Genomic DNA, 288358 nt, shown 5'->3' on the forward strand with positions numbered 1-288358 from the left:
GTGTGCGCGGGTGTGTCTGCGTGGGTGTGTGCGTGCGTGTGTGTGCGTGTGTGTCTGCATGGGTGTGTGTCTGCGTGGGTGTGTGCGTACGTGTGTGGGTGGGTGTGTGGGTGTGTGGGTGTGTGCGTGGGTGTGTCTGCATGGCTGTGTGCGTGTAAGCGTGCATGTGTGTCTGCGTGCGTGCGTGTGTGCGTGTGTGTCTGCATGGGTGTGTAAGCGTGCTTGGGTGTGTGCGTGGGTGTGTGCGCGTGTGCGTGCGTGTCTGCGTGGGTGTGTGCGCGCTGGATCACTGGGAAAAACCCCCAATGCATCACGGGGATACCACTCAGAGGTGGGTAGTGCCCTGATGAAGTTTCGGTCAGAAACTGCCTCTCTGTACTCTTTTCTGGAGACCAGGCCCGGTGGCCCGCGCTACAGATGGGTGTTTTGTCCGTCGTATTTGTGTTATATATAGGGTCCAAAGGTGATGCATTGAAATGCGTCACTCTACACCAATTCTTCAGAATCCACGTTATGTGCAATGTCATAAGGCGTATGAATCATTCGGCGTTACAAAGGCGTGCAGCTCTTACGGCTGTAATATGGCCCCATCAAACAACTTGCCATTCAAAGTCAACTTATTATGCAAATGGGTCAGTTTTCGGGCAATGAAGAAGGGACATTACCCGAAACGTCGCCTATTCTTTTTTCCTTTTAAGCAGTGTTCTTGACGAACGTGATGTTTGTTCTACTGTACTGTCGAAGTAAATATTTTTGCGTTCATCTTTTTAACCCACAACTGGATGGAGACCTCCCCACGCCGTGTCGGCCATGGGAGTTGTTTGACCATACTTCACCACGAAGGTCAGTGCGGGTTGGTGAAGGGTGGGGAGGCAGGACCGGTTCAGATGTCACCTCGCCCGTGCTGTTTGCCCCGAGGTGGAATTGAACTTTAGGGTTAGCGGGTTCAGTGCGGTGCGCACAAACCACTCCGCGCAATACAAATACGATAAACACTCCTTGTTCACCGTGACGTCTCTCTCGGGGGGCCAGATGCTGTTGTCAGCGAGACGCGTGAGTGGGTGGACTGCCTCACCGCCTTTGTCTTCCCAGTGACGACGTTCACACTGCACCAGGTACTTCTCTTATCTGGGAGGAGGTAAAGGCCAGGTAGAGATAGCAACGGGCCATGATTGGATCATGACGACGAAAAGTAACGATTTACAAGCTACTGGCAGACGACAATGATGACGATTGCTATCGATAACGATGATGACAAATAACAATGGTACTGATCATTGGATGATGATGTTTAGGATTGTAATGATTATTTGACGTTAATGGCTTTCATACTGCAGCATCTGCACCTTATGGCGATGATGGTTCGATTATGAAGACAATCCCAATTGGATGTTCATCATTATTTTTCATCTGCTGCTGCTGATAAGAATAATTACTTGCTTAGCCAGGAAAGCCACCAAGTCCGAATACTATTTTTTTCAGGAGGACCCTGCTCCACCGATTGCGTTATATATGTTTAACGGTGGCAGGAGAAATGGGAGCAAACTCATCCAGAACAGGGGCAGAACATACCAACCCCATACAGAGTCAGGGGTTCGAACCCAGGTCCTGATTTGCCGAGGCACGAGTGGTTTCTGCACCACCCTGACGACCACACACACCACCTCACATTGTCAAACATCACATAAACCCAACACACTGAAGCCAAGACCCCCGTTTTAGCCCTACAGACTGCCGAGGCAAGAACGCCTTTCAAGGCTGACACGGCACACGAGGGGGTGGTCTGTTGCCAGTCCCCCCACCCCCGGCCGCCTTTGTATCCCTCACTTCACATATAATACCACAGTTCATCTTCAACTATATAAACCGTGCACTGCGATACAAAACCAGGGACCCGAGATCGATGTTGAGGCTTGAGTCGAACCGCCATGGTTCATGTGAGTCGTGGCGTAGCGCAGTGCGCTAACCAATGCGCCACCGCTCCCCGCTGGCACGCACACTATTCATACTAACATGTATACATGCACACGGGGACTGGCCACATGTCACAATTAACTAGAAAAAAAAACACAGGGGGGGGGGAGTGTGTGTGAGGGTGGGGGGCGAGGCCGGAGTACATCGCTGCACGTAGCAGAGATGTACCCAGGCTAAAAATAAAACGCACGCCTCTCCCGGATGATAAGCCCAGCAAGCAGGCTCGGACCGCCGAATCTGCGCTTTAAACGACGTTTGAAACTACAGCGCACGCACATGGCTAAAGTAGTCACCCACGGGTAACTTTCGCAGTAAAATAAAAAAAGCCATAAAACCACTTCACGCGGTTGTTGGTAAACCCTTCACAGCCAACTACGAGCGAGGGATGTCGCTCAAACATGGTGGGCAGAGGAGAAGGAGAGGGGGGTGGTAATGAATGACACTGAAAATTGCGACACATCTGGGTACAAGTTTACAACGTGCCTCTTCACCCCCCTCCACCACCACCCCCCTCGAGGCCTCCAGCTTGTGTTGCAGACACGTGACCCTCACTCACTCACTGCGTGAGCTCTTCAGGAACCCTCGCGACCCCCCGCAAGCCCCGCCCACCACACGCAAGCCCCGCCCACCATACGTAAGCCCCGCCCACCATTCGCAATCCCCGCCCCCGTGTCTCTTTAGCCCCGCCCACCACACGCAAACCCGCCCCCAGTGTCTCGCAAGCCCCGCCCACCACACGCAAGCCCCGCCCCCCGTGCCTCGTTAGCCCCGCCCACCACACGTAAGCCCCGCCCCCGTCTCTCGTTAGCCCCGCCCATCCGTCAATCGACCCCCCCCCCGCGCACTGCATTTAAATGCCGCCCCTTTCTTTTCCCGGAAATTAAACAAATTATTGGTGGTGTTTTCGAATAATAAGAACATTAACGATGCCGTTCATAACGCGCATGAACGTTTCACGAATTTAAATGAGCGTGACTCCGAGGCGCAAAGCCGAGCTCGGTGTAAACAACAACAACATAAAAATCACAGCAAAAATCAACAAGAAATCGTCAAACGGAAGCGGCAACAACAAACACAAGCGACGTTTCGGGCAACGGCCCTCCTTAAATCAGGGACCAGCGTCTGAGATGGGAGTTTAATCGTCGTCTTAAGCTCTGCCCAGACGATGGGGAAGAGGGTAGGGGAGGGTAAGGGAGGGTAGGGGGGGTAGGGGGGGACCCTCCTCCCCTGCCGCCCCACGGTGACGACATTTCGAACTCGTTGCACCCAGCCGCGGGTTCACGCACCCACGTAGCGCTGTTTAAAGTAGGAATAAAAATAAATAAGGTGAAAAGTACATCGCGGCAACACCCCCCACACCACCAGTCCCCACGGCGCTCAGGGTTCCGAGAAAACGAAGCAACAACACTGCACCACCATCACCACCACCTCCTCCTCCTAACCCAGGCAGCAGCATTCAAGCCCTGCTGCCAGATTAAAGAATAATCCGCATGTCTTGTTGATTTTTTTTTATTTGGTGGTGCCGTCTTAATTTGATGTTTAGTCACGCGTCTGTTACTGATTTTTTGTTTTCCATTCGTGTTGGTTCAAGTTCATTTATTAGGTAGAGTCCTGTGAGCCAACAAACAAAAACATAAACAAGAAAACATCTTAAAGTGAATATGTGACTAAGTGCAAACAGAAAATCCTATGAAAGACAGCGAAATATTGCAGAAAAAAACCGTACACCAACGCTGTGTGCAAAAATCCCAGTGGGATGCAAGTCAAACAACAACAACAACAACCACAAGACAACTTAGATTCATCAATCTAACTCTGTACTACAACAAACAAACATGGCCAAACCAAAAAACTTTTCGAAATCACCAACATAAAGCCATGAACGCAATGAAACAGTGATCATAGCAACTGTAATGGTTGCCTTTCCATTATGTTGATAAGCCCCTTTGTTTGTGTGGGTTGCCTTGTCAAGGCTAATTACTTAAGCGTGGTGCTTATAACGTAATTGATTTGTTGATATTTTTGTTACAATTTAAGATTCCAATGGTGCTTACGATCTCAAATCTCAGTAACGTGTGGAGTCATGTCAGAAAAAATACTGCAATTATTTTATATTCCCGTTGCGTTCATTATCATCATTATTCATAACTATCTTGTAAGGACATTTTAGTGTCGTTCCTCAGTTTCCACGGGTTTTCTCTGGATTAAGCCATGTAGAAGAAACGTATGGTACTTTGAAAGATAATATATTCAATATTTCAAGCATGCCTCTCCTTTAAATAATGATCGAGATTGAGTCAAGCAGTATATTACCACGACATTATTACCTGTCGTAAACTGCTGGTTTTATATCGTTCCTGACGTCAGATTTGATTATTGTAAAATGTATCAAACAAATCAACAGATGTTGGAGATCATTAATTAAATTGACAAAAAGCGCACAATCAGCCCACCACGTGTGTGCAGATGATTCCTGTTGCCAGGTCAGCGACACAATTTCAGTTTAACTTGCGAGGGATTTCAATTAGAGAATTAATAATTCACTTATGTACGGTAGAAACAGATCCTATTCGTTATATTATATTAATTTGTCAGTGGACGTAACCACTTTGTAACTTTTAACGCTTTGCAGATTATTAAGGATGACCACAATTTGATATTTTGGCAAATAATAGACTTAGAATTGCCTCATTTTTGGAAATGAGTCACAGATAAATTGTATGGCCTCTATTTTTCTAATTGACAGGCCGTTGACATGTATATACTGTAGTGTATCTAACGATAAAGTGGAGCATAATTGATAAGTGAATTACATATTAACTTATAGTATATTTATTTGAAGAAATACATTTTAACCCAGGAGTCTCAATATTTATTCAGAGGGGTTTTCGAGGTACAGTATGCGATATATGTTTAATTATTTCCCCACACTGTCATTATACCCCCCCCCCCCTATTACAGTACTATGATGACATAGACTGCATGTTTATCATTTTATTTTAATATAATTCGTAGGTGGAACGGTGGCCGTGAAACCGCAGAGATAAATTCGATTCCCGGCCACGATTTAATCGTGATTAAATACGGTCAAAACACAAATGATGGACCCTCGGACGTAGGGCTTTTCTCTAATCTAGCAGTGGATTGACAAATTGATTTAAATAATTCATGATGCATTATATCCGTTTGCATGAATCTCTTGAGGGATTGTGGTGCCCGATCTAATCCGGTTTTGGATGGGGGGGCCCGGCCAGAAGGGGGGGGGGGGGGTTGGCCGGGAGGGGCTGTGCATGTTGTGGGGGTGTGGGGGGGGTCAAAAACGGCCGAACCCTCCGTTTTCGACCAATCACAGCACGCCCAGGAGCTTGGCACGCGCGCTGAGCTTCGCGATGCACGCACGGTGCACGCCGCGATCACGCGTTCCCGCTCTCCCCATTGGTCGCCGTCGCGCACACCCTCGCTCGCCATTGGTCAACGGGGCGCGTGCTCGCGCGCCTGCGCGCAATACGATTGGTCGCAGCGACGGCTTTTTTTGCCGTGACCACTCCCACGGCGATTGCTCGTTCGCAATTTTGGCCACGCCTCCGCCCTAATCTCATTGGTCAAGCGTAAGAGAAAGCCCGATTTCACGCAACGCGATTGGCTGACGGGGAGGCGAGGCCCAACCCCCTCTTTGTTTTTCGCGGGAGACCCCAGGGCGGGGAGACCGAGGAGCAGGAGAACAGCTTTGGCGTCCCAGCTCCACGCGTTGCAACTCTGATGTGCTTGTGGTGTTCTGGAGCTGCAGCCATGGGCTCGTTCTACCGTGGCGTGAGGCGTGTGGGGCCGTCCGACTTCCAAGCCGAGCTGGTAAGGCTTGAACGCCGTGGCTGTTACAGTTTACGCTGCGCGTTAAAATGTGGTTCATTTATGTGACCGCCGATGCTGTGACGGTACTGTGCCCCGGTGTGCCCCGGTGTGTGGCATGCCATGTGTGCCCCGGTGTGGCATGCCATGTGAGCCCCTGTGTGGCATGCCATGTGGGCCCCGGTGTGTGGCATGCCACGTGCCCCGGTGTAGCATGCCATGTGAGCCCCTGTGTGGCATGCCATGTGAGCCCCGGTGTGGCATGCCATGTGTGCCCCGGTGTGGCATGCCACGTGCCCCGGTGTGGCCATGCCATGTGGGCCCCGGTGTGGCATGCCATGTAGTGCCCCGGTGTGGCATGCCACGTGGGCCCCGGTGTGGCCATGCCATGTGGGCCCCGGTGTGGCATGCCATGTAGTGCCCCGGTGTGGCATGCCATGTGGGCCCCGGTGTTGCATGCCATGTGGGCCCCGGTGTGGCATGCCATGTGAGCCCCGGTGTGGCATGACACACGTGCCCCGGTGTGGCCATGCCATGTGGGCCCCGGTGTGGCATGCCATGTAGTGCCCCGGTGTGGCATGCCACGTGGGCCCCGGTGTGGCCATGCCATGTGGGCCCCGGTGTGGCATGCCATGTAGTGCCCCGGTGTGGCATGCCATGTGGGCCCCGGTGTTGCATGCCATGTGGGCCCCGGTGTGGCATGCCATGTGGGCCCCGGTGTGGCATGCCATGTGAGCCCCGGTGTGGCATGCCCGGTGTGGCATGCCATGTGTGGCATGCCATGTGTGGCATGCCATGTGTGTGTCATGCCATGTGTGTGTCATGCCATGTGTGTGTCATGCCATGTGTGCGTGTGGCATTTCCTCGGGACCGTTTATTGCGAGCTCGTCACGCGCCACCGATGCTGCGTTCTTGCCAATATTTGAACACGATATTAGTTTAGGGATGATTTGTGAGAGTAGAACATTTAGAGGGCTTGGTGTTCGCTATAAATGAAATGTTATCTGGGTCGATGCTGATAATAAGGACGATAACATGACGTAACCGGAGCATTAACCGATTTCTTAGCGCGTTTAATGGTGCAGCATTTGTGATAGACATAAAAAAAAATACATTAATGATTTGGCAAATTACAAAGGGCCATAACGGCAATCTTGCGTAATTGCATATACAGTATACATTTTGTGTGGCATCTCTTCAAAGTATTACCATTTAAACGGCAAAATTATTATCTAATATACTGCATTTCAAAACCTTTATCGGAGGAACGTCCTAAAGCGATGTACAATTTATGTTTTAAATGTAGAGGCAATCTCAAAATTCCATACTGCAGTTACATTGCAATTTCACACTCAATTAGTCCGCGGCTACATTCATAATCTCACATCTTCTTTTGACACTTCAAAAAAAAAACAATTCCTCACTCCCCAGCCGCCCCCTTTTACTGCAACATAAAAAGTGCCACCGACGGTGCGTGTCCGTCTATCATTGCGCTTTAGACGGCATCATCACAAACTTCGTCATTGCCGTTGTTAGAAGCCAGCCGCCACTGCGGTCATAATCACGGTGCGTGATACAAACATTGGTGGGGCCAGAGCCATATCGCACGCCCCCCTCGGACTCTTCCCACCCCAGCAACGGGGCCCGCCTCATCATCATCATCCCCCCCCAACCCATTGCAGGTGTCACGGCAGTCACGCTGCAGTCAGCGTGGGCGGAGAGGGAATGGGGGGGGGAGTTGGTAGGGGGGGGGAGTTGGTAGGGGGGGGGGCTTTGGATTTAGGGGGGGGGGGCTTCCTATCAGCTGGCGGGCGGGGCACCCCCCCCCCCCGCGCGCGCTCTCCCCCCCCCCCGCGCGCGCGCTCTCCGCCAACGGGCGCAGCGCTCGTGCCCGTGACGTCACGCGCGCCCGTGCCCGTGACGTCACGCGCGCCCCCTTCCCCCCCCGATCACGCCGCGCGCGCGTGGGCGCCCTTTGCCCCACTTTACCCGCCCGCTGCTGCTGCACGCGCTGAACTTTGTGCGCCGTTTCCCCCCCACCCACTCCCGGCAAGCCAGACGCGCGCGCGCGCACCACCACCCACCACATCCTCCACCACACTCCCCTCCACATCCCCCCCCTTCACCACACCCCCCCTTCACCACACCCCCCCTCCACCACCCCCCCTTCACCACCCCCCCTCCACCACCCCCCCTCCACCATCCCCCCCCCTCCACCACCCCCCCTCCACCACCCCCCCTTCACCACCCCCCCTTCACCAACCCCCCTTCACCACCCCCCCCTCCACCACCCCCCCTTCACCACCCCCCCTTCACCAACCTCCCTTCACCACCCCCCCTCCACCATCCCCACCCCCCCTCCACCACCCCCCCCCCCCCCCCACCACCACCCCCCCTCCACCACCACCCCCCTCCACCACCACCCCCCTCCACCACCCCCCTTCACCACCCCCCCTCCTCCACACCCCCCTCCACATCCCCCCCCTTCACCACCCCCCATCCACTCCCCCCCCATCTACAACCACCACACTCCGCCCCCCACCACCACGGCGCTCCACAGCCCCCCCCCCCCCCCAATTGACCCCCCCCCCCCCCTCTACCATTATTGGGATCCGGTTCCAGGCATTAAACAGTGGAGCGAATGTAATGAGTTATGTAAATAAGAGAAAAATAACATAACAAAGATTTATGCGATACACATCACGCGGTTTTGTGTGGTGTTTGAAACTGATGGACCAAACTGCTCAATAACTAACATTTAGTATGGCCAACGAAAGCCTACGTATTACGTACTTTTTTGCATGTTTCGCGTAAATAATCTTGTTGGTCTCTGTGTCCACATTCCCACCCTTCAGTGTCCTATAACTTTCGTCACTACCGACGGTCTTGCGCTGTTCTTGCGACAGAGCTGCCTTAGCTCAGTGGGCCTGACCAACTGAAATAGTCTAAAGTTGCTAATCATAGTCATAAACAATGTCAGTGTTTTCCTTGCTCGTACGAGTATTGAGGCGTTGCTCATCTCCCTAATATAGCTCCGAGCCAGTGGTGGAAATACCACATTTCTTGTACAAGACTATCCATTGGACGAGTCCTGTTCACTTCGCCGCAAAAAAAGTCAACAGCTCTAGTGCATCTTCACAGCAGCATTCTTTGCATGTTTTACACTCTAAATAATTGTTCGTGTCAAAAATTAGGACTCGTTTCTAACAGAGAAGGGTTCTTGTCTGAAAACATCTGGTAAATCACAGGCATTGGTTTAAGCAAGCTAGCATGTTGAGCTCCTGTCCAGAGTTTACTTGTGTTGAATCAATGCTGATAAAATGATGCACTCCCAGAAGGATATGTGGCCGATGGAATGTGTAAAAAAAAATTGGAGACACGTTTGCTTTTACCGAATGGTGATATCACTTTAAAACCCTCACCACACCCGCAATATTGTCCAGATCTTGGCCCGGATTAGGGTACAACTACCACAACATACAAAGTCCTGTCAGAATGTGCAACGTTAGGTTTCTGAGAAAAATCCACAGGCGGAGATGAATGCCGTTTATGATAGTAATTTCAATCGTAGAATGATTAAAAAGCTTAGAGAGGGCCTTTTCAGTTGTTTCTTATAGAACACAAGGGGGACAATTTTTTCCGTCAATGCTCACCAGCAAAAAGTCATGGAAAATGTATAGTTTAAATTTGTTGCAACGGCCATTCTCTTTCCACTCTTGCTTTAAAGGCATCAAACACATAAAATGCTAAAATGCCAGGATTTTGGCTGGAATTTTGAGAAAATAAATATCTTAACAAAAAGTTGTCATTGCAGAGAAAGTTGCCATCGCCAAGTTGGACCATATTCTGTCCACTACTAGGTGAATGCAACTCCCATTGAGCCGTTTTGCCATTGATCTAGTTATGTGTGTAGCACTCCGCCTCCATTTCAGTGGACCCTTATTGGCCTTTATTGTCTGCCAAGCTGGCCCTTGCCAACCCATACAAGGCCTGTCCAGAAGCCAAAGTCCACGTAATAACCGAGGGTTTATGACGAAGCCCTCAAAGTAAAACGTCAAAAAATTACCCCGTTGCTCAATGGAACCCACTGGGGCAGTGCTCCCCTTTTTGGTGACCCAGAGTTGATTTGTGGCAATGCCACGTTTACTATGGTGGGGAAACATTTAATAAATTACCACAGCAGCCACTGCAGGATCGCCTGCACTTTTCTTGCCAATGAGCGACACGTTTTTTGATTGTAATGAATGATCTCGTGATTAGTTGTCGTCCCCAACGGGACTAGCGACATCCTGGGGTAAAAGGGAGAGCACATTTGCAAGTCATGACTTGCCCAGTGAGCTCATCCAAAGCACAACAACAAATAATGAGGAACTTCTTGTGGAAGTGGTTTGAGGGAAGGGTGGTGACTGTGTCTGATGATGGTGAGCTTGAAAAATGTTGTTACATGCAAATTATTTTTTAACAAATGTAAACACTGTAAATACATTGATTAATACGAGGCATATACTGATTAATCGATTCTTAGGATACACGTCGAATTTGAAAATCAACTAATAATAGTATATGGTCATAGAGGGGAAGATCCAGTATAAACTAGATTAAAAAAAAAAGTTTTTTCAATTATTCGTTTGCCCAAATAATGACAATTCTTCTATCTAGACAGGTGAATAATTAATTACATACCTAGTGAATACTCAAGATCATGCATTGGGACTCATTTGCCATTTGGCATGTGAAACATTTGAAAGATATGCAATCGTAGTCAACATCAGTCTAAATTTCCCTCTCCTCGATGGCTTGAGTAGACAGAGGGGCAGGGGACAGGCAATGTTAAGCACAGTGTGGCACAAATACTTTTCGGGAAATGCTTTGAGGCAGGCAAGGGGAGGAAATTGGCCTAATTGGGCCAAGTCTGTGAGGATGTTTCTTTTTTAAATGTGTCGAGCAACGCATTTGGCTCAGCCAAGCAAATCATGCTTTGTTTTATGGTGCAACTATTAATACTGGCCTGTACGTCAATGAAATCGGAATGACAATAAAAATAGACAACAGGAAAGTGTCACAAAGGTTAATGGAGAACAGCGGATGAGCTTTGACATTCTGCGCGTTTGTGGGATCGTTTTTCATTAACGGCCAGTGTTGCGCCCTACCAATGATTATGTTTTCAGGTTTTTTTTTAGCTGTTGCAGGGACGGAAACCTAAACTGCTATCTGGCTTTTGAGTGCAGGTTCTATGTGGTTGGGTCATATGGAAAATATCTTCTTTGCAGATTGTAAAGACAACCGCAGAGAAAGTGGTTTCAATTCTTGGTGGCACAAATCATTTGAAAGTTATTTAGGCGTGTTATGGTATGCGGCAACCCTTAGGTCAACTTGGCTTGAAATTAATACCTTTTGTTATAAAATATATATTTCTGGAACGATGAACTATTAGTTGGCTGGAGGTGCTGTGATGCATCGATTAAAATAGATACTTAAACTCATATGCACGATATGTGCACCCAGTTGTGTGAATGAGAATTATGATTTGTGTGAATTTTTTCAAAACAATTGTGAATAACTACATGCCAACTACATTACCTAAGTATTAGTGTCTATAGGTATATGCATACAGTTCAGTGTCTTGAAGGCAGAGCTGTTAGTCTTTTTTAAGCCAGTAGTAGTGGTTTTAAATGCGTGTGGCGTGTTTGTGTTTGCAGGCGTGCATGGCACGCGCGCGGTGCGACAGCGAGGGGTCTGCTGTGGACGAGGGAGACCTGGAGGCCGTGGAGGTGCTCATGTCTATCGGCCGCCCTCGGGGGTCGGGCAGAGGCAGTGCGCGGCCTCTCACCCCTGGCTCCGACTGCTCCATGGAGGTGGAGGAAGTGGCTCTCAATCCGGAGCGTGTGGGGCAGCCGTCTGTGGTGAGGATTCATATCGAGATCGTGATAGCATCGGCATCATCATTATCTTCGTCTCCGCCATGTACCTGTACTATTGCATTGCCTTTTCATTATTACTATTATAAATGCCGCAGCCTTCACAATTGCATTGTTTCTCCATCATTACTATATTTAGTGTCACACCCAATGGGCAGTTATCCACACAGAAAAAATCATGATCTGAGACTAAAAAAAATTTTAGCAGCATTTTTCTGAGCGCTTTCAAGGTCATAATAGATAAGCTGTACTTAAGTCTGTGGGTGCCTGTGTTTGTGTTGTTGTCTGCACAGTGGATGACGCCACCGTACAGCCCCGTCAGCTTTGAGGGAGCCCCGGCAGTGCAGCCGCCCTCCAACTGCACGCCGTCGGCCCCTGCCACCGTCATGAGTAACTCGGGCAGTGGCAGCCTCCTTCTGACGAGTGCTGTCATGGGCGACGTACGGCCTGCCACCATGCACATCACTGCCCTGCAGGGCCATGCCCACTCCTCCATTAGCCACGCCTACACACCAGTCACCCACGCCCAGCACACGATTGTTCATGCCCACCACAATGTTCATCACAGCTACCAGACATTTGGCCACAACCACCAGACTGTAAGCCACGCCTGCCAGAGTGTGGCCCACCAGACATTTGGCCACACCCAACAGCCGGTTATCCACACCCACAAGAGTGTTAACCATACCCAACAGACGAGCCACACTGACCATCCAGTGGGTCAAGCTCACCAGACTGCAAGCCACACTCACCAGTCGACAAAGAACCATGTGCCTAGCAGCCTGGAGAGCCTCCTTGGCGAGCCATGCCAGCCCATCCAACAGTCTCCCTCAACCCGCCCAGTGGCCATGGCGACGAGTGTTATCCGGCACACGGCTGACACCATCATGCACACTGTGGCCCATCCCAACGAGCGCCGTGCCGACACGGCCCCAGCGCCGGCAGAATGCACGCCCACATCCTCGGCAATCTGTCCGACCATCACACGCGGGCACACGGCAGCGCCGCGCACGCACTCCCCTAGCTTTTCCACCACTCCCGTTTCTGTCCTGCCATCCTCGTCATCCGTGTCATCGACGGTGGTGGCAACGGCAACACCAGTCCCAGCCAAGCGTCCTGGCCGTGGACAGCAGGCGGTCGTGCCTATCGCTCCGAGCGCACAGCCCGCGTCCATCCTGCCGGCACCCGTGCTGATGATGCGCACGCCGTCCACACAGCAGCCGTTGGTGCTCATGGGCAGCCTGGTGTCGCAGGCCGGCACGCTGATGGTGGTGCTTCCTCCGCAAGCCGGGCAGCAGCAGCTGGTGGCAACGAGACGCTCGCCGCCACCTACTCGGCTGTCACCGCTGGCACCGGCCCCGTCGTCTCTCTGTGCCCCCGGCACGCAGCCGCCGGCGCCGGTGTTGCCGGAGCTGGCGCGCAGGCGGACGCACGTTTGCTCGCACCAGGGGTGCGGGAAGACCTACTTCAAGAGTTCGCACCTGAAGGCGCACCTGCGTACACATACAGGTGAGCACCGTTATGTTGCTGCAAAGCCTCGTTGGTTCTCTTTTAGGATTGTTCTTCCTTGCATTGCTACATTTGGCCTATTCAATTTAAGGAGTGCTTTTGTGCAAGGAAATTTTAAAATATGGCTAACGTACAGTAGATATTTTCCAGTTGTAGGATCTACTAGCTACAGCAAGTTTAAACGAACCTGTGACATTGGGTCAGACGTTTAATGTGCTCTGTGCGTGCGCCGCGTCTTTTTTTTGCGCAGGTGAGAAGCCTTTCCGCTGCTCGTGGGAGGGTTGCGAGCGTCGCTTTGCACGCTCGGACGAGCTGTCGCGCCACCGGCGTGCGCACACCGGGGAGAAGCGCTTCGCCTGCCCGGCGTGTGCACGCCGCTTCCTGCGCAGCGACCACCTGGCCAAGCACGCACGGCGGCACGCGGCGCCAGCGAACCGCGCCGCGCCGGGTTGGCAGCTTGAGGTCCGGCGGCTCGGGGGATCTGTGCCAGCACCGACGACGGGACGCGTTCGCGTGCTGGGGCCCGCTGCGCCACCCGTGTGATGTGCGATTCCCTCGCCACACTTATCTCTTATCCCCCTCTCTGTCCCTCTTTTATTTTCTGCACTCACCGATCTCTCACCTCCCCCCTATCTTGTGTTCTTATCTGCATCTTTGTTCTCTGATCATCACTTAATTTCTCATGGTCCCAACACCTGCTGCTTTCTTCCTTGCCGACTGTATCTTATTCCCAGTCTTTATTTTTCCATTTTCTTCCCTTATCGCCACTCCCTTCCCAATTTCTTCCCAATAACATTAACCTATTTTTTCTTGCCTTCATGTTTCTGTCTGCTCTCATCACTTACTCTCCTTTTCTTTTTGCTCCTCACTATTCATTGCCACCCAACCCCTCCTTTTCCATATTGTGTCCCCTGACAGTCATGCTTCACGTTCATAACTTCTCCACTTTTATAACCTCTCCACTCTCTTCCTTAAGGCTATCTTTTTCTTCTTACCTCTTCCTTCATCTCTTCTTCCTCTCCACACCGCACTGACCAGGGATGGCTGAGGCTCATTCCGGAGAGGAATGATTTACATGCATGTACATATGTACGAGGTGCGGTCAAAAAGTTTTTGAGGACAATAAACTTTAAAAAATAGTGGTTTAAAAAGTGGTCGTACCGACTTAAAAGTAAGGCTTATTTTAAAGCCCCATCTTTATATGATAATTATAGAATATAGGAATATATTGGTGTGATTTGTTATTTGAGAGTGCGAGTCTTTGCATGCCTTGAAATGTTCCAGTCTAAACTTTTTGACCGCCCCTTAAAGTGTTTCCGGAAGACATGTGGAAATACAAATGTAATGTTTAATTTTGAAATATATATCGAGGCTTAATGCTAAGCTGTGTTACTTTTTGATCTTAAGCCATCCATAGTCTTACGTATGGTGCAATTGTAAATATTGATAGTTGTGTAAATCGTTTAGGTAAAAGCATTTAACTAAGATTTCTGCTGATCAGTTTGAGCAGCTTTATAGACGGGGGTAAATCTACTAGGAACTGAATATTCAAATTACACTTATTTTCCTTCCCATAAAATATACATTTAAGTACCCACAACACATTTGATTGAAAGTCAAAAGTCATAGCTGTATTCAACCAAACAACTTTATTTCAGCAGTAAAACAGGACCTCGATCCTTTAAAGCTTTGGTTGGTGCTGACATAAAACAGCGGAATTTAGCTTGTAAAACACATATAAAAGGTCTCTGCTTATTTGCCGTTTATAGTAAAGAATTGTAAAAATACACTTTTAATGCCCTGTATTCAAAACAGAGGGCTTGCCCATCATTGTGTAGTTCTCCATGCCGCGATGCAGCCTAAATGTGTTTTCAGTTTTAGCATGCATTCTTTTGGAATAAGATCTAAGGCATGAATGAAAAGTGACTTTGGAGACACGTTAAGGTTCATATGATCGAGGTTCTTCTGTAAGCGTTTAAACATGAATGAACAAGGCAATAATTGTGACACAAATCAACTTTATTCAATTAAGTTTATTTTTGTCATCCCAACTTTTTTTACCGAATTGGCATTGCATAAGTTGAATAATTTAGGAATTCATGCAGAGCAATGCAATCCTGTCATGTTAGCGGTCTCCAGAAGTTAAAATAACGTAACTACTTTTGAAATCTATTCAAGTAACTCCTTATCCACACTCGAGAATGGCACATGACATTAAAATGTACATTTGTAATTCCCAGGGATAGAATATTAAGTGCAAAACTAAATTTAACATGGTTTATTGTGTTGTCAGTCGTGACCAACTTTAGACCCTTGACTTTTCACACTTGAGAACCTGGTTAAGTCACAGGCCTGGATCGAACTCAGGATCTACGCTGTGCCAACTCAGCGATTGGACAACTGAACCACTTGGCCACCTCTGGTTTATTTTATTAAGATAAATTAAAATTTGAATAACCTTACATTTAAATAACAAATATTAATATTACCTAAAGCTACATTAATATGTTGAATGAAAAATAAATAAATAAGTTGTTTCAATATTTGTTTTCTATTGGTTTTTCTATTACCCTTGGTTTATTAACCAAACATAATTTATACATTAATTGTTTGAAAACAACATTGTTATATCCTTGGCAGTTTCAGCCGAGGATTTGTATATACATTAATTCTTGCATCTGATTTGTCTGAATCGAGTGACAAATTTGGCTTGGGTGATGATGCCACCCATCATCCTGGTTTATATTTATCAAGGCACTTGCACCGAGTTGTGGCTGTTGCACCCCAGGGGAAAATGTTTATCGTGTCGAGTCTTCAACTTACCTCGGCAATTGCCAATTACAGGTTGGGGGAGACCAGTAATGGTGGGGAGCAGACAGTATGAGATTCGTGCCAGGCCAAGGCAAAAGTGTTGGCAGGCCTGGAGAATTCGATCCTCTGTACACCAGTGTGCAAAAACACAACAGATTCTGTGTTCTACTTAATCGAACGGTGAAGAAACCCGTTTTTATGCAGATGACAAAATAAATGCCTAAGTTGGTGACTAATTGGCATTTTCACACCAAATATCATTTGAAATTGCCTTCCAATGTTTGAATCGTTGCCTTTCTCGCGCACATTTCCCGACCGAATTAAAACATGGTTCAGTACAGTTTACCTTTTAAATTTTATTGCAAAGTTTGTTGGCACGGAGTTAAAAACCGAATGAGGTAATTCCCCTGGGCTTGCAACACTGCTGCCCGATAGGGGTTCACAGTCATCACTTCAGGGAGCAAAAGACATTGAACCAGAGAGCTTCATTACTTACACTGCACGTGCTTGCAAAACCCACCGACTGGCAAGTTTCTATAATATTCTCAAATTAGATAATTTTTTTACAAAACCTCTGTTTTTATTTTAACCCTTGTATTTTTTTACGTTACAAACTTGATTAATGAAGCATATATTTTGCGTTTCAATTTTATGTATCATTTTTCGAACTTATTGGAAAGTGTGCTTCTTTACATAGTGTGTACACTGTACATACAGTTTTACATAAATTGTGCATCACAAATGCCAGCCGGTAAAACCTTGGCGGTTCAGACCATGTTCTAACCTATCAACGTATTTTTTACACACTTTATTATTCAGCAATATCTTGTTGCTCAACTAGGCCTTCTCAGTCCTAAGGCCCATTGATTGAATTACGACATCATGAAGTATTGGCAAACTTGCCTTATGCATATAGAAGTTCACCTGTTTTTAAAGCACTTTCGTGTGGCCGTGTATACAAGCTGATGAAACATCCACTCTCCCGCTGTTTCGTTTGCTGCTGTGTGGCTTGGAATGTGTCAAAAGCAGTTGAATGATTCTGGCCAACTCCATTGATGGCAAATGTCCCAATCTCCATGTGAAAATTGCACGTAAAAAATTCTGCCGTGCTATATAAACATAAAACATTCTCTCAAAGCGGTTCAGAATGAAGGTTAACTCCATCCATTTCGAGCATATCAAACTTTTTTTTTAATACTTGAAATGATTATCTTGTATATTGTGGCCATTCTAATTTTATTGCAATGCTGGACTGTTACCCTCTGCAGCTGGAGACTGGATTCTGTTGTCTGTGCCCCATCCACCAACCATCACTTGTTAACCCTGTGTATCGACACAGAATGGTATTCTCCGAATGAATAGTGTCAGGTTTAATTTGAAGCGTAACATTCTGTGTGCAGTTTGGGCTGACCTCAAATCCCTATTATACTGCCTTGTTTGCTTGTACAGTATTGCATTGTACACATCGTTAGCGAAACCAAAATGTACACTTATTTGCGCGGTTTGCACTCTTATTTACTATCACTGACTTGATTTTTTTGTTTTTTGTCTGAAATTTCCACGTTTTTGTAAATTCCTTTGTATATTTTTATCACTACAAAAAATATATTAAAGCGTTTTTTCAGAGTATATTACATAACGGTTACGTGTGAATTTGTTGGTATATTCGGTTATTAGTGATCGTTTGAATGTTTCGTCCCCAAAGAAATGAGATGTACATGCAATACATCCAAATATTAAACAAACTAAACAAATTCGTCAATAACAGCTATAAAAAAAAATCTCCAGGACGTTTCGAGCAATGGCCCTTTTCCCACAACACATCAAAATGTTCTTGTGCACCACTGCAAATAATGAGTATAAATACACACCCGAAGCTGGATTAAGAAAAACGTGAAAGAAAAGTGGCTCTGAGTTCATAGTGACCATGAAAGAGCAGCTAATGATTAGCACTGCTAATAACTACGTCCAAATCTGGCCGTTTGGCACGCTGTTAAATCGGCTGCTTCGGTATAGAAAGTTATTTTGGTGCAGCCGCCCATGATTGCAATTTTTGTAGCATTTGGATTAAAAAAGTATTAATTAAAATACTTTTTTTTTTAAAACACGCTTTAATGAAATATACCGTACAAGTAATGGCAGAACTCCATGAAGTGGCCCCGAAGCTTGCCATAACGTAAGAGACCGTGGTGATTTACAGCCAACGTCAGTTGAGCGTGGACAATTGGACCCAAGCCGAAACATAACAAAAAATATTGTTTCAAAATATATATTTTAATGATAGAATATAGTATTGTCATCAGTATGACATACGTATACCAAGTTTGTAGTCGATACGACATTGGGAAGTGGGTTAAAACTGAGTTACAAGATTTGAGGATATGACAACACTGAGTTAATAAAATGCGTGTAAAAGAATGTTATAAAATCAATTTTTTTAATGATAGAATATAGTATTGTCATCAGTATGACAAGTGTACCAAGTTTGCAGTGGATACCACATTGGGAAGTGGGTAGAAATTAAGTTACAAGATTTGAGAATACGACAACAGACAGTTAAATGAAAGCGTGTAAAATGTTACAAAAATATGTTTTGGATTTTTTTATGATAGAATATAGTCTTGTCATCAGTATGACATAAGTATACCAATTATGCAGTGAATACCACATTGCGAAGTGGGTAAAAATTGAGTTACAAAATTTGAGGATACAACAGTGAGTTAAATAAAAGCGTGTAAAAAACCACTGCTCATCTCCGAGGGTTACAATGTGTATCTGTTGGAGGACCCATGCGTGGAAATCCACTTTTTATTGAGCAATTGGGAGCTGTAACTATAATTGGGTGAATAGTCTCCTGTAGTGGCTACAGATGTAGTTGTTGGAGTTGGGTTTGCAGGGCCATTCTGATGCAATGTAATTATGCCTTTTATCCAGAAATGCCTCCCTGACGTTACTTTTTCTCAGATGGCTCGTGTATTGCGATATTTGGTAAATTCCGTAAATAATTGGTGTGTGTGTGGGTGGAAACTGGAATACACAGAAAACCCAAACATAATAGAACAAAGCGATGCACATACAGTATAGATTTCATTCACAGATGGACTAAATCCATGTCTGAACTGAATAATGTTTCTGTATTGCCATCTGGCCCACCTCTCACATGTCCATAAGCAACTGGTATCTCTTAGTGGTGACCCATCCAGCCACGAACTCGGCTTAACCTCTGCTCTAGAAGATGAGACCCGAACTAGAGTTCGTACATTCAGGGTGAGTTGGTCGTAGGCTGTACCAATCTGTGTGTTTGGGTTGTTACCGTGTTTTGGCTTATTTCAGAGACCAGCAACAGCCGGCAACGTTAAACAACGAAGAACGCGAGTTTGCTCAATAAAGTTCCTGAATAAGCTCCCAGGAGGTGGAAGAAAAACGTCATGATTTTGTCGAACAACACATGGCACAACTCAAACACATCCGAGGGTTATACAGCACAACTGTGAAAACCTACGAAGTTCTGTGTGATGGCTTCCATTTGCTCTGTTGCAGTCGTATGTTATACCAGTCAACTCTCTTCTGATTGTGCATAGAAACGAAGGCCTGCCTGCAAATGGTGGTAAGCCAGCCAGTGTCATTATGTCCTGAGAAGTTTGAGGTGGTGATCACTGAGGTGACTGGCTAAATTGTAAGCGAGATCTCTGAGCTAACAACACTGAGATCCTAGGTTCAAAATTTGATTCAAACAAGGAAGCGAGTTGATTCTCTGCCTTATAACCATAGTTAACTTTAGTCCTGCGTTTTTTTGGCTCGATTGCAACTCTTGAGAATGACAAATATCTTTGGAGAGATCAACATTTTGTCTGTAGGAAGACTGGTGTTGAAGGGGGATTTCAGAAGCAGCTGTGTAATATAATAAATTACATTTACACATCGGCTTTTGACAATGCACTGAAAGCGCTGTACATCACAAAAATAAATACCTAAATAATGTCTTGGCCAAGGGGAAGAAAGAACAAGTAAAATAATATTAATGCATCTTGAGGTGGGTTTTAAATATATCCTGCGGATCATTGCGAGAGTTCCGAATGGATTATTTTGTATTCATCTCAGGGCAAGTGGAAGTAAAAGAAAAAAAACGAATGTGGCGTTTGCATTTGGCGGCAGGTGACACGTGCCAAGTGAACCCTGTGACAGATTAGATCAATAATCATTTACGATGCCGTGTGTCTATTCTTCTAGGAATGTATGGCCTCCACTTTAGATTGAACAACCTTTGGCTAAACAAATAACGTGCGACCAAACGACCAGGTTAGAACGAACAAATATGCGCTCGTGGACATACAGAAATGAAACATTGATGATTTTCAGAGAAAATGTCCGAGATTAAGCCACTGTTATCAGTAAAAAAAAATCAACCAAAGTAAAGACAAATGCAGACACATGTATGCCGAGTGCAGAAGTTATTTAAATACGTTTTTAAGCCAGAAATAGTATTGGCAGCAACTTTAATCATATTGCACGTGTCTCTTGGATGCCAACGTTACCAAATTAACCATTTAACTCTCGCCCCATGGTAATGCTCTTTGCACTTGTATTATGCCATGGTATGTGTTTATAGCGTTCATATCATGGTGACCGTTAAAATATCTGGCAACGTAAACGGCAATAAATTAATTTCATTCGATGGAACGTTTAGGAAGTTGGTGTAGTTCAGCAACATAACGTAAATAAATCCCGGTCAATTATGGTTGGATAAGCCAAAACTGCCGTCTATGCGCTCTAGATATTTGAAGCTATTTTAAGCCGTCGATTGAGCGAGCAATAATTCATGTATATTTAGCACGTTGAAATTGATCGTGCCCATAGAATATGAGACTACTGGGCTTCTGAGAAGGGGTAGTGCAAACAGAGCAGTGTGCTTTTCAAAGAATTTCGACTAAAAGTAGGGCCCAGCGACTTACAGTGAAGATCGTTATTTTAATTTTATTTGGATCTTGTGCGCTTGATAATTTTTCAACTGTGACATCGGGGTCAGGTCACATAGCAATAGAGGTAGAAATTCTGCAAGCTATTGGCAGCGACGACATCTCCCCTCTGGAGCGACCGCAGGAGCCGACGAGCTTCATTGGATGACGCTGACAGGGCCCCGAATGGGGACCGATGGCTGCAGTGGTCCTACTTATGATGATTTTTTTTGTAAATATTGATGATGATGCTCATGAGGCCTTCATCCAATCGTAGACAGCCCATGGCTGATAATGATGATGGGGAGGTTTTCGTCCAACATGATAAACCATGATAATCGTTTTTTTACCCTTTTATCTGGCAACAAAACTGACACCTTTTTTTACAAGGAGTCATGTTTGCATTGACAACAATACCTGCGGTCGGAATGCAAACAAAAAACACAACTTTTATAATGTATGCACTGTCCTTGAAGTGGATTGGTCCACACCCGAGACAGCTTTTCTTAGAGCCTAGTCTCACATGGTGTTGGACCAGATGACGCCAAAAGGTGTCATTTTTGTTGCCAGATAAAAGGGTAAAAGACCGATTATCATATTTTGCTACTGGCAAAGGAGGTTCCAATGGTGTAAATGATAAACCATGGCTGCTGCTCATGGTCATGAGAAGGAGGCCTTCATATAGCAATGGATTGATGATGAATGTTGCTGATGGTAATTGGGATGCCATACATTTAGAAGTAGATATAGCATGGTTGATGATGGGGAGGATATCATTCAGCAACTGATAAGCCATGGTTACTGATGATGAATAAAGGCTGATGATGATGTTGACATGACAGATCAACTTCTGATGACTGGATATAGATTGATTACTTTCATCACCCAGAATGAGTTCATTAAGAGCAGAAGTCTCTCACCCAGACACCAGACAGTGATCTCTTTAAGGCTGTTTTCAAAGTACGGTTTGCTATGAGACTGTCATAAGATTAAGGCCATCAGACCTGCTTACCTTAGCCCAGTTTACAATCCATATCTAATCACATTTAGGTGTGGTTAATGGCGTCTGTGTGGTGGCGGCTGGATCTGAGTTTTTTTTTGGGAGGCTGTGTGATAAGGGGACCCAGTGTAGTGTACCCAAGTCCGGGGTCCACTGGCACTCACCAGAGGTATCCACCAAGCCCATGAGTCAAGGGGGTTGGTCGGTAGGTGCCACCTCGTGTGGCAGTGCCTGCTCGTATCCACTTCGTCCAATATCCATCATACGCAGAAAGATTAGTGGTATATGCTGTACTGTTTTTTTTTACACAAAGCTGATATTTATTGTGATATTCTGCAGATGATTAATAACCCCGTACCTCCGATTAGCATGGTTGGCTATGTATGGTGCGAAAGAAGTTCATCATACATACATATAATTCTTGATTTGAAGCTTTCGTGACTGCAGGAATCCATACTCTTTGGTACTTTCGGTAAAGTCACGTAGGCAGAAAAATAATAAATCACGACGTTTCGATCGCCACACAAGCAAGCCATATATCAGGACTTGTTTCAGCAGCCTGTTTATTTCTCCCACCTGAAGACGATTGCTTGTGTGGCGATCGAAACGTCGTGATCTATTATTTTTTCTACCGACGTGACTTTAACGAAAGAACCAAATAGTATACATATCATGTTTCACGTGACATTGTTTTTTAAGGCAAATGCATTAATGATTTTTCCTTGAGATGGTTAAGAATGTTTAACATAAAAACCTATAAAGGTATACATTTATTAAGTCAAAAGTAAGGCTGCACTCGAATATATTTTCTTAGTTTACCTTATGTAATATATGAGCAATTTCATTTTATTTTCATTTTTCAAGCTATTAAGCACCCATTTAAATCGTGACGATGACAATAGAAAATATGTCTGGCACTACTAGCATTGGTGATACTCACATTAAACATAATACTTTTTGGCTTTGGCCATCAAGTTTATATTTTGACATTTCAATAACAGCAGGAACATTGTCCCCTGCCTATTAATGCTCATGGAAGTAAAATAAAGGTGAATATTGTGCCACATTAAATATCACGTGAAATACAGGTGAGAATAATGACGTTTAACTGACAGCACCCACGAATAAACTGTTGCAATAAAAGGTAGCGAATATTCATGGGTTCTCACCAAGTAAAGTGAAATCCATTATACTCTGAAGATATGAAAAAAATATGAAACCGCTCAATGAGACAAAAAACAAATTTTCCACAAAGTAATTACTTTACCGAGTTTTAAGAGCACCACACACTTCAGAACTTATTTTTGTTACTCGACTGTGCAATATACACAGGAACACAACAACAATACGTTCATGTTAATGCGAATGCACTGCATACACAAGGTTGTCATCATCAGTGGAATTATCATCAGCTATGATCAATCAACTGCTGGATGAAGGCCCTCTCTCTCACGCCTAGCACCTGCACACGAGCTGATGCCATGGCTCCATCTCCAAGTTGCTAGGCCATGCAGTGGGTGGACATATTGGGCTACATGACTCAAACAACACATTCTTGCCTGCCAGAGGAAAACATTACCGGAATAAAACACGAGGATGACCAGGGGAGATATGTGTGTGGGTGGGATAGATATTGTGGCAGGATTCTGAAAAACGATGGAGAGGAAATGGGTTATTGGAGTAATGATTATAAAATAATTACATTTTTTCATAGCAAAATCAATAAACAGATATTACGTCTCCTTCCCATGTCTGTCTCTCTACATAAATAATTAAAGGTAGTTTTTACGCATCCCATCTTCCATACACGGCTTTCGGGAAGTGCCAGTTTTCAACAGCATTGGTGTAATACGGGAAAACTCTGGACCAGTTTGAACATTCAGAGTCACATCTGCAATGCGGTTGAACTGTCAGATGTTTGTAGCTAAGGACCCTCTTTTTAAGATATGGGCTATATTCATATTAAAGGTTTTTTGTTCTAGTTGTACACAACTAAACTAGACATACGAATTTCGTTTTGGATAAAAAAAAGTCCAGTAATAACACAAATTAGCAGACAATACGCCTCCACCCCATGTCTTACACCATACTGCCACCTATCGGTGAAATTTAGCAGCACAATTCTCGTTGGTAAACCAGAAATGCAGTACTGTACATGTAAAATAATCACCGTAATTCGCGGAGTAATTGTATTTTATGTGAATAATCTCATTGTTTATATGGAACAGCACACTGTGCTAAGGACCTTACTGGCTTGAGTTAATTTGTAAACCTGGTCATCAATGTCAAAACCATGGATCACAAAAGCACTTCTAACAAAGAAAAAACTCAGCACATTTCGTCAATATCACTGTGGCCTAAAGACCCAGAGGTAGCACATCTCCTGTCTTTGTCATGCCTTCATAATCAACGTTTTGGGTTTAGATCGCGTTATTTATAAATGTGTCGTAACCCTCCACCACCCGACACGGCCAATCAGCAAAAAAAGTGTCACGTTGACAAAAGACAAATAGTTCACTGCTTTAGCCCACCGGTGTGTTGAAGCGTGAAACCACAACATTTACAATTTGTGAGTACGACGTTTCGCTGGTAATTGCATCCAGCATCATCGGGCAATTCGCCAGAATGGTATCATGCCTCCTTAATGACACAAGTGGTGTAGCCACGAACCCAATGAGAACGTCAACAGGCTGATGCGCACATCTCCTTGATGAATATAAAATTAAAATCAAGCCGCAGTCGTGTGATTGTGGCTAAGCAACCCAAACTATGGACCATCTATCAAGCCACCTGGAGTCACCGCAGGATTTTGGAGATTCGTACAACAGCCAAATGTACCTCCGATGAGGACGGTTGTCTACGTACGGTACGAAAGAAGATCAACATAGTTGACATACATACATAACCTGTCAACCCATGATCAGTGCCGACCTTAATACAGACCAATTCAGACCTTATGGGTCAACCGTGCCCTTACAAATCTCAACGTTCATCTTACAAAGTCCCATCACAAGGGAGAAACACAAACACATAGACATTTTTTGACCGTATTGAAACGGCTGTACGCCATGTGGACATGGAAACTAAATTTTCCTGTACAAACCGTATGGGTTGATATGTATGCATGTACGAACGTATACAAATTACGCTTTTTTTCTTATCTATCTGTTATTTCTATGATTATTTCTATTATAAAAATTACGTATTTTTATTTATTTATTTTTACCTACGTGACTTTACCGAAAAAACTTAAGAGTATGAATCCTTGCAGTCACGAAAGCTTCAAATCTAGAATTAATACCCTCTACGGCGAGGAATTTCACCTGTTATTTCTATTATTATTTCTAGTATTTTTTTAAATTATAGATGTAGATTATTTATGTATTTTTAATATTTATTTATTTTTACCTACGTGACTCTACCGAAAAAACCTAAGAGTACGCTTTTTTTGATTGGGCTTGACGAGAGTTGCCACCTACAACTTTCTGACCCGTCCCTGTTGGACATCTGTGGGCGGGGGGAGGGGGAAGAGCTTTATAGCTTTTCGGATTCCTCCAGTATAAATATTCTGGTGCTGAGCTGGCGTCATCTGTGTTAGGGTGACAGCAGGAATTGATTTGTGCCGAGACCTGGTGCCGACATTGGGTTGACCTGAATTAGAGGAGGCACTAGACCACGTATTCTTAGGTTTTTTCGGTAAAGTCACGTAGGTACGAATCCTTGCAGTCACAAAAGCTTCACATCTAGAATTAATAGACCACGTGCTGATTGAGAAATACGTCCGGGTTTGATCTCCAGTGGAAAATGTGGGCCACCTTACTCGTGCCGATTTGTTTTTGTTGATCCACAGTGATCGGATAAACGCTTGTAATGCAAACAAGAGCCACAGTAAGAGCCACAGGATTTCTCCACTAATCTGTCTGCCACCTGATGATGCTAGTTGTAATTACTGGCGAAACGTTGAACTCGAATTGCAAATGCTGTAGTGGGTTTTACTCTCCAGCACACGGGTGTGCTGTACTCGTAACGAATTGGCATGTTCTGTTTACGTGACTAATCTTACTAATTGGCTGTGTCGGGTGGTGGTGGCGGGTTTAACGACGACACATTTATATTTACGCGATCTAACCCCCCAAAAATGTTTTTATTATGGAAGAGCACAACTTGTTTGTCGCACACCGCGGTGTGATTGCGTCCAGTTTTTTATTGCCCAGTTAGTCGTGAGGACGCGCGTGGGTTTCAAAGGTGCCTTGATGTTGCTGCTCACTCTGGCAAAAGGAATCGTGAAAAAATGAAAGTGACAAAACTGCTGAATGGAGCCGGCGAGAAATCATCCCCAGTGAGTAGCTCGCATCTAACTCCAACTCTCATGAAATCATTGGGGGTTTTCTGCACAATGTGCTTGGCACAATGTGGCACAATGTGCTTTGTTAGGTGGCATAATGTGCTTGGCACAATGTGCTTTGTTAGAAGCAAACCATGGACCATCTCCCAAGATGCCCTGCAAGCACCACAATGCGCTCCTCAAGATCTGGCAATGCCAAAGCCTGTGCAAGACTATTGGGAAGAGACCAATAATGACAGGAGGTTGGGATCGGAGACACGAAGAGGAAGTTCATATTCTTAGGTTTTTTCGGTAAAGTCACGTAGGTAAAACATCAAAATTAATGAAAATAAAATAAAATAAAACAAAAATCACGACGTTTTTTATTTTATTTAATTTTCATTAATTTTGATGTTTTACCTACGTGACTTTACCGAAAAAACCTAAGAATATGAATCCTTGCAGTCACGAAAGCTTCAAATCTAGAAGAGGAAGTTGCTTGCTGTGAACACTGAGAGCGTTGCCACGGTAACACGGGCAACCCAACTCACGGGGGGGGTCGTGACGGGCTTGATCTCGTCCAATCACCACTCGCGTTACCATCTCGCGCACGCTCGCCCCCCGTAGATATCATCCAATAGATCGTCGCCCTGACGTTCCGACCCTCCCACTTGCAGATTCAACCAATCACGAATCGCGTTCCTTAGCCAATCACACCGATCGCCCCCCCCCGCCGCCGCCCCCTTCAAAGCCAATCAAAAGCTCGCCGTATTGCTCACCAGCAAGCCCGCGTCGGCTTGCCCAATCACAACGCGCCCCTCCCCCCTTCCTCTTCTCGTGCCAAGCCAATGGGTATCGCCGCTCTCCCCGATTGCCTCTTCACCCAATCACAACGTCGCGTCGCCTTGCACCGCAGACCGAGCAAGCCGGCGCCGCCACCAGCCAATCAGGTGGAGCCGTGATCCCCCCACCCCGCCGCACGGGGGAGGGGGGGGGCTGGCGTCTCGACCAATCGTGTCTCGCGTTACATTGCCACGCCCCTGACCGGCCCCGGCAGCCAATAGGAACCGCCGTTTCATCCGCGCGGGTCGAGCTGGCGTTTGCTTGCTTAATGGCGTTGGGCTGAGACGAGAGGCGCCGCCATCGTGTGGCCTCGTCCGCCCCGCTTTAAACTCACCATGACGTCCGTTCACTTCGTTGTGCACCCGCTGCCGGGCACCGAGGATCAGCTGTACGACCGGTGAGCGCTCGGACGGAGGAGGCGAAGTTCAGTTGCGAGGGCGGGCCGCCTTTACGGCTTTGAGGCCTTTGGCCGCAGTCTCGCGCTCTGGCCCGTCTTGCCTGAGCGGCCTCGCGGGGTTTGCTCGCCCCCAGCCCGGCAGAGCTGCCCAGGAAAGAGCTCGGGAGGTGATGTGGAGCTGGACCGAGCTCGGGTTGATTAATGTACGCGCGACTTAACGATGCGACTGGGAATTGAATGCTATCGTCGCTCGGTCGGTGTTTTGCTGCCCGTACGTGGTTGTGAATCCGGATTCAACATTTGTCCTTGAGTCGTGGTCTATTAACTGTTCGACGAAGGCCTCCACATGCAGTCGCCATTCTTCGTGGTCCCGCGAGGCTTTATAATCCGTTTTATTTCTGCTCGTGAATCCACACCCGTTCATTCCGTCTAGAATACACACACACAGTAAACACGGGGATACGTCTACATTGCTGTGTGTGGCGGTCGCATTCTCTCACCATCCTGCGGTGCAGCAATTCACCCGGCACGGCGAGATAATTAAATCGCCCTGAAACTATCAGCCGACGACGTTCTCCCCCAACGCGTTCCGCCCCTTGGCTTCCACTCGCTCCATCGTTATTCTTTACCAAGCCAATTTTACTTGGACATTAGCATTCACTCGGATCCATTACGTTACTCCGTTTCAGTGTGATTGCAAGGCTGCTTCTACTGATGCTTTGCGTACTTAAATTTCGTTCAGTTTATGGCTATGAACATATTTCTCATCCGTATGTCAGGGAATGCACACAAAACCCCTTTAACCGTTTTTATCATAGGAAATGTGTAATTGCTACTTCGTATGACATTTAGAACTTCCCTTTAATCGCAGAGACGGTCTCATTCCGGTGCAATATGATTTTGGATTTAGAGATATGCGTACAATATATACCCTCGTTATTTTAATATCTCTATTTTGCATTGTTCCATCTTTAACCCCTTGGGCTACCATTTGTGAATTAGCATTTCGTAATTAATTATTGAAGGTGGAGACCTCCGTGTCAATTTTCTATTTTAGTCATTTGAATCTAAGAGTTTGCCCAAAAAACCCGCTTACTTACACTTTAAATTTGAACATGGTTTTGCTTTAACACAGTTTGGCTATGTTGAAGTGTAATGCAACTTGCACCGATTTGTTAAAATTATTTAGGGCAGGCCTGTAACAGTCTGTGGTTTGACGGTTATATTCAATTTAATCTCGTTCCAAATGTAATAATTTTGTCGTTTCCACGCCCATTTCCCATTTTCTTTAACATATAAAATGTATTAATTATTTTTCCGCCTTTGCTGGCTGCAAATTGGATTAGACGCGCGCCTATTTTTCTCACTCCACTGATAAATCTACAAACCCTCATCACGTTGCTGCACGTTATACCTCCTTTTGAATTAAGTCACCCAATATTATTTTGAAATGCATTGCATCCTTGATTAATTGTTGGGTAGTTTGTGCATTTGGTCTACACCGCATGGATCAGAAAGGTGGACACAGTTGAAGCTGGACCACCGAGAGGAAATCATCAACGCAAACGAAGGGATAATATTCAAAGACTTAATTTCACTGAGTTTTGCAGAAGCATCGATGTTAAAGCAAGACACTGCTCAGGAAACAACCCTTGTAGATTCACCTCTTGTAGATTCACCCCCTTGTGGGTCCACCAGGTTGGCCTCCATGATTTTGAAGCTTCGTTACTCAGCAGAAATACTCTTGAGTTACACCCTCTGTACGTCTATATTGACGTGTTAAATTGATCGGAATGGTGTCGGTGAAGTAACCATCATTATACCTGCTTTGCCGTTTAAAATATGTATCTCTCTAACGGAACAGACAGCGTGTATATAACATTCGTTTTTTGGTTTACATCTGTAAACCCGTTTGGTTGCGTAAGGGCTTCCAAATGATGTAAAATCTAGAGGAGTCTTTGCCGACCTTTGTGCATTATTCCCTGGCATGCGTGTGGTTAGTTTTCACCGTGTACACGCAGACACAGCTCGTTAACAAAAATATTTAAAATTGAATGGTCCAGCATTCCTATCAATGCAGGATTATCCTGAAAAAGTCAACGGACTTGGTGAGGCTTTCCTGGATAAGTACATAACATTACGCTGCTGTGACTTCTCTAAATAGGCATCTGGGATAAGTGTTCAGCTCGAAATAGTTTCCCCCCCCTTAAAGCCCTCATTACAATACAAATGCAGTGCCAGCAATTTTAACAAACTGATTTTGCACTTCATTTATCAGAAGCTGTGTAATGCTTTGCACACTGAACTCGCAGAGTTTACCGGTTCAATTCCACGTCCCAACGAGGCAGTTGAAACAATGGTGCAAGTTTCTTTAATTTCCTTGCCTCTGTCCACTCTGCAGTATCAATGGGTACCCCACATCAAGTGGAACGACAGTTCACAGTTTAGTGGGGCAAAATGTGGGTATTCCCGCTTCTTCCAATACGGTTTGCCAGAATAGATGAGTAGGCTAAATAGCATTAGCAAGTTATTGCAGGGCTGCACTTTTACCTTCTTAGTTTTAATTGTAAAAAGAGACTTTCTCAGTGCGATCTCACCTGGTCAAATATGCATCATAACTATACATTTCTTGTATTAAATCAACACCTGCTTATTTTAGCATTGTGTTCAACTTGTCTTAGAAAAATATACTTATTTCTGAATGGGTTCTAACTTGATGATATATGTATGATCGTTTGCTCGCTGCTCTATTGACACCTTGGGCACTTTTAGGAGTGTTCACCTTAAGCCTTGTTCGAAATGGACACCCAGTTATATATGTACATGACCTAGCTCACAATGGTAAATTATTAAATTGACATCCCCAGGTCATTTCATAACCTCATTAAACATAAATATGGATATCATCATTATCACCATAGTGATTGTGTTGAGCCTCTTCCACACTTGGGCAGCTTACACCGTATTAATAAATCGGTGGTCAGCTGTTTGAGAACGGAAATGAGAAACTGACTTACCGATGTTCATCTGCTCATGGAGCACACACATTGACTTTTGACACTGAGTATATGTCACGATTTAGTGACCGAGTTCCTGCTACTTCATTCAGCCCGGGTAAATTCTGCGGGGAAATCACCGAAGTCCACCTTGCAGTGGGGCAGTGGAGTTTAAAGATAGCGAAGTCATCGTTTTTAATCATTGGCCACTGATGTGTTGTCAGAGCCCAAATGTGACAAAAACTCTAAACATGGCTGTGTAGAAACATGTTTACTTGTCCTATGCTGTTTTTTGAGACTATATACCATTTGTAATGTAGGTCTACTTAAAATGACTTTTGGTCTCAATAGGCCATCTCGTCATCACCTTGTTTAAATGTTTAATTTGGCTTTACAGTGATAAGGTTTTCTCAGGTCTTCCTAACCACATGCTTAATAGATACATATTTTCACGTCAGTCGTTTAATCTTGCTAAACATTGTCGAACCCTACATCATACAGTAAGTTTACCCCATTTATGGCTTTCAATGCCACTATTTGTGCATTTGCCCTGGTTGTACTAAAATATTTTTCATATAAATGTGTTCATTCTCTGAATTCTAGGGTTATTGCAACATGTTACAAAATGACTATCCTATAACTCGGTCATTATTTTCTAAGTGCCCTCTCTAAAGAAGGTCCTTTCCTAATACTGTTGAAATAAATTTCTGTTCTTCAAAAAGTAATTGGTTTCTCAGTTGGGATTATTGTGAGTGGAGCTAATCTCCTGTGTATAGCACTTTCCTTGTGGAATTTCCATATTGCGATCCATTCCATTTAACCACTTGATTCCCACAAAGGGAGTAAGCATCTTATAAACGACGGATGGACCCTGAACCAAGATAAACTAAACTTTTAATTTACCAGGAAAAGCCCAATGATCTATTATATCTTTTTCAGAGGTGACCTGGCCACACATGATAGCTTATTGAAGTGGTTTATATCATACTAGCTATACTACCTGGCTTCGCCCGGGACTTGGATCCACCACGCCTGGCCGCCTTTGTCTCCCTAGTGGCAATGTTCACACACCACAGCAGTTACTCGTTTGAGGCTGAGTCGACCTAGGGGAGGCCCAGGACCAGTTAAAATAATCGTCACCGGGTTCGTAGCGCGGCGCGCTACCCGCTACACTACAATGCGTTACGCTTCCACATGCGCGGGTCACGTGACAGATTTGACATCACAGTTCACTTGCTGTGCTAAAAATATATGCATTATTGAGCCCCCCCCCACCCCCCCCAAAAAAAACCAAAAGTGTATTTTTATAATTTTTGCAAAGTGTACAGTCTGGAAAGTACCCACATGGCAAATTTCCAGTTTGTCGTATGTCGGGAAGTACGCTAAACATTTTGAACAGACACACATATTCACAACTTTGCCTTTTATATACATGGAGATGTGAGAATTCAGAGCAGCCACATAATGTAAACACATTTCTAAATTTGGAGGGCAAAACTGGAGGACCTGGAGAAAAATCTGTGCAACCACGGGGAGAGATAATGCAAACTCCAAATATACAGGGATCGTCAGGGTCCGGGATGAAACCCATGCCCCTGCATACCATGCCAGGGAGATAACATCTCGCCACAACGGAGTTGACCAAAAACCGGAATATGAGCTCATGTCTTCCAATTTGGAGGGCATGTGCTCGAGCCACCACCACACCAGGCTATTAGGATCAGAATGTTTATTTATACTGGAGGAATCCGATGAGCTATAAAGCTCACAGATGTTCAGGCTAGGTTTCTGTCATTCATCATTGAGGTGTTACTCGGCCTGTGCCGTAAATCAACCATATGTCATAACAATAAGTACAACAAGCCTTAATTTCTCCCGGAATATTTTACAGGTTGCTGATAGGCCTGGAGTAGGTATAATGCTACTAGCCATATCCATAGCAAGAGGTATTATGAATGTGGTTTGTCAGATGCACACATTTCCTGGCTCACCAACCCAGACACACCTGACTGAAATTAATTTCTGAGTGACGCACTTCCGCCGTGCCAGCCTTCCCATGTGTTGTGTGTGTATTTTCAGGTTGAGGGAGGTGTCGGATAAACTGACCAAGTCTTCGTCTGTGAGGCAAGTGCTTTCCACATGCATACCTTTAAATAGTCTCTGCACAACCACATGCCTTGCCTGTTTTATAAATAACTTTTTTTATGAAGCTGGGGGCCTCCTATTGTGGTTTGGAGTGTATGCAAAAAGGATAGCCAGTTGTTGTCCCCTCCTGCTTGCTATGCCTGCCCAATTGGCTTCTTTTCACTCTTTTAAGAAAAAAAATTATGTTCATTGCCCATGCATATGGTTATATAAAGTGAATAGTAACAATGTACAATCCTTTGTATTTCCACTGCTGGATAGAGGCTTCACACTTGATCTTGTGTGTTGTTTGACCATAGTTCTTGCTTCTCCAAGTGGGGTTGGATAGTTTCAGATATATTTGACCACTGATTTTAGTCATGGCTAGGAATACAACTCTCAGATACATTTTAACATGAAATCTGAAGACAACAGTGCAACAGTTCTGGTCTCCTGCCAGACCAGCTCTTCTGGGAAGAAAGCACTGATGATGAGGTCACTGCCAAATCGTGCCAGTTTCTTAATGAAGCCAACTGCATAGGTCACCCAAGTCGGAAAAACCCGAAATGAAGGTTGTAGCATCCGCAACCGAGATCTACAAACGACCACTGGAGCTTGATAGCAACTCGAGGGTGTCCTGGGTACCTTTTTTTAGCAAAACTCATGTACGCTTTTTGTCACAATGTTGTAATCCAAAGCCTTGAATCTGATAGTTGCATCTCACTTATGGCTAAAAGTGCCCATTATTTAACACCACAAAAACTGAAACAAGTCGACTTTTTCAGGAGGATTTTTAACTGGGATATTTTGCCAATTTCTTGAATAATTGATTCATAATATATATTTTTGGGTGAGGCAATGTGTTTTGCTTTTGAATAATTGTTCTTTTTGCATGTTGGAGAAAACACAGGCATACCAGAGGTCAATACTCAATGCTGTGCACAGATAGCTTGAAGAATCCATAGCTGTATTGTCAAACTAAAGCTACTTGTTGCACGGGTCAATGCATGTCTGTTTGCTCTCAACCAGTAAAACGGGGTGGAGGTTAATGGGAATTGTTGTTTTGGTTTTACAGCCATCACGCGCTCAGCTGTCTGGAGCAGTCCCCGATCAAGCAGTGTGTCGTTGGACCCAATCATGCCGCGTTCCTCTTGGAGGTAAGAGCTTTTGGACAAAATAACATGCACGCTGACAAAGGAGGCCATTAACGAAACATTTATTTTGTTTAGGGGTTTGAGTGCACAAATAGTCATGCGTTAAAACCACATGAGTGTGCTCCCACCTACGCGCTAGCATTTAAATGCACAGCTCATAATTGTTGGTACACGGCACGGCATTACACTTTGAAGATAAAAACAAAATGCTTTTCTTTAAATATTTATTTTGACACTACAAAAAAATTAACACCTGGGCATTGGTGTTGGTCAGCTATGTGGTGAATTTTGTTGTGCTTTATGGTTTTGTGAAAACATGATTTGTTCTTGGAGGAACAGACATGATATTTCCCAGACATAGCAATAAGCAGCCTCCCATTATAAAAGGGCAAGGATGACTCGCTGACAAAGAATGTGCAATGTGTTGGCTGGCAGGATGTTTATGAACCTTGAACTCGATCTCAATTATGTTCTTGTGGTGATCGGGCGTTTAGTGTGGTGTTCACCCAGTTGTGGAACTCCCTACGGGTGCCCCTGGTTGTGGAACGCCCAAGCAGTGGCTACAGAAATCGCATCACCTTCACTCCTCTCCCTACCTGTCTCCTTATCTCCCCCTCTTCTCCCCACATCTCTTCTTGTCTTCACTCCCATCTTCTTATTGGCTCCCCAACATTCTCCCTTGTCACCTGCTTGTCTCTACCCCTACCCCTGATCACATCCTGTCCCCATCCTGGTTCTCTCATCTCACCTTTCCCTCGATCTCCCCATCTCCATACAATCGCTTTCTCCCCTTGAACTCCACATCTTGCTTCTCCATCTACTCGTCCATTTCTCCCATCGTTCCTCACTCCCTCCCTGCATATGCTCATGTTCCCCCTCCCCACCGCAGGATGGGCGCGTTTGCCGGATCTCTTTCTCCATCCACCCCGAGCGGCTGGAGCTTGGAAAGCCGGACAGCTCGGAGGGGTAGGCTCACTCGCGCACTCACTCCCTCACTGGCCTCGCTCATCGCCATTGCTCATATACAAGCTCACTTACTCGCTGCATTTGCTCACCGCCCTCGCTCTCACCCCCTTGCTAAAGTGCTTGCTCACCAGGTTTGGTCCTCCACTTTCTCACGCATGTAGTCGCTCGCCTCCCTCCCCCTCGCACCTCACAGCACTCACCTCTCTCACACGCTTGCCCTCCCTCGCACCTCATCAGCCCTTAAAGGGCAATGCGACTCCAAACACACGCAGCTCCTCATGCATTGTCGCATACCAACAGCTCAGAGTGCATGAACCCAGTAGACATGTGGTACTGGCGTGTGGTCATCTGAGCTGCCATTCGTCAGCTGTGATGTATTTTCACTCTCACACAGAAAATTAAGGAGCTGCTTAGCCAGTGGTTCACAAGCACTAAAGTATATAACCTCAAAATGCATAATTGAATACTGTTACTGTTGATTGAAAGTGAGTTAATTTTTTAAGTGTTTTGTTCATTCTTTGTCTACTCATGGTAAATTATTAATACCAGTAGAAAGCACTTTGTGTTCACTTAGAAATTCTAAATTTTTTGGCATAATATCCATCTATATCAGCCGTTCGCTTTGCCTTCTCAATGCTGTGGAAGGGCTACTGGCCGATACTTCAGCCTAGAATATAACTTTTGGTGTTAACGGGGTTCATAGTTTAATTTGTGCATATGACCCCTGATCACCATAACTCAGAATATTCCCACCCTTTTTCCCCCAGTTCCCCCCACCCACATTATTCCACGGCGGTGTGGGATGCCCTTTGACAGCGTTGGCCTGTTGCGACTGTGCCCAGCACGTTATCACCTTTCCCTTATCGGCGCTGTAACACAAACATGTGCACGGCGGACACGTGCATCGTGCGCGATGCCCCATCGAAACGGTACCACCGGCGTGTCCTGCCAGGCTTTCCGCTTGCCACTGGAAAACCGTTTGCCCAGCCAAGCGGTTTCATCGGCAGCGGAATTCCTTGGCACTGCGTCGCAATCTCCGCACGCCATTTCAGCTAAAGTGTTCCATCTGCTGTCTCTCCTCCCTTTTCTCTGTCTGTGTGCTTGGCTGCGCTTGGGTGTTTGTGTATATGTATTCTGTGTGCTCTGTGGGTGTGTCTGCATGTGTGCTATGTGTCTGTATATCCGTGTGTGTTGGCATGTGTGTACGTGTCTGTATACATGTGTGTACGTGTCTGTATACATGTGTGTACGTGTGTGTCTGCATGCTGCACTTGTTCCTGTGTGCATGCGTGCGTGTGTCAGTTCTAAGCCGAGTGGGGCCCCTGGTGCCGGGCGTTCGTCTCGCCTCGGTCGAAACAACGAATCTCCGTGGCTTCTGTCGGGGTCGGACTCTCTGGGCCGGCTTGCCGGACACCCCCTCGGGTAACCCAGCCCTGACACTCGTCATTACTGTTGGTGCTGCGGAGCTTATTCAGACAAATGAGTTATTCATGATAATCCTTCAGTGATGAGTATTATATATCTTTGAAGATAATAGTGGGGGGTGGGGGGCTGCACAGTGCCTAGTTTTTCAGTGCACTATGCTATAAACCCGTTTAATATTGTCCCTTCACGAACCCGCTCTAATCAACGTGGTGAGGTGTGGTCCAACAACCCCATGACCGATACAGCATGAGGAGGCCTTTGAAAAGTGGATTGACCAAGGCTGTAGATTATAATTAATGATATTTTAAAGATGCCACTGGAAAATACCATAGAATAGCGTTGAGGTCCTTCAGTCTTGCCATTGTTTTCCACTTGATGAATGTGACATCTTGGCCCGGTTTTACTTTTTGATTCTCATCCGCATAGCGTGTCCATGTTACATGCCTAATGGCAACATTGACTACGATGTGTGGTCCGCTGTTGAAAAGTATTGTAATAAATATGAATCGCAGAGTACATCACATGCCAATCGATGATACACGATCACGATGACGACGACAACGATGGTGAAGATGAAAAAAACGACGACGATGATGGACGTATCCCCTGTTAGGCGGTGGAGCTCAGGAGTGGGCGGCACGTCGGGCCGCTCGTCTGCGGCAGCACGTGACTCGCGGCGGCAGACGCGGGTGATCCGCACGGGGCGCGACCGCAGCTCGGCCCTGCTGGGCAGCCAGCCCGTCGTGCCGGCCTCCGCCATCCCCGAGGAGCTCATCTCGCAGGTCGGACGTGTTCGCACGCGTGTCCAGCCGGCTCACACTCGCTTCTTCCTCTCTCACACTCGGTTTTTCCATCGCACTGTTTATTTTTCCGTCTATTCTTTCTTCTGCTCTTTCACGGACTCGTGCTTTCGTTTTCTCTCACTGTGTTCCTCTTCCTCTCACTATTTCTATCGCAGTCTGTGTCTCTCCTTCGTTCTTGTGCTCTCGCTTGTTTCCTCTGTCTCTATTTCTCTTCCTCTAGTTCGCACGCTCTCGCTGTCTCGTGCTCGTTTTCTCCCACTATTCCTCTCTTGCTGTGGTCTGCCGGTTTTCACATTTATTTTCTGCGTTTTACTGGAGCCACATTCGTGGGGGATTTAATACATTCTAAAGGCGATCATACACTTGAGAAACTTCAGGGCAATTGCCACTAGTAGTCATGTGACCTCAGATCTGATTGCAAGCAGCCATCCCAGTTTCTCTCTGATGTAGTTTCAGGTTGGACTGCATGTTAACCCTATCCCTCCCATTCTCATCTCTCCATCCCCATCCTTTCATCCTTCCCTTGCTCCCCCACTCCCTTTCCACCACTGCGTCCATCATACTATTCCCACCTCCCTCGCTCCATGCCCTCCCCTCCCCCACACAGGCACAAATGGTATTGCAGGGGAAGTCGCGCAACGTCATTATCCGTGAACTGCAGAGGACAAACCTGGACGTGAACCTCGCCGTCAACAACCTGCTGAGCCGGGACGACGATGACGGCGATGATGGCGATGACACTGCCAGTGAGTCCTACCTCCCGGGCGGTGAGTATCGCGCGTGCGTGCGTGCGTGCGTGCGAGCCCGTCTGCGCTCCCGGGGGGAAACATGCGGCACAAAACCCCCTGAAGATTCGGCTGATTTGACGGAAATCTCCGCTAATATTTGGCATAAGAAAACATGATGCACCCTAATAGCAGCACATTGATTCTATCTACCAGATGAAAGCAGCTCCTAGTAGCGATCAGGATCTTGGCAGAAGCTGCAGACTAAATGGAGACGTCATGAATGTGGTGTTAGATGTCGGTGGCATTGCTGCTGTGCCACTGCCGACATAATTGGAGCACCGTGGTGGCACGCTTGACCGTAAAATAGAATTTTTTACAAAGTTTCAAACTTGTGTCTATCATCTGGGACACACAGCCCAGTTGTGCATGTGTGTATATATATATATATATACACAAGATAAAAGCTGTTTGGTTGTTGCAGTTGGCAGAAAATAGCTTCATTGTGGCCTTTTGGAAAATCCAAATATTGGCGGAAGATGTCCTTTTTACCAACACATGAATTAGGCTCAAAGTTTTTAACTTTCTTTTGCTTTCCCCCATCTATGAATTATGTAAAGGGGGGGGGGGGGTTTGTTTGATCACAGGAGAGAAAATTACATTGAACTTATTCAACTTAATCGCCTCTGGGCCGTGTTCCAGATTAGTTGTTCTTGAGGCCACAGCCCATGAGATTGGGGCTGCAAGTGGCATTGGTTTTTGAGTGTCCCCCCTCCCCTCTTTACTGATGAGGCTCGGTAAAGTCGAAACCGGTCCGAGGTTGCCACATCTAATAAACGAATTGACTGTTTATATTGCAGTTGAAAACGGGCGGTGAGGATTTGCTGAAGGAGTGCATTACTCTGCTAAAACATCTGTGCTGCCTGCAGTGGCCTTTGCCTGAAACGTTACAGTACTCTATGTTTGTTATAAGGCTACCATTAATAATCACGGTGGTGCTCTGCTCCGCGACTAATGTTGCACGGGTCACTCTTGAACTAAAGTCATTCTAAAGCTCCATGAGTAATTACAAAAATAACTTGCTCCATAACCTTGTTAAATTACAATGTGAAGTGATCATTGTGGTGTTTTGTTCTCTTATTTATTGCATGAAAAAGTGTACAATAAATGCGTTAGGTCACAGTGGTACGTGCGAGTTGCCTGTGTATGGACGGACGCAAAGTCCAACTTGATTCTGCACTCCCCTCCTTTTCGTGCGTGCGTGCACGTGTGTGCTTGTGTTTGCGCAACAGAGGACCTGATGTCCTTGTTGGACGCGGATATGCACTTGGCGCACCCAAGCGTCATCATCGACGCCGATGCCATGTTCTCGGACGACATAAGTTATTTCGGATACCCGTCTTTCCGTCGTTCAGCGCTCTCCCGACTCGGCTCCCGAGGTAGGGCACCCTTCACCCTGTGACCCCGTGACCCATGGAATTCTCCATCGTGTATCTGCACACCCCTCCGTACAGGCCATGAGATATATACATGTAAATGTAATACCAGGACAATGTTATGGTGGTTGCTGGCAGTTGTTACTAACAGTGCATTTATCAATGTTAGCTGGTCGGGGCCACAGTGACTTTGAGTAATGAAATATTTAACAAATAATGTTGACCGTGAGCAATTATTAATACGATATTTTTCATTTATCTCGATCCCACCTGTGCTTCAAATTATCAGTTACTTTAGACACCTGTCCTTAAAAAGAAGAGCACACAACCTCTGATCACACAGACCTCTTGTCACGGACCTCTGCGATCTGATTGGAAGCTGTCGTCGCAGTTTGACACTAGGGGGAGCAGTGATCATATTCGTCGACGTTTGGGCACGTAATTTTAGTCGATAGAAAATATTGTTGCATCAACTTGCTCAACAATTGCTGGAGGCGATTGCCCTAAACTTGCCCTAGTTTTCGTGGGATTAACGGAGACCGCTCGCAATCTATCTATGGTGTGCTGTGATAACAACAGCTCCAGGAAAACGGTCACAATAATGAGATTATTAAACGCTGTCTTGACTGTGTTGGACCACAGTGTTTGCCAGGCCCCCTGCTTTGACGGGATCTTTGTCTTTGTCATTGCTGGCCTGGTTTGAAAGAGAATGTTGAAACTCTGATTTCTCCTTGCGATCAGAGAGGATGCTCAACTCTTTTTTACAAGTTCAGTTTTGTGTATATGCTTTGGTGATTCTATTCGTTAAAGCTTTAATCGATGATTATGGTGCTCGTGATTGATTGTGTCGATGCTTTGTGATTATGATGATCATGATAGCCGTGATGCTGATGGTACCGATGGTTCGTGGTCACTTGAATAATTGCTGATTGATATGATGGGGATGGTGATGATTAATGATTGATAGCCATGAAGGTGGCTTTGGATGATGGATTAGGTTGTCATGAAGACTACTATTACGATAATGTTTATGACCAACATTGACAAACTCGGTATGGAGACTCGGTAACAGTTGTGCATAATGTTTGGTCATTTCCAGCTCCGAACATTTGAATACAGTTTATTTAGCAATTTTATGGGACAGTTCAGACCACATGCTCTTGAAGTTATATTTTTTATTGTAAGATGCCAGGTGTGTGCGTTGACGAGTTGCATTATTTGGAGGTGCACATCTGTACAAAACTTTGTTTTGAATTAAAATAAAACCCACTTGAGAAGCAAGTTGAGGTGACAGATGTAACAAAAACCTTGACACATCAATTATACTGCCTTAAAAGTAAAATATTTAGATCGGCACATTTGTATTCTCTTTGATCTTAAGCTACATTATTTTTACCTCCACTAGTTGGCCACCAGCTTAAATTTCGGACAACCATCGTTTGTTTATCCAGCAACGCCTTACCGAGTCTCAAGGCTGCTTGTCAAGGTGGTTCCATATTGTTTAGCCATTTCCTTTACAGGCAATGTTTTGCATATAGGAGAAAATTTGTATACCGAGAGAAAATGCACCATACACAGAGGGGCTATCGCTCAACGGTTCACACCCACTTGCTGTCCCGCAATATTGTGGCCACTTCACAACCTGGACGGATTTGGATTTTCACACATCTCGGCATGATCCACCATCCGCACAGAGGACTTGCAGCACCTGCTGACATGTTAGTTTGCCACATTAACACGAGCAAAGTTACAACCAATATTTGAATGCCCGTGTTCATTGGCACTTATGAAACTAAAACACCCACATGAGTAAAAAAAAACAACTCTGGCAGATTTGCAATTGCAGCAAGTAAGGTGTGTGAACATCAGGAAATAAATCAAATGGGCACACTGATAGGTGTTGTATACATTAGTCATAAGGATGCGACAAGAAGTGTGATTCTTTATTCTCTGCACGTTACACGTGGTGGTGTCCCACCGTTCAGGAAGTAGAAAGCATAAATAGAAATAACTCTTAACTCCCTTGCTTAGTGTGCAAAAAAAAGATCGCTGTGTGTGTGCCTTCGACAAACTCGGTGAGCACAAACAACGCAAGCTCGGTGAACGTGCCCAGGCATGGCAATGCACGTCTCTTACCCAGTGCTAGGGAGGCAATCATTGGTGGATTGCTTAGATTTGTGTGCCAGCCAGGACATGGCAGTATGGCAATTGGATTCACGAGCCAGTGGAACGTTTTTATATATCCCAACACAGGATCCTTCTCAAAATCATGAGACAACCAAAAGGCCTCCCTGAATAAACAAATATGTTTCCTTTTTATTCCACCGAGGCCAACCAACAAATAAACGGATGAACACAGCCTGGGCTCAAATTCGCCGCCCGCATAGACACTCGCCCACTATCAAATGGAGACGCAGCAGCAGATAGTGACGGTCCCTTGACGGAGACATTTGAGTGCTGCTTGCCTGCTTGCCTGCTTGCTTGCGCGTGGCCCGTGTGGCGGCTGACCCTGAACTCTCCCACTGGTGTGACCGCCCCCGCATACCAGTTCTTCTTCTTCCTCTAGAGCGCGACTCGGAGCTCCTGCGGGAGCGCGAATCGGTGCTGCGCCTGCGTGAGCGCCGCTGGCTCGACGGCGCGTCCTTCGACAGCGAGCGGGCGGGTGGCGCCGCCGGAGGCCGCGACGCTGACTCGGCCGCCGCGGCTGCCGCGGCCGCCGCCGTTGCCGCAGCGGCCGCCGCCGCGGCCGCCGCAGACAAGAAGCACGGAGCGCACGGCGCGCAGAGCCCGGTGTCGCTCGGGGACGAGCTACAGTGGTGGCACGAGAAGGTACGGCGACGGCAGCGACGGGAACAAGCCAGGATTGGCTCGGCCTTCGTTGAGTACCAGCTGCGCTGTGCAACCATTGGGACTGGTGACCAGGCGTAGTCCTTCTCGCACCACCCCCTTCGCGTGCTGTGTCGGCCTTCATCGGTGACCGCTTTTACAGCACTTGCTCCAACGGTCTGCTAAGGCTCCACTGGGGGTGTTTGTATATGTTAATTTGCATTTGTACATGTTTGTGCATATATGCCTACCCGTGTAAATGTATACGTGTGTGTGTATCGGCACGTGCTCGCTGACGGCGCTTGCACCAACGCTTTGTGTCATCTATATGTGTGCGTGCTTGTGTGTGTTTTCGTCCCGTTAGGACGGCGCCCCACGCTTTGTGCTCATCGGAGCGCTCTTCTCGGAGCTCGTGGCCGTGAGCAGCAAGGGGGAGCTCTACCAGTGGAAGTGGGCGGAGACTGAACCCTACCGCAATGCACAGGCATGCAGCACGCTCACCTCGATCTCCGTGTGTCTACTTGTGCTTTGTGTGTCCAGTGGTCTTGCGCATGTGTATTGCTGTGTGTGTGTTTGCGATGGGAGGAACAGTTGTGCTGTATGAAGACTACGATCCGGGTTCGATTCCCACTCGGCTAAAACACCAGTATTTGAACCGGTCCTGGACCGCCCCAGGGTTGACTTGGCCTCAAATGAATACCTAGTGCTGTGTGTAAACATGGCCACTGGGGAGACCAAGGCGGTCTGGCGTGGTGCTGGCCACCCACCTTGTGTGCCGTGCCGGCCTTCGTAGGAACTCGCTAACAGCTTGTCGTTAGTCTATGAAATAGGGGGATCTTTGTTTTATGGATGTGCGTATATTCTTTCTGTGTGTTTGACTTGTCTCCTGCGCAGATGCCTTTTGTCAACATGCCTTTTTACCCTTTGTGTGCGTTGTTTCTGGTATAAGTTTCCAAGCCTTGCTTGTGTGTGTTGTGATCTCTCATCTGTCATTTTGTGTTTGGGTGTCCTGTTTCATCTCTTATAGCTGTGTTTTTTCATTTCGTTACGTGTTCTGAATTCTAGATTTGAAGTTTTTGTGACTGCAAGGATTCATACTCTTTGGTTTTTTCAGCGAAGTCACGTAGGTGAAAAATAAATCAAGGAAAAAAGCATCTAAATTAAATCACGACGTTTCGGAGGCAACACAAGCTTCCGGTCTTCAGGTGGAACCGTTACAGCCAAATTCACTTATCACAGTGAATTTGGCTGTGACGTTACACCCAACTTCACTTATCACAGTGAATTTGGCTGTAAGGAAAAGGGAAATCTGAATTGGTCAACTTGGACTTAAATGAGTAGTTAAGTGTGTACATTTAAGCACTGGAGAGACAAAGGTGGCTGGGCATGTTGTCGTTATCTTCAGTGCCGGCCATATTAGGTACTTGCCAACATCACTTTGCCCATACGTTATTATGGCTATGTATGTACAGGTAGTCCCCCGACTTACGATGGAGATGCGTTACGACAACCCCATCGTAAGTCGAAAATATCGTAAGTCGAAAATGTCCTAGCCTACCCAGGAATCTTAAAGAATGGTGATAATTTAGCAAAACAGAGCAATTTACAGTACCGTACTGTAATAACTACTGTATGTATTTATTAATTACAATACTGTATTGCACAGTAACATTTTAAGTAAAAAACTAGGTAAATTCTTAGCCTACCTATATGAACTGCAATTTCATAGAAAGTTTTTTCAGGAAACAATCCTATCTGCTATAAAAACTTTTAACATGCATTGAACGTATGTATCTTATCGTGGTAACCCTAAAATGAAATCGCTAAAGCTATGTATCATACATGCATTGAACGTATCGTAACGTATCATATTGTACTGTACTCGCCAAGATTCTGTCCGTCGGCTGCACACTTGAACGATGTTAGGTTGTTGATGGCTATATTAACTTAGTTGTCGGAAGAGGAGATTGGCAATGATAAAGTACAGTATCGTACCTCGTACGCTGCTGCATTTGCCTGCCGCGTGAAATTAAAACTTTTACAATTTTGTCATATCGCTATCGCCATCGTAAGATCGAAACATCGTAAGTCGGACCATCGTAAGTCGGGGATTACCTGTATTTCGTACTTAGGCATCCTTGGTATTTGTAGATAGTTCACCGTCTTGTATCAATCCTGCAGTGGAAGTCTCCGTCTACTGTATCGTTTGTGTGTGCCTCCATTCCTCTTTCCTCGAACCTCCGATGAGCATGGTTGGCTATGTACAGTGCGAAAGAAGTTGACCATATATAGATCTCCTGCCTTTGCCGTCCCGTCGGTCGTTCTTCGCCGCTTACTCGCGCGCGTTCCTGTGTCGCCTGCAGAACCCGGCCGTGCACCACCCGCGCGCGCCGGGGCTGGCGCTCGCCAGCGAGGTGGTGGTGCTGCTGTCGGCCAGCAGCATCCGCGCCTCCGTCGCCACGGAGTCGGGCAAGGTGGCCACCTGGATGGACGAGAGCCTGACGCCCGTGGGGAGCAAGCTGGAGCATGCGGCGCAGCTCTTCCCCGAGCTGCAGGGCGACCGCATCGCGTCGCTGCACTGCTGCGCACTGTACACGTGCGTGCGGCTCGAGTCGGGCTCGCTGCACTGGTGGTACGCCAACGCACCCCCCCCCCCTCCCTGTTGTAGAGTAATTCCTCATTTAACACGGTAGATGCGTTCCTGAAAAGCGCCGCGTTAAAGCGAAAAACGCATTAACAAAACGATTTCGCCATAAAGTTTGGCAAGATGCTATGTGCGCGCACGTATTGAGATGGTGGGACAAGGAACTGAGGGTATGCCGCTGCGTACTGTATCATTCCGCGTATTGTTCCGAACTGCTTGGCCGCGCAACTGCTAGAAAGTAGTTCATTGTCGACCACTCAGAAACCACGCTAGAATCGGCGGCGCCTTCTGTGTTATAACGGGCACGTTCCGCATTGTTTGAAAAGTGTTCCCGAAGAACCGCACTATAGTGAAAATGTGTGAATACCTGTTAAGTGAGGACTTATCGTGCACCTTAATAAAGCAACGAGGTCACACTTTGCATCTTTTACAATGTGTAGCTTCCAACGTTTCTGCTTCACATACCCAGCTGGTGCAGTGGCTGGTGGTTTCAGAACGTCTGGAAATTTGGAGGAGGTGGGGGGGGGGGGCCATTGTTTAGGTGCGGTAAGTCATGGCGGAGGGTTGACCATATTTTAACATGCTGCTGGTCAGTGCGTGTTGGTGAAGGGGGCACATTTAGTCCCGCCTCTTGCCAGGTGCCTAGCTGGAATGGGTTCGTTCTCCAATCCCGGAAGAGCCACTTAGCTCTACGTGGCACTTGAGCCTCTGCTAGAGCCAAGACTGCTCTGTTGAAGACAATAATAATACGACCATTGTACATGGAGATAATATAAATGAATAGGAGGATATAAATTGAACTCGTAAACATGAAGGTTACGTGAAGCAGTTAAGCACAATGATATATTCCAAAGGAAAATTCTGCAGAAGCTCAGAATGAAATAATAAACACGAGTGGTTGTTCGTGGTTCATTTAAGTACAAAGAATGAGCTACTTTTTAGACTGCTTGAGTCAACTAGACTAAAATAATGATTACGAAAAGTCCAGAGACTGGACTAAATTGCCACAGGATTTTGTTGGCTAGACACAAAGACTGACTAAAATAAATAGAAAAATTCTGATTAAATTCACTTAGACATCTGGATGGAACCCACGGTGTAAAACCTTTTGAAGCCAAAGTTTGAGTTGTCCAAAATTAAATAAATCTAAATCTCCCACCGGATCACCAAGCCCATGATAATTAAACTGAAAGCATTCATGCATTTAACTAGCAATTCGAAATGCTGCGTGCTGTACTGTACTTATTTGCTGTATGGAACTCGGGAACCTGTTTCATCCAACACCACACTCTTTGGCGCTCTGTCACTCTTATATATGTTTTCCACATTACAGTAAAACCCGGCTAGCCGGACTTCATGAAGCCACACCAATGCTGGATAAATAATGAAATAAATCAACGCAGCCTCTGGCGCCACGAGAGGACAATGCTGGTAGCGCCAGCAGGCGTGGCAGCGGTACCCTTGCACCCACGGCCTGCCACTTGCTTTGCAGCACATTACCGCTCCTTTCCGTAGCTTTGCTTAATGCGGGAGTTAGACTGTCAGTTATTTTTTTCACACCTTTTTAGGGTTTATTGTTATTTTTTTCTCCCTTTTTAGCATTTTCTTTTCTCATTTTTTTGTTCACTTTATTTCTGGGTTTATTGAATGAGGATGCCATGTGGTTTACCTCTTGGAGGGCAATACACCCCAGTGGTGAGTACGTAACCATACCACGCAGTACAGCGCAGCTCCACAAATACACGGAACGGCAATGTAGATTTTAAAACTGTTATGCTCTATTTCATTGTATTTAAGATATAATAATTGCATAAAAATATATTTTATGCATTGTAGACGTGTTTATAATGTAGAGAAGTATTTGTGATGTATATACAGAGGTTCTCATCCATGTAGAAGCTTGCCAGAAATTCCAGCTCGCCAGGCCAGGCATCGACCCTATTTACCCGACTAGCCGAGGCTTTACTGAATTGCGCTTTATTTAGAAAAATAAGCGAAAAATAAATTAGAGTCTGTCGGGTAAAATCTATTCAACGTTCCACATCCGGAGACATTGCAGCCTTGTGTGCACCTCTGCTTTGGCCTCCGTAGGGGCGTGGTGCCATTCAGCCAGCGCAAGAAGCTGCTGGAGAAGGCACGCGCCAAGAACAAGAAGTCCAAGACAAGCGCCGGCGTCGCCTCCATGACCAACATCACCGTGGGAACTCAGGTCGGTCGGCACTGACCGCCGTACCAGAGCAAGGGCCGGATTCGGTTTGATGGGGGTGCGGTGGGGGGGGGGGGGGAGCCTTCCAGAGCTGGGGGCTGACCCCCTTTTTGCCTATTCAATTTCTTCCCTCCTCCCCCCCCCCCCCAACTGTTATATCACCACCCATGCCCAGTACCAAACGCTCCATTGTTATTCACCTTGGTTATTTCAGTTCTCGTTTTTCAAAGTGATATGATGAATTATAAAACTACATCGCAGCCGAAACCTCTAAAACCATTTTAATATCGGTACGTGATGCTTTGGTTTTAATTCCCACGCGACCTATAGGATTTATCATAGTGCTGCTGTATTGCATTTTGATGATAGTAAATCAGTGTGTTTGTGTCCATTGAGGAGCCCCTCAAAGTCAGAGACCTTGGGCTGCTGCAGCCCCTAAAGCCCCCTGCTTTAATCTGGCCCTGCATAGAGGGCCCCACACTGTGATTACCTTGTTTTTAAAAATGTTTTATTCCCATTGTTACACGAAAGTCAAATGTTGGAGAAAATGTAAAGTAGGGGTGCCCTGGATAAAACCAAAATGGAGAGTGCAAAATGTGTAAATGATGTGGTAAAAACGATAATAATCGTTTACGTAGATTCAGCCATAAATGAGTACCTGGTGTGATGTGTAAAAACAGCACCGGGGAGACAAACGCAGACGGATGTGGTGCTAACATCCCATCCCCTCGTGTGGCGTGCCGGCCTTCATGGGTACTCGCTTAAACAGCACTTGCCCCAACCAAAATTATGTTTTGGCTACATGGGGGGGGAATCTTTGTCGTGTGCGAGTAGGTGTGCATGCGCAACAACCCGGTGTACCAGGCGGGTGCGGTGGCATTCTCGGTGAGCTCCGGCGTGCCCAAGGTGGGCGTGCTGCAGGAGTCGGTGTGGAACATGAACGACTGCTGCCGCTTCCGCGTGTGCTCGCCCGACGGCCTGCGGGCCCTCGACCGCCTCGCCAAGGCCTCCGACACCAAGTGCGCACGCTCACTAGCTCGATCACTGACTCACTCGCTCGCTCTATTAATGCTTTCGCGTATTCGTGAACTCCCAAGGCCTCCGACACCAAGTGCGCACGCTCACTAGCTCGATCACTGACTCACTCGCTCGCTCTATTAACACTTTCGCTCATTCGTGAACTCCCCCGCTCACTAGTGTCTTAACCAACTTAATATTTCGCTCATTAACTCATTTATATATCCGAGCATTAGGTCACAGACTCTCAATGGATCAGAAACTCGCTCACTAGCTCATGAACTCAATTGCTCACTACTCTTTCACTCCCTCACATACTCACTCTCCTACCGCTACCGAATTTCTTAGTTCATGAACGGGTGATGTGGTTGTAGATGGTTATTAAAAAGCTATTTATTTGTTTTTGGGAGCCTTCTCACTTGAGTCTGACGACTGAAAGATGTTAATGTAGTAAGAACCATCCCTCTGTAACAATATCCATTCTTAGCTTGGAAATATTTATCTCCAGTGAATGTCAATGCAGCGTCGCCCGGCTAAATAATGGATGTTGCCATGTGTGATCTCAAGCAGGTCCGAGCAGAAGCAAGACAACGTGCGCACCGAGATGGGACCTCCCCCGTCTCCTGCCTCAACCTGCAGTGACACCTCATCCATCGCGAGCAGCGCATCGCTGCCCTACAGTGAGTGGCTCTTGGTGACTTTGGGGGTGTGTCGCCTGAGCTGTTGAGTTGTCAACTGGACTCTTGGGACATCACTTGGGCTCCTGGGATATCACCTCGGCTGTTGGTACATAACCTTGGCTTTTGGACTGTCAACTTGGCCATAAAAATTGTCACTTGCCATTGTGATCTCAAGTTCTGGCACTGTCGAGCCAGCGCGGTGCTTTTACGGTATGGGCGATTTTTTTTCACTGGCAATCTTCCATGCCATGCTAATGACGTGTTTGCCCCATGTGACGTCCGTCAGTACCCTGTGAGGACACAAGCCGACTCAATGTCATCTACGTGCGTCTCAGCCTCGCAGATTGCCTGCTGCGGCATTAGCAGCACCGCTCAGTTTCTATAGTGGCAAAACAACCTGCCGCCTCCTAACCCTCGATGGCATGGCGTCAGCACGGCTCGGCTGTGCCAGTGGAAAAGGGGTGTAAAGGTGTTTTTGTTGTGGTACGCATGCGAATCCGGTGAATGTGAAGCTGCCCTCGTTTTGTTTTGCCAGAGCGCAAGCGCCCGACGGCGAGCTCTCGTGAGGAGGAGAAGCACAACGAGGAGCAGTGGAACCTCAAGGAGGTGGTGTTTGTGGAAGACGTGAAGAGTGTACCGGTGGGCAAGGTGTGTACGTAGTCTCTGGAGAAACTACAATCGTACGTTACAAGGTCGATAATGATCATATCGCCTTGTAATATGTCATTGTGATGATTATGATGGTTCATTTTTTCTTTTACATTTGAAATAATAAATGGCACAATATTTCAACTTTTAAAATAGCTATTACACATTCAATCAGTACTTTTCAGAATGTTTCCCAGAGTGATCTACTTCAGTTGTACGACACCATACATTTTTTTTATGTAATGTGCATGATATGCATTTTAGCTTTTAAAGTTGCAATGAGTTGGAGACTTAGGGAAGGTTTGTGTTGAGAACTCCATTTGACAATGTCATCGGTAATCTTTATTCGTACTTGAAGTACAGTAGGGGACAAAAACATTAAGATACAAATTTGAAATGCAATGACAAAGTTAAAGGAAATTGGATTATCGATAATCATCGTATCTTGAAAATGAAGTCGTGGCCTCGTTTGCTCGCTCACAACAACTTCAAAGCCATCGAGCGCCATGCCCTCGCCCCCACATGCCATGTGGCGCGAGAGGTTTATTTGCGCTCCCCTTCACTTTGAATGTCGTCGACGGCTGTGCCCGTGTTAAATCAAGATTCTCTATTCAGAGAAAACAGACGCATACAAAGGAATATTAAATTGTCTACTGCTGTCCTGCCATAGTCTGGCCACCTCACAGGACCAAACCTACAACACCTGGTATTCACAGGCATTCTGCCACCCACGTACTAACCAGGATCAAATGCCTAGCTTAGGAGATGTGACATTGGCAGTGCATTTAGGGTGATATGGTCGTAGATTGTTTAAGCTCAATGAATGCCAGTGACATATACAGCAACACGCAGCATACACACAGGACAAGTGGATAAAGATAACACGACAACAGCTGCTTGCCATCAAGTGGCGGTGATGTCACCCGTGACATTTGTGCCAGGTCAACCCTAATTATACCCCCACAAACACTTTGCCTGCCCGCAGGTGCTCAAAGTGGATGGGGCGTACGTGGCCGTGAGGTTTCCCGGCGCCAACGGCCCCGTTGCCAGCGCGGTGGTCGTGCCCCCCGCCCCAGGGCCCGACCCGGACCCCACGTCCCTCCTGCAAGACTGCCGCCTCCTCCGCATTGACGAGCTGCAGGTGCGAGCTGGGTGGGGGAGTCCGTTACACGCTGTGCGCGTCTGATGATTGCTAAACGCTTGTCATGCGAGTCATCGGGGCATCGGTTCATTGTTATCGTCGCTGTCATTGAAAATGCAATCCTCCGCTCAGAATCATGCATTCAACTGTGGGTCAAAGGATTGTATTATTTACAGTTCATGCAAATTGTATGCAAGTATACCGTTGGGCGAAGGGGGTAAACTCCAGAGAAGTAAATAAAAAATATTTACGAGGTGTACGTTACAAATGAATATTTTTTTGAATTCAATTGTTACCCCAGAATCAGGACCTTTCATTGAGTGGTCAGGTGAAAATTTTCGTGTAATAAAAACTTAACATCATTAGCAGGCGTGTAATTATGCATTGATTCACATGTAATGCACAACGCATCTTTATTGTATATATTTCCTTCATGTGTCGGGAGCCACCGGCGGCGCTAAATTCACCACATGGCCAAAGAAGAACGACCTGGTTAATCGCTATCGAGAATTGCTGCAGTCAATCGAATCGTGAGGTGGCGCGGAAGTTTTTACGTGCCCGGTTCCCAGCGCGTTACGAGCGATGGCATCGTCGACGGAGAGTCTCTGGGCACTGCGCTCCGTATGGAGGATGTCTCGTGCGGTGTCCCGTGGGTCGAGCTGCCGCGTGATCTCTGACTCGGTCGCTGCACGTGCCGCCCCACCCCCCCACCCCTGCGTAGGTGGTGAAGAGCGGCGGGGCCCCCAAGGTGCCCGACTGCTTCCAGCGAGCGCCGCGCAAGATGTCTGTGCCGGACAAGGCAGACATCCTGGCACTCAACGTGGATGCCAAGGGTGGGCGCACGCACACACACGCACGCGCACACACACATGCTGTATTAGTGTATGCATACATATGAGGGTCCCCTGTCTAGCTGTCTACAGGCTGTTGAGGCAAGTGTTGTTTGTGAGTACCATTGCAGGATGGCAGAGTGCGCAACAGGTACCAGGCACGGCTGCCTATGTATCCACGGTAGTGATGTACATGGCGCACCTATGTCCCCACAGTACTGATATACATTGCACACCTATGTTCCCACATGACTAATTTACATTGCACACGTATCTCTCCACAGTACTAATGCACATTGCACACATCTTCCTACTACTTATGTCCATCACACTCGAGCACCGATGGCGGTGACGGGCCCGACGTGTTGTGCATGTGTGTATGTCACAAGTGGTAATGTGCATTAGATGCCGCGTTGATGTATGTGTGTCGTGTGTGTGACGTGCGGTGCAGGCGTGCACACTGTGCTGCGATCAGGGACCTGGGTTCGCTACTGTCTGTTCGACTTGGCGACGTGCAAACCCGAGCAGGAGAACAACTTTCCAACGAGCAGCGCTGCTCTGCTGGGTCAGGACGAGCACAATATTGCCATCTACAGCGCTGGACAGGTGCAACATGCGCGCACGCACACACACATGCATGCTTACCTGCTCATACAGAGTCTGCTCTCTCTCACAGTGCACATAATGGCCACGCTTATTAAGCCACTGAGCCAAGCATTGGCAGAGTGGCTTGTAATAGCACAGCAATCGTTTTTAATGGCCAGCACTGCTGACATTTTTGAGCTGGGTGCCACAAACATGGTGCTTTAATGGTACTTGGATAATGAGTTCATATTCCCTAACATTTGTAGCACTTATCCCTCACCATATTCCACCTTGGAGTTGCTTTAGAAGCAACTGGAACATTCCAGTTTTGTATCTTGGTTGGAGGTAAACTTAGCCCCTACTTCTGGGATCATTACAGTAAGTACCACTTTGTTGAACGTAAAAAGCAGCTTTCTTATGGAGAGACCATCCCATGTCGTTGGATCTAGGAATTTCCACCACTCCCTCGGTGCAACAGCAACGTCGTCTTGTCCACCCAAGATTATTGCCTCTCCAATGCTCGTTTGCGCAGAGAGACGCTTACACTGATAAAAACCCAACAAATGTATTCTTTACCCAAACTGGCCTGGTCCTGAGTAATGACCTAAGCCAGTGTATTTCACTAATTTTCAAAGGGTGGCCATCAGTGTGAGGGGGCCGTCACATCAGCTGCATGGGGTGTTTTCAAATTTGTGTATTGTGGGGGGCCGCACTAAAGGCCACTCGGGGCCGCCAGTGTCCCACGGGCCTTGCAATGAAAAACACTGATCCAACCCTTTCCCCCGTGTGTGTAGGAGTCACCGGTGATCCTGCGCGACGGTAATGGCACGCTCTATCCGCTTGCGCGCGACTGCATGGGCGGCATCCGTGACCCTGACTGGTTGGACCTGCCGCCAGTGCGCTCGCTGGGCGTGGGCCTGCATGCACTCACCAACCTGCCCGCCAACTCCTCCATCAAGAAAAAGGCCACCGTCATTGTCATGGCCATTGAGGTGAGGCCGCGGGCGGCGGGGAGGCGGCTAACATGAAGGGTGATTTATGAGGGGGTCATTACTCGTCTCCTGTTTGGAGAGTGCCAGGTGGGGAGGGTGGTGGTGACAATATGGAAGGTGGTAAGGGTAGAGGGGGAAGTTGGCTTTGAGGGTTACCCCAAAGGAAAGTCGTAGCACAGAGACTGGCCTGAAATTAAGGTGGCACGCACGATGGAAAAAGGTGGAAGGGGGCGGGGGGATGCAGCGAGGAGGACAGAAGCATTGAGGGTTGTTGCAAAGGGGGGGCGGCAGCGTGGACGGGGAGTCTCACAGGAGGTGGCGGTGACAACATGGAGAGCAGCTTTGAGAGGTGGCTAAAACGCGGAGGGCAGCTTGTGAGGAAGCAGCAGCATGGGGGATGATTTAAAATTGTGGGGACGGCGCGAGGCATTTTTGCGCGCTCTGCTCTACCCCTACCTGACCGACTTTTGTATCGGGGCAGGTTGAGCCAGTGAGGTGGCTCGGCCAGTGTTTAGTTTGTTGTCCTTGCCCCGCGCCTCTGATTAGCACTGTTGGCTTCGTACGGTGCGAAAAGAAGTTCAACATACATACAGGTGATCGATGCTCGAACCTGTGCCTTGAATTTCCCGCCGAGCAGAAGCAGCCGCTGCTGACGCCGGTGCTGCGGTGCGACTACGAGGCGTGCCGACTGGCGCTGCTGGGCATGGAGCAGAGCCTGCTCATGGAGCTGGACGCCGGCGAGGTGGAGAACATCCCACACGAGCGCTGCGACGGCAACCGCAACGTCCTGCACGCGTGCGTCTCCACCTGCTTCCCCACCTCCAACAAGGAGGCCAAGGAGGAGGAAGGTGCGAGCGCCCACGGTGATGCCCCCTCCCCCGTTGGTAATGTCCATCGCTGATGATGTCATGCTGTGCGTTCATGTCAGGGGTCGGCAACGAAAATAACAGCCATTTTTTTCAAATTCGGTAAAAAAAACTCTATTTCAAGAGCCGCGCATTGCACTATGGTGAATACGAGAAGGTGGTCCTTAATAAGTTTCGTCACGAAGCAGTCCTTAAAGAGCCGACCCCTGGTCCGTGTTATGCGAGGTGTTGTCACGTGGAGTGTTATTAACGATGTTTTGACGATCTTGTGACATGTTGACAATTTTGTGCTGTGTGTTGATGATGTAATGCAAGGTGTTTATCGTGTGGAGTGTTGATGTCCTGCTCTTTGAGGATGTAATGCTGTGATGTGATGTCATGCTGTGTTGATGATCTCACATGACCATTCCATGATTTGTTCTTTCCCCTTGCCTCGAGCGTGAATATGGCAAAATTTCCGTGACGCAACTTTAACTCTTTGTCATGGTTTAATGAAAAATCTATGACATTTAGTCTTGTTTGTGCCATCTTTTTCTGTCCTCTGATGTACCTCCTGGCCATTTCATTTGTTTGTGTCTCATAAAATTCAATATTTGCATAAACTTTGCATCAACAATTCGAATAGAATTAATGTACACCGTTCAATGCATTGACAATAAAACAATATTCATAGACGAATCAATATATTGTAACATGAATTGTGTTGATAACGTAATCTCCTGTGTGCGCCCTCTGCCCCCTCCCCACGTTTGCGACGTTCCCTTTCTCTCGCGTGACAGAGTCCGACCGCTCGGATCGCACGTCGTTCTTCGAGCGTATGTCGGCGGTCGAGGCGATTGCCAACGCCATCTCGGTGGTGTCGTGCAACACGAGTCGCGCCGGCGTCTCCAGCAGCAGCACGCGCAGGTGATGGCGCGGCACGGGGCTCATGACGGCCGTGTCCAAGCCATTGAGCCAGCCAGCACTTGCAGAGAGGACCGTGTTGAGTTGTTGGTTGGAGTTTCTCGGGGGCAGGTTTCCGCCATAATCGGTGTTGTTGGGTCCTGAGCTGAATCTGCTAACATCTTGGGTCCATAATTGAATATGTGAAGATGACATTTGTCTTATCTGTCTTGAGGCTCTTTTTCATGTTGGTTCCACATTGAAGTGTTAAAGCAACGGGTTTGGGTGTTTTACGAAGCTGCATGATCCTCCAGCCCTTGCCTCCAAATCGTTGAGCGAGCAGTGTGTACCACTCGGTTCATTATGGCCAAAGCCTCTGATCCAGCACTTTTGAAATCCTGTGTTGTAAGTGCTGAAGTTGATCTATCGGTTGGCTCATTAATGCCACGTTGGAGCTACTGAGCTGATACTGCTGAGATACTTAGATGAAAGACCTTTGTTTGAGTATCTCACCCAGGGAGTTCATCATGGCTATAAAGGCCCCTCTGAGTTGGCACCATTGAGTTCTTGGGTTTATTTCTCTCTCATGCTGACATGAGGTTTATAAGGTGCTGATGTGCTGTGTTTTTGAGTAACTCAGGTGGTTCATGATAGCCGTGTTCAGTCTTCTGAGCTGACAATGTTGAAATCTGGCATTTAAATTCTAGTTTTGGGTATCCTTCATTTTTCTAATAATAATAATGGCCGTTTGCGATTTCCCCTCCTCTCCCCCCCCGCTAAACTCAGCCTTCGTCTAAGGGAGATGATGCGCCGCCCACCGCGGCCGCCCCCCGGGCTGGGCTCGCACGACGCAGGTGCCGCCGCCGCCGCCGCGGCAGAGCACGCGGAGCAGGTGCCGCCACCACCGCCCATCCCCACCTTCAGCTGGCTCCCCGAGCCACCGCAGTTCGACCCGGGTACGTGTACAGAACTTCTTTCGTGCACCGTACGTAGCCAACCATGCTAATCGGAGGTGCGGGAGGGGGACAACAAACTAAAACACAAAAAGGAATTCTAAATATATAGATTTTTAACTTAGAACGGGTTTAGAAAGGAAGAGATGATGAAGAAGGCACGAGTGGTAGTACTCATCCTGGGACAAGCTGGGAGAGTGTACTCGGATGGCTTGAGGGACATGTCGGTTACGGTTAGGGGTGCCCATCTCAGACAAGCTGGAAGAACGTCAACTCGCATGGAGGGGGGGTAAGTGGCAGGGGCTGGGAATGTGGTGACGGACTGGAGATTGCACCTCAGGTGTTGGATGATTGGGGTATACTTGGTGATGAAATTTACAAACAAACATATCAGTGGTGTTCCGAGTGGCTCAAGGGGCAGAGTGATGAGCTGGAACCGTGAATAAATCTCGGTTGGAATCCAGGCAACACCTGTAATTTATTTGAATTCACAAGAATGGCAAGCCAGTTGATGTCAGCCGCTGACCAATAGCAACTTGCCAAAAAAATACTGGCGCAGTAAATTTTATTTAGCAAATGATTTAACTTAAATTCTAACTTTTAGAATATAAAACTGTCGTTAAGTTATATCTTGACAAACATTACTTTCTTTAACAAGACGCTTCACTGGTCTGCGAGAGTTCTGAATGGATTCCTCCTCGTGGCATGATGCCGATCATACGATTGGGATAAAGCTGGGAATGCAAACAGTGAAAATGTGAATAAACTAATTATATTTCGTTAAATATGGTCCTGTTTTGTTTTTATCAGCTTCGTCCTCTGCAGGACCAGGCCCATCGACCGGAGCACCCAGCCTGGCGGGTAATTGGCAAGCACAAACATGAAGGCAAACATCCGCTCTGTAGCCCTTTTGCAATCTGTATGTTAGCTTGCATCTATTAAAGCCAACACGACATTTGAGGGGGTGTTGCTAACAGCACCACGACCAGCCGATGTTTGCACACCTTCGTATTTGGGGTTCAATTGATATAAGGGAGGCTCTTGCCACGTTCAGACACCTTTTGTTAATCATGTTGTCCATGATGGGGAATTGAACCCAGTCACCGAGATCATAGTGTGTTGTGTGAATCGCAGTACCACCACTTCCGAATTATACATACACGTCCGCACATACACAGCTTAGACTGTCAGTGGGCAGGTGTTCTCACCTTTGCATTTGTGGGACCTTCTCTGATTGACCCCTAAACTCTGCCTCCTGGATCGCAGGCTCATACCACACCTGGCCAGTGTTTCATTCGACCGGTGCACAGAATAAATATTTTCTGGCAGATGCATGGACAGACACATTGATAGACAACTGATGGACACATGGACAAACACACTCATTTGCACATGGATTGACACCGACAGACACCACATGGACAGCAACATGGACAGGACACCCTGATGAGACCCGAGGATGACCACTGACAGACACAAGGAGAGAATGAGAATATGTATTTATATTGGAGGAATCTGATGCGTTATGAAGCTCTTTCACGAGGGGCATATCAGAACATTACAACAACAAACAATACAAAACACGTTAGGAGTGAAAAGTATATGAAAGTAAGCAAATAACAAAAAAATATACAAATAAACTACCTTGTTTTATCTTACCAAGTAAAGCCCACTGCTATTAGCTCCTTTTTCAGACACTGATGGACGTACGGAAAAATTCTGACAGATCCAGGAACTGGCGTCCATAAATTGGAAACGCGGACATCCAGCAGGCTCGGAGGGCTGTGCCGACTGCTTGCCTCGCTGACGCTCGTCTCATCGTATGCTCCCCAGGCTCCTCGAAGGAGGCATCGGCGTCGGAACCCAAAGATCGCAAGGCCACAGCGCACGCCATCCTCAAGCTGCTGTGCGAGACGAGCCTGCTCAAGTTCTACATGCGCGAGCTGCTCTCCGCCAAGTACGGTCCCGTCCGCTATGCCTGGGGTCAGGTTAGGTTTGATGGAGGGGCTCAGAGTTTATGTAGTTTTGGCGGGAGTGCCCCCTTTGTACATTAAATCCCTTCCGTCACTTTTTTAGCCACAACCCCCATGCCCAAACACTTCAAATTCTTCACGTAATTGGTTGAAATGGATAGTAATGCCATGGCTTTAATAATTACTAAATGATCTACAGGCTTTATCATAGAGTTACAGTATTGCATTTCAACCATTCTAATGATAAAAAAATAATTGGGGGCGGGGGGGGGGGCTCTCAAAGTCCAAGGCCCTTGGGCTGCCAGCCTAAAAGACCCCCTCCGTGCATTAATCCTCCCATAGCTTCACCACCTGTGCTCTTGTTCCTTCAATGGCTCAGCCTCCTGAAGTATTCCTGCGCTCTGACCTATGCAGAGATGTTTTGTTTATTAAAGTCCATTTGAATTACATTAATTTCCAATTATATGAAAACGAAACAAATAAATGTTCTTATCTTGATTTGAAGCTTTCGTGACTGCAGGAATCCATACTCTTTGGTTCTTTCGGTAAAGTCACGTAGGTAGAAATAAATGAAATAAATCACGACGTTTCGAATGCAACACAAGCGCCCGTCTTCAGGTGAAAATCGCGACAGCTGCGATGTCTGCTGTGAGCAGCATGATGTCCGCTCCCTTGTGAGCGGACATCGTGCTGCTCACAAGGGCACTTGTGTTGCGTTCGAAACGTTGTGATTTATTTAATTTTATTTCTACCTACGTGACTTTACCGACAGAACCAAAGACTATAATTTTTATTTTATCAGATAAGGCCCACTGATCTCTTTCAGAAGTTACCTGGCCACAAATGATTGCTCAACAAGCTACCATAGGTGCTGGGTGGATTGTTGCATCACACAACCAAGAATTTCATTCCCACAATTCAGGATCTTATTTGGTGTCGGTTCAGGGCTTGGATACAACCATTACGAGCCTATAAAGAGAGGCACTCAGTCCCAGGGTATAAATCCAGATCTCGCCTATGTGGGCTGAAGGCTCTTGTCATGGCCATTATGAGTCTTTGAGCTGTATTTACTCTTCTTTGGGACCAGTATATTTTGTAACGCTGAGTAAATGAGTTGACGCTCTATTAACGGCGTACGTGCGCTGCTGTGTGTGCAGGGATGCAAGAGGCATGACACCATTCATGCTGGCGGTGAGCGGGCGTGCATACCCGGCCGCCATCACCGTGCTCGAGACGGCGCAGAAGGTGGCAAAAGGTGGGCACGGCCAGGCACCACGGCACTCACCGCGACTCCGTGTGTCCCTTCTCACCCCCCTCCGTCTTTATTCTCCCTTCTGGCCCCTCCCACTCTGACTTTTTCTACTTTTTGTTCTGCTTGCACGTCTTTCGCTCTGTTGGGCATGCAACGACAATGAATCGATTACAATTGATTCTTACACGGAAGAGTATATGCATCAAATTGTCAATGGGACATAAGCACACGAAAATGTAAAATGTTAAATCAATAACTTGGGTGGTCGCTTACTATCACCACGAGTGTTTCAATAATGACAGATGCTTTTAATTATTTTATAACTCGTGTCTGTGATCGTGACAAAAAGGCACTGACGTTGCTACTCATGTGCAGTATTTTTTCTCCAGATGTATTTGACTGTGGCAGGCGAATCACATGATCAAATATCGTTGTGCCCCTTGCACATCTGCACATTATAAGAGCAGTGAGCTGTTACTTATTGTTTTGTCCTCGGTGTAATGACCGCTCGCTCCCTCCTACTTGTGCGTCCGTGTGCCGGTGCCCAGGTGACGCTCAGACTGAGAACCGGGACGACTTCATGAGCATGATCTGCCCCACGGGCACCAATCCAGACGACTCGCCGCTTTACGTGCTTTGCTGCAACGACACCTGCAGCTTCACATGGACAGGGGCTGAGCACATCAACCAGGTGAGCCTCGGCAGCATATGGGTAGTTAGCAGGTGTATAAAGCAGCAGCAATTCCTAGGTTAAACTCGATTGTTGTCTCTCAATACTCGCATTGAACCACAGGTGTGAATTATTTTTTGTTTGTGCAAATTTTATGCAATTATATAGCAGCAATGGGATTGACCAGTGATATTATCTCGCACATAAGAACCTTGAATGATATTCACTGTAGGCATTGGGTGAATTGCGTGCTTAGTCATGGGAAGACATGAGAATTTGGCCAAGCATCCCTGGTAAGACTGATCCTTAAGGATGTTAGGACGAGCTAGTTGTACCTCCGAGTAGTGCGGTTGGCCACGTTCGGTGCGAAAGAAAGTTCTACATACATACAACAATATCTTGCGTGCACAGGTGAAGAGAGTGAAGACTGTTGGGTTAACATTAACGCCCTCCCCCCTTGGCAGGACATCTTCGAGTGTCGCACGTGCGGCCTCCTGGAGTCGCTGTGCTGCTGCACGGAGTGTGCCCGTGTCTGCCACAAGGGGCACGACTGCAAGTGCGTAGACGCCCCCACTCCTCTTCCTAACCCCCCCCCCCCCTGCACCGTGTGTACGGCTGAAAGTATACGTTTGTTTTGGGCTTCAGTCTTCCTTTAAACTTTGTGAAATTGTAAGCACACTGTTGTGCCATCTTTAGCATATTAACATGGAGCCAGGTACAGTTGATTGTAAAACATCTTTGGCATTAAATTGTGTAATTGTAAAGTGCTCAATTTAGAATTTGATGTTCAACAATTGTTTCTGTTGCATTGAATTCTGAACCTGCGCTCAGGCTGAAGAGGACTTCGCCCACCGCGTACTGCGACTGCTGGGAGAAGTGTAAGTGCAAGACGCTCATCGCTGGGCAGAAAGCAGCGCGGCTGGAGCTGCTGCACCGCCTGCTCACCACCACGGACCTGGTCACACGGCCCAACAGCAGGTAACCACATCCCTCCACCCCTGATCCCTGACCCTTGCCCGTCCCTTCATATGGCTTGTATCTCCCCCCCCCCCACCACTTTGTTAATTGTTCATTCAATCTGCTTTTTTATTAAAATGTTCCAACCAAAGTTGAATGTGATGCATTACCTCTGACCATACTCTATCTGTCTGGCAGTCCACCTGTGTGATGTTGGGGGGGAATTGGCATGATAGCGCTAAAAAATATTCAAAACGGTTTTTCAAGTTGTGTTGCTGTTGTGGACGTGCCCTCTAGAAAACTGGCAAAATTGATTAACGGATCTGCCTCTGTGCCCCGTTCTGACTGGCCTTGTGCTCTTCTGAATTTTAATTCTCCCACTTTTTTTACTCACTCCCAGTCCTCCCCTCCCTATTGTTACAGTCCTGACCAGAGATGTAACAATAATCCATTGTTTCTCATTTTGTCTTGTGTTGTAGTTTTGTTTGCTCACTTAACCTAAGTTTCATCAGCGTACCTACACATCGGCATCGCTACTCGCACACAATGTTCGAAGCACGTACCTTGAGAGTAAGAATTTGTTTTCATGAATGAATTGATCGTGACATGCCAAGTCTGCACAGCTGAACGGACGACTGCTTATGTGCGTGTTCGTGCGTGTGTGTGCGTCTGTGTGCTTGGCCTCTCTAAGGGGGGAGCACCTGCTGCTGTTCCTGGTGCAGACGGTGGCGCGACAGATGGTGGAGCACTGCCAGTACCGCCCCCCTCGTGGGCGGGACGAGCGCACGCGCAAGCCGGCTGGCGCCGATGGTAAAACTGCTGATTCCCGGTCCCTCGCTTGCAGGATTTGTCCATTTACACAGACACGGAAATACACGCACACACCCATATGCACACGTACACACACAGACACGGAGTTGCACACAAAGACAAAGACTCCCCATATAGCCTTAACACACACACAGGTAAACACAGACAGAGATACACAAAGAAAACGATGTGCTTCATTTCCTTACGAAACACACCATGAGTTGTGGGAGGAAATGGACTTCCAAGATAATGGGCATGGGCAGGACACGTTACTATCAGAGATGATTGCTGGGGGTCGAGATTAACGATGGAGTGGCAATCCAAAGGAAGACAGTGGCTAAGGAAGTTGGCACGATCAAATCGGCTTGTGTGCAGGGGCTGGGGTGGATTCCTACCTGTGTAGGGCCGTGAGAGATGGCCACGGCTTGGGGAGGCAGTGGATTCCTCGCTGCTGATGATGATGATGAGGGCAGGTTCACCTTGAACCAGCCGAGTTTCATGTGTGCTTCTAAGTGCGGTGACTATCGGGTGCGCGTGTAGCAGCGCTCTTTATTTGTGTGGTGTAGCTGTGGGTGTTTACGTCAGTGTGCTTGTGCTAATGTGTATCTCGCTGGGTATTTTCAGAAGCAGACATGCCGGACCACGACCTGGAGCCTCCCCGGTTTGCTCAGCAGGCCCTGGAGCGCGTCCTGAAGGACTGGAATGCCGTGAAGTCCATGATCACATTCGGATCCCAGGAGAACAAGGACCCGTCAGTACCCGCAGAATGCTGGGGACCCACAACAGACATTGGAGATACATAGCAAACACTGGGGAACCATAACAAACACTGTGGACCCATAACACATACTGTGGACCCATAACAAACACTGAAATGGTCAACAAACCCTGGGTTTGTGTCGCTGTGTTGGTTCAATGTATACTTGTGTGCATTGGTGCGTGCATGCGTGTTTGTGTACGCGGTTGTCTGTGCACCTTGTGTGTGCACACCTGAGTGCAAGTGCACCTGTGTGCTTAGGTATGTGTGCATTGCTGTTGGCCAAGTGTGCGTGTGTTTACGTGTACTTGTACAAGCGTGTGTACTCGTGTCCCTGCGCGTATGAGCACGTGTACTTGTGTGGTCTCGTGTGTGGACTCGTGTATGCGTGCGTGTACGAGCATGTGAGTTAGCGCACTCACGTGTGCATGGATGTGTACGCGTGTGTATTCAGGTTGAGCGCCAGCAGCCGCATCGCACACCTGCTTGCAGGAGGAGCAGGTGTACCTGTCCCAGCAGAGCGGCACCATCCGCCTTGACTGCTTCACCCACTGTCTGCTCGTCAAGTGCTCCGACATGGGGGTGCGAATTGCCGACCCCCGTTCCTTAACCTCGCACCTACAACCTATAACTTGTTGAGCTGCCCATACTTGACAGAGCTTCATAGCTCATCGGATTCCTCCAGTAAAAATCAAGATGCTGATTCTGGCCTGCAGATTCTGCTGTGCCTTGATGTGGCGTTACATCACATCGCATGACGACACTGCTGTTTGATGCTTCTGTGAAGTGGGAATTAATAATTTACATTGATGTATGTTTGTGCAATGTTTTACTTTTCTCAAGTCACATGTTTTTCTTCTGATTTCTCGTTGCTTCATCGCTGCACTTAATTTGTTTTGCTTTTGTAATTTTGGCAACTCGGGTCCCTTGCAAATTCGACTATCCTAGTCTCTTTGAGTTCTCACCTGGCTAAACAAAATAAACTTGCAACTTGAACTTGATGTGACTCGACCTGACCTCGTTTTGTGCCCATCCCCGTGCAGCTGCTGGACACGCTGCTGACGACGCTGGTGACGGAGCTGCAGAACAAGTACACGCCCGGGCGGCGTGAGGAGGCGGTGGCCGTGACGCGCCGCTTCCTGCGCTCGGTGGCACGCATCTTTGTGATCCTGAGCGTCGAGATGGCCTCCTCCAAGAAGAAGAAGTGAGTGCAGGGACGCGTCCCCTCTTTTGTGACCTTTGGCACCTCCAACTTTTCCCCAACACCCCGATGTGTTTGGCTCACGTGGACCTCCCTACTTCCAGCCCAACGGAGCAACAACCGTACGCTGCCTCACCGTGGACTGTGGTTTCTGAGGCTCGCGCTGCAGAGTTGGGAGTGGGCAAAGGTTCTTGGAGGGTTTAAGTCGTCGGATTCGCCAACACACGAATGTGTGTATTGCATGTACAAAAGCTCTGCCATATCCTGGACCACCAGCACAAAATAACTGGATGTGTGGCCATTTCAGATAGCGTAGAGGTCGGAGGGTAAGCGAGGGTGGGTCAGGCTAGTGAATGTCACGATGGTGGATGTCAAAGTGTAACACTATTGTAAGGTCATAGTGCAAGAGTGATTGTGCTAACATGATTGGGTGTTGGAGCTTGGTGACCTAAGCATCTTGGCTTTTTAGAACAAAGGTCATGTCACTTGTCCCCTCCTCTGCTCTTCATTTCCCTGCACTGCTAAACTCCTCGTCCTCCCCCAAACCCCTTGTCCCTGTTGCATTGCCGCCACCCCCGCAGTAACTTCGTGCCACAGCCCATCGGCAAGTGCAAGCGCGTGTTCCAGGCGTTGCTGCCGCTGGCCGTCGAGGAGCTGTGCCACGTGGCCGAGTCGCTCATCGTGCCCGTGCGCATGGGCGTGGCAAGGCCCACGGCGCCATTTGCGCTGGTCAGCACCAGCCTGGACGCCATGCAGGGCAGCGAGGAGATCTTCTCCGTGGAGCCGCTGCCACCGCGCCCGGCCGCCGACGACAGCAGCAGGTCAGGGGTGGGACGGGTGCCACTGTGTGGGGTAGGGCGTGCGGAGGTGGGGCGGGGGCAGTAGTTGGTCTGTGTGGAGGTGGCTGAGTGATGTCACTCGGTGGGGAGGTAAATGGGGAGTTTGTGGCCAGTGGCAAGGGAGGCCGCATCAGTGGGGGTGTCGCACCGCAGATGAAGGTTTTTAAAAAATATTTTAAAGCAAGCGGGATTAGCTTGTGTCAAATTGTCTGGAGAAACGTGGCGCAGTGCTTGGCGCACTTTGCTCCTGACGCAGCCACCCGACCAATAACGATGGCAGATATTTGAATATGTCCAAGTGGATCTCGTCTAGTTCGACTTGGCCTTAAATGAGTACCTGGTGCGGTTTGTAAAAATCACTAGTGCGGAGAAAAAGCTGCTGGGTGTGGAATTGGCCACCCACCTTCATGTGCCGTGCTGGCTCATGAACAGCACTTGTCCCAACAGTCTGTCTAAGGCTATACGGGGGATCTGTCTTTTGTGCACTCGAGTATGTGTGCGTCCGCACAAGTGTAACTTGAATTTGCGCGTGCTTGCACCTGCATGCTCATGCAGGAGCTCGCAGCAGTCTGCGTACATGGCGCACGCGGCCCAGCAGAGGCGCGGAGGCCCCGCTCCCGTGGCCCGCGGCAGGGATGACGAGGCCGACGAGTTGGTGTCTGCTGACGTCGAGGAGGTCAGAGTCCGATCACCCCTCCCCCCGCCACCACTCGCTCGCCCCTTCATTCGCTCGCCCATTCACTCGCTCGCCCATTCACTCGCTCGCCCACGTACTCGCTCGTCTACTTGCCCGCCCGCTCACTTGCCCCATCGCTGCCTTGCTCGCCCATCTGTGCGCTGCGCCCTCTTGCTGGCATGCTCCCCACACCCCACTCCCTTTATCACACATTCGAGATGGCCACGAGAGGGCTGTAGTTTTGGTGAATACAAAAAAACAATATCCAGGTGAGAACTCCATTGACAAGGACATTCTCAGTTGCAAGAGTGGCCTCGATCACCAAAATAACAAAAGCAAAGTACAGCATTTAGGAAAATAGAAATTAGAGCAAAAACAATCCCATTGAAAGTCGAGCAATTGTTTGTGAACCTGTGTGTGCATGGTTACGAGTGTTATCCCCTCTTGTATAATGGGTTTTTTCCGACTACACCACATGACACCAACCGCTGTTTAACAGCAAACTGACTCAACATCTCAATACCTATCCTCTTGAAAATGTATAAAGACTCGAAGGCTTTCTTAGATGAAATGCACAAACACACAAGTATAGTTTATTTACAAAATAACTGGAGCTATGAGAAGAAAATGTAAGAACTCCATTCTTTTTCTCCACGTAAATTAGTGTTTTAGCTCATCAGCCTATTCGCTTTCCTGGTCATTGTTATCCAGCAGTATTTGTTTAAGTAGGCAAACTCTATACTGGTTTCAACCTTCTGGTTCCCGGCTTGTTAAAAAAATGCTTCTGGATTACCACATGTTATTCGGAAGAGCACCACGTATAAACTACGAAGCGAAAAGCAATAGCTGCTGTGAGGGCTTTGCCAGGCTGTGGAGGTGACATGTTAACTCCCTCGCCCGGTATGCAGGAGGTCGTGGGTTCGATCCTAGCCCCCCTGATGCCTGCATTTTTGGAGTTTGCACGTTCCTCCCTGCAGTCGCGTGGATTTTTCCCTGGGTCCTCCAGTTTTTCCCTCCACATTTCTACATAATAAGCCACTTCGTTGAGCTATTATTTCTGGCCAGGTTGCTTCTGAAAAATAACTATAGTTATTTTAGGACCGTTGGCTACGTACAGTACGAAAGAAGTTCAACGTACATGCATTACCTGGTGAAATAAAAATAGTTTTTAGTTTAGTTTAGGCTGCATTGAACGCAAAGCCCAATCCGTGGTGCGTGTGCTCTGCTGGTGGTGCTCTCGCCGTGGCTGGCAGGTGGAGGTGGTTGAGGGCGTCGTCGGTGAAGAGGACCACCACGAGGAGGCGGAGGAGAATCCTGAGGCCGAGGGTCACCATGACGACCACGATGAAGATGGTACGGGGAGGGGTGGCACACTGACTTCATAATGGAGGATCAACTGGCATCCGTCGGAACAGTTCTTTGTGCGAGTGCTTGTGTGTATGCGTGTGAGCTTTTTTTATGCATACATCTTTGCGTGCATCTTTGTGTGTGCCTATATTAGCGTCTGTATTTGAGTGTATGTACAGCTGCCTGCTTGTACTTTTGTCTGCATATTCTTGTGTGCGTGTACACATGTATGTAAACGCACACAAACTTGCACGCGCGTTTACATACGTCACCATGTGTGCGCCTGTCCGCGTGTCCGCGTGGTCAGCAAGCGACATGGAGCTGGACCTGCTTGCTGAGACGGAGAGCGACAGCGAGAGCAACCACAGCAACCAGGACAATGCCAGCGGGCGGCGCAGCGTGGTGACCGCCGCCACCGCCGGCTCTGAGGCTGGTAGGCAGCATCGCCCGGCCCCTCGCTTAGCTCGTTAACTCGTCCACTTGTCCACTTGTTTACCTGTTACTTAATTGATTCGTCGGTCAGATCGTCCTTTCGTCCGCTAACTAGTTTGCCGTTCGTGAGCAGGCGCAAGCAGCGTGCCGGCCTTCTTCTCGGAGGACGACTCGCAGTCGGACGAGTCAAGCGACTCTGAGAGCAGCAGCTCGCCCACTGAGGAGGAGGAGCAGGATGGCTTCCTGCAGGACGAGCCGCTGGAACGCACAGCCAACAGTGCGCATGCCAGCAGCGCTGCTCAGGCGCCACGCTCGATGCAGTGGGCGGTGCGCACGCCCCAACCCCAGCGGCCACCGCCTCCCACTTCGGCGGCCACCACCTCCGTCACCAGTCAGTCCGCGCGCTCGCTCACTGGCACGTTCGCGAACACGGTCGCACAGAGTACGCGCGCACTTACGCATGCATTTACGCACGCACTTTTGCACGCACTTTTGCACGCACTTTTGCACGCACTTTTGCACGCACTTTCGCACGCACGTGCAGATCACTGTTAAGCATGCAGTTTTGCAATAAGCATTGCTTAAATCACATGTCCTTGCCAGTGTATTTTACCTGCCTTAGCATTGAGCACGATCAGGAAGCTTGCGAGTGAACTGTTACTTTCAACCATCGAGGCTTTAAATCTGGCCTTTCTTAATTAAAAGTGGCACTACTTCTTTGGTAGCTGCCCTGGAGGACTCTGGGAAATGGCTGTCAGAGCCCTTGTATTCTCTCTAGCGCAGCAGCAAATTCAGGGGATCATATGCTCACATTTTAGAATAGGTGTCACATGCTGGACGAGATAACGTCTCGTGCACGGCTTAACTCCAGCCTTTCTTGCCACTTCCTGCCTCCTGTACCCTACCCCTACTCCCTGACCCCCAACCCAGGCTCGGGTGGCCTCATCTACATCGACCCGAACTCGCTGCGGCGCAGCACCACGCTCGGCTCGAACGCCGTGGCAGCGGCGGCAGCGCTGGAAGCCGGTAACTCCAGCAGCTACCTGACATCGGCGAGCGGGCTGGCGCGCGCCTACAGCATCGTGGTGCGCCAGGTGTCCGATCTCATGGGCCTGCTGCCCAAGTACTACCACCTGGTGGCCTCGCAGCTGCCCAGCTCGCTCACGCTGCGCTTCCAGGATGCCGTGCACCTGCAGGTGGGGGTGCGGGGAGGCACAGGGGACGTATCCAACTGTCTTGACATCAAATTGTGTGGGGGTCTATAGTGGTGGCCGATATAGCTTGGCGTTTGTGCGGAGCTCGCAGTCGCCACCTTTCCGCTCGATCGCGAGTCTTACCCAGTGCATTTTGCCCGCGCCGGGAGCAGAAGTACGTGGAGGAGCACCTGGTGTTGACCTGGAACTGGATGGTGAGTGTCATGGACTCGACGGAGGCGCAGCTGCGCTACGGCTCGGCGCTGGCGTCGGCAGGCGACCCGTCGCATCCAAGCCATCCGCTCCACGCCTCGCAGAACCCCGCGCGGCGCGAACGCGAGCGGCCAAACCCTCGCGACGACGCGGCGCTACGTGGGCTCGAGTCACGCAGGTGGGCACACACGCACTTGCGCTCGCTCGCACAGCGATGCGCACCCACGCAGAGGTGAGACACCGGATGGACGGAAAGAGGGAAGATCGGACGGATGGATGGAGAGACATACAGAAGGACAGATGGATAAACGAATGGAGAGGGAGGAAATGGATGGACAGAGAGAGGGAGAGATCAATGGACAGATGGACATTACTCGCTCTACCACTGACTTAATTAATTAGCCAACTAGCCACTGGTATTATCCCTCGTAATCGAGCCTTCCACGAACAAGAACCACACATTCCAACCAGATGCAAGTACCAGTTTACTAGTTGTACCCCAACTCTAATCTGTAACCATATACCTCACACGAACAATACGCATGAATACTAGACAACCAGCCTCCATCCCTCTGAACTCACCATAACCGTAACATCTTACTTCACGTGTGGTCCTTCGTCCGTCTGTTCATGTTTGAGTGTTCCGGAGTTCACTCCTCGCTGTGCCCCTGCAGGCGCGCCACGCTGCTGTCGTCGCGCCACGGGCTGCTGTCGGCACGTGGCGACTTCCTGACGTACGCGCTGTCGCTGATGCGCGCGCATAAGGACGAGCACTCGGACATCCTGCCCCTGCTGGACGTGTGCTCGCTCAAGCACGTGGCGTACGTCTTCCAGGCGCTCATCTACTGGATCAAGGCCGTGAACCAGCAGACCACACTGGACACGCCGCAGCTGGACCGCAAGCGGTATGCGGGGCGGGGCAGAGCTCTCGCACGCTGCACTCTCGCACACGCACTCTAGCACGCGCACTCTCGCACGCGCACTCTCGCACAGCGCACTCTCGCACGCGCACTCTCGCACACGCACTCTCGCACGCGCACTCTCGCACGCGCACTCTCGCACGCGCACTCTCGCACGTGGACGCTCGCACGCGGCCACGGGAAGAGGCGCGCCGACTTTAGCACCTGGAGTGGCTCAGGGATGACGACGATGATGATGATGTTGGTGGAGTGGCCAAGCGGTAAAACGATTGCCGGCCATTGCACAGGCTGGTGGTCAAGCCTCGCGGCCACCCTGGTTAATACTGTGGTTGTATTATCCCTATGTATACAGTCTGTTTCAAAGGGTCTGTTTTAGATTCTGTGACGTTATTCGAAAACAAAATTATGCCTTGTGTGCTGGCTTTATGGTCCAAATTTGTGAAATTTTATCATTTACAATTCACTTGCCAAAATTGCCTTTACTGGCAGAAAAAATCCCACTTGCTGACGGGCACTGTATTCACCCTTTACCTCACAGGGACGGCTGCCACTGGGGATATTAATAGTAAGTGATGATGTCGGACAATGAACCTTGTGGCACTGAGGTCCTGGGTTTGAATCTGGTTCTTTCGGTAAAGTCACGTAGGGTGAAAATAAAATAAATAAATATATTTTTTCACCTACGTGACTTTACCGAAAGAACCAGAGTATGGACATTTGTAGCGCTTTGTGAGACGTTAAGAGTCGTGGGGCCTATGGATGAATGATCTGGCGATGTGAAGGAACCACTGTCATCAGTGTGTGCCGTATGTATGTTGAACTTCTTTCACACCGTGCGTAGTCAACTGCTTATTGGAGGTGCAGGGGAAGGACAACTATAAACAAGCAGTTCTAAAGAAATTAGTTTTAAATAAAGGTGCATGGCTCCAGTGGCTTCCGTTCTAGATGGCCGCAGAATAGCATCTGAAAGCGCGCGATGCAATGGCGGTCTCTATTCAATGTCAAATCAAAAGCCGCTGCTATTGCGTGATAATTTATGCTTCTTAACGAGATCAGCAAGGTATTGTGGTTAATTTGTGCCGAGCGATGTGCGGAGCAATGACGGGTGGTGGTGGTGGTGGCTGCGTGCTTTGGCGTGTTGCAGGGCGCGCGACCTGCTCGAGCTGAGTCTGGAGACGGAGGACTCGGAGCACGAGAACGACGAGGACAGCAACATGAGTGAGACACGTGGCCATAGTAATAATAATAATATATCAATATTCTGTCTTCTGGGGATTATTATTGGTTTCATGTTTTACGGGTATGGGACCTTTATTGTCACCATGAACATTTCCACTATTACATGTGTGCGACATGATTTGCTTTATTTGCACCGGGTACAGTCAAACTTTATTTCCACCACACAGCCACTTCCACCATGACCATATTTTCAGGATTATAACACACTTTATTCCCAGCATCTTCCACAGTATATTTTACACTTTACCAGGACATTGGATTTTAATGATTTTTTTTTTAAATGACCACAAAGTTTGGGGCGTTTCTTTCCCGAGTGTTTTATAATCCGGAGAATCAGAATATAGTAGCGACGCTCGTGACATATGAACAGCATTATATATTGACGTCGGATGTCACCACGGTGCAGACACCCTGGTCAATACTGCCTTGAAGACGTGCAGGTTAGTGATCGCTTGCCGACAGGAGGTCATGGGGGACAAATCCATACAAAGACAAAGGTCCCCCTTATAGCCTACGTATGAAGGCCGGCACGGTACACGAAGGGGTGAGTGGCCAACACCATGCCCAACTGCCTTTGTTACTCCAATGCCGATGTTTCCACCCCAGATAATCAAGTCAACCTTAGGGGGAGACCTCAGATCTGTTTAAATATTCAATACTGATTTTATTCGTCGCCATTTGGGTTTGTAGCACAGTGCACGAACAACTACGCGATCGCTCCCATACACACACAAACACCCTCCCCACACACGCGTACTCTCATGCATCTCCCCGCTACTCCCTCCACCCCTTGTGGCGCTACACGTGCAGGCGGCTCGCTGCCCTACAAGGACGAGGAGCTGCTGCCGTCGGAGTCGGGACAGCACCACGCCTTCTTCCGCCGCTCCGACTCCATGACGTTCCTCGGCTGCATCCCCCCGAACCCCTTCGAGGTTCCCCTGTCGGAGGCGCTACCCCTGGCCGACCAGCCCCACCTCCTCCAGGTGACGGCGCGCGGTGCCACCCCTTGCAGCGGTCGTCACAATCATCATCCTTATCGTTATCATCATCACTTGACTTTTATACCGCACCTCTCGTACACAAGATTTCAAGTTGCCCTGCGGCAGGGGGCCCCGTTGGCAGCTGTCCCTGTGAAGGGGAAAGGTCAACTTGGCACTGATAAGAAAATGGGTATTAGTCTGCCAGTAGTATGTGATGTTGCCATGTGGCTTCCCAGTAATTGATCAGATTTATACAATTTTTTTGGCTGATACAGCTGTAGTATTAATCTGGGACAGCTGCTCAGCTGGAACTACGAACCTGTGTGGCAATGCAAATGCCCTACCGCTCAGCCATGTCACTGCCCCACATTCGTGATCCAAGTGTTGATTTAAGACTCAAAATTAAACCACAAAGCAGCTTGCCTGTATCATACTAATAATAGTGGCGTTATGATTAATTCAAACTCCCCTGTGCCGCTGTCAGCGAGAGTACTGCAGGAATCCGCCGCGTTCGATGGTTACCTAGCGCAAGATGTGTCTGAAGTTTTGTTTTTGCTGGGCGCCCACAGCCGAACGCACGGAAGGAGGACCTGTTTGGGCGTCCGAGCCAGGGGCTCTACTCGAGCCACGCGGCCACAGACAAACCGGATCCCCGGGACGACGCGGCCAGGAGCTGCCTCGAGGTGAGGTTATGGTGGTGGTGGCAGTGCTGGTGGGCTTTTACGACCCCCACTTATAAAATTGTGGTGGTTTTGATAGTCATGATTGTAGTATGTGTCTTGAACTTTTTTCCCACCGTATGTAGCCCCAACCGTGCTATTCTAAAATGTGCGGTGTAGGTGATGTTCACAGTGATGGTGTTTTTTGGGAGTGGAGTAAATCATCATTATGGTGGTGATGGTAATGACAGCCTGGATGCTGATGGTGGTAGTGATGGAGGTGGTGATTTTGGTGGTAAATGTGGAGGAGCAAATGGTAATAGTGGGGTGGTCATTGTCAAGACGACAGTGGTGATACTGTTGGTGATATTTGTTGGAGTGGTGATGGTAGCGATTATGATGTTGTGCTTGGAGAGAATATTTGCAATGATGGTGGTGACACAAATGAACGAAAGCACCGGCTCTCCCCTAGCCATTCGGCAGCCAGCACCAGCTTCACCTCTCTTCTGCTGGTGCCCCCACGCAGGTCCTCCCCACCAAGATGTCCTACTCCACCAACCTCGCGAGCGTGAGCGGCATCGGCGATCGCCAGCGCCGGCCCGGTGGAGCCAGCACCTCCACACCGGAGGCGCCGACCACACAACAGCCCCCACCACCACCGCCACCACCACCCCCTCAGCAGCAGCAGCAGCAGGCGGCTTTGCCAGCGCTGGTGCCTGTGGAGTTCCGTCCATCTCTCTTTCCCCCTCCGCCGCCGGCTGCTGCCGCCGCCGATGTGAAGCCAGGACCATCTTCTGCTGCTGCAGGAGCAGCAGCAGCAGCAGCTGGTGGTGGTGGGGCAGCCGAGTCTGAGGAGCCGGCGCTGTCTGCGTTCAGGTGAGCGTTGGTCTGCACTCTCGTCCCCGCGACGTAGAGCGGAGCCAGAACCTCAGAGGCATGGTTCGAGCAACCCCCCGTGCCTTGTGTTTTGTGAGTGCCGTTCTTCATTTGTTGCTTGTGCGTGAATGTCTTTACATTCGTGTTTGTGTGAATGTGTGTGCACATTGGTATATTTACATATTGTTTACACGTTTCTTTATTCATGGTAACATTTTAACACAACGCACACAATAATGTGTCTACGCGCTTATGATAATGTAGTATTAACTGATTTGTGTTTTTAGTGTGTGGTGTGTTTGCACGTTGATGTAAATGTGTGCATATTAAGATTGTGCGCGTGTTTCTCGGTTGCACATTAACGCTACAAACACTTTTCAAATGTATTGTGTGTGTTCTTTTAACAAATGTGTGTGTGTGTTTGCGTGCACAGGTCCCAGTGCAGCTTCATGGGCATGGTAATCTCACACGACATGCTGCTGGGGCGCTGGCGCCTCTCACTCGAGCTGTTTGGTCGCGTCTTCATGGAGGACGTCGGGGCTGAGCCTGGATCGGTACGCACTGCCCTTCTCTGCCTTGCCCTTTGCTGCCCTGCCGTAGCTTCTGATGTTTACTCTGCCCTACCCCCTCTGCCCATTCCTGCCTTGTCCTTCTACCCAGCATTTCCCTACCCTGTCTCACTATGCTTGATAGTGCCCCTGTTTGTCTTTCCCTCCCCTTCTCCCTTGCCCTTTCCCTATTTTTGTTTACATTTTCGACCGATTCCCTATTGCCGTTTGTATCACGACCTTTGTAACCGCGATTGTAACCTAAGATCTGTACTGTATAACATCTGTACCGTCACAGGAAGCCCATAAAATAGAGCCTCATAGCTTATTGAGTCGTTCGTGCTGAAGTAAAATTCCATCTATTACCCACACACGCGCGTTTGTGGCGAGCCAACACTAACCTGCTACCCACCCACCTTCCTCGATCCCCAGATCCTCACGGAGCTGGGCGGCTTCGAGGTGAAGGAGTCCAAGTTCCGCCGGGAGATGGAGAAGCTGCGTAACGCACAGTCCCGCGACCTCACCCTGGAAGTGAGCTTGCCGGCCAGGGCCAACATTTGCAAGTACACCGCCGCTGGAGAGAGGAGAGATGGCCGTCGCCGCCAAGTGGCGTGACATAGCCTGTGAAGTCCTGCAGCAGTGGCTCTCCTTGTGGATTCCCTGGACACTTTATTATTGTCGCCCTCAAGTAAAATCTCTCAAGCTCCAATGAGCATCGGAAATTTGCTTGTCTCTGTTGGCAGCCCCGAACCAGGGTTAGCGATTCCATGTTTCCTTGGCCGGTGCTACAACTAGTCGCAACTATAAAAAATATATAAAAATCCCCCGTATAGCCTTTGTACACAATTGGGGCAGTTGCTGTTCGCGTACACCAATTAAGGCCAGCAACACGCTTGTCTGCCATTGTCTTCCCAATGATTATGTTTGCACACCAAACCTGGAACTCATTTAAGGCCGAGTCGATTTAGGAGATGCCCAAGGCCTGATATTAGCCGTGGCCGGGAATCGAACTCCGGCAGCCGTGTTTGTAGTACGGTGCACTAATCGCACACCCAGTCTTCCACACTGCCATCTGTTCTACAGTGTCAGCCATTCGACACACCCCTCCCCCGCTGACCTGTTCACTCACCATTCGCCCGATGCCCTCTTGTGCCACCTGCGCTGCGTGTAGGTGGATCGCGACCGCGAGCTGCTCATCCAGCAGACCATGCGGCAGCTGAACAACCACTTTGGGCGGCGCAGTGCCTCCACGCCCATGGCCGTGCACCGTGTTAAGGTCACTTTCAAGGACGAGCCGGGCGAAGGCAGCGGCGTCGCCCGCAGCTTCTACACGGCGGTTGCCCAGGCGCTGCTCTCCAACGAGAAGCTGCCGAGCCTCGACTTCATCCAGCAGGCCAGCAAGGGACTGCCCGCTAGTACGTGTGCACGCACGCACGCTGACACAGAAGATGGCGTGCTCTCCAGTTTTACACTGGATTGCCTTATAGTCGTTTCTCTAGCCCGCTATCTACTCTGGTCACATACACATTGGCGCCTAGTCTTAGCCCGGGTTTAACCGTCTGTTCTTCAGCGGCTCTTCTACTCTGTTCGACACCGCCATCTGGCTGTTCCCGCTGGTGTGGACCAATCAGGTTTAAGGACAATGCATATATTATCAGAGTTTTTTGTTTGCATTCTGACCACAAGCATTGTGGTTAATGCAGACATGATTCCTTGTTAAAGGTTTCAGTTTGGTGTTTTAACATTTTAACACCTGTTTTGTTGCCAGAAAAAAGGGGGACAAACCTATTATCATATTTTGGTACTGGCAAAGGAGGACCCATGATGAACCAATGCAATCTGTTCTATCTACACGACCATATGCGTCTTCATACGTTCCTGCCCAGGCATCCGTCTGAGTTGGAAGAGCGAAGTTTGTTTGCTTTGCTCCTCATTTTCCAACCCTACCTATCACCCTGACCCCTCTCCACCACATCCCCCCCCCCCACCACCCCCGCCAATGCAGGCCTGATGCAACGTCTGCGGAACCGCGAGCGCGAGCGGGAGAGGGAGAGAGAGCGCGAGCAGCGCAGGGCGGGCGGCCTGAGGGCCGGCTCGCGGCGCGAGAGAGAGAGGTCTCACACACACACACGCGTGGCCGCACGCACGGCGCACGTACAACCACACGTACAACCACATATACATGCAGTTATACGCAGTCACACACAGCTTTAAAATAGCGATACATCAGCTATGCACAGCTATACACAAAGGTATTAAGAATGTTGTTGATTTTGAGGATGGTGGTAATGCTGATGGTGGTAACTGCTGTTCAATATACCAACGAGAACCACAATGATAGCTGTGATGTTGACAGTGCAGCCTGATGTTGGTGATGATACTGATGGCAGTGAATCTGTAAATGGTCCTGGTGGTAATGACAATTGGTGCCAATGATGGTGGGGCTCATCGTTGGAAGATGCTTGTAGCAAATAATATGCTACTATTCCATTGTGGCTAATAGATTAAACAAAACTGTACAAACGAGACAGAAGGGATAAGAATAAATATAATCTGACAATACATCGAATTGCCGTGGCGGGAGTGGTGGTGTGAATCGCTGCATAGCTTAACAACCGCGATGATGATGGTGATGTTAACGATTATAATGATGACGACGACGATGGTGGTGCAGGGAGTCTCGGCGGCAGCTATCGATCGAGGCGCGGCCATTCCACAGCAGCTCGGAGGGCAGCCCGGCCGAGGAGTACGAGCCTCTCCCTGCACATCGGCAGGCGCTCGGGGAGCGGCTCTACCCACGCGTGCAGGCGCTGCAGCCCGTAACACTCGCACTCGCTCACTTACACACACGCTCGCACATACGCACGCGCACACACACACGCACCACTGCTTCCCACTCGCACTTGTTCAGACTCGCGAACACTTAATGCTTTCGCACACGCCTTGCATTCGTTCACACACGCGTTTGCTTACACAGTCGCTTGCACACACACGTTCGCACTCGCCAATTGAACCTTATGGCGGGACCCCGGGGTCCCGAATAAACGAAAGTCAAAATCGTAATTAATGAACAAAAATTTTGGCGACTCCGTCCCAACGCGCACATAAACACCTGCGACCCACCTGGCGCGGATCATTCTGTTGTAGTGTCGTCCAAGCGCAGCGAGGACGAATGCGCAGAAAAAACTAAACTTTGATTAGCGCATCGTGTAGAGCTCGTCGAGAGGAACAGATTGTCCTATCATTCACCTTCAACAGACATAAAATTACGTCGCAAAGCAGTTTATGCGAGAGCCGGGGGCTTATGGGACTCCGGGGTCCCGCCATAAGGTTCAATTGCACATGCAATTTAATATTTCAAGACAACCTGTGCCGATAGCACAATTAGAATATAAGTGGGAGGTCGGAAAACAACGAAGTACCTTTCTGGTAATTGATTGCGTGTGTTCGCACGCAGGCCCTGGCTGGGAAGATCACGGGCATGCTGCTAGATCTCTCGCCTGCCCAGCTGCTGCTGCTCCTGGCAAGCGAGGACTCCCTGAGGGCGCGAGTGGACGAGGCGATGGAGCTGATCATCTCGCACGGGCGGTGAGCGCCCTGCGCCGCACCGCATGGCTGTCGCACCACACCTTAGGTTACGGGTGTCTCATACCACACCGTGCGGTTACAGGCATCGCATGACGCTGCCTCTGTGTGTGTAAGGCTCAACCTTTATACGTGTTTACACTATGAGATCTCTTTTACCAGTGGCAACATATAGTAGTAGGTTTTTACCCTTTTAAACTGGTACAAAACTGACACCTTTATTCAAGGCATCATGTTTGCAATAATCCACAACACAAGTAGTCAAAAAAGCAAACAAAAAGAAGCAACTCTAAAGAAAGCCGTCTCGGGTGTGGACCAATAAACTTCAAGGACAGTGCATATTATTATCATTATCAGAGTTGCTTCTTTTTAGTTGCTTTTTTGACTACTACTTTGTACGTGATTTTGTGTGTGTGTGTGCTTGTATAGGTGTGTGTGGGGAGCAGTAGTGTAGTGGTTAGCACGCTGTGCTATGAACTTGGTGACACGAGTTCGATTCCCGCACAGCACGTCCAACATCGGTGACAGTTATCTGAACCAGTCCTGGGCTTCCCCGAGGTCGACTCGGCCTCAAATCAGTACCTGCTGTGGTATACAAACATCAGTACTGGGGAGACAAAGGTGGCTGGGCGTGGTGTTGGCCACCCACCCCCGTGTGCGCTGTGCCGGCCTTGAAAGGTGCACTTGCCGTAAAAGTCTGTTAAGGCTATAAGGGGGTCTTTGTCTTTGTGTGTGTGTGTGTACAGGGATGGGGCAGCAGAATCTCTGATGGATCTGCCCATCCTCCCTGACTCGGACAGACCCCAGGTAAGCCCCTTGCACTCGTGGGCGTTGGTGTTAACTCAAGAGGTGAACATGTCTCTCTCAATAATGACTTGGTTGACAATCGAGGTAACCTTTACCATCCTACGTTGTGGGGTGATACTCATCTCCACTGCTGGTCCTGAGCTCGTGCTGAAATTTCCTCATTCCTGTGGCAGGGGACGGTCTATCTTTCCTGAAAGCTACAATATCCTCACCAACAGCTAGCATACAATTACCATAAATGGTAAAAAAATGCATTCTCGCAGGCGGAATAATGTTTCAAGGAGTTACATTCCTCATGATAAAATGCACCATTGCATTGACATCCACGTGTTTGCGTGTGTGCGTACGTACGTACGTTTGTTCACGCGTGGTCATGTGTAGGATGGGCGCAAGCGACTTGGCAGCCGCAGCGTGATGGACACGGACCAAGATGACTCGGATGACTCAGAGGACAACAGCCCGCTATTCTACCAGCCGGGCAAGCGCGGCTTCTACTCCCTGCGTGCCGGAAAGAACACGGAGGCTCGGCTCAACTGCTTCCGCAACGTCGGCCGGTGAGGGCGCTCGACTTCCTAACGCTCCCCGGTATCTCGTGCCCAGGGCCCGTCCATAGGGGCGGGGGGTGTGGGTTCCGGAGGAAATCTCACTGTCAGCCCCCCTGACACTTTTAAACCGAACCGGAAGTATTACATCTGATGCTGCAACGTCAAAGCGCAGCCCCCCCCCCCCCCCCAAAAGCGCAGGGCCCAGGGCGGTCGCCTCGATTTGTCGTACCCTAGGGATGGCTCTACTCATGCCGACGAGCTCATAATGGCTGTTGTCAGAGCCACAGAGTGGACCCTGTTTAGTTGTGCGGTTCAAGCCCTGGGGCGGGGTGTCTCTCGGGTGGTGCATAATGGGCATGCCGGTCACTGAGCCAGGTTCTGGGATTTATAACCAGGCTGTCAGCAATACGGGATTGACACAGATTTCATCTGTCGAAGGTCTGATTGAGTGAGGCGGGCACGACATTGTTCTGTTGAGCCAACGAGCGGTACGGCAGAGATGTTGGGTTCAAGCCTTGTGACTGGATGCGTGTCTTGAAAGGTTCATATTGCTCATGTCGGAGCCCTGAGCTTGGCACTGTTAAGTGTCTGTATTCAAGCCCGAGGTCTGAATTTCTCTCCGGATATTTTAATGCCAGTATCACCCGGGTCCTCGATTTAAATTCCATGTCTACATTCTCAGAAATCTCAACCGGATTATTTTGAGCAGTTAAACCCGTCTTGCTTCCCTTCCCTGGTGGTGACAGAATAAATTCCTGCTATTTTAAATTGTTACGCATCACACAAGATCGTTGACTCGGCAGCAGTTAAAGCACCGCGCGTGCGTGCCTGGGTGCGTGTCTGCGTTTCTTTGCAGGATTTTGGGGCTGTGTTTGCTGCAGAACGAGCTTTGTCCCATCACTCTCAACCGCCACGTCATAAAGGTCATCCTGGGCCGTAAGGTGAGTGACCCCTGGTGTAGTAGCACAGCTTTACCAAAGATCTCCCTGGTCGGTTATAACTTATAATGCATACTCTTGGGTCTTTCGGTCAACCTAGACGATTGCTTGTGTTGCGATCGAAACGTCGTGATCTATCATATTTTATTTACGTGACCTGACTGAACGACCCAAGAGTGAATTCCTGCAGTCACGAAAGCTTTAAATCAAGATTTAACTTATCATGCGTTCAGCACGAAATGCACCGTCACCCTGGTAACAGAATGGTGATAATGGTCACACCCTGGTAACGGTAGTGCAGTGTAAACAGTAACACCCTGGTAACAGTAACACCCTGGTAACATTTACATCCTGGTAACGATATCGCAGTATTAACAGTAGCGCACTGGTAATGGTAGCACGCTGGTAACGGTAACACCCTGGTAACGGTAGCGCGTTGGTAACGGGGAGCATGGTTGTAACCGTAGCGCGTATTCCGCGCGTGCAGGTGAACTGGCACGACTTTGCGTTCTTCGACCCCGTGACGTACGAGAGCCTGCGTCAGCTGATCCTGGCGGCGCAGAGTTGCGACGCGGATGCCGTCTTCAAGGCCATGGACCTCACGTTCTCCATCGACCTATGCAAGGAGGAGGGTGGCGGACAGCTGTGCAGCACACCGGTATACATCCCTCCTCGCTTGCCGGCTCACTCCCGTGTGAAACAACCGTATGCTAATAATTGACATTTTTCAGGTGCCGTCGATCCCACGTATGGAAAGTAGGAAATCAACTGATCCATGGTAAATGGCCAGAACTAGGGGGGTAAAGGACCATTTAAAGACGTGAACTTTCAAGACACTTAAATAGCTCTCGCCAGTCTGTCCTATTTGCAAAGGCAAATCATTCTAGAATCTACCTGGGAGCTGGACTGAAAAGTCCAATCACCCCAAGAAATGAGTCTCGATTTCGGAGTAAGTACAATGTCATCAATCCATTAGTCCGTCTGTTAGTGTGGATACACGCATCAAACTGCGCTTATAAGGAACGATTATTTCCAATTGGTGAACATTTTTACTTGGTTGAAAAAAATGGGACTGACGGTTACAGATGAGACGAACGGCATATGTGAGAGATGCGGCGAACGAAACACACAATATAGAAGAAATGGGAAAAGTTGGAACAAATTCGACTGCAGAGAGTAGAGGCGAGGCGGTGCAATTGAGACATAGATGAAATGGTGCAAGTGAGATTACAAAAACAGCTTCTTGAATGTACATGGATTCCAATGTTGATGAGTCCGTTACATTATAAGGTCGCACTCATTACACAAAGTGCTTGCCACAAATGAACCACACAATACCTCGCTGATCTCGTCAAGGAGCATAAACCATCACGCGAGCTCTAGTCATCCTCGCAATGGCTTTTGGCTAACCATCGAACAAAGACGGTCACTGCATCGCGCACGCGCACTTGCAGATGCGCTTCTGCGACCATCTGGAACACTCTTCATTCTGATATTAGGAAGCCACTGGAGCTATGCACTTTTAAATCTAGATTGAAAACTCATTTTTTTCGAACAGCTATTTGTGTTGAGTTTGTATTTCCCCCGCACTTCTGATTAGCACGGTGGGCTACGTACGGTGCGAGAGAAGTGAAACATACATACATTACACGACGTCTGAAACCAAGCCGCCAGTTTATTTTGTTAAGAGTGGGGAAAATAGCCAAGCGGTGCCGGAGAACATCTGCGGTGGCCAGCCGAGCTCTCGGGAGTCGGCTGAGACCCATGCTGTTGTGCCGTGACGTAGAGGCCGACCGAAATTCGGTTTCGGTGCCGAAAGTTGGCAAATGGCCTCTTTTGGCATACTGTTCGGTTTCGGCCGAAACCAGAAATTCAGTTTTGGTCGGCCTCTACCGTGACGCGCCGCTTCCTCGCCGCGTGTAGATGGAGCTGGTGCCAGGGGGACTGACGGCGCCGGTGACTCCGGCCAACGTCTACGAGTACGTGCGCAAGTACACCGAGTACCGCATGCTGGTGGCAGCCGAGCAGCCTGCGCTGGTGAGTGAGCGCCGCCTCGGATCCCTGCGCCGAACCCCACTTGTGCACCATTGTGTTTTCATTGCCGCCCAGATTCACGTTGCCAGTCCGTGTTGTGATTATGACCGCCCTGTGTTCTGGTTGTTGGTAGCCTTGGTTTGCTGTTTCCCTGTCTCGTATACTTGTGCCTGTGTGTGCCCATGTACCCGAATGTGTTTCTGTCTCTCCACTTTGTTCCATTTTTGTGTCCATGTGTTCCTCTGTCCCCTCATTTGCCTCTAAATTATTCTGTGTCCCTGTGCATTGTTGTTCCTGTCCCTGTGCCCACCATTTGATTAAATTTCCTCCTGTTTCCCCATTCCTCTCCAAAATGTCCCTGTGCAACACTCGCACTTCTTGCGGCCCCTGCCGTGCATATCCCTGCCTGTCAATGTGTGTCCCCTGTGCCCCATGTGCCTCCCTTGTGCATTCTTTTGTACCTTCGTTCACTTCCCCGTGCCTCCCTTTTGAACCCCCTGGTGTTCCCGCATCTCCCGTTCACCTCCCCGCGTCTCCTGCCGTGCGTGCCCAGGCAATGCGCCGCGGCGTGCTCGATGTGCTGCCTCGGAGTGCGCTGGAGGACCTCACCGCCGAGGACTTCAGGCTGCTCGTCAACGGCTGCGGCGAGGTCAACGTGCAGATGCTCATCAGCTACACGTCCTTCAACGACGAGTCCGGTGAGAGGCGGCGCTCGCCGCTTTCGAATTGGGATTTTGGCTGCGTGCGTGAGATTCTTCGACCCGTGGTCACGTGCCTAGCGAGAGCTGTTGGTCTCAGTTCGGTCATCCCATCGCTGCATGCGAACCCATTGCGTGACACACTTGAATGAGCCTCCCAACAGTAGCGTGAGTGAGTGGGTGGATGGATTAGTTTTTCTGGTTAGCGATTGAGGGAGCAAGAGTGCGTTTCTCTACATTCGTGAGAATGGGTGAGTGAGTGACCGAGCGAGTTGGTGAATAAGTGTGGGTGGGTCGGTGAACAAGTGGGCAAATGTGGTGGTGAGTGAGAGGATGTTGGCGGCATGTGTGGGTGAGCAGGCGAGAGTGCCGACAAGCTTCTGCAGTTCAAGCGCTGGTTCTGGTCGATTGTGGAGAAGATGAACATGGCCGAGCGGCAGGACCTGGTAAATACAGGGGTCACAGCACCCGTGCACATAAACTCAGTACACGAGCCATTGCCTACAAAGATCCCCCGTGTAGCCTTTAACAAACTGTTGGGGCAAGTGCTGTTGGCGAGCACCTATGGAAGCTGGCATGGCACACGAGGGGGTGGGTGGCCAACACCACGCCTGGCTGCCTTTGTCTCCCCATACACTGCACCAGGTACTCATTTAAGGCTTCGTCGACCTAGGGGAGGCCCAGAACCAGTTGAGATATGCGCCACTGTTATTGGTTTTGAGCGGCAATTCAACGCGTCACCTGATTGATCGCTCAGTGCGCTAGCTACGACACTCGCTCCCCACGATGCCTAACACACAACCCAACACACACTCCACTACCCAATACGTAACACATGAACAACCAAAAACACCACACATCCCCACTACACCACACACACACAAATCAAAACACAAACCTATATGCCACACACACCACATGCACACACACACACACACCAGTGCACATGCCATGCTGTTGACATGAGTGCACTTACGCAGCACACACAAACTTAACAGTTGTGCCAACACGCATACCAGCACCAAAATACTGACATACAGACCATCACATACATCAACAGTCTCACACCCAGGCCACACTCCGCAAACACAATACCCACACAACTCTTTCGAGCATATCACCTTGTTGTATGCATTCTAGCATATTTAGTCACTTGACATTCATTGATTTCAAATTCTTTCTTATGCTCACTTCATGCTTCAAAGAATGCATGTCAGACCTGTTAATGGCGATTCATGAAACATTCTATGCAAATGTGCATGATAGCTAATGAACCAAAACAGACAAAGTTAGACGGGACGCAAAATAATAAACGCTTAAATTGGCTCAAATCCCCTTATCGTGATGTCAGTTGGAGTGAGTCGTTAAATTATGAGTGAACTACCCTAACACCCTCTCCTCCTCATCAACCCTCCTTGCACTCCCTTCCCCCGCTTGTCCCTCTCCACCCACCATCGCAGGTATATTTCTGGACGTCGTCACCATCCCTTCCGGCTAGTGAGGAGGGCTTCCAGCCGATGCCGTCTATCACCATTCGCCCGCCCGACGACCAACACCTCCCCACGGCCAACACGTGCATCTCGCGCCTCTACGTGCCCCTCTACTCCTCGCGGCAGATCCTGAAGCAGAAGCTGCTGCTGGCCATCAAGACCAAGAACTTTGGTTTTGTGTAGCGGGGCCTGTCGGCACGTCTTGTCTATTGTCTACCCGTCCACCATTCGTCCACCCGACCACTTGCTTGCGCGCTCGATCGTTAAGGGCCGCGGTGACCGTGCACTCAGGAGGCAGGGTTTGCGCATAATTCGCCTCTGTAAAATAAAGATAATTATACAAAAAAACACTTTTAAACAAAAAAGAAGAAATGGGAAAAAAGAAATGAAAGCGTAACCGGGGGCCGCTCTCGTACGAATGTGCCATGCGACAACGGACGTCAAGGTGAAGCCATTTGGCAGCGTGTACACCCAGACTGTATAAACTAATAACAGTAACGAGAATAGATAAGACACGAGGAAGGGTGAGAGGGCCTAATAGCGTAGCTCACTTTATTACGCCTTTTGCCAAGTGGGGAGTTGCGAGTTTTGGTTTATATTTAATTTCACTGTTTTGTTTTTGTTAACATTTTGTTATTTGTGGAGGCCCCATGCTCAGTGGGGGAGCCTGGCCGACACGTGGGGCCGGCCGCGTCCAAAGGGCCACCCCCCCCCCCCCCCGCCAACGGCGCTGACTCTGTCCACGTTGTGAGCGAGCCACTTTTTGTTGAATTACTGTTGTTTCACATTTTACTTTATTTTTTACTCCGTGATGAGAGCTGGGATGATTAGTCAATGAATGGACTAAAATTTGTAATCCACTACCGTTTTGTAGTGATTACTTGGGCCCTTTTAAAATGGTTGCCACCTCCCACATCCTGCCTCCTGAAGGCTGACTTGAGCAGATCACCAGCGCAGCCGGGACATGTGGTAGAAAGCCCCCTTATTTGCAACAGTTTTGTTTTCTGATTAGTTGAGTAATCGAGCCGATAATCGGTAGAGTAAATGATTACTTGAATAATTGGACGTCCCCAGCTCTGCACCGCAAGCACCTTGCTTACATGTGTTTAGCCGTATGTTGCACGCATCATAACCCACCGTCGTAATCACCCATTCCTCGTCGAATTTTTGTTTCTACGCGCGCACTCGCCGTCCCTTAGTTAACCTGGCCGAGAGCACCATGAGAGTCGTGTCGAGCAAAAATAACTCGACTATCTGTAGACATGAATGGACAGTTCTTATTTTTACCGTTGATTTCTTCGGGGACCGTTTGTTTTTGATTAAAGACCTGGAATGTTATGCCACAGGTGGCACACTGGGCCAATTGGTGGCATATAGCCGAGTTCCAAAACATCCACTCGAGCAGATTTCTGCTGCTGCGTCTTGCCTCTGACATTTAGAGACTCAATTAAGTCTCCCCAAGTGCAGGAAAATGGGATCGCCTGAGGCTTGTGTGCACTCGGGTGGAGAAGCACTGGTGATGGCCCCCCCCTTGGCTTGTGCGAACGGTACATCTTGGCTTCAAGCAAGCACACAGTCTGAGGCTGGTGTAGCTTCATATGCAGCTGGGAGTTAGGCCCAACCTGGTCGCAGATGTCTGGTTGACATCGCCAAATGGAAAGCCCCTCTCCATTGCTTGTTTCATTCGGAAATCTGAAGAGTCGTATTGTTTTGTTGGGAAGGATATTTTTTGTTGTCGTGAAGAGCCGCACCTTGGTTCCAGAGGGTCTGGCCAGAGGGGATGTGGTGGGAATTGGAAAATGCCACCAGCTTTGCACACTTGAACTTGCATCGGGTTCCTATAATTATATTGAATATTCCGTTTGGAACCGAGTGTCATTACATTAGCTCTTGATGCTTGTGTTCTGCTGCCGTTTGTGCTTCTTACAAGTAAGCAGAGTAAACAGCTCTTAGTTCAAGTCGCCTTCAAAGTAAGACGCATATTTTGTTTTATTAGCGTTTTTTTAATCCGGTGGTTTTCATGAGCAAACCTTCAGTTACTTTTTCCTCACAGTAGTCTTGGGTGAATATTAAAGGAAGACATTGACGTGTAAAGAAAATGCAAAACAATAACAATTGGAATACAGTAACTGCAAAGGAGTTTCCTGTTACCTGCATTTACGCTTGGCGCATCTCCTGCTTATTGAACTCTGCAATATCTGCGTTCACACTGGGGGCAGTCTGTTCACATCGGACTCGATGTGATCAAACTAAATCTCATTCACGCTATTTTTAAAAAGGCCATTTCTTCGATGTCTCCACGAAAAATGTTTGAGTGGACTCTTGTTCAGTTTCCTTCGAACTCGCTGCGTGTACACGCAGATGTACAGCCCTTCTGAAAACCTTGCACCAGATGAGTGCCTCCCCACGCCATCACGGGGCTTGTTTGAGTATACTTCACACTTTCACCACGCTGCAGTGTGGTAAAGGTGAAGGCGGGGGCAGAGATGCAGGAGCATATAACAGTAATGTTTTTTTCTGCACCACCCTCAACTGTCAATCACGTAGCCATGCAGAAGCCTATTGCCACCGGACGTCGAGAAAGTCATTTATCCATATTCTATTCAAGCTCAACTCTGCTTAACTTACGAGATGTGATGCGATCGGGCCAAGTCCGGGTGATTTAGTCAAAGGCTTAGACCAATCTGCGTACATGTCATAGCAATATACAACCGTTTGTTAATCCACTGCTGGATGAGATGTCCTCCATGTTTTCGTTATTATTGTTTTGGACCACACTTCACCACGCTGGTCAGTGCGAGTTGAAGTAGGGAACTTTGGGACCATTTACGATATCACTGATGTTTGCCGTCGCTGTGAACTGAACTCGGGTGGCCAGGTTCATAGAGCGTTGTGATAACCACTGCCCTACACACGGAATAATTGTATGTATAAGCATGCGAGAGCCCATGAGACAAGATTTGTGCTCGCAAGGGAGACCTGGGATGCCAACAAATAACTTTATAACATAAATCTTTGTAAAAATGTGAACCCCAGCCAATTCTTGAAGTTTTGCAAAGAATAAATAATATAAAAAACAATCACTAATAGACATTTCTGTTAGACATTTTGTCCAAATATCAAAAGTGCATTGCTTAGATGTAAAATGCTTAACATAGCACATATACATACCACATGCAAAGTGAGCTCTGGAGTCAGTGAGGTTATCTACAATAGTAAGTATGGGTAGCTGCTATCAAACAATTTAATTATACCGTTTTCCTCGTTATTTACAGGATGTTAAGATTACATTGCCCAGTGTGAACGTAGTTTATTCATCCCATGGTGTAAGTCTTTAAGCAAGTGCCCACGTTCATGACACCCGGTGGCATGCAGCTCAGAGGCTCATGCACGTTTGTAATGAAGGTGGTGGTGGTCGGGGTCGTGATGGTTCTCATGAGTGCAGTAGAGGGTTGTGACTGGCATCTGCCACGTGCACACAGGTAAATGTGATCGTCTGTCAATTCTGAACATTTGTTCCATTTTATTTGTCTTTGGATTCCTGAAGTACCAATTCGGACACGTGATCATATAAACAAGGTCTATTAACTATACCTTTCCTCCCATTTGAGCGAGCGTCGGTTGTAAACCATCAGAAATCGCTGATACCTGTTGCTGGTGGAATACAATACCTCGAGGAATGATTCTTGTGTTAGTTTGAACCTTGCCACAGATTTATTATTTGGAAAAACAGGAAACCTGGCACGACACGAGATGGTTGAGACCTGGCAAGAGTTGATCCAAATCAGAGGTTGCCTTTCTGCCAATACACGCATCTGACGCTTCGTGACATCTTCCGTAACGTCCTGTAAAACGGTCTAAATGAAGATGTATTGTGTAAAGGTGTTTATTGCGACTGGCTTTCGAAAGGTTTGTGCACGCTTGAATATTTTTGTTGTTTAAAACTTGTACAAATTAAGATGCCAACAAAAAGTAAGGATCATTGAATCACACTGCTGTTACCAGATAAATTGCGAATAAAAACATCACCCCAGACAACAGGATTCACTTGGTGGCTTTGTTAAGTGTATGCTGACAACAATTGCCGCCATTCGCCACTAAGTGGCGGTGACGTCCCCGCGGCGCGTGTGCCAGGCTATGTGCACATGAAGGCCCACGTGAAGCGGGCAGGTCACGGGACAGACCCAGGTGCCATAGGTTGACTGGCTGAGATGACTGTCCGATGCACCACCTGTGCCCTCCACTGCTAACTTGCTGTGTTTTAGCTTAACACGTCGGCTTTCGTGACACATGTTCATAATCGTTTTTTGGGTTGGATCGTGGAAATGTCCTTAAAGATTTGTCCATGAAGCCATCCAGACGTACAAACATAGACATAACTTCAACCGAGAAGATGGATTCAAATTGAGCAATCATTGGAAGGATGTTATTAACCAAGTTCAACTTTAGCTGCCTTATAGTTTATATTCATATCCACATCTCCAGTCTTTCACTCCCATCCTTGCACACTACCATCAATAGGAAATTTGACGTGCAGTGTTTCGATCGTGCAGATTTGCCGCCCCAACCCTCTCCCCCCCACCCAACGTACAGCTTTAGTTCGAACTCTAGGAACATCCTTGCCGCTCTCCCTGCCCCCACACTCACCCTGCCCCCCCGCCCCCTCAGCTATATAATCCCTTGTTACAGCAATCTCTTTGGCATACTTCAGCGATTGTTTTCGCTGTGGTGGTCCCCACCTGGTGAAGGACGCTTGTGTTGCGCCCGAAACGTCGTGATTTAATTTAGTTTTCATTTTTTTATTTCAATATTATTTTCACCTACGTGACTTTACCGAAATAACCAAAGAGTATGGATCATTACAGTCACAAAAACTACAAATCTAGAATATGTATAGTATCTTCTTGGTTCTTTCGGTAAAGTCACGTAGAAGGGAAGTAATAAAATAATAAAAATAAAACATAATAAAACAATTATTATGTTATGTTTTATTTTTATTATTTTATTACTTCCCTTCTACGTGACTTTACCGAAAGAACCAAGAAGATGAATCCCTGCAGTCACGAAAGCTTTAAATCGATATGTATAGTATGTTGTTGAACTTCGCACTGAACCTGGTCAATCGTGCTAATCAGAGGTGCTTGGGAAGGACAACAAACAACACAAAAGCAGTTTTAAGGAAATTAGTGCATCGCTCTCCAGTGGCTTCCTAATATCAGAAGAGCGTTCCAGACGGCCGCAGAAGCGCATCTGAAAGTGCGCGGTGCAGTGGCCGTCTTTGTTCGATGACCAGCCAAAAGGCGTTGCTGCGAGGAAGACCGGGGTTTGCGTGATGGTTTATGCACCTTGAGATCAGCGAGGTATTGAGGTTCATTTGTGGAAAGAAGCACTTTGTGTGTAATGAGTGCAACCTTATGTCAGCACTGGGACGAACGTATTCAACACTACTTTACAGCCCTGAGTCAATACTCGACGTCTGGGCGAAAGCTCTCCCACGCCGTGTCCGCTATGGTGGTTGTTTGACCACACATCGTGCCCATAGGGTGCGGGTTGCTCAAGAGGGGCCCAGGGACATTTCGGCCATCGCCACCGATGTTTATCATGCCCCAGATTTAATCTCTGTCCCCCACCGCTTCACTGGCTGGTTTTATCCACCACAGCGATGATGGTGATGATGGGTTGAGTCGAACCCTGACCAGCAGGAACTCTGGGAGCTTGAGGGACTGCAGCATGGAATCTGAACCAAACCCCCTCCAAAACTACATCCACTACGGCTTTTATAATGGTTGAAACTCAACACTGTGGCACTATGATACATCCTATGGGTAAGCTTGGGATTTAAAGCCACATCATCGCTGGGTGTATTACCACCAGTTATGTGTGGAATTATAACCGCTTTGTTCATGTTGACATTCGAGGCGTAGCGTTAATTCGTAGATCAAATTTAATAACGAGAACTTAAATAATCTGAGTCGACCTAGGGGAGCCCCCACACACAGACACGGTCTTTACCTCCACATTTAGACTCAAGTATTTGCCTGCCACACATTCACACACGATGACAAGCCCACTCCGTTGAGCTCTCATCGCTTGTGGCCAGGTGGCTTCTGAAAAATAGCTATAACCGCTGGGTGGGCCTTTACCTGCCGAAATAAAAAAAATAGTGGCGGTGTGATTAACCTGGTTCTCTATTGTGAGAAGTCGATAGCCTGTGTCGCCATTAATACAACTTATTTTTTCATTTGTCACCGAGTTTGTCTTATTGTTATTCAGATAGTTGAACGCTTTTGTTTGAATGACGTGCTACAAACAAACGTGTCGTGCAAATGTAGGTAAGTGATATCAGAAGTTGCTTTGCGAAAACAGCGCTGGTTGTCGAGTGAGTTAAAAATCATGAACTGCTTTGCAATCCACACGCACGAACCACTGCAACCAAACTCACAATCCTCCATCCATTTGTCCATGATGAAATACATTTGTAGCGTTCTAGATTTTAAGTTTTCGTGACTGCAGGGATCCATACTCTTTGGTTCTTTCGGTAAAGTCACGTAGGTACAAAAAATAAAATAAATTAGGGTTGTCCCACCTGATGACGGACGCTTGTGTTGCGCCCGAAACGTCGTGATTTAATTTATTGTAATTTATATTATTTTATAACTACGTGACTTTACCGAAAGCACCAAACCGTATGGGTTAGTAATACAGTCTATGAATACAGCCTCAGTCAAAGCCCCCCACGTTTTCAAGCAAAAGAATCCGGATTTTGTACACAGAGAGAAACGGACCCGGATCTCGCTCATTGATCCCCACCCTGCCCCCCTCGTCCCCACATTGACACGCGGGCAATCCTCATTGGCTTGGCCACATAAACCCATTACACAGACACACACACACACAGCCCAGCCTCTTTGTTTGATGTTCCCTTTGCCCACGTCTTTTAGTTAAGTCCGTCTCGCCCTATTTATATTTCTCTCTCCTCTCTCCCCTTTACTGTTTTAGCTGTAGCTCTGTAATTGTAGTTTAGTGTGGTTTTTGGTTCTATTGTGAAGCGGTTTGTGTTAGTGGTGTAGTCACGGACTGTTTAGTGTCTCGATTGTCTTGTGGGTGTAAAGTTACAACAGCGTTTGTCTTTGCGTGCCTGTCTCTCTGCTGCTGTGTATTTGTGTCTCTGCACATTCGTATCTATATCCCTACCTGTCTGTGCAGCTGTGTATTTGTGTGTCTCTGCGTCCCTGTATATTCGTATCTATATCCCTACCTGTCTGTGCAGCTGTGTATTTGTGTGTCCCTGCGTCCCTGTATATTCGTATCTATATCCCTACCTGTCTGTGTTGCTGTGTATTTGTGTGTCTCTGCGTCCCTGTATATTCGTATCTATATCCCTACCTGTCTGTGCAGCTGTGTATTTGTGTGTCCCTGCGTCCCTGTATATTCGTATCTATATCCCTACCTGTCTGTGCAGCTGTGTATTTGTGTGTCTCTGCGTCTCAATATCTTTGTCCCTCTGCATCTCCCTCCCTGCGTCTCAAAACGAATCTTCCTGGGTCTGTTTCTTGACCCATCTGTGCATCCCCTGCCCTTCGCAAACACCGCGGTTCCCGTTCATCAAGAACTTGCCGTTTAAAATATTTTAAAAAATCCAATTATCCCACAATGACATCTACAGCTGGCTCCGTCTCGGTTCGCGCCGGGGCCCAGGTTTCCCCCTTCTCTCCACTGCTACTCTGGCTGCTGCTTGTCCGGGCTGTATGGTACCCAGGCTGACATCCCGTTCCCCAAAGACCAGGACATGGACGTGGAGTTCCCTCCTCGTGGACGGAGGTCGGATTCTGGACTCCCGGACGGACATCTGAGACCCCTGGGTGAGTGCAGCGGAAATTCCTGCACGTGTTGATTTTTTTTATGTCATGATATGTCGGACTTCTTTCGCACCGTACGTCGCCAACCGTGATAATCGGAGGTGAGGGGGGACGACACAAGGCCCAGATATGCCAGCAACAGCACTGTTAAAGTTGGAATACGTTAGAATGCATAACCCCCCCTTTTCCCGATGACGTCGTGGTTCTTTATTATTTGTATTTTATTATTTTAATTCACTTTCTTTTTTATTATCATTATTTTTTAATCTGCGTGGCTTTACCGAAAGAACCAAAGAAAAATGCATAACCTTGTTCTTGACTCGAAAGGCGATCGACTGGCTTCTTGAGTATTTATAATCGATGATTACAACCGACGACAGAACCGACGTTTGTCGATTCGCGTTGCAACGCATTCACGCGGCTGGCCCCTCTGCAGCCGATAGAGGCCGCTACGTTCACCACCACCACGTTCTAAAATATACCGTCCTGGTGAGCGATTCCTAAAACTAAAATCGCGATTCCCCGGATCCTACCATCAATTACCTGAAGTGGCATTCGTCTCGTGTCCGCGGTGTCCAGTTTGACGTCTACAATCGTCGGGAGGACTCGGGTCTCAGCCCAGAGCCGTGCCTGGGGCGACCGCCCCGGGCCCCGCGCTTTGAGGGGCCCGTGACGGTGTCACAGCTGTGATACTTCGGGTTTAGTTTGAGGGAGTCGGAGGGGCGGGGGGGGAGGTTGTCCACACAGTGCGATTTCCCCCCCGCACCCCACTGGACAGCCCTGCCAATGACTGCACTAAAACATCCGTCTAGTGGTCAAAGTAACTCCCCAATGTGGCTCACAAACGCGCCAGGGTCGTGGTTGAGAATCGTGCAGCGCGCCTCCGAAGAGACTTGTGTGTTGACCGACTCTCTGTGTCGTTTTACATAACATTTCGATACTTTGCTAGGTTATTTGATTTAGTGTGTTCTGTCTCCCTCTAAGCCTGCGTACTTTACTACGCGTCTCTTCGTACTCATTGACATGTAAATTTTTTCTCTAACCCCTCCCTCCCTCTGCCTCCGCCCCCCTCTGTCTATTTAAGGCCACCCCACAGAGACGATCTCCCCTCTCTGTACCTGTGTTGCCCGCTCTGTGTATCTTGGTGATATCTGTCTGCTTATATATCTGTCTATAGTTTTCTGGTTAGATTTTATGTGGCTATTTCATTATACCTGATGATGATTGCTTGTGTTGCAATCGAAACGTCGTATGCTATTATTTAATTTATTATTTTATCTTTATACGTGACTTTACCGAAAAAACCAAAGAATAATTCCTGCAGTCACGAAAGCTCCAAAATTAAGATTAAACTTGCAAAGAGGCAACCGCGAGCCGCGTGAGAAGTACAAGTGCAGTGCTCACCCCTACAGGCTTGGGTGGGGGGCACTCTCCGACGCAAGGTGGTGCACTGCTCGCTGTGAGAGAGCTTCCGAAATGTGGCCCGTCTCTCGTGACTCGGACTGGCACAGTTTGGAATATGTAATCGGCGACGTTTCGGACAAGGGCCCTTATTCAGAGCACGTCGATCGCCCACCACGTGTGTGCTGAGAAGGGCATTTTTACTCCAAACGTCGCCTCTTGTTGTATAGATGTTTCTTTTAAGGCCGCATTGTTGACGAATTAGTTGATTCTGTTGTTGTATGTACTTGTGCACCACTGCCAACGCAATATCACTACATCATCAGTTGGGATTGACAGTAATTGGGGGGGGGGGTATCATCCCAGCTAAACTATGTACGGACGTGTCCTTCTAAAAACAACAATAGAACATGTGGTGCTATCGCGTCTCTCTGTGCTCTCATGCCCCCCGTGCACCACTCCCGTACCCCCTCCCCCCCCCACAGGCTACCAGCGCAAGTCCGACGGCCGCGTGCTCGAGGTGGAGGGGGAGCCGAGCCCCCAGGAGGTGTGGGCGCGCTGCGCTGAGCCCGGGGAGCCGTGCTTCATGCCTGGGGGTCTCCCTCCAGAGTCGTGTCCAGAGTGCGTGGCCTGGAGCCGAGACAAGGAACTCCGCGAGGCGTTTGGAGACCTACAGGTCACTCATCTACTCACTCGCTCACTCGTCCATTCACCCGCTCACTCACCCGCTCACTCGTCCACTCACTCACTCGCCCGCTCACTCGTCCACTCACCCGCTCACTCGTCCACTCACCCGCTCACTCGTCCACTCATCCGCTCACTCGTCCACTCGCCCGCTCACTCATCTACTCACTCGTACACTCATCTATCTGCTCACTCGTCCACTCACTCGTCCACTCACTCACTCGCTCACCCGTCCACTCACCCGCTCACTCGTCCACTCATCTATCTGCTCACTCGTCCACTCACTCGCTCACCTGTCCACTCACCCGCTCACTCGTCCACTCACCTGCTCACTCGTCCACTCATCTATCTGCTCACTCGTCCACTCACTCGTCCACTCACCCGCTCACTTGTCCACTCACCAACTCACTCGTCCACTCATCTATCTGCTCACTCGTCCACTCACCCGCTAACTCATCCACTCACCCGCTCCCTCGTCCACTCACCTATTCACTCATTGATCCGCTCACTCATCCACTCACCCAGTCACTCATCCACTCGCTCACTCATCCAATTAAAACCACCTATTGCCCGAAACGCCTATCTTGTTTTTGTTGTTGTAACTTGGTGACCCGCCCCCTACTGGACATCCGTGAAAAATACCTTCACAGCTCATCGGATTCCTCCCTCGTCGGCGGTGTGTCGTCATAGGTGGAGGTGGACAAGCGGCGATCACGCCGCGTGGCGCAGCACGTGCTGCCGCTGCGCCGCTTCCTGTCTGCGTTCCACGCCGAGGAGTGGCAGCTGCGCTCGCTGCTGCCCGACGAGATGCGCCGTCACGTGCGCGTGCCCAGCGGCCTCCACTGCGGCCCGCTCAGGTGCGCTCGCCGAGGGTGGCCCCCGCCGAGGGGCGGAACCGTGACGCGCGAGGTTTGGCGAGAAGCGCCGGGCGACGCTTTTGATACGGCCGAGGCGAGAGGAAGGTTGCGGTGGGGTGGGCATTGGCGAGATCGCTCGGACGATACGGGGCAGGGCACTGGGAGACATCGGGAGACATCGGGACAAACATTGAGACCTGCAAGACGATACAAATTAGGTGAGCCAGGTTGTAGAGGTATTCGTGTGTGTGTCTGAGCAACTCCCCAACCCCTACGCTGCCCCGCTGTGTTGACCACAGACAGTGGATGCAGGGCGCCGTGCTGACCCTGAGCTCTGGGAGGATGAACCAGCCCGTGCGTGCTCTGCACGACCACCAGCTCACGTGCGCCATGGACGGGCGCTTGGACTACATCGTCATCCCCCCGCGCTTCCAGGTGCGCGCTCCTCCACCCGGCACATAGTGGCCGGCTCGTGCAGCACGGCGGAACACAGCGTGCCGTGCGTGGGGACACCGCAGGAGCGTTGTTTTTTATCTATTGTGATAAAACGCAAGCCTGGTCGACATTGGATTGCGGGGAGGGAAACAGAAACTCCGTGAAAGTTAAAATTCGGCGTGACGAGACCGTACCTAGGGGGGGGGGGGGGGTGGGGGGGTGAGGGAGTTGTACTCGACACACAGGACCGTTGCTAACAGCTGTTGCCGGCGGATAATGATGATGATGGTGGTGGTGGTGGCGTGGTTACCCAGGGTGCGTTCGACCTGGAATGGTCGCAGCTGGAGCTGGAGGGAGCGACGTCCCCGCTCGACGTCGAGATGGTGAACGTGTTCGCGCACCAGGAGGCGGCGCGCGCCTCCTGGCGCTGGGCCACGCTGCGCTCCGGCAGCTGCATCTTCGTGCCTGCAGGCCACCTGTTCCAGGTGAGGCCAGCGTCGGACTGGGTCGCGAGGCAACCGGGCGTCTCTTCTCTAGGCTGTGCCGTGCCCGATTAGCCCCCTACATCCAGCCAAACAAGCTGCTTGGGTGTAAATTGAAACTAAAATAAACGTTTATTTCACCAGGTAAAGCCCACTGAGCCACACACGATAGCTCATCAACAGTGGTTTCTATCTTCACCACACGTGGGAATTTATCGTAGTAGCCAATTAATCTGACCGCGTGTTGATTTTGACTACGGAGGGAAAAACCGGGGGATCTGGAGAAAAATCCACTTGACCACCACGGGGAGAGAGAGAACACGTGGACTCTAAATATAGAACAGGTATCGTCAGGGTCAGGATTGAACCCACAACCTCCTGCGTACCAGGCGAGGGCGATAGCAGCATTTCACCACCGGCATGCGGGAGCTGGGTATGCGAGCTTCATGACCCGAGCCTCCCTGGAGGAGCCCAATGATGGGACCGTGTCCATTTTTTTCAAGGATCCATAAGATCATCAGACAATGTCGACTGGTAAAATCCAGAATGGATCCTTGGCAGGCCAACCTGAATTTTCAAGCCAGCGGCAGGTGTTCCTTTATAAAGGGATCCACGTATTGCAAGCGTAGATAAGAGGGCATAAATGTGGCTGAGGAGGCCCAGTGCTTCATGTGAAATAACTGGCCAGACACCTGCCGACAAAATTACACAGCCGATGAAAAGATAATGCAGCTCGACTGATTCAACGTGAGACCTCCGCTGACAAACCGGAGCTGGTCGTGAGCACATGACCCAGGAATGGGAACTCGTTATCTCGGATCGAGGAGAAAGATGCCCTGATAGTTGTACAATTGCTGGTGCCCCTTCTTGAGGATGGAGACCACCAGTGCATTGCTCCAATTCTACGGAATCCATTTTGTGGTCCATGCAGTTGTAATTACATAATATAGGGCAGCCTGCACACAATCACCAATCTCTCCCCACAGTTCAATTAATTAATTAATTTCTTCCCCGCGTTTTACCTGACCTCTAGACAACAACAGCCAGACCCGATGTGGGCATGTGTCCACACGTCACTATATCCATAGCAACCCTAACCCCAACACTGACTCTGTCTTCAATCAAAATCACATCTTAGCCTCTTCGATTCTCCAATCTCCCAATGTCACTCTTCTCATCTCCCCTTGTCCCTTCCTCTCCCCCACTTCATCTCCGTCTCTCCCCACCTCATCTCCTCTCGTCTCTCTCCTCACCTCCTCTCCCCACGTCTCTCCGTCGGCCCCCCACCTCCTTCATCCCTCAACCCCGCAGGTGACCTCCTACGGCCGTGCCCTCACCATCACCTTCCTGCTGTCGCCCGTGCCGTCGCCGTTGGGCGTCTCCGACTGCGAGCACCGCGTGCCCGGCCGGGGCCTCCCGTCGCTGTCCGAGATGACGGCGCCGACGTGGACGCTGGCCCGGGGCGGCGTCCGGCGGCCTCTGCGCGACCACGGCCTGGACCCCGCGGGGCTGCGGCGCGACCTTATGGCCGCGATGCGCGCCGAGGCGGCGCTGGACGGCGCCGCCTTCGCCCGCTTCTTCCGCGCCGCGGCGCTGCCGGAGGCCCCGCGGGAGCCCGGCGAGGCGTTCGTACGGCTCCTGGGCGGCGCCGGCGTCGGGGACGGGCATCTGAGCCGCTCCGATGTGGAGGCGTTGAGCGTCGGGCGGCTGAGGGCGTTGTCGGCGGATTTGGGGCACGACGCGGCTGCAGGTCACCACCTGGACCACGACGAGCTGTAGGGGAGGCCGCTAGGGGTCAGCGCTTCGTCCTGGGGGTTTTTCCCCAGAACGTCCGCTGTCTGGGGCGGGGCGGGGGGGAGATGTCCTGGGAAATGTTCGTGAGCGGGAATCGAATTTCCAATATGGACCAACACCAGCGATGAATGTCTGAACCGATCATGGGCCTCCCCGATGTCGACTCGGCCTTAGTCGAGTACCTGGTGCGTTGTGTAAATGTCAACATTGGGGAAACAAAGGCGGTCGGGAGTGGTGCTGGCCACCCACCCCCTTGTGTGCCATGTCGGCCATCATAGGTGCTCGCTAACAGCGCTTCCCCCAACACTCTGTTAAGGCTATATGGGGGATCTTTGTCTTTGTGTACACATACACGCATCTATAGTACACTTCCATGATTACATGCGTACAAATGTAAAAAGCTATCGTGGAAACGAATTCGCATCCCTGAACCACCGCAGCCAAGGCTTTACGGAGCCACTCTGTTGTAAGTTTGTGACTTTGTACCGTGCTTGAAATTCCCCAATAAAGACAAAAGGCTTTATTTCTGAAAGAGAAGACGCTGGGGTCTTCTGCGTAAGTCTCCACGTCGCCGGTGTGAGCGCACTTCGCCGGGTACGCAGTCAAGGCTAAGTAGACCAAGAGGAGGCCCCAAGAAGAGCTTTGGCCATAACTTGGCATCCATGTTGTCATGGCCGGGAATCGAACCCACGCGGACGATTTGTAGCGCAGGTGCGCGAACCACGGAGCTTTAACAGCGTCAGGCTTGGTCCTGACCGCACCATCCTCCCCTGCCGGCAGGGACAGGGGCCTTGGACCTTGAGGGCCCTCCCAAAATAAATATATAGACAGCTTTATGATGGTTGAAATTCAATACTGTAGCACCGATAAATTCTATGGGTAATTTGATAAAGGCATATCATCACTGGGTGTATTACTGCCAGTTATGTGTCAAATTAAAACTTTTGTTAATTTTAACTTTGGGTTGGCTTTACAATTCGTATATCACATGAACAAAAGAAAACCTAGATTTGAAACGACCAAGGCGAATAGCAATGCAGTGTTTGGCATTGGGCATTGTTGGTGATAGAGCATTGAAGACGCGGGATTGAAAATAACGCAAACTATAACATTGCGTTCAACGCTATAGGTAACGTGGTATTTAACGCCATAGCATCACCAAGTGTATTATTCCCAGTTACGTGCCAAAATGTAAATAGTTGTTAATTTTAACTCTTGATCTTCGCAGTAATACAATGTGTATATCAAATAAAATAAAAAATAAACCAGACCTGAAATAACCATGCTGAATAACGACGGAGTGTTCGACTGAAGAGCAACAACGCTCGATGGTTGCGTGTCAAACCTTGCAACAGCTGCTGCTGGAGCTCGCGGAAGGAGAGAAGCGACGAGGATGTGCGGTGTCGCCAAACAAGAACGTATTTAGCAGTGCGTGACACAAGCGGTAACGGGGAGCATTAGTTCCGTCTCGGTTTATTGCACAAGAAAAACTCGCGCGCGCGCACGTACCACATAAACACGGGCATCAACAACAGACGTGCCCAAGCCTACGCGTCCACGAACCGAGTTTAAACCTTCACACACGCACACACAAGCAGGTTAAACGGCAACACGGGGCATTCACTTCACAAAATACATCTTCAGCCATAAACACTGGAGCGAATGTCTTTTCAAACACGGATGACAAACGATTAATCATCGTTAATAACGACTCTAGATTTTGACAATATGCTGGTATGCAAATGTATGTACCTACATGACGTGGACAGATATGACAGGGAAGGAGGGGGGATCCAGCCATGGGATTATGGGGACCCCTACAAGCCGTCTTTCCACATTTACCAATCGGTCAAATGATGGAGGACGCCTGCTTTGGAGCACTGCACCAGACCGTCCGAGGTCCTGGGTTCGAGTACCAAGGCAGCGCGGTTACTCGCACGGAAGTGAACAGACGTTGTCAGCCTAGATGCTAACGATTACACAACATGTCAAAATAGAAAGTAATAAAATAACATGAACGTACCAGAGTCTATCACCATGCAGAAATAAAATAAGTTGATCAATCACCCTTCTGCACCAATGGTTTCCACGAGCACTTGTTAAAGCAATCATTGGAGAGATTTGATTAACCATTTCGGGTCTTAATTGTGTTCACGCTTACGGTGACTTTCATTCCATTCTCTTTCTCTCCCCCCTCCTCCGCTCCGAGCATAGATGGAGTCGTCCGTCTGAACAACCGCCAGTTGCTGTCCGTGGCGCTGACGTTAAGAAAAAGCCGCCACTTTTTTCAAATTTTCTTGCTGTGGTTTCCACACCTGATGATGATTGCTTGTGTTGCAATCGAAATGTCGTGAGAATTTTATAGTTGTATTTTCATTTTATTATTTCCCTTCTACATGACTTTACCGTAAGAACCAAGAATATAAACTCTGAACCGTTTGTCACTTGCGATGAGTCTCATCGGCAGAGGGTGGCCAGAGAAACAAATGCTGCTGGGTTGCCTGATAATATGACTAGAGCTGGGCTATCTGGTATTTAAGTAATTCATTTCACGACAATTGGATTAATTACTCAACTAATCGAACAGGAAAATATTTTGGGTGAAAAAGTCTCACCTCTGTTCCAACGTGTGTCACTGGACGGGAGGTGATGGGCGTGGCTTAGCGACGTCATCAGAGTCATCAGCCGTATCATGCCAGGTGCGGATTGTAGGGGGAGTTTCCGAATTTTGGGAACAGGATGTGGGGGGGGGGCAGCCACGTTTCTTTCGAGGTTCCCAGAGTAATCGGCCACAAAAAAGTAGTTGATTACATTCTTTATTCTATTAATCACCCAGAGTAAATTTTCCCAGCTCCAGCTATAAGCCGCTTTATAACAACAATAATTACGACAATTTGTAACATGCCGCACAGTATCCGCTGACTCCCGAAGAGAGAGAACAACTCGGAGTCGCGAGGAGGAGACACAGACAAGAAGGAAAGGTAGCAACACGATAAGCTGAAGCCAAATTCCCCACCCCCTCACCACAAGCTCTACGGTCCTCTATATATTAAGGTGTTATTAGCCAATTAACAAGTGCTTAGATGTGGAAACCAGAACACCCGGAAAAAACCCAGGCGTGCGAGGGAGCAACACTCTATCCCACACAGACGGAACAGGTTGAGTCCACATATTTGCCGGACCGCATTCTCCTGGCGAGCCAGGGTACGGCACCTCCTCGATGCCAACGGGGAGTTTCACAACATCTGTGTGTAATCCACCAACCCCCGCTGCCTCCACAGTGCTGGGTTACAGGCAGCCACGTGATGGCCACCACCGCCAGGCTTAACTGTGCTTGTGGTGACTCCTGCCGTCCCACATCAGGAACATCGGTCAAGAAGGGCATTTGGGTGATGGGACCTAAATATCGTTTTTAAGTTGTGCTTGGCGATACGGCCTGTTTCATTAATCTATTACCCAGAATCCACCTTGAAGGCGCATGTTACATTTAGTACATTATCTAAAATTGTGCTTGATATGAATATGTATGCTTCCTCATCTTCTGAGGTCTTTATGAGTGCACTAGTTGTGTGATGCAGAGAATAATGGTAAACATGGAAAGATAGGCCCATGTGGAGCAAAAGTGGTTCTTCAGTATGACCAATTTCATAAAAATGTATACACTTTTTAAAATATAAACTACATTGAAGTTTGCACATGGTAAAAATAAATACTACTTTCGTGGATGTTTTTTTGTCAGTTCAAGAATCTCACCAAACGTCTCACAAATACGTCGGTAAAAAGTTGTGCACAACCTCTGGGGAGAAAACATCCTCAGTCCACCTGCCACCGATGATCAGGACGTTGATGATGGCGATGATGCATTAGGAGTGATATGTGTAATAATATATCGGACAACACACTCCGCGAAGATGACGAATATTCAGAGCGCACAGTATGGTGGGGTTCTTCTCTCTACACTGCGGGCCACAGCTTGCCCAGAGATCCCACTCCATGTGCCTGCAAAGAAAGACTTTTGCCTCTGCACTCGGCAAGGCCAGGTGCGTTGGGGGCAAATAATAAAAATGCCGCCGTGAAGAAGGACGGAGGTGCTGCCAACGAGCGACGCAGGAAGAACGGGCAGTAGCCTCGTCACAGCCACCGCAGGCTAAGATGCTGAGGGTGCGGCCGACTTCAAAATGTTGTGGCCATGAGGCGACAAAGAAAGAGTTAAAAAAATATATTCACTAAGAGAACGTGGATATTTAAAACGAGAGTAGTTTACGTACCAATACTGCAAAGTAAAGGACACACACGCAAGTCTAATAAAATTAAATGTAAATAAAGCATTTCGTTTGAACCCATTGCGAAGAGCAGCAACTACCGACGAATATAAGAATAAGCCCGAACGGCCACGAAAATCGACAAATCCAGGAAGTCAACAGTTGAAGCTTCAGTAGCAGATTCGGTAACAACAGCAGCTGTGGGAGGCCACCTGAGCACAGAGGCATCGGAAGCACTATTCGCTCTCGGTTACGTCAGCGTCTCGCTGCTCAAGCAAAAGTTGGGTGATGCTCATATCCACTGGTGGTCCCGAGCCATCAATGGAAATTCCGCCTACCTATGGCAGGGACCGGTATAAACATAGGATGACAACTGTTGACTTCTTACGAAATGGTACTACTCGTGTTAACGACCATGAAGGTATAATGATGATGATGACAATAATGAGGATCATGAGGATGGTCCCGCTCAATCCCTAAACGGGATTGAATCGCGACCGCGAGATGGAATGACGGCTCAACTGATGTCACCGCCGAGACGTTTCAGCGTTGACGACTTCACATAAACAACACTGTACCAAGGTGGACCGCGGGCATCAAGGGTGATGAAAACACCCGGCTTCAGTAGACGCAGAGGTCAGGCAGCGACATCTCATAGACGGGCACGGAGCGGCGGGACGCGGGGCCGTGGGCACCCACGCCAACCGAGCCGGAGGGGCTGGGGGGAGGCCTGTGGACACACACACACGCACATACACAGACACACTCACAAACGAAGATTCCCTCATATAACATTTAATAGGCTGTTTGAGCAAGTGCTGCGTGTGAGCACCTATTAAAGGCGACACGGCACACATGAAATGGTGGGTGGCCAGTACCACTCCCGGCCAGCACCATGCCTGGCTGCTTTTGTATCCCCAGTGCTGATGTTTACACAAGGCTGAGTCGACCTAGGGGAGGCCCAGGATCAGTTCGGATATTCATCGCTGGTGTTGGCCCACGACGACGGAAAACCGAGTTCGATTCCCATTCACGAACGTTTCCCAGGACATCTGCTCCCAGACGGCGGACGTCCTGGGAAAGCCCAGGATGTCAGCGTGACGCACGAACCTGGCTCAACCGCTGTGGGATGCGGGTGACATCATCACGGAGCGGTGACGTCACCGCTGTGCACTTGCACGCCAGGCAGCAAAACTTGATTCATAGCATAGTTTGATTCTTGTGTTTTTTTGGAAAGACAAGTATCACAGATGCATGCCAATATTATTACGTGAAGCCCCCTCATCGCTGTGTGCGTGTTGGTCTTACCGTATGGTCATTTCGAAGATCTGGTTCAGTTTGTTTTGGAGGAGATTGGCCTGGGGTGTATGGGGTGTGGGGGGGGGAGACGGGGACACAAACAATCCACGTCAAGTGAATGGAGCTCAGGTGATGGTGCAAAGTTATAGGTGTGCGAGCGAGTGTGCAGGTGAGTGAGTGTGCAGGTAAGTGTACAGGTATTTTGAGTGTGCAGGTGAGTTTGCAGGTGACTGGGTGTGCAGGTGAGTAGCTATGTTGTGAAGATGAGTGAGCATGCAGGTGAATGTGGAGGTATGCAGGTGAGCATGTAGGTGTACAGGTGAGCATGTAAGTATATGAGCGTGTAGATGATCGCGTAGGTGAGCGCTATAGGTGAGCATGCGAGCTTCTAGGTGCACAGGTGAGCGTGTAGGTGTACGGGTGAGCACTGTACGGCAGCGTGTGAGCACGTAGGGGTTCAGGTGACCGTCTACGTGAGCACTCCTCACCCTGGCCTCGCACTGCGCAGCGATCTCCTCAAACGGCGCCTTCTGGAAGCGCTCCATGACCTGGCGCCGCCGCTCCCTCTCCAGCTCGTCACGGCTTGCGCTGTCCACTACACACACACAACGATCCCCGTGCAGACGTCACAGACGTTACAGACTGTTGGGACAACGTGCTGTTAGCGAGCACCTATTAGAGCCTGCATGGCGAGCAAAGGAGTGCACCGTGGCCTGTACAAAGCCCAGCCACCTCTGTCACCCCAGGTACTCATTTAAGGGCGACGCGACCTGGGGAAGGCCCCAGAACTGGTCCAAATAGTACTTGCCATTGATGTTAACCAATTCAGGTCACTGGGTGCGTAGTGCAATGCATTAAACAACTGCGCCACTGCTCCCCGCTTTGACACACACAAACACACTGGCACTCGTCCCGCATACATGAGTACACACACGGACGTACACACAAGTACATCTCAATGAAAAATTCAGCTGCAACTAGTGTGCAATGCGTTGACCGTCTTTGCTCAATGGTTAGACAAAAGCCGCTGCGACCCGAAAAACATACATTGCATTGATACTCACCAGAGAAAATCATCGATTGTGTGTGGAGTTTTTGTTTTTATTAAATTAATGTGCCGTTAAAAACGCTTTAGATTTCAGGACTGCCGCCCGCCCGCCCCCGCCCCCCACCAACCTGGGAAGTTTCTAGATCTGCCTCTGACACGAATGATTTATTTATTCCTTGTTTGTGTAGCGTCTGGTTTGAATGGGCAATGTCGCCGCGTGTGAGCCGCTCACCGATCGCCTTCTTGAGGCTCTCGAAGGTGATCTCCTCCGCCGGGGTTTTCTGCAATGGAAGAATGGAGGTGAGATGATTGAACAAATTCTTTGCACATGATAAAAAAAAACCGAAAAACAATACAAATGAGATTTAACAAATGGCTTGTGTCCATCTATCATCTCATTATCCATATATATCTGGCCATCTTTCAGTTAAATATCTATCCGTCCATCTATCTGTACTTATATCTGTTCGTTCATCTGTCTATCCATCTTTCACCCGCACCTCTGAAAATTATCACGGCTGGCGATGTACAGTGCGAAATAAATCAACATGCATACATCTATTTGTCCCACTACCTGTGCATCTGTCTTTCCGTCGATTTTTCTGTTGGTCCATCTGTCCATCGACCTATCAGCCGCATTATCTGTCCATGTCCATCTAGTTTGTCGATCTCCTCCGGGTAGCTTTACCTGCCCGTGGTTGGGGCTCCCCTTTGCCTCCTCCTCCACCTGGATGGAGATGGTGTCCACTGTGCTTTTACGCTTTGACAAGCGGTCCTCATCTGGAGAGAGAGGGAGGGGTGGTGCGACAAATCGTCTCAGGGTAAAAGGACAACTGTCATCCACGGGTGGCACAGAGCGACTCATAATGGCCGTGTCAGATCACCGAGCCGACACAGCAGAGATCATGGGTTCAGGTCCACAGCTTGTATATTTATCTCGCTGGAGACTTATAATGGCCATGCCGAAGGCCCTGAGCCAACACTGCTGAAACCGTAGGTTCAAATCCAGGCTGCAGCCATCCATGCATAAGCCAGGTTCCGGAGTGCTTGGTCACCAATGGTTGTGTAAGGGACAGGATTTCTAAAACAAATAGGACGACTGCCACTTGGCGAGCCAACTCTCTACGGAGCATGATGGGATTGCCGTCTAGCGTGGGGTGAGAGAGGCTCGTTGAAGCAACATATATTGAAACATAATCTTGGTTCTTTTGGTAAAGTCACGTAGAAGGGAAATAATAAAATAATAAAAATATAAAACAATAAAATTCTCACGACGTTTCGATTGCAACACAAGCAATCATCATCAGGTGTGAAAACCACAGCAAGAAAATTTGAAAAAAGTGGCGGTTTTTTCTTAGCGTCAGCACCACGGAAAGCAACTGGCGGTTGTTATTTTTATTCATTCCAATCATATTGTGTGGCCGATAACAGTGAATTATGTTATAACCACTTTAAATTAGTGGATTATCCAATAATTCACTTGTATTAGCCGTATAAATAGATCGGTACTCGTAATGCTTTACTACTTTAAATTGGTACTAATTTCTGTTCTGGCCCATGGACTCTTCAGGCTGATAGTTGTAGTGGATGAGATTCAGGGTTGGAGAAATGGTTAGATGTTTATGTAGACTTCATACAGAACAAGGGGGGGGGGAGTGCATGGTTACATTTTGAAATTAGTGTTTTGTATATTTCCATCCGTATGTTTTATATGGCTGTATATATACATGCATGCATATGTGTGCATTTACATATGTACATTTTTTATGCGGACGGGCCATGATGGAATAGTGGCTAACACACTTGGCTATAAGCCTGGCCACCTTGGTTCGATTCTCGTCCATGGGCAACATCAGTGGAGGTTATCTGAATCGGTCACGGGGCTCCCATATGTTGACTCAGCCTTAAATTAGTACCCGGGGCGGCCGAGCGTGGTGCTGGCCACACTGCTTCCTCATGCACCTTGCCAGCATTGACAGGCCCTCGCTAACAGCACTTTCCCCAAACTGCTTTTCAGAAGGCTACTCAATATCGTAGCCGTGCGTGTCTCACCGGTCAGCTGTGGCACGTAAGGCACCGTCAGTCGCTCCACGCTGTAGCCGCTCCCGCCCAGAGCCTCTCCGATCTTCGCCGATAGCAGCAACAGCTCAGGATCCAACCGGTCCAACGTCCGTGGCAAGCTAGCAAGAAACATAAATCGGGAAAACGAGAAAAAATGTGTTCTTAAAAATCGGCAATTATGAACATTTAAGCTATTTCATGTCATCTGATTGGACGAGCAAGTGAACCAATAATCGGTCGACGAATCGATTGCCGACTCACTGACGACTTAACGAGTAACCGCGAGTGCCTATATACACTTGGGTAACGCAGATAACTCTATTCTGAGACAACGTAACTCTAGCCTTCCAAGACTACAAGGAACCGCTCCAAGGTGACAACGGCGACAGCAGTTCCCCCACAACAGCAGCCCAGAGCCCCGATTAGCGCCGGCTCTTATCCCCCTCACGACCCGGCCACGCCCCTATTCCCGAACCCTCTCTCACCGCACCTGGCCCAGTCTGTATCTGCCCTTATTACAATTTACGACGGTCAGGTTCCGTGCTTTCCCTCACCCGACCCTGTCAACGCTTGTCGCATCAATCATTATTAGCGACCACTTAGGTCCCACATTACCCTCACGTGACCCTGTCTGTTCCCGTTACGTTAATTAGTAACCATGGCCACGGGGAGCCGTACTGTCCCTAGATCACCCCGTACTGTCCTTACACATGTGACGCGACTAATACATCTGCAGATGCACACTCTGCACGTCGGAGTGCTGCCCACTGCGTAAATGCGTAAAGACAGCCGCCCAGCCCCCATCTCACTTGGGATTCTCAGTGAACACGTGCGCAGGAAGCAGGTACGGGGCCTTCTTGCTCCGACTGTCAACCACCTGTGAACGACACGGACCCCGTTTAACAATTGCTAAATTGTCATTGTATTCATATCTAATTGGCTAATCTCACAACAGTCGTTCGACTGATCGGTAAGCTAAAACAATAACACGGAGGATCTTTGTGAGTGTGTGTGTGTGTGCGTGTGCACCTCCCAGTGATCTAAAACAATAACAAGGAGGATCTTTGTCTTTCGGTGTGTGGGTGTGCTCCTACCAGTGAGCTAAAACAATAAGGAGGATCTTCATGTGTGTGTGCACCTACCGGTGAGCTACAACAATAACACAGAGGACCTTGGTCTTTCGGTGTGTTCGTGTGCCCCTCCAGTGAGCTAAAACAACAACTGGCAGGCTCTTCGTGTATGTGCATGTGCACCTGCGTAACGTGCTGGCAGAAGGCAGGCACGGCAGTGAGCTGGCTCAGGAGGCTGCAGTAGGCGACTACGAGCGCCAGCACGGAGCAGCGCGTGGCTACGGGCGCTCCGTCCTCGCCCTGCAGAGCTGCCTCCTGCTCTCTCACACAGGGATCGCGGGAGACAAACCCATGGGGACACGGGGAAACAGATCAGCATGGCCAAATCTGCTGATCCCACCTCAACAACATTTTAAAATTTGAGTAGTACGACGTTTTGCTGGTAATTACAATCAGCTTCATCATTCTTGCCTGATGAAGCTGATTGTAATTACCAGCAAAACGTCGTACTCAAATTTTTAAATGCTGTTGATTCTCTCTTCAACACACCGGTGGGCTAAAGAAGTTAATTATTTTGTCCTTTGAAAAACGTGACACATTTTTTACTGTTTGGCCATGTTGGGTGGTGGAGGGTTACGACACATTTATAAATAACGCGATCTGACCCAAAAACCTATTATTATGAGTACCCCATCAACTGGTTCTGAGGTCTTTCCCTTGGTCACTGCAGTCATGGTGAACATTCCAATGCCTGTCTCTGCAATTGGCCCTCACCCATCATGCACACACGTCCCACCCAGCACAGCCGATTTTTTCCTAATCATAAACACAACACTTAGCCGGCATGTTCGCTTTCTGACTTCTGCATTGCTTATCCGGTCCTGCCACGATATTCCTCGCATCCGTTTCAGACACCTGTGTTCAAATGCCAACCGGTGAATTCCGAGCTGCTTAGCTAGGGTCCAACTGTCTGATCAACGCAACAAAGCACGGGCGAGGGCCAAGGGAACGGGGCCGACAGCCACACCTGAATGGCGAGGGCCAAGGGAACGGGGCTGACTGCCACATCTGCATGGCGAGGGCCAAGGGAACGGGGCCGACAGCTACACCTGTGTGGCAAGGGCCAAGGGAACAAAGCCGACAGCCACACCTGCATGGCGAGGGCCAAGCGGACGAGGTCGACCACCACCTCCTCGCCGGCCAGCTCCACGCTCAGCACGGCCAGCGTCCCGAAGAGCGCACGGAAGTTCCTCTCCGAGTTGTCCTCCCGCTGGCTCGCCAGGTAAAGGTACCGGTACAGCTGCTGGCTGTGCTGCAGTGCGGCACGGCGGCGGAGGGGGCGCAGCGCATCCGCGGCACAAAGCGGGACAAACGGAGACAACGACACAAAGCAGCACGCAGGGCAGTGACGTACGAGCACGGACTGGCACGGCGCAGAAGCATCACTCTTTTCATCACTCCCTTTTCCACCGGCACATGCGAGTGGGGCCCTCACGGTACGGGTGGTTTTCCACTGGCTATTTACCATGCCGAGCTGTTGACAAAATCGTGATATGCTGGCCTTACAAGACATTCGAAATATACAGGATGGCCAAGCTGGGTCAGGGACGGGGCTAATGTTGTATGCAATGCACGTGACGTCAGCCAATAGACTGCGAGGATTGAACCGATGCTCATCCCAAGCGAAACGTCACGATTCAGCGTCACAGTTTGATTAAAAATGTCATTATATTTGGCCATTGGGGTGAATGCAGAATTGCTAGCAGCTGCAGGATTTATAGGAACCCATCGACACAGGGTATGTTGCAAAATGTTAGCGTAACCATGCAATTAATGTGAGCGTTACAATGGATTTGAATCGATTCATTGCTACGTGTGCGGTGGCCACTGTGCCGGCCACCGAGGTAGCGTTACTCTAAAACTTGACGAAGTAGGATCCCTTGCCGTACTGCAACCTGCTTGCCACCTCGCATCCGCGGCGTGGTCTCAAGCCAGCTGTTACCCCTGAGCGGGCCCACCACCAAGCCCGCCAGAGCCAAACCGCCACCATGCCGGCCTCACCTTCTTCATGAAGAGCACGTCCTGGCGGGAACACTTCTCCATCTTGAGATTCAGCACCGCGATGTCGGGCCAGATACTGCGGTGGCAGCAGAGAGTGCGGTTCATCACCATCATCATCGTCACTTGGTGTTTATGACGTGCCTCCCATGCACGAGTTCTCGAGGCGAACTGCAGCAGGGGGACTCCCAGTGACAGCTGATGCAGTGAGGTGTCAGGCGAATGCACAACTGGCCAACAATTGGGGCATTAGTCTGCCAGGAGGGGGTGATATTGCCATGTGTGTACCGAGTGGAGGCGTTATTCACGAGTAGTTTATCAAACTTGGCACATTTGGAACATGACACAGGCACAGACTGGCCTACTCTTATCCAAATAATCGCATCGGATCTTTAAAGTCCACTGTGAAGCAGACAATGTTTGTTTCATGGTTAATACACTGGCAGTATTAACCAGGACGGATGCTGGGCTCAAACTGCACTCCATCTACAACAAGCGTCAAACGTGCGACTGCTGGGTCATGTCAACGTGTAGCCAACGAGTTTGCTGCGAGAACAATTTTCACAGTACAACATGATGTACATTTTCGTTACATGACCATTACCCAATTTTCCCAAAACTTGGTAACTGTGCTTTGCGCTTGTGTGCTTTAAGGTACTCCGCACCTCCCGATTAGCATGGTTGACTACGTACAGTGCGAAAAAGATTCAACATATAAACATACTTCCAGTGTGAATGAAGATTACTTTAAAGGTCAAATAACTTCCGTGATCCACAACACATACAGAGGCCCTTTTCCCAGCGGTGGACTGACAAAACGGGCGCACGCGTGTGCTGATTATGCCTTCTTGTTTTGCTCGCCCACCCACCTGACGCTCGCAAACTTTTGTCGGTTGCCATGACGATCAACCAGGCTCTGCAGGATCTCCATGACGATGACCCTCAGGTCGGGGTGCTCCAGCAGAGAGAGGGAGAGCAGCGGCTCGAGGAAGGAAGATGGCAGCCCGCTCGTCATGTTGGACACGTGGTAACCGCACGTCACCTGGCGCGCACAAACACAAGCGTCTCTCGTGTGGCCTTCATCGGACTGATGGGGCAAGTGTTGTGAGCGAGCACCTATTGAGGCCGGCACAACGCACGAAGGGATTGTGCGGGCTAGGACCATGCCCGGCCCCTGCCTTAATCTCCACCACAGTGCTAAAGTGTATACGCCATCTTCTTGGTTCTTTCGGTAAAGTCACGTAGAAGGAAAATAATAAAATAATAAAAATAAAACATAATAAAATAATTCTCACGGCCACAACGCAAGCAGCCGTCCTCAGGTGAAGAACAGGTCTGTCGGAAAGACAGCGCTGTCTTTCCGACAGCGCTGTCTTTCCGACAGCGCTGTCTTTCCGACAGACCTGTTCTTCACCTGAGGACGGCTGCTTGCGTTGTGGCCGAAACGTCGTGAGAATTATTTTATTATGTTTTATTTTTATTATTTTATTACTTCCCTTCTACGTGACTTTACCGAAAGAACCAAGAAGATGAATCCCTGCAGTCACAAAAGCTTTAAATCGAAATTGTATACGCCATGCCAGGTACTGGTATAATGTGCTGAGTCAACTCGGGGGAGACCCAGGACTGGTTTGGATATCACCACCAATGTTAATCGTGGATGGAAATCGAGTCTGAGTTTCCAGGTTCATGGCTTCAACAACCATGTGATGCATGCACACAAAGACAAGATCCCCCGTGTATCCTGAACAGATTGTTGGGCGAAGTGCTGTTAGCGAGCACCTCTGAAGGCCGGCAAAGCACACGAGGGGGTGGGTGGCCAGCTCCATGCCCGACCGCTTTTGTCTCCCCAGTGGCAATGTTTACAGGCTGGACGAGGTACTAATTTGAGGCTGAGTCGACCTAAGGGAGTCCTTGGACTGGTTCAGATAATCGTCTCTGGTGTTGGCCGTGAGCGGGAATCGAACTCAAGCCACCATGTTAATAGCGCAAAGCGCTAAATGCTACACCACCGCTCCCCATGTTTAAACACTCTCCCCATCTATGCTGCCTTCGCCAAACCGCACAGATTAGGGGAAGGCACTCGTCCAGCAGTGGACTGACATATACGTGAAAGGGCTGTACATAGACGTGAATACTATATAAGGCATGTGTACACACACAGGTGTGCACGTAGACCAGTGTGAACTTGTACAAACACCCAGAAGCATGGACATGTGTGTACAGGTTACGGTGCAAACGCCACACAGGCCTCACCTGCAGCACAGAGCGCAGCAGCATCGTCTGGATCAGATACATGGCCTCCTCACTGCAACCACACATAAAGACCCCCCCCCCCCTCTCGGTCATTTAATCTACTCAAGACTGCTGCAGAGAGTGGTGTTAGTCAGCGTGCAATGATTTACTGGTTTAGACACCACATGTCAGTCATGTTAGCTGGGAACTGAACTCATGTTGTCAAATTTGTCGTGCAGTGCGTGAATCACTCCTGTGCACATACACAATTCCATTAACAGACCACACTGTTATACACCCTCACACTGCACACATGTACGTGCACACGAATCCAATCGTTTGTGCGATCCTGTTGAAGCATTATATAAACATGCATGCCGCGCTCTGTTTGAATGGACCGAAAAGATCTCCAGAGGCATGATCTTAAACGAAAAAAATTACGCGAAGGAACATCAAAGGGGTGACTCAGTGTGCACCGCTTGTGTTAGCCACACCAAGCAAGGGCGCAGGGCACACCACACACAGTATGCTCAGGGGGTTCATGGGGATTGTGGGAAGGGAATGGGTTCGCAGACAGAAAGGGGGATTATGGGATAGTAAGGGAAGGTGCAGTCGTTAGCGATGGGGATTGTGGGAAGGAAAATAATGAATAGGGGCGGCAGTTAGTAAGGGGGAGATTATGGGAAGGGAAAGGAATGGCATGAGTAAGTGAAAGGGATAGTGGGAAGGGATAGGGGTGGTGGCACTTGGTAGGAAGCTACCTCTCCAAGCACAGGGACGGGCCCCAGGGAGGCGAGGGAGGGAAAAGAGTTTCCCTGAAAGGAACCGCAGAGTCTGGCCTAACGGCACGCACACACACGCATCAAACTCCACGTCGGCTTTGTCTTAGTTGTTCTTTTGTGTAATCGTGTGCGTTAATGTGGCGCACTATTTTGTATTGTCCCCCTTTTTCCTCAGTGTGAAAGCAGTGAAGTTTGGTAAAGCAAAATTTGGTAAATATGTGCGTGTGTGTGTGCACGTACAACCCAATGACTTGAGTGTGTATAAGAGTGTGTGTGTGTGTTCGTGGAAGTGTGCGTCCAAACCTGTGTACACAGGTGCACATGTCAATGTGTGTGCTATTATGCGAGCCTCAAATAAGTACCTGGTGCGGTGTGTAAACATCGCCACTGGGGAGACAAAGGCGGTCGGGCGTGGTGCTGGCCACCCACCCCCTCGTGTACCGTTCCGGCCTTCATAGGTGCTTGCTAACAGCACTTGCCCCTACAGTCTGTTAAGGCTATACGAGGGTTCTTTGTCTTTGTGTATGGTGTGGGAAGCGGTAGTGTAGCGGTTAGCGTGCTGCACTATGAACATGGCAAGCCCGAGGTCTGTTCCCACTCATGGCCAACAACGGTGATGATTATCTGAACCGGTTCTGGGCCTCCCCTAGGTCGACTCAGCCTCAAATGAGTACCTGGTGCGGTGTGTAAACATATTCACTAGGGAGACAAAGGCGGCCGGGCGTGGTGTTGGCCACCCACCTCCTCGTGTGCCATGCCGGCCTTTATAGGTGCTTGCTAACAGCACTTGCCCCAACAGTCTGTTCACTCTATATGGGGGATCTTTGTCTTTGTATAGTGTGGGTGTGATCATGCCAGCTTAAGTAATAATAATGGTGAGTGTGTGCATGCCTCTGTGTAGTGTATGTGTGTATACATTTAAATGTATGTAGTGTGTGTGTGGACATGCACATGTGTATATAAATGTGACTGTGTCTGTCTCCGTGTGTCTGTGTGTGTTGTGTGCTTGCAAACATGCCAGCATATGTGTAAATATATATAAATGTATGAGTGTGTGTGTGTCGCCGTACATGTCTCTGTGTGTGTGTATTGTAAGCGTACCCGCCGTGGCCAGCACAGAGGCTGGGCTGGCACCCTGGAAGAGGCATCTTGCCCATAATGAAGAACATGATCTCCGAGCGCTGGTAGTTGGGCAGTGTGGTGGCAAATGAACCTGGCAGGAAGCACGCACAAAACAACCGGTCATCTCGCCCCACACGGACCAAAGTAATGCCACCAAAGCCGACACAGTGTGTCCGTGTGTGTCTGTGGAGGAGGCTCACAAATATGATGCGACTGGGAAGTTGAGATGTATTTTCCCTCCAAAGACAATGGAGGGTGGAAGGAGTGAGGCTTACAACTACGGCAGAGTGCTGGTCCTCTAAAACACAGCAAGTTGCCACAGTGGGAAGCACAGTTGGTGGTGAATCTGTCAGTCATCTCAGTCAGAACCCATAAAAATGGGAACCTGTCACGTGACCTCTTGGCAGTGAGCCTTCTCCACTTCACATGGCCTCAATCTGCGCATCAAAGTCACTTGCTGGTAAATGGCGGCTATGTTCTTGTTGTGTATGATCTGTTTGTGCATTTGTGCAGATGCTTGTCTATGTGTGTATGTATGTACGTGTGCTTGTGCATGCCTATCACTTTATGCGCCTTTGTTTTTTTGTGTATCTGAGTGTATTTCTGCATGCCTTTGTGTGCCCGTGTGTGTATGTTTGCCTGTGTCTTTGTCTCAGTTTGCGATTACGTGCACAGGTATGTATATCTGCGTGTGTGTGTTTGTCCCGTGTCTTCCTGCCAGTGGGCATTCGACACTTTACGTGGCCTTAAAGTGTACATAGCCTGGCACAAGCGCTGTGGTGACGTCACCGCCACTTAGTAGCGAATGACGGTTGTTGTGTGTCTTTGTCTGCATCAGTGGCGAGTCATTTCAGAATGTGTCCTGGGTCTCCTTTAGATCAAAGTCAGCCTTAATTTTGTATCTGACGCGGTGTGTAAACACCTGCAAAGGGTCAATAAAGATGAGGGGGCATCCTGCTGATCACACCACCCTCTCATGCCCTGCAAGTGACAAACCACATTTAAAATTGTTTGAAATTTTCATACAGTCATACGTGACCGGGCTGAGACCATCGCTATATTTGCGAACTCAGTTTTCATGACGGGTGGCTCTGAAACCAGGATTTGAATCCGAGATCTCAACCGTGCCATCTGAGTGCTCCGACACATAGTGTTCACCTTCTGAGCTGCATGGCTACCTCTGTGACATGGCCATTGTGAGCTCCCTAGAGGCAGCCGGCCAACTCACCGATGGTCTTGATGAGCGACTCCTGGAACATCTTCTCCTCCTCGTACTCCGTGTCCTCGTCCTCGTGGGAGCCTCCGCGGCCCGTCAGCTGGAAGTCGACACTGAGCCGCACATGGCGGAGGAGCGTGTTGCACACTTCTAGCACCGTGGGGCCTGGGGGCACATAATGGCCAACAGTTGTCAGATATCGTTATCATCGTCATCGTCATCATCATCGTCATCGTCTTCATCATCATCATCGTCATCGTCTTCATCATCATCGTCATCATCGTCATCATCGTCATCATCGTCGTCTTCATCGTCATCACTTCATGTTTATACCACACCTCCTATGCAGCACATCTCAAAGTACCCTGTGCTATGATAGGGGTCCCCCAGAGGCAGCTGTCCCTGTGAAGGTACAAGGTGATCGCAGCACCGGCCGGTAAGTGGGCATTGTCTGCCAGTCGGGGGGCCGGGGGAAGTTGCTAAGTGGCTTCCCAATTAAGTAGAATGCGAGTCACCTATTATAAAAGCCCGGCATTCCGTTTGTCCGTCAACTAAATTATAAGAGCCTTTTGGAATGCATGAAGCAAAAAGGTATAGAAAGTGGGAAGAAGAAGACATCAGTGGGGGTGACGGGGAAGGGCCAAGGGGCAAAGCATCAATAAGCCCTCTGCAGGAGATTGAATAAGGCAGCCATAGGCCGCCAAAATTCTAGTATATAAAATCTTACAAATATGAACTATGAAGTCACCTGATGGCGGTCGCTTGTGTTGCGATCGAAACGTCTTGATCTATTATTTTTTCTATCTACGTGACTTTACCGAAAGAACCAAAGAGCATGGATTCCTGCAGTCACGAAAGCTTCAAATCCTGAATGAACTATAAACATTGGCGGTCAAGGACAGGCCCAAAAGTTTTCGGATAACTGACTGCAATGAATGGCAAATGCACCACTTGTGCTCCCCACCATGTCAATCTGGTGCTCTGCTCGCCATTGCCTCTTACTGTTCTGTAGCATCCTTCACGAGGCTTTGTAACAACATCCGCCATTCACCACTAAGTGGCAGTGATGGCACTTATGCCATGCTAAGTGCACTTTCAGGCCACGTGAAGTGTTGAAGGCCCGCTGGCAGGAGGTCACGAAATAGACCCAGGTGCCATGGGTTGACTAATTGGGATAACTGGCAGATGCACCAACTGTGGTGTGCCAACTCTCTGCGTTTTAGCCGCCCGACGCTCCGCTCGTTGTTGTGAGCGTCCCTCCCCTGCCCTCCGTTGTTTCTGGAGGACCTGCCTCCAACTCCCCAGCATCGTCCTTCACAAACCTCCTCCACACAGTCACACGCACGCAAATGCGCGTACCCACGGATCCGCCGGCGGCTATGGCCACGGTCTCGGCAAGCACCTGCACCAGCCCTGCACGCACGCGGGCGCTGTCCTTGCTGTGAGTGTCCAGGTGCCCGAGCAGCTGCTGCAGAACCAGGTGCGAGTGCTGTGCCTGCACACGCAGCAGCACACAGCATGGAAAGCTGTGGCGTGTATGAATGTATGTTGAACTTCTTTCGCACCGTACGTAGCCAACCGTGGTAATCGGAGGTGCTGCGTAGTTATTGAGTGTGTGCATGCGGTGCAAGTGCACTGGGGTTCCTGGTTCCGAGGGGCCCAGGCGCTTGGCTATGGAGAGTGGGGGAGGGGAGAAATTAGACAGGGAGCACCATTTCATCGCCTGTGCTGGGCACCAGGCCAACCACATACGCTACCGATACCCATTAACGTATTTCGTAACCTACCAACTAACACAGCAGTGACCGAGAGGCCCACACAGAGACCCCTACACTTACACAAAGATCCACAAATAATGGAACTAAAAGGCTAACATAGGACCCATAGGTTAACATGTATGTATATGTTGAACTTCTTTCGCACTGTACGTAGCCAACCGTGCTAATCAGAGGTGCGAGAGAATTACAACAAACTAAACACAAAGAGCAGTTCTAAAGGAATGAGTTTTCAATTTAGACATCGGAACTAGGGGCGTAGCTGTTCAGTGTGCAGGTGGAGCAACTGCGCCGGGGCCTACTGGCTAAAGGGGCACAGATCCCGGGTTATGAATAGGGGAAAGGCATGGGTGGCAGATTCTTGGAAGGTGCCACTGGCGTGAGGAGTCACGTGGTGAGACAGCTCAGTGACAGTAAATAGGGGGCACTATTTCATTCCTCGTACTCGGGTCCATGCCAGCCACGCTACGCTGATGCACGCAAGACCAGTGATACCGAGTTTGAAGCTCGGGTACCATTATCGTCATCATGACCTCTTGACCTAGTCCAAGTTAAAAGTCAAATAAACTACGGCTCCCTGCTAAAAGAAGTATGGGGTGACGCAGCGCTAAGTCGGTGGTGGAAATTACACTCTCATGGTGAGGATAGTTTCTACACAGGACACGTGCTGTTGATTCCCACAAAGTGGTAGTCCTCACCTTGACCCAAGTCAACAGAGTGCATTCCTGTTTAAACGAGAGTTAGGCACTGCTCATCTCTAGTGAGGGCCTAGAAGAGCTACTGAAGGAAATTCCATATTCCTATGGCAGAGATAAGTCTGTCAATTGGACGTAAGCGAGGACCATGTGAAGCCGATATCGAAGAACAGAGGTGACCACTGTCGTTCCTGCCCGATGCTGGTCCTATCACCCCCCTACCCTGTGTTTCGTCTCACCTGAGGAGTCAATCACTCACAGCAATGCTGCTGGAACAGACACAGGAGGTGTTGCGTGTGTACGCACCTGTATGGAGTACATGACGATTTTGAAGCATCGTACAGCAAAAGCGTTGGGGTCCCAGAGCTGATGGTTGTCCAGGTGTCTGGAAGATGTGTGTGCAAACAAAGATCCTGCATTCGCATTGACTGTTGGGATAATTCATAACACGCAAAGTGCTTACCACAAATGAACCACACAATACCTTGCTGATCTCGTCTAGGAGCATAAACCATCACGCGAACTCCGGTCATCCTCGCAGCGGCTTTTGGCTAACCATAGAACAAAGACGGTCACTGCATCGCGCGGTTTCAGATGCGCTTCTGCGGACGTCTTGAACGCTCTTCTTTCCGATACTGGAAGGCCACTGGAGCTATGCACTTTTAAATCTCGATTAAAAACTAATTTCTTAAGAACTGCTTTTTGTGTTAAGTTTGTTGACCTTCCCCCGCAACTCCCATTAGCATGGTTGGCTATGTACGGTGCGAAAGAGGTTGAACATACATACAAGTATGGTGGGGAGCACCTATTAAGGCCGATATGACACATAAAGAGATGCTGTGGCCAACATCACACCCACCTACCTCGGTCTCCCCAATGCTGATGTTCGAATACAGCAACAGGTACTCATTTAAGGAGGAATTGACCTCGGGGAATGACATCACAGAAATATTTCTGAGGTCTCTCCAACTGCTTCCTAGCCACAGTCAAAGAGGGAGGGAATGAAAAAGGTAGAAGGGTGGATGTGGTAAGTGGGCAGGAATCAAGGTAGAGGGTGTGGGAGGTTGGGAGGAAGGGGAGATTGAGGGAGAGAAGAGGGGAGGGAGAAAGGAGTTGTGAGTGGGAGGGAGGACAGCAGGGAGTGGAGGGAGTGAGGAAGGAAGGGAGGGGGAGAGAGATGGGGATGGAGAGATGAGGAGGGAGAGTCTGGGATGGCAGAGAGGGAGGGAGAGATGGGGATAGGTAGGGATGGGAGGGAGCTGGAAGTCTGGCTCCCTGCAATGGAAGGGAGGGAGGGAGGGTGTGCCATACACAAGGACGGGCCGGATGACGTTCTTGATGTTGCCATAGGCGGCACGGCCGAGCAGGTCGCGCAGGCAGCTCTCCCCGAGACACGCGGGGCTGTCTCGCTCCCTCTCCGTCACCTGCAGCGGGGACGGGGACCGGCTGCGCATGCCAGCACACGCATTCATTGTAGTGGCGTACTGTGGAGAGACGTAGTGTGAAGTGGTGTAGCGTTGCCTGGGAGGCGCCGCGGACCTGTCAGCTGGGTCCGCGTGCTGCATGTTGTAGAGCAGGGAGGGTACGATCTTGTCCATGTGCTGCGGCTCCCAAATGTCGGCCTGAAGCTCATCCTTCACGGTCTTACGCACGACGCCCTGCAGGCCCCTGATGCCAGCCATGCGCACCCTGGGCACCAACATCATTGTTACCATCAATGACATTATTACCAACACCACCACTAGCATCATCGATACTTTCATCTTGCGTCAACAACATTGCTAAAGTCACTGCCCACAACATAGACATTATTGATAACACTGCCACCAACGCTGACACCATCACTGAAACCATCACCAATAGAGGAGGGGTAAGAGTGGAAGGGTCAAGGAGGAGCAGTCAAAGATCGGAGATCAGGCTTGAGGGATGGGATGAGAGGTCGGAGGGTAGGGCGACCGCACTTGTTGGTGGCGTCCGGATCATCGTGGCTCTGGTGGCACATGGCGCTGAACTTTGACACGAAGAAGTCGTAGCGGCGGTGGTACGAGGGGGTGTCCTCCTCAATGTTGGCAAACTTCACAAACTGTCGCCGCAGATTTTGAGTGCGATGGGGTGAGGGAAGGAAAGAAAGAAGGAGATAGGGGCGGGAGTAATAACACAGAGATAAACTAAACTATAAAATACACCTTTTTTTTCTTTACTAGGTAAGGCTCACTGAGCTGTATAGCTCTTTTTCAGAAGTGACCTGGCCAAAAATGACAGCTCAACAAAGTGGCGGCTTATCATTTGTAAATGTATAGCAGCCAAGTACTCGAAACGCATGATTCTAAATGTGGAGGGAAAAAACCAGAGGACCCAGAGAAAACTTCACACAACCATATGGTCTTAAGAATGGGTGAAGCTTTCTTGAGATAATAATAATAAAAGGCATTTGACAGCACATTTATTAATTGGATAAAATCAATTCTCATGTTCACTATGAATGAATAGACTCATGTGTGAGAATGGATAGACAAATATAAAAATAGCTTACATTGAGCGGATACTTTTAAGTGTGGCTTGGAAACAGATTATTAAGAAGTAGGCAATATATGCAATTCTATTCCATTTTCGTAAATGGCAATACGTTCAATAGCAAAATGCTAATGCCAAAGTCTGTAAGCCTCGAGAGAGCATCAGGAGAGCGTTTGTGTAGTTTTCCTATTCGTCTTTCTGGATCTGGGTGACAGCCCGATCAGAGAAGGGAGATCTGGACTTGAGATGGCATGGAGGTACAATGTTGACGTCTTGATTAATGGGTAAGTTGTGGTTGGCAAGAACACGTGTAAGCTCCCTTGCATGTCTCTGCGAATATTTGGTGTCCAAATGTTTGCTAGAACATGGAGCTACTTCTCACACTTAGTTTAAGCTTCGGTTCACATAATAACACTGCTACAGGCTCGTATATTATTGAGTACTTCTAATGATCAGTATGTAGCTTAACCAAAAATCAATCATGAATAATTAGATTTGATGCAAATGATATGCATATGATATTCTATTCCTTTTAGGCAAGTATAGCAAACAGAAATGTGCAACCAAATCACGTGCATATGCATGGTTTACGTAATGGTTTCCAACATGCACTTTTTATGCAATCAGCAGCATGACAGCTGACAGGAAGCTGTTAGGGGGAAAAGCATTTGCATATTAGCAACTTTTGATATTTTCTACGAGTGTTATGGACGCAATAGACAGTCAGAAAGCAGTCATAAGGAAAAACACAAGATGACAAAAATGAGACGAAAATATTATTAGATGATGATTAGAATTGCACCCCCCAAATTGCGATAACCTATCAGTTCTCAGGAGCGAGAGGTGGTGTGGGGAGGGGTGGCTCTGTACATAACAAGTAAATCATTGTTCGCATTATCAGCATCATTATAATCATCATCATTGTTATCCTTATCCAGTGAGCGAGATGAGGTGGGGTGAGAGGCAGCTGGGCAAGAACGCACCGAGTTGGTGCCCAGAACCTGCATCTCGGGCTCGCTGCACTCCAGGAGCTTGGCCACCATGCGCAGGAAGCTCTCCACAAAGAGGTTGATGCTCTGCGAGTGGCACGCCATGAGAAGTTGGTCCAGCGCCTCCATGGCAATAAACACGTAGCTGGGAGACACGTGGAGGAAATGTGCGATCAGGTGGTGAACACATCTGCAAGCTGAATAAATGTATCCTTTATAAAAAAAATAACAAAACAAATATAGAGGAATGCATAGCAATTGTTGACACCGGCACACAGCCTTGCTGCCTTCCAACTCATCTGTGAGTTGCAATTTGCATCAATGACACTATTAAAAACTTGACGTTATTATTAACTAATTGGCTAATCAGCAGTCATTTTAAAAGGCCGACCTCTATAACGCTGGAAACCCATCGCAGCCCACTATTGGTACCAACTTGTGTGTGCCGGTTATCTTTTTAATGCATTGGTTTGCGAGAGCTGAGATAGCTCCCATCAGTTTATACTGAATCAAATTATTTTCGTAATATACAAAAAGCTATGAATAACGGAAAGCCATATTTATTTGTCTACTGCAGAATCTGTAATTTCCATGTGGTCAATGGTATAAAAACCTTCTCTAAAACCAACCTAATTACTTAAATAGTCGTTAAATAACGAATGACTTAAAGAGGTATCCGAGCTCTAATTGAAACGAGTAGCATATGCGTCTGCGTGCCCACGTGTGCTTATGTTCATATTCGCGTGTACCCATGGCGGTAGTGCCGTGCCACATCTCGGCTGAGCCGCTCCGCTAAGTATGCCCCGATCCGGTCAAGCTTTTCCGGTGCGGAGAGTGCGTAGAACGTCAGCTTCTCCATGTTGGCCTTCATTAACCCCTCCTGGGATGCGGAGGGAGAAAAGAAAGCGAATGGAGGACAGAGGACAATGAAGAATAAAACAGAGAGGACAATGGAGAGAGGAGAGATAAAAGCGGTGAGATAGAGACAAACAGAGAACACTTACCATGGATTATAGTTGTCTCTATGTCAGGTGGGGTTTGCGATATTGTTTGTGTGCCTGTGTCTTGTGTGTTTGCTTCTGTGTGTGTGTGTGATTCACTCACAGCAGGATCCTCTGGGAATATATTGTCTACTAGCTGCTTGTAACGAGGTCGCAGAGCACCACAGCAGCCACACACACCTGCAACACAAGCACAAAACCCCCCCGAACCCAGTGTTAGCATGAACAGTCTACTGATGCAAGTTAAGAGAGCGAGCACCTATTAAGGCTGATATATAGTGAATATATAAGCGTGATGGTGCACCCTATCTCACACTCACCACTCTGTCTCTGCTTTGGTCACTAATTGGAACCTATCCGCTGCTAATTTCAGCCGTTGTTCATAATGGAAAAATAAATAGTAAGTTCATTAATTTAGTTTTCCCCACTGAATTTTGATTCCCACGAGGCCGACATGCACTGGTCTAATCCTGTTGAAATGACGTCACGGAATCTTTGGGTCAGCCAGCACAGCATCACATTATCACCACCAAGGAATAGCCGTCCACAAACAATACATGATTACTTTTGCAGTCACAAAATAATACATCTCTCTTACCACATCCCTCCTTCTTGCTATGCAACTCGAGGTTTACCAAGATTCCGGTATTTGACACAGATCGAATTGAGCGACGAAGAAAGTTGTTCATGTATTTAGATTTTTGTGTAATAATTCGTGACCTGGCTGTGGATGAATGAATCAGATCTAAGTGGTATCAGTTCATAAATCTACGAAGAAAGTATCTATTTTTCCTTCAGCAATCACGATTTCTGTTTACATCTCATCTCTGCCTCTGCATCTCTCAGTCTTGATCTCTCTCTCACAATATTTTGAGTCTCATTTGTGTTTACTAACATAGATATTATGAGCCCTCTGATCAACCCAGTTGAAAGACCGACAAGCACTGGCATCAGGCTTTGCAGCAGATTGGCAGAATAGATAATAAATGATGTGATTTGTCGCCGCGTGTGGATGATCCTGAATCCTGAATACATCTGCAAAATTCTCCAACAGACCATCGTGTAACCAACCCCACTGCCCATCTCGCTCGCTTCCCTCCCTGCTTGCGAGCTGTCGCGCGTGAATGTTTTTCCTGTTGCAGTTGTTTTTGAGGATAGCAGGCACCATTGGAGTCCTACAAGAAATGAGCAACTGTGAGCGCAGCCCCGCTACGTGGACAGATTAACAAGGCTTTCCGCGAGTGAGCAAACAAATGTGCATTCATGCGCGTGCATGTGTGTGTGGGCGAGCATTACCGGTATGTGATGGGCAGCATTGAGCACCGCACATGTCCATCACCGTTTCACAGCCGTGCCTCTGTTACTCCTGACCCTGGCCCTAACTCTCGACCTGAATATCTGCAGCTTCGATCGCCTGCCCGCCTGCCTGCCAACCTCTGCACCCTCCCCCCTCTTTGCCCCTCCTCCCAGCTTTCCTCTCTAGCTGTTTCTCAATATACCACCAGGATCTCTGCATCACTATATTTATCATTGTCCTCATATCCTCTCTCTCTCTCCTTCCCTGAACAATTATCTCTTACTCTTGTCTCTAATGTTGTTGCTCTCAGAAGATTATACAAAATTATCCACCGACTAGTGACATTCATTATCTCACTTTTTCCATAACCAATCCCGTTGCTCCATCAGTTTGTCTCCATCTGGGTCTCAGTAATTGTCTTTTTATCTCTCATTTATTCCAGGAGGAAGATGCATTTGTCCTCCCAAACCAAGGCAACCACAATACCCAGTTAAGAACATGGATGACCCAAGTGCACACACATAACGTGCTTGCAAATACAACTCTGACTCTAAATCCGCACCCACCATCTCTATTTTGCAAAAGCGAATTTGAATGTAGATCTATAGACCGGGTGTCTAGAATGTTCTGATCTTTGGGCCAACTTCAAGACTGATCCGCGTACATAACGGGTTCTATGTACGCATTTAACGATGCATCGATTATACTCGGCTTCAAATAAATGTGTACGCTCACGATGCATGTATGCAATAATGTGTCTGAGTTATTTACGCTTGAAAGAAATTGTGTGCAACACGATATGCTAATGTTGTTACATTTCAGGCTAATGATGACAAAACTGTATAAATGAGACAAAACAAGAAACAATATAAAATGAGGCAGTAAAACCAGATTCATGAATCGAATCAAGACAATTTAAGCATTTGCAAGGGGGTTATGAATAATTACGTGCCTAGTTTTGGGTCCATATAAGCCCCATGAACATTCGACACCAAGTAAATGATTTGCTCAATGCTTGCACAATTCAGTCAAAATGAGAATGTTTATTTTTCCTGTAGAAGCCAGATGAATTATGAAGCTTTTTTCACAGATGTCCAGTCTGGGCGGGTCATAAAGTTACACAAACAACGATTCTACAGTCTCTGCATTATACACATGCCATGTCTTTTAACCCTGAACCTCACTCTATCCCACGTCTGGGAATGTATTTTGTTGCTTATACTGTATTGTATTATCCACGATACATTGCAACTACTTTATATATATTTCCCACCGAGGTTTTCCTGCAGTATTTATCGATGCAGACAACCTTGAGGCTCATAAATAGGAGAATGCCCTCACAATTATGAAGTACTGTACTGCCAGATGTCCTACATTTTACCAGTTGGATTCTTTACCCGGTTTCAAATGAAATGAGTCTCATCAGTAGATGAATACCGTACTGTATACGATACATTAATGCCCAATTATAACATGATAGAGTGAATAATTTTAGACGACAAAAACCCCACACAAGATTGTTAATATTAAACGCAAGATAAGCCAAAAATACATTTCAATACAAACGCGCTTTTCCAAAACCTCAAAATGCCCTCTTTAAAGCCACGCTTCGGTCCGGCCGTGTTGACACAAAATAACGGCACAGTACTGCCAATTTAAAAAATAACAAAACGAAAATGTACACGGTACAAATGTGTACTTAATGTATGAACACTCTAATACATGCGTGCTCTTTGCGAGTATTAATGTTAATAGCTGGGGTATTTAAAGCCCTTCGTACTGTATACAAACATACGAATAACGGAACGCGACACGCGAGATCATTCCCGTTCCTGTCAGCCCCTTATCAGTGCCAACCTTATTACAGACCAATTCACACCTTATTGGTCACCCCGTGCCCCTTACAAATATCAATGTTCATCCTATAAAGTCCCACCACAAGAGAGAAACACAAACAAATAGATAAACAAAAACGTTGCGCTTATTGAAACGGCGTACGGACCTGAAAACTCAATTCCCTTGTACAAGAATACGTGGTAAACCGTATGGGTTGACATGTGATTTCATATACAGAAGCAATAAAAGCAATTTTCAGCAACTTGGCAGATAAATTGAACTCACTGGACATGACGTCTTGCTCAGGGCTTTGTCAAACCTTGACTTCTTTCGGTTTTTATAATGATAAATCTCGGCGTGGTCGAGAGGGCGCGTGCGGCCTACTTGGCTTTGCCCGGTTTGAGAGCGCTTCGCCGGCAGAGTAACTAGTCGAGGACGGCGGGTCCGCTAGGAGTGTATGTTTTATTGAAAAAAAAAAACTTGATTATTGTTTGTGCTGTTTGCGTGGATTTATGCACGTGGGGTTTGGTATTGCAGGTGAATTAATACGGTGTGGTAATTAATAATAATGCAGCGGTGCAGTGGTGAAGATGGTCGTGGTGGTGGTGATGATGGAGTTATTATGGAGATGGCGACAGAGGGCGCCCTTGTGTGAGTGGGTGTCACTGATTGTTGTGATGTGATATTGATTGTTGTGATGTGTCACTGATGAGATGGTGTCACTGATTGTTGTGATGTGATATTGATTGTTGTGATGTGTCACTAATGTGATGGTGTCACTGATTGTTGTGATGATGTCACTGAATGTTGTGATGTGGCACTGAAGGTGTCACTGATTGTTGTGATGTGACACTGATGATGTCACTGATTGTTGTGATGTGGCACTGATGACGTCACTGATTATTGTGATGTGACACTGATTGTTGTGATGTGATATTTATTGTTGTGATGTGTCACTGATGTGATGGTGTCACTGATTGTTGTGATGATGTCACTGATTGTTGTGATGTGGCACTGAAGGTGTCACTGATTGTTGTGATGTGACACTGATGATGTCACTGATTGTTGTGATGTGGCACTGATGACGTCACTGATTATTGTGATGTGACACTGATTGTTGTGATGTGATATTGATTGTTGTGATGTGTCACTGATGTGATGGTGTCACTGATTGTTGTGATGATGTCACTGATTGTTGTGATGTGGCACTGAAGGTGTCACTGATTGTTGTGATGTGATATTGATTGTTGTGATGTGTCTCTGATGTGATGGTGTCACTGATTGTTGTGATGTCACTGAATGTTGTGATGTGGCACTGATGATGTCACTGATTGTTGTGATGTGGCACTGATGGTGTCACTGATTGTTGTGATGTGATATTGATTGTTGTGATGTGTCACTGATGTGATGGTGTCACTGATTGTTGTGATGTGATATTGATTGTTGTGATGTGTCACTGATGTGATGGTGTCACTGATTGTTGTGATGTGATATTGATTGTTGTGATGTGTCTCTGATGTGATGGTGTCACTGATTGTTGTGATGTCACTGAATGTTGTGATGTGGCACTGATGATGTCACTGATTGTTGTGATGTGGCACTGATGGTGTCACTGATTGTTGTGATGTGATATTGATTGTTGTGATGTGTCACTGATGTGATGGTGTCACTGATTGTTGTGATGTGATATTGATTGTTGTGATGTGTCACTGATGTGATGGTGTCACTGATTGTTGTGATGTGATATTGATTGTTGTGATGTGTCTCTGATGTGATGGTGTCACTGATTGTTGTGATGTGATATTGATTGTTGTGATGTGTCACTGATGTGATGGTGACACTGATTGTTGTGATGTGATATTGATTGTTGTGATGTGTCACTGATGTGATGGTGTCACTGATTGTTCTGATGTGATATTGATTGTTGTGATGTGTCACTGATGTGATGGTGTCACTGATTGTTGTGATGTGATATTGATTGTTGTGATGTGTCACTGATGTGATGGTATCACTGATTGTTGTGATGTGATATTGATTGTTGTAATGTGTCACTGATGTGATGGTGTCACTGATTGTTGTGATGTGATATTGATTGTTGTGATGTGTCACTGATGTGATGGTGTCACTGATTGTTGTGATGTGATATTGATTGTTGTGATGTGTCACTGATGTGATGGTGTCACTGATTGTTGTGATGATGTCACTGATTGTGGTGATGTGGCACTGATGATGTCACTGATTGTTGTGATGTGGCACTGAAGGTGTCACTGATTGTTGTGATGTGACACTGATGGTGTCACTGATTGTTGTGATGTGACACTGAAGGTGTCACTGATTGTTGTGATGTGGCACTGAAGGTGTCACTGATTGTTGTGATGTGGCACTGATGATGTCACTGATTGTTGTGATGTGGCACTGATGATGCCACTATTGTGATGATGTGACACTGATAACGTCAATGATTGTTGTGATGTGACACTGATAATGTCACTGATTGTTGTGATGTGGCACTGATGATGTCGCTGATTGTTGTGATGTGACACTGATGACGTCACTGATTGTTGTGATGTGACACTGATGGTGTCACTGATTGTTGTGATGTGGCACTGATGATGTTACTGATTGTTGTGATGTGGCACTGAAGGTGTCACTGATTGTTGTGATGTGACACTGATGGTGTCACTGATTGTTGTGATGTGACACTGATGATGTCACTGATTGTTGTGATGTGACACTGATGACGTCACTGATTGTTGTGATGTGACACTGATGATGTCACTGATTGTTGTGATGTGGCACTGATGATGTCACTGATTGTTGTGATGTGATATTGATTGTTGTGATGTGTCTCTGATGTGATGGTGTCACTGATTGTTGTGATGTGATATTGATTGTTGTGATGTGTCACTGATGTGATGGTGTCACTGATTGTTGTGATGTGATATTGATTGTTGTGATGTGTCTCTGATGTGATGGTGTCACTGATTGTTGTGATGTCACTGAATGTTGTGATGTGGCACTGATGATGTCACTGATTGTTGTGATGTGGCACTGATGGTGTCACTGATTGTTGTGATGTGATATTGATTGTTGTGATGTGTCACTGATGTGATGGTGTCACTGATTGTTGTGATGTGATATTGATTGTTGTGATGTGTCACTGATGTGATGGTGTCACTGATTGTTGTGATGTGATATTGATTGTTGTGATGTGTCTCTGATGTGATGGTGTCACTGATTGTTGTGATGTGATATTGATTGTTGTGATGTGTCACTGATGTGATGGTGTCACTGATTGTTGTGATGTGATATTGATTGTTGTGATGTGTCACTGATGTGATGGTGTCCCTGATTGTTCTGATGTGATATTGATTGTTGTGATGTGTCACTGATGTGATGGTGTCACTGATTGTTGTGATGTGATATTGATTGTTGTGATGTGTCACTGATGTGATGGTATCACTGATTGTTGTGATGTGATATTGATTGTTGTAATGTGTCACTGATGTGATGGTGTCACTGATTGTTGTGATGTGATATTGATTGTTGTGATGTGTCACTGATGTGATGGTGTCACTGATTGTTGTGATGTGATATTGATTGTTGTGATGTGTCACTGATGTGATGGTGTCACTGATTGTTGTGATGATGTCACTGATTGTGGTGATGTGGCACTGATGATGTCACTGATTGTTGTGATGTGGCACTGAAGGTGTCACTGATTGTTGTGATGTGACACTGATGGTGTCACTGATTGTTGTGATGTGGCACTGAAGGTGTCACTGATTGTTGTGATGTGGCACTGAAGGTGTCACTGATTGTTGTGATGTGGCACTGATGATGTCACTGATTGTTGTGATGTGGCACTGATGATGCCACTATTGTGATGATGTGACACTGATAACGTCAATGATTGTTGTGATGTGACACTGATAATGTCACTGATTGTTGTGATGTGGCACTGATGATGTCGCTGATTGTTGTGATGTGACACTGATGACGTCACTGATTGTTGTGATGTGACACTGATGGTGTCACTGATTGTTGTGATGTGGCACTGATGATGTTACTGATTGTTGTGATGTGGCACTGAAGGTGTCACTGATTGTTGTGATGTGACACTGATGGTGTCACTGATTGTTGTGATGTGACACTGATGATGTCACTGATTGTTGTGATGTGACACTGATGACGTCACTGATTGTTGTGATGTGACACTGATGGTGTTACTGATTGTTGTGATGTGGCACTGATGACGTCACTGATTATTGTGATGTGACACTGATGTCACTGATTGTTGTGATGTGGCACTGATGATGTCACTGATTGTTGTGATGCGGCACTGATGATGTCACTGATTGTTGTGATGTGACACTGATGATGTCACTGATTATTGTGATGTGACACTGATGGTGTCACTGATTGTTGTGATGTGACACTGATGACGTCACTGATTGTTGTGATGTGACACTGATGTCACTGATTGTTGTGATGTGGCACTGATGATGTCACTGATTGTTGTGATGCGGCACTGAAGGTGTCACTGATTGTTGTGATGTGACACTGATGGTGTCACTGATTGTTGTGATGACACTGATGACGTCACTGATTGTTGTGATGTGACACTGATGGTGTCACTGATTGTTGTGATGTGACACTGATGACGTCACTGATTGTTGTGATGTGACACTGATGACGTCACTGATTGTTGTGGTGTGACACTGATGATGTCACTGCTTCTTGTGATGTGACACTTATGACGTCACTGCTTCTTGTGATGTGACACTGATGCCGTCACTGATTGTTGTGATGTGGCACTGATGGTCTTCTTGTGATGCGACACTGATGGTGTCACTGATTATTATGCGATAGTGATGGTGTCGAGCATCAATGCTGTGGCACTTATGGTTGTCACTGCTGTAGGTGACTACTTTTTTAAATGTATCAGTGATGGTGCCAGTGCAGGGTGTTACGCGTCATTCGATGGTGGTCAGAACCGGAATTAATATTTGATAAGTGCTTGGTTCATGTAACTGTGGGTGGGCTAAGAGCTTTGTGGCTTCCCTCCATCAATTGTAATCACTCCACTATCAGCAATGCTTTAAAATAGCAATAACTGGCATCACCACAATACTCTTCATTCAGCAGGAATAACGCTTCACAGATGTTTTACTAGGTATCCAACAAAAATAAAGCGATATATTTAAAGTTCAGCATTCTTTCAGATAATTAGATTTAGCCCCTAAACCCCATCTATAAATCCCTTCATGCGAGCATCTAATCGTATTCCCCCTCCGTTGCTCGACACAGTGTCAACTTGCGTGCTCTCTCCAAGTCTGGCCTCTACTCTGGAGACCCACGTGGTTCGGCCTGATAAGTCTTGTCCACCAGACAGAAACCTTCATTGGTGTCCTGCCCCTGGACTCCTGAAAGCCTAAAATATAATATACATGCTAAATTTCGATTTAAAGCTTTAGTGACTGCAGGGATTCATATTCTTGGTTCTTTCGGTAAAGTCACGTAGAATGGAAATAATAAAATAATAAAAATAAAACATAATAAAATAATTCTCACGACGTTTCGGCCACAACACAAGCAGCCGTCCTCAGGTGAAGAACAGGTCTGTCAGAAAGACAGCGTCTGAATTTCTGACAGACCTGTTCTTCACTTGAGGACGGCTGCTTGCATTGTGGCCGAAACGTGAGAATTATTTTATGTTTTATTTTTATTATTTTATTATTTCCATTCTACGTGACTTTACCGAAAGAACCAAGAAGAATATACATGCTCTTTGGTTATTTCGATAAAGTCACGTAGGTGAAAAATAAATAAAAGTAAATTAAATCACGACGTTTCGGATGCAACACAAGCGTCCGTCATCAGGTGGGAACAATCACAGCAAAACACAGTTGCTGAAATAGGCAAAAGAGCTGCGATTACCAGGGGGTTGGGGGCAAGGATATAGATGGTGGAGGAGAAAGGAGGCAAATGAGACATTGTTCAAATAAACCTACTATTAAAATTATAGACTGATAATTTCTTCGTCAGTGGGCAAATGTACAAAATCAGTAGGGGATCAAATACTTTATTCCCTCACTGTACATCTGAATGTGGTTTGGGTAACTCCTCTCCTCTTGGTTGCAATTTTATCACTCCATGTTGACTCTTTAGATTGGGTTATGTACAGGTCAAATCACTCAAGAGGCTATCCAATCTAATTACATTTTCTGCTCAGCAACACCAACTGTTTGTTATTTTCTCGTACATTTTACACATTTAGTTACAATCGTGCCAATGCACCATTTCCCCTCCGATTAGCAGTTGGCTAGGTACGGTGCAAAAGAAGTCCAACATCCATACAAGCATGGTGTCACGTGTTGTCAGTTGAGGTCAGTGCGAAAATATTTTGAATATATGCAAAATATACCAAATTTGAAGTAAAATTTGACATGTTAACTTAAAGTTCTATTATCTTTAGTTTTGAGGCAAAATCGTTCAATTGCCTTATTTTCATAAAGGAAATATATTATTTTGTGTACTTGTTACCCTTAAATAAATACAACGTATTTTTTTATTTCGTTTACCTAAAATTAACAAATCTACAATGTCATCATCAGTCATGGTCTATATACTGCTAAACATCTTTCCAAGCCATCATCATTCCTCATGGTCTGGTCCTGTGATGCAGAAATCCATTTTGCTTCCACACAAGAACTAATCTCATCGCTCATTTTTTCAAACAAAAGACAGGCTAAATATTACGAACAAAAAACAGATGAGTACAGTTTTGTAAAACGTATTCCAAAAACTTCACAAGGTAGAATATGTGCTTTATCATTGTCTGTTTCCCAGCGTATAATCTTTTTATAGACTCTTTGAATGTTTTGTGCCCATTTTCAATAGTGTACGAAATATTCAGATTTCCGGAGCAGATGGAGCTGCAGTTTCAAAGCCTGCCACCTCATACCTATAATCGCCACTCATACAAGTTTACAAAAAGATCACCACCATAGGAGGCCTGGGTTGCACTTGGAAAATTAAATGACAGACTGATGAAATAATGATGGATGGACTGATGGAGAGATGGATGAATAGATACACTTGTGGCCAGACACATGAATGAGGATAAAAACAACCTCGTGGATGGACAAACGGGAGGCAAACAGTTGGACAGACAAGTGAACAGACAGGTGGTCAGACAGATGGACAAACAGATTGACTGACAAATGGACAGGTGGTAGCATGGACAAAAGTTTAATCAAAACAGGTTGATCAAAGAGGCAGGAACAGACTTAAATCAATTGCAACAGCCATCATAGTCAAATTCACAACTAAGAATCAATTGCATTCGAGAACGTCGGAGATGCAAACAGCATCTTCACAGAGGAGAGGGAAAAGGAGCAGCAGGGCGGGGTTAGGGGCTGGACACCGCTGTTCAGAAGCGTAAGCGGTAACGGAAGCGAATATCGTGCGTTGGTTGCATGATGCCGAATCCGAATCGCGACGCGTTGATGTCTGGCTCTTTAGTGGCGGGGTCGCAGAACTCGATGTCGTAGTGGATCAGCATCAGCACAATGAACCTGAGCAGAGCCACGCACACACGTACGCACGCACATTGACGCACACACATTGACACACGCACATTGACGCACGCACATTGACGCGTGTGCAAAAACACGACGAACCCCCACATAAAGCTCAAGATTGTAGGGGTAACATAAATGTCGACTCGGGTTGCATCCCCTGAAGACCCTGCGTTAATCCGGCACTCATCACAAAAGGGGAACTCACTGTTTGATCTCGTTGGTGGCGAAGAACCGCCCGGGACAGATGGACACACCGGTACCCCAGGGCATTGTGGGGTGCCGGAGTTTGCGCCCAGACTTGAAGAAGTCCGTCTTCTTGGAGCCGTCCTCGTTCAGGAAGCGATCGAACTTAAACTCCTGCCGGGACGACACATCACAGACGAGCAGGTAATGGCAAGGCAGGACGAATGGTATGGGACCAATTGTCCTTTCAAGCTGAGTGGATGTAGAGAATAACCTAATGGGAAGCTAATTTTTCAGTATAAGGTTGAGACAAGCAGAGGTTCTCATTTTAAGCTGAGTGAGCTTATGGGAGGTACTGGGTCTCAAGACTTGCATGATCCTGCTTTGGTTTAGTGGAAACCACATTTAACAAATTCATTATTGAAATAGATCAGCAACCAAGTTGTCTACAACCAGATCACAATGAATGTAACCCTCAAATCTAAATATCTAACCAGGACTGAGTCTTTTGTACTGGGATACTTAGTTGTATTTTACGGAAAAATTTGTTCTAGGCTTGGGCCACAAGGTTGCAATACAGAATTGGATTCTTAAACAAATATGTGCAGAATTTTGAGCATGAGATTGTAGCAGGGAATTGGGATTTAAAGAATTAGAATCTTTACTTATCCTGGAGGAATCTGATCCCAATCCAGGGTATTTACAGTATCACTACAATATTGTTACTATGATTATTCACTGTACTGCCACGTAATTGGCCCTCTTGATCATTCCATCTGAAGAAGTGTTTTTATCCGGGTGGGCGGAGACCGGAGCACCTGCCCTGGCGTCTACGACAGACACGCACAGACAGCAGCCTCCCCCACCTCGGGATCCACGTAGACCTCGGGGTCCATGTGGGGGCTCAGGTGAGGGAACATGGCGACGCGATCGCCAGCGCGGAGCTTAGGCCCTGGCTCGCTGGCACCTGGAACCTGCAGCGTCATGTCCTGCTGGACGGAACGCATGAGGGTGGGAGCCGAGCGCAGGCGCAGCATCTCCTCAATGGCGCTGTCTGCATGGGGAAGAGGTGCAAGGGGGTAGGTGAAGCCACGCCACACTCATGTGGCATGCACGTTATGGTTGGGCGAGCAGGTGGGTGTACAGGTGCATGTGAGAAGTGGTAGAGCATTGGTTGATGCACTGTGCTACGAACCCGGTGATGAAAATTTGATTCTTGCTCACGGCCAACATCAGTGACACATATGTATGAACTTCTTTTGCATCGCACGTAGCCAGCCGTGCTAATTGGAGGTGCGAGGGAAGTACAACTAAACACAAAAAGCAGTTCTAAAGAAATGAGTTTTCAATCTAAATTCAAAAGTGCACAGCTCCAGTGGCTTCCTAATAACGGAAGAGCGTTTCTGGATTTAGCAGCATTTCGTTCCATGCAAACCGCATGTGCACCGCTCGCATGAAAACTGCAAGGTTACCGAGGCTCTCCAGACTTCACCGTGGTGTACAATTGTGTATCGTCAGCATATTGATGGAACTTGACGTCATGCAATGAGATGACATCGGCGAATGGAGAGACGTATGTTGAAAATAGGAAGGGCCCGTGGACAGACCCCTGTGGTACACCAATTAGGCACAGCATAGGCGATGACTGTTCATCGACCAGCTTGTAAATATTACTCAATCCACCCCAGTGCCGTACCCGATACACCGAACCTTGGCCTTAGCCACCCGATGATTAATTATCCGATGGACGTTGGTGTCGAAGGCAGCTTAGAGATCGAAGCCAAAAAACGCTGCAGCACACCGGTCATCCATGATCCTGTAGAGGTAATCAGTGATATCTATGGGACATTTTTTGCCAGTACCAAAAATAGATTTTACCCTTTCTGGCAATAAAATAGGTGTTAAGATGTTGAAACACCAAATAGATACCTTTTGCAAGGCATCAAGTCTGTATTAACCACACATACTTGTGGTAGAACATGCAAAAAAGTCTGATGATATATGCATTGTCTTTGAAATTGATTGGTCTACACCAGGCCTTGTCTCATCACTGTTTGACCAGAGAATGCCAAAAGGTGAACAGTACAATGTCAATGCAAGTATCGGCGCATTTATAGCTCGGGTTGAGCAGTTATATCTATGGGACATGTGATCTTTGGTTCAGACATCTCAATGCTGTAGAATTGGCATGCCGACTGCAATGGATTTAATTTGCCCATTGCAGCAATGTAGGGACGTAACTGCTTCAAACAAAGGCGCTATACAACCTTTGAAATCGTGCTCAGGTTTGAGATTGGGCGATATTTTGATGGGGCACTATTGCTCAAGCCAACCTTTTTCACAAGCGATGTTACCTGCGCCATTTTGAATCGGTATGGGAAACAACCCTCGCTGAACGAAAGATTTGCCAGGTGGACAATCAGCGGTGCAAGCACGTCCGAGCACGATTTGATAATCGGCGTGTGGATGTAGTCGAGCAACGATGCCTTATTTGGCAGACGTGCGATGAACGTCGACACCTCTGCTATTGACGTTGAAGCCAGGTTGATCAAACTCAGATGGCAGACTGGGAGAATGCATTGCCTTCAAGTTAGAGACTTCCATCTAGATCATCACTATTGTTTTAAATTTTGATTTAAAGCTTTGGTGACTGCAGGGATTCATATTCTTGGTTCTTTCGGTAAAGTCACGTAGAAAGGAAATAATAAAATAATATTAATATTAAACAATAAAAATTCTCACGACGTTTCGACGTCAAAACGTCGTGAGAATTTTTATTGTTTTATAGTTATATTATATTATTTTCCTTCTACGTGACTTTACCGAAAGAACCAAGAATATACATCACTATTGTCTTTCCGAAAAGCATCGTAAGTACTGTGCAGAGATCGGGTCGACTATTTGATGAGTGGCTGGAGTGCAAGTAAACCCTTCACGAGGCGCCACAGAGCATAGGAGATGCGAGCAGAGCTTAAAACGATCTGCGACACTCAGTAATGAGTCGGTTTGCAGATCTGCAGATGGCTCTGTAAGCAAGTCGGACATTCTCGAAACTAGTTTTCTTCCAAAGACGCTCTAGCCTCCTCCTCCGTCTACTTCACAGCGATCGCCTCCGGTGACAGTCAGTTCCTGCGCACTTTCCCCCCGAGACCGAGTCAGCCTTAAATAAGTACTTGGTGCAGTGTGAAAACATCAGCACTGGGGAAACAAAGGCGGCTGTCTGCGGTGCTGGCCACCAACCCACCCGTATACTGCGTTGGTCTTCATAGTTGCTCGCTAACAACACTTGCCACAACAATTTGTTAAACGCTATACGTCGGGATCTTTGTATTTGAGCAGGTGATTACACAGATGAGTGGGTGTGTGAGCAAGTGGGTGGACAGGTGGGCAAGCGAGTGTGAATAGGTAGGTAAGAGAGCGGGATGAGTGAGAGAGTGGGCAGGTGGGTAAGCCAGTGAGTGGGTGGGTGAGTAGGTGAGTAAGCGGGTGACTGGACACACCAAGCACGGGCGTGTTGACGAGCGCTTCGCGTGTCAGCAAGATCACTCGCTTCTCCGCGCCGTCGCTCTGCCCCGTCGCCTCCAGCAGCTGCTGCACCTCGGAGCGCACGGCCGCCATGGCGTCCGCGTGCCTCATCAGGTACGCCAGCATCCAGAATGATGCGGGGCCCGCGTTACCCTGGTCACACGGGGGACATTCAAGCCTGTGGTCTCTTTGCTGCACACCTGTAATCCAGCGCTTGTCAACAACATTTATCGTACCTGTTCGCATTGAGGGGGTCATCTCCTGCCTTGCCATACGACATTCTTATAATCGAGTCAAAAAATAAATGTTGGAGTAATATTTAACATAAGCGCCAATTAAATCATGGCTCTCGTGCCATTTCTCATATATATGAGGTGAGAGATCGAGCAGAATTCATGATAGCCCGAGAAGAAGTGCAAGTCTGTTATCCAGCACTGGAGGCGAGGGTTTGTGGATCACACACATGTTGCATGACGCCATTCCCATGGGTATCGAGGTACCACACCCCTGGCTTCCCAGGAGAAAGGGGCACAGCAAGTGTCGACTAATATCATCTGTTCCGGGTTCTCTGGTTTCCTCTCGCATGCATATACAATATTTTTTGGGGTGAAAACATCTTAAAATTAAAACTTATAATGTAGGACTTTGGTGAATAAGAGTCCTTAGACTCAGTGTGGCTTTCTGGCAACATACGTATTACATTATAATCAGATAAAAAAGAACATTGCTATTTATTGCTTAATGTTTTACATTTTATTTTTAACACGTGTTTCATATTGTCAGTGTCCGGAGTGTTGTACATCACCCCCACCCCCCCCCCCCCCCCCCACTTTGCACAAGGACCTGCTGCAGGGCTAATTCAGGGCCCTTACCTGAGACGCCCAGAGCATCATGAACAAGGAGCGATCGCGGGTCTCTTTGTCGGCTTGCAGCTCGGCAAGCGTTTCGTCGCGGCCCAAGATCCAGGGGCTGACGTGCTCACGCACACGCAGCAGCGATACCGTCAAGAGCTCCCAGAACCACGACTTGAGTCGGTCTACTTCCTTCCTCTGGGCTGAGCCGTGGTAAAAGCGGGGGAGAGGGGGCGCAGAGGAAGAGGGTCTTGGTAAAAACACGCAGCTCATGGATAAGTGAGCAGAGAGACAAGAGGGCTGTCGAGCAGGTGAGCGGGTGGGTGGTTGAGTAAGTCAGTGGGTGGGTAGACAAGTGGGTGCGTGAGTGGGTGGATAAGTGAGTGGGTAATTAGGTGTGTGCTTGGGCGAGCAAGTAGATATGTTGGGGGGTGAGCGGGTGCGAAAGTTGGAGGGTAGGTGGGTGAGTGGGTGAGCGGGGGACCAAGTGTGTGAGCAAGTGGGCAGGTGATTGAGTGGCTGGGTAAGTGGGCGGGTGAGTGAGCAGCTGGGTGACGATATGAGTGGGTGGCTGGGCAGTTACAGTTATTTCTAATGGGCCACATGAGACAGAACAAAGGAGAAGCTGCAAACTGATAGCACACACGGGACAAATGGAGAGTCAATTTTCGGGTCGAAATCTCTGTAGGCCTGTGGTACTATCCTCAACGCTGACTGTTGGGGTTTAACTTGACACAGGTGTAGTGGTGATACGCGCTGGGATTAGGGATCGTATGCCAGCGCGTAATGATTGGCTGTGTATGTGGTGACACGCGCTGACGGTGGAGGATCAGGGGTCAGCGCGGGGTCGTGGGTTACGGGGTACTGATTGGCTGTGGGCCGGTGACGCGCTGAGAGGGAGTGACCGGGTGGCAGCGCGGTGTGATTGGTGGAGTAGTGTTAACACGCGCTGGGGAAAACGGATCGTAGAGAGAGTGCGTCGTGATTGGTTCACTAAGGAGCGATGCTCACGTCGACGTTCGCATCAGCTCCGTCTCTCGTGAGCAGGGGCTATAAAAGGGGATGCACACAGGCGTAAGGGCAGTATGTAACCAGCGAAGAATGAAGACGGGGATGAAGACATAGGGCCCTGCGGTACCTAGTCCCGCTGTCCTAACGGGACCGGGACTCTGTGTAACCCAGAGGCGAGTGTATTGTGTGTAGCCATAGGCATAGAGTCTACACGAGCCGAATGCATTGTGTGTAGCCAGAGGCATAGGGTCTACACGAGTCAAGTGTGTTGTGTGTAGCCAGAGGCATAGAGTCTACACGAGTCAAGTGTATTGTGTGTAGCCAGAAGCATAGAGTCTACACGAGTTAAGTGGAGTGTATAGTCCAAAGGATAGAGACCACCCGTTGTATTGCGACACGTCAAGATTTAATAAAAGTGTGTTACCCGTCAAGAAGTTCCTGCCGTCAATTCAAATACTTCAACTGGCGTCAGAAGTGAAACGGTCTTCCAAGCATGGATACAAGGAAGACCCGTCGGACCCACGGGATTGACCGCGGGGACAACCTCGACGACTCGGGCCAGCTGGCATCGGGGGGTGAGGACGAGGAATTGCCCACGCTGCAGGATCCGCCGACGGCGCCGGACGAGCGACGGGGGACCGACGCCGTGCTCCGCGAGGCGCACTCCCGTCTGGCGGAGCTGCTGCTCGCCGCCGCGTCCATCCTGGCGGAGATCAGCTCGTCGGGAGGAGCGGGGACGGCGGCGGACGTTCTACAGGGTCGCCCCGCAGATTCCCGCCAAAATGACTTGGCGATTCCCGCCATTTCATCTGCGCCGACTTTTGGCGGGAACGGCCATCACCACGTGGCAGCGGTTCTCCAAGCGCGCCCGCTTACGTCACCAACGCGCGCTGCGGACCGCCATCAAACACCCGCCACTGGGGCCGCCATCTTACACACCAACGGGGCGGCGGAGAGGAAGCGCGAGGAGGAGGACGACTTCATCTTTCAACAGCGCCTTCCCACGTTGTCAGCCTTCAAGGCGGAAGGCGGGGACTGGGGCCAATTTCAGCGCAGGTTTTTGGCGCATCAGGAGATGTCCGCCTGGTCCGACGCTACGGCACTGCGGGCACTGCCTGCCATGCTGGACGACAACGCGCTCGCGGCCTTCAAGTCCGCACGCAGGTCGGACCGCTCCACGCTCAAGGATGCGCTGGCTCTCATGGCCAAGGTCTATGGTCCTCCCTCGGCGTGTCGCCATCATTTTTATGCAAGACGGAAGGCGGACACGGAGACCGTGCTCGCCTATCGCACGGCGTTGCTGGCTCTCGCCGACGCCGCGTTCCCTCGTATGGACGAGGAGGGCCAAGATGCGATGGTTTTGGAGCAACTGCTCAAGTTGGCGCAGGACCTGGGGGTCCCCATCAACACGGCCGACGAGACCGATATTTCTTCCTTACGGGTCGCTACGAGCATACAAGCGCACGAGGTCCTTCAACGTAAACAGGGGGTCGTCTGCAACGCTGCCGTGGCCTCAGCTCCGGGCCCGGTAGTCACCGTGCCCCAAGTCGTCAGCCCACGAGAGGAGGCGTTCATCGCGGGACGACCGGGGGACTGGAGGTCGGGGGGTCGTTCGCCTCTGCGATCGGCCCGCAAGCTGGAGCAACCGAGATCTCCGACGACTGTCATCACGTGTTATAACTGCGGCCTCCGGGGCCACGTGGCCTCCGGTTGCCGCGCCCCACGTCAGCGCGCCATGGGACCTCGGCTGGACGACGAACAAGGCCCCAAGTCATCCCTGCAAACCCCGGCAAGTCGCGGCACCTCACATGCTCGGCCCGCATACTCGACACGCATGGGCCGTCGCGTTGCGGCGGAGGAGAGCCGAGTAGGGTTCGGGGATTCGGTTCGGCGAGGGGGGTTCGGCCGGGACCGGGGAGACATTAAATGGTCGGAGTTGGGGCACAGAATAGTGGCTGCCTCAGCGGGTTCATCCGTCGTTACGGGATCTATTGATGGGGTCGAGGTCAGGGTGTTAGTGGACACGGGGGCATCGGCGACTATTATATCGGACCTCATTTATAACATTCTCCCTGTACAATGTCGTCCGCTTCTTCCGGTGGATGTGCCATTTTACGCCGCTAACGGGGGATCGTTGGGCATTATCGGTCAGATTAGGGCGTCCATTTGCATTGGAGATATCAAATTGTCGGGACCCGTTTTCGTTTCGTCCTCCCTGGCGGTTCCTTGTCTATTGGGCACTGATTTTTTGGCAAAAATGCCCATCAAAATTCTCATTGATCAGCGTTGCATTGAACTACCATCGGGTCGCCGTATTTCATTTTTGACGAGCCCTACTGAAATTCGGACGGCGTGCGCTACGATACAAGCGTTAGCGACACAGACCGTGCACGTGCCCCCGGGTTCACAAATGTTAATTCCCCTCCGGTTGCGGAAACCATGGGTGAGGGAGGCCTCGGAACAAGGCATGCTTTTGGGTCCTTCTAATAGGGCTGTTGGAGGTCTCGATTTGTCGGTGGCTCACACTTTGGTTGGGGCTGACAGGGATCCGTTTGTGATGGTTTTAAACGCTGGGTCGCGGCCGGCCGTCATTCAGCAGGGCACCGTGCTAGCTCACGCGGCGCGGGTCCCTGCGGAAGAGCGGCTGGTTGCGCAGGCTGATCCGAGCCCCACGCAAAACGTAAAACCGAAGGAGGACCTCGAATGGGTCGATTCGCTGTGCGCGGACTCTGACGATTTGTCAGCGGTACAGTTGGGTGCGCTGCGCGGGTTGCTGATTGAATTTTCGGATGTCTTCAGTAAACATAAGTATGACATTGGGTGCACGGACCTGCTACGCCACCACATTGAAACGGGCGATGCGGCACCGGTCAGGCTAAATCCCTTCCGACTGAGTCCTGCTGAGAAGGAACATGTTCAGTCGGCCGTTAACGATATGCTAGAAGCCGACATTATTTCGCCTTCTTCCAGTCCTTGGGGAGCACCTATTGTGCTCGTTAAAAAGCAGGACGGGTCCTTGCGATTTTGCGTCGATTTCCGTCGCCTGAATAAGATCTCTGTGGCCGACGCGTATCCGCTCCCCAGGATGGACGAGTCCCTCGACGCATTGTCTAGTGCGCGATACTTTTCGACTCTTGATTTATTATCCGGATTCTGGCAGTTGCCACTCGACGAAGAGTCTAAGCCTAAGACTGCATTTCGGACTCCAGGGGGCCTGTTTCAGTTTAACCGGTTACCCATGAGACTTCACTCCTCTCCTGCGACGTTTCAGCGCCTTATGGAGTTGGTTTTGTCGGGCTTGCAATGGGATACGTGCCTGATTTACCTTGACGATGTCATTGTTTTCAGTAAAACGTTTGAAGAACACCTCCAGCGATTGAGAGGGGTGTTCTTGCGAATGCGATCGGCTAAATTAAAGTTTAAACCAGCCAAATGCCACCTTTTTCGTAAATCCGTTAGATACTTGGGTCACATTGTCGACTCTTCGGGGATTTCTACCGATCCTGCGAAGACGGACTGTGTCAGTTCGTGGCCGACGCCCACGTCAGTTTCGGACGTGCGCAGTTTCATCGGTTTTGCTTCGTATTATCGCCGATTCGTTGAGCACTTCGCCACCATTGCAAAACCCTTGCACGCTCTAACGGCGAAAGGAGTGAAGTTCCGATGGGGACCGGAGGAGGAGGCTGCATTCTGCTCCCTCCGGGACGCCTTGGTAGGGGCCCCACCCTTGCGTTATCCGGACTTTGCGAGTCCCTTCTTGCTAGACACGGACGCTAGCAACACGGGCATTGGGGGGGTGCTGTCCCAAGTCGTTGGAGGGGTCGAACGGGTGGTCGCCTATGGTAGCAGGGTGTTGTCGCCGGCAGAGCAGCGCTACTGCGTCACCCGTCGCGAGCTGCTTGCCATTGTTTTTTTCGTACAACAATTCAGACCATATCTCTATGGTCGTCACTTTACGGTCCGGACGGACCACGCGGCGCTCCAGTATTCATTGCGGGTCGCCCAGCCCTCGGGCCAATTGTCGCGGTGGTTGGAAGTCCTCCAGGACTATCAGTTCACGACTACATACCGTAAGGGGTTGCGACACACAAATGCCGATGCCCTGTCGCGGTTGTTGCCTTGTCACAAATGTGCGTGCTTATCGGGATCGGCGCGCTGTAAACCGCCAGTTACGGAAGGTATGGAGGCGTTGGTTGCGACCGCGGGCACACCAATTGGGGATGTTCCCGCTACCCCAGGGGGTCAGGACTCGCTGCTCTCACTGTCGCTGATTGAGTGGGGCCGTCTCCAAATGGCGGACAGCTCCCTGCTAGCATTGCGCCACAGGACGGGGGGTTCCGAAGGTGACCATGAACGAACTGGCTCCTACGTGCTTAAGCAAGGCCTGTTAATGAGATGGGACAGTTTGTCCCGGCGGCACGCGATTGTGGTGCCTTCTGCTGTGAGGGGGAAGGTTGTCTTGGCCGCACACGAACGCCTCTTGCATTTGGGAGTTAACAAAACGCTTGCCCTGCTTCAGCGTGACTATTATTGGCCGGGAATGGGGAGTGACGTGGTGAATATTCTGAAGGGTTGTGTTGAGTGCGCCAGACGGAAACCACCGCCCGTGGCAGCTAATCCACCGCTGCAATCTATTCAGGTCTCGCGCACTAACGAGCTCGTTGCACTCGATATTCTGGGGCCTTTTCCAGTCACGCCTAGGGGTAATAAGTACCTGTTGGTGGGGGTCGAATATTTTACCCGGTGGCCTATGGCGTGGCCACTCGCCAACCAGTCGGCGGCGGCTGTGACGGACGCCTTTGTCCAGGGCTACGTCCTGGACAAGGGGGCTCCCGAACGCTTGCTGACCGACCAAGGGAAAATTTTTTCGAGTAAATTACTGCAAGAGGTGTGCGACCTGTTGGGTACTAAGAAGGTGCGTACCTCCCCGTACCACCCGCAGACGGACAGGATGGTGGAGAGGCTCCACAGGACATTGACTTCTATGCTGTGCCAGCAGGTGTGTGAGGCACATGTTGATTGGGACCTGCAGGTCCCTGGGGTCCTCGCCGCGTATAGAATGGCCCCCCATGCAGCTACGGGATTTTCCCCGTTTTATCTGATGTACGGTCAGGAAGCCGACCCGCCCATGGAAACGCAGCTGGGCCTGCCCGCACCACGAACTAATTCGAAATTGGCAGAGCATATTAAATTTAATATTCATAAGCTGACAGAGGCAAGGGAGGCCGCACGGCTTAATTCGCGGGCTCGCCAAATTGCAAACGAGCGGTTGCGTGCACGGAAGGTGTCCGTGCACAACTGGGAACCAGGTGACAGGGCCTGGCTGCATTGCCCTCAGGCACCTTTGGCTACGTCGCCTAAATTGTTGAAGCCATGGCGGGGACCCGTGGAGGTCGTGCGGGTTGCACGCCCCCAGTGCGTTCAGATAAAATGGGGAAAACGCCGTTGGTACGTCCACCCCTCCCGACTGAAACCGTTCTCGCCTCCATATGGCCTCCCCTTGTGTCGTGAGGGCCGAGCATGTGACGTGACCGACGACCCTAAGGGGGAAATGTCTTTGCCTGATCCTCACATGTCTCCGCCTGATCCGCTCCCAGGTGTCTCGGAACTGACAGCTGCCGACCACCGGCGGCCGGATCTTCGCGGCGGGGCCGGTCCTTCCAGGCCCGATCCGCGCCGTCTAGAGCTGCCGGAGCCACCGGACGGTCGCCAGCGTCCCGTCCCATACGACGGACCGGCCAGACGGACTCGCGCTAGGTCGCGCTACTTTTTATGACCTACCACGTGAGGAGTCGAGGCAGCCGGAGCGCCTCGTCACTGCGTTTAGTCACAGAGACACTTGGCGCGTTCGTTTTCTGGTGTTCGCTTTTATTGTGTTGTTCGTCGGGCTATATATTGCTTCTTATTTAAGTGTTGTGTTGTTGTTGTTGCGTTACGGGGCACACTGGGGGGTGGAGTTTCTTTATTACTGCGTTGACGTTAGGTTGTGTTGTTGGTTAACAGCCGGGCCGGCTGCAAGCTATGTGGGAAAGGGTGATGTAGTGGTGATACGCGCTGGGATTAGGGATCGTATGCCAGCGCGTAATGATTGGCTGTGTATGTGGTGACACGCGCTGACGGTGGAGGATCAGGGGTCAGCGCGGGGTCGTGGGTTACGGGGTACTGATTGGCTGTGGGCCGGTGACGCGCTGAGAGGGAGTGACCGGGTGGCAGCGCGGTGTGATTGGTGGAGTAGTGTTAACACGCGCTGGGGAAAACGGATCGTAGAGAGAGTGCGTCGTGATTGGTTCACTAAGGAGCGATGCTCACGTCGACGTTCGCATCAGCTCCGTCTCTCGTGAGCAGGGGCTATAAAAGGGGATGCACACAGGCGTAAGGGCAGTATGTAACCAGCGAAGAATGAAGACGGGGATGAAGACATAGGGCCCTGCGGTACCTAGTCCCGCTGTCCTAACGGGACCGGGACTCTGTGTAACCCAGAGGCGAGTGTATTGTGTGTAGCCATAGGCATAGAGTCTACACGAGCCGAATGCATTGTGTGTAGCCAGAGGCATAGGGTCTACACGAGTCAAGTGTGTTGTGTGTAGCCAGAGGCATAGAGTCTACACGAGTCAAGTGTATTGTGTGTAGCCAGAAGCATAGAGTCTACACGAGTTAAGTGGAGTGTATAGTCCAAAGGATAGAGACCACCCGTTGTATTGCGACACGTCAAGATTTAATAAAAGTGTGTTACCCGTCAAGAAGTTCCTGCCGTCAATTCAAATACTTCACAGGTAAAACCCACTGGGAAAAAAATGCTCATTTTCGATGGTGACCTGATTATAGAAACCTGATTAAATCAAAAGATACTTGAGAGACGTATTGTGAACGTTGTGTCATACCGGGCCAGAGCGTGGACGAGGTAATGGTGGGGAACAGCTGATCGTACTTGCGGAACTCCTTGAACACCTCCAGAGAGCACGTGCTCTGCACAGCCGACCCGCCTGGGTCCTGGCCAAACAGAGTCAGGTAGCCGGCCCTATGCGCAGCACCGACAGTGGTTACTCAATGATGATGATGATAATGGCAACGATGATGATGATGACTATGCCGACGTTAAAGAATGTCAACGATGATGACAACAATCACGAGGGCAATAATAAGAGCGCCGAGCATGATGCCGATGGTGATGATGTGAAGAAACGCAATGTAAATAGCGCAAAAATTCCAAAAGGGGGGCAGGAGATTGGGGCGGAGCTTGTCGCGGCGCACCTGAACACGATGTTGTAGCAGAAGTCAAAAAGGCCGGACTCGTGCCACTTGGTGTCCCTGTGCCCTCCGCACCCCCTGTGTCTATTCCCCTCATCAGATGAACCTGGCCCCATGAGCAGGTGCAGCTGGTGCATCATTGCATCCGTCAGGCCCACTAGCCCTTCGCCCTGCAGGTGGCTGTGAGGTCACACACACACACGTCCATGCATGTGTGAACAAACACAGATATGTATATTTGGCCATGAGTTTCACTTAAACTCAGGTCACTTCACTAACCACTATATTACCGCTCCCCACATGAACACAATCACACATATACATGTTAATTAAACATGTTGGGTGTTAGATGTAATCCTCTTTCAGTGATTCCAATCAGATGCCCAGCATCTTATTGTGTGTAGCGGACACTCCCCACCAACACGCCGAGACAAGAAAAGGTTCCAGTCTGTTTGTTCCACCTCTATTACATATAGCTCCCACTTTCATACACAGCTCTCTCCTCACGTCCCTTCTCCAACTTGCCATTTTATCTCCACGGTCTTCTCTCCCATTACCTCCCCCTGGCCTCATCCCTGTCCCTCAGTTCCAGCCGTAAAATCACAGTCACATCTCCCACCACCAATCACAGATCATGATACCAGGGGGTTACTCCCAGTCAAGTAGATGCAGGGATTGACATCGACATGGTAGGGAGAAGGGAATGCTGATGTGGGGACCGTTATGGAGGATCGTTACATGTGTAATAAAGGACTCGATCACTGTGTCTATCTTCGTTGTCCTTTATTCGGGTTCTTTACACTTGTCCCACACGGCTCTCTCTCAGAGACTCCCCCGCTTGGCAGCCCGATGCTGCCGTCGCTCCCGTAGCCTCTCGCTCCACTCTGATGCAGCTCCGCTGCTGATCTCCTCGTGCCGGCCTCCGGCTGCCCTCACTGCAGCCTTAACCGGCTCCCCGTTCCTCCCTGCTCGGTCACCGCTGGCCTACGGTGCCGAGTCTTATCCTGTGTGTGTGGCGATCTCGCCACCCTCCAACCTCCGCCCTGCGTGGCCTCACTCTATCTCTGTCCCCAACTCTCTCTCTTCTCTTCCGGTTTCTCCCCCTTAAGACTTGATCCCTCTCTCCCACGTGACCTAACTCCTCCCCCCGTGACGTCACATCCGCGAGGCCGTTTACGCCCGCATTACACATGTGAAAGTTTCCAAGGCAATTTGAACAAAGTCGCTCTGTGACGTGGACCCTATGCTAAACAGAAATTCACACAGAACCATTGTTGCTCACAAGCTGGGCAGGAATATGTCGCCAGTAAACTCGTTGCACTGGTTGAGTTCAGGGGGAAAGGTGGCCTGAATAAAATATATGTAAATTGGGGTGTAAAAAATACCTTCGTACAATCGGGGTAAATGTGTTGTCTGTGTTTATTGTTTCTTAAGTAATCTGGTTAGGAGGTGGCCGGATGGCTCAAAGCTCAGAGTGCCGAACTGGACCCACTAAGCACGTGGGGTTTGAATACAGGTTTTATAGGTCAGGGGTTCCCAAACGTTCCCAAGTCACAACCTGCCCGCGAAGCCATATCATTTTCCAGGGCCCATGAAACAGTGAGACGGCTGGTACACCGCTAAGTCAGAGGAGGCAAGTACAGATACAAACTCTTGCCAAGAAACAGGGTAATCTTTACACATTCTGGAATCATGTTGGAAAAAAAAGGTGTCTTAGAGGAGTCCACATTTGGATGGTGTTACTACGTAGCTCACCGTGTGATGAAGGATTTGTGCAGACACTTGCTCACACACATGGACACTAAACAGAAACTCCACGCGGAAAGTCACCCGAGTTTGGAATCGAACCAAGGCTCTTCTTGCTGGGACTCATGAGTGTTACCACCGCGCGCCACTCTGTGCCCACAGGTACAAGATCGAGAGTGAGCTGTCACTCGAGGTGCCGCACCGGATGTCGATGGCGCCGTTGGGCTTGCGGTACTCGACTTTGTAGTTAACGCTGAAGACATCTGAAATGAGCTCGCACGCATATTTCATGAAGTCCAGCGTGGAGCGTGGCTCCCGCCCCACGGCCGTCATATCGTGCGGGTCCAGTATGAACGTGAAGTACCTCCCGCCCAAACACACCTGCAGTGGCACAGGGGGCAGACACACAAGGACAATGAACGCCTACGCAGGTTGCTGAAATGAGTTGCTGCTAGTGAGCACACGTGAAGGTCGGACAGAAGTTCGAGCAGCTGGCAACTGGCCGCAGCGTGTGGCACTGTGCGCCGTTAAAGCGGGCGTCCACATTTTTAACAAGAATCGCGATGCGCAGTGAGATGCGGCATCAAGAACAAAGATTGCTTCGATCTCGATCAGCCCAAATAGCATTTAATGTGACAAGCGTTGTGTCTCCCGTATTGATATGTGAAGCCACGTGAAGCAAAATCTGAATATTTATATATCTTTATTTAGACTGGAGGAATCAATGAACATTAAGACCCAGCAAAACAGCTGACGATATCATCATCAAACCAAGGGCCAGGAGGTTGATGCCCTAAAGAATAAAACGTTTAATCGTATACGTTATGAGTCAGAAACATGGGCATTGACAAAGTGTAATATATACGCTGAAGAGGCTGCAAAAAACGCTTGAGAGAGGTGCATATATGTGGAGAGGTGTTATTCTGCACTCCCCATGTTGTCAGCGGGTAGCGTCACTATTGGGTCAACAGGGGGCGGAAGAGTGGCTACGCCTATGTTAAGGGGCTATGGCAAAAGGGGCCAACGGTGATCTCTGGGATAACAGATCCTGGGACACAATCCACAAATCCTGGGTGGGGGGATTGGGGGATGACGCCACCCTTCCAGGACCTGGTGGAAGGTTCTGGAAGAAAGGCGGGGCTGGGGCAGAGCAAGCCCCGGGCCGGTATATAAGTCGGACCTCTGAACAATAGAGGGGCAGTCTCCTCCACTCCGAAGACCGAAGACCTGGGCTGAAGCTAGGACCCTGGACCCCAAGCTCCGCTGTCCTTCTAAGGACCGGAGCTCAGTGAGGTCAGTGGTCAGGACCCGACGACCCGGGCACGGTCGGGTCAGCATAGCCTCCCCTAGGGCCCCAGCCGGAGGTTGGGGAATTAGCAGGGTCCCCAGTGTTAGGGCAGTGTAGCCCGGAGACTGTACCTCCCCAGTGTTAGGTCAGTGTAGCCCGGAGGCCATACCTCCCCAGGTATTGGGTAAAGGGACCGCTACCCCTTTGTGTTAGGGACCCTGTAGATAAGAGTAATAAATATCGTGTTGCCTCAACTAGTGTATCCCCTGGTTTCTGACCCACTACAACTGGCGTCAGAAAAAATTGAGCATGTCAAATTGGCTGTTGACGACATGCTGGCCGCGGATATTATCTCCCCATCGACCAGCCCTTGTGCTCATTAAAAAGCATGACGGCTCTTTACGGTTCTGCGTGGATTTTCGCCGTTTATATAAAATTTCTATGGCTGACACTTATCTGCTCCCGCGTATAGATGAATCATTGGATGCGCTGGTGGGAGCTCATTATTTCTCCACACTGGACCTTTTGTCGGGGTTTTTGCAACTTCCCCTTGACGACACGTCGAAACCAAAAACGGCCTCTCCTCTCGGACCCAGCAATGTTCCAGCGACTCATGGAGCTGGTCCTCGCTGGGCTCCAGTGGAATTCGTGTCTAATTTACTTAGACGATGTCATCGTCTTCAGCCGCATGTTCAATGAACACCTCGATCGATTGTGGGCTGTCTTCCTGAAAATACGTGCTGCAAACTTAAAATTCAAGCCACAGAAGTGCCACCTTTTGCAGGAGTCGGTACGGTATCTGGGGTATATCGTCAGTCGCTCGGGCATCTCCACCGATCCTGAAAAACCAGGAGTGTCCGCTCATGGCCAACTCCCACCACGGTGGGGGAGGTCTGTAGCTTCATTGGTTTTGCCTCTTACTATCGTCGGTTCGTCACTGATTTCGTGTCAATCGCTAAGCCCCTTCATGCCCTGACGGCGAAGGGCATGGGATTTCACTGGGGTGAGGCTGAGCAGTCTGCGTTCGACCCGCTGTGCAATGCCCTGGTGAAAGCACCTCCATTGAGCTACCCCGATTTTTCCAGACCCTTCCTTCTGGACACTGATGCCAGTAACACCGGTATATGTGGAGTGCTCTCCCAGGTTGTTGATGGCATCGAACGAGATTGTTGCAAACGGCAGCAGGGTGTTGTCCTCTGCGGAACAACGCTACTGCGTGACTCTTTGCGAGTTATTGGCTATTGTTTTTTTAATTCAACAACATCGGCCGTATCTATATGGGCGCCACTTCACAGTATGATCCAATCACTCGGCGTTACAGTATGCCTTGCGTGTTGACCAGCCATCGGGTCAACTGTCACGGTGGCTCAAGATCCTCCAAGATTTCAATTTCACTGTCACTTACCGCAAGGGTACCCGCCACACCAACGCCGATGCTCTGTCACGCCTCCCTCCTGCGACAAGTGAGCATGTTTTCTGGGGTCGGGTCGCTGCAAACCCCCTGTCGCTGCCTCAGTTCCACCGCTGGTGGCGGCTACGGACGAGTCTGCCCGTGACCTGGACCACGGGGTTGATCCCCCTGACCCGGCTGGTCGTGATGACCTGTTGGGTCTGACCACGGCCGAATGGGGTCACCATCAATTGGAAGACGCGTCCCTTCTTGCCTTGCGGCGCCACGTGGGTAACTCGGCTGTGGTTGGGGAAAGACATGCGCCTCTTGTCTTGCGGAAGGGTCCCCTCATGCAGTGGGACAGTGACTCGTGCCGCCACAGGATTGTTGTGCCCTCTGCCTTGCGGGGTAGAGCTGTTTGGGCAGCACATGAGCGCCTGTTGCACCTTGGTGTTCAAAAAACCCTCGGATTGCTCCAACTCCATTTCTTCTGGCCTGGCATGCTGCGTGATGTGTCCGACCTCCTTAAAGGCTACACGCAGTGCGCACGGTGGAAGCCACCGGCTAGGCCATCCTGCCCGCCGTTATAATCTATCATGGTGTCTCGTTTCAATGAGTTGGTGGCTTTAGATATTTTGGGGCCCTTTCCTACCACTCCTAGGGGTAACACGTACCTGCTGGTTGGGGTGGAATATCTCAAGCGTTGGCCCATGGCCTGGCCCCTCCCCAACCAGTCGACGGCAGCCGTTGCTGAGGCCTTTGTCCATGACTACGTCATAGACAAAGGTGCTCCGGAACGGCTGTTGACCGACCAAGGGAAATAATTTCTCGAGCATCTTGTTGTGTGATGTCTGTGCGCTGCTGGGAACAAAAAAAGTCCGTACTTCCCCATACCATCCGCAAACTGATGGTATGGTGGTGCTTCTCCACAGGACATTATCGTCAATTTTGTGCCACTAAGTTAGCGACTCCCAGCTCGATTGGGACCTTCAGATTTCCGGGGTCTTGGCCACATATCGATTGGCTCCTCACGCCGCCACCGGGTTTTCGCCATTTTTCTTGATGTATGGTCAAGACGCCGACCCCCCGGTGGATGTTCGGCTACGCGTTGACTCGCTTTCGTCAAAATCTAAAATCTCGGACCACTTTCAGTTCAACATCAGGAGATTGGCTGAGGCGCGGGAGGCCTCCATTGTCAATTCAGGTTCCCGGCAGAAAGCTAATGAGCGGCTGTGTAACCCCAAGTCGGCCACGCACGCGTGGACCGCAGGGGATGGCTTCACTGCCTCCAGGTGCCCTTGTCCACGTCACCTAAATTGCCTAAGCCCTGGAGGTGCCCCTTTGACATTGTCCAGGTCATCCGTCCCTAATGCGTCAAGGTTAAATGGGGTAGACAGTGCTGGTTCGTGCACCCCTCACGTTTAAAGCCTTTCGTTGCGCCGTACACTCCCATGCCGCGTACACACCGCAGGGGCTGAACTTGTGACGTGTCCGACGAGCCAGTGATGCCTAACCCTCAGATGGATCATGCCGGTGCCCTTCCAGGTGATTGACGGGCCGGGCCCGTCCGCGCCTGCCAACGAACGGCCACACAGTCCTGCCTGACGTGCCCTCCAGGGAGCCCGTCTTGCCCTCACCACCTCCTCGGGTCCCTGTTCCCTACGACAGGCCAGCTAGGCACACATGCTCAAAGACTTTGCGCTTCTCCTAAGGTCGCTCTGTATTCCCCATGCACTCACACCACTTGACTCACCTGCTTCGGGACCACTGGGTTGCCTTGTACTGTGCCGATTGGCGTGCCATGTCGCGAGACGGTTGGTTCTTGCCACGGGCAGGCTGTGTTCATCGTGGGGGAGGGTAATGTAGAGGTGTTATTCTGCACTCCCCATGTTGTCAACGGGTAGAGTCACTATTGGGTCAACACGGGGCGGAAGAGTGGCTACGCCTATGTTAAGGGGTTATGGAAAAAGGGATCAACGGTGATCTCTGGGATAACGGATCCTGAGGACACAATCCACAAACCCCGGGTGGGGGGATTGGGGGATGACGCCACCCTTCCAGGACCTGGTGGAAGGTTCTGGAAGGAAGGCGGGGCCAGGGCGGAGCAAGCCCCAAACCGGTATATAAGTTGTACCTCTGAACAATAGAGGGGCAGTCTCCTCCACTCCTAAGACCGAAGACCTGGGCTGAAGCTAGGACCCTGGACCCCAAGCTCCACCGTCCTTCTAAGGGCCGGAGCTCAGTGAGGCCAGTGGTCAGGACCCGACGACCCGGGCACGGTCGGGTCAGCATAGCCTCCCCTAGGGCCCCAGCTGGAGGTCGGGTAATTAATAGGGTCCCCAGTGTTAGGGCAGTGTAGCCCGGAGACCGTACCTCCCCAGTGTTAGGGCAGTGTAGCCCGGAGGCCATACCTCCCCAGGTATCGGGTAAAGGGGCTGCTACCCCTTTGTGTTAGGGACCCTGTAGATAAGAGTAATACATATCGTGTTGCCTTAACTAGTGTCTGACCCACTACACTTGGATTTACACTTAGAGACAAAAAGAGGGACATGTGAATGAGAGGACATGTGCAAGTTAGAGATATCAAATTGACTGCTAAGAAAATGTTGTAATTGTTGTGCAGTAGAAAGGATGCTGAAGTCGGTCGTGTAGGGGCTGACGCCAAACTGTTTATTCAGGGCTTACACCGACTCTGGGGGAAGGGGTTAACACAACAGTTCTTAACTAATCTCCCCAGGGGAAGGGTACTGGGAGTTCCCTACACCCTGCCAGGCTATCAGGCTCTTTGCATAGCACTGACTGAGGGTTCAGCCAACTCGGTCAGCCGGGTAAAGCAGCCCTTTAGCCTGGGTCTCTACCCTCTATCCCGGAGCCCCCTACTCCCCTAACGCTCAATCCTCTGACTCACGGTGAAGACCCCGTCCACATCACGGGTCTTCCCTCAAATACCCCGGGGGGGCATGACGTGATTTTTCTTGACAGCATTCCCCCCGAGGCGAGTGTGACCTGACTTCAGCACTCCACTCCTCAACATAACTATGCAAATCTGAAAGCCAAACTTTTGTACTTTTGTAACCTCAGCCTAGGAAAGTGTATATTATGGAGATGTTAAAGGTTACCTACCCCCACTATGATTGCCACCTGTCCTGGTTTTTCAAGGATATTCTCTTCATCACACAGATGCCTGAGGAGATCTGCAAGTCTTCCTGTGACATTAAACTCCCTGTTTGTGTAAATAGCATAATAATACAGCACTCACTACAATGCAATTGCATGTTGATCTGCCCTATTTCGTTATTGTGCGAGATAGTCTGCTTCCCATCATATAACCCGTTTATTTGTACCACGTTTATTTTTTCCCACTGTCCCCACTGCTGCTGCTGACCGTGAAGGTGTCTCCGTGCTTGCGCTGCATGCGCTGCAGGAAGGCGTACGCGTTTCTCCGGAACTCGATGGCGTGGCCCAGCCATGGGATGAGGCCTTTATCAAGGGGAGGCTCTCCTGGGCGCCTGGGAACACAGAGGGCATTGATGGGTGGGGAAGGGGGTGTCGACCTTGAGGTGGGGGGGCATGTGGGCACTGAGTAGGTGGGAATGGCACAAGGCCAGGAAATGAAGGGAGGGGGCCGGAGAAAGAGTTTGGGCTTTAGGGACAGGAGGAATGGTGTGTTACCAGTAAAATGTCCCAGTTGGCCACGGTTCCTACTAGTTTGGTGAGGTGTGTATTGTGCTGAGGGATGATATCCTGTCAGCGAGCCTTCAACACTTGACGTGGCCTCAAAGTGCACCTGGCCTGGCACAGGCGCCGTGGTGACGTCGCTGTACCTTAGTGGCGAATGGCAGGTATTGGTCTGATTTGTTGAGATGTAGCAAAGTGTATAATGGTATGGTGAGGTTTGATACAATATGCAGTGGTGTGGTTTGGTTAGTAATGGTCAGGTATGGTGAAGTGTGATGAGTGTGTAATGGCAAAGTGTTTATTGGTGTGGAGTGGTGAGTAACCGTGAGGAGCAATGAGGTGTGGCGATTGAGTCGTGGTGAAGCGCGGATCAGTGTGGTAAGTAGTGGTGCGGTGTGGTGAGGCTCACTCACCTGATTCTCCGTGTGACGAACAGGACAACACCGATGATGGCAATGACGAGGAACCCCACGACCCAGGAGGACGCGAATAGCACTGAGATGGCCATTTGTATCACCTCTACACAACAACGCAAAACTGTACAATACAACACAATGATATAACACAATACGGGGAGTGACATGGCCCAGCGGTAGTGCATTTGCAGCTTGTTGCAGAGGTTCATGGTTTGAGTCTCCCGGCCACCCTGGTTAATACTGCAGTTGTACTGTCCTTAAATACACACCGTCTCCTTCACGGTGGATATTAAAGAGCCTGTAGTATTTATTATAAAAGCCCTGCGTTCCGCTTGTCCGTCAACTAAATTATAAAAAAAAAAAACTTTCAGTAGCCCTGAATCAACAAGTTATATAAAGTCCCTCCGTCCCCCCAGATGTGGGCGTAAAAAGATGATCCAACGGGTTTCCAAAAATTGTTGACCCCCTCTTAATTTTTTTTGTAGGCATATATACATACAATCGAGTCGGTAGCATCTACTGTCTCTATTGTAAGTCAGTAGTATCTGCACGCATGGGAGGGAGGGAGGGGAAGAAGAGGGCATTTGGAGTGGGGGGGGTTGACGAGCAGGCGCGAAGCGTTGAGAAACCCTCCGCAGGAGTTAATAATTTCTAGTTATTTGAAAAAGCGTAGGCCTCATTTTTCCGCATCATGATACAAATCTTCCAAATTTGAAAAATTACTTAGTCCTTTATGCAGTAATACCTCGATATGCGAATATTCGAGATAACACGTTTCAGTAAAACGAACTTTGGATTTATGACCATTATATATTAATGGTAAAATTTCAAGTAAAATTACTGATACACTCACATTATTAATACAATTATCCCATCTACGGTTCTATCAAATTATAGAGATGGGGCATTGAATATTTGTTTATATTCGTCTCGACCAATCAGCGCGCAGCAACGCACTACGTGACAGGAGCTATGGTGTTTGGTGGACAATGCAAGCTTGTGACTGCAATTGAGACGACACTTGTGAGTGTGAATATATTTAAAAGTAAAGTAGAGTTTACGTCAGTTTTTAATTTGAATACTGTACAGTATAAAATAAATTATTTTTAATATAAACGATATTTTTTTACAATATGACTGATAAGTTATTATGTGTTTATCGTGTGAAATGGTAAGTTATGAAGGCTGGGAACGCATCGATATGCAAACGAAGCTCCAGGAACGCATCTATTTCGTATATTAAGGGTTTAACGTACAATTATACAATGCAAACAACGATATAACACTGCCAGCACAACATGATACATCACATGACCAGCCATTAATGATTAAATATGTACTTTATTTGTTTTTATTAGTCACTTAGCCTTTCTATACTCTGCACTCCTATCGGTTTTTGAATTTTGTTGTTGTAACTTTTTGATCCGCCCCTACTGAAGATATGTGAAAAATAGCTTTGTAGCTCATCGGATTCTTCCAGTCTCAATAAAGTGTCTGATTACTGCCCACTTACAACTCGATACACCATAAGATTGTACATCATCATCCTGGTCAATCCCTTGCTGGATGAACGCCTTCCTAAGCCCTTGGCCATTGCTCACGATTCCGCGATGCAGTAACCCACGTAGCAGCTGCATAACGACTTGAAACAAATAGGTGACGTTTCAGGCAATGGTTCTTCATTACACATACATTTACGACAATGATACCAATATTTCAGTGATGGTGAGTGAATATGATGTGATGATAATGTTATGATGATGGCTATATTGGCTGTTTAAGGCAATGTCAGCTTTCATGACTATGTCAGTGATGATGATATCAGTGATGGTGACGATATTCGTGAATACGATCATGGGTGTAGAATTCTTCTTACCTTAAGTCACGACAGTTTTAATGCGCAAAGTCACGTCAATAAGAGCAATGGCTCAAACTTCAAAGCGTACACAGCTACTGAGAAACTCAAACGGGCGCGCACGAACCAAACGCTCGCAACAACAACAAAAACGACGACGAACCCACCCACCGATGCGGCGTTGATTGATCCCGTTGCACAACTAGAGCGAGCTTTATCCAATTCGCATGCGGCGACAGCTGATACGCCACAAGCGCACCGCACGCACGACCAATCCCCCTTCCACACACAGAGCAGTGTTGGGGTGGGGGGAGGACAAACGGATGGGCGGTCGTAAACTCACCGTGCCACGGACTTCTCGCTCGGGATCGTTAATTCCAGAAAAACAAATTCGATTCCCGGTTCACTTTACAGGGAAGTTTCACGATCGGTTCTAAATGTTGGAATGGAAATGGCACAGTTTTTTTTTTTATTACACACTTTTATTGAAATCGCCCTGTTGTCTGTTAGGTCTTTCAAATCTTTGACGCTTAATATCTTCGGATCTGATAAATGGGGGTTTCCCATTTTTTCTGGCAACAAAACAGGTGTTAAGATGTTAAACCACCAAACTTAAACCTTTTGCAAGGAATCATGTCTGCATTAACCACAATGCTTGTGGTCAGAATGCAAATGTAATGGGTTCCGGAGACACTTGTAGAGGTAACTTCTTTATTACAATCCAACACTCCAACAGTCCTGATAATCTGTTACAGCCTAGGTACACAGCCTAGGTACACAGCCTAGATACACTACTCTGGCTACGCTCTGGAACTCGCCTCACAAGGTCGTAGAGCCGGGAGTTCCAGAGTCTCACCACTGGCCTTCACAACATCCCAGGGTCCTGAGATGGCTGGTCTTGGGTCTTGAGCTACAACTGTCCCTGATCGGCCGGGGAGCTGCCCTTTTATGCCTCGTCCCCAACGAGGGGTGGGGTTGCATGCGCCCCCAGATATCCCACAGAGCACACACAGCCCCCCCCGTTGGTGGCGCCAAGGGGCTTAACTGGCTGGGGTGCCTGGGATCCCAGCGCCTGGCGCCGACGGCTTATCTGCCTAGGGTCCCAGAGCCCCCAGCAGCCCCTCCCCTCTTATGTCACTATACAAACAAAAATATACTCTGATAATATATGTATTGTCCTTGAAACTGATTGGTCTACACCAGAGACAGCTTTCTTTTGAGCCTCGTCTCAAACGGTGTTAGAAAAGAGGACGCCAAAAGGCATTGTGGTTAATGCAGACATGATTCCTTGTAAAAAGTTTCAGTTAGGAAGAACAGAAAATGGCAGACCTCCCAGCCGATCGACTCAGTGTGGAACCTCCCTTCACCTCTGTAGGGATCGACGTGTTCGGACCATGGACAGTCATCTCCCGCCGCACCAGAGGAGGGCTCGCGAACAGCAAACGTTGGGCAGTGCTGTTCACCTGTATGAGTACACGAGCAGTGCACATCTAAGTCATCGAGTCCATGGACTCTTCGAGCTTTATAAATGCACTCCGGAGATTCTTTGCCATCAGAGGGCCAGCCAAGCAACTCTGTTCTGATTGTGGCACCAATTTCACTGGAGCATGTAAAGAGCTTAAGATCAATATGGAGAATGTCGAATATGATTCTGTCAGGAAAAACCTTTGTGACCAAGGCTGCACATGGATCTTCAATCCTCCTCACTCTTCGCATATGGGTGGAGCCTGGGAACGCATGATCGGGATTGCTCGACGCATTCTCGACTCCATGCTATGTGATGTCGGGTCCACACAGGCTCTCTCACGAGGTCTTGACCACTCTCATGGCCGAGGTCTCAGCCATAATTAATTAAAGACCCCTGATCCCCGTCTCAACCGACCCGGAGTCACCATTCATCTTGATCCCTGCTACACTTCTTACTCAGAAGACAGATGTGCTCACAGCACCTACCGAGGAGGCCAGCACTGCAGACCTCTCAATGGAGACAAGTGCAGAGCTTCGCGAACACGTTCTGGCGTCGCTAGAAAAACGAGTACCTTGCGACACTCCAAGTGCGCAACAAGTGACAGTCTAACAGACCAGACATCCAAGAAGGCGACCTTGTCCTACTGAAGGACAACCAAGCCAAACGGAATGAGTGGCCAATGGGACGCATCCTCAAGTCGATTCCAAGTGCCGATGGAAAAGTTGGAAAAGTCGAGGTTATGATTGCGAAGCAAGGTGTCGCAAGAACTTTCATCAAGCCCATAGTCGAAACAATACTACTTCTCTCTCGCAAAGATAAAATAAGTTGACCCATTGAAGTTGTTATACATTTGTTTATGAGATAGGAAATAATTGGTGGCATCTCTTAGATACTAGACAGGGAGTGTTCTGCCTCACGGCAGGGGTTTTGCCTCACGGCAGATGGGGGGGGGGGCGTATTTACACAGGAATTTCCTGTTTTTAATGCTAATTTTGGTCACGTGACCAGGAAGTTGCGATTTAAGATTCCCGCTCAACCACGAGGACGTCGGCCATTACACACATAATTCAAGATGGCGGCACACATCGCATCCCAGTGAAGCCAGCCGCAATTGTCCATTGTGGGACTTTAAGAAGCATTGTCTGTAACTTCGTTTATGTTCTTATAATATTGGCAATGCTGTTAGAATGTTAGAATGACCGTTATAATGATGTAAATGCCTTTATAATGCTGTTAAATTGTTATGATAAATACGAGGCCTAGTTAACAACGAAGCCTGCTACTTTCCTTATTGTGAATGTTACTTGTAATTTAATAAGTAGAGTCAAACTTGTACCCAAGTAACTATATTGCGATCCTGAGAGCAAGGATGACGAAATATCTCATCCACAATTTAGTGTTATGTGTAATACTGCACATTTGGGGTGCAGTGTGATGAATACACGATGTGCCTTTATGTAACCCAGCAGCTTATGCTCTTGTATAGTTATTCAGTGGTAATGTAGGGGCCTGGTCTATCCAGGATCTATTGTTTAGAAACATGTTATCTAAGACAATGTTATGATGCTGTGGTGTTCATTCATTATGTTGATGTTTCCGGGTATTAACAGATGCTGTATCTGTGCTGTTTTCTTACCAGTTTTACCTCGTTAAATTCAATAAATGACGTTTGGAGTCGGATGTTCACCCTGGCTCCGAGGATTTATTGGACCGCGAGGTTAACTACTCAGCTAGCGGTGCAACGCAGCGCACAGCGAGGCCGAGACAATGTAGATCTTCGGATCTACGAAGCCGAACGAGCTGACATTTTCTACAGATTCGTCATATTCAAGATTTCATTAAAAAAACGGTCCAGGTCCCGCAGCTCCAGGGCCTATTCGTGTTTTTATTTTATTTTAATAGTTAATACTCGTACATTCTGCCCCTTCACGAAATTTCGTGCCCAACTCCGCAGGGAAACGTCTTGTCCAATCAGAGTGGCTGCTCTTGTTGGTGGGGTACCTCTGACCAATGCAAGGCGCGTGCTCATATTGCCTCTCGTCATGGCGCTGGAGCGGCCACTCTGCTTCTCCTCTCCCTCAGCGCAAGACCAACAATTCCATTGTTAATAATAATTACTGCTATTGCTATTCTTAACATGATTACATAGTTATACTCGTGTAATAAAAGACTCCGTCAGGTACTGCTGGTCTCCGTTGGTCTTTTATTCAAGTTCTTTCTCCGCACCCCGCTGGTCTCCTCCGCGGACCAGCATTGTCTCGCGAGCGCCCCGCACGCGCTTCCTCCTCAGCTCCTCCACTCATCCTCACACCCCGCTGGTCCTGACAAGGGACCAGCCGTTTTTCTCGCGTGCCCCGCACGCTCCTCTCGCGTGCCCCGCACGCTCCTCTCGCGTGCCCCGCACGCTCCTCTCACGTGCCGCGCATGCTCCTCTCGCGTATCGCGCACGCTCCTCTCGCGTGCCCCGCACGCTCCTCCGTTAGCTCCTCCTCGCGTGCGCCCCGCACACGCTCTCCCGTCAGTCGCTCCGCTCCTCCCCGCCTGGCACACCGCTGGCCGACGGTGTGCCGAAGCCCCATCAGCCACGTGGCTGATGGCGCGGCGGCCACCCAACGTGGTCCCGCTTCTTCACTCCAACAACTGACCCCGATCTCTTCCGGGCTCCCCTCTATATCCTCTCTCCCACGTGACCCTGACTCCTCCCCTTCCGGATCGTCCGATCCGGCCTTCCCATACTGCCCTGCTGGCTCCACCTCCATTCACCTCGCTTCCCATTAGAGCCGAGGTGAATGGCGGCCCCTTCCACATGCCCCCCATACCGGGCTCCGCCCCCAATACCCCGGGCCGTGTGATTGGGCCAGAGCCCAGCAGCAACCCCATTTACACTCGCATTATATCGTAATAAGTAGCATCATTTACTTTCTGACGCCCGTTCCGACGCGCTGAAGTTGAGCAAGCAGGTGAGGACTGTGCTCATTATTTAGATTTAAATGTCTTGTTATTGCTATTTTAATTGACAAAATGTTCTGCTCATGATTGTTGATATAAATCCTTTCAATGAAAGTGCTAACTCTCTGCATGTTACATACTCTGTCGCAATATATACACTTGTGCATTAGTGTGCATTGTTATAGCATTGCAGTTCATGTGTCTTGCTGTCTTCCATATGTAATGACCGAGGAAAAAGACCACTCACCTGAGGCAAGTGTACGGGCAGACAGACAGTCAGGAAGTAGGCCAAGGCGTCCTATTCGTGCAGAAAGGCCTCCAAATGGATCAATCGGGAGGCAAGGTTCAAAAGGATGGGAGGGGAGATTCAAATGTAAAAGGCAGGAAGTGAGGGTTGACGAGAGAGGCGACAGTTTACAACCATTGGTGGAGGAGGACGAGGATTGGCCGACAGGAGTGAGGTGAGAGAAGCTTCGAGAGAGGGCGCTCGAAGGGTATAAAAGGGGAACGCATAAGAGAAAGAGACGCTCCCGGAGAGTACGAGTTTCAATCATCAAGAAAGAAGCCCAGCCCCAGCGTTGGTGCTGTGTCAAATAAAAGGCTCCGAGTAGCTTCATGTGTCGGTGTTGTTACAACTGGTGTCAGCGAGTGGGGTCAGAAGAATGTTGCGCCCAAGCGGACGAAGAAACCCACTGATGACGTCCAATGACGAGGAGGTCTTCCAGCAGAACTAACCTCGGAAGCGTGAGAGAGACTGTGGTGGTGCTGGAGGTAACAATGGTGGGCTTGCAACAGCAACCGGAGCGGCTGCCAAACCAAGCGCCACTCACGACCCAGGGATGGGAGCGGCTGGAGGGGTGGATCGACCACCTAACAGTCGCGGTCTCCCAGCTGGTGGTACAGCTTGCCGGGAGGGAGGACAAACAGGGAGCGGTGGTGATGGCGACGGGAGATCTGGCGGTCAGAGCCGTTCAACCAATTGCTGCGGAGACCAGGAAGCCAGGGACATCCGGAGCAGCGGTGGCGACTGAGGCACCATCGCCAGAGACAGCTCAGGTGATGAAAAAGAGCGGTCGACTGATCTTGCCAGTTGGGGCCGGTGAAGGAGTTCGTGGTGGCAGGCGGCGACTGGGGGGCCTTCATCTGACAGTTCAAGGCCGCGTATTAGGCCTAAGCGCTAAATGCCTTGAATGACGAGGCCCTTGTCATCTTCAAGGTGATATCGGCGGAGTGGAGGACGATGCTGAAAACGGCTTGTCGCGATATGGTGGAGGTCTTCAACCTGACATCAAATGCCAAAATAAAATTTCAGCAGCGCAGGCGAGATGAAGCCGAGTTGTCCCCCGCCTACCGCAGTGCTCGACCAGGCAGTCTACCCTCGGCTGGATGAAGCAGTGCTGGACTCCTTAGTGATGGAGAAGATGTTGTCGCTGGTGCACGAGATGGCTGTGGTACTGCCAATAGTGGAGGAGGCGCAGACCTCCTTGTGGGTGTCCCGGTGTCTGCAGGCCCAGGAGGAGATGAATCAACAGACCCAGATGGTGGCCCGAGTGCAGGGGACCTCAAAGACTGCTGCCTGCACATCCTGCCCGGACTTTAGGACAAAGGGTGCTATCGGCGGGGGCCCACTCATCACAGCAGCAGTCAAGAGCAGCGGTGGTCCGCGAGAGGAGGTGGTGGCGGCAGTCCACAGATGGACGGTGTCGGGCGGGGAAACTTCGCAGTGACCTCGAGGTTGTGGACCGAAGGGGAGACTGCAACTCCACTGTGGGGCCCACCCATCACCTGCCATCGCTGCGGCTGGCCCGGCCACATCACGCAGGGTTGCAGGAGCGACCCTCTGCACATCACGATGGCGTTCACCTCTTCATCGGTGGCTGTTGTGCTATAACACCAGGTGAGTCACGACACTCCAGACACCCGGCTAGATAATTTACCTCATGCATCTAGGAACTCATTATCTCTGACCACCACCACGTTTGATGTAACATCTGTATTGGGGGCATCTTTCGATTTAAAGCTTTCGTGACTGCAGGGATTCATCTTCTTGGTTCTTCCGGTAAAGTCACGTAGAATGGAAATAATAAAATAATAAAACATAATAAAGTAATTCTCACGACGTTTCGGCCACAACGCAAGCAGCCGTCCTCAGGTAAAGAACAAGTTTGTAGGGAAGACAGAGTCTGAATGAAACACCCCAGGCTTGGAGTGTATATTTAAGCTGGGTTGGAGGGGGCAGAGCGCCTTGACAAAATAATTTGCATATCAAGAGGAATTTAGCATATTTATGGAAAATGCAGATATGGGATTAGTACTACTTGTGAAATGCGTAGGAGGTGGGTGGCGGGTTTTCAAAGTCATATTATGCAGTATTAGCAGCATCAAAAGGAGGGGATAGGGGTAGCATTAATAAAGGGAAGGAATGTTAATAGTATGTGGCTGCAGTAACTGAACCATCACGTAAAAAACTAAAGTATAAACTACATAGTATCATCAGTATACTAAATATACTCTCCAATAAGCTGAGATACTAACAGTAAGTAGTACATTACAATTCTATGTCGCAGAAAATATAATATGCTTCCAGCTAAACTTTATTCTCTTACATCACACGGGTCTACCCCGTACTATATACTGCCATAGACAAACTCAACATTTAATTATATACTGTATTAATATACACCACCCTATACCTTCCACTATACGTTGTAATATTACACTATGTATTATTCTATCCACCCTACTGTATATCACACTGCTGTATATTCACTATACGATTACGATACTATATATTACCTTATACATTGTATTAAACATTACAATTTTATACTATTTATTATTATACAATCCGCTATACACTATACCATTGACCGTCGCGTGAAACATACTAAGAGGAAGCAACGAAATATGTCAATGGGAGAGTGGTGGTTGGAGACTTGCAGCGGAGCAAAGAATCCATTCCCCGCAGAGAATACAAGATATATAGTCAATGCCAGCGAGTGGACTGCGGTCTGAAAGTCACCGTAAACGTGAACACAATCAGTTAAGATCGGATAAGACTGCGCAGTGCAATCTGCTCATCAAATGCCGGTAGCAAACCTGTTTCCTGCGTGACCTCTTGTGGTGACACACTCGGGTTCTACTCTTTTGGCGTCACAATATTGCAAATAGTCTGGACGATCTCAGCACGTCCTAATGTTTCTCCCTTGCAGCTCTTGACCTCATGACAATTTGAATTTATGATGGGGAGCTCTGTGACCCCTGCTGAGTCGAAATTATATGCCTCATATCACATCCTCGTAAATGATTATCATAGAATCCTCTGTGACCCGGAGCAAGTACGGTGATCCTGTTAATTGCGTTGCTTGGCAGAGTGACACTCCACAGTAAGGGTGAGGCGTTTCGGATTGTTGCCAACTTCGAAATTGGTTGAAACGTGACTCATTTCGGTAGCCAATCTTAAGTTGGTCATCCATGCGGATGTAGGCAATGTGTGTCTGCTTGGTCCATGTACGCCCAACCAACAGATCCACTGGTTGCGCGATGTCTGGCACGACAAGGAAAGTTATCTTTGTTCCCTTTGCATTATCAATTTCGATTTCTAATCAGCCTTTCCAGTACAGTGGTTGCAGCTGACTCTGTGTTGCCGGAGCCAAATACCAATGCATCTGCATCTTTAATCTTTGCTCGACAGTGTAGGGCAGCAGTCACCAGCATCGTACATGTCCCACTTTGTGGGTCAGTCATCGCTTCCAAACTGATACCGTTGACCAGGGCTGGTTTGATGAATTTCGATACGTTTGATGTGCGTTTACCCATGAAATGGCCACTCTGGTGTGGCCATTCGGAGCAGGTTGAAGAACCATGTCTCTCCCACTTACAGATGCTGTAAATGCGAGGTTTACGTGGTAATGGGCAGTCAGCAGAGATGTGCTCAAGTTGGTTGCAATTGAAGCATCGGTGCCCCTCTGATATCACAATAGGCCTTGTGTTGGTGGACCCAGTTTTACCCGTATTCTTGTACAGGGAAATTTAGTTTTTAGGTCCATGCGGCGTAAAGCCGTTTAAATATGGGCAAAACATGTTTTTGTCTATTTGTTTGTTCTCTCTTGTGATGGGACTTTGTATGATGAACGTTGAGATTTATAAGGTCTGAATTGGTCTGTAATAAGGTAGGCACTAATAAGGGGTTGAAGGTTTGTAAGTTGTCTACAAATGTAATATGTATCTCACCACCCCAAATATAAATTAGGGAAAGTGCCCTGTATTCTGAATATTCTGCACACTGCTGGACGTGGCATGCCGTGCACGTGAGGCTCAGGGTCCGATCTCTAATCATAATCATTGTCTTCACTTATAAAAAAAACGCACCTGGCTCTGTGCACGGGCACAAGTGGAGAGCAAAGACCAGACATTGAATACACAAACACAAACCAGCAAGTGGATCAATATCTCTTGTCTGCACCTATTGCTGTATAGCCATTGGCTGGCACCTCGCAGCCATACGCCAACAACAACTGACACGCCTGTAACATCATAGACAAACACTGTCGCCCCGGGGTTATGTAAGGTGGCCGTGGTTACGTGAGGTTATGGGGGGGGGATTCCCTAAACTCCCCATCTCCGGAAGCCAAGGCGCGACAGAGTCTGGCCTTGACGGGGATGGGGAGGACAGGCCGGTGGGCGTGGGGTGATGAGGCTGTGCGTGATGTCTGGCACGACAAGGAAAGTTATCTTTGTTCCCTTTGCATTATCAATTTCGATTTCTAATCAGCCTTTCCAGTACGGTGGTTGCAGCTGACTCTGTGTTACCGGAGCCAAATACCAATGCATCTGCATCTTTAATCCTTGCTCGACAGTGTAGGGCAGCAGTCACCAGCATCGTACATGTCCCACTTTGTGGGTCAGTCATCGCTTGCAAACTGATACCGTTGACCAGGGCTGGTTTGATGAATTTCAATACGTTTGATGTGCGTTTACCCATGAAATGGCCACTCTGGTGTGGCCATTCGGAGCAGGTTGAAGAACCATGTCTCTCCCACTTACAGATGCTGTAAATGCGAGGTTTACGTGGTAATGGGCAGTCAGCAGAGATGTGCTCAAGTCGGTTGCAATTAAAGCATCGGTGCCCCTCTGATATCACAATAGGCCTTGTGTTGGCGGACCCAGTTTTACCCGTATTCTTGTACAGGGAAATTTAGTTTTTAGATCTGTAGTGGTGATACGCGCTGACAGTAGGGATCGTGTGGCAGCGCATGGTGATTGGCTGTGTGTCGGTGACGCACGCTGACGGTGAGGGATCATAGGGCAGCGCGGGGTCATGGGTTATGTGGTGGTGATTGGCTGTGTGTTGGTGACGCGCGCTGACGGGGAGTGGTCGTGTGGCAGCGCGGGGCGATTGGTTGTGTGGTGGTAACACGCGCTGGGGAAAACGGATCGTAGGAACAGCGCGTCGTGATTGGTCGACTAGTGGGTGCTCACATCGCGGTGCGCATTGACTCCGTCTCCTCGGGAGCGGAGGGCTATATAAGGCGGTGCGCGCGGGCGCTCGGGGAGTTGGTGACCAGTGAAGACAGAAGACGGAGAAGGAAGAGGTAGGGCCCTGAGACCCCTAGTCCCGCTGTCCTTGTAAGGGCCGGGACCCTGTGCGGCTCAGAGGCGGGACCTTGGGACCCGAGGCCGGACGTCTGTGTGAGGGCCGGGCCACGGGACCCAATGGTCGTGACCCATACCCAAGCTGGGGTGGGTCTGTAGGTTCCCCTGGGAGCTACGAGGCTGGAGAGCCCGTGTGTGTGTAGCCAGGTGGAACGCGTAGCGTGAGCTGTAGTGTCCACACGTGTTATTGTGGCTAAGGAAGAGCTGTAGTGTCCACACGTGTTATTGTGGCTAAGGAAGAGCTGTAGTTGTCCACACGTGTCATTGTGCCCAAGAGAAGAGTTAATAAAGTGTGCTACCCGTCAAGTGGTCTCCCGCTGTAATTTACAATACTACAACTGGCGTCAGGAGTGAAACAGTCTTCCTGCCATGGATACCAGGAAGACTCATCGGACTCACGAGCGTGACCGGGAGGAAAACCACGACGACTCGGGCCAGCAGGCATCAGGGGGAGAAGAGGAGGAGATGCCGGCGCCACAGGAACCCTCATGGGCGCCCAACGAGCGACTGGGGGCTGATGCCGGACTCCGCGACGCGCACTCCCGCCTGGCAAAACTACTACTCGCCGCGGCGTCCATCCTAGCGGAGATCACCGCGTCTGGAGGAGCGAGAACGTCGACGGACATTGAAAGGGCTCGCGTTGCTGATTCCCGCCAAAAGGACTTTGAAATTCCCGCCATTTCTGCTGAGCGGCCATCTTTTGGCGGGAACTGCGAGCAACACGTGGCGTGGGTCCTCCAATCTCTGCCGCTCGCGTCATCATCGCGCGCTATGGGCCGCCATCAGCCACCCGCCACAGGGGCCGCCATTTTGCATGTCGACGGGGCGGCGCGGGAGAGTCTCGAGGCGGAGGATGATATTATTTTCCAGCAGCGTCTTCCCGCGTTGACAGCCTTCAAAGCGGAAGGGGGTGACTGGGGCGCATTCCAGCGAAGATTCCTCGCCCATCAAGAGATGTCGGCCTGGTCCGACGCTACGGCGCTGCGGGCTCTGCCTGCCATGTTGGACGACGACGCGCTCGCGGCCTTCGGGGCCGCACCGAGATCGGCCCGCTCCACGCTCAAGGCTGCGCTGGGCCTCATGGCCAAGGTGTACGGCCCACCATCGGCCTGCCGCCACCTATTTTACGAACGACGGAAGGCGGACACGGAGGCCGCGCTCGCCTACCGCACGGCGTTGTTGGCCCTCGCGGACGCCGCGTTCCCTCGTATGGACGAGGAGGGGCAGGACGCTATGGTTTTGGAACAACTGCTGAAGTTGGCGCACGACCTGGGGGTCCCCATCAACACAGCCGACGAAGTCGACATATGTTCGTTGCGTGTTGCAACGAGTATCCAGGCGCACGAGGTCTTGAAGAGGAAACAGGTGGTCGTCTGCACTGCTGCCGCGGTCTAAGCTCCGGCCACAGTAGTCACTGAGGCTCAGGTCGTTCACCCATGGGAGGAGGCGTTCGCTGCAGCACGATCGGGGGATTGGAGGTCGGGGGGTCGTTCGCCTCTGCGATCGGCCCGCAAGCTGGAGCAACCGAGATCTCCGATGTCCCTCATCACGTGCTACAACTGCGGCCTTCGGGGCCACGTGGCGTCTGGGTGCCGAGCTCCACGTCAGCATGCCACGGGATCTCGGCTGGACGACGACCAAGGCCCCAAGTCGTCCCAACTACCCCCGGCAAATCGCGGCACTTCACATGCTCGGCCTACATACACGACACACATGGGCCGTCGCTTTGCGGCGGAGGATGGCCGATTGGGGGTCGGGGATTTGGTTCGGAGAGGGGGGTTCGTACGGGGCCGGGGGGACGTTAAATGGTCTGAGTTGGGCCACAGAATAGTGGCTGCGTCGGCGGGTTCCTCGGTCGTTACGGGATTCATAGACGGGGTCGAGGTCAGGGTGTTGGTGGACACGGGAGCGTCGGCGACTATAATTTCCAACCTCATTTATAACATTCTCCCCGTCCAATGTCGACCTCTGCTTCCGGTGGACGTGTCATTTTACGCTGCAAATGGGGGCTCATTGGGTATTATCGGTCAGATTCGGGCGACCATTTGCATAGGGGATATTAAATTGGCGGGACCTGTTTCCGTCTCCTCTTTCCTAGCGGTTCCTTGTCTGTTGGGTACAGATTTTTTGGCTAAGATGCCCATTAAAATTCTCGTGGATCAACGTTGTATTGAGCTGCCATCAAGTCGCCGTATTTCGTTTTTGTCTAATCCTACTGAAATACGGACGGCGTGCGCAACGATCCAAGCGCTAGCGACGCAGACGGTGCACGTGCCCCCGGGTTGGCAGATGTTGATACTCCTCCGGTTGCGGAAGCCATTGGGTGCAGAGATTGCGGGACAAGGCGTGCTTTTGGGTCCATCGAATAGAGCTGTCGGCGGTCTGGATTTGGCGGTGGTTTCAAACGTTTGTTCGGGCTGACGAGGACCCGTTCGTTATGGTTTTAAACGCTGGTTCGCGGCCGGCCGTTATTCCGCAGGGCACCGTGCTTGCTCATGCGTCACGGATCCCTGTGGAGGAGCGCCTTATTGCACATGTTGATCCCGTCCCGGCGCAGAAAATTCTACCGGGTGATGACCTTGGATGGGTCGATTCGCTGTGTGCGGACTCCACTGATTTGTCAAGGGTGCAATTGGGTGCGCTGCGTGCTTTGCTCATCGAATTCTCCGATGTGTTCAGCAAGCACAAATATGATATTGGGTGCACGGACCTGTTATGCCACCACATTGAAACAGGTGACGCGGCACCAGTCCGGCAGAATCCCTTCCGGCTGAGTCCTGCCGAGAAGGAACACGTTCAATTGGCCGTCAATGACATGCTGACGGCCGACATCATTTCGCCCTCATCCAGTCCGTGGGGAGCACCTATCGTGCTGATTAAGAAGCAAGATGGCTCCTTGCGTTTTTGTGTAGATTTCCGTCGCCTTAATAAAATCTCTGTGGCTGACGCATATCCGCTCCCTAGGATGGATGAGTCCCTGGACGCATTGTCCGGGGCACGGTATTTTTCTACGCTTGACTTACTGTCGGGATTCTGGCAGTTGCCACTCGACGATGAGTCTAAACCTAAGACCGCATTCCGGACCCCAGGGGGCCTGTTCCAGTTCAACCGCTTGCCCATGGGGCTCCATTCCACTCCCGCGACGTTTCAGCGCCTCATGGAATTGGTTTTGTCGGGGTTGCAATGGGATACTTGCTTAATTTACCTCGACGATGTAATTGTTTTCAGTAAAACTTTTGAGGAACACCTCCAGCGATTGAGAGGGGTGTTCTCGCGGATGCAATCGGCTAAGTTGAAGTTTAAACCAGCGAAATGCCACCTTTTGCGGAAATCCGTAAGGTACCTGGGCCACATTGTCGATTCTTCGGGGATCTCCACCGATCCCGCGAAGACGAACTGTGTCAGTTCATGGCCGACGCCCACGTCGGTTTCTGAGGTCCGCAGCTTCATTGGGTTTGCTTCCTACTACCGCCGATTCGTTGAGCATTTCGCCACCATTGCCAAATCCTTGCACGCTCTAACAACCAAAGGAGTCAGGTTTTGATGGGGGCCAGAGGAGGAGGCCGCGTTTTGCTCCCTCCGGGACGCCTTGGTGGGTGCCCCGCCCTTACATTACCCTGACTTTACGAGTCCCTTCTTGCTGGATACTGATGCTAGTAACACGGGCATTGGGGGGGTTCTTTCACAGGTCGTTGGGGGTGTTGAACGGGTGGTCGCTTATGGTAGCAGGGTTTTGTCGCCTGCGGAACAGCGCTACTGCGTCACCCGTCGCGAGTTGCTGGCTATTGTCTTTTTTGTGCAGCAATTTAGACCTTATCTCTATGGCCATCATTTTACGGTCCGGACGGACCACGCGGCGCTTCAGTATTCATTGAGGGTCGCCCAACCCTCAGGCCAATTGTCACCGTGGTTGGAAGTCCTCCAGGACTATCAATTTACGACCACTTACCGTAAGGGGTTGCGCCACACCAACGCGGATGCCCTGTCGCGGTTGTCGCCTCGTCCCGAATGTGCGTGCTTGACGGGGTCGGCGCGCTGTAAACCGCCGGGTGCGGTACCTGAGAGTGAGTTGGTCGCGGCCACGAATGCGCCGATGGTTGACGTTCCCGCTACCCCTGCGGGCGGGGACTCGCTGCTCTCACTGTCTCTCGTTGAGTGGGGCCGACTCCAGATGGCTGACAGCTCCCTGCTCGCGTTGCGTCGCAGGGCGGGGGGTCCCGAGGAGGGTGGAAAGCAAGCTGGCTCCTGGCTGCTCAAGCAGGGCCTGCTAATGAGATGGGACAATATGTCCCGCGGCACGCACTCGTCGTGCCTTTCGCTATGCGGGGCAAAGTCGTTCTGGCCGCACACGAGCGCCTCTTGCATTTGGGTGTAAACAAAACGCTCGCTCTGCTCCAGCGTGACTATTATTGGCTGGGGATGGGGAGCGATGTGGTCAATATACTGAAGGGGTGTGTGGATTGCGCCAAACGGAAACCACCGGCCGTTGCGCCGAATCCACCGCTGCAGTCCATTCAGGTCTCGCGCACTAACGAGCTCGTCGCGCTGGATATTTTGGGGCCTTTTCCTGTCACGCCTAGGGGTAACAAGTACCTGTTGGTTGGTGTGGAATACTTTACCCGATGGCCTATGGCGTGGCCACTCGCCAACCAGTCGGTGGCGGCCGTAGCAGATGCCTTTGTCCAAGGCTACGTCTTGGACAAGGGGGCTCCCGAACGCTTACTGACCGACCAGGGAAATAATTTTTCGAGCAAATTACTGCAGGAGGTGTACGACCTGTTGGGTACAAAAAAGGTGCGTACATCCCCGTACCACCCACAGACTGACGGGATGGTGGAGCGGCTCCACAGAACTTTAACTTCCATGTTGTGCCAGCAGGTGTGTGAGGCACAGGTTGACTGGGACTTGCAGGTCCCGGGGGTCCTCGCCGCGTACAGAATGCCCCCCCATGCAGCAACGGGATTTTCCCCATTTTATCTGATGTACGGTCGGGAGGCCGATCCGCCCATGGAGACTCAGCTGGGACTTTCCGTGCCACGGCCTAATTTCAAGTTGGCCGATCATATTAAATTTAACATTGCAAAACTGGCCGAGGCACGGGAGGCCGCACGGCTTAATTCGAGGTCTCGCCAAATTGCCAATGAGCGCTTGCGTGCACGGAGGGTGTCCGTGCACGATTAGAAACCGGGCGATAGGGCCTGGCTGCATTGCCCTCATGCACCTTTGGCTACATCGCCTAAATTATTGAGGCCATGGCGGGGACCCGTGGAGGTCGTGCGGGTTGCACGCCCCCAGTGTGTGCAGATAAAATGGGGAAAGCGGCGTTGGTACGTTCACCCCTCCTGGCTGAAACCGTTCTCGCCACCATATGGCCTTCCTTTGTGTCGGGAGGACCGAGCATGTGATGTGACCGACGACCCGGGGAGGGAAATGTCTCCGCCTGATCCTCACATGTTTTCGCCTGATCCGCTCCCAGGTGTCTCGGAACTGACGGCTGCCGACGACCGGCGACCGGATCCCCGCGGCACGGACGGTTCTTCCAGGCCCGATCCGTGCCTTCCTGGGCTGCCGGAGCCACCGGACGGTCGACAGCGTCTTGTCCCGTACGACGGACCGGCCAGGCGGACTCGCGCTAGATCGCGCAACTTTTCCTGACCCAATAAATGAGGTGGAGGTGCGGGACGAGTCGCCCGGATCGTCTCGTCACGGCGTTCCCCGTCCGTTCGACCGCTCTATCGTTCCGTTCGAGGAGCAAGCGGGAGGGGGATCGGGAGTCGAGGAGACACTGGACTCGTCGGTCTTTTTGAAATAACTTTTATCCGGTTACTCGTCAGTTTGTACATAGTTCGTTCTTGTTACTAGTTAACGTTCAGGTGTTGTGTTGTTGTGTTGTGTTGTTGTGTTGTGTTGCTGTGTTGCATTGTGGTTAATGTTACGGGGCACACTTGGTGAGTGGGGTTTTTTTTGGTTTTTGGCAGCCGGGCCGGCTGCGAGCTATGTGGGAGGGGGTGATGTAGTAGTGATACGCACTGACAGTAGGGATCGTGTGGCAGCGCGTGGTGATTGGCTGTGTGTCGGTGACGCGCGCTGACGGTGAGGGATCATAGGGCAGCGCGGGGTCATGGGTTATGTGGTGGTGATTGGCTGTGTGTTGGTGACGCGCGCTGACGGGGAGTGGTCGTGTGGCAGCGCGGGACGATTGGTTGTGTGGTGGTAACACGCGCTGGGGAAAACGGATCGTAGGAACAGCGCGTCGTGATTGGTCGACTAGTGGGTGCTCACATCGCGGTCTGCATAGACTCCGTCTCCTCGGGAGCGGAGGGCTATATAAGGCGGTGCGCGCGGGCGCTCGGGGAGTTGGTGACCAGTGAAGACAGAAGACGGAGAAGGAAGAGGTAGGGCCCTGAGACCCCTAGTCCCGCTGTCCTTGTAAGGGCCGGGACCCTGTGCGGCTCAGAGGCGGGACCTTGGGACCCGAGGCCGGACGTCTGTGTGAGGGCCGGGCCACGGGACCCAATGGTCGTGACCCATACCCAAGCTGGGGTGGGTCTGTAGGTTCCCCTGGGAGCTACGGGGCTGGAGAGCCCGTGTGTGTGTAGCCAGGTGGAATGCGTAGCGTGAGCTGTCGTGTCCACACGTGTTATTGTGGCTAAGGAAGAGCTGTCGTGTCCACACGTGTTATTGTGGCTAAGGAAGAGCTGTAGTTGTCCACACGTGTCATTGTGCCCAAGAGAAGAGTTAATAAAGTGTGCTACCCGTCAAGTGGTCTCCCACTGTAATTTACAATACTACAGGTCCATGCGGCGTAAAGCCGTTTAAATATGGGCAAAACATGTTTTTTGTCTATTTGTTTGTTCTCTCTTGTGATGGGACTTTGTATGATGAACGTTGAGATTCATAAGGTCTGAATTGGTCTGTAATAAGGTAGGCACTAATAAGGGGTTGAAGGTTTGTAAGTTGTCTACAAATGTAATATGTATCTCACCACCCCAAATCTAAATTTGGGAAAGTGCCCTGTATTCTGAATATTCTGCACACTGCTGGACGTGGCATGCTGTGCACGTGAGGCTCAGGGTCCGATCTCTAATCATAATCATTGTCTTCACTTATAAAAAAACGCACCTGGCTCTGTGCACGGGCACAAGTGGAGAGCAAAGACCAGACATTGAATACACAAACACAAACCAGCAAGTGGATCAATATCTCTGGTCTGCACCTATTGCTGTATAGCCATTGTCTGGCACCTCGCAGCCATACGCCAACAACAACTGTCAAGCCTGTAACAGCATAGACAAACACTGTCGCCCCGGGGTTATGTAAGGTGGCCGTGGTTACGTGAGGTTATGGGGGGGGGGGGATTCCCTAAACTCCCCATCTCCGGAAGCCAAGGCGCGACGGAGTCTGGCCTTGACGGGGATGGGGAGGACAGGCCGGTGGGCGTGGGGTGATGAGGCTGTGCGTGATTGGTGGGAAGTGAGGTCACCAACAAGTCAGAGCTCATGTAGCGATTGCTCCGGGGTCACGAATGGCGGGGGGGGGGGTGCACGAGTCAAGTTGATTGACAGAGGCTGTGAGTGCCGGACCAAATTTGTGTATTTAAGTGAGCATTATCAGTCTACGGGGGGGGGGGGGCTCTGTGGTCTACGTTCACCAGGGCCAGGGGGAGCCCGTGGGCTGGCTTGTTGCGAAGAGCTGCTGTCATACGGGCGACTCAGTGACCGGGACGATTGTTGCGATGGGTCGTTGTTGCAGGCGCTGCTGCTGCTGCTGCAGTTGTTGTGGGCTGGCTGCTGCTACCCGCGGCTGCTGGACGGCAGAGGTCGCAACCGGGTACCCGATACCCGTACCCTACCCGATACCCGGCTACCCGTACCCGGCCAGGTACGGGTACCTGTTTGCGACCCTGGTGCGGCCGGGTACGGGTACGGGTAGGCCGTGAGTCACTGGTGAGTAGGTCTCGGCAAGGTAAGGTAATTTACCCTTTTTACCGGGTAAAAGGGTAAAGGTAAAAGGTAAAGGTGTCAACATGCCAAGGGGTAAGGTAAAGGGTAGGGTAAAGGTAGCTCGGAAGAATTACCCGGTAGGGTAAAGGTAGCGCAAAGTATTACCCGGTAAATACGATGCCTTGTTTACCACTAAAAGCTCCGTGGTGCAGTCCGTGGCTTCCATTTAATCAGTAATATTTTAAAAAACTTTTTTAAAAACACGCTTTTATGAAATGTACTAGTAATGGCAGAACTCCACGACTCCAGGAAGTGGCCCCAAATCTTGCCATAACGTAAGGGACCGTGGTGATTTACAGCCAACGTCAGTTTACCGTGAACAATTAGACCCAAGCCGAAACATAACATATAAAAAAGAATGTTTAAAAAAAATATTTTTTAAATGATAGAATATAGTGTTGTCATCAGTATGACATAAGTATACCAAGTTTGCAGTCGATACCACATTAGGAAGTGGGTAAAAATTGAGTTACAAGATTTGAGGATACAACAACGATGACGACGACAACGACAACAATGACAACAACAAGGACAACAAGCGTGTAAAATTGGAATCATCGAGAGTATTCTATATGAATAAAGCGCTCTAACTAGCATTTACCGTTATAAACCTTGTTCAGGTGTAGTAGTTCCCTAGTAATTACCCTGTAATCGGGTAATTTGTATGGGGTAATGGTAAAAGGTAGGGTAAAGGTAGGCTCGTTGCTTTTTACCTATTACCTTTTACCTTACCTGCTAAAGGGTAAAAGGTAGGGTAGAGTGAAGATGAATCCCTGCAGTCACGAAAGCTTTAAATCGAAATTTAGAGTGATTGTGTTGTGGTAAGGTAAAAGGTAGGGTAAAGGTAGGCTCGTTGTTTTTAACTTTTACCTTGCCTTGCCGAGGCCTACTGGTGAGTAACCGTTTGTCACTCATTTCGGGTAGGGTACGGGTACCCATTTGCGACCCTGGTGCGGCCGGGTACGGGGTTAGGAATCAAAACCCGTTTGCGACCTCTACTGGCCGGGGACGGTTGTCGTACCGAGTCGCTCGCAATCCTGCGTTGAGTCGCCAACTTCCGAGGCTGCAGCTGCCTTGAGTTGCTCGAAAGGCTCCTGAAAGTGCCAACACAGTCCCTGAGACTGACGTTACATAACCCTGCGGTCTTCTGATGCGTTGAATCATCGCTCAGTGCGGTTTGGGTGGTTGGTGCGAATGGTCGCCACGGTGTTTGATGGTTGTCGACGCGCGGGGGCGCTGTGCTAAGCCGGTGAACTCCGTGGTTATGTTCGTGTGTCAAGAAATTGAAGCTTTCGTGACTGCAGGAATCCACACTCTTTGGTTCTTTCGGTAAAGTCACGTAGGTAGACAAAATAATAGATCACGACGTTTCGATCGCAACACAAGCAATCGTCGTCATGTGGGACAATCACGGCAAGAAAAAACTGCTGATCGAAACGTCGTGATCTATTACTTTTCCTACCTACGTGACTTTACCGAAAGAACCAAAGAGTATGTCAAGAAATGATCTGCCAGTCGGTTCGCGTCCTTGTGCATAGTGTATCGGTAGTGCATAACGAATCAAGGCCTTGTTAATAAATTCAAAATCTTGTTAAGATTCATTGCATTCTGGATCGAGTTATTGTCTGACTTTCCGTCGCCGTTCAAGCACGTTTACAATACGCATTGGTGCCCTATAAAAATATAGAGGGAATTGCATGGTGGAGAAAATGGATCCGAACTCCTCTCTCCCATATAAAAAAAATTAGCAACCCTGACTAAATCCTGATCACCCATCCAATCACGCACCAGGCTCAACTCTGCTTAGCTTCTGACATCCAATGCGATTGGGCGCATTCTGGGTAATTTTGTTACAAACTAACTTTCTGTGGCAAAAGTTTCGATGATGTATGAGATGAGGGTTCTGTTTTGGATAAGACAATGTCACCGTATCACGTGAGAAAAAGGTTCTGCATTGGATGAGACAAGTGACGTAACATTATAGTTCGACATCAAATGAGAGTTCTACATGAGATAAAATGATGGGTGCGTACTGGATAAAACAGATTCTATATCGAGCAGTTTTCTGTAGTCGGTTGCCTCAGATGACAAATTCACCACTGCAAACCGCACAATGCGTCCAAAAATTTGTACAATACGTCCAATAAATGAATGTTAACTTCAATCAAAACTCAACATTGCACCTCATTCCACCCCACCAACCCCTCTGACCTCCCTCTTGGGAACCCTGCCCCATCCTTTACTCTGAACGTTGCGTCTTGTAAAACCTTGAACGTTCATGGCGCAGTCTGTTGTCATGTGGCCGTGATCCGTTCTGAGGTCATCCAGCCCGCATGGCAGTTGAAGTGGAGATTAGATAGGAGAAATAACTCAAATAAGTTGGGGAACTAAAGCTGCTCAGCTTTTAAATAAGAACAAAATGTAAAAGCTGAACGGAATTGTTACACTGGCCATTTCTCCTGTACGGTAATTTACGTGTAGTTTTTAGTCCAGTAGCATAATGTGTCGGTGATTGTATTATATATCACGTGTAGCTTACTTTAACCTAAACCTCTTTCTGTGTATCTATACTGTAGTAGCGGTAAGGCACATCTATAATACTGGTAGGAACCTCCTGTTTACACCAGCCCACAGGGGGTTATTGTGTCCGTCCGTCGTGCAGGGAGGGGCTAGATGGGGAGGGAGGGGCTGGGTGGGGAGGGGCTGGGTGGGGAGGGTGGGGCTGGGTGGGGAGGGAGGGGCTGGGTGGGGAGGGGAGGGTGGGGAGGGGCTGGGTGGGGAGGGTGGGGTGGGGAGGGGCTGGGTGGGGAGGGGCTGGGTGGGGAGGGTGGGGAGGGGCTGGGTGGGGAGGGTGGGGCTGGGTGGGGGTGGGAGGGGTGGGGCTGGGTGGGAAGGGGCTGGTCACCCCGTGGTGCCCTTATAAAACTCAACGTTTAACCTACTCACGCCGGCTTGTGCCCGCCCTCACAGTCGGGCATATTTGCGGAATACACCACGCCGCCGTTGACCCTGGCCATTGACCGAGCAACCCAACGTTCCTACCAGCTCCCTCCGCAGGAATGTGTTCCAGCACTGTGGAGGCAGTGGTTGGTGGATCATACAATGTTACACTCACTTCCCATGGGCATCTTGGTGCCATGCCTTGCCAGGTGGTATGGAATGTTGCTCCCTCGCACACTTCGGATTTCTCTGGTTGCTGTATTTTCTTCCCACATGGTTTAAAACATCTTAATATATTAAGGACTGCAGAGCTTGGCCAATTGTTGAAAGTACCGGCTCACCACCTGGTTGCTGTCTTCCAGCTTGTTGTTACACAGCGATTGTGAGATGCAATGTGCATGAACGACGTTATTTAAAAACTAGATGTAACCTTATATTTTCTACAAGATATAAAATACGTGCACACTTTATTCTATTTTATGAACTAGCTTTTTTTGCCCGTCCAAGGACGGGTGTATATTGCAGTAAATCTGACATATTCAATAGTAAAATTGTTCAGCTCATAGTTATTAATGAGGGGGGGGTACATGTGGAGTGACGTCACCCGCTCATGATTATTTATGAGGGGGGGGGGGTCCATGTGGAGGACGTCACCTGTTCATGATTATGAATGGGGGCTGGCCGACGTGGAGTGACGTCACGCGGAGGACACATTCTTGGCTCATTTTAGTGGTAAATTTAGAAGCAAAAATTAGACTTACCCCTTGTTTCAAGTGCTGAATAAAAAAAGACACCAAAAACACTTTGTTGCTGCGTAGAATGATTTATTTGAATAACTTTTTCAATAAAGAAACGTCAAAATGTAAAGCGAATTTGCGTATATTTCTTTCCGCTCGACCTTCTGCGGGAGTGTAAAAATCCACCCGCTCATGATTATTAATGATGAGGGGGGGGGGCTCTTTTGCAGTGACGTCACGTATGTATGTAGCAGTGTGCTGCGTATATTTTTTTTTTTTACCAGATTTGAAGAAATCCGTCTTCTTGGAGCCGTCCTCGTTCAGGAAGCGATCGAACTTAAACTCCTGCCGGCGGCAGTACGAGACGACACGTCACGGAGGAGCAGGTGAGGGCAAGGTAGGACGAATGGTATGGGACCAGTCGCCCTTTCAAGCTGAATAGATCTAGAGAATGGCCTAATCGGTAGCTCATTTTGCAGGATAATGTTGAGACAATCAGAGGTTCTCATTTTAGGCTGAGTCAACGTACGGTAGGCACTGGGTCCCACGACTTTCATGATACTGCTTTGAATGGTTTCGTGGATACCACATTTAACAAACTTATTATTGAGATAGATCAGCAACCAAGTTGTCTATGACCAAATAGCAATGAATAATCTAAGAAGCTAAGCAGGGCTGTTTTAGTCCTGTTGTAATGACCGAAAATGACCCCAAGCCAATGTGCAGCCTAACGGCTATTCAAAGATGAACCAAAGTCTCTGATTGGCAGAAAGAGGCCTCCACAGAGATTGGTCGGGAGGCAGGCTTTTGAAGGGATTGCAGGAAAAGGTTTGAACGTGAAGTACCTCCCGGCTAAGCATACCTGCGGTGGTTAAGGGGGCAGACACACAAGGACAAGAAAGTTATCGCGTATAGCCTCTGCGCAGGCTGCTGGAGTGCGTTGCTGCTCGTGAGCACACGTGAAGGTCGGCCAGAAGTTCGAGCAGCTGGCAACTGACCACAGCATGTGGCACTGTCCCATTACAGTGGGTGTCCAAAATGCTGACAAGAATCACGATGCGCACTGAGATGCGGGATCAGGAACAAATATTGCTTTGATCTCGATCAGCCCAGCCAGCCGCGTGGCTCTGCTTTTGATGTGACAAACATTGTGTGTCTCCTATTGATCTTTGAAGCCACATAAATTATAATCTTAATTTATCTTTAGATTGGAGGAATCCGATGAGCTGTGAAGCTCTTTTTCACAGATGTCAAGTTGAGGTGGGTTAGGATGTTACAACAATGAAGAACATAAAGACCCAGCAGAACAGCTGACGATTGCAGACGTCATCCTTAAACCAAGGAACAGGAAGTTGATGCCCTATAGAATGAAACGTTTAATTGGTGTACATTACCAGCTATGACATGAGTCTAAGAAAGTGGAAGAGAAGCTGAAGAGGCTGTAAAGAAGCATAGAAGAGGACGTGCATACTTGGAATTACACTGAGAGGCAGAAAAAGGGACATGAATCAGAGGAAATGTGCAAGTTAGAGATAACGAATTGACTGTCAATCGGTTATGATTATGCAAATCTGAAAGTCAAAATGTCTAAATTTGGGGCCCCCAATTATTGTGAACAAAACGTTTGTACTTTTTTATTTTTGTAACATCAGCCTAGGAAAGTTCGTAGAGGGAAATGTTAAAGGTTACCTGCCCCCATTACGGTTCCCACCCACCTAGGTTTTCCTAGGACATCCTCTTCACGAAGTAGATGCTTGAGATTTGCAAGTCCTCCCGTGACATTTCAAAATAATAATAATACACCATTCATGACAATGCAATTGAAAGTTAATAGGTAGCGCAATATATTCTGCTTCCCATGATATATTCCGTTTATTTGTTCCCACTGTCCCCCACTGCCACTGCTGACCGTGAAGGTGTCTCCGTGCTTGCGCTGCATGCGCCGCAGGAAGGCGTACACGTTTCTCCGGAACTCGATGGCGTGGCCCAGCCATGGGATGAGGCCTTTATCAAGGGGAGGCTCTCTTGGGCGCCTGGAGGCACAGAGGGCATTGATGGGTGGGGAAGGGAGGGGCGTTGAGTGGGGGGAATGGCGCATGAGGGGAGAGGGCCGGAGGAAATGTGGGCATTAGGAGCAGGAGTAGGGGTGTGTTACCAGTATTATGGCCCAGTAGGCCATGGTACCTACTCGTTTGGTGAGGTGTGTAATGATGAGGTGTGTAATGGGGTGGAAAGGTGGGTAGTGCTGAGGTGAGCAGTGGTGAGTGTGTAGTGTTGAGTACCGAGTGTGCAATGGCAAAGCATAGTGAGTTAGTGAGTGTTTTATTGGTATGGAGTGGTGAGTAACCGTGAAGAGCAATGAGGTGTGGCGATTGAGTAGTGGTGAGGAGCGGATGAATCTGGTAAACAGTGGTGAGGAATGGTGAGACTCACTCACCTGCTTCTCCGTGTGACGAAGAGGACAAGACCGATGATGGCGATGACGAGGAACCACACGACCCATGAGGACGCGAACAGCACCGAGCCGGCCATTATGTATCACCTCTACACAACAACGCAATATAACACAATACAGTACTAGAGCACAATCACAATACGGGTGGTGAGATGGCCCAGCATTTGCCGCTTGTTGCAGAAGTGCATGTTTTGAGCCTCCCGGCCGCCCTGGTTAATACTGCAGTTGTACTATCCATGAATACGCACCGTCTCCTTCACAGTGGACATTAAGGACCCTGTGGCATTATTTAAAACACAAAACTTCGAAATGTGAAAAATGACTTGGTCCTTTGTACAGTAATACTTCGATGTGCGAATATTCAATATACGAAATTTCAGTCGAACGAACTTTGCATTCATTACCATTATATCAATGGTAAAACAACAAATTTGAGTTCAATAATAAATACACCGAAACGAATAAAAATGAAAACTACCCACTTACGGTACCTGAGGGTTGCGCATCGCGATGGGTCATTGAATGTTTGTTTACATTCGTCTCGGCCAATCAGCGCGCATCAACGCACAACGTGACGGAGCTACGGTGTTCATTGGGCAATGCAAGCTTGTGACGTCACCAAAAACTACACTCATTAGTGTGAATATATTTCATAGTAAAGTACACTACATGTATGTCAGTTTTTAATTAGAATACTGCACGGTATAAATATAATATTATTTTCAATATAAACTGTCTTTGTTGACAATATTAATGGTAAGTTATGAAGTGCTTATAGTCTGACGTGGTAAGTTACGAAGGCGAGGAACGCATTCTCAGAGCACTGTTGGAAGTTAAATTTCGATGTAAAGCTTTCGTGACTGCAGGGATTCATCTTCTTGGTTCTTTCGGTAAAGTCACGTAGAATGAAAATAATAAAAAATAAATAACAAAATAATTCTCACACAACGCAAGCAGCCGTCCTCAGGTGGAGAGCAGGTCTGCTCTCCACCTGAGGACGGCTGTTTGCGTTGTGGCCGAAACGTCGTGAGAATTATTTTATTATGTTTTATTTTTATTATTTTATTATTTCCATTCTACGTGACTTTACCGAAAGAACCAAGAAGATGTTGGAAGTTATTCAATATTTTAAGTTTCGATATACAAAGCTCCAGGAACGCATCTAATTTATAAATCAAGGTATTACCGTACACAGGTATAATGCAATCAACGATATAACACTTCCAGCACAACATAATATACATATCAACACAATCCGTTATGCAATTTGTACTTACATACTTTATTTTTTCTATTTAATCACTCGCTTAGCTTTCCTATACTTTGCAATCCTATCGATGTTTGTCTTGTTGTTGTGACTTTCTGACCCACCCCGACTGGACATCTGTGAAAATGAGCTTCATAGCGCATCGAATTCTCCCAGTCTCAATAAAGATTCTGATGCTGATTACTGCCCACTTTTAACTCGATACACCACAAGATTGTACATCATCATCCTGGTCAATCCCCTGCTGGATGAACGCCTTTCTAAGCCCTTGCCATTGCTCACGATTCCGCGATGCAGTAACCCACGTAGCAGCTGCATCACGACTTGAAAGAAATAGGTGACGTTTCAGGCAATGGCCCTTCATAACACATTGATGGCAATGCTAGTGAGGATAATGTTGGTGACAATGATACCGTTATATCAGTGATGGTGAATATCAGAATATATATTCATACTGGAGGAATCCGATGAGCCATAGAGCTCTTTTTTACAGATGTCCAGTAAAAAGAATATGCGATGATCATGTTGGCTGTTTAGACGTCTGCTGTGGTGACTGTGGTGTCAGTGACGATGGTGGTCACAATGTCAGTGAACACTATAATCGGTACTGAATTCTTCACCTTAAGTCACGACAGCTTCACTCGCAAATCCACGTCAATAGGAGCAATAACCCAAACTTTAAAACGTGCACAGCTACTGCAAAGCACCTGCACGTGGATGAACCAAACGTTCACGAAAGAAAAGACGATTACGAACCCACTACTGCGGCATTTATTTGACCCGTTGCACAAATACGGCTACGCTTTTAACAATTTGCATAGCAAAACTTTTAAACCCCAGGGCTGTTCGGAACAAAGCATCTGGTGTTCTCCCATTTGGCTGCGACAAATGCCATAAAGCTGCACCCTAAAACAAACACACAGATGTAATGCGAGCGTAAATGGGGTTGTTGCTGGGCTCGGGTCCAATCACAAGGCCGGGGGTATTGGTGGGCGGAGCCTGTTCTGCGGGGCGTGTGGGAGGGGCCACCGTTCGCCTCGGCTCCAATGGGGGGCGAGGTGAATGGGGGCGGAGCCAGCGGGAGAGAGATCGTATGGGAAGGTCGGATCTGAGGATCCGGAAGAGGAGGAGTCAGGGTCACGTGGGGGGAATGTATATAAGTGGGAGCCCGGAAGAGATCGGGGCAGTTGGGGAATCTAAGAGGCTGAGCCACGTTGGGTGGTGAGAGGGATCCGCGCCATCGGCCACGTGGCCGAAGGACCTCTGCATGCCGTCGTCCAGCGGAGTGCGGGAATAGGGGAGTTAACGGGGGAGTGTGCGGGCAAGAGAGAGAGAGGGAGAGAGCGTACGCGGGGCGCACGCGAGACAGCACTGGTCCGAGGAAGAGGCCAGTGGGGGTGTGGAGAAGAACCTAAATAAAAGACGGAGACCAGCATCGCCTGACAGAGTCATTTATTACACAGAGACCAGACGCGCAAACAAATGTCTGCTGCATAGAGAGTGGTGGGTGCGGGGGGTGCCCACATACAGACAGACGGGCGGTCGTAAATGCCCTCTCACCGGTTTATTCCAGAAGATTCGATTCACCATTAACCCGACGAGATGCTTTGGAATGGATTCTTCACGAAAACGGAGCGGACGCTAAGCCACGATGGGAGGTGGAATGGAAATGCCAACATTTTTTGGTTCAAATAAAAAAAAATTGGAAAATTTTAATTTTAAAATTACTCGTTTATTTAACAGTCGACCTAGGGGAGGCCCCGAACTAGTTCAGATAATCGTCACTGGTGTTGGCCGTGAGCTAACCGCTACACTACCGCACTATCTCACACGTACAAATAAATTCACGCAAATTCATACTCGCATTAATTAAAAGACAAACCCAATAAATATTGATTTAAAGCTTTCGTGACTGCAGGAATTCGCACTCTTGGGTCTTTTGGTCAACCTAGACGATTGCTTGTGTTGCGATTGAAACGTCGTGATCGATTATTCTTTATTTACGTGACTTGATCGAAAGACCCAAGAGTATGACAAACCCATTAATCACGTAAATATACAACTGAGCTCAGCCACAGGCCATAGCGATAACGTCTCTGCGCCCATGTTGCATCAGGATAACTTTCCTGGCAGCCGATTGGCTGGCATAGCGGGAGTGGTGACCTCGTCCTGAACTGGCTGCAATTAACCTGCGGGGTTTTCACGACAGAGAAGACTACTTTTGGCTCTTACGAATATTGCTGCCCAATTGAAATGTTCCGCAGTTTTTGTGTGCGAATTGTCCCTGGTCAAGGGCTCTGTATTGGATCAGATGAGGGTTCTGTATTGGATGAGACAAGGACTCTGTATCACACGAGAAAAGGCCTCTGCATTGGATGAGACAAGGGACGTGAAATGAGGGTTCTGTATCAGACGACGGTTCTTCATCACGCGCAATGAGGGTTCTGTACTGTACTTTTTGGTTCTTTCGGTAAAGTCACGTAGATGAAAAAAGAATAAAATAAACATAAATTAAATTAAACTTACGTGACTTTACCGAAAGAACCAAAGAGTATGGATCCTTGCAGTCACGAAAACTTCAAATCTAGAAAGGTTCTGTACTGGTTGAAAAACCGGTTCTTTATCGGACAGTTTTCTGTAGTCGGTTGCCTTGGATGACAAATCCATCACCGCAAACTTCACTTTCAACCGCGCAATAAGTCCAAGCTTATCCTGGTAGGAACCTCCTGGTTACACCAGCCCACAGGGGATTATTGTGTCCGTCGTGCAGGGAGGGGCTGGGTGGGAAGGGAGGGGCTGGGTGGGGAGGGGCTGGGTGGGGAGGGTGGGGCTGGGTGGGGGGTGGGAGGAGTGGGGCTGGGTGGGGAGGGGCTGGTCACCCCGTGGTGCCCTTATAAAACTCAACGTTTAACCTACTCACGCCGGCTTGTGCCCGCCCTCACAGTCCGGCATATTTGCGGAATACACCACGCCGCCGTTGACCCTGGCCATTGACCGAGCAACCCAACGTTCCTACCAGCTCCCTCCGCAGGAATGTGTTTTTTTTTGTTAAATGGTCAACTTCAACCAAAAATCATTGCAACCTCATGCCATCCACCCTGTAACCTCCATCTGTGCACCCTGCCCCCAACCTTTACCCGGTTGCCTCTTGTAAAACCTTGAACGTCCATGGCGCAGTCTGTTGTCATGTGGCCGTGACCCTTTCCAAGGTCACCCAGCCCACGTGGCAGCTGAAGTGGAGATTAGATAGGAAAAATAACTTTAAAAAATCTGGGAAACTGAAGTTGCTTAGCTTTAAAATAAAAACTAAACATATAAAAGCTGAAGGAATTGTTACTCTGGCATTTGGTTCTGTACAGTAATTTACGTGTAGTTTTTAGTCCAGTCGCATAATTTGTCACTGATTGGATGCAATGTCAAGTGTAGGTTACTTTAACCTAAAACTCATTCTGTGCATCTTTAGTGGTGGTGGGGCACACCTATAATCCAGCACTGTGGAGGTAAGAGTTTGTAGATCGTACAATTATTGTTAATCATTTCCCATGGATACCATGCCTTGCCAGGAGGTGGTATATAGTGTTGCTCCCTCGCACACGTCGGCTTTCTCTGGTTGGCTCCATTTTCTTCCCACATGCATTCTGCACTCATTAATTGGCTCAAAACATCTTAAAATATAGAGGATTGCAGAGCTTGGGCAATTGTTGAAAGCGCCGGCTCACCACCTGGTTGCTGTCTTCCAGCTTGTTTGTTACATAGCGATTGTGAGATGCAATGTGCATGGGTGACAATGCTATTTCTAAACTAGATATAACCGTAAATCTTTATATAAGTTATAAAATACGTGTACACTTGATTTTATGAATATTTTATTCTTTTCGGGAGTAGGATATGTTGTTTGCAGGATGCATATACTGCAATTAATTCATCCACCCTTTGTATTTTTTTTTCCAAACAACGTTTAATCGAATAAACAACACTTTACTTTCCATGCCAAAGACGTATTTAACACAAGGCACGACATCAGATAATGTTGCAATTCTATCTGGGTTGCAGCACCCATATTTACGTCGCTGACCTTCACAGAATTCAATTAAAGCAGTCAGTAAGATTTATGATAATGACAGACTAATGAAAGGATAGATGAATACATACACATGTGGGCAGATACATGAAAATGGAGATAAGATTAACAGGTGGATGGACAAACGGCAGGCCGACAGATAGTTGGACAAACAGGTGGAGAGACAGCCATGCAGCACAGAAACGGACATGTAGTCAGATGGGCAGAAATATAGACGGAGATAAACAGACGAACCAAGAGATAATTGTACAGAGAGATGCACTGACAGATGTACTGCCAGATTAACAGGTGGGAGAATGGACAAGAGTTTAACCAAACAGGTTTAACAATCAAAGATGGACGAACAGTTTCAAGCGACTGAAACAGCCTTCATCGTCTAATTTGAGAGATGTCGGAGATACAAACTGCAACTTCACAGGAGAGGGAGAAAGAGCAGCAGGGCAGGGTTAAGAGACCGGGCAAGGAGGGTAGTGTCGACCGCTGTTCAGAAGCGCGGGCGGTAACGAAAGCAAATTTCGTGCGTTGGGTGCATGACGCCAAATGCGAATCGTGACACGTTGATGTCTGGCACTTTAGTGGCGGGGTCGCAGAACTCGATGTCGTAGTGGATCAGTATCAGCACAATGAACCTGAGCAGAGCCACGCACACACGCACATTGACACATGCACATTGACGCATGCACATTGACGCATGAGCACAAGCACGATGACCCCCCCCACTTAAAGCTAGAGATTGTAGCAGTAATATAAATTTTGGCCCGGGCTGCATCCCCTCAGGACCCTGCGTTTATCCGGCACTCATCACAAAAGGGGAACTCACTGTTTGATCTCGTTGGTGGCGAAGAATCTCCCAGGACAGATGGACACACCGGCACCCCAGGGCATTGTGGGGTACCGGAGCTTGCGTCCAGACTTGAAGAAGTCCGTCTTCTTGGAGCCGTCTTCGTTCAGGAAGCGATCGAACTTAAATTCCTGCCGACGGCGGAATGAGACAACGCGTCACAGATGAGCAGGTGAGCTGCAAGGCAGTTGCCATGGGGCGCAGCGGAACAAGAGGATGGCCTAATCGGGTGCTCGTTTTTCAAAATGAAGGATGCACTGAGTCGCAAGAATATCACAATCCTGCTTGGAATTGTTTAGTAAATTACTTGGTTAGTTTTTGTGTGTGGGAGGAGTCTGGAGAAAACCAGAAAAAACCTCCCAACACAGTATAACTACAATATTGTTACTATGATTACTCTCTGTACTGCCACCTAATTGGTCATTCCATCTCAACGAGTATTTTTCTTGGTGTGGGAGGAGACCAGAGCACATGCCCGGGCGTCATCGACAGACACGCACAGACAGCAGTCTCCCCCACCTCGGGATCCACGTGGATCTCAGGGTCCATGTGGGGGCTCAGGTGAGGGAACATGGCGACACGATCACCGGCGCGGAGCTTGGGGCCTGGCCCGCTGGCGCCTGGAACCTGCAGCGTCTTGTCCTGGCACACGGCACGTATGAGAATGGGAGCCGAGCGTAGGCGAAGCACCTCCTCAATTACGCTGTCTGCATGGGGAAGAGGGGCGAGGGGTAAGGAGGAGTCATGATGCCAAGTCGCACTGATGCGGCATGCACATTACGGGTGCGTGAGCAGGTGATTGTGGGGAGCATTTGAGCAGTAGTTGGCGCACTGTGCTATGAACCCGGCGAACCGAGTTTGATTCCCGCTCGCGGCAAACATTGGTGATAAATATCTGAACCGGTTCTTGTCCTCCCCTCTATCGACTCAGTTTAAAATGAGTACCTGATGCAGTGTGTAAACGTCAGCATTGCGGTAACAAAGGTGGACAGTCGTGATGCTTGCCACCCACCTCCTCGTATACTCTGTCGGCCTTCAAAGTTGTTCGCCAATCGCACTTGCCCGAAAAGTTTGTTAAAGGCTATACAGGGGGGTGGTGATCTCTGTGAGTATTAGATTAAGCGGATAGGCGAGTGGGTGGGCAGGTGGCCGAGTAAGCGAGTGATCAGGTGAGTGGGCACGTGCGTAGACACACCCAGCACGGGCGTGTTGACGAGCGCGTCACGCGTCAGCGAGATCACTCGCGTCTCCGCGCCGTCGCTCTGCCCCGTCGCCTCCAGCAGCTGCTGCACCTCGGCGCGCACTGCCGCCATGGCGATCGTGTGCCTCATCAGATACGCCAGCGTCCAGAACGACGCGGGGCCCGTGTTACCCTGGTCACATGGGGGACATTTCAGCCTGTGGTCGCTTTGCTGCCCGCCTGCACTTTGGAGGCCAGGTTGGTCGATCAAACAATTTCATCAAATTCCATCGCTCACCGTGCGTATTAAGGGCGCCACCTCCTGACTTGCCAAGGTAAATTCTTATAGTCAAGTAAAAACGTATTAAACCAATGCGTACTTCGCAGGTGTAGTTATGGGTATGTCGGCACTTTAAGCAAAATTAGCCAAATTGGCGTACGTATATTGAACTTCTTTCGCACCGTATGTATTAGAGAAAAGTTTTTTCTGGCTGGATTCCTGGCACACAAGCAAGCGCGCATGTGCAGAGGTGACATCATCATGCAGATCTGCGTGATGATCCCACAGTGTTGAGTCGGGTTTGTGCGTTGCGCTGACATCATGGCTCTCCCCCCCCCCCATCCTTCCACCCTTCAGCCTGGCCGTATATCTCCCACATGCGATAGAAGAGAGAGATAGCAGGAGGTGAGGAAGGGTGATAGAGGAGGGAGGAAGAGATGGAGAGGAACGCAGAGGAGAGGGGTAGGGAGAGAGTGAAAGGGTGTGAAACGGAGAGGTAAAAGAGAGCAGAAAATAAAAAGGAGGGCGAGGGAAGATGACAAACAGTGAGAGGATTCGGGAGAGGCAAGAGAGATTGAGATGGGCAAGGGAGAAGTTGGAATAATGAGAGTGAGATAAACAAAGAGATAGGGGTAGGGAAGATACAGTGGAAGAGAGGAATATAGAGGGAGGGAGAGGGAGAAAAAGGGACAGGAATTGAGAACGTAACAAATCGAGAAATAGAGATGAACTGGGATACATAGTACAGAGGAATGCAAGAGGAAGGTGGAGAGAGGGCTCTATACAAGATAACAAGTTTTGCTGGCTGGCTGTCTGGGATGTACGGAAGCCCACATCCAAAGGAGATGCAGTTTGCTTGTTATAATTATAGACAAAAGCAAATCGCATCGTTACTCATTCCTTTTAGTGTTTAACAATTTTTAAAAGCCTGTTTAAACATGAACAGTGTTGTGAGTTTTGTACATCAACACCCCCCCCCCCCCCCACACACAAGGCTCTGCTGCAGGGCTAATTCAGGGGCCTTACCTGAGAGGCCCAGAGCATCATTAACAAGGTGCGATCGCGGGTCTCGTTGTCGGCCTGCAACTCGGCAAGCGTTTCGTCGCGGGCCAAGATCCAGGGGCTGACGTGCTCACGCACACGCAGCAATGACGCCGTCAAATGCCCCCAGAACCACGACTTGAGTCGGTCTGCTTCCTTCCGCTGGGCTGCGCCGAGGAGGGAATTGGGGGAGGGGTGGGATGTGTAGGGAGGGGGGAGGGAGAGATAGAGGTGAGGGGGTGTTTTAAAAAACACACAACGGAGGGACAAGTGAGCTGGGGAACAAGAGGACGGTCAAGCAGTTGAGTGGGTGGGTGAGTGAGTCAGTGGGTGAGTAAGTGGATGAGCAGGTGAGCATGTGGGGGAGTGAGTGGGTAAGGGTGTGGGAGAGCGGATGCGTAAGTGGGTAATCATGTGGGTAAGCAGGTAATTGAGCGGGTGAGTGGGTAGGTGAGCGGGTGAGTGGGTAGGTGAGCGGGTGGTTGAGTAACTGGGTTGGTGAACAAATGAGTAGCTTGCTGGGCAGTTACAGTTATGACAATGGGCCACACGAGACAAAACATGCATGACAGATAACACAAACGGGACAAAATATTTAATTTGTTTAGTCGAATGCTGACCTCACATTCGTGACAATTGATAAAATCTCTGTAGGCCTGTGGGTGTTCTCCGGGCACTGCAGTTATAAAAGATACTTGAGAGACATATCATGAACATTGTGTCATACCGGGCCAGAGCGTGGAAGTGGCGATGGCGGGGAACAGCTGATCGTACTTGCGGAACTCCTTGAACACCTCTAGGGAGCGTGTGGTCTGCACAGCTGGCCCGCCCGGTTCCTGGCCAAATACAGCCAGGTAGCCGGCTCTACGTACAGCATGGACAGGCATTACTCAATAACGATGATAACCACAATGATGACGATGGCAATGATAACGATGTCGAAAAATCACAATGAAAACAACAGAGGGAAAATACCAAGAGGGGAGCATAAGAAGAGGAGCATAACTCAGTGTAGCATACCTGAACACGATGTCATAGCAGAAGTTAAAGAGACCAGATTCATGCCACTTCGCATCCCAGTGCCCTCCGCACCCCCCACGACCGTTTCCTTCATTGAATGAGCCTGGCCCCATGAGCAGGTGCAGCTGGGACATCATGGCGTCTGTCATGGCGACCAGCCCGTCGCCCTGCAAGTGGCTGCGAGGCGACACGCACACGCGACCATGCACACGTGACACATGTGAGCACACAACGGTCCCCCGTGCAGCTGTTGGAGCAAGGGAGTGTTTCATCATCCCATAACTTGGCTGACCTTGTCTCCCAAGTGCTGCTTACATACCATACCAAGGACTAATTTATGACTAAGTCGACCCCGGGGAGGGCTCCAACAGATATTCGTCACGGATGTTGGCTGTGAGTGGCAAGTAAAGCCAGGTCAGTGGGCTACCCACTACACTACAGCTCCCCACATGAGCACACGCAAGAGCACACCAACAACCGCCATTCGCCACAAAGTGGCAGAGACATCACCATGGTGCATGAGCCAGGCTGGTTGCACCTTGAGGCCACGGTGAAGTGTCGGAGGCTTGCTGGCAGGTCAGCGTACATACCTAGGTGCTCTGGTTTGATTGCCTGAGGTGACTGGATCATGCACCACACTCAATAGTGCAACACAAGCTTGTGTTACCACTGCGCCACCCTGCGCCAGAGTTAAAAGGATCACGAGTGAGCTTTGGTGTGAGCTGTAGCTTGAGGTGCCGCACCTAACGTTGATGGCGCTGGTGGCCTTATGGAACTCGACCTTGTAGTTTACGCCAAAGACTATCAAGACGAGCTGGCGTGCAAACTTTTTGAAGTCAAGCGCGGTGCGTGCTTCGCGCGCCACGGCCGCCATCTCGTGTGGGTCCAGCATGAACGTGATGTACTTCCCGCCCAAGCACACCTGCGGCGGTGCAGGGGAGACACAAAGAGACAATGAAAAGATCCAGCATATTGCCTACGCAGGCTGCTGAAGCGAGTGCTGTTAGCGAGTAGTGTGTGGCACCACGCCATTAAAAAGGGCGTCCGAAAATTTGAAAAGAATCTCGTTGCACAGGAGGAGATGTAGCACCAGGAACGAAGATAGCGTCGATCTCGATCAGCCCGACTACCCACGTGGCTCTGCATTAAGTGACAAGTGCTGTGTCTCCCGAATTTATCAATGAAGCCACATGCAGACTTCGAAGAACAGCCGACGATTGTATATCATCCTTGAACCCAAAGAACAGGAAGTTGGCGGAGGACGTCAGGGTGCGCAAGGTGGTGATGTGGCCAGCGCCGCACAGCTGTGAAATTATAGCTGAGTTGACCTAGGGGAGGCCCATATTTACCACTGATGTTGGCCATGAGTTGAAATAAAACAATCTTCACTGAGTTTGTAGTGATATGTGCTATCCACTAAGTTACAACAATAAACAACCGCTGTCCATTGGCCTCTAAGTGGCGGTGACATCACCATGGTGCTTGTGCCAAGCACAGACGCAGATGATTGGCACGCACAATTTCAAGTGCACACACGTACACAGTAGGATGAATTTATTCAGCACATTTTATATTCTAGATTTGAAGTTTTCGTGATGGCAAGGGTCCATATTCTTTGTTTTTTCGGTAAAGTCACGTAGGTAAAAAATAAAATATAAATAAATTGAGTCACGACGTTTCGGAGGCAACACAAGCTTCCGTCTTCAGGTGGCACCGTCACTTGATACAATCGTTTTGCTGTGACGGTGCCTCTGAAGACGGAAGCTTGTGTTTCCTCCGAAACGTCGTGATTTAATTTATTCTATTTTTTACCTACGTGACTTTACCAAAAAAACCAAAGAGTACATTTTATATTAGTCATAGTCTTAGTCTAGTTGAAGACAACCTGTGTAATTCTATTCAGGTTTTAGTCTGGATCTTATTTAGTTATTCACTGTCAGAATTTGAGTCCACACTTGGTCATGCCATGTTGGTGTGAGGGGCAACACAATTTAAAAAGAAGGCTGCAATGTGGGGCTCAAGATAAGTATGTAAAAAACAAGTAGAGTTCAACAAACAAATGAAGATTTGTGTTGGAGGAACACAACTGGAATAGACATCAGGCTTTATGTGAAGGCTGACCGGGATTAAAAGGATGAAATAAAGAGGTGGACAAGAGTAGGTTGCAATTCTTTTGAAAAACTAAACTGAATGAAAATAACCAATGTGCTTAAGGAATAAAACAACCACATTTGACATACAAAGAAAGTGAAACAAAATGGCTACAGAAAATCACGGGAGAGGAGGTGCATGCTTGGAATTATACTGAGAGAGGGATACATGCATCAGATGTGCAAGTTAGAGGCATCGAATTGACTGGAAAGAAAAGGTAATAACTAAACTAATCTTAAAACCAAAATGTCAAAATTAGCGGCCCCCACATTTTTAAAAATGAAGTTTGTACTTTTTGGTTTTGTAACCTAGGCATAGGAGAGTTTGCGTAGAAGTTACTTACCCCCACTACGGTTGTCACCTGTCCTGGTCTTCCTAGGACATCCTCTTCACAAATAAGATGCCTGAGGAGATCTGCAAGTCTTCTTGCGACATTAAACTCCCTGTTTGTGTAAATTGCATTATAATACAGCACTCACTACAATGCACGTGCATGTTGATCTGCCCTATTTTGTTATTGTGCGAGATATTCTGCTTCCCATCATATCCCGTTTATTTGTACCACGTTTATTTGTTCCCACTGTCCCCACTGCTGCTGCTGACCGTGAAGGTGTCTCCGTGCTTGCGCTGCATGCGCCGCAGGAAGGCGTACACATTTTTCCGGAACTCGATGGCGTGGCCCAGCCATGGGATGAGGCCTTTATCAAGAGGAGGCTCTCCTGGGCGCCTGGGGGGGGGGGGGGGCACAAACGGCTTTGATGGGTTGGAATGTGGAGGGGCATTGAGGTGGGGGGGGCATGTGGGTATTGATTGGGGGGAACAGAGCAAGGCCAGGGAATGAGGAGAGGGGCTAGAGATATAGTTCACGCATTAGGGACAGGAGGAGGGGTGTGCTACCAGTTTTATAGCCCACTAGCTTATATACCCGGCATTGCCCGGGCCCAAAAAATATTTCCAAACTCCTCTTCAAAATCTAACAGCAGTGCGTACTGACTGTGGTGGTACCTGTTATCACTACAGTAGTACATGTTGACTCTATAGCAGTATTTATCGACTCTATAGCACAAAGTAATCACCTGACAGAGTGGCGTGGTGAGGCCTAGTCCCATGCAGAGCCTTTGGCTTCGCCTAGATTGTCCAGCCGGCCGAGGTGGCACCTTGGCAGGCTGGGGCTGGGCTGCTACCCCTGACGCCCACCCCCCACCTCCCCCTAGCCACGATCTCCCCGGCCGCTCTGCAGTAACATCTATGGCCTATAGTGGTAGCATCTACCGACTGTATAGTAGTAACTGCGCGCATCAGGGTGGGGGGGACATCACACAGTCAAGAATTTACCTGAGCGTTTAGTGTATGCATGGGCCGTCCCCCCCACCAAAGGCACGTGCACGCGTCATAAATAAAAAATATAAAGAGATAGCATGCAAAAATCTCACTAAATCGCAAATTAAACTAATTTAAAGTTGACGGATGTGAAAAAGGAATAGCGCTTGCTCACGGCAGGGCTTACGGCATGGTACCTGGCTATTTTTATTTAACGTAAACCCCACAGTTGGAGAGCGAAATCGTCCGCAAGCGCGCGAACACACACAAAGCCACACACAAACCCACAAACAGACAATTTTTGACTTTTATAGATATAAGGGATCTGCGAGCCACCCTCACACACACGCACCACGCAGACACGAAATCTCCACTCTCACTATAACACGCACCAATCACACGCACGGGAATGCGCTGGACAGGGGTCAGGGGTTAAAGGACAATGACCAGGCGTGCCAGACGTGTATGTGTATTGGGAGCGAGGGCGGAGATGGAGGGGTTAAAAGGGGCTGTGAGACCCGTGTTCGGGGTTGGTTTTGGAACGAGTTGGAGAAATAAAAAAGTGCTTAAACCAGTCTCCGACTGCTCTTCATATATATAGAAGAAGATTAGGCCATGGTACTTATTAGTTTGATTAGTTTGGTGGAATGTGTAATAATGAGGTGTGTAATGGGGTGGAAATGTGTAGTGCTGAGGTGAACAGTGGTTAGGTATGCTATGATTTTTTTAGGTGTAGCAAGGTGTGCAATGGTGTGATGAGGTTTAATACAAAATGTCGTGGTGTGGTTTGGTTAGTGTATAATGGTAAAGTGTGGCGGGTGTGTAGTGTTGAAGAGTGCCGAGTGTGTAATGGAAAAGCATCGCGAGTGTTTTATTGGTGTGGAGTGGTAACTGTGAGGAGCAATAAGGTGTTGCGATTGAGAAGTGGTGATGAGCGGATCAGTGTGGTAAGCAGTGGTGAAGAATGGTGAGCCTCACTCACCGTTTTCTCCGTGTGACGAACAGGACGAGACCGATGATGACGAGGAACCCCACGACCCATGAGGATGTGAACAGCACCAAGCCGGCCATTATGAATCACCTCTACACAACAATGCAATAATATGCAATATAACACAATGATATAACACAATACAACACGGGGCGGTGACATGGCCCAGCAGAAGTGCATTTGTCATTTGTATCAGAGGTTCAAAGTTCGAGCCTCCCGGACGCCCTGGTTAATACTTCAGTTGTACTATCCACGAACACACACCGTCTCCTTCACGATGGTCATTAAAAAAAGCCTGTGGCATTATTTGAAAAATAGTAGGCCAAATGTGTCGGAGTCATGACGGACATTTGAAACATTACTTGGTCCTTTATACGATACAATACAAACAACGATACAACATAACATGCCACATCTCAACACATTCTATTACTGCCCACTATAAATACATCACAATATTGTATATACCATCATCGGCCTTCGTCAATCCCCTACTGGATGAAGGCTTTCCACACCCATTGTCATTGCTCACGATCCAGTCGCAGTTGCATGACGACCTGTATATTTGGAGTTTCTAATTTATCTGTTTTTCCTTCCACATTTGTAATCGAAACGTGCGTTTAGAGCAGTGGTTATTCACTGCAGCCTTGCACCCACTTTGATTATCAATCGTTGGAAAAATGTAGAATGTTACTAAGTACACAGGTTTCATGAAACAAAGTTATTGTACTATGAGACCTCCTTTACCAGTGGCAAAATATAGTAGTAGGTTTTTACCCTTTAAACTAGTACAAAACTGACACCTTTATACAAGGCATCATGTTTGCAATAACCACAAGACGAGCAGTCAAAATGCAAACAAAAAGAAACAACTCTGATAATGGTAATGATATGCACTGTCCTTGAAGTTGATTGGTCCACACCCGAGACAGCTTTTCTTAGAGCCTAGTCTCCACTGGTGTTGGACCAGATGACGCCAAAAGGCGTACAACTCAAAAACAGCGTACTATCAGAGTATTGAGAGCTCGGGTAAGCATTGACACTATGAGACCTCCTTGTACTTACGTGCCCGTGCTTAATTTGTTTCGATAATTTACCTTCTGAACAAATGTGGCCATGTCTCACACCCCATGTGAAGAACCACTGGTTTAGAGTATGCGGTTGCTATAGATATATGTCCAAATTATAAGCCACTTCGTCGAGATATTATTTCGTGGCCAGGTCACTTCGGAAAAATAGCGATACTTGTATAGTTCAGTGGACCTTACCTGGTAAAAAGGTGACGTTTCAGGCAATGCACCTTCTTCATAACACACACATCGATGACAATGCTAGTGATGATAATGTAAGTGACAATGACGCCAATAAATCAGTGATGCTGAATTTAATGTGATGCTGTTATGACGATGATGTTGGCTGTTTAGACCATTTAACACGTAGCTTTCGCGACCAATATTATTCATAATATAGGTTTTTGGTTCAGATCGCGTTATTTATAAATGTGTCGTAACCCTCCACCACCCGACACGGCCAAACAGTAAAAAATGTGTCACGTTTTTCAAAGGACAAAATAATTCACTTCTGTAGCCCACCGGTGTGCATTCTTGCCCGATGAAGCTGATTGTAATTATCAGCGAAACGTCGTACTACTCAAATTTAAAAATGCTGTTGATTCTCTCTTCAACACACCGGTGGGCTAAAGAAGTGAATTATTTTGTCCTTTGAAAAACGTGACACATTTTTGACTGTTTGGCCGTGTCGGGTGGTGGAGGGTTACGACACATTTATAAATAACGCGATCTGACCCAAAACCATATATTATGTTTAGACCATGTCTGCTGTAACGACTATACACCTGTAACTGTGGTGGCAGTGACGATGGTGTTGATGCCAGTGAAGACGGAAATCGGTACTGAATTCTTACCTCAAGCCACGGACGATTCACTCGCAAATCCACGTCAATTGGAGCATTAACTCGAAAACTTTAAAACACAACTATTTGCAAAAACGCCGACGCGTGGACGAACCCAAAACGGAAGACTACGACAAGCATTAAATGTATTACACCCGTTCCACAAACGACGTCTGCGCTTGCAACAATTCGCAAGGGTTATAAATCATCCAGCCGTGACACTGCCACACCATCAACCAAGACGCCCACCTCCCTCGCCGCAAACAGTCTCAACAGACTGTTGGGGCAAACCACCATGAACACGGACACGTACCAGCCACACGGAGGAGAGGAGCTGCCTCAGGACGACAGGGTACGAGTGACCGCTCGCACGCGGAATTTGTTCTTGAAAATTTGAAGAATCGATTCCCGATTCGGTCGTGCGGGAACGCATGGGAATCGATTCTTTACGCGGATATTGTAGAGTCGACTCCAAGCCCACCCCCACTTCCCTCCCACATCCCCCACCTCCCCCCACCTTCCCCCCACTTCCCCTAAATATTCAGAACCATCGTTTTATGTTTATTCTGTTTCTGAAAAAATAACAATAAGTTTTACTCTTTCTGGCAATAAAACAGGTGTTAAGATGTTCAAACACCAAATAGAAACCTTTTGCAAGGAATCAAGTTCGCTTTAACCACATGTACTTGTGGTGAACATGTAAACAAACATGCTCTGATAATATATGTGTAGCGACGTAAATGGGCTATGTACACTTACTTGAAGGGGCAGACACAGTCCAGCAGGGGCAGTCGCAATATCCCGAGCCCCAGAGCAGGAGGGGGCTGTGGGGTGTTCTCGGATACCCCAGAGCCCCTTCGGCAACTTTCTAGAAGGTAGGCGGAGCCAGGGCTGACGCACCGGTGCTGGGTATAAAAGCCGGACCCCTGGAAGGGTCCGGGGCCAGTCCAAGACAGAAGCAAGAAGACTAGCTAGATAGGACCCTGGGACCCCTAGCCTCACTGCCTTTGTAAGGGCCGGGACTCTGTGTGGCTCAGTGATGAGAGCCTGGAATCCCCGGTCAGACGTCCTTGTGAGGGCCGGGTCCGAGTGGACCAGTGGTCGGAACCCGCACCCTGACTAGGTTGGGTTAGAGTAGCCTCCCCTAGGCACCCGTAGCCGGAGGACCCAGAGGAGTGGTCCTGTGTTAGGGCACGATAGCCCAGATGCAATACCTCCCCAGGCAGTGTGTATAGAAGGGCCATTGCCCAGAGTGAGCTGGGGTTGTATTGCCGAGTGTCAGAGGAGTGGTCCAGTGTTAGGGCACGTTAGCCAGAGGAAATATCTCCCCAGGCAGTGTGTATAGAAGGGCCATTGCCCTGAGTGAGCCGGGGCTGGATTGCCGAAGTATTGTGAATAAAAAGTGTTGCCTCCAAGATCAGTCTCCAACGTCTCCAGAACTCACTACACTACATATGCATTGTCTTTGAAACTGCTTGGCCTACACTAGAGAGAGCCTTCTTGAGGGCCTAGTCTCACGAGTGGCAGACGAGAGAAAGGCGAACAATACAAAAACAATGCACGATCAGAACATTTATAGCTCAGGGTGAGCAGCTATAAGGTCCCTTTTTATTCTGTCTATGTATATAGTATCATTTGTATCACTTCTTAAACTATTCGTGCTGTATTAATCCACTATTAATACATTCTACAACAAAATAGTTTGTATAAAAAAAAATTGGAATCGGAAACGATTAACATATTTTTAACTAGCTGGCCTTTACTCCCAGAGTTCTTGACTGTTTCTCCGAGTTTTGTTTATTTCCCCCTTTCTATGCACTGGACGTATTGAGATGATGAAATGCGCCGTCATCTCCTTGTTCTCCTTTGTCTTCTTCTCTGGAGGGGGCGTGCCCATTAGGCCATTAACATATCGTCCCGGATGTCCCCAGGAAGTCCATTCTTGTCCCGCCTGGGGGCCCGGCGACAAGGACCCATTCCAAAACTGTTCGATTTCGACAGCCCGCCCCTTCTTGTTTTCGACGAAATTAGTTCTGACGACGTCTGGCGCGTGGGGTCCTTCCCGATGCTCGCGGGCTGCGGCACGCTGACGGTCGTCGGACATTGTTCAATCCCTGGGGTCCGGGTACCGGCGAAAACTATGGGTTTTCGTCAGTAATTGATAGCGATCCCTGTTGGGTTTTTTTTATTGTTCTTGTTGTTTCCACTACGCAGGATGGAGGTCAGCCGGAATGCTGATTTTTTTTTTTTAATGGGGGGGGGGTGATGTAGTGATATAGAATCGTGTACTTAGCAGCATAGCGCTTGTTTCTGGCAGGGAAGGGGATCTGCAGTTACAACAGCCCTGACTGACAGCAGGTCACGTGATAGACCAGAGAGAGGGATGTAGGGGAAAGGTTACAGAAGGGGCACGTGAGGGAACCGTGACCGGGACTGAGCGAGTCCACGCCGGGAGGATAAAAGGGGGCCCTGAGCGGGAGCTCATGGCTGTCGTTTGGAGTGGGATCCCGTCGTGCTGCTGGAGTCTTCGTTGCCATCTTCGTCAGTCAGGCAGTCTGCCAGCTGTCTTGACTGGGAGCTGTAGTTAGTCAGTCACTACATATTGAATGAGACATGGACTCTGCATTAGATTAGGATTCTTGCATTGGATGAGACAAGTGACATAAAATCATGGTTCTGTATTAGATGAGATGAGAGTTCTATGTCAGATACAATGAGGGTTCTGTACTGGATGAAACACAGGTTCTATATCAGACCGAAAACCGCACGCTCGTCCGAGCAAATAAGTGCACGATTATTGTTTGTCAAGTGAAGGTCAACTTCAACCAAATATCTACTTTGCATCCTCATGCCACCCACCTACCCACCCCTCTAACTTCCCTCTGTGCACTCTGCCCCCAACCTTCACTCTGATATTGCCTCTTGTAAAACCTTGAACGTTCATCGCGCAGTCTGTTGTCATGCGGCCGTGATCCTTTCCAAGGTCACCCAGCCCACATGGCAGATGAAGAGGAGATTAGATAGGAGTGCGTGTTTAGTATAGTCTCTCCTCATGCTTTAAAAATACCGCGCGGAATGCAAAGATGCACTGTCGCTGGGTCTCCACGAAGGAATAACTCGAATAAGCTGGGAAACTGAAATTGCTCAGCTTTAAAGTAAACGATATATATATAAAAGCTAAACGGAATGGTTACTCTGGCATTTATTGCTGTGGTAGTTTGTGTAGTTTTTAGTCCAGCCACATCATCGGATGTAATGTCACGTGTAGCTTACTTTGACTGAAAATGTATTATATGCATCTGTAGTAGTGGTGGGGCACAGCTATAATCTGGCACCTTGGAGGAAAGGGATGGTGGGTCACACAATTATTGTGAAACTCACTTCCCATGGGCATCAAGGTACGATGCCTTGGCTTGCCAGAAGGTGGTACAGCACAGTGCAGACTTATATGTCTCTTTTGTATGGGATAGAGCGTTGCTCCCTCGCATACTGTACACATTAATTAGTTGAAAACATGTTAATATATAGAGGACTGCAGAGCTTGGGCTATTGTTGAAAGCACTGGCTCTCCACCTGGCTGCTGCCTTCCAGCTTGTCTGTGGTTCCTCAGCGATTGTGAGATGCAATGTGCATGAACGACGACGCGATTTAACAATTAGACATAGCAATAGTACCTTTATTCTACAAGATACATTTAATTCTCTTCGGGAATAGGAAATGTTGTTTGCAGGATGCGTATACTGTAATGTATTCATCCAGCCGATGTATTTTTTTCCAAACAACTTTTAATTGAAAAACACAACACTTTATTTTCCATGCCAAAGACGTATTTACCATATGACGCACAAATTCAGATAAAGTTCGAATCCTATGTGGGTTAGAGCACCCAGTTCTTACGTCATTGAATTCAACTAAAGCAGTCGGGAATATTTATGATCATGACAGACTGATGACAGGATGGATATATGAATAAATACACAGGTGGACAGACAAATGAACAGGGACATAAACAACTCTGTAGATGGACAAATGGGGTGCCGAAAGATGGACAGTTAGACAAACAGGTGGAGATACAGTCATGCAGCACAGAATCAAACATATACAGATGGGCAGATATCTATACAGAGATGAATAAACGAACCAACACATAAGTGAGAGATAGGACTGACAGATGTACTGACAGATTGACAGGTGGTAGCATGGACAAGAATTTAAGCAAACAAGTTGAACAATCAAAGAGGGATGAACAGTTTCAAGCGACTAAAACAGATGTCTGAGATACAAACTGCAACTTCACAGAGGAGAGGGAGAGAGTGCAGCAGGGCGGGGTTAGAGACCGGGCAAGTAGTGGTGATCACTGTTCAGAAGCGCGGGCGGTAACGGAAGAAAATTTCGTGCGTTGGTTGCATGACGCCAAATCCGAATCGCGACACGTTGATGTCTGGCACTTTAGTGGCGGGGTCGCAGAACTCGATGTCGTAGTGGATCAGCATCAGCACAATGAACCTGAGCAGAGCCACGCACACATGCATGCACGCACATTGACGCATGCACACTAACGCAGGCACATTGACGTACACTCATTGAAACACGCACGCACATTGACGCATGCGTACAAACACGACGACCCCCCCACTTAAAGTTAGAGATTGTAGGGGTAACAAAAATTTACAGGTAGGAACAACAGTTCCACACTGCCCACCAGGGATTATTTGTCTGTCGTGCATAGCCCCTCCCAAACATGTACGCTCTCGGATTGGTTGAAGTGCGTCACGTGACCGCGAGCTTTCTGTCGTGCACGAATGCGCTGTCCAACCAAGTTCCTACCTGCCCACTACGAAGGAACGTGTTTGTCCCAGGCTGCAGACCCTCAGGACCCTGCGTTAATCCAGCCCTCATCACAAAAGGGGAACTCACTGTTTGATCTCGTTGGTGGCGAAGAATCGACCGGGACAGATGGACACACCAGCACCCCAGGGCATTGTGGGGTACCGGAGCTTGCGCCCAGACTTGAAGAAGTCCGTCTTCTTGGAGCCGTCCACGTTCAGGAAGCGATCGAACTTAAACTCCTGTCATTGGCGGAATGAGACAACGCCTCACAGATGAGCAGGTGAGCTGCAAGGCAGTTGCCATGGGGTCCTCACCCCTTTCAGGCTGAGTGGAAATAGAGGATGGCCTAATCAGGTGCTCAAGACTTTCACGATCCTACTTGGAATCGTTTAGTAAATAAATGTTTCAGTGTTTTTGCGTGGGATGATTCTTAAGAAAACCCATGAAGATGAGTTTTATACCACATTTAACAAATTCACGATTGAGATAGATCAGCAACCGACTTTTCTATGATGAAATCGCAATGAATGTACCCATCAAATCTAATAAGCTAAGCAGGATTGAGCCTTTTAGTACTGATATGTGTAGTTGTATTTTAGGGATTCTGATGTTGTAGACTTTTGGCCACAAGGTAGCCATGAGATTGCAATACAGAATTGGATTCTTAAACAAATCTGTGTAGGATTGTTAGCATTAACCCCCCACATGCATGGTGGGTTTTCTCTAAGTATTCTGGTTTCCTCCAGGTGTGCTGGTTTCCTCTCACATGCCAAACACTCTTTAACATAACTGGACAAGACGCAGCATGACGAAAACATTGTTACGATGATTACTCGCTGCACTGCTACCAAATTGGCCATCTTGATCATTCCGTCTTAACGAGTGTTTTTCTTCGTGTGGGAAGAGACCGGAGCACCTGCCCTGGCCTCTACGACAGACACGCACAGACAGCAGCCTCCCCCACCTCGGGATCCACGTGGATCTCAGGGTCCATGTGGGGGCTCAGGTGAGGGAACATGGCGACGCGATCGCCGGCGCGGAGCTTGGGGCCCGGTCCGCTGGCGCCCGACACCTTCAGCGTCATGTCCTGCTGGACGGCACGCACGAGGATGGGAGCCGAGCGTAGGCGCAGCATCTCCTCAATGGCGCTGTCTGCATGGGGGCGAGGGGCAGCGGGGAGATAATTAATTGGTTGGTACAATGTGCAATTAACCTATTCGATTCCCACTCGCGGCCGACTTCGGTCACAAATATCTGAACCGATCCTGGGCCTTCCTAAGATTGATCTGATGCAGTGTGTAAGCAACAGCATTGTAGAAACAAAGGTGGCCGGGCATGGATGATGGCCACCCCTCACAATTAAGCAGGTGGGTGGGTGGATGAGGGAGCAAGTGAGTGGAGGAGAATGCAAGCGGGGTGAGAGAGTAAGTGGTGAGGTGTGTAAGGCAGTGATAGGGTGTGGGAGCGAGTGGGCAAGTGAGTGAACTGGTAAGTGAGTGGGTAATTAAGTGAGGAAACGAGTAAGCTATTGAGCGAGTGAGTTGGTGAGTGGTTGAGTGAGTAAGTGAATAAGCGAGCGGGGTGGGTGAGAGAGTGGGCAGGTGGGTAAATTATTGAGTGGGTGGGTGAGTAGGTGAGTAAACGGGTGACTGGACACACCAAGCACGGGCGTGTTGACGAGCGCGTCGCGCGTCAGTGAGATCACTCGCATCTCCGCGCCGTCGCTCTGCCCCGTCGCCTCCAGCAGCTGCTGCACCTCGGCGCGCACGGCCGCCATGGCGTCCGCGTGCCTCATCAGATACGCCAGCATCCAGAACGACGCGGGGCCCGTGTTACCCTGGTCACGTGGGGGACATTCAAGCCTGTAATCGAGCACTTAGGAGGCGAGGTTGGAAGATCACAGAATTTCAACAAAATCCATCTGTGCCTGTGCGTATTGAGGGCGCCATCTCCTGGCTTGCCTTACTACATTCTTGTAGTCAAGTATAAAAAAATGTTGGTATCATATTTAACAAAAGCGGAAATTAAATAATAGGCATCACACCATTCCTCTTATACACTGGGTGAGAGGTCGCGCAGAATGCATTTGCGTTTGTGTAATTCGGCATTCGCCGGAGCACCGATCTAAAGGCTCCATCAGTCCGGCGGTCATCAAACACGCAGTTGTTGAAACAAGAGCGTAATAGGTATCATCACCCCATGCAGAGTCTTCAAGATTGGAGTGGTAAGTACGGTATGGTAAATACAGTAACTTTTTACAGGATATAAATTTTTGTCCATTTGTATGTTTCTTTATGCCAAATTCATACCGTAAACACATTTAAAACACAAACAACACATTACACAACACCGAAAAGCATTGTTATACAAGGATGTGATAAAAATGCCATTTTAAATAATAATGTGATTATTATCCGGTGTTTATTTAAATCCGGTGAATCCTTCCCGCCCCCCCGCCCAAAGCCGCCCGATAATCGATGATCTACCGTAAGTGTCGTTACTCATTCCGTTTCAGAGCTGATTCAGGCCTCTCACCTGCGAGGCCCAGAGCATCATGAACAAGGTGCGATCGCGGGTCTCTTTGTCGCCCTGCAGCTCGATCAGCTTCTCGTCATGGCTCAGGAGCCAGGGGCTCAGGTGCTCACGCGCACGCAGCAGCGTGTCCCCCATGAGCTTCCAGAACCATGACTGGAGTCGCTCCACTTCCTTCCTCTGGGCTGAGATGGGGGGGAAAGCGTGGTGTGGGACAGAGGGAGATGGGCATTCGAAAAAAAACATGCACCCAGTGGACAAGTCAGCATGGGTACAAGAGGGTGATTGAGTAGGTAGGTGGGTGGGTAGTTCAGTGAGTCAGTGGGTAGGTGAGTGTGTAGGTGAGCAGATGGGAGCTTGGGTAAGCAGGTGGGTAGGTAGTTGAGTAGACGAGCGGCCGAGTGAGTGTGGGTGGGTGAGTGTGTGAGTGAGTGGGTAGGCGAGTTGCTAAGTGGGTAGGTAAGTGGGTGGGTGGGCATTTAGTTACGCGAATGGGCCATGCAAGACAGATTGAAACATAACATGCATGGCAGAAAACAGAGACGGGAAAAGGGAGGGTCGATTTTTTTGTTGAAATGTTGCATTCGTGACAATCCATCAAATCACTACAGGCTCATGGTACCACTCGTGCCCGTGGGTTTTCTCCGGGCACTGCAGTTATAAAAAATACTTGAGAGACGTATCATGACAGTTGTGTCATACCGGGCCAGAGCGTGGACGTGGCGAGGGCAGGGAACAGCTGATCGTACTTGCGGAACTCCTTGAACACCTCCAGGGAGTTCGTGCTCTGCTCCTGGCCATACAGAGCCAGGTAGCCGGCTCTACACGCAGCACGGACAGTCATTACTCATTGACGATGATGATGACAATGGTAATGGTGACGATGACGCCAATGATGACGACGACGACGATGATGATGTTGAAAAACTGCAATAAAAATAATGGGCAAAATGCCAAGAGGGGGCGAGAGAGGTGAAGCGGTGATTCGCGCGGCGCACCTGAACACGATGTCGTAGCAGAAGTGAAAGAGGCCAGACTCGTGCCACTTGGCGTCCCTGTGGCCCCCGCACCCCCCACGGCCATTCCCTCGTCAAACGAACCTGGCCCCATGAGCAGGTGCAGCTGGGACATCATTGCGTCCGTCAGGCCCACTAGTCCTTTGCCCTGCAGGTGGCTGTGAGGCGACACGCACACACGAACACACGTACATGCACTCGGGAGCAAACAAAGATAAAGATCCCCCCCTGTGGCCTTTTTAAGGCCGTCACGTGCACGACGGGGTTTCGTGGCTGGCACCACGCCTGGCTGTCTTTGTCTCCCCTGTGCCGATGTTTACACACCGCACCAGGTACTTATTTATGGCTCAGTCGACCAAGGGGAGGACCCAAAACGGTTCGGATATTCGTCACGGATGTTGGCCTTCATTGGCAACTGCATGAACACACAAGAGCACAACAACAACCGCCAAGTAGTGGTGACAGCACCACGGCGCTTGAGCCAGACTAGGTGCACCTTGAGGCCACGGTGAAGTGTTGAAGGCTAGCTGGAAGGTCAGGGGACGCATCCAGGTGCCGTGAGTTGACTGCCTCAGATGACTGGCAGATGCACCACCTGTGCTCCCAACTGTCAACTTGTGATGTTTTTGCCACCAACACACACAATAGTCCATACAAGCATGCATAGACATATTCAGAAATGGGCGTTAGATTCAGTGAATTCAGTCTTCTTCTCGTGGTTTGCTCCTGATTTGATCCCCCTTCTGATCAGATGCCTAGCATCTTCTATCTTTCTTCCTTCTTCACTCTCTTTTACATGTTCGGTGTTAATTATATGGACGTGTATTGCCAGAAATCCCCTCCAAAGGCTCTATCCCAAATAGGTCTGGCTTGCAGAGGTTTTTTTTACGTAATCAAATTAAGGCTGGGCGTTAAGGCTTGAAGGCCCCCCCCCCCTCCTCTTGCCTGCGCATGCCCAACCCAAGCAGTCAGCAGGGAATCTGGGCCAGGAAAGGGCAGCTGTGGATGCAGGAAACAAAAACCTCCTTGAGGACCTGACTGTGGAGGTACTGGGCGGCTTCTGTCTCCCGTGACCACTATGGCCCACGCGAAACCGCGCTCCAACGCAACATGGGTAATGTGCGTACACATTCCGCAAACGGAAGACCAAAGAATCGGTAAACCGCAGCTGTGGTGAAGTCCAAAACCTTCAAACGCATCACCGACGAATGTGCCATCCAAGAAACATCCTGGCGGTGTCGGTGTGATCCGTACAGCATCTATTGCCTTCTTGGATTGGTTGAAAAAAATTAGGATTCAACTACGTTTCAAAACTGTTGTTTTTCCATCCTGCCATATGAAAGAAGTACACTGAACTCTTGATTATCTGGGGTAATGGGGGGGGGGGGGAAGAGGTGGCCTGGATAAAACAACACAAGTGATGCAAAACATATGTACAGGGTGTTTTAAAAAGATGGACCCGATTTAAAATCGCTATATCTCTGCAACCACGTACCGCCCATGAATTAATCTCTTACCACTTGAAAGGGCGGGGCATAGAAAGGGCGGGGCATTGAGAGGGCGGGGCATAGAGAGGGCGGGGCATGGAGTTTCAAATGATTACTGCGAGATGCCTCTCCCAGCGCACAAACAGCCCCTAGCCTCAGTCATTCGCAAGACACACTGCCTCAATGTTGGATAGATCGCACGGGACCCCAAGACTTGGCGCTACACTCTTGGCCCCCAAGATCCCCAGACATCACACCCTACGACTTTATCCTGTGGGGATACGTCAAAAGACCGTGGTTTTGTGCCACAATTAGCGACTGATCTGGATGACCTCAAAAACAGAATCACGGCAGCAGTGACGTCAGTGGAAGAAGACACTTTGAGAGGCGTTTGGGACGAATTCAACTGTTGTCTCGATGTTGTCCATACAGCAGGTGGAGGGCACATAGAGCATTTATAAAATGGTTAGTAAAACCTGATAACTCATTCAACCGTTTGTAACTTTTCGTGTAATTGTAACATGTTGCCATCGTGAAATATACTGCTTTGAAATTGAGTCCATCTCTTTTAAACATCCTGTGTATTGTTTCTTCGACAAATTTGACTAGGAAGTGGCCGGGTGACTCAGCGGCCAGAGTGGCGAGCTGGCACTGCTAAGTAATTGGATTTGAATAATCTGAATCTAGTCACTAATGAGTCTCAATCATTTTTTTCAAAAGGATCCTGGCCTATAGCAGTTATAGTATTTTTAATTATAGTTTTTACCATGGTCGGGAACTGAAGAACCCAGAGGTAACCCATGCAGGGCAAGTGGAGAGCATACAAACTCTACACAGAAACTCACATACTCACACTCTTCAGAACAGGGAGACGACAGAAAGACACCCGTGTCGAGAATCAAACCCAGGCCCTTCTCACTATCTTAAACTATCTTACCACTGCACCCACATATACAAGACGTGAGTGTGTTGTAGTGTGAGCTGTTGCTTGAGGCACTGCACCTGACATTGAGGGCTTCTGTCGCCTTGGAGAATTCGGCCTTGAAGTTAACGCCGAAGACGCTGAGAACGAGCTTGCGCGCAAACTCGGTGAAGTCGAGCATGGAGCGTGCCTCGCGTGCCACGGCCATCATATCGTGTGGGTCCAGTATAAACGTCATGTACTCTCCGCCCAAGCACACCTGCGGTGGCGCAGAGGGTGGATACGCAAAGACAACGAAAGATCTGGCGTATGGCCTCCGCAGGATGCTGAAGCAAGTTGCTGCTAGTGAGCACACGTGAAGGCCAGCTATAAGTGCAAGCGGCTGGCAACTGTCCAATTTTGTACAAGAATCACGATGCGCAGTGGGAGGAGATGCGGCACCAGCAACAAAGATAGCGTCGATCTCGATCGGCCCAACCACCCACGTGGTTCTGCATTCAATGTAACAAGCGCTATGTCTCCCATATTCATCTGTGCAGCCACCAGAATACTCAGTAGAACTGCTGACAATTGTCGATGACATCCTTGAAACCAAGGGACAGGAGGAAGATCGAGGTGGTCACGGCACATGAGAGAGTGCTTCGGCCAGAAGCATTCCGTGCTGCCTTTTTGTCGCACCAATGCCTTATGTTTACACACCACATCAGCTATGAAATTATGGCTGCGTTGACCTCGAGGAGGCCCAAGATTGGTTCAAATATTTGCCACTGATGTTGGTCATGAGTAAAAATCTAACTATGTTCACCGGGTGTGTAGTGAAATGCGCTATATACTTCACTACGACAACAACAACAGCCGCCATTTACCAATAAGTAGCAGTGATTTCACCATGGTGCCTTTACCAGGCGCACACTAGACTGGCAGACATGATTTTTAAGTGCACACGCGTACAGTGTTAATTTAGTAAGCATGTTATATTTGAATCTTGATTTGAAGCTTTCGTGACTGAAGGAAATCCATACTCTTTGGTTCTTTCGGTAAAGTCACGTAGGTATAAAATAAAATAAATCACGACGTTTCGGGCGCAACACAAGTGTCCATCATCAGGTGGGAAAGCATGGTCTGCTGCCTCACCAGCAGACCATGCTTTCCCACCTGATGACGGATGCTTGTGTTGCGCCCGAAACGTCGTGATTTATTTTATTTTATTCCTACGTGACTTTACCGAAAGAACCAAAGAGTATGTTATATTTTAGCCATAGTTTTAGTCTAGTTGAAGGATATTTAGCTAGGCTTTAGTCTCTGGATTTAATCTAGTCATTCGCAATCAGAAATTTAGTCCACACTTAGCCGTGAAATATTAATGTGAGCGGCGCACAATTCCACATTCCCTTAATATCAGTTTAGTCAATCAGGAAACTATAGAATAACTTAACAAAGAAGGATGTAACGTGGAGCTCAAGATAAATATAGGAGAAAACGTTATAATTATACAAACCTGAAAAGCAAAATGTCTAAATTTGGTTTCTCCAAAATGTTCAAAGAAAAAGTTTATACTTTTAGTTTTCGTAACCTAGGCCTCGGAAAATGTCTATATGGAGATGAAGGTTGCAGAGGTGTGGACTCGAGTCATGTGACTTGGACTCGAGTCAGACTCGAGTCATGAATTTGATGACTTCAGACTCGACTTGGACTTGCATAACAATGACTTTGTCCCACCTCTGAGGTGTGGACTCGAGTCATGTGACTTGGACTCGAGTCAGACTCGAGTCATGAATTTGATGACTTCAGACTCGACTTGGACTTGCATAACAATGACTTTGTCCCACCTCTGGAAGGTTGCCCCCAGTATGGTTACCATCTGTTCTGGTTTTCCCACGACGTCCTCTTCATGTAGATGCCATACTCGGAAACCTGCAAGTCTTCTAAACTTCTTGTGTTGTGTAAATTGCACAATAACTCACGACGATGCACTTGCATGTTGATCTGCCCTATTTTGGAATTATGAGATATTCTGCTTCCCACGATATGTCCTGGGTTTTTTTGGTGCCTGCGGCAACCCGAATCCCAACTGTTATCCCTGCTGCTGTTCCCATTGTTCCCACTCCTTCTACCGTTACCATTATTCCCACTGCTGTTGTTGTCCCCATTGTTCCCGCTTCTATTGTTGCTGCTCCCATTGTCCCCACTGCCGCTATTTCCACTTCCCACTTCTATTGCTGCTGCTCCCATTGTTCCCACTGCTGTTGTCATTCCCATTGTCCCCACTGCCACTGCTGACCGTGAAGGTGTCTCCGTGCTTGCGCTGCATGCGCCGCAGGAAGGCGTACATGTCCTTCCGGAACTCGATGGCGTGGCCCAGCCATGGGATGAGGCCTTTATCAATGGGAGGCTCTCCTGGGCGTCTGGGGGAGCACGGAGGGCATCGATGAGTGGGGAATGGGGGGGGGGGGGGCATTGAGGGGGGGGGAACGGAGCAAGGCCAGGGAACGAGGGGAAGGGGCAAGAGGAAGACGAATGGCATTATAGCCCAGAAGGCAGTGCACCAGGGCTATGGTCCTGTGGGCCATGATACCCAATGGTGTGGTGAAGTGTGAAGTGGTGAGTTGTGTCATGGTGAGATATGGTTTGGTTTGTTGAGGTGCAGCGAGGTGTGTAGTCGTGTGGTGAGGTATGGTGGACTATGTAGCTGTATGGTTTTTTCGTGTGGTGAGGTATGGTGGACTATGTAGCTGTATGGTTTGGTGAGGAGTAGTAAGTGTGTAATGGTGAGCAGTGGTGAGTGTAATGGCAAGGTATAGTGAGTAATTCATGGTGCAGAGTGGTAAGTTTGTAGAGGTGAGCAGTGAGGTGTGGCGAGGAGCGATGAAACGTCGTGGGTTTTTTTACTTTTATAATTCCCAATTTATTATTTATGTTTGTTATTATTAAAATCACTATTCTTTGTTATTTTTATTTTACTATTTTTATTTTTTGTTTTCTACCTACGTGACATTACCGAAAGAACAAAGAATATAGTGTGAGGAGTGTTGCAGTGATAAATGTTGAGGTGTTGTAGTGAGCAGTTGTGAGGAATGACGAGGCTCGCTCACCGGCTTCTGCGTATGATGAACAGGACGAGAACGATGAAGGCGATGACGAGGAACCCCACGACCCACGAGGACGTGAACAGGACTGAGCCGGCCATGTTGTATCACCTCTACACAACAACAACACAAAACAACACAACGATACAGCACAATACAACACGGGATGGTGGCATAGCCCAGCAGGAGTGAGTTTGCTTGTTGTAGAGATTCATATTGCAGTTGCCATGTTGTGTTCACAATTAATATGCACCGTTTGCATTTCAGTGGACGTTAAATATCTCGTGGCATTGTTCGAAGGACAGTAGGCCCCAAGTGCCGGTGTCTTGGGACAAATTTGACAAATTCCTTGTTCCTTATACAATTGTAGAGGAGTAGTGGGGACCGTCACGCTCGCCCTCGGAGAGAGTGGCGTCACAGAACGTGACGTCAGGCGGACCTTGGGGGACGGTGATGTCATGCCCCCAGGGGGGTATTTAAAGGGGGACCCAGGACGTAACCGGGGTTCGTCGCGGGTAGGGAGTGGGGACTCGGGGTAGGCGATCTTCACACGAGGCTAGGGGAGGCTACTCCGCCCGACCGGCCGAGGTTGGGGTAGTCCCAGCCCGGGGCTGGGAGGAGAGCCGAGTTTGCCGGGGTTGTAGGGATCACAGCCCCCTGTCCTCTGGGGAGTTATAGGCTAGGGTGGTTTTGGTTCGGCGTGAGCCCTCAATAAACTTGGCGTGAGCCCCTAACGGAACCTGCCTCGGAGTCGTAGATTGCGCCACAACACAATGATACAATACGAACAACGATGCAACACTTCCAGCACAACTTAACGTGCATGATATATCACAAGAGAATCCATCACTGCATACTATACGATACTTTATAACAATATTGTCATCAGCAGTCGTAATTATTATCAATCCACTGCTGGATGAAGGCCTCCATCACTCACAATGCCGCGATGCAGTAATTCACCAAGCAGCTGCACAAGGACCTAATTTTATTGCTCCATCTCCTTGCTGGACACTTTTGTCATTATTGTTAACTCGTGTAATCATTGTAGAGCGTTTGAGATACAATTGCATGAATGACACTGAGATTAAATTCATTATCCGGCATTATCCCTTGCCGTGGCGTGTGCTGGCACGTACACGCACGGTGCTGTCGCAATGGTAGATGAAATCAGACTTGTAAGTGATTTCAGGACCGAATGTAAGATTGCCTGACTGGTTAGCGTGGGTTGGTGAAGATACCCGACATGAGGAACACACGACATACATTCAGGGGACCTCAGCCGCTTCAGCGTTATGCAGTAAACATGCAAAACAGTGGGCCAATGTTGGCACGTGGCCCAACGTTAGTCCAACATTCCATGTTTAATGAGTAACCAGCATAAAAATATAATACGATACGCAATTGCATAATACAATACCACGCTACACAGTAGAACACAATACGATATTCCATAAGCTCTACAAAAATGCTCGTCTCAAACATCGTGGTGAAAATTCCACATGAACATGGCGAGGGAACATTCTCATTCCAACACCCGCTGTCAATAATCTCCCTATGAGCTGGGACGATTTGTTGCTTAGGTCAATTGAGTGGGCTCACTTAAATTGGTGGTCCGCCCTGGCATTCTGATTCACAGAGGTAAGAAACCCCTTGCAAGCCATGTCCTGCATGACACATCTGCTGCTGCTGACGATGATGATATCACCAAGCCAAGCCTACCATCTCCCGTCCAGCGGCACACATGGTATGAGAGGGGAGACTTTTTTTTTACAAACATTTCCTGTTGTCCCGATTCGTTGAGTAATTGCACCGATAATTATCAAAGTAATTGATTACCCAGCTCTAAATATATCTGCACCGCGCGGTGCACCTCATGAGATGGTATTTAATTTAATCACCTCTGGATGTGTTTGTTTGACAATGTGAGAAATACATTTAGCAACTAACGATCATAATGATAATGTTAGGGATGTAAGTGATGATGTACTGATGTTTAGTGATGATAATGCATACTTGTCCTCTTATCGGTGCCTACCGTATTACAAACAAAGTCAGACCTTATAGGTCACCCCGTGCCCTTATACAACATTCATCCTACAAAGTCCCATCACAAGGGAGAAACACAAACAAATTGACAAAAATTGTGGGGTTATTTTGCCCGTACTGAAACGGCTGTATGCCGTATGGACCGAAAAACTAAATTTCCCTGTACAAGAATACGGGTGAACCGTATGGGTTGACAGGTATGATAATGGTTGCAATTATGTTAGTGATGATGGTGTTCGTGATGATTTAACACATTATTGAGTGATATTGCTGTGCTTGCTGTGGCGCACGAGCACGAATAACAAAACAACTCAACATATTCGTCAATAATACTGCGGCCTTAAAAAGTAAAAATATATAATGGGTGACGTTTTAGGGGCATGGTCGTTCTTCATAGCACGTACAATGACGACAATGGAAGTGAAGATAATGTTAGTGACAATGACACAGATGATGGTAAAGGTGATTAGTGACAATGACACATATATTAGTGATGGTAAAGGTGATTAGTGACAATGACACAGATATATTAGTGATGGTAAATATGATGAAGGCAGATGTTGGCTATTATCTGCGATGACAATGGCGATGTCAGCGATGGTGAATCAGGACTGAATTCTTACCTCAAGTCACGACCGATTCCAATGCTGGATGATCCTAGTAGCAAAAGTATCTACATATGCTACAGGCCCTGCACTTTCAAGGGCCCCGCGCTAAATGCTTAAAGCTATGAATTCCGGTTCTGTGATTCTGCACTTGCTCTATTACTATAGTGAACGACTGGGTGTTTACGGATAGCGATTTGTGTATTATCTGGCTGTATAGCAAATGAAAAAATACAATTGCTTTACTATGCAAGTAAAAAAAATAGTGTTTTAATATAACATATGCTACAGGCCCCGCACTATCTGAATCCAGGCACTGACCGATTCACTCGCAAAGCCACTTTAATAAAAGTAATATCTCTAAAACATACACCGCATACTCGCGTGTGCAAAACGCCTACACGTGGATGGACATAAACCCATCAATATCTACAAACCTACTGCTACGATATTATTCCGTTGGATCAAATCATCTGACGTTCTCCCATTGAGCCGCGACACTGCCACACAGCTGACGCACGGGCGCAATCTCTGCCGCAGGTAGAGGTGCCTACAGATGGAGAAATGTTCACTCCCTGAAGCTGCCTTACTACGCCCCTAGCCCCACCCCCAACGTCGCTGGGAGAGATAGGGGCATTGCTAACTCTTATCTCTGTTGCTTTGTCGGCGAATTTTAGTTTGCATCGCAGTGATAAGCTAAAGTACTCCTGACGCAATCATCTGGCATCAATCACCGCAATGTAAATTATAGTTGTTGCTAACCTATGTGCCTCAAAACCAACAACAGCAGAGACCACCTTTTTACAAGGATTCATGTCTGCATTAACCACAATACTTGCAGTCAAAATGCAAACAAAAACACACTATGATAATAGTGCATATATGATAATATTGCATATATGCATATATTATCATAGTTTCAGTTATGTTGCCAAAACTGAAACTATGATAAAAACCCTATTATCATATTTTGGTACTGGAAAAGGAGGTCTAATGATGTTGATGCTCACCCCGAGCTCTCATTACTTTGATAGTGCGTTGTCTTTGAGCTGTACGCCTTTTGGCGTCCTCTGGTCGAGCACCAATTGGGTCGAGGCTCAAAAGAAAGCCGTCCCTTGGTGTGGACCAATCAGTTTCAAGGACAATGCATATATTATCAGAGTGTGTTTTTTGTTAGCATTTTGACTGCAAGTATTGTGGTTAATGCAGACATGAATCCTTGTAAAAAGGTTTCAGTTTTGTTGCCAGAAAAAAGTGGAAAAACCCTATTATTACACAATGGAACAATAAGATTGTAAATATTGTGGCGTCGCTCTCCAACACACTGGTGTGCTGTACTAGTAACGAATTGTCACGTTCTGTTTACGTGACAACCCTTACTAATTGGCTGTGTTGGGTGGTGGCGGGTTTAACGACACATTTATATATTTACGCAATCTAACCCAAAAAAACCTGTATTGATATTGGTCGTAAAAGACTCCTTGTTAAACGAACAAAAATAGGCTTTTGGAGAAGGGAGAGACAATGACCCCCTCATAGTCAAACACATGGTGATGTAGATAAATGGAGTTAGTTACCTTAGACTTGGTGGCAAACCGCCTTAATTCTGAGTGTATTCTGCTGACAAGATTTATGATTTTTATTTTAAAAAATACCCCGAGACAAGACGAGAAAGCGAAAATCGTTAATTATAACATTATTCAATAATGAAGACTTACTTACACGATCATACAAAGGTTCTATATCGGTTCAGGTGAGAGTTCTGTATTGGATGAGACAAAGACAAAGATCACCCGTATAGCCTTAACCGACTGTTGGGGTAAGTGCTGTTAGCGAGCACCTATGAAGGCTGACTCGGCACACAAGGGATGTTGGGCGTGAGCGGGCATCGAACTTTGGAACACAGGTTCTATATCAGACACTTTTCTGGAGCTGGTTGCCTTAGATTAGTGCCGGATGAAGCTAGTGCGGGGCCTGTAGCAAATGTTATAAAGGGGCCCTAAATAAAATAAATAAATATTAACACACATTTTTTACTTGCATAGTAAAGTAATTGTATTTTTTCACTTGCTAGACAGCCAGATAATACGACAAATCGGTAACCTTAAACACCCAGTCGTTCATAAAAGTTGAAGGCAGTATAGTACTATAGTAATAGAGCAAGCGCAGAATCACTGAACCGGAATTCATAGCTTGAAAGCATTTAGCGCGGTACCCTTGAAATTGCGGGGCTCGTAGCATATGTAGCTAAATTTTGACTTAAAACTTTCGTGACTGCAGGAATTCATATTCTTTGGTTCTTTCGGTAAAGTCACGTAGATAGAAAAATCTAAGTAAATTAAATAAAAAACTACGTTTCAATCACAACACAAGCGATCGTCTTCAGGAGGAAAAAGGGAATCCTCCTGAAGACGATCTTTTGTGTTGTGATCGAAACGTCGTAGTAGTTTTTTTACTTTCATTATTATTTTTCTACCTACGTGACTTTACCGAAAGAACCAAAGAATACATGTGTAGCTACTTTTGCTACTAGGATAATCCGGCACTGCCTTAGATGTCACATTCATCAAGGCAAACCACACTCTTAAATGCGTAAATAAGTCCACTAACATTTTTTCAAGGTAAACTTCCACCGATAATCTGCACTGCACCCAACCCATCCCTCTAAACTCCACCTTGTGCACCCTGCCATAACCGTCACTCTGATATTGACGCTTGTAAAAAAAAACCTTGAAACGTTCATCGCGCAAAGTTTGTTGCCGAGTGGCCGTGACCCATAACGAAGATTAGATAGGAGTGCATGTCACATATGGTACCCCGACCTGTGCTTTAGAAACATTGCACTGAATGCAAGCACGCACTGTTAAGCACAGTCACAGTCTCAATGTCGCATTGATGTATTGTCGCATGTTCAGTGTCTTACTGTTGCACGAATGCACTGTCTCACTATCCTCCTTTCCGTGTTTCTCACTATGACCCTGTCCCACTGTGTCAGGAGCGCAAATGACGCGCTGTCGCACTTTCACCATCACATTTTTGCATTTGTAATGACAGTAGAGTCAAACTACGGTGCGAGTGGACTAGTGACCACGGAAGGTAACGACAGGGGAGTCAGCCTGCAGTACGAGTGGACTGGTGGCCACGGAAGGTAATGGCAGGGGAGTCAGCTTGCAGTACGAGTGGACTGGTGGCCACGGAAGGTAATGACAGGGGAGTCAGCCTGCAGTACGAGTGGACTAGTGGCCACGGAAGGTAACGACAGGGGAGTCAGCCTGCAGTACGAGTGGACTGGTGGCCACGGAAGGTAATGACAGGGGAGTCAGCCTGCAGTACGAGTGGACTGGTGGCCACGGAAGGTAATGACAGGGGAGTCATCTTGCAGTAGGAGTGGACTGGTGACTACGGAAGGTAATGACAGGGGAGTCATCTTGCAGTAGGAGTGGACTGGTGGCCACAGAAGGTAATGACAGGGGAGTCAGCCTGCAGTGTGAGTGGTAGGCCTCGGCAAGGTAAGGTAAATTACCCTTTTTACCGGGTAAAAGGGTAAAGGTAAAGGGTACAGGGTAAAGGTAGCTCGGAAGAATTACCCGGTAGGGTAAAGATAGCGCGATGTATTACCCGGTAAATACGGTGCCTTGTTTACCGCTAGAAGCTCCGTGGCGCAGTCCGTGGCCTCCATTTAATAAGTAATATTTTAAAAACTTTTTTAAAAAACACGCTTTTATTAAATGTACTCGTAATGGCAGAACTCCACGACTCCAGTAAATGGCCCCGAAGCTTGCCATAACGTAAGGGGCCGTGGTGATTTACAGCCAACGTCAGTTGAGCGTGGACAATTAGAGCCAAGCTGAAACATAACGTATACAAAAGATCGTTTAAAAATATGTATTTTTTTAGTGATGTAATATAGTATTGTCACCATTATGACGATACCACACTAGGAAGTGGGTTAAAATTGAGTTGCAAGATTTGAGGATACGACAGCGATGACGACGACAAGAATGACAACAACGACAACAGCAATAATAAGGACAACAACAGACAGAGTGAGTTCAAAGAAAGCGTATAAAATTGGAATCATCGAGAGTATTCTATATGAATAAAGCGCTCTACCGAGCATTTGCCGTTATAAACCTTGTTCATGTGTAGTAGTACCCCAGTAATTACCCTGTAATCGGGTAATTTGTATGGGGTATGGGTAAAAGGTAGGGTAAAGGTAGGCTCGTTGCTTTTTACCTTTTACCTTACCTGCTAAAGGGTAAAAGGTAGGGTAGAGTGATTGTATTGTGGTAAGGTAAAAGGTAGGGTAAAGGTAGGCTCGTTGTTTTTACCTTTTAACTTTTACCTTACCTTGCCGAGGCCTAGTGAGTGGACTGGTGGCCACGAGAGGTAATGCCAGGGGAGTCAGCCTGCAGTACGAGTGGACTGGTGGCCACGGAAGGTAGCGACAGGGGAGTCAGCCTGCAGTACGAGTGGACTGGTGGCCACGGAAGGTAATGACAGGGGAGTCAGCCTGCAGTACGAGTGGACTGGTGGCTACGGGAATGATTGAGAATAGAAGCGTGGCCAGGTGACGGAAGAGGGCGGTGGAGTCTGGCGGCAGAGTGAGCGGTCTAGAACCAGCGAGAAGGTTCGGGAATGGGGGCGTGGCCTCGGACTGTATATATAAGCACGTGGCTCCTTAATAAAATAAACCATCTCAAGAGAAATACATCGAAGTTGTCTTGACACATTGACACCGTTTCAGTGTTGCACCATTTCACTGACGCACTGTCACCGGGGTTTACACAAAATAAGTCGCAGAACTCGATTAAGCCGCTCAGCTTTTAAATAAAATAAAAATCTGAGTAACTTCTGAATGTTTTCCACGACGGAATGTTTACTCTGGAGTGGCCATTACTGGCATCGTGTGCTGTGATTTACTCATCGTTTTCTGTAGCATCATTATTCTTACTGTGATTGGATGGAATCTGCCACACGTTGCTTATTCGACCTGAAACTCATTCTACGCATCTAGTGCTGGAGCACACCTATAATCCAGCACTGAGAGTGGGTGGACAACACACAAATGTTGTGTAACTCCATTTCTGTGGGCGTTGGGGTGCAGACCCTGGTTTGCATGGAGGTACAGCACAAGTGTTGCTCCCTCACACACTTGGGTTTCTCCGTGTGCTGTGGATTCCTCCCGAATATGCATACACACTCATCAATTGTGCTGAAAACATTTAAACTTATAGAGAACTGCAGAGCGTGGTCCATTTTCGAAACGCCGGCTCACTGCCTGGATGCCTTCCAGCTTGTCTGTATTTCCTCAGCGATTGCGAGATGCAATGCGGACGACGATGCTATACTGTCTAAAACGAAACATTCATACATCTATGAGATATAAATGACGCGTAGATTTTAAGCTCGTTGCGATTAGGACATGTTCTTTGAAGGGTGGGTAAACATGTTCTTTGATCGACCAACAGTGACTAACAACCACAACAAACACTCTGGCCTGCAGCAATGTTGGCTTTCGCCGTGCTTGTTGCAAACGCCATCCTTGCTCGGACTTCTGAAAAAAAAACACTGTCAATAAACTCCAGCGGCTTCAAAACAACCTGGCACGTCCTGTCCTCAGCATTAGGCACAGCCACATGACTTCCATGGCCACGTGAAAAACCTTGCACTGGCTCCACATAAAATTACTGTTTCAAAGTCTCCTGCCATATCTCCCCACCCTTCTGGCTTCATTGACCACAGCTAACGTATTCGAAGTCCGTCGCACCCAGAATCACGACTGTCTTTAGCTGAGCAGCGTTCCACCGTAGCTGCACAAGCCATCCAAATCGCTCTCCCATTACACATACCTGGCTTCCAAGCACCATGCACTTTGAAGAGAAAGGTCAAAGTTTACCTGTTCAGGCTGGCGTACGAGGGACTTTAAACCCTTTACTCCATGCCCCCGAGTTTTTTTGTTATCAAACATTGTCTCTGATTTGCGATCTACTGTACGTGCACGTTAGAAATTGTGTGCAGTTATTATTGATTATTGTCATGCCAGAAGACTTATTTAAGGCTGCACAATTATTACTATTAAACAAGGCACGCATTCAGCTATAGTTAGAACCCTGTTATTATATATGTGGGGCGGAGCACCCAATTCGCATGTCGCTGAACTTCATGAAATTCAACTAAAGCAGTCAGAGGGTTTGATGATCCAGCATTCACTAATTCACTCCAGATCACTCACTCATCGGCGGTCGGTCAGCCACTCTTCTATCACCAACACAATGGTTACTGTTCCTGTCAACGTCACGCATTGATTCGCTGCCCACGTTGTGGACTTTGGAATCCCCTCTTTATTGTGCCGATTCCCAAATTTATTTCAACCTTTGTCAATAGACCTACGCGCATTTAACTCGAGTACCTATTACACGTTCGATAGTGCTGTCTGTTGCTGAGCACTTGTTATTTTGGGCCGGGGCTCAGCAACCGTGATAAAAATAAAACCTGAAATACTGCATTGGAAACCCGGGAAAGACTGTTAATATACTGTACACAGTATAAATGCACATCATATACATAGAGACAATTGTGACTGGGTGACTCTTGAAAATAAGAAATAATTGTACCTTAGAGACTGATGATGATAATGATGTTCTCGAAGGCCTAATCCAGCCAGGTGGCTTTGTGGTAGAGTGAGCGTGGCTTGCAATCAAAATATTGCGACTTTTAATTTTGATTGGAGGTTAACTCGGCCCTTCATCCCTCTGGGGTCAATACATTGAATACCACTTTGTGGAAAGGCAACGGTGGTTATCCTATGGATATACTCGTCCTCGTTACAGGAACGAGGACTTTCCACCTCTGGCTCAGGGCTGTAGACAGTAGATGAGCACTACTTCAATTATCATTTGAGCAATAAATAACTTTGGCTTGAAAAGGACTACAGAGCTGAAGATTGGCACAACTATAGTCGCTGCTATGGTTATAATTATAGAGATACGAGCAGGAAGTACCCGGCGTGGCCCGGGTCTTAAAAATATTTCAAAGCTACTCTTAAAAATGTAACAGCAGTGCGTACTTACTGTGGTGGTACCTACTATGATGACAGCAGTGCATACTGTGGTGGTACCTGCTTTCACTGCAGCAGTGCATACTGTGTTGGTACCTGCTATGATTACAGCAGTGCATACTGACTGTGGTTGTATCTGCTATGATTACAGCAGTGCATACCGACTGTGCTGGTATCTCTTATCACGACAGTAGTACATGCTGACTCTAAAGCAGTATTTATCGACTGTATAGCACAAAGTACTCACCTGACAGAGTGGCGTGGTGAGGCCTAGTCCCGTGCAGAGCCTCCGGCCTCGCCTAGATTGTCCAGCCGGCCGAGGTGGTACCTTGGCAGGCTGGGGCTGGGCTACTACCCCTGCCCCCCCCGCAGCCACGCTCTGCAGTAATATCTACGGCCTATAGTGGTAGCATCTAGTGACTGTATAGTAGTACTAATTACACGCATCGGGGTGGGGGGACATCACACAGTGAAGAATTTACGTGAGCGTTTAGTGTATTTCAATAGCATTTTTTACGCGAAAGAAAATATCCCCCTCACCAGGGGCGGTTTCTTCATTAGGGCGATTGGGCGACGCACCACCAATGTCATTCAACCACAGAGTCACGCTAGCCGTCACTGTGCCTCTGGATATAGTCCAATCAGCGTCATGCTACGTTCTGTGGAGTACCGCCTCTTTTTGGGCGATTTCCCTCCAGCTGAGAATCGCCCCGAGTGGCCCCATAGACTTACATTCAAAGATGTTTTTTTTTCGAACGGGGGCGCTGCAATGCATTCTCTATGGCTTCCGGGAGGGCAAGCCCTAACGTGCTTACGTCATCATACGTGCTTACGTCATCATACGTAAGCACGTTTCATCCAACAATATAATTTGTCGCCACCTAGTGGAATCTTTAATAAAAGAAACTTGAGTGGTTTGTTTTAATAGTGAGTATAGAAACAAACAAGATGTATTGTAAGAGTCACTTTATTTTTCATTAATATTAAAGAAATGAAGTTGCCTTTACATGCTTAAGCTGTTAATTTATCCATTGCATGGGTGGACCTTATCCTTATCAATCATCCAGACATTTGCCCCCCCTGAGAGATTTTGCAGGAGCCGCCACTGCCCCTCACTACTACCGAAGGCGTGCGACTTGGTATGGCCCGTCTCCCCCACCAAAGGCGCGTGAGTTGGTATGGTCGTGCATGCGTCATAAATAATTAAATAATATTTTTGCTCACAAAAATCTTACAAAATCGCTAATTAAACTAATTTAAAGTTGACGGGTGCGAAAAGGAATAGCGCTTGCTGACCGTGGGGCTTATGGCGTGGTGCCTGGCTATTTTGTTTCACGTTTACCCCACCGTTGGAGAGCCAAGCGAAGCGACCACAAACAAACCCACAATTTTTTACTTTTTTATATATAGAAAATATATATAGAAGATAGATTAAAACCAAAAGCGTCAAATTTAGCACCCCGAGAAATGATGGTCCAGATGTTTATTTGATTTCACTGATATGACAGGGTTCACCTAAAAGTCCTACGTGACTTTCAGTTTTCTGCTACAACGTGAAGTGTAAGTTATTTATCAGTGAACCAAGTAGTTCGCCTCCCGTGGAGTGTGACATGAAAGCTGATCAAAAGCAGGCAGCACAGTATTTTTTTTATTGGCCCTGTGTTGGTTATGTAATGCAAGCACCAGAGGAACAATAGCCAAAAACGTAAGAAGCCAGTAAGGAGGATGAGCAAACAATTTGGGCGTTAAAAAGCTACCTCTGCCCCTAACCCTAGCCAACCAGGCACTTGTACTAGCTCTAATGTCAAACCATAACAACCTAGCCACTAGTACTAGCTCTACCCCTAAGCACCTAGCCAACCAGGTACGAGTACTAGCTCTACACCTAACCATAACCAACCACCCTATACTGGTCCCTACCCGTAATCTTAACAGCACCGTGTGGGTGGCTGTGTGTAGCACCAGCCCTAGCGGGGCTTGGCGAGCACTGGGTTAGTGCGGGCACCACGCACAGCGTGTGGTGGGGGCCTCTCCCAAGGGAGAGTGGGTGGGTGAGCGTCAGCCCAGGGGCAGGGTTGCCCCGGGCCATGGCACTCTGGTTGACCCCGTAGACACGTGATCCGGAGTGTCCACACAAGGGGCCCAAGGTGGGATGGGGGGGCTAGTAGATGATCACGTGTCCGGGGAGCGCTCTTGAGAAGGATCGAGAGGGAACGAGAATGTTCAGGAAGGCGGGCGGGGCCGAGGGCGGAGCGCCCCCGACCGTAGGGGGATATTAGGTGGGTCCCTGAGAGGGACCGGCGTCGCTGCATTCTACAAGCTGGAAGCTCAACATCTAGAAGCGGGAAGCTCTACGTCTCAAGCTGAAGCTCTTCGTCCTACGAGGCAACCACGTGGTCGGAGACCCGAGTGAGGGTCCGACCCTTCGTAGCAGTAACTCCTCTGTACAGGGTAGTTAGCTGGGGGGTCCCCACCCTAAGCTGTATCTGGTAAAGGGGCAGTTCAAATCTAGAAGTTTCCCCTTTGTGTTACGGTGTTACAATAAATGTGTTGCCTTTGAAAGGAACAACGTCTGCGACTCAGTTGGATTCACTACAGATGTATCAATTAAGGTTGAAGGAAGGTGGGCTTGGTTTGACACCTCATGGACAGAGGGGATGACGGCTGACGGAAGGGACGGGTTACAGAATAGCAGTCAAAGGAGAGAATGCACCCGAAATGTCGACTACCACCAGAGATGCGATCAACGAGATCAGCTCAATGTGCAATGGTGAGATGGATTGTGAACTCGCAGGACCGTGAGAGGTGGTGGTGACATAGGAAGGCCCTTTTCCAGCAGTCAATAGATAATGGCTCATGATGATAGCATTCACGAAAAGAAAGCTTCATCGCTCAATCGGATTCCTCAAGCGTAAATAAAGATTGTGATATGCGTAGCACTCAATTTCCAGCGTTAAGTTAAGCATGACATTTGTGTTGACTACGTAAAAAAAAATGTTCCTGCAAAACGCACACCGCAACATGACTCGTACTTTTTTTGTGGTCGGAATTTCCGGTGTTGTGCGCGTGTTTCTTTTTATTCACTTGCGCGTTATCACGCCTGAGCGCTCCTTGCATTGATCATGTATATATTGCCTTCGTTGCGGACAGGGCGAACGGACAGATCCTGCCGTTTGCTGTGCTGTGCCCAACTGGCAAGCTTTGTCAGACCAAATGCGGCTCAAATTATTCAAACGCGGATTTTGGCTCGGGCTAGGCTATGCCGTGGTACAATACAAAAGCGGACTGCGATGTTATCGTATTACAGTGCCCCCAAAAGTCAAATAATTTGAAGGGAAAATTTTTCGGTGCGGACAAAAGGGGTCAGTTAGAGATGCCCCCCCCCCCCCGTGACGGAAGATGAGGCTCTCTGTCGTGTTCTTCATGGCAAGACCTGCGGGCCACTGGCGGTCCCTGGTGGCCTTTAAGTTAACACGTCTAAGGGCTTTGCCTGGTCGGATGGGGATGGTTTAGTTGTGTCTGTACAGCGTGTGTGTTTTTGGTGATTTCTTTACATTTTTTGTACTTTGCACTCCTATCGTGTTTTGGATTTCTCCAGGATAAGTAAATGTTCTGATTCTGATAGTGCGCTTCTTGACGTGTGGCGCGCCAACCCCGACAATACACGAATGGTGAAAACACCTCACCACCATCATCACCATCCTCATCGTGCCCTCCAACCCCCAATGGTTTCAAACGTGTGGTGGCCCTCACACTGATGACGATGTCTTCCCTCTGAAAATGAGTGAAGAACACTGGGCGAGTGGAACACATTTTGCAAAGGTTCGAGAATGTTGGAGAAAGAGGCGCCGGGGGATATACAGGGTGCTTAATTTTTTTTTTTACACTTCTGAAAAAATTAAACAATACCGATATAAATGTGCCAACGGATTCTGGAGACCACCTGGAGAAGATTTCAGACATGTGTTGACAATGATGGCGAACAAGTGGAGACTGACGTTTTGAAGCTATTAACATACATTTGTTATCATGTTACAGTGTTTCAATCTTAATTTTAGAACTTTCGTGACTGCAGTAAATTATTATTTGGTTCTTTCGGTTAAGTCACGTCTAAAGATAAAATAATAAATTATTTAATTTAATTTATTATTTTATCTTTAGACGTGACTTAACCGAAAGAACCAAATAATCATGTTACAGTGTATTATCCGTTCCCTTTCTATAAAAAAACCCGATATTCCCATATAAGTGTTAACATTTTTATTTATTCACCCTGGATATATATATAGAGGGGGTTTGTAGGGGAATTCGGAGCTCACTCGGGACTGAACGTGTTCACCCCGCTACATGACCGGCTTTGATAGATAGCACTGATTAACTACGCGTTTCACTCGTTTACACGCGTAAAAGACACACACACACTTGGGTTATAGAATGGTACAGTCCACTTGCTGATCACTGCAGTTCTGAAGTTGTTACATGCACATGTAATGTACCACATCCATGCTCAAAGGTTATCTTGCTAATCAACGACCACAAACACCATCTCCTAAGTAAGTATCAAGCGGGTTATGCATCACACCCGTGCAACTAATGAATTAAAGACTGTCTCCTCATCATTCACACAGTGGTAGTCCACAGGTATCATGCGTGCACAAAAGGTCAGTCCTTGAACACCACCATGAACCCACCCGCCACCTCCCTTGTCCATAACAGTGGTAGAGTCCACAGGTTACACATCTGTGCAAAAGGTCAATTCTTAGACAACACTGTCAGCTCTTATTAGTTCATATTGAACAGTGCAGCGGACAAGGCATCACACCTGTCCAACGCGCACCTGCCGAGATGGAGAGTCGATCCCAAAAGACTTTGTTCCAGCAATTGGAATTGATATTACAAAATTGGTTATTGGTAGAACAAAAATATTACTCATTTAAGTCATACATTTCCATTGTTGTTAGTGTTTGGGGTATTGCATGTTAGGAATCTACTGTGCACTCCAGATATGCCATCGAGTGTCTCTCCCGTCAATCGCTTGATACTGGTAGGAACCTCTTGGTTACACCAGCCCACAGGGGGTTATTGTGTCCGTCCGTCCGTCGTGCAGGGAGGGGCTGGGTGGGGAGGGGCTGGGTGGGGAGGGGCTGGGTGGGGAGGGTGAGGCTGGGTGGGGGGTGGGAGGGGTGGGGCTGGGTGGGGAGGGGAGGGGCTGGTCACCCCGTGGTGTCCTTATAAAACTCAACGTTTAACCTACTCACGCCGGCTTGTGCCCGCCCTCACAGTCGGGCATATTTGCGGAATACACCACGCCGCTGTTGACCCTGGCCATTGACCGAGCAACCCAACGTTCCTACCAGCTCCCTCCGCAGGAATGTGTTTAGTGGGACAGTGCAAATTCAACATCATCGGCAGCAGCAGTAGCAATGTCGACCAATGTTACTTTTCGACAGCGATGTGGTTCCTTTTAGTTTTCTGACGAAACACGGAAGAAGGTGAAACGTGGCATTTGCAGAAAATAACTTGCTGCGTAACAGCAAAAACAACATCGCCGATGTGGAAACACCTTGTACTCTTCCATCAGAGAAAAATATCGACATGTTTAAAATGTATTACTCAACAGGGGCGTGAAAGGAGAGAGGGGAGAGCGATGACGTTCTTTTTCCTGAGTGATATCATGAGCCATGGTCTATCCATTGGTGGACAAGGGCCTTCCCATGTACATCACCATGATGTGGAGTTACAAGGCAGGTGCTTTGTTTTGGTGATGGCTGATGGCAAGGCCCCCATTATCTCTTAGTCACACGCTCCAGGTTCAGCCAGTTGTGTCTTCAATGTATGTACTGTATGTCAAGGCTGTAGCCATGGAGTCAACATTGGGGGGGACCAAAATATTCCCAGTGTGTCTGGGGGTCCCAACCCAGAAAAATATCTAAATTTGAAAACTCATTTCGTGCCTAAAATATTAAAAAAATTCACTAACACATGGGATGGACTTTTTATTTATTTTTTACAATAATGTCTAATAGTATATTGTATTTACATTGCTCTGTTTTTATTTTTTTACCATTTCTTGTTTAATTGTATGAAATGGCAGAGATTAGGGATTAATAAAGTACAACCATAACCACAATCATATAAACAAAAATCTATGCATTGGTTTATATGAAGACAAGTCCAGATATTGTGGCCAAGGTTTAGCAAATTGTTGTTTTTATTTACATAGCATAGTATTATAATTACGGCCTTGCTGTATGTTGAACTTATTTTGCACCATGTGTAGCCAACCGTGCTAATCAGAGTTGCAGGCAACATTTATTCTTCTTCTCTGCATACATATTATGCTCTTGGAAGTCAAGATTTATACATAACATGGTTGATCAATAGAGAGCCATCCCTTGACAGCACCGGACACAAACACACACATTGCTACACAAAGGCAAATACTGTATCCCCCGTATAGCCTGAACAGACTGTAAGGGCAAGTTAGGTCACCAATGATGGCAAGCACAGCACACGAGGAGGTTGGGTGTGGCCAACACCACGCCCGGCCGCCTTTGTCTCCCTAGTGGCGATATTTACGCACCGCACCAGGTACTCATTCGAGGCTGAGTCGACCTAGCGGAGGCCCAGGACCTGGTTCAGATAATCGTCACTGGGTGTCGGCCGTGAGCCGGGAATGGAACTCAGGCCACCGGGTTCATAGTACAGCGTAGCGCTCACCGCTGCACCACCGCTCCCCAACTGAACACACGCACGCACCTACCGGATTATAAGACGCACCTACCGGATTATAAGACGCACCTACGGGATTGTAAGACGCACTCCCCCACGTTTGTCTTCATACGGTTAGCGGGTGGTTGCTGATCGCCGTTGCGAGCTCGAGCAAAGTTTGGGTTTTGTTATCACTTTTCTTTTGTTTAACGCGTAGGCGCCAGTGGTCAGCAGAGGGCAGTAGGGGAACCAAAGTTGCTCATGCGGAACCAGCAGAGATGGGATCTCAGCGCCGTCTAGTGGACACAACGAGTGATGGTGGTTGATGATGGTGGTGGTGGTTGATGATGGTGGTGGTTGATGATGATGGTGGTGATTGATGATGGTGGTTGTGGTGATTGATGATGGTGGTGAATGATGGTGGTTGATGATGATGGTGGTGGTGATTGATAGTGGTGGTAGTGGTTGATGATGATGGTGGTGGTTGTCGGTGGTGGTTGATGATGGTGGTGATTGATGATGGTGGTGGTGATTGATGATGGTGGTGGTGATTGACGGTGGTGGTGGTTGATGGTGGTGGTTGATGATGGTGGTGGTGGTTGATGGTGGTGGTTGTTGATGGTGGTGGTGGGTGATGGTGGTGGTGGTTGATGGTGGTGGTTGATGATGGTGGTGGTGATTGACGGTGGTGGTGGTTGATGGTGGTGGTGGTTGATGGTGGTGGTGGTTGATGATGGTGGTGGTTGTCGGTGGTTGATGATGGTGGTTGTTGATGATGGTGGTGGTTGTCGGTGGTGGTGATTGATGATGGTGGTGGTGGTTGATGATGGTGGTGGTGGTTGTGCGTGGCGCGGATCGTGTAGCGGTGAGCGCTACACTGCGCTATGATGGTGTGTGGTGAGGATAGGGTGTTGATGATGTTGGTGATGGTGTGTGGTGAGGATAGGGTGGTGGTGATGTTGGTGATGGTGTGTGGTGAGGATAGGGTGGTGGTGATGTTGGTGGTGGTGTGTGGTGAGGATAGGGTGGTGGTGATGTTGGTGATGGTGTGTGGTGAGGATAGGGTGGTGGTGATGTTGGTGATGGTGTGTGGTGAGGATAGGGTGATGGTGATGTTGGTGGTGGTGGTGGTTTGTGTGGTGAGGATAGGGTGGTGGTGATGTTGGTGGTGGTTTGTGTGGTGAGGATAGGGTGATGGTGATGTTGGTGATGGTGTGTGGTGAGGATAGGGTGGTGGTGATGTTGGTGATGGTGTGTGGTGAGGATAGGGTGGTGGTGATGTTGGTGATGGTGTGTGGTGAGGATAGGGTGGTGGTGATGTTGGTGATGGTGTGTGGTGAGGATAGGGTGATGGTGATGTTGGTGGTGGTGGTGGTTTGTGTGGTGAGGATAGGGTGGTGGTGATGTTGGTGGTGGTTTGTGTGGTGAGGATAGGGTGATGGTGATGTTGGTGGTGGTGGTGGTTTGTGTGGTGAGGATAGGGTGGTGGTGATGTTGGTGGTGGTTTGTGTGGTGAGGATAGGGTGGTGGTGATGTTGGTGATGGTGTGTGGTGAGGATAGGGTGGTGGTGATGTTGTTGGTGGTGGTTTGTGTGATGAGGATAGGGTGATGGTGATGTTGGTGGTGGTGGTTTGTGTGGTGAGGATAGGGTGGTGGTGATGTTGGTGATGGTGTGTGGTGAGGATAGGGTGTTGATGATGTTGGTGGTGGTTTGTGTGGTGAGGATAGGGTGTTGATGATGTTGGTGATGGTGTGTGGTGAGGATAGGGTGGTGATGTTGGTGGTGGTGGTTTGTGTGGTGAGGATAGGGTGGTGGTGATGTTGGTGATGGTGTGTGGTGAGGATAGGGTGGTGATGTTGTTGGTGGTGGTTTGTGTGGTGAGGATAGGGTGATGGTGATGTTGGTGGTGGTGGTTTGTGTGGTGAGGATAGGGTGGTGGTGATGTTGGTGATGGTGTGTGGTGAGGATAGGGTGTTGATGATGTTGGTGATGGTGTGTGGTGAGGATAGGGTGGTGATGTTGTTGGTGGTGGTTTGTGTGGTGAGGATAGGGTGGTGGTGATGTTGGTGATGGTGTGTGGTGAGGATAGGGTGGTGATGTTGTTGGTGGTGGTTTGTGTGGTGAGGATAGGGTGGTGGTGATGTTGGTGATGGTGTGTGGTGAGGATAGGGTGGTGATGTTGTTGGTGGTGGTTTGTGTGGTGAGGATAGGGTGTTGATGATGTTGGTGATGGTGTGTGGTGAGGATAGGGTGTTGATGATGTTGGTGATGGTGTGTGGTGAGGATAGGGTGGTAGTGATGTTCTTGGTGGTGGTTTGTGTGGTGAGGATAGGGTGATGGTGATGTTGGTGGTGGTGGTGGTTTGTGTGGTGAGGATAGGGTGGTGGTGATGTTGGTGATGGTGTGTGGTGAGGATAGGGTGGTGATGTTGTTGGTGGTGGTTTGTGTGGTGAGGATAGGGTGGTGGTGATGTTGTTGGTGGTGGTTTGTGTGGTGAGGATATGATGTTGGTGATGTTGGTGATGGTGGTGTTGGTGATGGTGGTGTGTGTGGTGATGATATGGTGTTAGTACAGAGCCAGGAGAGTCATGGAGGGTGCATTGAAAGTGGGCGGCAAGGTAAACGAGAGTCAGCAAGAGAACAAGTTACGGATTCAGCTATGGGAGCATGACAACAACAAACAAGAGGTCGATGATTGGTAATGAACACATGGTAGGCCTCGGAAGGAACAAGAAAGTTAAAGTTGATTTAGTTTAACCAGGTGATAACCCAATAGACCAACATAGTGTCATTCACAAGAGTGACCTGGGTCGTCAAAGTGACAGACACCATAGTACTTTATGGAAATATAATCTTAACATTTAGTGGAGGGATTGTATGCAGATCTGAAATCTATTTCCCAACAATCGTTTTTTTTCGTATGTAGAGAAGGGATTTTCCGATGTCCCATTTTAAGAAGTAAACACTGCTGTCTGCAGTATGATATCAGGAAAGTTCCAGGACCAGTTGGAATGACTGCGGACGTTGTCAAAGTAGAGGAATTTGCTGTTGGAACAAATTTTAGAACCTATTTATTAAGACGTTTGTACGGTAATGGAATACCTCGACAGTGCCATGATACTCAATCATTCTTCTTTTCAACAAAAAGGTTGTAAACTGACTTGAAAAAATTGAGGCACAACCAGCCTCTTGTTTCGCGTCTATAACACACATTCCTGCAGAGGGAGCTGGTAGGAACGTTGGGTTGCTCGGTCAATGGCTAGGGTCAACGGCGGCGTGGTGTATTCCGCAAATATGTCCGACTGTGAGGGCGGGCACAAGCCGGCGTGAGTAGGTTAAACGTTGAGTTTTATAAGGGCACCACAGGGTGACCAGCCCCTCCCCACCCAGCCCCATCCCTCCAACCCCCCACCCAGCCCCACCCCTCCCCACCCAGCCTCTCCCCACCCAGCCCCTCCCCACCCAGCCCCACCCCTCCCCACCCAGCCCCTCCCCACCCCTCCCACCCCTCACCCAGCCCCACCCTCCCCACCCAACCCCTCCCCACCCTCCCCACCCAGCCCCTCCCCTCCCCACCCTCCCCTCCCCATCCAGCCCCACCCTCCCCACCCAGCCCCTCCCTCCCCACTCAGCCCCTCCCTGCACGACGGACGGACACAATAGTCCCCTGTGGGCTGGTGTAACCAGGAGGTTCCTACCAGTACTATTCACGAAGATCACTGGGAACAGAATGATGGACAGCTGAGAGGCCAATCAAGCACGAGAGCAAGCTGGATTTTAGGAAAGATTTGTCTAAAATTGACCACATACATACAATACGATTTTGGAAACGTTATACACCACTTTTTTATCTTTTGTATTCATGACCACCACACTATGAAAAGGCATTTGACGTGCTGGATTGTGATACAGTCATCCAAGTGCTAATACACTAAGGCCTAAATATACCATAGTGTGAGTGGCTAGTGTTAGAGATGGAGTTAGTGTGGGTGGCTAGTGTCAGAGATGGGGGCTGTTCCTGTGACCTGCAATGGAAATGGGAGGCTCATCCAATTAGAGCAGCTTTTAACTCAATTAGTGAGAGAGCCGCCACCCTTCAAAGGGTTATTCCCAACAAACTTAACCAGGAGGCATCTTTTGATCAACGCTCATTTGAAGAGAGGCACATCAATTATTAACGGATAATTCAAAATTATGCAAGGATCTGGAAATGGTTATATCGGTTGTATTGTCCATGATTAATGTTCAATGTGATATCGTTCACATTTAGCATGCACGATGCCCTTATGGTCATATTTGTAAGCGACTGCATGGAAACGTTCTAGCAAATATACATATATTTATAAGTGTGCATATATGCGTGTGTGACCAATTAATATATTAATTGTGACACACTGACTGTTGGGATTGAAGACGGCACTGCTTAATGTCATCTCCCTCGTGTAACGGCAGGTTCAGATGCTGTCAACATTTTTCATTCCACAGCGCGCGTTTACCAATTACCCAAATACTGCAATCAATGGGTTGATTTGAAGCTTTCGTGACTGTAGTAATCCATACTCTTTGGTTCTTTCGGTAAAGTCACGTAGATATAAAATAAAATAAATAACGACGTTTCGGGCGCAACACAAGCGTCAGTCATCAGGTGGGAAAGAACCAAAGAGTATAAAGTGATATCATTTAATGATCATACGCGGAGATAGTTGGCTTGGTGCATGTCCATTATCAGGCTCTCTAACAGCACTTGCACCCATACAGCTGTGTGTGGAAGACCGTGAGCGTGTTAGGAGTGTCAGCGTGGTTGTTAGCGCACTGCGTTACGAACCCAGTGTCCCGCGCTCGAATCCGATTCTAAACGAACATTGTTTTTTTTTTACCAGGTAAAGCTCACTGAGCTATAGAGCTCTTTTTCATGATTGGACCTGGCCACAATTGATAGCCCAATGAAGTGATTTATTACGCGGAAATTTATCGGAGCCAAATTTTCTACACGTATGTTTCTAAATGTGTAGGGAAAAACGGGAGGACTCGGAGAAAAATCCACGCGACCACGGGGTGAGAGAGACACGCAAACTCCAAATATACAGCAGCAGGCGTCAGGGTCGGAGTCTAACCCACGACCTCCCGTATCCGCCACCGCAGCACCCCGACTCGTCGCTAACATTAGTGGCAAATGGTAGCAGAATCTGCCTCCCCTAGGTCGACTCAGCCATAAACGAATACCCGGCGCGATGTGTCAACATCAACGCTGCGGGAGACAAAGGCGTACGCGCTTGGTGCTGGCCGCACTATCCCCTCGGGCGCCGTTCCGGTCCTTGAACTGCACTTGCCCCAACAACTTGTGTAGCCTACACGGGGAATCTTTGTCTTTGTTGATAGAGGTGCGTGCGTGGGTTTGCAGCGAAGGCGTGGAAATGTGCAGTTTCGAAATAAATGAACTCGATGACGCACACATAGAGACTTAGACAAAGTCCCCCCGTATAGCCTTAAAAGACTGTTGGGGCAAGTGCTGTTAGCGAGCACCTATGAAGGCTGGCACGGCACACGAGGGGGTGGGTGGTCAGCCCCACGCCTGCCCACCTTTGTATCCCAAGTGGCGATATTGACATAACGCATCAGGTACTCATTTGAGGCTGAGTCGACCAAAGAAAGGCCTGAGACCGGTTCAAATAATCATCATTGGTGTTGTCCGTGAGCTGGAATTGAACTCTGGTCGTCGGGTTCGTAGTGCAGCGCGTTTACCACATCACTACAGCTCCCCCATACGCATACACAAATATGAAGACAAAGATCCCCTGTATAGCCTTAACAGACGTTTGGGGCAAGTGCTGTTAGTGAGCACATATGAAGGCCGGCACGGTACACGAGGGGGTGGGTGGCCAACACCACACCCGACCGCTTTTGTCTCCCGAGTGGCGATGTTTACACATAGCACCAGGTACTCATTTGAGGCTGAGTCGACCTAGGGGATGGATGCTCAGGGCCGGTTCAAATAATCATCACCGGTGTTGGCCGTGAGCTGGAATCGAACTTGGGGTCCTTCCCCTGCACCTCTATTTATTACGGTTGGCTACGTACGGTGCGAAAGAAGTTCAACATGCATACGGGTCGTCGGGTTCGAAGCGCGGCTCGCTAACTACGATGCCACCGCTCCCCACATAAGCACACACACCTACAAAGATACACACACACGCACGCACACGGACACTCGCCCGCCCTCCCCCGCCTCGCCCCGACTATAAAACCACAGGTGTTCCCACCGAGAACAGGAGCAGGCAAGAGCCAGACCGAAGGTGTCACCTCCACAGAGGACTGCCTCTTACAGACCCATAGAGCCGGTGTATACAGCGCGTTTTGAGCCCATTGCATTGAGCCGGTGTATACAGCGCCGTGAGACCGGCTCACTTCATCGACATTTTACTGAGTTTTGAAACCGGTTCGCTTCGGCGTTATACCACTGCTCTTTGAAGCCGGCGCATTAAGCGAGTATATTGCTTCGCTTTGAGTTGGGTACATTGAGCCGGTCTATAACTCCTCTTGGACTACCGGTACATTGAGCCGGTATTATTAAGGCAGCCGGTGGCTGTCCCATTGATCCCTGGAGAAGAATCAGCACCACGCGGTGGTGGACAGCGCCTCTACGTGCAGGTGAGAGATTTCACAGCACACGCTCCCGAACACACGTCGCTCTGAGTGGCCCCATATTCAGCGATCTATAGATCTGTTATCGCTGTGTCTAAGATCAGCACAGATACTGGCATGTTGTACTCCAGAGAACATAATCATATTCATGTAGTTGGCATCATCATCCACACACTCACAAAACAGTAAGGTGCATATATTCATAATTTACTCATACACGATTACATTGCATATATTCATAATAAAATACACCATAATCATGACGATCATTATCCGCACCTGTGCCTATGATCATCATCCACGCTTAGCATCAGCATCCTTAAATACAGATCATCATCATCCGCACATCTTATACAGACGATTGTAAGCGATGTAAATTCCAGTATTGTTCCAGAAGGGCAAAACGCTTAGATGTAATTATACGACAGTTTGTAACTGGAGGCTTTGAATGGTGATTCAATGGAACATGAAATCGGATATGAAATTTAATGTGCAATTTCCATTATGAGAGAATAAAGCCATTGGTCTCGCTTGGAGTGTGACATTAACGCCGACAGGAAGTGGGCGATGCTCACTAGAAAACACCAACATCGTCATAATCCACACGTACACATATAATTAATTATCCTCATCTCCACATTCACCTTCATCATCATTCCCACGTACACAACGTCGGGCGGCGGTTGCTATGCACTCCTGTAGTCTAGCACTGTGGAGGGGCAGCTAGGGCTTGTGGATCGCACAAATGTCCTAAGACTCCCCCGTGGGCAAATGTGGACTCCACATGTTCCATCTGGATGGCATAGTTGCGTTGTCCCTTTGCACGCTTGGGCTTAATTATCCCCCTCGGACGTTCCAGCTTTCCTCCCACACTAATTGGCCGATAATAAACTCCATATATAGAGGGCCGCAGAGCTTGGGCAATTGTTGGCGCCGGCTGACCGCGTGGCTGTCGCCTTCCTGCTTGTCCGTGGTTCCTCCTCGTGCCTCTGAGCCATTGTCTTAGAGAGTGAGCCACAACTTGCGGCGGGCCGTTCCAAGTGGGAAGTATGATGATTGTAATATAAAGACACAAGTATGATAAACTACGACCCAATGAACTTGAATGCACACGACCTCGTCAGATCGCGGAAGCTAAGCAGGTTTGAGCCTGGCTAGTACTTGTACGGGTGACGACCAGAGCTTGCGAGGTGGCCAGTCGATGGCAGTGATCTTCGCTTATCCTCCCGCGTGCCAATCATCCATTGCATTGGCCAAACAATCCAATGCAGGACCGTCCTTAAAAGGAGTCTTGACACAGTGAGGCTCTCCTGGATAAATGATGAGCATTGTTCCAATCATTATCAACATTATCATCCGAACATCACTATCTTCATGTACACATACATAGGTCGTTTGCAGGTTTGGAAAATGTGCTCTGTTTGCTTTGTAACCTTTCCTCGCACTTTCAACCCTGTACCCAGCGCTATGCTACACAGTACGGCCGATGATGGCGATAACACATACCTATATCATAATTATCAGTCGTACACATCGTCACCCACATGCGTGCACATGAACATCATCACTCGCACACGCACGTTGACCGCATTATAACCACCGTGCACACAACAAACATCATCATTGTCGTCAACTTCCCCATCGTTTCGCACGCACGGCCGCGTGTTTCTCAGAGCCCGCGTGCGTCCCCTGCGAATCGCAGCATCAGGCCATGCAGGAGAGGCGCGGCGCACGCTGCGGGGAAGCGATGCTGATGATGATGATGCTGCTGCTGATGGTGGTGGTGGGTCTCAGAGGGGCTGCCTCGCTCCCGGCTCAACCGCGTGCGTCCCCATTCCTCCCGCCTCGGGCTGGGGTCTCCAAGGCGGGGGACCTCCTACGCCTCCCTCTCGTCTGGGGGGAGGAGGACACGGCAGGTGAGGGTCGGGGGGGACGAGAGGAGTGGGGGGAAGAGACGTTTGTAGAGAGAGGGAGGGGAAGGCAGGCAAGACATTGGGAGTGAAAGTGGGAGATGGAGATAGACAGGAGAGAGATACACTTGGAGAGAAGGGAGAGATAAACTAAACTATCTTTTACTTTACTGGGTAAGGCCCACTGAGCTAGACAGCTCTTTTTGTCAGAAGCGACCTGGCCACAAATGGTAGCTCAACGAAGCGAGGGAGAAGAGGAAAGGGGGAGAAGAGAGTGAAGAGAGAGAAGAGATAGATATCGAGCGAGATGGAGAGAGGGAGACGAGACACGTGGATAGAGTTAGAGGGAGAGGAGGGGAGGTTTGGAGGCGATATAAAATATCAATATTAATGAGGACGGTGATAGTGGTGAAGTGATGATCGCTATTGACCGATGAAAACACTGGCACGAGTGCTCTGCTGCCGAGTCGCCCTTGACAAAGAGCTTCATGGCTCAACGGGCTTTACTCGGGAAAGGGGCCGTCCATAAATGACGTCACGCGATTTGGGACGATTTTTGACCCCCCCCCCCCTTCGTCGCACGGCGTCACAAAAAATCAGACCCCCCCTCAAATATGACGTCACAAAGCTTTGCCCCCCCCCAAATAAAACATGCTTCAAATCGCTTTAAACTGTTGTCATTGTAGTGCTATTTAATGTGGCGCTGCACTCTGATGTTGTAGGAGAAAACATTTATTAAAAAGTCTATTTAATTAGGTAGAACGTGTTCTCTATATTTATTTAAAGTTGCGCATTTTGATGTGACGTCACATTTCTCAACCCCCCCCCCCCTCGTCACACATCGTCACAAATGTCTGCCCCCCCCCCTAAGTGCGTGACGTCATTTATGGACGGCCCCAAATACACTTCTGATTCTTGTGATTATGATAGCGGCGTCAGTGTTGATGATCGTACTAGCGATGCTTGTTATGATGATGAATCGTCACGTAACAACATCAACAATTACAGTCAAACCCTTCACGAGCTCTCGATCTGTTGATGTCTCCTTACAGGGGCCCTCTACGCTCTCAGAAGTCGACTCCCTCGCCTCTCCCTCCCCGGGCCCGACCGGTACAGACGCGGGATCGTCGGAATCAACACCGTGTCCCGCGATCGAACCCACGACCTCCGGGGAGGAGTCCCACCACCTCGCATGTGAGTCTCCGCGACCAAGACTGGCTTGTGTTTGGGATTCGGGCTCGAGTGGGACTAGAACTCTATCTGCCCAGGTGAGTCAACATTTGTCTCGATGGGGTAGGCACCTCGACAGGTACCATATAGGTCGGCATGTGAACGCATAGGTGAGTAAGTGAGCGAGCACCTGGGTGAGTGGGTGGGTGAGTGGGCATCTGGGTGGGTGAGCACCTGAATGAGTGAGTGAGCACTTGAGTGGGTGAGCACCTGGGTGGGAGGGTGAGCACCTGAGTGAGTGGGTGGGTGAGTGGGCATCTGGATGGGTGAGCACCTGAGTGAGTGAGTGTGTGAGCACCTGAGTGTGTGGGTAAGCACCTGGGTAGGTGAGCACCTGGGTAGGTGAGCACCTGGGTGGGTAGGTGAGCGCCTAGGTGGGTGAGCACCTGGGTGGGTGACTACCTGGGTGAGTGGGTGAACGCCTTGGTGGGTGAGCACCTGGGTGAGTGAGTGAGCACCTGGGTGAGTGGGTGAGCACCGGGGTGAGTGGGTGAGCACCTGAGTGGGTGAGCGCCTTGGTGGGTGAGCACCTGGGTAGGTGAGCACCTGGGTGAGTGGGTGAGCATCTGGGTGGGTGGGTGAGTCACTGAGTTGTCATGCGTCCCCCTCCCCCCTTACCCTGCCGCAGCTCTGCGCGACACGTGGACGGCTTCTTCACGCATCGCTACAGCAAGCTGCTGGGGGAGGAAGCGGCGAGACATGCGCTCCGCGCCCTCCTCACTGGGGCTCGCAGGTGCGCACTCACCTGTACACTCACCTGTATACTCACCTGTACACTCAGTCGCCTTTACACACTCACCTGTACACTCACTTGTACACTCACCTGTACACTCACTCGCCTTTACACACTCACATGTACACACACTCACCTGTACACTCACCTGTACACATTCACTGACCTGCCACTCACCTTTACACACACTCACCTGTACACACAAAGACAAAGATCCCCGTATAGCTTTAACATACTGTTGGGGTAAGTGCTTTTAGCGAGCACCTATGAAGGCCGCAATGTCACACAAGGCGGTGGGTCGCCAGTACCACGCACGACCGCCTTTGTATCCCTAGTGGCGATGTTTACACACCGCACGAGGAACTCATTTTGAGGCTGAATCGACCTCGGTGAGGCATTGCTGTTGACCATGAGCTGGAATTGATTTCGGGTCGCCAGGTTCGTCGCGCAGCGCGCTAACCGCAGCACTACCACCACCATCACCAACCACCAGGGACGAGGTCGCAGATGATGGCAGTCAGCGCCGGGTACCGCTCAGACGGGAGGCGCGTGGCTTCTGGGTCAACGGCGAGGAGGACAACAGCGACGGCGGTGATGAGCATCAGCAGCAGGATGGGTGGCCCCACCATACAGGCCGCTCCAAATCCCCCCAGCAACGACCTCGATCCAGACCCCAACCTCAAAGGCAATACTTTGAGGACGCTCGCTTGGACCAAGAGTTCATGACCCCCCTTCAGTACTGAATGCCAGCTCCCTCCCCGCTCCCCACCGTGCTCCTCTGCTAGCGGGCTGCGTGAATCATCTTATTTATTAAATGTTTTCGTTGATATTGATGTCGTCACACCATAGGTGTACGTTTATAGAACGCGTTGTCGGTGTGCGTCTGCGTGCAAAGGCGTCTGCTCGTACAGAAACCCGAGCGGATCGTAGACCGTGGCCTCACGGTCTACAACGAGCGGTGGCTCTCGGGAAGGTTGCTGGACGATGACATCGGCTGGTCGAAGCAAGACCTTCGAGAAATCTTTCGTGGAGTTTTACCAACTCCAATGATGGCAGCCAAACAATCTGCAACCAACCCGTGGGGCGTTTAAGTAGTAAATCAGTGGGTTGACGTCTATAAACTAAACTATTTTTTATTTATTTGACCAGGTGAGGCCCACTGAGCTATGTAGCTATTTTTCCTGGCCACAAATGCGAGCTCAACAAAGCGGCTCATCACGTGGACATTTATAGCAGCCAAATACTCTAAACGCACGATAATTCTAAATGTGGAGGGAGAAACCAGAGGACCCGGACAAAAATCTCCAGTGTCGGGCGAAAGGATTGTTGAAGTGACGTCATAATTATGTGACGTCATCTTCTGAAAAACATTCCCCTGATATGAATTTTACCGATCGACGGAGTTTATAAAGCACGTGTTTAAAAAAAAAAATACAAGCATGTATGGCAGTGATGCTGGCCATTGTTAAATCGAGTGACACCAGACAACTTAAAAAGTGGTTAAAATTGATAGAATTAAGTTAAATGGCTTGTGGAAAGGCAAGGCTTTAAGTGGACGTCGCAAATTCCACAAGCTGGTGTTGGTGTCATTCACATTTCGTCCGTTTACATTAGAAACTAAACGCTTGAAGGACGTGTCAATTGTAAACAAGAGTGAGACCTAAAGGCGGATTGGTGATGAAATAAACACTCGAAAAAAACTTCACAGCATTCCCTCAAGTGTAATTTCATTAAACCGGATTTAACGTTTAAATGTGATACCAATTTGTATAGTTTGTGAGTGACTGAGGAGCTTTGTCAAGTCATGTGGATGTCAATGGGGAATCGGATATTGCGATGAGTGGGGCACATGGCCTCCTGGACATGTGAAAAAGAGCTTCATCGCTCATCAGATTCCTCCAGTTAAAATAAAGATGCTGATTCTGACGTGTGGAGGATGGATGAGGACAGGACATGGAGACGGGCATTGGGGTGGGACCTAGTGGTCAGTGACCAAGGGTAAGAACTCAAGTCAGATGATGGTGCTGAGACTGGAGCTGGCTCTTGAAGGAGTACTGACTGGTGGTGGTGATGAGACTGCCAGAACAGGCATTGAAGGTCAGGTGTTGACTTTGCTACAACTAGGGGGATCTAATGGAAATTGGCAAGGTGTGGTGGTATTAATTGCATTGGCTGTGATGACCGCTTGACACTGACTGGTTATAAGAGCCACAAGAGACTGAGATTCCCAAGCCAAGAACACAAAATGGTTTACAAGCAGCCTTGCAAGACAAAACACACACACACAGGTTCACGCTGACTAATGCTCACAACACGTTTCTTTAGTTTTCCAATTTTATTTTGTGAAAGCCAACATCCATCCAGCTGCACCATCGCGCAATAAAGAGCCAGAAAGTTCATTAAATTAAAGGTCTTTTCGACTTTGCTGAAATGATATTTTTTGCGTGATGCTTCATTAATATTTTCGCTGTTCACTTAATGAGGGCACGACGTTGGTATGGGATCGGATGTCCCTCCCGTGAAAATAATCACAAAATCCCCACCTCACCGTTCGATAAACTCGCATCCTGCTCGTTCAGAGAACGTGTGCAGACGTCGAGTGTATGCGGAGGCGTGCCATGTGACCCCAGCAATTCCCGTCTTCTGCCGGCCTCAATGCTGCCTTCAATCCTGTCCCAACACCGATCCCAGCATCGCCATAGCCTGACCCTAACCCAGATCCCAATGACCCGATTGTCAGCCCCAGCCCTCCCTCCCTCCCTCCACCTCCCCTAACAAAAAAGACCCCCCCCCTCCTTTATGCACAACTCCCATCATCCCCTTTTTCAGATCACGGTTTAATCCTCGTGGGAGTTGTCGCTCGTCACAGCACGGCAGCCGTCAGTGAAGTTTCGATTTGCTGTGGGGTGGGGGAGGGGAGAGGAGTGGGGAGCAGAGGTTGTGGTGGAGGGGAGTGTTACCCGTGCAAGTTCATTGCACGCACGCGCACACACACGTGTGTATGCATGAACCACGCGTCGCGCACATGTACATATGCTAACATACAACAGCCGCCATTCGCCACTAAGCGGGGGTGACGTCACCACGGCGTTTGTGCCAGGCCAGGTGCACTCCGAGACCATGTGAAGTGTCGAAGGCTGACTGCTGGCAGGAGGTCACGGAGCAGACCCAGGTGCCATGGGGTTGAACGACTGAGATGACTGTGCCAATTTGCTGCATTTTAGCCGCCCGGCATGCACACTTGCAACACACAAACCGTGTACTCTCGAATGGGGGCGAATGGGGGCTTGGAAGCCAGTACGCACAGGATTGTGGGATTTCTCCCCCTTAATCCTGCTCTTAGCTATGCGCAACTTACAGAGTTGCTCAAACGCGAGTGCCTCACATGGTCCCCATGCACAGAGTTTTGCGTATTCATGTTCGCCCACCTTGTCAATTCAAATGCGCATGGAGTCAATATTACAAATTCTCTATGGGAAAACATTTAATGTATGTAATGCATTATAAAAACGTGCTATTAAGAAGGGCCATTGCCACCTATTATATATTTCCTTTTCAGGCAGTGTTTTTGACGAATGTATTGAGTTTCATCTAGGAAATATAACACATTATGACGAAACCGAGTAACCTAACAGCAATGTTAAGAATGAGTGCTGCGTTTAGGGAGCGTAGTTGGTGGTGGCTATGAAACCAATGATTTAAGTTTGATTCTCAGCCACTGGCAACATCAACCGGGAGAGATATCTACACTGCGGTCCTTGGGGAGTTTCTCCCCCCCCCAGCCCCCACTCGCCTTTACCAACCCGCACTTATCTGAAGTATGGTCAAACAACCCCCATGACCAAGTGTCGGGATTCAACTGATCTCGTAGTGGAGTTACAAGGGGCTGTAAATGATGACTCCTTGGATTTAGAATACACAGAGTTGAAGCTTTCGTGACTGCAAGAATTCATTCTCTTTGTTTTTTTTCGGTAAAGTCAAGCTATGTTGTCCCCACCTGAAGAAGGGCGCTTGTGATGCGCCCAAAACGTCGTGATTTAATTTAGTTTTCATTTATTTGATTAGATTTTTTACCTACGTGACTTTACCGAAAAAACCAAAGAGTTAGAATACATAGCAGGTATAAATAACAATTATTGGAATAAATCTTTACTCATGAAACCAAGTGAGCATCCAACACACGTTTTCAAAAGGGATCCTGCTGAGGATGATTGCAATTTCCTTGCCGATTAGCAATGCGTGTAGTAGGTATTGGGAGTGCCTGGAGAACGCACACACCCATTTTAGGGGATACCACTCAGAGGTTTACATGAAAGGATTCAAGAATCCACTCACTGCGCTACCCATGTCCTGGCACCCTCAGAGCTCAGCGCGTTTGAGAGTTTCACATGTCAGTGATCCACCGACTATCGTCTCCAAAGTGCTGGATTGTAGGCATGAGCTTCTGCACCTGGCTCAACCTACTTGCTGCACTGCAATTTAGCAGCCACCTTATAGGTCTGTAAAATGGGAATCTTGTCAACGTGACGATCACTCTCCATGATCCGCCAACCCCTGCATCATCCAAAGCGCTGGATTTCACACCGATGTTTCCCCATTGAAAATAAAATAAAATGACAAACTCAAAACGAGTCAAAACGCGGCTCCCAACTGCGAGCAGCCTGGTAACCTCGCCTCACTTTAGTCGCACGCCTCCCGTCCCCGACGCGGACCTAAACCTCGCCATCCTGCTGAGGTGCTCGTGCGAAATCCTGGAGCGGATCGGCCCCGGAGCCAGAGTAGGGGACAGTCGAGCCCCAGGGTTCGGTAAAGAGAAGGAGAGGTTGGGAGAGGGAGAAGGAGAGGGGGGCAAAGGAACAGGAAGATGGGTCAGAGGGAGAGGCAGGAGAGAGGGACAAGGAGAGGGAGGTTGGGAAGAGTAAGAAATAGGTGGGGGGAAGAGAGGCAAAATATGGTTGGAGGGAATTGGCAGATGAATTGGAGTACAAGGATGTTGTTGGCGGTGGTCGAATGCTTGGATGAGAGATGGCCCGAGTCAAGTAAATTAAGAACGTGTCAAGGATGAGGTTCACAGTTGCCGGGGAAACGGGACAGGAGGTGGGTGAGACGGGCGGGGAGGGAAGGTGGTGAAACAAATGAAAAGCGACAGGATATACAGGTGTGGGAGAATAGTGTTTATCGATGGCAAATAAAATGCGATGAAAAGCACAGAACACACAGAGACACGGACATCAGAACACGCGGAGAAATAGGACAAAGAAAGGCAACGTACGGGAGAAAGGTGCCAAGCCGGTATCGTTGTGTTAAATCGGTGCTCATTCACAGCACTTGACCCGAGGGTTTTTAAGAATAACCAAAGCGAAAGTGCTAGTCAGCAATTATGAAGGCTGGCACAGTAATTAGTAGTCGTGTTAGTATGCGCATCTGTCCCGGCCTCCCCCCTAGGTCGACTCCACCTTACACGAGTGTGGTGTGCAAACATGAACACTGGCAAAGCTCGTGGTTCAGACCACACCATCCCCTCTCGTGCCACCAGACCTGAATAGATCGTCGCTAAAGGTGTACTCGCCAATCAAGCTAAATAAGCGATCTGCCCCTGTGAGTGAGTGCCCTGGATGTGCATGTGATTGTGTTTGTATGTGTGTGTGTAAGTGGCCTGTGAGTGGGGAGCAGTCGTGTCGCGGTTAGCGTGCAGCGCTACAAACCTGGCGACCTGGGTTCGATTCCCGCTCATGACCATTATATTATCTGAACCAGTTCTGGGCGTCCCCTAGGTTGACTCAGCCTTAAAATGAGGACCAAGGGCAGTGTGTAAACATCGCCAGAGGGGAGACAAAGGCGGCTGGGTGTGGTGCTCGCTAACAGCACTTGCTCCTACAGTCAATTAAGGCTATATGGAGGAACTTTGTTTTTTGCCCTGTGAGTGAGTGCCTTGTGCGCGTCTGTATCTTTGCTCTTTGTGTCTGTTTGAGTGAGTGCTTTGTGTGTTTGTACGTATGTATGCATGCGTGTGTGTATGTATTTATGTATGCCAGTGTGCGATTGTAGGCGTCAGTGTGCGCGTAAGTACCGTTTAGCCGCCATGCGGGCGAGCACGCGGTTTCCGGCGAGGAAGGTGATGATGCCGAGCACAAGCAGATACTTGAGCGTCTGGAACATATTCAGCTGTGTCCAGAACACGAACATAAGCACCAGCATGCCTGCTCGCACACAAGAGATACACGCAGGCACTACATGTAACAACAGCCGCTGTTCGCCACTAAGTGTTGATGTTGTCGCCACGGCGCTTGTGCTAGGCTAAGTGCACTTTGACGTCACGTGAAGTGTGGAAGGTTCGCTGCAGACAGATCATGAGACAGATCAATGTTTTGCAGATTAAACCAATGACATGACTGGCAGATGGATCTTCTTTGCTCACAGCAGGACCAACTTGCTGTGGTTTTTCAGCTTAGCACTCTGCTTGCTGTTGTGAGCTTTGCTCACCTGCCCTTCTTTGTTACTCAAGGGCAATTGCTTTCAATTTCCTAATAGCATCCTTTACTAGTCACCTCCAGAGAGACCGATCTTTTTTCGTGTGTTTAGTTTGTTGTCCTTCCCCCGCACCTCCGATTAGCATGACTGGCTACGTACGGTGCGAATGAAGTTCAACATACATACATACTGCAAGCTTTACTCAGCTGCATATATTCCAATCAGCATATCCCTTCTCAAGCTTGTGCCATACCCATTCAGCCCCCTCTATCTGGCAAAAGAGGTGCTGCTTGGGCAAGTGGTGGCTGGGCCTACGAGCTACATGACAGAGGCTATATATCCTTGCCTTTTCAGGAGTTCACTCCTCACAAAATCCAATCTGGTTGTAGGCAGGTCAGCCTGTCAAGGGATCCACGTTTTGCACGTGTAAAGAAGGAGAGGCCATAATTGTGGCCGAGAAGACCTGGAGCTTCATGTGGAACAGACAGGCCAGGCAGCAACCACACAGCAATATGCAGCCGAAGGAAATATAATGCAGCTTGACTTAATCGAAGCTCTTCACTGCCATGAGCACGTTGCCTAGGCTCGGGGGTACACCTCCATCTGCTCCACAACCCCCTTGCTCACGGCTCACCTGCATAGCCCAGGTGGAACAGCAACGTGCTGGGCGAGAAGGTGAAGTTGGAGATGTTGGCTCCGAGTTTTACCCACTGCAAGACAGAGACAAAGGTTCCTCGTATAGTCTTAACAGACTTTTGGGGCAAGTGCTGTTGGCGAGCACCTATGAAAAGCCGGCACGGCACGACGCTTGTGCTAGGCCATGTGCACATTGAGGATGACATACGAACACATCCACACAAACACTCACTGGCATACGCACACCTAAGGAGCAAGGATTAATCCAATTAATGTACAAAGTACGACCATTGTGTGACTGTGTCAGGGTGCAAATTCGCCAAATTAAAAACATCCATATATTACTCCATTTGGATCAGCACATAGCAATAATCTGGAAAGGTAATGCCCATTCAATGGCCAAGTGGTACCGATTCACCTTGTTGCCGCACAGGGACAGCTGCCACTGAGGGTGCCCTTTCAAATGTGATGTTAAGCTCTCAAGAGACGAACAAGCATACCGGAGGCTTTATCAATCACTATCACTGTATCATTAGGCCAGGTGGCTTAGGAAGCTCACAATGGCTAAGTCAAAGCAGTTAGCTTTAGTCAGCACTGCTGAGATAAGTCCAGAAAACTGAATGATGTAGCTACCTCTCCCCACTTTCTGAGGCTCATAATGGCCATAACCTGTGCCACGGAGCCATCTCAGATTAAATCAGGTTGCCAAGTCGTAGCGTGGTTGATGTGCAAACCAAGTCACAAAGGACTCTAAAATATTCACGCTGAAAGCTGTTTTTTTTCCCAATGCAAAGACTGTTTTTGCTTTCGATAATTATTAATTCTGTCAACGGGATGTTACATATGTGTTTTCGGTATTTCATTTACCTACAACGCCAATTTGGGTACATAATGTTTTAGCCACACACTACTCACAATATTTACTGTGTGCAAGTGTGCGCACACAGCGACCATAAAAGTCAGAGGTCCACTGCTTTACGCACTTGTTTATACACAATCGGAGCGCTAATGTGTGCATTTCACGCGAGTGGTTTCTCGCACCATGCATAAATGCATCGGCCATGTATTATGTAAGCGCGTGCCATGTTTTATGCAGCACATACGTATGCAGGAGTTATTGTTTAATGTATACGTCGCCAAAGCCAGGTCCTGCAGTGACACGGAGGCAGAAACTGCAGATTCAAAGTCGAGTGATTTCCTGCTCAAATATTCTCATCTCATGTTTACAGCCCTGAACCAGTGGTGGCAATTACTCCTTCCTATGACGGGGCTGAGGATAACCACTATTGACTTTACAACGAGGTAGTAGTCATTTTTATTAACCCCAGAGGGATGATGGGCCAAGTTAACCCCCCAACCAGGAATTGAACTCGCAAACTTTGATTGCAAGCTGCTTGCTCTACACAGCTTAGCATCAGCGACCACAATGCAACATATGAAACGTCTTCGTGAGCATAGATTGAGAATGGAGAAGTGAGAAATGCAGCCGAGCGGGGGTGAGAGAGAGGGGAGAGAAGAAGAGTTTTTATGGAGAGGGGAACAGAGGGGTGAGCGAAGAAGAGTTGGGAGAGGTGGGAGAAAGATGAGAGATTGGACAGGAAAAATAAAGATAAGGGAGAGAGAAGACGGCAAGATGAGAGATAATGGAGGGCAGGAGAGAGGAGAGGGCAGGAGAGATGGCAGAAGAGCAGAGAGGGCAGGAGAGGAGACAAGGCAGGAGAAAGGGTAGTAGAGAGGGGAGGAGGGCAGGGCCCAGGTACCAGGATGAGCAGCAGCAGTAGCGGCGCCAGCACGAGCGCCGTGAACGCGTTTGACACGACCAGGGACGGCCGCTTCTCAGGCTCGCGGAACAAATGCTGCACACGCACACAGAGAGGACACAGTTATCCATTAGTCACAGACTGGACCGAAAAGTGTTGTTAGCGTGTATCTATTTAGACCGGCAAGGCACATGAGGGGGTTGGGTGGCCGAAAACCACACCCTGCCACCTTGGTCTCCCCAGTGTCGATGTTTACGCTGCGAACCAGGCCACTCATTAAAATGTTTACATAGAGCACTGGTTAACACTGGTGAGTTAGTATTGGCAAGACATAGTTAGGATGTTGAAGCTGTGAGTTGAGGCTGTAAGAACCAGGAGGGTGATGAGGGTGTGTGGGAGGGCAACGAGAGTGAGCAGTGAGAATGTGAGGAGGATGATGTTGGGTGCCGTACATTGATCTCAGGTTTGGGCATGAAGAGACTCTGAGATTTGGCGACTGTAGGGCTTTCCTCTTCTGGGAATTTCACCAGCACGTCCGCCTGGAACACAGATGGAAAGCGCAGTTAGAAACAATCTATGAAGGCCGGCACAGCACACAAAAGGGTGGGTGGCCACCAGTACCACGCCCCACCGCCTTTGTCTTACCAGTGCTGATGTTTTTACACATTGCACCAGGTACTCGTTTGAGGCCGAATCAGCCGAGGGGGGGTCCTGGACTGGTTCAGATATTTGTTACCGTTGTTAGCCGTGACAATCGAACCCGGATTGCCGGGTTCATAGCACCACCACAATACCAAAAAAACATTAATTCACACACACTAATATACTTTCATAGACAAACACACACTCAAAAACATTCAAACACATTCACATACATGCATTCAAACGCATATTAGGATCCGACGATGACCCTTTTAGACTTTTGACGGAAGTGCTGCTAAGTAAGCACCCATTAGGGCTGACAAACAATTACACTGGAGGAGTTGAAACGCACACACAAGTCGTCAGATTCTCACAACATCATCATCATCGTTGTCGTCAGCAGGCCTCAACCCCCAGCACTGCGCGCTCACCAGCAGCCAGTGCACGGGGTTGTAGATGGCGGCGTCGCCCACAAGGAGGTGCACTGCGTACGTGCCCGCGACGGAGGCGAGCTCGGCGCGACGCTCTAGCACGTCCAGCTCGAAGCGGTAGACGTGGCGCGCGTCCGCCTCGGCCACAAAGAGCACCTCCTGCGCGCTGCGCTCGTGCTGAAGTCGCACAAACACCTGGGGGGAGGGGCACGGGGGAGTCATCAGTTAGTCATTCAGTCAGTCAAACACTCATTAAGTCACTAATTCCTTCGGTCAGTATGTCAGTCAGTCAGCAACTCATTTGCTCAGTCACTCAGTCATTCATTAACTCAGTCATTCAGTCAAGTAATTCAATCAGTTATTCAATCAGTTAGTCAACCGCTCATCCAGTTATCCAAATAGCCAGTAACTCATGAACTCGGTTACTTAGTCAGTATTTCAGTCAGGGATTTAGGCACTCAATGAGTCCCTTAATGATTCAAGACATGGTGAGGCCTTCACCCACCAGTGGATTGACACAGCTGCAAATGTGAATATTTCATTCAAATTCATGTATTTAATTAATATTCATGATTGTTTGGTGAATGGGACATATCTGACTGTGACTGACAGAGGAGATGGAGGTCTTACCTGGTGAGGGGAAAGGTCAGCCCCAGAGTGGAGGTCAATGAGCTGGAAGGTGAGCACGAAATTCTGGTGTCCGTCTGCTGTGAAGGTGGTGGTTGCCTTGTGTGGGTACGCCACACTGTGTAAGCGACAATAAAAACAGAGATCCCCCGTATAGCCTCAGCAGACTTTTGGAGCAAGTGCTTTTAGCAAGCACCTATGAAGACTGGCACGGCACACGATGGGGTTGATGGTCAGCAACCCCAGTGACGATGTTTACTCATCGCACCAGGTACTAATTTGAGGCTGAATCGTCAAAGGGGAGGCCCAGAACCGGTTCAGATAATCGTCACTCGTGTTGGCCGTGAGCCGGAATCGAACTCGGGTCCCCGGGTCTGCAACGCAGTGCGCTAACCACTGCGTGCCACACACACACACAGACATGAAGACAAACATCCTCTCTTCACAGCCTCATAGTCCATTAGCAAAAGTGCTGTCAGAGAGCCCTTATTTAGGCCTGCATGACACAAGCAGTGGTGAAGAGGTCTGAATGATGCCCTGATGCTTTTGCCTGCCCCGCATGCTGCTCCAGTAACTAATTACGGTTGAGACAACCTAGTGGAGGCTCAGGATAGGTACAGACACCCATCCGGCCACTGATGTTAGGCCCGGCCAGGTATGACTGGGATTTGCAGTGCAGTGTGCGAACCACTGTGGCACTGCTCCCCATCCACACGAGCACGCAAAAGACTTGATTGTGCACCCCATGTGATGTATGCGCGAGTGGCGAATAGCGATTGTCGTTGTTGGCGGAGTGTTTGTACAAACGTGTATGTGAGCGATGGTACAAGTGCAACCCGTGTGTCTGTGTGTGCGTCGAATGTGTGGACCTGTCTACGTGGCAAAGTGTCAATGTCTAAATTAGGATCTGACCACAGAGTGAGGCCTTCTGCTATTTGGCTTCTGCATTAACAAACAAGGGGAGAGCAAACACAGCTTGGGGAAACTCGAGAGGAGGCTCTGAAGGTTTAATTTAAACAAGAGCACTCTACTCTGGGCAAACGCAACCTCAAACGGGATATGACTTGGCCGGATGAAATCGGGGTGCTTTCTCATCCACCTCCCTCCCTCTCTGGAATGTTTTGCCGATAAACATTGGCAAACAGTGCTCCCAGCCTCGCGCAGCTATGCAAACAGCACGATTTCCATCCTAGCGCTCTGTGTGTGTGTGGTGCGTGTGTTACGCGCGTGTGTGTGCCGTTGGGGAGACGGGAGTGCAGCAGTTAGCATGCTGTGCCATGAACCCGGGGACCCGAGTCTGATCCCCGCTCACGAGCAATAAACAGTGGCAATTATCTGAACCGGTCCTGAGCCTCCTCTACGTCGACTCAGTCTTAAATGAGTACTTGGTGCGGTGTGTAAACATCGTCGCTGGGGAGAGATAGGCGGCCGGGCGTGGTGCTGGCCACCCACCCCTTTGTGTGCTGTGCCATCCTTCATAGGAGCTTGCTAACAGCATTTGCCTCAATAGTCTGTTAAGGCTATACGGGGATCTTTGTATTTTTAGTATGTGTAGTCTATGTGTCGTGTATGTGTGTGATGTGTTGTTTGATGTGTGCGTAGTGTGATTGTGTGACGTGCACAGTGTGTGAAGTGTGTGTGTAATATAAATGTAAGTGGTTGTGGTTGTTGTTATGCAATTGTTTGTGCATGATATCCTCATTATTGTTCTCCTTAAGAACCACATTCACGGCTTAAAATTACTTCCGAGACCGTTTCATGCAACAGTCGGCATTCTGATGCTGCATGTTGCATCAAGGCACAGATGAGTGGCAAAAAGAAGAGTAAAATGCAGTTTCACTCTAGGGACTGCTTTTTCTGAAGAAGAAAAAAAAAACCGTTCAAACAAATTGGTCCCGGCTCTTGCGGAGTGAAGAGGTGATGCGAGTCCAACTCACGACGTCGTCTTGGTGGTGATGCTCTGGTCCTTGTCCACAATTGCGATTTCCACGTTGGCGACGCCGACCTCGGTGGCGAACTTGATTTTCAACTGCAAACAAAACATAAAGAAGATGGAGAGAGGACGGAACCCGGGTGTGGGCTGCGTAGGGCTAACTCCATGCACCAGATCCTGGTGTTCGAATCCAGGTTTCAGCCGCCCGTGATTAAACCGGGTTCTTGTGAGCGAAGTGAGTTGATCAATCAAAGCATGGTCACCAACGGGCGCCCACCAAAGATGTCATATTCAATTTGAGTTTTCGTTAAATTTAGCCGATTCTGTTAATATTTATTATTCGCTATTTAAAGCCAGGTGGATGTCAACCGAGATGACACAGCTAATCTTCACGCGAGACCTGGGTCACAAATTGGTCAAAGCAGCCTAATAAGTGGATTCCGCAAAGCAATACATTCAACGTAAGAGCAAAGATCAACAACACTGGCACAAAAAGAGGGTGGTCATTTCTTGTTCTCGTGACATGACCCGGTGGACACAATTTGAATATAATCTTGAGTAATCAGTCACACCTGCCATTCTCAAGTCAACAGCATGTGGGGAATACTGTAATGTCACAACGTCCGGTAGGTAATACTATTATGTTTTTGTAGGTATTGTCATTTTAGTTTGTATACATAAATTAATTTCCACACACTGTAGACACAATCACATCGACATGCAAAAGTGTGCAGAGCCAGACGAGGGCACCTACAATGTTATTTTCGGAGGCTCAGACAATCAAAATAAGGTGCTATTAAGTAAACTTAGGTTTCAGTGCAGTTGCTCAAGACATCTAAATCAAGTATCACGAAAGTGATAAAGTCACAGGAAACCACCAAGTTGAATACATACACATGGACAAACACAAAGACAGATGCATTAACAAAAAGATCCCCTTTATCGCCTTAACAGACTTTTGGGGCAAGTGCTGTTAGCAAGCACCTATGAAGGGCAATACGGCACAAGAGAAGGTGGGTGGCCAGTACTACGTCCGGCCACCTTTGTCTCCTGAGTGGCGATGTTTACACACCACACCAGGTACGCATTTGAGGCCAAGTCGATCTAGGGGAGGCCCATGACAGGTTAAGATAATCCTCACTAGTGTTGACCGTGAGCAGGAATCGAACCTGGGTGGCTGGACGTGTGTAGCGCAGCGCACTGACCACTGAACTACCGCTCCCCACAAAGGCAGATGTACGACACAGACACACACGACAAACAGAGATACACGTGAAATACTCAGATGCAAACAATGACACATACAAGGACAAACATGATGCACACATACACAATACAACAAGCACGGATGCACACTGAAAGACAAACACACACAAAGATACACACAACAAACAGACTCCGATGAAAAACGCACACAGACACACAAAAGCCCACGAATATTACAATCTTGCATATTGACGACACAGGTGAATGGGGTGGTCATTATTTAGTGGAATCCGAATTAGCTGTGGTATTTACTCGGGGACCTCGCCAGCGGCTCGCGCTCCTCGGGAGGAGCATGAGCCACCGTGGTGGGGCATCACGTTGGTGAGATGTTAACTACCTCACCCAGTATACAGGAGGTCGTGGATTTGATCCCGACGCCTGTATATTTGGAGTTTGCATGCTTTCCCCGAGGTCATGTGGATTTTTCTCCAGGTCCTCCGGTTTTCCTTCCACATTTAGAAACACGCGTTTAGAGTACTTGGCTGCTGGAAATGTCCACATAAGCCACTTCTTCGGCCATCATTTGTGGCAGGTCGCTTCTGAAAAAAGAGCTATACAGCCGAGTGGGTCTTACCTGGCAAAATAAAAAATAGTTTGGTTTTTAAGAGATGGCACGCAACAGTGGGGATCGCGGCGGCAGCGCCGCCGGGGTACGACCACGTGCAACGACAAACACCGGCAGCCAGCGCAAATGGCAGGGCGCGGCGGTGGTGCGGCCGGCGGGGCGATTAGATTAGTCAGAGGAAAGTGAACAAAAAGACAACCGAGGAGGTGGGGAAAATAAATAAATAAAGTCCCGCTGTTGCAATAGAGGGAGTGCCGGCCAGCCGTCCGGACCGAATGTGCTTTCACCTTTCACACAGTGTGTACCACGGAGCAAACAACGGAGAATCAAAGTGATTTTCTACGCTGCTTTTACACCCCCCCCCCCCCGGCCACACTTAATTATGTTCCGGTGGAGCCGTCGAACTGGCACGGTAGGCGAAGACATTTCCATTGCAAAGCTCACAGAGAGCAGTGCATCACTCTGTGTTAGAGATGGCCCCGGAATATGTCTGGACAGAAGTACTTCTGTGTCGATTTAACGGCCATATTTGTCCATGCCAGGGGCATACACCTCCCAAGGCCCCCGCAGAGACCGACTCATTGACCACAAGGGCACTTTACTTATTCATTTAACTTGCAAATTGAATTGTGAAAATTGGGTTGAATCGTGTCGGGGTGAATTGTCACACCACTGCGTAAGTAGGGTTCTTGGTAATAAGAGGGAAAACCCAAGACTAAAAAACCAAATTTATCCAAACATCAGCGGGGAGAAATGTCCCAAGCTGACTAGCACAGCCGCGTTGTTTAATCTTCAAATAATGCCACTTAACCTTTAAAGACTTATTTGATTAATGACACATAGAGACCACTCAATTAAGCAATGAAACAGTCGGCAGGAATGTGAAAGAGGCGAGGAGAGCGGTGGGGCGACTGCTGAAGTGGCCGCCGTCAGGGCCAATGACCCCACACATCATAAGGTGCGGCTGGAGCGTGCGTGCGAATGTGCGTGCGAATGTGCGTGCGTTCCAAACAAGGGCCACACCTGCGCAGGCCTCCCACGATACATGGAAGCGTGCGCGACTCCGTCCATCCGTCTGTATTTATTTTCATTTTATTTACAGAGCGTATCTACGCAATTCCTTTTTTTTTTTACGGATAACGATTTAACCACATCCGTGGTCATTAACGTGGCAGTCTGCCTCAAAAACCCGATGGGAAAAACCCAACAAAGTAGCATGCAAATGCATCGATAAAACACTATGCTCTCACCCCGCACATTAACCGTCGTAATTCTGGGTCACCGCTCAAGTAATGAAACGATTCTTTGTTGCCACGTTTGCATTGTTCGTCTGTCGTTCTTGTCTGTAACGTTTCATCTGTATTGCCTCCTGTCTGTACTCTGTCTCATCTATACTGCATGCGCCGTTCGTTTCCTTTGTTCTAACCTTATGGAGGCATGGACAGAGAAATGCACGGATGGGACCTTTCTTATGTCCACTCAACAGATGAATGGACATAAGGACAACTGCATGATTAGATGGACACACAGACTAAATGGACACAGATGGGTAGATGGCAGAATGCCAAATAAGGATGGACGATTTAACACAAATATCACAACATGGATGACAAGATGGATACAAGGATAGATGGATGGGCAAACGGACAAAATTAATGGACACACATACAGATGGATGAACACACAGAAGGACAAATGAACGGAAAGATGCACGGATAAACATAAGTGCAGACAGACGGACAAGACGGACACTGAGGGGACGTGAGGCCACACGAGAAAGTCCCCTCACCTCAGTCTCCTTGCCAATCAGCCGAGCGTCTCCCTCCACAACAAGGCTCAGGTCGAAGTAGCCGCTGTTGGGGTTTGCCTGCAGGAAGTCGAACTCATGCACGTCCCTGTGAGGCAGCAGCATGGCAGTGGAGGGCATCGAGTGAGGGTCAGTCGGCGCTACATGGGGCATCGAGTTTTAGGCGACAGCAGGGTGGATGTGTGTCCATTCATTTATTCCATGTGTCCAACCGTCTGTTAGTCTGTCCATCTATCTGTCTCTTCATATGTTTGTCCGTTCGTCCATCCATTTGACCGTCCGTGGGGGGTGGCAGTAGGCAACAGCAGCGTACATCAGGGTGTGGACAGCAGGTGAGGCAGTAGAGGGCAGCAATGTACTCTCGGGACAGCAGTTTGTATCGGGGGCAAAAGAAAGCAGCGGTTTACACGAGCAGCAGCACGTGAAGGTAGTATTCACTCGGGTGCAGCCGTATATCTGGGGCAGCGGTGAATAACGGGTGCAAGAGGGGTAAGCAGGGGGGCAGCAGGGGAGAGCAGGGCAGCAGGGTAGAACAGAGGTAGAATGGCTCAGCAGGGACAGCAGGGCTTGAGCAGGGGCGGCAGGGGTTATTTGGGGGAAGCAGGGTACAGCAGAGGAGTGCATTTCTTAGCAGGGTATAGGAGAGGTAGTAGGGTACAACAGGGGTAGTAGGGGGCAGCAGGGGGCAGCAGGGCGTGTACCCTTGCTCGGTGAAGGCGACTTGGCTGAGCACGCTGCGGCGGCTGGCGGCTTCGCGCGCCTTCTCCAGGATGACGACGGTGCCGCGTATGGGGCGCGACAGCACGTCCGTGACGCGCAGCTGGGACACACGCGCACAAACACACGTATGCCGTTGTTATTTTGTGTTCCATATACAAAGGTATACGGACAGGATGCTGGGGAAAAGTGCTGATAACGAGAGGGCAGTGTGGTCAGAGTCACGCCCGGCCGCCTTTGTCTCCCAGCGCTGATGTTTATACATTACACCAGGTACTCTCTTCTTCTTCCTAGCGTTGTTCCCGCTGTGGCGCAGGGTCCGCTTTTCGGCATTGTCTTCTCCATTTGGCTCGGTCCAGGGCATCTTCAGGGGATGCGTTGACCGTCTTCATGTCTTCCTTTATTCGGTCCATCCATCGCTTCTTCGGACGTCCGCGTGGACGGCGGCCCTCTGGCTCAATACGCACGGCAGTCTTGGCCACTGATGACTACATTACACCAGGTACTCATTTATCGGTGATTTGACATAGGGGAGGGACCAGAACCAGTTCAGATATTTGTCACTGATATTGGTCGTGAGCGGGAATACGAAGTAAAGTTGAAGGTAGCCCCATGGGTTCCCCCTTATCACCAGTGATAGCGAATGTTTTCATGGAGAAATTTGAAAAAGATGCCATCCAGACATCCACCCTACGTCCTTCCTTGTGGAAGAGATACGTGGATGACACTTTTGTCATTTGGCCACATGACCTGCCAGCATTGAACCGATTTCTCAACCACATCAATTCCATACACCCATCCATCAAATTCATCATGGAAGTGGAGAAGGATGGTAAGCTACCATTCCTGGATGTTCTGTTTGAGATACTCCGTCCACAGGAAAGCCACCCAGAGATTCCTATCTAAAACCTGATTCCCACCACTATCCGGCCCAGAAGAATTCCCTCATCAAAACACTATACCATAGGGCTCACTGCATCTCCGACTAACACCACCTAGCCAGTGAAGTGGAACACGTACACCAAGCCCTCAAGATGAATGGGTAATCGGACCGCATTATTCGCAAAGCTGTTTCTCCAACCATGGAGAAACAATCTCCTGAGAAACCAATCAAAACCATCACTTTACCATACATAGCAGATGTTACCAAAAGGATTTCCAAAATCTTAAACAAACACAAGATCCAGGTCCGATTCAATACAGTACACAAACTTCGTGATCTAATCCCATCTGTGAAGGAGGGCATTCCTGACATGCAATACCCTGGAGTCCACAAACAGAGTTGTACCTGCGGTAGCAGTTACATTGGGGAAACAAAACGACATGTCTCAGACCGTGTTCGTGAACACAAGGCAGATCTGAAACATGGCAGAACCAATACCTCTGCCGTAGCTGACCATTGTCATAATGCTGTGGGCTCGCATGATATTGTTTTTTCCGAGACCAAGGTACTCTGCAAACATTCGGGCTACTATCAAATATATAAACAGAATACTTCAACCGAGAAGATGGATACAAATTGAACAATCATTGGAAGGATGTTATCAACCAGTAATGCCTTAACTGGTTGTTGTTGTTTCCATCGTACCTGCCGGTGTCCTAGCACATTTTTATGTTTTTCCCCAGCTTTCCACTTCTAGCCCCGCCCACTTTCCCCCCCCAGCCTCACGTCTTCCCCTAGCGTTCACGCGGCCCCCCCTCCCCCTACCCTACCCCTCCCTCTCTCCCTCTCCTCCTACGGCAGCTCTCCAGCCGACTTCAGCATTTTCTTGCTGTGGTTGTTCCACCTGATGCTTGTGTTGCGATTGAAACGTCGTGATTTGTTTGATTTTATTTCTACCTATGTGACTTTACTGAAAGAACCAAAGAGTAAAGTTGACAGGGTTGGTAGCGAAGTGCGCTAACCACAACACTACCACACCCCATGTATTATACACATACACACAAGCATCTGGAGTGACAGCACATCCATAACACACAGCTGGGGCACACACACGTGCGCACACACACAAATAACACAACAGCCGAGGGTCATAGAAATTATGGTTATGGGTCACACCAGGGTCAAGGTCTGGGTATTTGTTATAAGTGAGATACAGGGTTCAATTTAAAAAGTAATATTTAAAAAAAAACTTTAAAAAAACACATGCTTTAATGAAATGTACCGTACTCGTAATGGAAGAACTCGACAACTCCAGAAAGTGGCCCCGAAGCTTGCCATAACGTAAGGGACCGTGGTGAATTACAGCCAACGTCAGTTTACCGTGGACAATTAGATGCAAGCCGAAACATAACATATAAAAAAGAATGTTTAAAAATACATATTTTTATGATAGAATATAGTATTGTCATCAGTATGACATAAGTATACCAAGTTTGCAATTGATACCACATTGGGAAGTGGGTTAAAATTGAGTTACAAGATTTGAGAATACAACGACAACAACAACAGACAGAGGGAGTTAAATAAAAGCATGTAAAATGAACAGCAATGTGACTGGGGCTATGGTTATTACCGAGTCCAGCGTTCTGATACAGAGTGTAACAATTGTCAATGTGGTATGATTAAGGTAGGGTGAATGTTTTACTTGTGTGTATGGCTGTAATACTGAGACCATGGTTGTACACTTAGGATTATAGTTATTACTAGATTAGTTTGTAAGTTATAGACCTTGAATTTAATGCTGGAGGAGGCCAGGTTAGAGACAGGCATTGGAGTGGCAACCAGGAGTCAGCGACCAAGGGGAAGAGAAGACCTAATGCCAGATGGTGGTGGTGAAGAAAACTCGGCTCAGATTTGGCTTTGGCTCTAGTGAAGTGGCTTAAAACGCACGCTTATCTTGAGCCGGCTATGAATATGGTCTCAGCCAAGCTCAAGATATCCATGAGTTGAGCCAAGCCACGGCCGAGTTGTTCCTGCGTCTTCAAAAGCAAACGGAGTGGCTCAATCCTGAGCGGAGCCGTTGTTAGAGGCCAAGGCAGTGTTGAGCATTGACCAAAAATAAAACCATCAGACTGAACCTTAAAGGTTGGGTGTTGACTGCACAACAGCCGGGTGATCGAACAACAGCAGTGCTGTCTGATGGCATAAATGACATGGGTCACAACGACCTATTGCCTTGATATATGGTAAGTGTTACTCTGGGCATTATGGGAACGGGGCCAGGTCTACTTTTGAGCATGGGGCTATGGTAAAGGTTGTGAGGGGGGGGGGGCTTAAGGGTCAAGACAAAACACAGTTGGCTACGTACGCTGCGCAAGAAGTTAAACATACATGTCATCCCGCCATTCGGTTTCGGAAGCATTGTGAGTGAGCGGCAACCGCAGCATTTTATTTTTAACAGTGGCCTCTGACATTTCCGAAGTGTGCCCTGGTAATTAATGGCAGGACAGCAAACAGGAGGTGCAGCCAATTAGAGTGAACGCACAAATCAATACGGGATCCTCTGAACACAGCGAGACCCTTGCCTCCGCGGGCAACAACAACCCGAGTATTCCGGCGAGTATTCCCTGCTGGATAATTACGGCATGCCCACCCCTGCCGCCTTCATTCCACTCACGAGTTAATCGCAGTTAGGAGATGCTCAACGCAGAAACTTTAACAAAGCTGAATGAGGCTACGTCGGGCAGTGGTGTCCGCGCAGCTTAATCAAAAGTGACGATTTATATCCGTTTTGCCACATTTATATTACTTTATTAAAAATCAAAACGAAACCTGCAGAGACATTATGGGCACCCACTTAGGCTGGATTTTCTGTTGACGTCCCATCAATTAAATGGACATGAAGGAAAGCAGGCGGCCAATTAACCAAACAGCTCAAGAGATAACGAGCTGGAGTCCCACAAACGGAACGTAAGATCAGAGTTGACGCGAAACGCCGTGTGGGAGAGCCGGAGTAACGTCAGAACGATTAGGGCGCTGTACCCAGAACACTGTGACAGGACACTCAGCCTGAAGAAGGCTTTCTGGGCAGTGCCACCCACAAGGTCAACTCGGCCTGAAATGATGTGCCAAGAAAATAAAGCTTCAACTTTCCAAAACACCCGTAAGAGACATTGAGTAGCGTACTTGATTAAACCTGTTAGGAGTTCAGTGTGAGCCTTCTAACTAAACACGCTTTCATCTTATGACAGCATGAGGCAGATAAAAAAACTATAATTAAAAAACATATATCTCCCGTTTTTAATCCATTCGTGAAGTCTGAGAATTGGAGTTGGAGAATCTATTATGTTAAGTATATTTTTTACCATCTTATTGGTATTGAGTCTCATGTTTTTCTGTCTCAATTGCACAGCAACCGGAATGTAACATTAGTATGTTATTTTCACCGATCGCTAATCATGTATTCTTTGATGGTCGTTTCAAAGTGTATACCATGAGCACAAGGAAATATTTTAATTGACGATTCAATGCATCCTTACGTGCCTGACCCTAAGTTACATCTTCCTCTCGCCGTCTGCCAATGTGACCAAACCTCCCAAGTAGGACCTCTCCTCTAAAGCTGATGATTGGCAGGAATCACAGCACAGAGCTATCATCGCTGTGATCCTGGATTCGAATTTGGATTTCAGCCACTGGCAATAAAACTGGGTTTTCAAGTGTAGTGAGTTGATACTCAAGCCCGATTACCAATATACTGTACAGCACAAAAAACATTCCATTAAATTGAGTTTTTTAACTTAGATTTTCTAAATTCTAGCTCTGAGAATTAAATATATCCATTTGGCTACCATGCAACAAACATTTCTATGTAACAGACTATGTGAAGAAGTACAGTGACCTCTATTGTGTAGATAAGGCACTCTTTAAATACATTCTATGAAATACGCTTCTGCGGGCTGTTCTCCAACACAGCGTGATGCTCTGCGATAGTTAAGGATACTCCTTCCCCCATGAAATGCCGCTGATAAAACAATTACAATAACGTTGCAATTTTTTTATGTTATTAAGGAAAGAAAAATTGGGCATATGCATGGATTCCGCAACGTGTTCCAAAGTGCGTTTGTCTTCAGAAATATAGAATTTGTGATAACGTTACGTTCTGAACCGCACACGTGATACGGCGGCGCATCATGTGCGATGTTCTAAGATGACCGTACTGTGTAATGACACCGAATGAGGTGAAGAGCAGCCTGGAAGGGGGGGGGGGGGGGAGAGCCCGCTTCGGCTAAAAATGTTTAACTATTTGAATTCTGGTTTTATCGCTAATTTTGGGCAATCCTTTTAATAAAAGTAGCTGGTTTTCTACAAGATCCCTATACTATAATGTAAATTATATTACAGAAAGATGTTACGGAAAGACAGATGGACCGAGCGAATGCCTCACCACTTTTGACTTCAGTTGTAAAGAATAAACAGTGCGGTGCCCCCCTCACCCGCAGGGTGGGCTGCTTGTGGGAGAGGGCCGGCGCGCCGTCCGGCTGCACCACGAGCGGCACGTGGAAGCGGTTGTTGGAGAGTTTGGTGGCCGCCAGAGCCACGCTCGATGCCTGCGCCAGCGTTGCCAGCGAGCCACGGCCCAGCACCGCGTTACTCAGCTGCACCACCTGGTTCTGTATGGGCAAAAAGCAAAGATCCCCCGTATAGCCTTTAACAGACTGTTGGGGCAAGTGCTGTTGGCGAGCACCTATGAAGGCCGGCACAGCACACGAGGGGGTGGGGGGTAGCCAGTACCACATCCAGGACCGGTTAAGATAATCGTCACTGATGTTGGTCATGAGGCAGAATCAAATGGACACACACAAATAAATGAGTGCCTCTAAGATGGACAATAGTCATTTTCTGGCAAGACAGAAGAGGCTAGGGCATGCATGTTGAACGTCATTCGCACTGTATGTAGCTAACCGTGTTAATCGGAGGTGCGGGGGAAGGACAACAAACTAAACACAAAAAGCAGTTCTAAAGAAATGAGTTTTCAATCTGGATGATTTAAAAGTGCAGAGCTCCAGTGGCTTCCTAATATCAGAAGGAAGAGCGTTCCAGACGGCCGCAGAAGATGCTACTACTCACGGGCTTGATGTTGGGCGCTTTGCCAATGTGCTCGGCGAGGCTGTAGGCCGCGTGCACGAAGCGCCCGGTCACCTCCAGGCCCTCCTCGAACTGCAGGTAGAGCCCCCCATGCTCGTCCGCTCGAGCAACCAGGTCCTGCGAGCACGGGACAAAAAACCCCAAAACAAATGAATGCGCGGGAGGCAAGAGATTTAACAAGTGGTGTTTTCGTAGCCACTTGTAAGCTTGTAATCCAAGCGTGGTCTCGTGCACTGCTGTGGGAATCTTCAGTGATGATCCAGCACTGTGGGGCTTCTTTTTCATTTCCCCCATCGTGGCTGTCACCTCCCTTTGCCTGTTCATAGGTGCTCGCTAACAACACTGTTAAGGGTATAGGGGATCTTTGTCCTTGTATAAATGTGTATACGTGTATATACTGTGTGTGTATATACTGTATGTGCTGTGTATATCTATTGTGTCTATATGGAATTGTGTGTGTGTATATGGATTGTATATGTACTGATAAATGTGAGTGTGTTTGTATACGGATATGTGGGGAGCGGGAGTGCAACGGTCAGCGCGCTGCGCTATGAACCCAGTGGCCCGAGTTCGATTCCCGCTCATGGCCAACACCAGTGACCATTATATGAACCGGTCCTGGGCCTCCCCTAAGTTGACTTGGTCTCAAATGAGTACCTGTTGTGATGTGTAAACATCACCACTGGAGAAACCGAGGCGGCCAGGCGTGGTGCTGAACACCCAACCCCTTGTGTGCCGTGCCGGCCTTGCCCCAACAGATTGTTAAGGCTATATGGAGACAATTTGCATTGTGTGGTGAATGGCTCACCTCCACCTCCTGATAGATGCGGTTGAGGTCGGCCTGCTGTGAGAGGTAGGAAGCAGCCAGCAGGGCCTGTATCGTCCTGAAAATGTAACACCAACTCGGCTAAGTTACAGGAATCGTCTTTTGCCGTCACAAACACAACCCAGGTTTTCGTCAAATAAAGCTCAAAGGATACACATACAACAGAAACTCTGCTGCTGTCATAATAAATTGGTCATGATGCTTAACAACAGATATCCCTCGATGCTGTTGCTATTAATTGTTAGTGCTGTATAACAAGTAGAATATTTAACTTCTGTCATCATGAATTGGAAGTGGTGTGGAACAATGAATAGAACCACTCGCATTGCTCAAATTTTCATAGCCAAATGTAGCGGGAGAAGCTGGCACAAGGCACCTTGAACACCTTATTCTTTTAATTGAAGTAAAAACATAACCGAAGTGAAACGTTACGCGTGAAACTAATTACAGCCCGGCGCTACCTCTGTCATGAAGCCTAATTATAATTTGCGAGCGCTAAGACAAATTTTATTTGACAGGCGGTAAAAAATTCCCCGATTACAAATTACGGAAGTCAGTCCCCTCCGTCTCCCTCTCAAGGGGCACAGGGCAGACGTGTTGTTGGCGGTGACATCGCGTTCAACACGAAGCCGACGATAACAACGGCTGGTGGGGGGGGGGAGTGGACGCGGTTGGCGACTCACGCGGGGGGGCTGTCCTCTCTCGCCAGCGCGACGGCGAGCGCCGTCACTGCCTGCTGCGAGGAGAGCGGCAGATCGAGAGCCACTAGGGCGCCCACGGCATGCGCCACCTCGGCCACCGTCGCATCCTCGCTGATCAGCGCCAGCAGCCCCTCGCGCGTCTCGTTGCTCACCGACAGCTGCAACCGGGAACAGCGCGACGGCGCCGCATTGTCAGAACGGCTTTTGTGATGGCAGAGCCATGTGGGGGTCAGAGAGCATTGGCGGAGGATCGAACTCGGGTCACTGGGTGCACGCTGCCGTGTGCGAACCGCTCTGCAACAATGCTAGCCCCTTCCTCATAACCCAACCGTTATGAGGAAGAGGCTCATAACGGTTGGGTTATACTGGTAGGAACCTCCTGGTTACACCAGCCCACAGGGGATTATTGTGTCCGTCCGTCGTGTATCCAAAAATGGGAGGGGTGGGGTTGGGTGGAGAGGGGATGGTGGGGAGGGGCTGGGTGGGGAGGGTGGGAGCTGGGTGGGGGCTGGGAGGGGTGGGGCTGGGTGGGGAGGGACTGGTTACCCCGTGGTGCCCTTATAAAACTCAACGTTAAACCTACTCACGCCGGCTTGTGCCCGCCCTCACAGTCGGCCATATTTGCGGAATACACCACGCCGCCGTTGACCCTGGCCATTGACCGAGCAACCCAACGTTCCTACCAGCTCCCTCCGCAGGAATGTGTGAGCCAGCACGATGACACCACTGGGCAGGCATTTAACTGCTCAGGGTTCGATGAATTGGCACAATTTCGGGATGACGATTCCATTTAAAAATGGTACGTATTTTTTTGGTATGTAGTCAATGGAAAATCAATAATGGTTTGTATGGCTTACGTGACCCAATTCAAATTTAAAGGAATTGAATGTGATTAACCATTAGCCAATTAACGCCACGCACTCATCATGACCATACATATTAAGTTAAAATTGCCGATGCATCGTTATTTGCTTTATATGGAGATGTTGGGCTCAAGTCCTAGTACCAAATCTCTATCTCTCTCAGGGCACTGATTCATAATGGCTATGACAATTACGGAGAAGACACCGCCGAGTGCCTGCAATAAAGTCTTGGTTCTGGGCGTCTCGTAGCGTTGGTTTATAATGGCCACGTGACATCCGAATCAGACGGTTTAATTGATCGATTGTCCTATCACCTCTAATTGGCCGTCTGTACCGGCTCGTTGAGAAGAGAGCGAGGTACGGAGCGGTGGCGATGGAACAACGTCGCCCCCTCGTGGCCGTGGTGAACACGGGCATGCGGCTTGCCACGATATAATTTTCCTCGCAAAGATGATCAATGTCTCTCGATTGCGATACTAGTTTCAAATACATCTGGAATTGTATTGCGCAGTTTAATTACACTTTTTTGCGCTTTGTGGTACTTTAAGTACATGTAAAAATTACTTTAAAGTTATTCGATTGCAGTTCGCGCAACTTAAGCCTGACATGAGTCTTTTAATCGTAGCAATTTTACAATCACAGAAAATAGATACCTCAATGCTCTGTAAAAATAATGTCATAATTACTATGTGGTGAATTACTCTGAAAAGCATTTTGCAAAGCACTATTTAAATAGGTGCTTTTATCATTTCATATTGTCACGCACGGTAATGGGTGCGTCAATTAATCACAACAGTCAATTCCTTACGCTCACGATGCATGCACATAGCACTGTGCTTGTGAGAATCCATCAAATAAGTATGCAAATTAACTGCCAATGCTGCGAGGTTGCTCCAAATGTGACAGGGGCGGCCAAATTACAGGCCGTGAGCCGCAAGGGGCTCTTGGACCATTCAAGCGTTGCTCGACAGAAACAAAGCCCATTTGCAACTTCTCCACGTAAATTTACTCGAATAATAAAAAAATATGCCCAAGTGCGAGCGGCCTGGAGCACTTACCCCTGGCAGCAGAGTCAGACACTCATGGGCATTCCCAGAGAATTTTACATAAATCCACAGCACAAGCGTGAGCAAATTGGCCACGTGACCACTGTGCGTGTCTTGTGGCTATGGGCCGTGTGAAGATTTTATAGTATGCGGCCCCGCAGGGTCAGGAGGTTTGGCCACCACTGCTATACGATTGACACTAGCTTGACTATGCGGCCCTGGGGGTTTGGTGAGGATTGTTGCTCTTTGGCCAGAGGGGTGGGGATGGAACCTGGTTGGGGGAGGAAGGTACCTCGCAATCGGAGAGCACTTTGCTTGTCCGGGCTGCGTAGAACACGGAGTGAACGTCAGAGGGGTCCAACTCGGCATTAATGAACTCGCAGGCAGACTGCAACACACATGGCAATTTCACACACAGGTTCATTAAAAAGTGTAACTGCTGCGTGTGCCATCATACCCAAGTTTATTCTGTGAGCCAAATGGAACTTCAGGGACAGCGTTGGCAATTCATAATAAAATTACCGCTGCCTAAGTGTTATCGTCACAGCTTAAACTAATCACGACAGACGTTTCCAAAATGATGATAGCCGTCTCAAAGTTGAGACTATCAAAAATGCGTACGATCTAATGTAAGGGCCATTATATTATGGTGAACTTCACAACTGTACCGTTCGGGTACAGTTATCGTGGGAGCTATCCCAACATTAATGTTAACATCAATGCTGACCCAATGTTAAGGTTACTTATAAAGCTCTCAGTTTAAATGTTAACCTAATAGCTGTACCAATGTTCGGGGTAATCACAACTATCACAACAGCTGTTCAAACATTAATGCATAATCACAACAGACCTTCCTATACTGAGTTAAGTACCATTGTCCAAGAAACCGTTGGGAGGCAGCAGCTCAAAGCGGACACGACTACACAATTCACAAGTCAACGACCCCAACCATGACCTCAACCTAATCCTGGCCAGGTCACCTGCTCGTCTGGGAGCTGCTCGCCGAGTGCGGCGAGGCCGGTGGCGGCGTGGTACGCCTCTTCCAGCGAGCTGTAGGGCCGGATCAGGGCGGTGTGCAGCCTCTCCACATCGCCGGTCGTGTAGAAATGCAGTGCGGTGGCAGCGTGGGCCAGTGCCAGGGCCAGCGGCAGCAGGAGTACTGCAATGACACGCAATAACAATGGTAAAGGTGATAAGAAAAATAACAAGCTGGCAAAGCTGGTCCGTTAAGGGAGTCTCAAATATTTTTTGCGAGGGGATTTGCCCACACTGAGAAATGGCCACGTACAGTTGGAATGAACTCAGTATTTCATCCATGGTAAAAAAAAAAAGTGACAACTTTGTAGTAATAATTTACAACCCTTTGTCCATTACGTGCTGGATTAGGACTTCCCCACGCTATGTAGGTCACAGGGCTTGTTTGACCATACTTCCCCAAACTGGTTAGTGTGGATTAGTAAAACGATCTAAGTGTGATTTGGCATGACCGGTTCACCTATCACTCACCCCTGATGTTTGCAATTACTGGGTATCGAGCTCAGGTAGCCAGATTCATAACACAACATGTTAACCACTATACCACAGCCCCAGCATATTATGTTAAATATAATTTTGTAATATTATGTTAGTTTATTGTTACATCTGCTGTTATACTATCTGCTATACATCTAAATGAAATTCTGCATTAAGTAGCAAATAATATAAATGCATTGTTAGACATGAAAATTCCCCCACTATTAGGTAATATGCCTGACATTAGTTGTGTCCTTCAACTTTAAATGCCTGTTCCGTCTAGTGGAATGCTGATACACAATCGTATTTAATACCCATTAACTTAAAAAGACACTACTATGAGCAGCATTTTTAAGGAGCACTACGATACCGTATATATTCAGTAGGTGCAGCGGTAGTGCAGTGGTTAGTGCATTGCGCTATGAACCCAATGACCTGGGTTTTGTTTCCTAGCCACGGCTGACATCAGGAGCGCGTTATATCTGAACCGGTTCTGGACACCCCTTTGAACAACTCGCACTGAAGTATGTTCAAAAATTTACATTTGACATAAACTGCATGAAGGCCATGCTATTTCATGGCACCTTTTTGTCAGTATCAAAGTATAAAAAAAATAAGAATACGTTTTACCCTTTCTGGCAATTCAAACAGATGTTAAGATATTCAAACACCTAATAGAAACCGTTTGCAAGGAATCAAGTCTGCATTAACCACACGTACTTGTGGAAAACATGCAAACAAACATGCTCCGATAATGTTTGCACCGTCTTTGAAACTCATTGGCCTACACGATAGCCAGCCTTCTTTAGGGCTTAGTCTCACCAGTGTCAGACCAGAGAACGTCAAAAGGCGAACCGTACAAACACAATGCACTACCAGAGCATGTATAGCTCTGATAGTGCATTGTCAGAAAGGGTAAAACCCATTCTTATTTTTTCATGCCAAGCTATTTGTCTGAATGCAATTCAGGTTTGGTGGCCATTGCCGGACAGGGGCCGGGACATGACCTAGCAGCAGTGCATTCATGGTATGCATCGCTTGTTGCAGAGGTTCATGTTTAAAGTCCAACAGCCACCCTTATTATTTCTGTGGGTGTAATAGCCGTAATACTATACGCCGCCTAAAATCCCGCGACATTATTCGTAACAGTAGGTGATTGTGTGCTCGCATGCCAAATATGAAAATTACCCACGAATTACTCAAATTGGGATTACACAATCATCGCCCCCTGCTGACAGACTGATGCCCCAGGTTACTCTTGCAAACTAGGATATCCTGATCTCTTGAGTTCTCACCTGGTTTAACAAACTTAAAACTTGAAATAACTGCTACGGAAAGGAATTGAATACGAGGTAGGCCTTTGTCCAACAGTGGGAAGCTACGGGCTGACAACTACAACTGCATTGCAATAGTGGAATGTAAGACTCAATTCGCTTTGTTAGTATCAGCTGATAACATGGTGGGGGGGGGGGGGGGGCATCAGCTCATTATCCTTCCTGGATTGATAAAATCGGCATAATTTATTGTGGGTAAGTCAACAGTGATTGTCCTATGGAACAACTGGCTTCAGTCATAGGAATGTGGAATATCCACGATATCTCAGGGATGTAAACGGGAGATAAGCACAAATGGTCATTTGAGGATATCATCTTAACCCCTGTATTGCAAGTGTACATTGTTAGACTTGATGTATCATATCACCATCAGCGCTACACCATAAAAAGTTAAATCCACTGCTGGATGAACCCCTCTCAAAACCACCGCTACATATCGAGCGCTACATCGTACGGTTTCAATATTAAGGCTCTTAATTAGTTGATGCTGTTGCGTTGGCAGAGGTGCACAAGCAACAAAAAGAACTCAACAAGTTCATCAATAACACTTATGGGCAACTGCAAACCGCATTCACACAAACCATGGCGGATGTGGACACTTAATGGAGAAATTGAAAATCAATAATTGATAAAGGAAAAACTCCATAGAATCTCGCTGTGACTGCGGTCACCCAGAGAAGACCATGGTTTATATAACGATGCAATGTCAGATTATTAAATATGAATGGTGTCATCACAGCGATACACTCCACTACTACAACTCCTAACGCAAGTTCAACCACCCCATTGTAAAAATAAAAGCCGTTGCTCCACACCAGCCATACGAGGAAGACAGTGAAGGACGCATATAACCGGCGACGTTCCGGGCAACGTGCCTTCTTTATAGCGCACCCATGAAAGCGGAGGGCCATTGACCGAAACGTCGTCTAAAAAAAATGACCGCACGGATTTGCCACTGGGCGTGCTGGGCCCTCTCGCTACGACAGCGGAAGCCGCGTGGAAACCCAAGAAACGCAGCCCGCCAGCCAATCACGGCGCTCCACGAGCCCCCTCCACATTCCTAAGCTCACATTGGCGCGCGCGGCCGCCGCTCATTGGTCCGCGAGCAGCGCCACGTGACAACGCACCCAGCCAATGGGGGGTGAGGGTTGAGGTGGGGGGGGGGGTTACAGCGCACGCCCATCAGAACTATGGATTACAAAGAGGCTTCGATTCAATGTAAAAAACTAGAAGCGCCGCAATGGTTACAATGAATTAAAAATTGCGCCCGCCGAACGAATTAACCCGGCCGCAGAGAGCGGCGGCATCACAAGGGTCCGTTGCACGAGCTGCGGCTCGGACGGCGTCTGCCGGGAAGTGTTGGAGAGACGAGCCAGCCGCGGAGCCACTTACCTGAAGCGCGCATCGTCGCCGCTTGCGTTGACGCCAGAGACCGGAAGCTGGAACCTTTGACCCGGAAGTGCTAGAAGGGGGTGGAGTGGGGGTGGGGGGGATTTGTGAATGACAGGGACGTGCAGTGGCCCCCTGCTGTGATTGGTTGAAACGACTCATCGTTATTATCATAATTGTGATTTCAGCTCACCAATAACTTTTTGAGAATTTTACTCGTTAATTCAAATGGGTGTAATGCCGCCTTGCGATGATCGAAAAGGCTTTGTTTGTTACGCAATAGCTACTAATAGTTCTAGATTTGGAGCTTTCGTGACTGCAAGGATTCATACTCTTAGGTTTTTTTCGTAGGTAAAAAAAATAATTTCTATAATATTTATTTTTATTATTTATTTTTTACCTACGTGACTTTACCGAAAAAACCTAAGAGTATGAAGCTACTAATAGGTCGATTAAAACATAAAACACGTGATTTATCATCAGGCCCCATGGTGTAAAGTGCGGTGTGCAACTCTGGACTCTCTATTTACGTGCTCTGAAAGAGGGTCTTTGCCCGAAACGTCACCGCCACGGTGTTAAGATGCGAGTAAAAAAAAAGTTTTTGACAGGGGGGCGGGGCAGATACTCAAGTGCACGCCCACTTACCCGTGACGTCACCTCCTATCCAGCCATGCGCTCTCCACTGCTGGATGAAGCCAGGGCTGTCAACCCATACGGTGTACCCCGTATTCTTGTACAGGGGAATTGAGTTTTCAGGTTCGTACGCCGTACAGCCGTTTCAATACGCGCAACATTTTTGTTTGTCTATTTGTGTTGTTTCTCCCTTGTGGTGGGACTTTATAGGATGAAGGTTGGGATTTATAAGGGACACGGGGTGACCAATAAGGTCTGAATCGGTCTGTAATAAGGTAGGGACACTGATAAGGGGTTGACAGGTATGCAACCTTCAGTTTTCAGTTTCATTTATTAGTTGTAGCCCTGTGAGCCATTCGGCTCTTGAATCGGGTGCAACCGCAAAAAACAAAAACATGAACAAGAAAACATCGTACACCAACGCTGTGTGCAACAATCCCAGTGGGATGCAAATCAAACAACAACCACAAGACAACTTAGATTCAAGTTCATGTATTAGGTATAGCCCTGTGAGCCATTCGGCTCTTCAATCGGGTGCAACCGCAACAAACAAAAACATGAACAAGAAAACATCTTAAAGTGACTATGCGCAAACAGAAAAATCCAGGAAAAAACTGCAAAGTCTTCCAGAAAAAAGCACCGTACACCAACGCTGTGCAAAAATCCGAGTGGGATACAAGTCAAACAACAACAACAATCACAAGGCAACTTAGATTAAAGCCATCATTTTAACTCCGTACTACAACAAACAAACATGGCAAAACCAAAAAACTTTTCGAAATCACCAAAATAAAGCCATGAAAGCAATGTAACAGTGATCAGTAACAGTGAAATGTTGGATGACATGCAACAAAATCCGTTGTATTGTTCTAAACGCTCGTTAACATGAACTTACTGTCCGCTATTATCAAAATAATTGTACAGCATGGCCAGTTATATTTTATGACCCAATCACACGGCTCGAGACAGGAAAGTGCATAACAAGGTGCCATAGGCTTGTTGTGTGCCTACGTGGTGAAATATGGTCAAATAACTCCCACGGACCCGAGGGGGCGTGGGGGGGGGGGCATTCATCCAGCGGTGGATTGACACGTGCGCGCACAGACAGTGAACACGTGGAAGTTGCCACGACCTCACTGTGATTGGTCAAGCCATTGGCAACGCCCCATTCAACCCGGACCTCACCAAAGGAGGGCAGTCTCATCATTAGCAGCAGCAGCAGCCAAGGTCAATCCACTGCTGGATGATCCTGAAATGGCTGGAACGGCACAGGGTTGGGTGGGTAGCCTACACTACGCCAGGCCGCCTTTGTCTCCCTAGTGGCCATGTTTACACATTCCACCAGGTACTCATTTGAGGCTGAGTCGACCTAGGGGAGGCCCAGGACCGGTTCAGATAGCCGTCACTGGTGTTGGCCGTGAGCAGGAATCGAACTCGGGTGGCCCGGGTTCGTAGCGCAGCGCGCTAACCACTATACCACCGCTCCCCTGCTGTGTAATTAAAAGTCAACCTTGCATCGCTCTATCTCCTCGGTTCACTCCTTTATTAATCTTTGACGATTCGGTCCATCATTCATATCCAGCTGTGAGGTATCCGAAACAAGCCCAAGTTACTTAATTAACAGTTTTAATGATGTAATTAACGTGCAAATGCTCTTATACACGCGGTCCTGTCAACTCATCCTTAAAGGTGTTTTAAGAAAAGATGCCATGCAACTGGCCGGTTAGCTCAGTTGGTTAGAGCGTGGTGCTAATAACGCCAAGGTCGCGGGTTCGATCCCCGTACGGGCCACGATGTTTTTGTTATATTTTATATGCCATAAAGAGTGTTAAGCTTATAGTCTGAAAATTTTCCAGGGGGTTACAACCTAAACGCACACTTTAGTTTTGTCCATATGAGTGCACTGTTCGAACCTCAATCGGACATTTGGTGGTGGAGTTTATTTAAAAAAAAAACATTGTGGTGAATGACAGCATCACCAACGGCCGGATTCATGTTCGTACAACTGCAGCCACTAGAGGGAGCAATATTCAACTCTAATCGGGCCCAATTTAAGTTTGAGGTTTACTGAATCTAACCAGATCAGAACTCAGGAGAGTAGGATTGAGTCTCGTTTGCGAGAGTATCTCGGGGCATCAATCTGCCAGTAGCGGGTGATGATTGCTGCTGTTTAATCCCAATTAAGTAATTTACGGTGTAATTTAAAAATTCAATCTAGATTTGAAGTTTTCGTGACTACAGGGATCCATACTCTTTGGTTCTTTCGGTAAAGTCACGTAGGTATAAAAAATAACATAAATGTAATCACGACGTTTCGGGCGCAATTTTAAAATTGGTCAAATTTCGTGACGGTTCATCGATTAGCTGTGGCTGAGAGTGGTTTCAGGCGTTGAATGTGATGAGTTGTGGGGTTGGAGGGTCATGACAACCACATTTGAAATAAAATAAAAAAATCGCAGTTGCTGAGCACAGGGCCAGAACGCCAAGTGAACAGCAACAAACATCACTATTTAAACTCTTAGGTTTTTTCGGTAAAGTCACGTAGGTAAAAAATAATAAAAATAAAATAAAAAGAAAATAAATCAATTACATCACGACGTTTCAGGTGGGACCGTTACCGTCACAAATTCTAGTCGTGCATTGTAGTGTCGGTGGGACTTTTACGCGACTGCGTTTCTCGCTAAATAAAGAACGTGTAAATAAAACATCGCTATGAATCGTGAGTTGTGGTCGCTGCTACGTTGGCAGTGAACACTCCGCCTCATTCATTTACACAGGGTGTCTCTCTGTTATGCCGCTCTCGGCTCATGTACCAACATCGCTGACGGTTTTTGTGAAAACACAGGGAGCCGTTAATCCGCGACGATTAGAGGGCTGCACACGTGCGTGTTAGCAACACCACTAATCGCCGCAGTAATCTTGCGACATTAAATAAACGCGTGCCATGCGAGTGTGTGATCTGTCTGTGTGGGTCAGCACGCTGCGAACGCGGTGACCCGAGTTCGTTTGCCGCTCACGACCAACACCACCAGTGACGATTATCTGAACCGGTGCTGGGCCTCCCCTAGGTCGACTCAGCCTCAAATGAGTATCTGGTGCGGTGTCTGAACATCGCCACTGGGGAGACAAAGGCGGCCGCGCGTGGTGTTGGCTACCCAACACCCTGTGGACCGGACCGGCCTTGATAGGTGCTCGCAAACAGTACTTGTCCCAAAAGTCTGTTAAAGCTATACGGGGGATTTTTGCCTTTATCTGTGTGTGTGGGGCGCACTGAACTCCGCACTCGGGCGGTTCCAGTTCAGATTTCCGCTCACGGCCAATAACAGTGGTGATTATCTGAACCTCCCTCGGTCGACTCAGCCTTAAATGAGTACCTGGTGCGCTGTTCAAACATCAGCATTGGTTGAGATGAAGGCGGAATGGGCGTGATTGCTCCACACACCGACCCCGCCTTGTTGCGCCCTTCTGGCTTTAATAGGTGCTCGATAATACACGAGGGATCCTTGTCTTTCTCTCTCTGTGCGTGTAATAAGGGTTGCCTGATTTTTCACAGTTCCTGCAGAGTACTGCGGTTGCAAGCCTCACGTGTCGCAGTTGTATGAAAGGAATGTTGTTTTAAACGGAACAAAACCCTGGCTTTGTACGTGGTGTACATAACAGTCTTTATATGTGCGTTGGCTATGCAAGAATGTGTAACTTGCATTTTCAAACGGGGGCGAATTCACATTACCACACACTCTTTCACATATGAACTGAACACTTTAGGATATATAATAGGCGACGTTTCTGGTAATGGTCCTTCTTCATAGCACCTCTTTCAAATAACGTGCAACAACAAAAACTGACGCGCTTGTGAAGGATTGCGGAGAGGTGATTCATGCTTGTAATTACGTAGAGAGAAAAATAACTTGTGCACAGTCGAAGGCTCGCTGGCTGGTCTGACAGGAGGTCACGGGGCAGACCCAGGTGCCACGGGTTGACTTACCCAGACAGATGCGCCATACTGCGCCAAATTACTGTGTTTTATTCACCCGTCGCTCCGCTCGTTGTTGTGAGCGCGGCTTCTCTGCCCTCCGTTGTTGCTGGAGGGCGACTGCCTCCAATAACATGTACGTACACAAAGACAAAGATCCCCCGTATATCCTTAACAGACTCTTGGGGCAAGTCCTGCTAGCGAACACCTATGAAGGCCGGCACGGCATACGAGGGGATGGGTAGCCAGCACCACGCCCGGCCACATTTGTCTCCTGAGTGATGATGTCTAAATACAGCACCAGGTGCTCATTTGATGCTGAGTAGACATAGGGGAGGCCCAGGATCGATTGAAATCATCGTTACTGGTGTTGGCCGTGAGCTGAAATTGAACTCGGGTTGCCGGGTTCGCAGCGCAGCGTGCTAACAGCTACACTACCGCTCCGCACAATAACAAGAACATACATACACACCAGCACATAAAATACACGAACGTACGTACACACACGTGGATGTTGGGAGGAACGCCTGCCAAAGAGGGCGCATTGTGCAGTGCGTCTCGCCGGCACACAGGCGCCTCTCATGAAACGAGAGGTTTGTTTGAAAAGTAAATACTGCGGTGATTTTTTTCTTCCACCAAAGCTCTACCAACCACCAAACACCACGCAAAATAATAATTTAAATTAAGCGTTTAAATAACGATACACACAACACGGGCGGGAGGAGGCACCAGAGCTCCTCCACTGACCACCACGCCCTGCGCATTCACGCACGTACAAAGACAAAGACCCTCGTATAGCCTTCATAGACTGTTGGGGCAAGTGCTGTTAGCGAGTAACACACCCGTGAAGGCGGGAACGATAAGGAGGGGGTGGGTAGTTAGCACCACGCCCGACCGCCTTCGTCTCCCTCGTGGCGATGTTTACACACCGCACCAGATACTAATTTGAGGCTGAGTCGACTTAGGGGAGGCCCATGACCGGTTCAAATAATCGTTACTGGTGATGGCCGTAGCGTAACGCGCGAACCTCTACACCACGGGGAGTGCTAGTGTAGCGCTTAGCGTGTTGGCCAGCATCAGTGACGAATATCTAAACCTGTCCTAGACTTTCTCTATGTCGATTGAGCATTAATTTAGTTTATGAATAAAATTACCGCACCGGATTATACTCTCAACCTATGCTTTAAAATATAGGTGAACAACCATAAAGGATCATGGGACCTCCATTGCCAGTACCAAAATATACTAATAGGGTTTTTCCCCTTTTTTTCTGGTGTTCGACCAGATGACGCCAAAAGGCGCCTTTTGGCGTCATCTGGTCGAACACCATATGAGACTAGGCTCTAAAGAAAGCTGTCTCTGGTGTGGACCAATCAGTTTCAAAGACAATGCATAAATTATCAGAGTATTGTTTTTTGTTTGCATTTGACTGCAAAGTATTGTGGTTAATGTAAGCATGATTCCTTGCAAAAGGTGTCAGTTTTGTTGCCAGAAAAAAGGAGAAAAACCCTATTAATAACCATAAAGGAGGCATTATTGAAACACACTTAGAAAAACACACATATTACAAGGAGGCTCACTTGTTACACAGACTTACTCAGCTTGTCAAACTTAAAGCGCTTGGCCAAGACTCTCCCAGCCGACCCTCCCACGACCGGGCAGGCACCCACACGCGCGCATAGCAATTAGTAGCTCCTTTATTTAAGGATGTGAGGGTCTCATTGAGAGCTAGCGAGGTCTCTTGCAAAATATCCCAGGCGTGGTCGTGCACGCCCATGTCAGCATGCAGGATCACACTGTGACGTGTGGCTCAGCGTGATACTCGCTCGACTCATGTTGGGCTGCGACGTGGCCAAGAGATGGCAGTACATCAAGTGGGTTGCTGATGATTCGTCTCTGTGGTGTAGTATTTCTGTTGAGTGTTGACCCCTTGTATGTGGGCGGGAGGGGGGGGCTACACCACCGGCGTTCTCCTGCTTTCACCCACACGCAAAGCATTAAATGAAAGTGTAACTGGCCAAACATCCCAAAGCAGAATTCTCATGAAAGAGGTTATTCGGACTCAGTGGGGCCTTTCTGGATAAATGGAATCCATTATTATTCTCCCACTCGCCAAAATACAAACTCACATACCTTGTCACGCTGACTCATTGATTCCTCTAACACATTTCGTGAAGAACAGCCGACATCTGCCACTAAGTGACAGTGACGTCACCACAGCGCTTGTGCCAGGCTAGGTGAACTTCGAGGACACGTGCAGCAGCCTGAAGCTGATGGTAAGGCTCCACATCTTAGTCGCAAGCTCCAGGTTCAGCAGAAAAGTATCAAACTCCTCAGAATAAGCAACAATGTAGAGGGCAATCTGTGTACATACTATGGTCGAGCAGTACGAAGCCATCCCTTGACCGCAGATGAAAAGTACACCATGGAACGGTTCTCACACTACGTGGTCAAAAAAGTTAAATAAATATCAGAGCCACGTGAAGTCCCCGTGGCATCTCAAGGTGTACAGGTAACGGCCCCGACTCCTGGCCACGCAGATTTACCTGGGCCTGCCCACCATCGTGAAAGTCATTAATAACCGCAGGGTCCCCGAAAGCAAAAAGAGAGAACTAACAGTCCTGGCCTCTTGATTGTAATGTAAGTCTCCAGGCCAATACAGCAACAGAGGCACACATCCTGTCCTGTTCAGATTCCCTACAGCACCTTTGCTGCAACCGAGCATAGAGTGCCCGTGCAGAACTGCCCTGGCCTGAAAGTCCACTGGAACCCTGCAAACATCTTGCCCGCCGTGCCTGGTGGAACAATGACGTAATACTCCTCGCCCAAGATTTTTCCCGGCACGTCAAGGAAGGATACGCGCTTGTCGCTGTTGCTATCAGTGCAGTCCACGACCTTTTAAAGGGGGGAGGGGGGGTGCACAAGGGAATGATTGCAATCCTGCGGAACACGTTCTGGTGGTAACAGCAGTTGAACTAAATCAGAATATTGATTTATGCTGGAGGAATCCGATGAGCTATAAAGCTCTTTTTCACAGGTGTCCAGTAGGCGCGGGTCAGAACGTTCCAACAACAAACAATACAGAAAAAGCACGATATGACTACAAAGTATAGGAAAGGTAAACAAATGTACAGAAAGCAGCCTGGACATAATCACAACCCTCCCTCAACAGTTCGCTGGTGAGATTATTCGTGCAGGGCACTTGACAGGATCGCAAAGGCTCCATCCAGGTCGCTCTTCCCACCACCTTAGCGAATTGGCAACATCGCCTCTCCCACTCACAGTGGGTGGCCGCCCGCTTCCTCTACATGTTTGAGGCTCAGCAATCATCGCAGGGTCAGCCTTCCCTGAAAACATTTCGCAGCATACTCTTTGGTTCTTTCGGTAAAGTAACGTAGGTATAAAATGAAATAAATCACGACGTTTCGGGCGCAACACAAGCGTCCGTCATCAGGTGGGAAAGCGTGGTCTGCTGTTGAGGCAAAGCGATGGTCTGCTGGTGAGGCAGAAGACCATCGCTTTCCCACCTGATGATGGACGCTTGTGTTACGCCCAAAACGTCGTGATTTATTTCATTTTATACCTACGTGACTTTACCGAAAGAACCAAAGAGTATGGATCCCCTGCAGTCACGAAAGCTTCAAATCAAGATTATTTCGGAGCATAAACGTTTAGCAAAAAAATAAAAATAATCCGCAGAAACAATCCTCGTGTCAGAGGTCAGACTGCCGTGCTTCCCCTTGAAGCTTGGGAATAGGAGTGGCGTTGCATGTTTATATTTAGTTTATATATTTTATTATTAAGAGTGATTCGTGATCGCGGGCCAATGTGCCACTTTCTATTTCCAAGGCAACCCACGATCACCACTTAAACATTACAGTGCCCGCACGGCTCTCGGAACCTCTCAGGGAAAGCTGCAGCAAGCCTCCTCATTCTTCGGAATGAGAATTAAGAATTCTTAAGAACGTGCCCATTGATTTCCTTCCCCCCCCTGAGCTAGCGGGAACACTCCGTGTTTAAGCCAAACTTAATGGGACGGTCTGAATCAGATTCCCAGCGCCAACGTCGCAGCTGCAGGAGCCACAGTACTGAAACCTCACCCATTTCTGCTCGACATCAGGAGAGGAGGTGAAGCAAACCTTAGCTGCAAGCGATGAACACATTCTTGCTGAGACCAGGCTATCACGGGTTCGAATCGGGTCACTCCGAGGTGAATGCCCATCATCACAGTGGCAGGATACAGAGTCAAGCAGCGTGTGGCATCGTTGGTGCTTTGCTGGGCCCAAGCAAGAACTGAGACACAGATTCCCCGTGTAGCCTTAACAGACTGTTGGGGCAAGTGCTGTTAGCGAGGACCTATCCGATCGAGCACGTAACCGATGCACTGCCCCTCGCTACACGTGCACACGCAAACGAACAAAGACGAAGATCCCCCGTATAGTCTTAACAGGCTGTAGGAGCAAATGCTTTTGGCGAGCACCTATGAAGGCAAGAGCGGCACACGAGGGGGTGGGTGGTCAGCACCACGCCAGGCTGCTTTCGTCTCCCCAGTGGCGATGTTGACACGCCGCACCAGGTACAGTACTAATTTGAGGCTGAGTAGACCTATGTGAGGCCCAGAACCGGTTCAGATAATCGAACTCGGGTCTACGGTTTCATAGCGCGGCGCGCTAACAACTACACTACCGCTCACCAAGAAAGAACACGCGTGCACGCAGTTACAGAGACAAAGATTCCCCGTATAGCCTTAACAGACTGTTGGGGCAAGTGCTGTTCGCGAGCACCTATCCGATCGAGTACGTAACCTCTGCACTACCGCTTGCTGCACGTGGACATGAACAACACACCCACACAAGGCACTCCCCTCTCCGTCCAGGCCGGTTGTTTTGTTTAATAAGGAATGGAATTTGAACATTTACGGGCACGTGTGTGTATGTGTCCACGTATGTATGTGTGTGTATGTATTTGTGTGCGTGTGTGGGGAGCGGTAGTGTAGCGGTTTGCGCGCTGCGCTATGAACACCGGCGGGCCAAGTTCGATTCCCGCTCACGGCCAACACACCAGCGACGCTTATTTGAACCGGTCCTGTGCCTCCCCTAGGTCGACTCAGCCTCAAATGAGTACCTAGTGCGGTGTGTAAACATCGCTACTAGGGAGACAAAGGCGACCGGGCGTGGTGCTGGCCACTCACCCCCTCGTGAACCGTTCCGGCCTTCATAGGTACTCGCTAACAACACGGGGGATCTTTGTATTTCGATTTAAAGCTTTCGTGACTGCAGGGATTCATCTTCTTGGTTCTTTCGGTAAAGTCACGTAGAAGGGAAATAATAATGAGACGCTGTCTTCCCGACAGACCTGTTCTTCACCTAGGGACGGCTGCTTGCGTTGTGGCCGAAACGTCGTGAGAATAATTTTATTATGTTTTCTTTTTAGTATTTTATTATTTCCATTCTACGTGACTTTACCGAAAGAACCAAGAAGATCTTTATATTTGTTTGACTATATACAGTAATAAAGAGTGTGGACCCGTGTGGGTGCACTAACGGGTGCACTATCGCTCCCCACAAGATCACCACGACCATCATGAAACTAAAGCTATTATTTCAAACTACAATTTGTTTTATGAGCTGTATAGCTCTATTTTATAAATGATAGCTAAATGAAGTGGCTGATCACGTGGATATTTATAGCAGCCAAACGCTCGAAACGCGTGTTTATACACGTGGAGAAAAAACGGAGGGACTCTGGTAAAAATCCACACAGAGAGAACATGCAAACTCCAAATATACAGCCGTCAGGGTCGGGATCGAACCCACATCCTCCTGTATGCAAGGCGAGGGAGTTAACATCTCACCACCCCATGACCATCAATATGCCTCGCTCAACGTGACCACCATCATCATCGTCTACGTCAGCAGCCCTACACTATTCATCCTGAATTCATCACAACCACCACTATATATTCCTCTGTCACCAACAGCATCATCATCATCATTATCGCCATCCGTCCCGCCCTAGCAGAACAGTCTGGTTAGCCTTGACCCCGATGTCTCCGCAGCTGCGCTTATTTTCTTATCCTTTCCGCTGTTTAAAATAGAACGTGTGTGTGTGTATGCGCGCACGGGCGTGTATCGGTGTCTGTGTGCACCGTGTGTGTGTGCTATATATAAGGCGTGTGTATGTATACTCTGTGTTTATGTGTGTGTATGTATGTATATGGGGAGCGGTGGTGTAATGGTTAGCGCGCTGAGCTACGAACCCGGCGACCAGTGACGATTATCTGAAGCGGTCCTCGGCCTCCCCTAGGTCGATTCAGTCTCAAATGATTATCCCACTAGGGAGACAAAGGCGGCCGGGTGTCGCGCTGGCCACCCACCAACTCGCACTGACCAGCGTGGCGAAGTATGGTCAAACAACCCCAGTGACCAACGCGGCTTGAGGATGGCCTCATCTAGCAGTGGATTAACAAAGTTCCGTAAGAAAATAGGAGAATGTAAAATTCTGGGGAATTTTTAAAATCATATTTTTATTGATATTATTGCAATTATTAATACGGAGTGATCCATTTACAGCTATCCCATTGATTTTTAGGGGTCAGACATTTGTGACGATGTGTGACGGGGGGGGGTTGGGAAATGTGACGTCACATCAAAATGCGCAACTTTAAATAAACATAGACAACACGTTCTACTTAATGAAATAAACGTTTTAATAAATGTTTTCTCCTACAACATCAAAGCGCAGCGCAATATTAAATACGCACTACAATGACAATAGTTTAAAACGATTTGAAGCATATTTTATTGGGGGGGGCAGAGCTTTGTGACGTTATTTTTGAGGGGGGGGTCTGACTTTTTGTGACGCCGTGTGACAAAGGGGGGGGGGGCAAAATCGTCCAAAATCGCGTGACGTCATTTATGGATGGCCCCTTAGTACAATACTGTGAAAGCGATGGCCCCGTATCCTATAGAGAAGACAGATATAATACTCCATAAGTCACATTGCCATTGGTGGGAGACACGCGTAGAGATAGGCTTTGGAATAACGTGCAGTTTTCGCTAGAATTTCTCACAATTATTGCCGTGGGGTATCTATAAACGGATCAACCGTGCATATTCCTTATTTGTCCTCTTCGAACAAATTCGTGAAGTGCCTCGGGTAATAAAACACACATCGTAAGCAGAACTCTGGTCTGCCTCTCAACGTAAAAAATAAATACGTATATGTTTGAGACCATCAGCATCTTGGCTTCCTAGACCGATGTAATTCAGCAGCTCTTGTTTACTTAAGCAAGCGAACGCTGGTGCCACAATTTCCGCTTGTGTTGCGATCGAAACGTCGTGATTTATTTTTTGTTTTGTTATTTTTCTACCCACGTGACTTTACCGAAAGAACCAACGAGTTTGGGTTCCACGGATTGTGGAATCGCAAGATCGTGGGAGGTGGCGACTGCTGCGGTTTGGGTGAGATCTTCATCCAGCAGTGGATTGATAATGGATGATGATGATAATCATGATGGTAATAACGATAATTATTTGTACTCTTTGGTTCTTTCGGTAAAGTCGCGTAGGTGAAAAAATAAAAATAAAGTAATCAATGAGTTTATTTTTTATTGATTTTGTTTCACCTACGTGACTTTACCGAAAGAACCAAAGAGTATGGATTCTTGCAGTCACGAAAACTTCCAATCTAGAATAATTATTTGTATTTCAGATTTGTTTTTAGATGGCGCTCTCCTATTCGCGTGCCTGTCTCAGAGCGCGTTTTGCATCTCGCCTCAACACATTTGAATGGGCACCCCCCCCCAGTCAGTGGCAGCTGTCCCTGTGTGGTATCAAGTCTGCCGGAGGAGGGCGGTGATTGCTGCCGTGTGTAATCCCGACTGACTCACGATGTTCCGCGGAAAATGCATCGCACGTTTGTACAATTAGCATTTCATTCATTCGGGTCGTTATCAAGTTTGTAACCCCGCGCAAATGTCACATGCAGACGCGCGGCCGAATGATGCGACGAGAAAGAGAGACAGTGTGAAAAAATGTACTGGCAAAAAGGTCCCCATTTTTTAAAAAGAGAGACGTCTTCAGATTCTGACAGAAGTGACGACACAGAACTCCTGGCGACTGAAGCTGCGACAGAGGCCACGTTCGCAGTGTCTGGTTCGAGAGACTCGGAGGAGGCCCCTTGAGGCAGATCGGAGGTTGCGGGATGGAATGTTTGATGATCCCGCGGAAGCTACATCGGCCGGTTGACCCTGCAGACTGTGTGTGTGTGCTTTGTAACACGGGACAGCGACGTTGTATTGTGAGATATTCTATTTCAATAAGGCACGTCGTCTGAAGTCCAGAAGGAGGTTAAATACGGCTTGGATTGTTGCTGCAGCAGCAGCTGGACCCTGGACTGGACCTCCTTTGAGACGTTTTCTACGATCTCTTCAGAGGTTTCACTGTGTGCCTTGAAAGAGCTCAGCTATTCGCCCGAGGCCATTGTCACAGGGCCAAGCAAGAAGTCTGTAGCACTGACTCAATTAAGATCGGCAACGGTCAAGCGAACACCTGGGGGAGTTCAGCTGGTGTTGATAGAAATCTGCGGAAGCCTGCTGGCCCCCTGGGGTGCTCGGGTGGCCGGGAGGCTACTTCATATACTCACAACGAGACGAAGACAAAGATCCCCCGTATAGCCTTCGTAGATTTGTTTTTGGCATACACACACTCGCTGGCATAGTCTATACAAACATATACACGTGCACAACATATACAGACCCCCCCCCGTACAACCGACATAGACTGTTTGGGTAAGTGTTGTTAGCGAGCACCTACATACACAGACAAATAAATCCCCCGTATAGCCTATAACAGACTGCTTGGGGCAAGTGCTGTTAGAAGAGCACCTATGAAGGCCGGTACGGCACATGAGCGGGTGGGTGGCCAGCACCACGCCCGGCCGCCTTTGTCTCCCCAGTGGCGATGTTTACACACCGCATCAAGTACTCATTTGAGACTGAGTCGACCTATATACATACAAAGACAAAGATCCCCCGTATAGCCTTAACAGACTGTAGGGGCAAGTGCTGTTAGCGAGCACATATAAAGGCCGGCACGGCACACGAGGGGGCGGTGGCCGATACCATGCCCGTTCGCCTTTGTCTCCCTAATGTTTACACATCGAACCAGGTACTCATTTGAGGCCGATTCGACCTAGGGGAGGCCCAGGACAAGGTTCAGATAATCGTCACCGGTGTTTTCCGTGAGCAGCGCGCTAACCGCTACACCACCGCTCCCCACAATATACATACATACACATGCGTACACACACGTACATATATAGCCCGTTTAGACATACACACACGTACAGACACGAAATAAATAAACAAAACCCTACATAGACTGTTGGGGCATACACACCTACAGGTTAAGTGTTCATTATAATTTCCCGAGCAAGTATTTTTCATAGGGCAACCACTGTTGACTTGCCCACAAAGTGGTCCTTTGTTTTCATCTACTCTGGAGAAGTATGGTCAAACAACAAAACAACAGCAACCCCTGTGACCGACCCAGTGTGGGGAGGCACTCCTCCAGCAGTGGATTGGCAAAGGCTTAGAATTTGTCTATTTAGTAGCCAGCGCACAGAACGCATCCTAGAAAGGGGTGACAGCCACGGTGGAGATGGAGCCATGAAATAGGTTGGGGTGCTCCATTAATGCACTGCAGAATCATTTGATGTGGCCTCGGCGTGGGGAGGCCTTCATCCAGCAGTGGATTGACCATGGTTGTTGATGATGACGCTAATGATGGAGATTTTCGATGCTGAGGTCACATCCAAGTTGTATCCGCTGGTGATTAAGGCCAGGGTTGAAGCGTTATGGTTTTGTTGGAGCGGAGAGGTTGGCGTGGTTGGTGCTGCTGGTGGTGGTGGCCAGCTGTGATGAAGGCTGTGAGCGAGTGGTCTGTGTTAGAGTGAGCGCCTTTGATGTGAGATAAGCTCGTTTTAAGTCAGAGAGAACACGTGTGCATTTGCAAACTCACACAACGCACAAAGAACCCCCGTATAGCCTACGCTGGCTCTCGGTGCAAGGTGCTGGAAGCGAGCGTGGCGCACAAAGGGAAAGTTTAGCCAGCACCACGTCTGGCGGCCTTTGTCTCTTTGCCATCGCTAGCGTTGATTCACTGTGCCAGGTACGCATTTGAGGCTGAATTGACCTAAAAAGAAGCCAAGGACATGGTGAGATGCCACTCGCCAATGATGTCAACCGCGAGCAGACCGCGAATCAAAGGTTGCCAGGTTCGTTCCCAGTGCACTAACCATTATGGCACTGCTCCCCATACACACGCGGACACTTACATATATGCCCCCCATATAGACATTAACAAACTGTTGGGGAAAGTGCTGTTAGCGAGCACCTATGAAATGCACATGAAGGCGTGAGTGGCCACCACTACGCCCGACCGCCTTTGTCGCCCCAATGCTAATGTTTTACACACCGTACCAGCTACTCATTTAAGACCCAGTACCAATTAAAAATTTCGTCACTGTTACTGATTGTGAGCGCGAACCGATTTCAGGTCGCCGGGCTCGTAACCACTGCACTACCGCTAACCACTGCACTACCGCTAACCACTGCACTACCATGGCACTACTGTTGGGGCAAGTGGGGTTAGCGAGCACCTATGAAGGCCGGCACGGCACACGAGGGGGTGCGCGTGCCAGCATCACGCCCGACCGCCTTAATGTCCCCCAGTGGCCATATTTTTACGCACTGCACCTGGTACTAATTTGAGGCCGAGTCGACCTAGGAGAGGCGCAGTATGAGTTCAGATAATCCTCACTGATGTTGGCCGTGAGCGGGAATCGAACTCGGGTCGCCAAGTTCGTAGCGCAGCGCGCTAACCGCTACACCACCGCTCCCCCCTGAACCACACACACACAGGCACGCAAAGACGAAATGCCGTACAAAGGCAATCTCTGCATCAGGTACGTGCGCACGATTGGGAAAACGTAACACTTCGAGTTATGGTGACAGCTCTGTACAGTCTGGCGAGTAGAGAATTCCCAGATTCCACGTGAAATATAACCCTCCCGGTCAGAGTGCGCGCGGACTCAGCGTATACAACACGGCGAAGAATGAGAGAGAGAGAGAGCCGTGATTGCAGCTCGCCACGCCGGGGGGATGAGGCGCGTGGGAGGCGAGCGCGAGGTGAGTGACGCGCAGAGCGGGGGGCGGTGGTGTAGCGGTCAGCGCGCTGCGCTACGACCACGGCGACCCCAAGTTCGATTCGCGCTCACGGTCAATACCAGTGACGTTTATCTGAACTGATACTGGGCCTCCCATAGGTCGACTCAGCCTTCAAACGAGTAGCTGGTGCGGTGTGTAAACATCGCCACTGGGGAGACAAAGGCGGTCGGGCGTGGTGCTGACCACACACCCCCTCGTGTGACGCTCCGGCCTTCATAGGTGCTCGCTAACAGCACTTGCCCCAACAGTCTGTTAAGGCTATACGGGGGATCTTTATCTTTGTGTGACACGCAGAACGGACAGAGAGATTACCGAAGGGATGAATTCAAAGACACGGCTATACTGGATTGGTGAACGTACGAAAGAGACATCCAGGGAGAGCGACAAACGGAGATATTAATGGATGGCCAGACGGACATATGAACGAAGATAAATACAAACAGATACACGAGGAAATAGATAAGCAGACAAATACGTCTCATTTACATGTCTGCCTTTCTACAGATACTTTTAAAGTATTATTTTACACAGTACGTACTCCCTACGTCGTTCTGGGAGTTTATAATTTCTGCAGCATTGATTCAAAACAAGCAGATTTTGGACCGATTTTGACACGCATCAGCAGTCATGCTCGCTTATATCAATGCTGGTGAACTTCCAGATGTCATAGTCGCGTGCCCTCTCTGTTAAATATGGCTCCTAGTTTGCCTCAAAACTATTTAATACACAGCACAGAATAATCATTATCGTCGTTATGGAGATTATAAGGAACAATATTGAGATTAACAGACACTATGCGACCTTCATATGAACCAAACGGACACACACACAGATGGATAAGCTGATGAATGAATGAATGCATGGATGGGCAAAGTGAGAGATGGAGAGACAGACGCATGGATTGGAACAGATACATGAAAGGGCAGACATCCAGACGGACCGATAGACAGACCACCAGATCCACAAACACGAAGAGCACGTGTGTGGATCTACAAAGACAAAGATCCCCCGTATAGCCTTAACCGACTGTTAGGGGCAAGTGCTGTTAGCGAGTAGCACCCATGCAGTCCGGCACGGCGCACGACGGGGTGGGTGGCCAGCACCACGCCTGGCCACCTTTGTCTCCCCAGTGACGATGTTTATAGATCGAGCCAGGTACTAATTTGAGGCTTAATCTACACACACACACGCACAAACGCACACAACACAAACATCTGCAGTCATAACACATTTCTCGTGGCTGATACAGAGCTCATGAAGCATTTTTTGTTGAAGATTATCCCCGAACTCACCCGGGCAAATACCGCCCCACTCCCCGCCACCCCCTCCCTAAAAAACCCTCATCCCAAATAATTCGACAGCTTTCACAGGAATGATACAGCAGCAACACTGCATTACACAACCCACCACCACCACAATTGCCAGAGCATCACCACCACCCCCTCCGACCCCGTCTCTCCGCAAGCTCTGTACGATACCACCACGGCCTTCGCAGTGCGTTTGATCTCCAACACAGGAAAGTCCATAACGCCACCCGGTATTTGTGTAATCTTTGTTCACATGGAGTCTGCGTGCCACGTGGGATGGGCACACAGAGAGAGACACAGAGAGAGAGAGAGGCGGGGTGGGGGCGTTAGGGTATTCTTATGGTAGTTTTGGGTAGAGGTTGGATTTCAGCCGTGTGTGTTTTTTAAAATATATTTGTTTTAAAGTCCTTTGCCTGCTTCTCTTACTCTTTATTATTATGATTGTGGGGTGTTTGTTTGGGGGGGGGAGGTAGATTTTAGCTCTCTCTCCCAGGCCCTATTTTATCCGGGGTCACGGTCCTGCAAAGTCAGAAACGAGTTTTCGAGCACTCGAAGCATTGCCTCCTGAAATGTTTATATAAAAATAGAATCCTGGGACGGCTCTGCAGCAGAGAGGGCCTGGCTCACAGCAGCGGCAAGAGGCTGAGATGAAATCAAGGTCAGGGGTTGGCTCAGATCAGCACCATTCTCATCCTCAAACGAGCAATCATCCTCATTATCATCCATTCTTCAGAATCATCATCATCCAACCATCATTACTTGTATCATCATCATCAATCATGAGCATCATTATTAATGCATCATTGTACAATCAATGATCATGAAGATATTCATGGTAATCATTCTCATACTTTAGGATCATGATGATCGTGATCATCATTATGATCATCCTAATAAGGCGTGATTCTCATCAACTATCATCATGACAATGATTGTCCAACCAACCAACCATCAACATTATCATCGACATGGGGCCAATAAAATTAGCAGCGATGCTTTGCAGGTAATCAAGCCTGCTCCCCGCCATACGAATGTGGAATTCCCACCACTCGCTCTGGGTTACCAATAGAGCTCAGTGCCACCTCATGCTCACTTGAGCAGGAGACTCTTTGACTTTGACCCAGCAAAGCCTCACGGATTTCCAAAGATATATTTTGTAGGCGTTAATTGCAGGGATCTCAGAAGCTGTTCTGCGACATCACCTCCCAGAACGTTCCTCCAACACATTGAGGCAGAGGTCGCAAACGGGTTTTGATTCCTTACGCGTACCCGTACCCGGCCGCACTAGGGTCGCAAACAGGTACCCGTACCCTACCCGATACCTGGCTACCCATACCCGGCCGGGTATCGGGTAGAGTACGGGTACGGGTATCCGATTGCGACCTCTGGGATGAAGCCATGTTGCAGGCGCGGGTGGGTTGATTCTAGGAACTTGAATTGTGAGAAGAGACAAGACGTTGGGAAATGAGTGACAAACGGTGACTCACCAGTGTATCACGGCCTACCCGTACCCGTACCCGGCCGCACCAGGGTCGCAAACGGGTACCCGTACCCGGCCGGGTACGGGTAGCCGGGTATCGGGTAGGGTACGGGTATCGGGTACCCGGTTGCGACCTCTGCATTTAGGTGAACTGGCGCCCTGCATGAATTGCCATTGGTATCCCTCCGCCTCATGACAAAGACGCCGATTACACGCCTGGGAGGTTGGGGACATGGTTTCATCGTTGTAGCTAAACGTGAGGAGGAGTGAGAGGGACTGAGTGGGATGAGTGAGAGACGTGATGACCGTGCCTGATGGGCTGATACGCCAGAGAGAGAGAGAACGAGAGGGATACAGAGAAACACGTGTTCTGTGAATCTGCCCGCGAGGCTTTTAAAGGGCATCGTGTGCACAATCTGCCCTCTCTGTGCCGTCGTGTGAGACGGGGCCACGTTTGCATCAATCGCTGGCAGCCTTGACAGCTCGCTGTTGAACTCTGAATGGCCCAGACACCAACACTTAACCAGGCACTCACCTCTCCCCCAGTCACACACCCTCTCACCCGCTTTCCGCGTTCGTCAACTCACCCAATCATTCAGTTACGCGCTCGCTCGCTGACTCCCAAACCTCACTCACTAACCCCACTGGTATGCACAATCATTATATGTGGAGCTTTTACCTATAAAACGAGACAATAATTCATAATGGGTTTGTATGGCTTATTGTTTTTTTTGGTGTTGAACAGGGACCCATCGTTTAGATGGAGTTCTCTTACCAATAACATCTGGTCAGCCAAAAGCATTCGTTTACCAAGCCCGACTCTGTTGATGAGACCCAGAAAGTCAAAACCGGTCCAGAGTTAAATCAAATGTCGCCGGATAATATTGATCTGGAAAACCAATATGCTCATGGACCCTAAATATGTTTTTTTTATGTTTCAAGCTTCAAGACCAGGATGAGTGTAATTTGCGAGAGTGTCCTGGGCCATCAAAACGACAAAAGTAAAACAAACAAAATACAGCACAGCGATGAAAGTAAATATAAATAGGGGCAAAAAACAACAGCTTCACGCGAGAAATTGAAAACGCTACACAAACACAGCGACACGTAATAAATTCCCTACCGTGTAAGTCAGCTTGGGCAGATTATCCCTAGACTGGTGGTAGCAGAATTACAAAATTAAGCTACAGACACACTGAAGTTGTGACACAGAGTTTTGCTTATATGCGCTATTACTGTACACTCACTCACCACCTCCCCCACTCACTCACCTGCTTACATGCTCACTCACACACACTACTCCCCCACTCACTCACCTACTTACATGCTCACTCACACGCCGACTCGCCCACACATTCACTCTCGCTCACCCACACACACTACTCCCCCACTCACTCACCTACTTACATGCTCACTCACACGCCGACTCACTCACACGCCGACTCACACACACATTCACTCGCGCACCCACCCACACAAACTACTCCCCCACTCACTCACCTACTTACATGCTCACTCACACGCCGACTCACCCACACATTCACTCTCGCTCACCCACTCACACTACTCCCCCACTCACTCACCTACTTACATGCTCACTCACACGCCGACTCACTCACACGCCGACTCACACACACATTCACTCGCGCACCCACCCACACAAACTACTCCCCCACTCACTCACCTACTTACATGCTCACTCACATTCCGACTCACCCACACATTCACCCCAATCTCCACCCCCTCCCTCACCACCGCTTAGGGGCCGTCGATAAATGACGTCACGCGATTTTGGACGATGTTTGACCCCACCCCCCCTTGTCACACGGCGTCACAAAAAGTCAGACCCCCCTCAAATATGACGTCACAAAGCTTCCCCCCCCCTAAAAAAAACATGCTTCAAATCGCTTTAAACTATTGTCATTGCAGTGCGTATTTAATGTGGCGCTGCACTCTGATGTTGTAGGAGAAAACATTTATTAAAAAGTCTATTTAATTAAGTAAAACGTGTTGTCTATATTTATTTAAAGTTTGCATTTTGATGTGACGTCACATTTCTCCCACACCCCCTCGTCACAAATGTCTGACCCCCCCCCCTAGGTGCGTGACGTCATTTATGGACGGCCCCTTACCCAAGGTCTCCTTTCACCTGAGAGCTGTGATGGTCACACCGCAGTGCCCCTACTCGAAGGCTCAATGGGTGGCGAGAAGCCAGTGGTGGAAATTCCACATTCGCATGTCTGGGACCAAGATGTCCGCATGACGATTACTGTTGATCCCGTGTCCTTTGTTCAACCGGATGAAAGCAAGGATCACATTTGGCCGCCCCAGCTGTGAAGTAAACCGGTGTGGAGTGTGGTGTGCTGTTATGTAGTATGTATGTCAAATGTCTTTCGCAGCGTACGTATCCAACCGTGGTAATGCGAGGTGGTGTGATGGTATTGTGGTGTGTAGTGTAATGGTGTGCGTTATGGTGTACGGTGTGTAGTGTAATGGTGTGCGTTATGGTGTACGGTGTGAAGTGTAATGGATGGTGCTTTAGTATTGTGTAGTACGCGCTGTGTTGTGATGGTGGTAAGAGAGCGTGTGATGCGATTGTGCTATGGTGTGTAATAAAGTGTCTTGCGGTATGATGATGTGTGGCGTTATGTATACTGGTGTGCGGTATGGTGCAGTGTGTAGTGTGATGGTGTGTAGTGTTAGGGTGCAGTGTTAGGGTGTAGTATTAGGGTGTAGTAATAGGGTGTAGTGTGATGGTGTGTAGTATTAGGGTGCAGTGTGTAGTATTAGGGTGTAGTGTTAGGGTGCAGTATTAGGGTGTAGTATTATGGTGTGGTATTAGGGTGTAGTATTAGTGTGTAGTGTTAGGGTGTAGTATTAGGGTGTGGTGTTGCGGTGTAGGGTTAGGGTGTATTGTTAGGGTGTGTAGTGTAATGGTGTGTAGTGTTAGGGTGTAGTGTTAGGGTGTAGTGTTAGGGTGTAGTATTAGGCTGTAGTGTTTGGTGTGATGCGCTGTGTTGCGTGATTGCGAGTGCCATGGTTTTTTTGTTGTTGTTTCAGCAGCAGTCGTTCAGGGTTGGCTCCGGAAGGAACGAGTCGAGTATCCTGTGCAGTATTTTTAATCCTGGCTGTGGGAATTACACCGACTGGTTCTTAAAACATAAAATTGGAGCAACAAAAAAAAACCGACCCGTTTACTAAAACATAACCCGCTCCCAAAATACACGCACGCACGTACACGCACCCACGGTGCACACTCACTGACATGCGAACATAAACACGCATTTTAAAAACATATATACGTGCTGTGCATCTTGCCTGAGTGACTAGGAGGTGGAATCAACAGTGGAAATGTTGCGAGTTCCAATCATAGTCAAGGGTTGACTCAGCCAAGCACCACCACCATCATCA

The 288358-nt window shown here is 48.6% G+C and overlaps 9 protein-coding genes and 1 non-coding gene across 25 annotated transcripts; 5 read left to right on the forward strand and 5 right to left on the reverse strand.

The window, feature by feature from the left end:
- The first annotated feature begins 5653 nt into the window (after positions 1-5653).
- Positions 5654-17697, forward strand: LOC133352936 (Krueppel-like factor 10). Its single transcript, XM_061568942.1, has 4 exons — positions 5654-5823; positions 11520-11723; positions 12032-13247; positions 13498-17697. The coding sequence occupies exons 1-4, from the start codon at positions 5734-5736 to the stop codon at positions 13788-13790; spliced, it is 1803 nt and encodes a 600-aa protein (XP_061424926.1). The 5' UTR covers positions 5654-5733; the 3' UTR covers positions 13791-17697.
- Positions 17698-27423: 9726 nt separating this feature from the next.
- On the forward strand, positions 27424-87153 carry LOC133353020 (E3 ubiquitin-protein ligase UBR5-like). Its single transcript, XM_061569081.1, is given in 59 exon segments — positions 27424-27577; positions 32653-32697; positions 33773-33854; positions 34741-34817; positions 36120-36239; positions 36856-37024; positions 37653-37812; positions 39063-39209; positions 41755-42035; positions 42397-42516; positions 44396-44664; positions 46768-46885; positions 47717-47901; positions 48470-48579; positions 49115-49227; positions 50213-50368; positions 51090-51201; positions 51650-51804; positions 52578-52775; positions 53413-53623; positions 54421-54547; positions 55310-55479; positions 56287-56337; positions 57310-57433; positions 58607-58704; positions 59250-59392; positions 59836-59927; positions 60203-60349; positions 61020-61138; positions 61763-61889; positions 62350-62380; positions 62382-62477; positions 62939-63099; positions 63678-63917; positions 64491-64611; positions 65865-65964; positions 66266-66391; positions 66524-66781; positions 67321-67586; positions 67757-67974; positions 68471-68701; positions 69861-69934; positions 70766-70938; positions 71505-71618; positions 72121-72470; positions 72904-73024; positions 73451-73549; positions 74190-74433; positions 75024-75132; positions 75693-75837; positions 76476-76606; positions 77350-77410; positions 77792-77964; positions 78812-78896; positions 79381-79551; positions 80817-80930; positions 81481-81625; positions 81986-82071; positions 83086-87153. Coding segments are annotated over 59 exon segments (8544 nt in total). The 5' UTR covers positions 27424-27515; the 3' UTR covers positions 83299-87153.
- A 2849-nt stretch (positions 87154-90002) lies between these two features.
- LOC133353032 (uncharacterized) lies at positions 90003-97164 on the forward strand. 2 transcript variants are annotated; one of them, XM_061569110.1, is made up of 6 exons: positions 90003-90977; positions 92861-93051; positions 93750-93916; positions 94216-94351; positions 94666-94836; positions 96145-97164. In XM_061569110.1, exons 1-6 carry the CDS (start codon positions 90905-90907, stop codon positions 96610-96612), a joined length of 1206 nt encoding a protein of 401 aa, XP_061425094.1. In that variant the 5' UTR covers positions 90003-90904; the 3' UTR covers positions 96613-97164. The 2 variants fall into 2 exon arrangements, with proteins under 2 accessions (XP_061425094.1, XP_061425095.1); XM_061569111.1 differs by lacking the exon at positions 90003-90977 and adding an exon at positions 92101-92416.
- Positions 97165-98083: 919 nt separating this feature from the next.
- On the reverse strand, positions 98084-124526 carry EFR3B (EFR3 homolog B). 6 transcript variants are annotated; one of them, XM_061568977.1, is made up of 24 exons: positions 124173-124526; positions 120858-120934; positions 120503-120633; positions 119748-119898; positions 118212-118333; positions 117790-117939; positions 117562-117696; positions 116557-116635; positions 115140-115275; positions 113793-113945; positions 112544-112655; positions 111422-111499; positions 110682-110733; positions 109295-109467; positions 108429-108504; positions 107518-107679; positions 106551-106682; positions 106107-106174; positions 105289-105416; positions 103811-104016; positions 103469-103517; positions 102677-102783; positions 102198-102247; positions 98084-101619 (listed from the first exon to the last, which is right to left on the reverse strand). In XM_061568977.1, the coding sequence occupies exons 1-24, from the start codon at positions 124177-124179 to the stop codon at positions 101511-101513; spliced, it is 2643 nt and encodes an 880-aa protein (XP_061424961.1). In that variant the 5' UTR covers positions 124180-124526; the 3' UTR covers positions 98084-101510. The 6 variants fall into 6 exon arrangements, with proteins under 6 accessions (XP_061424961.1, XP_061424960.1, XP_061424963.1 ...); XM_061568976.1 differs by lacking the exon at positions 124173-124526 and adding an exon at positions 122051-122149; XM_061568979.1 differs by lacking the exon at positions 124173-124526 and adding an exon at positions 122051-122148 and having other exon boundaries at positions 103925-104016.
- Positions 124527-131000: 6474 nt separating this feature from the next.
- LOC133353068 (7-alpha-hydroxycholest-4-en-3-one 12-alpha-hydroxylase-like) lies at positions 131001-155166 on the reverse strand. Of its 6 annotated transcripts, none has more exons than XM_061569172.1 (11): positions 155008-155166; positions 152807-152912; positions 152101-152224; positions 146240-146418; positions 144295-144471; positions 143925-144061; positions 136054-136235; positions 135157-135334; positions 132523-132710; positions 131679-131830; positions 131001-131467 (listed from the first exon to the last, which is right to left on the reverse strand). In XM_061569172.1, exons 2-11 carry the CDS (start codon positions 152899-152901, stop codon positions 131323-131325), a joined length of 1557 nt encoding a protein of 518 aa, XP_061425156.1. In that variant the 5' UTR covers positions 152902-152912; positions 155008-155166; the 3' UTR covers positions 131001-131322. The 6 variants fall into 6 exon arrangements, with proteins under 6 accessions (XP_061425156.1, XP_061425155.1, XP_061425154.1 ...); XM_061569171.1 differs by lacking the exon at positions 155008-155166 and adding an exon at positions 154686-155001; XM_061569170.1 differs by having other exon boundaries at positions 131002-131467; positions 152807-152930.
- A 28858-nt stretch (positions 155167-184024) lies between these two features.
- LOC133353069 (7-alpha-hydroxycholest-4-en-3-one 12-alpha-hydroxylase-like) lies at positions 184025-195384 on the reverse strand. Of its 2 annotated transcripts, none has more exons than XM_061569173.1 (11): positions 195269-195384; positions 193035-193135; positions 191336-191459; positions 189325-189503; positions 188582-188758; positions 188289-188425; positions 187547-187728; positions 186256-186433; positions 185580-185767; positions 185040-185191; positions 184025-184848 (listed from the first exon to the last, which is right to left on the reverse strand). In XM_061569173.1, exons 2-11 carry the CDS (start codon positions 193121-193123, stop codon positions 184704-184706), a joined length of 1551 nt encoding a protein of 516 aa, XP_061425157.1. In that variant the 5' UTR covers positions 193124-193135; positions 195269-195384; the 3' UTR covers positions 184025-184703. The 2 variants fall into 2 exon arrangements, with proteins under 2 accessions (XP_061425157.1, XP_061425158.1); XM_061569174.1 differs by lacking the exon at positions 195269-195384 and adding an exon at positions 194968-195216.
- Positions 195385-198610: 3226 nt separating this feature from the next.
- LOC133353070 (7-alpha-hydroxycholest-4-en-3-one 12-alpha-hydroxylase-like) lies at positions 198611-212047 on the reverse strand. The gene is given in 12 exon segments (XM_061569175.1): positions 198611-199461; positions 199873-200024; positions 200750-200937; positions 201445-201622; positions 202321-202502; positions 203020-203138; positions 203316-203406; positions 203409-203491; positions 205823-206001; positions 208024-208147; positions 208835-208941; positions 211501-212047. Coding segments are annotated over 11 exon segments (1536 nt in total). The 5' UTR covers positions 208930-208941; positions 211501-212047; the 3' UTR covers positions 198611-199316.
- A 19497-nt stretch (positions 212048-231544) lies between these two features.
- Positions 231545-237581, forward strand: LOC133353000 (uncharacterized). 3 transcript variants are annotated; one of them, XM_061569062.1, is made up of 5 exons: positions 231545-231903; positions 233571-233813; positions 234860-235001; positions 235666-235770; positions 236264-237581. In XM_061569062.1, exons 2-5 carry the CDS (start codon positions 233609-233611, stop codon positions 236511-236513), a joined length of 702 nt encoding a protein of 233 aa, XP_061425046.1. In that variant the 5' UTR covers positions 231545-231903; positions 233571-233608; the 3' UTR covers positions 236514-237581. The 3 variants fall into 3 exon arrangements, with proteins under 3 accessions (XP_061425046.1, XP_061425047.1, XP_061425045.1); XM_061569063.1 differs by having other exon boundaries at positions 233600-233813; positions 236209-237581; XM_061569061.1 differs by having other exon boundaries at positions 233600-233813.
- A 505-nt stretch (positions 237582-238086) lies between these two features.
- On the reverse strand, positions 238087-266382 carry RPN2 (ribophorin II). 2 transcript variants are annotated; one of them, XM_061569216.1, is made up of 18 exons: positions 266328-266382; positions 263070-263248; positions 262382-262477; positions 260163-260338; positions 259462-259537; positions 258636-258770; positions 258002-258178; positions 252610-252728; positions 251891-251996; positions 248275-248366; positions 246341-246455; positions 245711-245905; positions 245090-245176; positions 244638-244733; positions 242876-242951; positions 241841-241970; positions 240450-240521; positions 238087-238669 (listed from the first exon to the last, which is right to left on the reverse strand). In XM_061569216.1, exons 1-18 carry the CDS (start codon positions 266338-266340, stop codon positions 238651-238653), a joined length of 1959 nt encoding a protein of 652 aa, XP_061425200.1. In that variant the 5' UTR covers positions 266341-266382; the 3' UTR covers positions 238087-238650. The 2 variants fall into 2 exon arrangements, with proteins under 2 accessions (XP_061425200.1, XP_061425201.1); XM_061569217.1 differs by lacking the exon at positions 240450-240521.
- A 2292-nt stretch (positions 266383-268674) lies between these two features.
- Positions 268675-268748, forward strand: TRNAI-AAU (transfer RNA isoleucine (anticodon AAU)). Its single transcript has one exon. It is a non-coding gene; the product is annotated as a tRNA-Ile (tRNA).
- Positions 268749-288358: the final 19610 nt, after the last annotated feature.

This window comes from Lethenteron reissneri, chromosome 42 (genome assembly GCF_015708825.2).
Source record: "Lethenteron reissneri isolate LAM-NWPU_2019-01 chromosome 42, ASM1570882v1, whole genome shotgun sequence".
Taxonomy (NCBI): domain Eukaryota; kingdom Metazoa; phylum Chordata; class Hyperoartia; order Petromyzontiformes; family Petromyzontidae; genus Lethenteron; species Lethenteron reissneri.

Coding starts and splice junctions, on each gene's coding strand:
- LOC133352936 (XM_061568942.1), top strand. CDS start 5,734: ATGTGCTTGTGGTGTTCTGGAGCTGCAGCCATGGGCTCGTTCTACCGT. Junction 11,724..12,031: donor GTGTGGGGCAGCCGTCTGTG/GTGAGGATTCAT, acceptor TTGTCTGCACAG/TGGATGACGCCACCGTACAG. Junction 13,248..13,497: donor GCACCTGCGTACACATACAG/GTGAGCACCGTT, acceptor TTTTTTGCGCAG/GTGAGAAGCCTTTCCGCTGC.
- LOC133353032 (XM_061569110.1), top strand. CDS start 90,905: ATGGACGTGGAGTTCCCTCCTCGTGGACGGAGGTCGGATTCTGGACTC. Junction 90,978..92,860: donor CGGACATCTGAGACCCCTGG/GTGAGTGCAGCG, acceptor CCCCCCCCACAG/GCTACCAGCGCAAGTCCGAC. Junction 94,837..96,144: donor CTGCAGGCCACCTGTTCCAG/GTGAGGCCAGCG, acceptor TCAACCCCGCAG/GTGACCTCCTACGGCCGTGC.
- EFR3B (XM_061568976.1), bottom strand. CDS start 122,090: ATGGACATGTGCGGTGCTCAATGCTGCCCATCACATACCG. Junction 112,656..113,792: donor GTCGCTCATCAAGACCATCG/GTGAGTTGGCCG, acceptor GCTTCCTGCCAG/GTTCATTTGCCACCACACTG. Junction 108,505..109,294: donor CAAAAGTTTGCGAGCGTCAG/GTGGGTGGGCGA, acceptor CTGCCACCGCAG/TATCTGGCCCGACATCGCGG.
- LOC133353068 (XM_061569172.1), bottom strand. CDS start 152,901: ATGGCCATCTCAGTGCTATTCGCGTCCTCCTGGGTCGTGGGGTTCCTC. Junction 144,062..144,294: donor TGCTACAACATCGTGTTCAG/GTGCGCCGCGAC, acceptor TGCTGCGCATAG/GGCCGGCTACCTGACTCTGT. Junction 135,335..136,053: donor TGATGCTCTGGGCGTCTCAG/GTAAGGGCCCTG, acceptor CCGTGTGACCAG/GGTAACGCGGGCCCCGCATC.
- LOC133353069 (XM_061569173.1), bottom strand. CDS start 193,123: ATGGCCGGCTTGGTGCTGTTCACATCCTCATGGGTCGTGGGGTTCCTC. Junction 186,434..187,546: donor TGATGCTCTGGGCCTCTCAG/GTAAGGCCCCTG, acceptor CCATGTGACCAG/GGTAACACGGGCCCCGCGTC. Junction 185,192..185,579: donor AGATCCACGTGGATCCCGAG/GTGGGGGAGACT, acceptor CGCCGTCGGCAG/GAATTTAAGTTCGATCGCTT.
- LOC133353000 (XM_061569062.1), top strand. CDS start 233,609: ATGCAGGAGAGGCGCGGCGCACGCTGCGGGGAAGCGATGCTGATGATG. Junction 235,002..235,665: donor GGAGTCCCACCACCTCGCAT/GTGAGTCTCCGC, acceptor ACCCTGCCGCAG/CTCTGCGCGACACGTGGACG. Junction 235,771..236,263: donor CTCCTCACTGGGGCTCGCAG/GTGCGCACTCAC, acceptor ACCAACCACCAG/GGACGAGGTCGCAGATGATG.
- RPN2 (XM_061569216.1), bottom strand. Junction 260,339..262,381: donor AAGTGCTCTCCGATTGCGAG/GTACCTTCCTCC, acceptor TCCCGGTTGCAG/CTGTCGGTGAGCAACGAGAC. Junction 245,906..246,340: donor CTGACCTTTCCCCTCACCAG/GTAAGACCTCCA, acceptor CCCTCCCCCCAG/GTGTTTGTGCGACTTCAGCA.